Source organism: Lissotriton helveticus, chromosome 8 (assembly GCF_964261635.1).
Source record: "Lissotriton helveticus chromosome 8, aLisHel1.1, whole genome shotgun sequence".
NCBI lineage: Eukaryota > Metazoa > Chordata > Amphibia > Caudata > Salamandridae > Lissotriton > Lissotriton helveticus.
Window position 1 is genome coordinate 414,098,230 of NC_136069.1, and position 285,928 is coordinate 414,384,157.

The 285,928-nt window shown below is 44.6% G+C and overlaps 1 protein-coding gene across 1 annotated transcript; it reads left to right on the forward strand.

Moving 5' to 3' along the window:
- The first annotated feature begins 43,102 nt into the window (after positions 1-43,102).
- On the forward strand, positions 43,103-227,262 carry LOC144772723 (mitochondrial ornithine transporter 1-like). Its single transcript, XM_078657249.1, has 7 exons — positions 43,103-43,320; positions 44,857-44,989; positions 127,224-127,482; positions 158,578-158,715; positions 205,792-205,964; positions 218,778-218,936; positions 226,845-227,262. The coding sequence occupies exons 2-7, from the start codon at positions 44,935-44,937 to the stop codon at positions 226,970-226,972; spliced, it is 912 nt and encodes a 303-aa protein (XP_078513375.1). The 5' UTR covers positions 43,103-43,320; positions 44,857-44,934; the 3' UTR covers positions 226,973-227,262.
- The last annotated feature ends 58,666 nt before the right edge of the window (positions 227,263-285,928 follow it).

The window sequence follows — 285,928 nt, forward strand, 5'->3', positions numbered from 1 at the left end:
TCTCATCAGGCGTTATCCCCACTACAACCCTTCCAGGACGCTACGATCTGCAGGAGACAACCTAATAAAATTGGCCAAATTTAACTATAAAACCAAGGGGAGTAAGACTTTAACCTTCCTGTCATCTAAAGCCTGGAATTCAATGCCTAAGAACCTCAGATTGCTGACTCAGGAAAACCAGTTTAGGAAGCACCTTAAAACCTGGATCTTTAATCTTCCAGACGACTACGTAATGGCCACTATCTAATATTGTACTTGTAACTGTATGCACATTGTCTCATTAGCGCCAGGATGCTCCTTTCGGAGCGATAGTTGCGCTCTACAAATAAACAATACAAATACAAAATACAAATGTTACAACAATAGTGGAAACAGGTTGTATTGCACCTTGTGAACCACCCTCCCCTGCTAGGAGCTAGGTTTTATAATATTAGAAGGTCTCATAGGCTTAAATGGGGAACCCCATACCTTCAAGATCAGCAGAGGTGAATCACATCTCAGGATGAGCAAAGCTCTCTGTCTCTGGAAAGGTTTTTTCTCCAAGTGCTTGAATCATGCATGCAATGCAATATTAAAGGCACTAAAATTTCAGTTGGTTGCAGCTGTGTGCGTGTTGTGTCTAGAGCGTGGGCTGATCAAACTGAATCAACAGCATACATTGTTATTATAACCTTGAAGACTTCTGCACACAGTGTACAAACTAAGGTCACGGTGTAAGTCTAGGGATATGAAAAACAGACCGTTCTTATGCACAGAAAAAGCAAGCAATTTAAATTACAGCAGTTACATGTAGTGTCGTGTGCAAAAGCTGCAAAGTGGCAAAATGGCATTCAAACTTGTAATACGCTTATGCTAACATGGCAGTGTGTGCAAGCAGAACCCTGTCTTCACTACACCCTCCCCTGATCGGACCACAAACAAAAAGGGAAGCAATTTAGGAATGCAGAGTTCAAGTTTGATTCAGACAGAACCAAGTTCATAATTTGCCAAACTGGATAATAGGAAGTGATAAGTTTCCAAGTTGTAAGAAGTAAAAGACCAAGAAGGGGCGGTATACTGCCCATCATGGAAAGAGGAAAAACAGTTTAAAAAAAATTTGAGTTTGCATGAAATTGCGGCCCTCATTCTCCTGGACCTGTCAGCCGCCTTTGACACAGTCTGCCACCGCACACTAGGATCACGCCTCCACGATGCCGGAATCCAACAGAAGGCCCTGGACTGGACCACCTCATTCTTGTCCGGGAGAACCCAGAGCGTCCACCCGCCCCCGTCCACTCCGAACCCACCGAGATCATCTGCGGCGTACCCCAAGGCTCATCCCTCAGCCCAACACTGTTCAACGTCTACATGGCACCGCTCGCCCACGTTGCCCGACGGCACGACCTTAACATCATCTCCTACCCCGACGACACCCAGCTGATTCTGTCGCTCACCAAGGACCCCCACACCGCCAAAACCAACCTGCAGGAAGGAATGAAGGCAGTCGCCAACTGGATGAGGAACAACCGACTGAAGCTGAACTCGGACAAGACGGAGGTCCTTATCCTTGGTTCCACCCCCTCTGCCTGGGACTACTCCTGGTGGCCGACAACACTAGGAGCACCCCTCACACCCACCGACCACGCACGAAACCTAGGGGTGATCCTCGACTCCACACTCTCCATGACTAAGCAGGTCAACGCCGTCGTCTCCTCGTACTTCAACATCCTCCGCATGCTTCGCAGGATCTTCAAGTGGATCCCCACCGAAACTAGAAGGACGGTCACCCAGGCCCTTGTCAGCAGTAGACCGGACTACGGCAACGCACTCTATGCAGGAGCCCCGGCCAAACTCCTGAAACGGCTCTGCACGCCTGATCCTCGACATCCCCCGCTGCAGCCACATCACACCCCACCTGAGAGACCTGCACTGGCTCCCCATCAACAAGAGGATAACCTTCAAGCTCCTCACACACGCACACAAGGCTCTCCACGACACCGGGCCAGCGTACCTCAACAGTCGACTCAGCCTCTACACCCCCGCCAGCCAGCTCCGCTCCACAGACCGTGCCCTCGCCACCGTCCCCCGCATCCAAAGAGTGACCGCCGGTGGCAGATCATTCTCCCACCTCGCCGCCAAGACGTGGAACACCCTCCCCATCCGCCTACGGTAGACCGATGACCTCCTTACCTTCAGGAGACTCCTTAAGACTTGGCTCTTCGAACAGTAGCTGCACCCCCCTCCCCCAGAGCCTTGAGACCCTCACGGGTATGTAGTGCACTTTAGAAATGCTATGATTGATTGATTGATTGATTGAGTACAGTACGCGTTGAAGATGGACGAGTGCCAATTTAATCCATCAGCGTATAGGCACAGTATGTTGCAACAGCCTCCAAGAGGAAGTCAATGTTATTATCAGAAAAAATTTCAGCCATCCAATTTGATAAAGTGAAGGAACATACATGTTCTTGGATAGCTGGAGCTTCTAGCACCATCAGAGGACAACTTCTGTGTTCTTCAAGGTAACTCCGTGCCAGGAAGTCATGTGCGGCCGCACATATATTCCATTTCCCTAGAACTCCATGCGCCGCCGTGCAGGCCATAATCCCGATACCAGAACAGCCCAACTCATGAGGCACTAAGAGACTCATCAGTCGATCATAATCCGGGGTAGGAGACACTGTATTGCAGAGACACAAATCCAAAGCCCATTCAAAACAGCAATCGAGGCAATGGAAAACGGGTTGCACGCAAGTACGAGGAACGGAAGGATAATCCATATGCTACACTCAAAGTGGCCAGAGGTAGCGTTCCATAGTATTCAAGCACCCGGTTGCGTAGCTGGAACACCTGGGACAGGCTGTCTTGTGACACAGCTTGTGCAGCCATTTTTGAGCAAACAAATCAACAGCAGCATACCAGCAGCCAAGGCGAGAATTAATGGTAACCCGCCGAAGATGCTGGAAAAAATAGAATGAAAAATGCTGGTATCACACCAAATATTGTTTGGAACAAAGTCACAAGGCCGGAGCTCACCACTTTGAAAAAATGCGCCAAGCCTGTTGTTGACGAGGCATTGAATATAGTGTGAATCAGAGCGCCAAAATGAAGTGGGAGATCAGTATTTAAAAGCGCATGCACCTCGGTGCGGGTGTTTGCCACGCGAAGGACAAATGTTTCACGAGAAGAAGTAAGGGTGACTTCTTTTTGGGACAATAGAGCCCTTATTCTGCTCAACTTGTTGAACTCTGCTTTCCAGGTCGGTATGGAAGGTCAAATGGATATGTCGAGTCTCCCATGGGGGGCGGGAAAAGCACATTTTTACAGCAAACTACACGTTGGAAGATGGTCGCAATGTACGAATCCCTGCCAGCATACCGCAGCAAGATTCATTATTTAAAAGTAAATAACTATTGTTAGGTAGTAGCGTGAAAGTTGGTGTTATAGCTGGCACTGGATTACTCTTTAAAATGCAAGTTAAATTCGGGTTTACGTGTTACATGAGCCGTGCAATTGTATGTTCTTACAAACCAGTGAGTGATCAGGTGTAGAAGTGCACTCCTCGCCCTTCAAATAGACTTCTTTACCTTCTCTCAGGCACCTATATGTGAATGGCAGAGACCAAACTACATGGCGATAGGCACTGCCCAATGGTTCATATCTGCCATGGGCATAGTGTTTCATACATGAACTGAATTTAAACAAGGGAAATGGCAGTGTTATTTACCCATGAATGGATGTATGACATTACAACGCATGCTTTTACATTGCATGCCTTTACAACGTAAGTATTACAACGCAGTCCATTACAACGCATAGTGCTTTGGGGTGCTGGATAGTGAATAGTTTAATTTACTATTCCAACTCCAGTCCCCGTGGACACTAGGGAAGGGTATTGGATAGTAAATTAACCTATTCCCTATCCTAGAGCGCCCCCCAGAGCAATGCGTTGTAATAGTTTGCGTTGTAATGGTTGCGTTGTAAAGGCTCTGCGATGTAAAAGTTGCGTTGTAAAGGTTGTTTACCCCCATGAATGAGCCATACAGCTGAATTAAATTCGGCAACAGAAAATAGTAAAGGTTCTTATTTTTCAATATGCAAAAGTGAATATGCAGCATCCTTCATGGACATTAACTTTTGTTTTTCAGTCAAATTAAACGGTAAAAAGAGAGAAGAGGTATTCATGTAGTCCCAAGGAACTTTCCCAGATTTTAAAGTTTATAAAGTCCAAGGAAACTGCATTATGGAACGTAATTGATGTTGACCATGGTACAAAACAGACACTCCATCCTGTATAATATCCACAACAGATTAAACAATATTGTCTAAGGTGTAAATTCTGGAAGAAAGAGTATTAATGCTATTGTCAACGACAGCAAGCACTTTTTCTAAATTAGCTTAATCAATATCCCTTCATCTAGAAGCAGCTTCAATTTGAGACAATTTCCAAACTTCGTTGTAAATAGCATATACCCATCTTTTGGACCTGACTCCTACAGGACCTTTAACAAAGTCATTCAAATCAACATTGTCATTCAATTTGGACAAATGAAGTTTAACTGACGCTAAAGTGGAATGTTTAAGCCAGTTTTGACATAATTTGCCTACTCAATAGGTAGTAACAGAACGGGCGTTTTCAAAACAGGGGTCCACCATAACCTGTGTATAGCCTGGGGCCTGAACTTTTTTGCCATAATAACCAACCTTGAGGATCCAAGCTGAAAATATTAAAGGAGGAATTTGTTATTAAGGACTGCAATTCATCAAGGGACCTATCGGTGTGATTGTACTATGTACGGTATTCCCCCAGATCTGGAATGGAAGGGGCATTCAATTTTTTAGATGTAGCCAATCCAAAGCATGTAGTTTGTGAAATCGTAGAGTTCAAAAACAACATGTGGTTAGGGATGAGACATGCATGATGCAAAGCTTCAGTGCCGTGCACTTGCCAGCTTTTAGAACCCGAAACAGATTTAAGATCAGTTGTATATTTCCACAGCTCATAGCCCCCTATAGCTAATTATTCGATAAAGGACTTTGAATACAGTAATTTAGTGTGGGTGAATCTAACTTTGGAAGAGGACTTTGCGGTCATTTTAAAATAAAAGGCTTTGGGATTGGATTGATTAAAATCAGTAAATTATGTAAATTCTTTCAAGAGAATTTTCGAACTGCCTTCAATGGGAGCTGGGCAATGTTCCCATTGTGTATAATTACCCACATTTCTAAATGTATTTGCTTTATGCAGGAAATGATTGCCATAGTGCTGGTAACAGAATAAGTCTGCATAATTTGCAGAGTCTAAGTACAAATCTTCAGCATCAAACGCAGCATAATATTTCAAATCAGAAAAAAGAGCCTCTATGGCCTGGACAACCCAATCATCAGAGGGTATATTTTGTTTAACCACATCCCCCATTGGAACACAAAGTATATTGTGGACATTATTAGCCTCTGTTGGGCCATGAATTTTAAATTTTACAACATCCCATACAATCCCATCTAACACAGGCCAGGCAGTGATGTTGAAAAAAGTCTGGTCTCTCTTCATGATGTGGGACGAGGAGTGGGGTGCCAAAGTTCCATCAATTAACCTAATTGTAGATCTTTTTTTAACACAATGTCCATTTAGTAGACAAAAAAATACAACTACAAATCCAATCGACATGAACAAAAAAATTGAGAAAAGCACAAATGTAATTTCAAGGGGGTATCAAAAAATGTATTTTAAACCAAACAGCAAAAATAGAAATGTTCAGTGGGGCTCTTGATGTTGTAGAATCAATGTCAAATGAAAAATGGGACTGGTCAACTGCACTTGTTTGTACACCAGGTAACGATACATCTGTGGGATAGGTATACTCAGTATCTTCATGGGGATCACCAGCCGGTGGATTCAATAATGGATAAGTAGCTGTATGCATCTCGATGGCAATGTCAGGCCTGATGGTGTTTCCGAGGCCAAAACAGAATTTCTCAGCATTGCTGGACAAGAGACCACTGGAGTCATTCTAAGAAGAATCAGCCACTCTTAATTTGACATTGTCAATGGAGATGTACCTGTTATCCTTGCGACCAGGAAGTGGAGGTAAAATGACTGTTCTTGTACCCTGCTCGCCAAGCACTGGAACAGGTGCACGATAAGAGGGGCCGAAATCCTTCTTGTTCTCCACCTTCTGACAGACCAGGTCACCGACTCGAGGTAGCCAGCCTACTACTGGAATATGAAGTGCAGCATCAGTTGTGGAGGGCAAATGTTCCTTTGCAAGACTGTCTCGAGTCTCTTGTAGGTTCTGTAATACAGCAGAATGATCATCTAAGTCAAAGGGTGCTGCAGACACCACCATGTCTAGACCCTCAAGGTCCGGGACAAACATTTTTATGCCAAAGTGCATCTCGTATGGGGTCCGCCCACCCAGACGACCTTCTAGGGAGATTATTAAGTGCAAGTTGAATGCTATACAGATTGGCCAACTAGTGGAGAAGTGTGGCTCAATGGTTAGAGCGGCAGACCCTGATGCAGAGATCTGGCCCGGACCAGGGTTCAATTCCCGCCTCGGCGGGTCTTGGGCTCAATTTCCCCGGACCTGATCATTCTCGCCTCGGTGCCTATTCTAATCATGGGTCCCACTCTGCAACTCTGGGCAATAGCTTGCTTAATCTCCACAATGGCCCCAACAGCGCTAGGATGCCTGGCCTCACCTTGGGGGTGCCCAGGAGTGAGCACTTCACAGGGAAAGGCCAGGAAGGGTTCCACAGCGGTATGTGTACAGCGCCTTGAGACCCCTTCGGGGGTGATACGATCGCTATGTAAGCACTACATTTACATTTACATTTACCTAAAACCCTAGCTGTTAAGGATTGCTTTAAGTCACGGTTCACCCGCTCCACAACAGAATTGCCCTCAGGCGGGTATGGAGACGAAAATTTGACCTGCACCCCCAAAGACCTCATGGCCTCTTTGTACGCCTTAGAGGCGAACGCCGGACTCTGGTCCGAATGGAGGGTGCCACATATCAGAAATCCCACAAAGACACCCAAATCCCTGATGACAGTGCGAGCATCAGCACTGCGTTGTGGCCCGAGCCATAGAAAGCATGTGCACGAATCCACTGCAACCAAGATGAACTTATACGCAGTATCTGAGGAGAAAGGACAGCAGTGACCTAAATAAACACAACCAAGAGGTTTATTAGATATAATAACAAGAAAAGTCGGTAGTGGTGCTTCCCATAAGGAAAAAACGCACATACACTACCTCTCTTGGATTAAATAATAGTACTGGGTTTACAATGTGAAGTGAAATCTTGAATTTAAGACGGAGTGCTGCACAGACCACTGTCACTCACTACCAAAAGTGCCTAATGCCCGTCAAAAGACTGACAACATTTTAGCTATACATGGGGGTCAAGAAGAGCACAATCCTTAAGACCCAATGCAATTTAGAGACTTGTAAGTCACAATACACAAACACAACAATCTAATTTACATTTCTTGAGATCTTCCTTGTAAGACAGGATAAGAGGACCACAAGTTCATTTCATAGACTTTCTTTATTTGAAGTTACTTTATGTAGATTCAACATAAACAGCCGACACGTGTTTCGTCAGTACCATCAGTAGGTACAATGACTTTCTCAAGGCTTGACCGGCAAAAATGCCAAAAGCTGCGTAGAGGTCTTGTCTGTATAGAATTGTTGCGAGAAAAACCGGAACCTAACATGTGTGTGGTGAGGATAAGTGCCAGAGAATTCATTTTCAAATGAAGGTAGAAGTTCCAGGTAGTGATCTTGATATTATCAAGACTTCACCCTAACCGTAATGTCGTGACACAATATAAAGCTGGACAGGTAGTCATCCACTGTAAATAGGACTAAATCACGATAATACCATACCCCAACACCAATTAAGAGGGACAGCAGATTCAGATGAAGTAACGGACTTCTATGCGGACCCTTCTGCCTAAGTGCAGCATCTAGAAACTTTGCGACAGCGCCTTGGTTCGCTGATACTTTGCGACCTGCGCTTTCACTATTGTGTATTCAAGTCCATTACTTCACCTGAATCTGCTGTCCCTCTTAATTGGTGTCGGGGTATGGTATTATCGTGATTTAGTCCTATTTACAGTGGATGACTACCTGTCCAGCTTTATATCGTGTCACGACATTACGGTTAGGGTGAAGTCTTGATATATCAAGATCACTACCTGGAACTTCTACCTTCATTTGAAAATTAATTCTCTGGCACTTATCCTCACCACACACATGTTAGGTTCCGGTTTTTTACACAACAATTCTATACAGACAAGACCTCTATGCAGCTTGTGGCATTTTTGCCGGTCAAGCCTTGAGAAAGTCATTGTACCTACTGATGGTACTGACGAAACACGTGTCGGCTGTTTATGTTGAATCTACATTACGTAACTTCAAATAAAGAAAATCTATGAAATGAACTTTCGGTCCTGTTACCCTGTCTTACAAGGAAGATCTCAAGAAATTTAAATTAGATTGTTGTGTTTGTGTATTGTGACTTACAAGTCTCTAAATTTTATTGGGTCTTAAGGATTGTGCTCTTCTTGACCCCCATGTATAGGTTTATTAGATATGCACTGCTGTGTTTGTGGTGGACGCGCAGCAATCAAAGGTTTAATCTGCTGGCAAATGTCACAAGTAAGGACATACTCACAAGTGACAGTCGCTGAGACGCCTGGATGGGCTGAGGCCATGCCTTCATGAGCGGCTGTTATCAAGGAGAGCCTGCGGTCCACGTTGGGAATCAATCTGTCACCAACGTTGTTAATTCTCACATAGGGAACTTTATCAGGCTTAAATAATAATAGTATTCTGAAGGGAAATCTCTAGGGTAATTACCTCCCTTCTCTGTTGCAGCAATGGCTGCCAAGATATCATCATCAATCTTACTTATGGATCTTGTAACTGCTGCTACAATATATGTCGCCACTGTCACGACCTTGCTTCCCCAGGATCAGGTAGATGCTTAAAAGGGGTCCACCTCCCAATTGCCCTACACTCTGACTGTATGACAACACAGAGTATAAAGGAAATTAAGCGAGGGAAAAGGTAAGGAAGGGACTGGAACGGGAAAGGGAGGCTGAAACGAGAAGAAAAAGAAAACACACTGATGAGTGCATGAAATCTCTAACTACTCTCAGTAAATTCTCGCTAAAACACCACCTAACAAGTAACTAGCTGATGCTGTTCTTCTCCATTTTTGGTAGGTATCAGATAACGTCTCTATACCCTGTTATTTCTTCTGCAATACATAAGCAAGAACAACCAATCATCAAAACCATACCAATCACCAATCACTCTGAATCAAGTCACTCCATATCACCTGCATACCTTCCAGCCTTCCCAATCAGAAATAAAAGAAGTAAACCCTCTCCAGAGATATCAATATCAGGACAAAAAGAAAACAAAAAATAATTGATGCAGAGGATTCAAGATTAACCCAGTTAGCGTGAACCAAATCCAACATATCCGCGGAATGACAAGTTTGTTTGTAATCCAAAGACAAAACAAAGTCACGTTTTGGCAGGTTCCCTAGACAGTCACTGGTAATCCTTTATCTCCACGCGTCCCAATAATGAACAAAGTCTCGACCCGTAGGTTCCGCAAACATTCACCCCACAGATCCTTTTGTTTAGTTCCAGTTCATGCAAGGCGACGAAGCGCGTCTCCTCCGAGAACGCATGTACTCATGAATGTTCGGAAACTCTTCAACCGGCCCCGTCTTTAATGAGCAAAGTCCAAACAGCAAGGGGTCCCAGGAAAATGCTCGGCAGCCGCCGCGCACAAAGGTCAGAACGCTGGGTAACAAGTAACCTACCAGCGTATCAGCCGACACGCTAGCGGTTTCGATATTCCGGGCGTCTCGTCAATTCAAGAATGAGACACCCCCAGCTCCAGCGTTCGGCAGCCGCCTACAACGCTACAATACAAACAGAAGAAGCACTCTGCTGAGCAGCAGCTCAGTCTAGAACGAGTCCGTAAAGTTCAAGCACAAGTTCAGGTTCGAGCAGCAAATCACGTACGACCCACAATGCAAGGTAGCAGGCTAAATGGGTTTTCCTGCTCCTCCCAGCCGCTGAGCCTTGTGGGTCATGTAGTTCTGTAGGTGCCTTCGGCAAACCCTGACAGCCACTGCTGTCTTCGCTGCTTCGTCAGCAAGACTGTTAACAACAGCATGTACTCCTACGCGCTGGTGACCAAGAGTATGAATTAAATTCATGAGAGGCAGACGTTCTTTAAGTTCTGCGACTCGAACCCAAACCATTTTGTGTTTAATTGTGCTACCTTTTAAATCACGATATTCATTCTGAGTCCAAAAGAACAAATTGTCATTGAAAGTCTGAACACAGTAGTAAGAGTCACTTACAATAGGAGTAGTCACACTGGGATCAGCAAACTGTAGTGCAAGCACCAGAGCACGTAGGTCTGCCAACTGGGTGTACAGTCTCCTAATGTCTGCGTGTGCACGACATCGGACTTGAATTCGCCATTCACCATGGTACCCACCACTATTGCGCAGGCTGCTGAATAAGCATGCTTAGAGGCTGTCGCCGGTTGCACCGAACCGTCAGAGTAAATGACACAATGGTAATCCTCCAGCAGGCGCAAGGACAAAGGAGCAGGATGAACACATTCTGTAAGTACTCCTGAGTCTGCAATGAGGAATCAAAGATAAACGTGACATCCGGAGAAGTCAAGGATGTTGCCCACTGTATCCAACATGGATGTAAAGCTTTTGAATTTGGTATACTGGCTTTCAGCACTGCCTCAAAGACAGGATACGTTGTAATAACCAACATGCGTTTCCCCTGCGACAGCGCTCTCTCTTTTAGAATCGCCACCTGCACTGCAGTCAAAACTTTTTCGACAGACGACAGAAGAAAAGCGCAGAAAAGAAAAGAGCGGCCCCATGGTACAATATGGATCTGCAGTCGGTCAGGTCAGAGTGCAAAAAGCTAGAGAGACTTTGGCGCAAGGATAAAAAGGATTGCACTAAACTTCAATATAGAACAGCCCAGAGAAGCTATCAAAAACAGGTCAGAGCTGCAAAAGCTACCTTCTACGGAAACAGAATTAGCGAGGCGGACTGCTCATCTAGAGAACTCTTCAAAATCTATAAAGAAATCTCAGTCGTCTCACTCTCCAATACCTTATGAAGCTGATTCCATTATGGAATGTAACAAGGTGGCAGAATATTTTGCCGACAAGGTTAAAAAAATATACAGCTCCTTCTCCACATATCCTGCGGCTGGAGAAACCTTCACAGAACTGAAGGAACTGGAGATGGCAAAGGAAAAACCTAGATTAGAATGCTTTACCGTACCACCCAGTAAAGAACTGATAACCATCTGTACGAGCATAAAATCGGGCTCCCCTCGTGACCCCGCTCCGCCTAGAGTCCTGGGCGCAAGCATAGCCACCTTAGAACCATACATCCGCCATGTCCTTGCTACATCCTTTGACTCCCAGACCCTGCCAAGAAACTGGAAAAAGGCTATTGTATTACCAATAAGAAAAAAACCCAATGTAAGCCTAGAAGTCTTGGAGAACCTACGACCTATTTCTCTGCTACCCTACACCGCTAAAATTGCTGCGAAAATTGTAAATGTGCAATTGATGGCGTTTGCTGAGGAGAATAATCTCCTGCACCCCTCGCAATCGGGGTTCCGAAGAGGCTTCTCTACTGAGACGGCCCTATTAAGAGCCACCGAAACCCTACGTCAAGGAGCTGACGCAGGCCTAACCATGGCACTGGTCATGCTAGACCTAAGCGCAGCGTTCGACACTGTAGCACATATCACCTTGCTACAGTGTCTGAACAGAGTAGGTGTTACTGATAGAGCACTCGGCTGGTTTAAATCGTTTCTGACAGGCAGAAGCTTTCAGGTTCAGCGGGGCTCTTTTCAGTCTGAAGAGTGGGTATTGGAACAGGGAGTGCCACAGGGCTCTGCTTTAAGTCCTACCCTTTTTAACTTATATATGGCCCCCCTGGCTGAGTTAGTTCAATCGTTCGGCGTAGAGATTGTATCCTACGCCGACGATACACAGCTCTTACTCACCCTCATCCAGACGCCGGCGATGGAAGCTAATAACTTCAGAGCCTGTATGCAGGCACTGGCCACCTGGATGGATACGCACTGCCTTAAATTAAACGGATCCAAGACAGAAGTTCTGGTAGTCGGTGGTGATCAACGGCGTTGGACATGTGACTGGTGGCCAAGCTGTTTAGGCGATATGCCTACACCATGTCCTGAAGCAAAAAACTTAGGGATATGGATGGATCCCGTACTCTCTTATGAGACACATATCAACCGGTTAGTAGGCAAGTGCTTCGGAGTCCTAAAGACCCTCAATAAAACCCTAGACCTTCTCCCTTTGGAGGCTAGACGCACTATGACCCAGGCACTGATTACATCTCGCCTCGACTATGGGAATGACCTTCTCCTGGGAGCTTCGAGTAATAGCATAGGACGACTCCAGACATTGCAAAATGCTGCAGCCCGCCTAGTGCTTAGACTCCCACGAAGAGCCAACTCTAAAACCACCCTGGAAGCCCTCCACTGGCTCCCAGTGAAAAAAAGAATAAACTACAAAGCCCTCCTGATTTGTCATCGGATCCTGTGGCACAAAGCTCCAGATTACCTGACGAGTCTGGTTACCAGGTATGAACCTCGCAGATCGCTGAGATCGGCCGGCATGGGTACGCTTGTGATACACCGCTACAGGAGAGAAAAAATGGGAGGTCGATCCTTCAGAGTGGCGGTAGCCAGAGCATGGAACAAACTTCCCATTAACCTCCGCTTGGAGCCTTCGGAAACTATCTTCCGACGGCAACTTAAAACTCACCTGTTCACCTTATAACTCACTAAACGCCCTTTGCCTCGCACGAATCTCTTCCCAATGAGTTTCTCCTCTCTCTTAGCGCGGGGACACGCCAAGATGGCGTACTTATTCCATGCGCTCTATAAATGTCTTTATTATTATTATTATTATTATTATTTCAGCCGTGACTAGGGACTGTGTCTCCTTCATTAGACATCAAATACGTGAAACCCACTGCGCCTGGCACAATTCTTATTACCAGGTTTGTGTAGTTGTCACGTGTCAGTAAGTATTTAGATTCAAGAAGATCAGACTGCAAAGAATGCAATATAGCTGAATGTTCTGGAAGCCAGCATGATTTGGTCAAAGTAGGTTGTATCAAGGCATATAGCGGCTTGATATGCTAGGCATAATCAGGAATCTAGGTACGCCCGAAATTTAAAAAACCCAGTAAAGATTGTAGTTTTTTCAGAGTTGTTGGAGTGCGCAACTGTGCGCACTTCTCCAGAAAGTGAGGTGCTAAATCTCGACCTTCGTTGTTGAGCTCATACAGAAACAACACTGTGTACTCTGCAATGTGTGAATTTGCAAAGTTAAATTTGTAACCGAAGTCCGCAAACATAACAATGATGTGGTCAATGCGACACAGATGCGGCCATAATTCATCGTCTGTGAGATAAATATCATCAACATACGAGTACACATCAGGGTCGATGCTCTCTAACAGAGAGACGACACATGCTGCAAAGACGCCTGGGCTGTTTTTATAGCCCATGGCTAATCTCTTGAACTGTTTTTGTTTTCCGCCATAAGCAAAAGCTGTCCATTGACTACTAATAGAGGACAGGTTATAACTGAAAAAGCCATTGGAAAAGTCAAGTGTGGTCTTAAACCTTTTCTCACGAGACTATCAACCAGGGCAGAACTGTGAGTATTCTGTACTACGCACGTCCGACAATGAGAGTTCAAATGCTGATAATCCAATACTAGGCGTTACGAATCATCAGGTTTGGTTACAGTGAAAAGAGGATTATTCAGGATTATTCATGGGTGACATACATGTTTCAATGACACCCTGATATTCCAATTGTTCAAGGATTTCTGCAACGGGAGCTTTCGCTTCTCATCGCATGGTATATTGGGGTTGTGGCTGTGGCATTGTCTGGGGGAAAGTTTATCCCAACTGACCTGAGTATGGTACAAAGCCAGTGCAAGCACTTGAGTCCACTCTTCTGCAAAATTCTGTGCCTGCTCCTTTGGCACAGTGTGTGCGAAACTAGGAAGGATCACCTCCTCCTCTCTCGGAGCGGCCAAAACGAAAGGTGGGGGCTAGTCCGCCTCCACTAACAAAATGTCATATGTAGAGGTCAGATTTTTTCAAAAAATCCCTTTTATTTTATATTGTATGTCACCTTCAATTAAAAGAACTATTTCATATAGTCTGTCAGGGGGAGCCGCTCTAGTGTCAGCAGTCTCTACTGTGATGAACATGTCAGTTGCTGTCGCCCTCAGATACGGACGCAGTGCTTGCCGCACTACTGTAATCTCCGCTGCGCTGTCTAGCAGCGTTAGTGCCCATGTCAGGTTCCGAAGCTGTGTTCTCACTATCCGTGGCATACATTGCGGTTAACGCACCAACCTTCTTTTTCTGAACTGTGCGCATTGACGTGGAAAGTCGCCATGCTTGCCTTTACCTTCAGCCGGGCGGGGCTGATCATGTCCTTGTGGGCCACACCGTCCTCTGCCGCATTCTCCTCCACTGGCTTGTGAGACTGATGTTTCCTGTGAAGAACGAGGAGAACGTTGATCAGGAACCTGAAATCTATCAGGAGACCTAATTCTCGCACGTTCCCGCAAATCATATGTGCGCTCAGTAGACACAGGTATCAGTGACGCAGGACGCGACCCTTGTTTCTGTTGCTGCTTCCCCTGCTTTTTATTTTTCCAATTCTGTTTAGGAAAAACTGGATGGTCGTCGTTAGTAGACTTAGCCGTCTGAGTTTGCGGTTGAGCTGCTGTTTTAGTAAAAGGCTTAACACCCAAACTATTGCAGCCAATGGTCTTATAAGCCTCCGCAATAATTATTGGCGACTGCCGGGGTTTATAGGCTTCGGCGCAAAGCATTAGACACCTGAAAGTTAACTGCATCTCCCTTGACGTTAGCAAGGATGAGATCAGCAACTATGTCAAACACTCCGACAAGCCTCATTCCCAACTTGACCGCCGCCTCCTGACCATGTTGATCCTAAACACGCTTGATCCCGGAGGGCAGGACAGTCTATGACGGTATGCCGAAGCACTTCGCATAGACTGCTGCAAATACTTTACTTTAATCGTTTGCCTCAGGAACCAAGTCTTTCTGCGAACTAATGGTTCGAATCCTGTGTTTTTCCACAGGAGTCGTATTCGGAAATACTGCTTCCAGTTGTTCTAATTTCTCGGCAAGATAAAAAGGCATATTGTCCTTATCCTGGGAGCGCTTGCCCATTACCGAATTAACCATGACGGGACTACGTTTCATTCCGGCCGGTCCAACTGGATGCAACGCAGCCCCAGGTGCCCCCACCTGGATGTCGCTCTCTGTCTCTGGAAAGGTTTTTTCTCCAAGTGCTCGAATCATGCATGCACTGTAATAGTAAAGGCCCTAGAATATCAGTTGGTTGCAGCTGTGTGCGTGTTGTGTCTAGAGCGTGGGCCGATCAAACTGAATCAACAGCATACATTGTTATTATGCCCTTGAAGACTTCTGCACACAGTGTACAGACTAAGGTCGCGATGTAAGTCTAGGGATGCGAAAAACACACCGTTCTCATGCGAAGAAAAAGCAAGCAATTTAACTTACAACAACAGTTACATGTAGTGTCATGTGCAAAAGCTGCAAAGTGGCAAAATGGCGTTTAAACTTCTAATACGCTTATGCTAACATAGCAATGTGTGCAAGCAGAACCCTGTCTTCACTGCAAGCTCAAGCTCCTGAACAATATGTTCCTGCACATATTTTTAAATATTATTTAAGAATTGTATGTCTCTGCATGCTGATAAATGTACATACATTCTGACCTACTTTCTGTATATAACTAGGTAATTGTGGATCATGCACAAGTTAAAGGCATAAAGGATAATACTCTTCCATGAAAAAAGGACCTACTGTATGTGGTCCTAACCGTTAACATTAAAAATAAGTATTGGAATAGTTAATAGGCCTGCATTGGCTTCCAACGGTAGGCTTTGGCAATGTTTGTGAATATTTGTGTGAAACTGTACAACAGGGCTACATTTTGTATGTAAGTACACATTGTGCAAGAGCAGAATGCTGTCAGTCACAGAGAAGTAAGCCTGAAAGCCACTGTAAGAAAATTATACCATGGATTTATTTTATTAAAATCAAAAGAGGTTGGCTAACGCCAAAGGTAAAAAATGTGTTGTAGCTTAGTTAAGGTGCAATATTGCAGGCTATAAATATGTATATTTATTTATATATGAACTGGAACTCCACATTACCACCTCCGATCACCCAGGACCGGCGAAGCAGGAGACAGACCAAAAGTTCTTTCAGGTAGATTTATTTTCAGTTTTTCGTGGTCCAACCAACCATGACGCATTTCGGGCTTTGCAGCCCTTGTTCACATGCAGGGAATAGCTGATTTTTTGTGACATTTAAAGTGCATTAGTGCCCCGCATACCTCCCACCTTCAAAGATGGTCATGTGACCAAGCTGTATAGACAACAGACTATAGTTGTGAGTGTCCATCATTGCGAAGACAGAATCAGTTCTGAATGGTTTTCAAAGCAATTGTGCAATATCAACCACAGTTCGAAATTATCCTATTAACAATACTTTGCATAAATGCATTTTGTACAAATCATATTGTCTGTTTATGTCTTTTGCCAAAAACCTATGATTGAGACAGTTTACGATTTCTTGTTGATGTAGTAACTGGTTAAATCCATTAAATCATGAAGAAAAGACCAACATAAATGTTTGTACACAATAACAAAATGATGATTCCGACTGTGAAGCCGCTTCTTTTAGAATCACCCTAAACCCCAACTTCACTTTTTCTGGCCTCCTAATATACAGACCTCCTGGGAATGCCAACACATGGACAGCTAACCTAGCAAACCATGTCTCCCCGTTTCTCTTAGACTACAAGAACTTTACACTCCTCGGGGACTTAAATCTACATCTTGAGGACTCAACAAATGTGGCGTGCTGTAACCTAATTGACGACCTAGCTGCCCTCAACCTGACACTACTCAACTCAGGACCTACGCATAAGGCAGGACACTTATTAGACCCCATCTTCACCAATATCCCAGAATTAAAATGGATTCAAACTAGCCCCATATGTTGGTCAGACCATCATCTTCTTAGCTTCTGCCTCAATCGAACTAACTCCCCCCCAAAAAATATAGCATGGCCAGCAAACTCCATGAGAAATTGGAAACTCCTTGACATAGAAAAATTGAATCAAACCTTAACAAACGTCATGATTCCTCTTCTTGGCACGATGCCAGATCTAGCCCCATGCCAGATCTAGTAATCTGAACAGATAAAAATCCCGCTCCATTCCCGTGCACCTGCACGTCCTGTGCTGTGTGAGATTGATGTTTTCAAACCGAAGTTTATCATTGTGCATTTCAACTTAAGTTTATCATTGTGCATTTCGTGTTATTCACTGTAATTTAGTCATGTTATCAGACGTTTGCTCTCACGGTTGTGAATCAGGAATGTGTGACATTTAATCAGGAATGAGTCTGGAAATATATTTGAGCACTCAGGAGTGGTTAGAGGATGCTTCTGCTAGCCTCCGTGAATTCTGAAGACCTCTGAACTCGTGCGCGTTAAAACGGCATGGAGCGCATCTGCTCTTAGCAGTCCTTACGCTTACGTGCGCACTATTTCTTCTGGGTGCGGTTCTCTATTTAAACCGCACCCAAGCTTCTGGAAGACGCTTTGCCTTCCGTTTGGAAATCCAGAAGAATCGCGTCTGGGGGCTCCTGCTGCATCGCGTCATGGGGCTCCATCTGCATACTTACCAGCAAGTCAGAGTTCTTCTACTTGCCATTTCGGCGATTCTACACCAGCAAAGACAATTGCAAAGACAAAGAGATAAGGAAGATAAGTACTTTTTGAGCATTTTAGAACAGGCGCCCAACGCAAGCAAGACTTTACAATTTTAAGAACAATTTCGTTTTTTGTTAGCTCTATTTCAGGACATAATATTGGATGACAAAGAGAAGAGGAAAAAACGTAATTACAAGAATATATTGTGATTTTATGTGAAAGCTGTGTTTTAAATAGATTTTTGCATAGGAGGCAGTCTTTTTCTTCTTTTGTGTTGGCAACAGGTTTGAACACAAGGGAATACAGAAAGACAAGATCAAGCTCAGAATTAAAATATTTGCATTAAATCATTGCTTCAACTAAATACAAAGAAAGTCTAACAAGAACACAGAAGTCCTTTCTCCAATCCACAAGACAAAGACATACTGGACGACGGGCTAGTCAACTCTGATCGCAGGTCGACAGCAAGAACTCTTCTCACCAACGTCCGGTACCGGCCCTCCTCCCAAATTTCTAGTTTTATTCAAGCTGTTATTTTGAGAATTCAGCAGGTTTATAGTTAGATTTTTGGGAAGTTGGCCCCTTGCGTCTCTGCGAAATCATTTGCGTCATCCAAGGGAATTCCTGTACAAATCAAGGTAAGGGACGACGTAGCTGGGTTTGACAGAAGGCAAAGCCCAAGATTACTATTTCGCCCAGACGCAATGGACCAAGTAACCTTGCAGGATATAGCTACAGTTCTTAAGGAATTAAGAGATGAAAATGCTTCTTTACGTAGGGATATGTCAGCGCTACAAATCTCCTTTCAACAAAAAACACTTTTAAAACCTGCTACGTTTCATGGTGCTTCTTACGAGGGAGAACCTCAAACTCAAATACAAGTGGTCACCCCAATTCCCACTCCTTTGGCTCAGCCCGAAAGGTTTTATGGTGATTGTAACAAGTTCTCTATTTTTCTGCAACAGTGTCAGTTGCACTTTTTAGCAAAAAAATCTGCTTTTCCGGATGACTCTTCTAAAGTAGCTTTTATGTTATCATATTTTGAAGGAGATGCTGCCTTGTGGTCAGTACCTTTGGTAGAAAAGGATGATCCAATTTTATATAATTTCAGAAACTTCGAACGTGCTTTAAAAAAGATTTTTGCAAAACATGTTTTTGTACAATCTGCTGATAATGATTTGTTAAATCTGAAACAAGGAACTTCAGATTTGCTTCATTATATTTCGCAATTTAATCGTTTAGTCTTAGAAGCTAATTGGCCTTATGACAAGAGAGTTTCCATATTTTACAGAGGTCTAAGAGAGGATTTAAAAGATATGGTAACACAGATCCTGGAACCTCCCGATGACATCAATGAATTCATTGATTTAGTAGTTAAATTAAATCATCGCTTAAGTGAAAGGAAGGGAGAAAGATGATCACAAACTTCTCTTTGTAAAAGAAAAGAACACGACTTTTCGAGAGACTGGACCCAAACTTGATCCTGTAGAACCAATGCAGATAGGTTCCATTAGGGGTCCTTTAACTAAAGATGAAAAGGATAAGAGGAGAAAGTTGAATCAATGCCTTTATTGTGGTAAGACTGGCCACTTTGTAAAAGATTGTCCCACAAAACCCAATAAAAGCAAATTTAAATCTTCTGATATAGCCTTGATTCATGAGCGATCGGAAAACTAGAAAGCTCGATAAATGATGAGGTCAGTTTATCGAGTGCAATTCCTAGTTTGGCCTCTACTGTTCCTCCCATTGGATGTAAACATTTCTGTATCATAGTAGAATTGCGAAGTCTAGTTCAATTTACTTAATCTAAGAAGGTTGAAGCAATAATTGATTCAGGAGCAACCGGTAATTTCATAGACACATATTTCTTTTCTCAGTTAGGATTTAAATCAGTATCTAAAGAACATTCCGAAATTGTAAGAGCAGTAGATGGTAAAGAACTGACTTCAGGCCCTATCAATAGACAGACAGAAGTTTTAGAAATGGACAGTTCTCCTATCCACCGAGAAAAGATCCAATTTGACATAATTGACGCCCCTCAATTTAAATTGATTTTAGGAATCCCCTGGTTGATTCAACATAATCCTAGAAACGATTGGGTTGATAAGACAATCACCTTTTCTTCCAATCATTGTTCAAACCAATGTTTCCTTCTGGAAAAGACAAAGGATGTTATCCAAGGATTTGATTTTAATACTGAGTCTACTAGTGTCTTGGCCATGGAAGGAGTTCCTCCAATATACTCTGACCTTTTAGATGTTTTTGACAAAAAGAAAGCTAACACTCTTCCCCCACACAGGGACTTTGATTGCAGAATAGATCTGGTTCCTGGAGCGACTCTACCCTGTAGTAGAATTTATGCCCTAACCGAAAAGGAAAATCTACATCTCAGAGAATATCTTGATGAATATCTTGAAAATGGTTTCATTCGTCATTCAAAGTCACCTGTGTCATCTTCTCTTTTTTTTATTCCGAAAAAGGGAGGGGAATTACGCACGTGTATTGACTATAGAGCTTTGAATTATGTAACCATAAAGAATAGATATCCTCTGCCTTTGATTCCCACATTATTGGATCAAGTAAAAAAAGCAACCATTTATACTAAATTGGACCTTCGCGGAGCTTATCATTTGGTAAGAGTCCGAAAAGGCGACGAATGGAAGACAGCATTCCGTACTAAATTCGGCCTTTTTGAATATCAAGTTATGCCTTTTGGACTTTGTAATGCCCCAGCCGCCTTCCAATTTTTTATAAATGAGGTTTTGCATGAAATCATAGATGTATGTTGTGTGGTCTATATAGATGACATTCTGATTTTTTCCAACTCCGAAGAAGAACATGTGAAGCAAGTCTGCGCCATTCTGAAAAAACTACTTTCAAATTCATTATTTGTAAAATTGGAAAAGAGTCTGTTTCATGTTTCTAAAGTTGAGTTTCTTGGTTATGTCATCAGTCCTAAAGGTATAGAGATGGATCCAAAAAAGGTAGAGGCAGTAGATTCTTGGCCCAGTCCTTCTACAGTAAAGCAAGTTCAAAGCTTTTTAGGCTTTGCAAATTTTTATCGCCGATTTATTCTAAACTTTTCTCAAATTATCACGCCAATAACCAGGTTACTGAGAAAAGGAGTAAAATTCGACTGGACAGATCAAGCTGAAAAGGCTTTTCAAGATTTAAAGAAAAAATTTACTTCAGCTCCAATCTTAAGTCATCCAGATCCAAATCAGCCTTTTATTGTGGAAGCTGATGCTTCACAATTTGCTTTAGGAGGTATCTTATCCCAAAGGGATATAAATACAGGTCAAATGCATCCAATAGCTTTTTATTCCAGGAAGCTGTCTGAAGCAGAATTAAATTATGCTATTGCAGACAAGGAACTATTGGCTATAAAAGCAGTTTTTGAAGAATGGCGCCACTATTTGCTTGGAGCTCGTCATCCTGTAACGATTTATACTGACCACAGAAATCTACAAGCCTTAAGATCTGTAAAGGCCTTATCAGCCAGACAATTAAGATGGTCAATGTTTTTAATGACTACAATTTTGTTATCACTTATCGTCCTGGAAAAGAAAACCTAAAAGCTGATGCTTTATCCAGAATTGGGGATAGTATTGTAGAATCATCTTTAGAAACCCATCCTGTGCTTCCTAAGTCTTGTTTTCAGGCTAGTCTATCAGTTTGTGATGTTATGACTGAGATAAAGACAGAATTAAAAAAGAGGGGAATGGATGAATGGAAAAAAGAACATCCTTACCTTCAAGAAAAGGATAATTTGGTTTTTGTACATGATCTAGTCTTTGTTCCTACAGACTCAATTAGAAAAGAAATTCTTCATGTTCATCATGATACGTCTTTGACTGCTCATCCAAGCATAGTCAAGACTTACGATTTAATCAAGAGGACTTTCTGGTGGCCATCCATGTTTAAAGATGTGCAAGAATTCGTAGAAACCTGTAGCATTTGTATTCAAAATAAATCATCTCATCAGGCTCCAAGTGGTCTTTTAACTCCACTTCCTATTCCACCGCACCCGTGGCATACTATCTCTTTAGATTTTATTGTTGAATTACCAGTCACAAAGAAAGGCTTTACTACTATTTTAACTATTGTGGATCAGTTCTCTCGTATGGCCCATTTTATTCCTTTAAAAAAAATTACCAACTGCAATGGAATTAGCACATCTTGTAATGACAAATATTATACGTTTACATGGAATACCTTCAGTGGTAATTTCTGACAGAGGATCCCAGTTCATCTCTCGTGTTTGGCGTAGTTTGAGTACTCTGTTAAGGATGGAAATTCGATTGTCATCAAGTTATCATCCTCAAACTGATGGTTTAACGGAACGCACCAATCAGACTATAGAACAATTTATTCGTTGTATGTTAACCAATGTAGATGAGGATTGGTCTGACCTCTTGAGTCAATTAGAATTTGCTTATAATAATGTTGACCATTCCTCTATTGGTATGTCTCCATTCTTTTGTAATTTCGGATTTCATCCTAAGAGCTTTCCTAACGAATTTAGAGGAATGAATTCAGTACCAGCTCTTTCAGACTATATTTCTAAATTGGCATCAATCCAGGAACAGGCCAACTTTAATTTAGCTCAGGCAAAAGAAAATCAGAAGAAATTTGCAGATAAACACAGATCTAAACAACCTGAGTACGCACCTGGAGAAAAGGTTTGGTTAAGTACCAAAAATTTGAAAATAAAAGGGAATAGGAAATTCAACCCTAAATTCATTGGTCCTTTTTCCATTGAAAAGATTATAAATCCTGTTAGCGTCAAATTGGTGCTTCCGTCAAAATATCACATTCACCCTGTGTTTCATGTATCCTTGATAAAGCCTTTCCATCCTCGAACTCGGTTTGTTCAACCTCCTCCTTCAATCAATGTAGAAGGTCATCCAGAATATGAGGTAAAAACAATTTTGGATTCTAAAAGATTTCGAGGTAAACTCTTTTATCTTGTAGACTGGAAAGGTTTTGGTCCAGAAGAAAGGTCCTGGGAACCTTTGGAACATTTAAAACATGCACCGAAAGTGGTAAGAGCTTTTCATGTTAGACATCCTGAGAAACCGAAACCTATCTCACCAGTTTTAGGGGGGATCTTGAGAAGGGAGTACTGTCATGATTCCTCTTCTTGGCGCGATGCCAGATCTAGCCCCATGCCAGCTCTAGTAATCTGAACAGATAAAAATCCTGCCCCATTCCCGTGCACCTGCACGTCCTGTGCTGTGTGAGATTGATGTTTTCAAACCGAAGTTTATCATTGTGCATTTCAACTTAAGTTTATCATTGTGCATTTCGTGTTATTCACTGTAATTTAGTCATGTTATCAGACATTTGCTCTCACGTTTGTGAATCAGGAATGTGTGACATTTAATCAGGAATGAGTCTGGAAATATATTTGAGCACTCAGAAGTGGTTAGAGGTTGCTTCTGCTATCCTCCGTGAATTCTGAAGACCTCTGAACTCGTGCGCGTTAAAACGGCATGGAGCGCATCTGCTCTTAGCAGTCCTTACGCTTACGTGCGCACTATTTCTTCTGGGTGCGGTTCTCTATTTAAACCGCACCCAAGCTTCTGGAAGACGCTTTGCCTTCCGTTTGGAAATCCAGAAGAATCGCGTCTGGGGGCTCCTGCTGCATCGCGTCAAGGGGCTCCATCTGCATACTTACCAGCAAGTCAGAGTTCTTCTACTTGGCATTTCTGCGATTCTACACCAGCAAAGACAATTGCAAAGACAAAGAGATAAGGAAGATAAGTACTTTTTGAGCATTTTAGAACAGGCGCCCAACGCAAGCAAGACTTTACAATTTTAAGAACAATTTCGTTTTTTGTTAGCTCTATTTCAGGACATAATATTGGATGACAAAGAGAAGAGGAAAAAATGTAATTACAAGAACATATTGTGATTTTATGTGAAAGCTGTGTTTTAAATAGATTTTTGCATAGGAGGCAGTCTTTTTCTTCTTTTGTGTTGGCAACAGGTTTGAACACAAGGGAATACAGAAAGACAAGATCAAGCTCAGAATTAAAATATTTGCGTTAAATCATTGCTTCAACTAAATACAAAGAAAGTCTAACAAGAACACAGAAGTCCTTTCTCCAATCCACAAGACAAAGACATACTGGACGACGGGCTAGTCAACTCTGATCGCAGGTCGACAGCAAGAACTCTTCTCACCAACGTCCGGTACCGGCCCTCCTCCCAAATTTCTAGTTTTATTCAAGCTGTTATTTTGAGAATTCAGCAGGTTTATAGTTAGATTTTTGGGAAGTTGGTCCCTTGCGTCTCTGCGAAATCATCTGCGTCATCCAAGGAAATTCCTGTACAAATCAAGGTAAGGGACGACGTAGCTGGGTTTGACAGAAGGCAAAGCCCAAGATTATTATTTCGCCCAGACGCAATGTGTTTAAGATCAAACACAAAACGGCACCAACCTATCTGCAAGCATTAGCCACTCCCTACCTACCAGCAAGAAACCTGCGCTCCCAAACTGCAGCAAATTTCGCTGTTCCCAGGTTTAGATTGCAAAGAACTGGTGGGAGATCGTTCTCTGTCAGAGGACCTATCCTGTGGAACACACTTCCCCTACATATCCGGAAAGAGGAAAACAACGCCAGCTTCCAGAAAAATATAAAAACTTGGCTCTTCCAGAAACAACTGTGCTAAAACTATGCTCATCATATACCTCCGTTCATCCTTATGCCAACGGCGCCAGGAAACCCTTCTTGGGTAGCTGCGCGCCATACAAATGCAAAAAATAAATAAATAAAAATACTATGGGCCAGATGTAGGTAGGCGTTTACCGGGTGGTAACGGCCGAATTCGGCCGTTACAGACCGGTAAAAGCAATTTGATATGTAGGGCCCTGTATTTTACAGACTCTGTAAATTTACCGATAGGTAAATTTACCGATTATGTAAAATACCGAGTCGGTATCATTACGGATTCCGGAAAATTGTTATGTAGGTGGGACTCTTCTGAGTCCCACAAGCATTACAAAATCGGTATTTTACCATCAAATACTATTTGATGGTAAAATACCGATTCTGGTGTGCATGCACATGTGTGCATGCACACCTATGCCATATGACAGGCAGACCTGCCCTTAGGGCAGGTATGCCTGCCACATGGCACCCGAGCCTCTTTTGGGGGTGCCAGAGGGTGTCAAAGTGACACCCCCTGCACCCTTGTGACAGTCGGTATTTTCCGATGCGGTAAATACCGACCGGTAAATGCCCAATCAATCCTATGGGCTTCAAAGCCCATAGGAATGAATGGGCATTAACTGGTCGGTATTTACCGCATCGGAAAATACCGACTGTTTCCGATTCGGTAATTGCACATCTGCATTTACCTACATCTCAGTACTTTTATTTTACCACCTCTGAAATACCGAGTCGGTATGATGCGGTATTTAAGAGGTGGTAAAATAAAATTTACCTACATCTGGCCCTATGTGTTTATATGTACACAAGAAGGGTGAGCAGAATTGTGCAAAAGGGGCAAAGAAAGTGCTACAGTGCTAACGACCGAACATCTAAGGCAACACTGCCTAGTGTGCAAAGAGGCTTTATATAAAGTGCATACTTTCAATTCTAAAAAAATGATGATAAAATTAATGATATACATTATATTGCTAAAAGAGAATGCACTCTAGAAAATATTTCTGTTACCTGTATTAAAATCAGCATCTAAGCCATATTCTTCAATTAAAGGTAAATATAAAATGCAGTTCTAAAACCATTAATTTCATCATGATTTCTCATTTTTTAAAAGAATATAAAAGTAAGTGCGGTGATAAATACCAAAGTGCTAAAACTTAATTGTAGTGAGGGAGAAAGAAATGCCACAGATGAAAAATGGCCGAGAAAACGGAAAATAGAAAATACCAAAATTCTTCATTCTATGTACATATAAATATTAACATTCTCATATTCATATATTAAGTACAAAAAAATGATGATAAAACCCTATAGATAACAGGAAACCTGACTATCTATTGAAAATCATAAATAGTGGTGATCACTCAGTTTCATTAACTACAGGTGAAAAAATGGGCAACAGGGAACCGGACTACCCATTTGAACAGAAGGCCATCTGATCATAATTGTAGAGCTTGGCCAAAATTATCTAATTTAATGCAAAAGCAAAACAGAGCATATGTGGGGCAACAGGATGTACGGGACTGCTTCCTAGTTATATTGTACTTAAAGAAAGTTGTAAATATCTTCAGTATTATTCAGGCCGTTCGGCCATTTACTATCGAATTCTAGAATGAAGCGCGTCTCAAGTTGTCGCAATAACAACTCTCTGTTGCCTCCTCTGTGCAAGGGCGGTACCGATCCCACCACAAAATATGTAAGACAATTGAGATCTTTGTTGTGTCTTAGTGCAAAATGGCGGGCTACTGGGTAGGTGGGATCATTGTGTAGTATTGCCCTAAGATGTTGCAGAATTCTGACGTGCACCTGGGCTTTGTACTTCCTATGTAGTGTAATCCACAGGTGCACGTCAGGACATAAACTGCAAAGTCAGTTTTGCAATCATGACTGCCTTTGATTGGAATGTCTATAAGGCTAAATGGTGTACGATAATGTGTCTTATTCTCACCGAATTTACATGCCCTACAGTGTGTACATTTCCGAAAACCAGGCTTGGCCTTCAGCCATATATCTTTTTGTTTAAGTTCCGGGCTACCGACATTTAAAGAGGCTCCCATATTTCTAGCCCTGCGGAAAGTTATTGTTGGTTTTTGTGGTAGGGTAGGATTAAGAATATTATCAGTGAGAACTATCTTCCAATTCTTTTGAATGATGTTTTTAATGGCATTTTCCTCACTGCTGTAAGTAGTGATAAATCTAGGACAGGTATTGGTCAATATATCTGAATCGGTAGTGGACTCAATAGTGTCTATGTCAGAATTGACTCTAGGCAACAAACTCTCTCTGCTTCTTAACCTTGCTTTAGCCAAAGCTTGGTTAAAGATGCGATCAGAATAGCCACGTACTTTAAAACGGGCCCTGAGATCATTAACACAGCTCTCAAAATCTGCAGCGGAACTGCAGATTCGTTTAATCCGTAAAATTTCTCCAAAAGGGATGCTGTATATTGTGTGCTTGGGATGGCGACTGGAGGCATGCAATATGGTGTTGCCTGATGTAGGTTTGCGGTGTAGGGTCGATTCTAATCTATTGGCTCTCACATATAGTTGGACGTCCAAAAATTCTATCTGGTGGAGACTAATGTGAGAAGTAAAGCGGAGATTGAGGGAGTTTATGTTGATTTCATCTATAAACGATTTTACCTCATCCTCACTGCCTTTCCAAAGAATGAAAATATCGTCAATATATCGTAGATATTTGACGATTTTTTCTCTAACCCACACTGCATGCGTGAAACCAAGGACCCGCTCCTCCCACCAGCCTACGTGCAAGCACGCGTAGCTGGGGGAGAAGCAGGATCCCATGGCCACGCCTCGTAGTTGTCTCCACAGTTCTTTCCCAAAAGCAAAATAGTTGTTGTTAAGACACCAACTCATTAGTTCAAGAATGACTTTATTGTGTTCATAAAAGTCAGCTGATCTTGTGTCCAAAAAGGGCTTAGTAGCCCTGAGTCCCTCTTCATGTCCAATACTTGTATAAAGGGACTCTACGTCCAATGTAATGAGAAGCATGTCTTCTTGCCATTCTATATCCATGATTTTTGAAAGAAAGTCACTGGTGTCGCGGTCATAGCTGGGCAATTTGGTGACCAGATCTTGTAAAAAGAAGTCAATATAACGACCCACATTTTCTCCGGCACTATTAATGGCCGAGATGATCAGTCTTCCAGGAGTTGCCATTTTTGGAATTAGATAGAAAACAGGGAGTACTGGGAATTCTTTGTTCATAAATGTATATTCCTCTCCTGAAATCAATCCCTCTCACTGGTATTTGCCCAAAAGTTTTTCCAAGGAGATCTTTGTATTGGAATATTCTTTCTTATTTGCTTTACTGTAGCAAGAAGCATCGTGCAGCTGTCGCAAAGTTTCTGTTACATAGTCACTCTTGGCGCAAATTACAAGGTTGCCACCTTTATCTGCTGTCTTCACGACAATATTGCGGTTTGTGCTGAGCTTCTTCATTAGTGCTATATAATTGGCTTGATGGTGATCGTAGCTTGTCTTGTGGCGTTTGCGTGATTTAGTATACAGCAGCTTGATCTCATTAATAATACAGTCTTGGAAAGTGTCTATGGCGTCTTTAACCATCAAAGGGACACATTTAGACTTATTTTTGAATGGTGTGATGCCTGCTCCCTTTTGGATAATGTTAATTTTGGCCAATCTGGTCTGAGTGTTGCTGTCAATGTCATGACCCATAGGTTGGGAATCAGTAGCTTGGCAAAGGTCATTTAGGGTTAAGAAAATAGGAACGTCAGCAGCTCTTACCTCTGGCACTCCGTCCGGAATGCATGGTTCATTGGATGAGGCTGTGTCTGCATTGGATTTCAGCTTCTGTGTGGCGAAGAATTTTCTCAATTTCATTTTTCTTATAAACCGATAGACGTCAATGCGGGTTGCCGCATAGTCAAATGTTTGCGCTGGACAGAAATTGAGCCCCAAAGAGAGCAATTGTTCTTCTGCCTTGTTCGGAACAATATTTGAAAGATTGACAACAGATTTATTATTGCTCATTTCCTTTGTTGCCATGGCGCTTTTGTTTTCTTTGTTTGCGCCTCTTTGTCTGGCTTGTTTCCCTCGTTCTCGTCTTTTTTGGTTTTTGCTTTTACTACTTGTCCATGGCTGTTTAGGCGTGGGCGCAAAGTTCTTAGTCTCTCCGCCACTAAAAAATCAAGTTCCTCTTCCAAATTGAGGATAGGTGCTGATTGCAGATCTCTATCAAGATCGTCACTTGAACCGCTTGATATTGATAAGGTGTCTCTGCTTGCTGCTTCATTGTTCAAACCGCCATTATCTACATTAGCGTTGTGAGTAGCCGCAGATCCCATCTGTTTTTTGGTGTTCCCACTGTATTGTTGCCGTTTGGCTACGCTATATTTTCGGGCAAACGTTAAAATGTGTCCGTATATATATATATAGCTTGTCTTCTTTAAGAATATATAGATGTAGCAGGCAGTATAATGTCTGCTCTAATAGGTATCACTGGTAACACGACTTGTGGCTGTACTTTGCTCCAAGGTCCAAGATGATTCTAGCTCAAACTGAATCTATGTGAGTCGTGACTTTGTGCTCAAGAGGAACTTTCCCATAGACTTGGTATGTGATTGTTTGAAAATGTAGGACATACAAAGAACCAAGACTTTCCAAGTAGATGCAATCTGTTTTTTTAGGCAATAAGGATTTGAATTTTTTTTTTTTAATTTTCAAAAAACCTTTATTCGCATTTAGTACTTTTTACACAGCTTTACGCCTACAACCAAGTATATTCTTGGCCGGCAGCTCCTTCAATGCAACATTTTTAATAAAAAAAATTGTCGTTGAGGCATAGCAATTAGGTGTTATACACATCAAGTCGCCTACAACCACAGCGGGCCGGCCGCGTTTCAAGGGTAATTACCATCGCATGTCCATAGATTGTGTCTGGATTGCAATCGTAAAGCTGTGCTTGTGAAGACCTATACCCTCATAGTGTCCAAGCTTGGAGGAGATGCCCCTATCAACCGCCCTACTATTTAGTAAGCAGGATCAAGAAACCCTAGCGCAGGCGTGTCTGGTTCGTGGTGGCAATCTTACGTGTATCTTAACACAACTGTAACTAGGAACAGCATAGGTCGTAACAACAATGTCCATCTGGAATGGATATAGCATGTAATAGTCCTAACAATAACATGCATATAATGAGCAGACATATTCTGGCCGAACATCTCGGGGGTGCAGCACAGCCGGCTACCAGCCATCTGCAGGGAGATAGCCTGGCATTAGAGGGGAGCAACTCTAAGGGAAGCATGTAAGGGTAAACCCTACCTGGAGGTACAGCCAGTTGAGGTGAGGTATTGGTGGGGGGGGGGGAGGCGGTGGGGGGGGGGCTTGGAGCTGTATAGGAGCGGAGGGGTATAGGTAGGGTGAGGTGGATCTGGGGGGGACCGAACGTGTACCTTCTATTCTGGAGAACAGGACCCTATTTCATTTCAGTGGCCTCGCTCACACCAATTCATGGCGCTTCCACCACCCGGGTGGGGGACGTCGCTCTAGTTCTATTCCATTGGGTGAAGGGTTCCCAGATGTCTCGGGGTCTGGATGCAGCCGGCATCAGCTCCCAGAAGGTGCCCAGTTGTGTGTGACCATATGTGACCGCTGTCAGCCAAGCATCAAACGTCGGCAGTTTCTTCCGCCCCCATCTTAGAGCAACCTGTCGCCTTGCAAATAGCAAGAGCAGAGCATGTAGTTTCCGGTTACCAGGCACGATGTCCACCACCATACCCAACAGACCCAGATGTGGAGAGGGGGGTCCCGTCTACCCACAATTTGGTTAACTGCATCAAATATTTCCAGCCAGTAACTAGTTAGTTTGTGGCAGCTCCAGGACATATGTAAGGTGGCATTATCTTGCCCACATCTCCAACAGCTAGCGTCAGCTCTTAAGTTCATCCTATGGCGACTCAGGGGGGTGCGATAGTAGCGATGTAGGAATTTAAAATGTACTAGCTGTAACTTGTAATTAGGAGACAGTTCCAGAAGTTGCTTGCAGCAGAACGACCATTGGTCATCAGTTAAGGGAGGGTTTATCTCCTCATTCCAGAGAGTCAGGGATTTGGGCGTCACTATCGGGGCCTGCTCTTGCATCTCAGTATATAATCTGGTCACCAGTTTCTTTGGGGAGGCGCGAGACAGAATGTTTTGTAGTGCATTTAGTGTAGGCGGGGCCTCAGGAAATACCTCCCATAGGGATCTGCAGGCCGTCTTGAGCCGGTGGTATGCAAACAGTTCACCAAACGGGGTCGACGCTCCTTCCTCCGCTGGGCGCTTATCTCTAAACTTCCCATCTGGGTATAAATCTTTGAAAGTGTGCATCTGGGTGCCTCCGAGGACCAGTTGTCCCCCGCAGTGTTCCAGACAAGCCAACATAGGATTGTTTTTTAGTGGTATGGCAGGTGCAAACAACAAAGGCAGCCGTGCGCGCCTCTGCAGTTCCCGCCATGCCCAGCGCAGCGTGTTCGCCGTGTCCACATCGGTTTTGGGGCGTGGACTCTTCTGGTAAAGGGCAACCTCCAGAGACAATGGCGCTAGTGAATCCACTTCCACCGTCACATGCGGCTGGTATGGGGTGGGGTATGCCCAGAAATGGGATCTCAGACATTTAAAGAATTGGGCAGTCAGCGGAATAGGAATATTGGTGAACAGGTATAGGAATTCCAGCAAGATTACCATTTTGGACAGAGCCACTCTGCCAGCTATGGACAGTGGCAGTTTAGACCTTAGCGCTACCTTAGATTCTAGCCAATCAATCGCCCGCCCAAAGTTTAGCGTCCAGATATCTTGGACATTGCGGCTCACCCAAATTCCCAAATACTTGACCTCATCTGCATTCCAGCGCAGTTGGAACTCTGACTTCACCTCAGGAGTGGTATCCGTCAGTGGGAATACTACCGATTTAGACCAGTTAATTGATATGCCCGAGAGGCCTCCGAATTTTACAAATACCCTCAGCAGGGGGTCCAGATTAACTGCGGGGTTCAGCACGTAGAGGGTGACATCATCTGCGTATATGGAGATCAGCAGGCTTAGGGAGCTGAATCCAATCCCTCTAGCAGTGTGATGTTGTCTGACCCTCGCCACAAGAGGTTCCATTGCTACGGCGAATAGTAGAGGTGACAGAGGGCATCCCTGTCTCGTACCTCTAGTTACAGCAAACGGCTCCGAAATCATGTTGTTTACGCGTATTCTCACCACGGACCCGTGTAGAGGAGCTTAATCTGGGCTATAAATAGTGGACTAAAGCCCATCCTCACCAGTATCCTGAATAAATATGGCCATTCAAGGGAGTCAAATGCCTTTGTGGCGTCTAGGAGGACCGCTGCTGCATGCACTGATGGCGATAAGTAGTGCAATACCGAGAACAAAGTTCTTAGGTTATGCGTTGTTGAGCGCCCAGGTATAAAACCTGATTGGTCCGGGAGGGCCACCATCGGAAGTAGGGGTTGGAGTCGGTCCGCCGCTATTTTCGCGTAGATTTTTGCGACAACATTAATTAACGAGAGTGGCCAATAGGAATCAAGGGAGTGTTCATCATTATCCGGCTTTAGGAGCGTGATGATCATGGCCTCACGCATAGATGCCGGCAATATCCCAGTTTCCAGGGATTCCACATAGACCGCATGCAGCCTCGGTGCCAGTTCTTCCGAGTAGGCCTTGTAGAAGGCCGTCGTCAGGCCATCAGGGCCAGGTGCTTTGTTCAATGGCATACTATTGTCTTTTTAATATCTTCCACTGTCACCGGGAGTGCCATGTACTGGCGGTGGGATTCGTTAAACCAAACTAGCGCTATAGATTCAAGAAACGCCTCCAAAAGTTCCGGGACATCTGGTTGCGTCGCGGTGTAGAGATCAGCATAGAAGTTTCTGAATTCCCGCAACACCTGTTCTTGCCCTGTCACGACGTCTCCGTCCAGAGTACGGATCATGTGCACGAAGTGGGCGGTTTTCTGTTTATTTAGGAGACCCGCCAATGTGCGACTTGGTCTGTCCTCTTCCCCATATCGCCTTCCCTCTGCATATATAACACGGAATTTGAGTTCGCGTTGCGCCTCCTCCCCGAACTCCAACAATTTCCCTTTTATTTCAGCTGCGGTCACCGGGTTAGGGGCAGTACAAAATCCCTTTTCAAGGTCCCTAATTTGCCCCTCTAATTTGCTCAAAGTGTCCCTTATCGCCCTCAATACACCTGCTTGTCTTGCGATACATTGCCCCCGGATCACCACCTTAAATGCATCCCACAAGGTTGCCTCCGTGGACACCGAGCCCGAGTTCAAAGTGAAGTAATCAACAATGTCCCCCCTTATTTCCTCCTTAAAGGCAGTATCCATTAGTGCATGCTGTGGGAGTCGCCAGTTAAATGCCCTCGTGGCAGTGCTCGGGAGTGATAACTCCAACAGGCACGGTGACTGGTCTGACAGGGATCTAGCCATATGAGCAACATTCGTGGTCCACGTAGCCACATCCGAAGATACTAGCCAAAAGTCTATTCGGGACCATGCTGCGTGTTGTGTAGAAATGCATGTGCCTTCTCTTGCGGTAGGATTACGCACGCTCCATACATCTATCAGATTCCCCTCAGCCATGATGTCTCGAAGTGCAAGGTTTGCGTGTGGGTGCGGCTGGCTAGAGGTCCCCTTTCGATCAAGCGAGTCATTCAATACCACATTAAAGTCCCCTCCCCATATGACTGTGGAACACCCCACCGCTGCAACCCGAGCCCAGACCTCCCCGAAAAAATCAGGCGTATCTGTGTTTGGGGCGTATATGTTAACCAGCACCACCGACCGTCCACACAGCAACCCCTGAGCCACTATGTACCTCCCGCCGGGTCCTTGTGTACGTGTATCTCCCTCCAGTCCAACCACCTCCTAATCAAGATGGCAACCCCTCTCGCATAGTTGGAGAATACAGCGGAGTGAATAGTGCCCCACCTGCTGTGTTTCAGCCTCACCGACAGTTGTGAATTTAAGTGAGTTTCTTGGAGTAGGCAAATATCCACCTTGTGTCTCTGCAGGTAGGAATGCATAAGCCTCGCCTTTCTGCCATCATTTGCTCCCCTAATGTTCCATGTGACAATGTTAATTACAGTGCCAGGTGTACCCATTACTTATTCAGCAACTTCATTTGCACATACATCCCGACCAGCCAGACACATGCCTGCTCAACATGAATAGGACTCGACATTTCAGCGACCTGTTCCGAACCAAATATAACAAACCCCCAACTGCTCCTCCCCACCCCCCACCCACTCCAACCCTCCAATCAGGTTGTGTTATATCCCCCCCATCAACACGCATAGCGCGTAAATAACAGAACATTGGGATACACCCCAGGAGGGCGAGTGTCCCCGGACCTACTACCCTGTTCGCACAGGGTGGCCATGAAGTCCATGTGGGCGACCAACGTGTCTGTCCCCGGCGCCCCACATTGTTTAGAGTTCCTCCAGCTTTACCCCAACAAAGCGTCATCAATCGCTAAAAATACGTTTTCAAATATCCACTAGGTGGGATAGGAATACAGAGGCCCTCACTCAGGGTTATCGGAGATGACCAAGCCTCCCCGGTCAGGCCCAGAACCAACTCTTGCGTGATATAGCTACAGTACAGTAAATAACATCAGTCATTATCACTTAGCTGGTTCTCCTCCACACCCTGCTGCAACCTCGGGGTCTTCTTTCTCGTGCCGCAAATGTGTTTGCCAAATTTCAAGGCAGATTTGGCTTCGACTTAGAAATGGTCCGACCCCTCATACGTGACCTTCAACTTGGCGGGGTATAGGAGCACGTATGGCACTTATGCTTGTAAGAGCAGTCGCTTCGCAGGCACGAACTCCTTTCTCGCCGCCTGCACCGTAGGTGTGAAATCCGGGTAGAAGGAGATGTTATTTCCTTTGTGGGTTATTTGACCCCTCTCGCGTGCCATCTTGAGAATCGAGTCTCTATCCTGATTATTGAGGATCTTCGCGAGAATGGGTCTCGGTGTTCCGCCCACTGCCGGTTTCGGGCCTAACGCTCGATGTGCGCGCTCCACCGCAAACATTGGGGACAGGTCCGAGTCAAATAGTTCACGGAGCAGATCAGTAACAAATACCTCCATCTTCCCTATGTTGGTCATCTCCGGAATGCCCGTGATTCAGAGGTTATTTCTTCGAGACCGTGCCTCCAAGTCGTCATTCTTAGCTTTGATAACCATTAACAGCTTGTCCATATGTAGGAGTTGTTCCTTTGTGTCACGTTGAAATTCCACGCACTCCGTGTGCCGGTTGTCCAGCCCATCAAGTCGCGTTTCATGGGTTGCCACTTGAGTTTTAACCTGGTCCATCTGTGTGGTCAGCATATCCAGCTTCGCGTCGATATTTCTCAGGCTAGAGCGCACATCCAGCATCAGAGTGCGAAGATCCTCTTCCCGATCTGTCCCATGTTCTTCACCTCCGGTCGCACCAGTCTCCACCGACGGCGCGCTTTTGGTCTTTGCTGGCTTGGTGTTGTCAAAGGATATTTTTGCCTGCCTGGCATAGTTTTTCCCCATGGCTATCAGTCGAGGATGACTCCCGCCTACAGCACCGGCAGTGTTGCACACCACTTAGTCTATCATGCAGCACCAGCGCCGTACTGCGCCCGGCTCTCTAAAACCAATAGAGCAATGGCAGTGTGTCCCACACCCATGTTTCGCCGTCCACCATCTTTGTCCGGCGTGGTCACTAATGGCTTCCCGCTCTGATGGCATGCAGGTGCGAGGGGGTGAGTAACGCCCGCGGTCTGACGCTGCCGGCTATATTGGTGCCCACCTCCCACATCAAGTGTTGCCCCCGATGGCTCCAGGCAGGGGGGGGACGCGATCTATGCGCCAGCAGCTCTGCTCACAGGGGTCAGGAAGATGTGCTCAGTCGCGGGGTTCCGCGCCAGGTTCCGGGACCGGCAACAGCAATGGCGGCAAGATTCACCTCTCCCAGGTACGGTGCGCCACCGTTTGGGAAGGGATAGTTGGTTTCGGTTCTCAGTTAATTTCGACCGTATCGGCACAGCAATGCGGCTTAAGCCTCACAGTACACCGCCATCAGGGTCTGGGCCAAACGGTTCCGCCGCCTCACCCGGATCCAGGGACGGAGATCGCAAGATGGCGCCCTCCGATCTCATAAGAAAGCGCCGGCACTCACCGCAGCTCCCGTGTAGTTCATCTCGTCGCGTGTGCCCCTCTGGTGTAGCGGCAGTCCGGTCACGCCACTTTGCCGTCCACTCCAGGGACGCGGCGAGATCAGTTGTCCCCGAGCTGCCCCTCACAGTCCGCCCAGGGCCCAGAAATCCTCGGGCTGTGTTTTCAGCTATGCGTGGAGGAGGAGCCTCCCGCCCCGAGCTCCAGCGCGGGTCCTGTCCCGGAGCAGCTCGTACCGTCGTCAAGTGTCCGTTAGCCCGGGCAGCCGAGGAGCCAAAAAACACCATCCGTGATCCTCAGGGTTCAGGGTGAAAGGGCACCGGTTTCCAGCTTACAGGGATGCCCCTTTGTAGGATTTATTGAAGGATTAATTTCATGGCCGGCGGAGCTCGCTCAAATGGCGGCCATTTCGCAGTCCGGCTAGCCACGCCCCCAGGCAATAAGGATTTGAATTAGTAAAGATAGTGCTAGGGATGCTTAGGCTCTGTGATGCTAGACAGGAATGAAGAAGATATGCTATCCTACACAGAGACTTTCCGAAGACTGAAAAGTGTGCTTCTCCTTATTCATGTTTCCAATCATTGACATGTGGGTTCATGGAGTATTTACTATTTTCAGTCTATAGGAGTTGCACAATCATGATCATTACTCACATTTCCTTCCTTCAACTCCTCACTTTCTCTCTGTTTCCACTATACCCTCCAGCGCTCACAAGAGTTCAATAGAAATGCTCACACACAAAGTCACAATACCAATGACTTGTATTGCTTTCCAGTTCATCATTGTGTTTCCTTCTGTTTGCTGTGATCTTATTGTGCAGTAAGTGCTCTTTAACACTGAGGCTTGTGGTGCATTCCTTGTCCGGGGCCCAGCACAAGCTACAGTATTAAATAGCACTTTACGACCACCAACACGGCAGTCCTATAGTAATTAGGCAGTCAGACCATCTTCTGCTTGTTTAGCGGTCTCCTGACCACTGCAATAGCAATCCGCTGTCTGACCACCTGATATTGTAATCAGGGCCATTGTTACTACAAAAATATTATGGCTGTGATGAGGGGTATCATTTAAAAATATATTGTTTTGAATATTATTTTCATCGATATAGGTATAAAAAATATAGTTTTTAAATTAATTTAATACGTTCTAGTTAATATATTAAATTTAAGTGGTACTATTGTCAGAATAATAATTTATTTATAAAAATATAGTTTGTATTATAAATGTTTAGGTAATTTATTTTTTACATAGAATTAGTAATTAAATGTTAGCATTGGATTGCTGTGTGTGGAAATCTTACACTCAGTACAATGGGCTTACATTGTTTATGTTGACAAGCTAATGTAAAGGCTATATAGTGATTGTTTATTATGGAAAGTTATGATAAAGGTAGCAGGTCTGATACATTGATTGTGAAAAGCATATGTTAAAGTCAATAGGCATTACAGGTGGCTTGTTATCACTCTGAATTAAAGCCTATAGATGTTTTTGTCACATAGAATGTCATATATTACCCTTAGCAGGCAGTGATATTGGTCATGGTTGCCCCTTCTGACAAAATATGAGTATAGATGATTTGCACTGTGAGAATCCTGGTTAAGCCCTGTTAGGAGAGATAGTATGTTGCTGTGCCAACTATAATTCTGTATACATTTTCAATTTATGACTGTAGGCCTGATGGTTGCCTTGTGGGAAAGCTTTTGCTCAGTTCAGTAGGCCATAGTTGATTATAGTGAAAAGCCAATTATATCAGGTATAGGCTTGATTGGTGTGCAGGGAAAGGTAATGCCTGATTTCATAAGTCTAGCCTGTTTGTTATGAAAGGTTATTACAGAGGCAGTGGGCCTGTCTTATTTTTCGTGAAACGTGCATGGTACAGGAAGCCTGCCTTGAACAGTGGATGTTGTAACATTATGTTAAAGGCCATGCAAAGGTAGCTGGTAGCATGTACTCTCACAGATTACCATAGTAGGCAAGGGATATGGTGTTGGTCAACCACTCTGACTAATCTTAAGAGTAGAATTTCACTGTGATGATTCTTGTTAGGCCCTGTTGAGAGACACTAGGGGTGGCATATTGTTTTGCCAACTGTCATTATGAACATATTAGTAACTTTAAATAGGTTGCCTGATCGGTGCCATCTTCTGCGCACTTAGGTAGGCCTGGGTTGTTCATAGTTTCTAGCCATTGGTAAAGGGCAGAGGCCTTAACAGTGCGCTCAGAAACATTATGTGAGATTGCTTAGGTGTGATCTGTTTATGAAGAAATCGCATGACAAAGCAAGTAGGTCTTACTTGCTTATTGTGAACAGTATGTGTTAGAGACAGACAGCTTTAGAGGATGTATTGTTATTTTACTGTTTTAAAGTCTGTAGGAAAGCATTTTGTTAGATAGAATCTCATAGATTACTGTAGCAGGTAAAAGCTTTGGTGCTGGTGACACACCTCAACAAACCAAGGGGATAGACGATTTGCATTATAGTAATCCTTATTAGGTTCTATTAGTATGTAAAAGCAGTAGGTCTGACATATTGATTATGCAAAGCATATGTTAAAATCAATAGGCATTTAAGTGTAGGTTGGTATTACTCTGTATTAAAGCCTAAAGAGAGGTATTTTGTTACATGGAACTCACAATAGGCGTTAGGTAGTTTGGTGGTGGTTACCCCTTCTGACAAACCGTTGGTATACAAGATTAACACTATCCGAATCATTTTTATGCCCTCTTAGGGAGATAGTTTTTGCTTTGTCAATTGTAATGTTGTATACTATGTAATTTTATGACTGTATGCCTGATGGATGCCTTGAGGGAAGCTTGTCCTCAGTACAAGAACCCTTAATTAGTTGTGGAGATAGGCTACAGGGCCAATTGGTTCACTTAGAAAACATCTTTTTGTTGCCTTAGGTCTGAACTCTTTATGATGAATAATTATGATAAACACATTAATCTTGACAAATTGATTGTGAAGAGCATATATTAAAACCAACAGGCATTTATGGGGGGGATTGTTATTTCTCTGTATTAAAGACTACAGATAGGTATTTTGTTACAGGAAATGTCAAGTTGCCTTTCTAGGGAATGATCTTGGGGTTTGTTACAGCATTTATCTATCTTATCTAGCCATCCATGTATCTATCTATTTATCTGTCTGTCTGTCCATCCGTCCGTCCGTCCGTCCGTCCGTCCATCCATCCATTTATCCATCCATCTATCTATCTATCTATCTATCTATCTATCTATCTATCTATCTATCTATCTATCTATCTATCTATCTATCTATCTATCTATCTATCTATCTATCTATCTATCTATCTACGAATCTATCTGTCTGTTGTTATTTGTAACGTGCATGGCTACCCAGAAAGGGTTTCCCAGAGCTAGAATGGAAATAACAATACCTTAACACAAATGCTCAAACAGCCCTGTCTTAAGGGACTTCCTAAAGGTGAGTTCATTGGGATGCGTAGAGCACAGAGGGAGAAGGTTCCACGTATTGGACACAAGGTAAGATAAGGACCAGCCCCCACTTCATATTTTAAGAAATCTGTGAATCACCGCTAAATGGTCGTTTGATGGTCTGAGAAGTCTTGCTGGTTTCTAAGGTTGACCAGATGATGTAACAGACTCAGCCCCTTATTGTTAAAGGCTGATAAGCAAAGTATAAAACTTTAAATTGAATCCTTTGTTTAATAGGATGCCAGTAGAGTTTGATCAGGGTATTCAACAGAGTCGGATGTTTTGGCAGCCTCAGCCACAGGCGACGTGTTGCATTTTGAGCAATCTGCAGTCTTCTTATTGTAGATTGAGAAATATTCAGATATAGTTCATTTCCATTGTCAAGGTGGGATGTTACTAAAGGCTGGACTACGGCACTCTGGGTAGTTTTTGTCAACATTCCCAGTACCAATTATAATAGTTCTTAAAATCTCAAAACATCCGGCAACCAGTTTCCTTATCTGAGCTTCAAATAACAGCTTGTCATCAAGTCAGATACCTAGAATTTTTAAGGACTGACTTGGGCTGCAGCAGAGGTCCAAGATTATCCAGCCAGCAGTCAGGCGTCCAGTAACGGGGATTGTTCCCATTGCCATGATTGTTGTTTTTCCACCATTAAGATTTAGGAAACAATTGGTCATCTCCTTCACCACTGCTGTGAGGCATGGCATTAAGTGGGCTGCTTTCAAATGCTGTTTTGGGGCTAATGAGATGATCAGCGGGGTGCTATCTGCATAAGACACTAAAGTGAGCCTAAAGACTGACTGCCTGCAAGGGAATGGGAATAGACACTGAACAGGGTAGGACTCAGAGAGGAACCCTGGGGAGCTCTGCCGCTGACAAACTGTAGAGGGAGACAATTTGCACTGTAATAATTCTTGCTAGAATCTCTTCTTAGATGTCTTCTAGGATCTTGTGATAAAAAAATTAAATAATGCCTACATCTATATATATATAAATATATATCCATATAAATATATAGCGGGCCTTTGGGTCCATTCTGCTCTGTCATTAGTCTGTTCAAGTGTCAGTTACACTCTGTTTCCCTCCGGTTGTCTGACAGAATATTGATGTAAAAATATAGTGTAAACAAAATACTGTGTTTAAAATATTCAGTAACAAAATGTAGAACCAAATATAGAAAAAGTAGGAGCAAATATGTAAGTCTGGTCACTTCTTCTAAACCAAGAAATCAGAAATGTAGTGCTGTTGTCCACAGTGTATAATGTTTTACCAGTCCAAGATGGCCAACAATTTGGTTCTAAATGTGGCGGTGGAATAGCGTGATTTTGGTTCCGCCCTTACACGTCATTAATACTCAATATATACGTGCATTTAGCACTGCATACTTCTGTGTTCTAATGTTATTAATGTAAGTGTTGTAGTACTGTAGTGCATTCACTGTAAAAATAGAAATTCACATATACACTGTGCGCCTTCACTTTATGAAATGAAGTGTAGTCTTTAAAAAGGGGATAAAACCTTCCTCACACTATTAAAATATGTTTACTTTAGAAACTAGAAATATTTAGGTAAACGTGTGCACTACTGTTTTCACTGTAGTATTTCTAATGCAGTTTTTAGTCAAACTTATATTCATGCATTTCAATTATATTATATTTTATTGAAAGTGCCACACAAATCTAATGCTGAATTTATGTATATACACGTCATTTATTTGTAGTTGTATGTGACCAAATAACACATATTATTGTACACCATTGGATTATATGTTTAAATTGACCCAAGCTGGACTTGTATTGCTTTCTGCATAAAATACTTCTTTTCTATTTTGCTTGTGTGCCTATTTCCTTGCAGGTACGTTCACATGATTTGTTAGTTTGGGAATAGATATAACTCTACACTAGCGATAGAGAGCCTGAGAAGAAGACCTTGACAAAGAACATGGAGGGGTGGAGCGTTAATTGACTGTCAATAATGTATCGAGGTGTTGCAGGTGGCCAAGGACTATGTCGTTTTCTGGACTGGCCTGGGGGAATCTACTAATAGTGCAGCTCGCAACGTGAGAATGGAAAGGACAATGGAACCCCCCTTGGTGTGATCAAGGGGTGTTACTCAGAAGATTTGTGTGGTATTAACTGGTGGTCACACAGGTTGAGTTTGGCCACTTTCCTTTGGACTTTGGGAGGTACAGACCTCTACATTTATCCTTTGGTTATTTGCTGACATTTATTTCCCTATACCTCGAAGACTCTTTACTGAGCTTCTGAAATGCTAACACTTTCCCACAACTTCTCGACATCTTCTGTTTTCCAAATTTCACCAACTTTTTGAGAGTTCTCTAGATTTAATCACTTTTGTGGATTTCGGACATTATATTAGATACTATTACTCATGTATAGGAGAGAAGATTGGAGACTTTTCTCTGAGCATCATATTCTGCTGTTAATTCTTTGTATCGCTGTGACTTAACTTCTCGTTTATCTCACACTGATGCACTTGAACTTATTTAGGAGGTTTGGCTATCCAGTTATTATCCTATATTTTTATAGCATGTTATTGACCTTCATTTATATTACCTTAACTGCTAACTGGTAATAAAACTGCTTGACTTTATTTACTGATTACTGGTCCTTATTGTGTAGCCAAATGGGTTAAACTGTTAATTAGACTTGTTTGACCAAGTACTAACTCCCTTCACCTCTCTGTTATCAAAGAAAGATCCATCGGAATACCAGTGGTAAGAAGTTGGCCCAGCGCTGAATCAGCGGCAATGCTGGCGGACACCCGCTGCTATGGTTTTTTTTTCCAAACATGTGCCAGCCATGCTTGAAAGGCAGTATGTTTTCTTTTTCCACTTGTATTCTTTTCATTTATCTTACATCTGTTGTTGAGTTTGTATGTGCTTTATTGGGGTTTTGCCAGAGAGTGAATGGAAGAGTGAGTCACTGGATAGATGTATGAATGTATGAGTGCAAAGGTGAGTGACAGAATGTGTGTATGAGGACTTATTGAGTGGCTACACCCTTCAGGGTGAGACCTAAGGCTTTTGAATGTTGCTAATGCTTGTTTCATAAGCAAGGGTGACTGCATCCTGAACATTCAAACATAAGACACCCCAAAGTCATGAGTAAGATTGATATACCAGAAAAATCTGTGATTCAGGCCTTGTGTTGTGTTATGTTGTGCTCTGTAGTTAGAGTTTTCTATTTCTCTTTTTTATTGTGTTGCCTGCTCATTGCTCTGTTATAGTATGTAAGATCTGTAACGTGTCAGCAGGACAGAAAGAAGCCTTCAGGGCACCTCGCTGCCAATATTCTCCAATGGGCACCCGATATGAGTTGCGAATTTAGTGCTTAATTTGAGCAGGTGGTTTCCGGTGCTGGCACCGCCACTTAATTATCAACACCTGCACTTGTGACAGTTGCAACAAGGTGGTGCTGTCTGGCCGATTTCAAGATGACCAGAACAACAGTAAATTACTAATCCAATATACATTAAAAATGACTATTGCGTGCCGCCTACGCGATTCTTATTGCGTTGGGGGCATGGAATGGTCCGAATTGTCACACTTGTAGGAGTGTGATGGTTAGCAGTTGTGTTGTTACTATCATTAGCAGCATGGCAGGGGCAATGTGCGGTGCAAACTGCAGTGGCCTCTTGACGAGAGCCCCGGCACTTACGTTTCTACAAATTAAACTCCCTTCAAATCTTGTAACAATGAGAAGAAGCAACGAGACTTTTGCAGCCTTCCCTTGCAGTGCTGACATCACCAGAGCCCTTTACAGGGTGCCATTCGCTCATCCAGTCATAACTACAGACAAACACACCGCAGGAACAGCGTGAAAGCCAAAAGCCGGTGTTTGCTCGACTACTGTGACAAAGGACACAGTGTCAGTCACTAGAAACCGACCTCTGAGTCGACAGATATGAACGGGGAGGGGCAGGCGAGGGTGAGCAGGTCCGATCACAGCTGACTGGCAGGGCGCGCGGGCAGGAGCGGGGCGGAAGGGGCAGTGAATGGTGTCAGCACATCGGCTGAGTACCAGTGTCAGTCCCAAGCATGGGCATACCTCACTGACGGGACCCAGCAAAACGTGTCAAAAGTAAGTGTAAAAGTAATGACGTTTCATGTTCCAAGCACCACATGGAGCTTGTTATCCTGCCTGGTAGTGGAGCGTGAGGTGTCACCTGTGCGTTAATTGCCACCCGCGGATTGCCTGCTGGGTTTTCAGTTTTGCTATAGTTCTGTTCACCTTCGTATCTATTATAGTGACCCGGAGTGCCGTTTAAACACATTCTACGATATGAACCTAAAACCAATACAGAACATTACGCAAATAAGCATACATCTAACAAATACACACGTGAAATATTTTATTTAACTTGCGAACAGGAAAATAGCCAAAGATCTACGTTTTAAAGAAAAAGTTGGAGCTTTTCAAAATTGTATTTCTAAAGACGAAATAATACGCCTCCAATTTCAAATTCTTTTACAGAGCATTTAAAAATTTCAATTTTCCATTTTTCCTTTTTGTATGCATTTATATACCTATTATTTTTTAAATGTTATTTACTTTACTAAACAGTCGCAGACCCTTAGAGACTGCAGACCCCAGATTAAGAACGGCTGGTCCGGAGTCCGCCTTGAAACTAAACAATATGACAGGTTTTTCGTATGGTGTGGGGTACACTGCCCTCAAATTAAGCCACTCTAATGCTACTAATAGTTCTGAAATGATTACAGCAACTAAGAATAAAATAGAGAAAGTTACATACCGCAAAAAAGCGTTGTTTTTTTTACTCAAATGATTACGTCCTTTTCTGGAGAGGGTAATTATTTACCTGATTCCCTGCAATAAATTATTGGTTTATATGAAAGATTCAAGCAGGGTGTACTTTGCTTCAGTTGCCCATTTTAAAGATAAGACATTATGGCAGACTGCATGTTCTTTATGTTGGCTAAATCATATTGTTTACAGTTTTGTATGCGGAATGTTAAATTGAAAGAAATTGAGTACTTTGAAATTTAAACTAAAAATGCCTTAAAATTAATAGTATATCATATGTATATTAAGTTGCAGGGTCAGAGAAACAATGTAAATTAAGTGGCGAATCTTGCTGCCATTTTCCAAAATGAAGGATTGATAAGTAAATATCGTTACTGAAGGGTAGCGTAAATGCAGTAAATACACACATCTTTCCACCACTGCATTTAAAAAGACATTCATTTACCACATCTCCCGCCGCTGAATAATTGCTGTGCTGATATAGTCTTCATCACCTCATGGAGCGTGCTTCTCTGTGCAAGATACTTTTCAATAAATATATGAATGTATGTACATTTTGGTTTAAGTGGTTAAATGAAAGGGTTACAAGAGAGGAGGAGAATGAGGCTTTGTGTAGACTTTCACAGCTTCAGGCAGGCAATCATCAGTGCAAATGAGAGTGAGGTGTGAGGTGCCTTTTGATCAGTTGATCCAAATTTGTATCCCATAAAAAGGAAAAACCTTCTGAGTGTATGTGTCATGCAATAGGTAGCAGCAAACCAAGACGTCGCTTCGAGGCATTTAATTGGTACACGCTCCAAGTCTCTGAGGGGACGGCTTATCTAACCTTTGTACCTTTTTCACTTCGTGCAGAACCACAGGTCACGACCAGAACACTGCCCGATGTGTGAGAGAGAGAGCTGTCTGGAAACAACCCAAACACTGTGAAACATGGCCCAGAACACCGCCATCCAGGCTGCCATTGACCTCACAGCCGGCGCTGCAGGTAACGTGCCACAATGGCTGTGCTTACTTGAATTGATAAGGACAGTGCCAGCACTTTTCAGAAGATTCAAAAATGCCGTATCACTACCAATGGAAGAGTACCGGCACTTCCCTGTAGAGGTGGATTACTACCAATGGAAAAGTGACGGGTCTTTCGAGTAGAAATACATTTCGAAGGTTCAGAATCATGTAAAATCATGTAGAATCGTGTAGTCAGACAACTTTAACTCCAGATTGTTTTCCTAGACTTACCTATAACCAATTCAGATATTGTGTAGACTTTCATTATGAACCATTGAAAACTAAATGAAAACTGATATATTTGGCATAGGACAGGCGAACTTTGGAAAAATACCAAAATGACCAAAAATAGCTGAAAGTTTTTTTAGACAGTCCATATTCTATATTTTCAATGTCGAATTAATTTCCCACTATAGGGAGTCATTTTCTGTCCACTGAAAATATTTCCCAGAATGCACGCAAAAAATCGATATTTAGATTTCTAAAGTAGAAGCACACCACACTGACCACCACCCACCCCACATGGTATACAGACATGAGAGTTGTAATGATCAATATTATAAAACATTTTGGATTCTGAAGCAGTGAATATTTTACTCCAGCACTCTAATCCAGTTTGCTAATATTTGTGAGAGTTTTCAGACTGAATCCTGCCAACATTTAAAACTAAATTGTATTGTATGGCACAGGCCTGTGCAAGCACTTTGCCAACAGAGGCTTGCTTGTCAACCACTTTGGACAAGGGAATGGCTACAATTTATCTAAGCCGACTGAGTGACATTTACACCCCCATCAATAAAATATACAAGTACTGTTAATAATATGAAAAACATCCTGTTCAGTAACCTAAGTCGTGCATTTGTGGCTGTTAATTTACACACACTTGTGACTGTTCATTTACACACACTGCTCTGCCAGAGCCTGCTTCAAAGCAAGATCTTTCTTCAGCATCCATGTAGGGACTGGGAAGCTGTTAACGGGGGCCTCTGTCAAAGCATCAATTTAATTATATGCATATAGATATATGGATATCATGAATTAGTTTCCTTTTTTCAAACACCAGCTCCTCTTCCCTTACTCCTCTGTTTTCCCATGATCCTTGTCACAATGCTGGATGCAGAGGCTCCTGACAGATGCTTCACTTAGCTGGACCTTGGCCCTGTTTATGTCGAAGACACATTAAATGCACCCTGACCTTCCAGTTATAAATCCAGTATGTCTGGAAGGGCTTATTCATTGATAGGCAAGTTTGCAGGTTCAGTGAATGAATGGATGGACAGATGAATAAGAACATGGATGAGTGTGTGCATGGGCTGATGAATATTACTCATACATGTACTCACACACTTATTCATGCAGCTATCCATCCTTGCACTCACCTTGTATCGACATGCGTTTATCCAGGTATTCAGCTAACACGTTAATTCACCCATACACTCATCCATACACTCAATTACTTAATCACTCATTCATACACTCGCTCTCTGCTGATTCTTTCTCTCTTTCACCCACTCATCCTTCAACACAATCAGACACTCAAACTCATCAATCCATAAAGAAGCAATTAGCACCTCCAGAATGCACCATGATGCAAGCAACAATGCAAAGACTGGATGTAGGTCCCACACATGATGTGAGATCCTTTGGCAGCTACGGCTTGTACAAGTACTGGAAAGCAAAGGCAGAAAGGATCCTTACCAGTCCACCTTGTACGAAGGATACTTTACCAAGAGACTACTAAATGAACAGATACATGTCATGGCAGAAGCATGAGTCATTGTAATCACTCACAGCTCAAGCTCCTTTATTTAAACAACTGCAAACTGAGGGTGGCGGTCTCTCAACCGCCCTATTATGACTAAGGCGGTCGGGCCGCCCTGGGACCAGCGCATCCACTGCAACTGCTAGGGAACCGCTGTTCCCTGGCGGTTATGCGGTGGTCCTTAAGCCACAATAAGCTTAGTGGGGCAGCTGTGGCACCGCCAAGCATAATACGAGTTTCCTCACTTCCACATTTTTCATGGCAGTGCAACCACCAGGAAAAGTGTGGCGGTGAGGAAACAAAGCCCCCATGCGCCTCATGCCATGTGGATGCATACAGGAGGACACAACATGCACCCCCTGTGTGCATGCACATCCGTACCTGCACGGCATGGACTGCAGCAGTTCATGCGTGCAAGTACTGCCTTTACATGCCCATTGCGGTGCCTATTTTATAGGCACCGCCCTGGGAACGCCAAAGAACTTCCCGGCAGACTGGAGAAAACTCCAGATCTAGCAGGCGGTTCCTACATGGGTTTGGCTCCCGCACCACAAAACTCTTAATAAGTCCCTGAGTCACAATTTAGAGCCATGATTATTTCCATTCCGCATCCCATATTTCAGGCTCTGTGGGCAACCCCATAAACACTAAATACAGGGAACGCTCTTTCAAATCAGGCACTTCCAGTGAACAGATGGCAATTTAATTCATACATCCCTTCATACTATATACCTTAGGACCCTACCTCTGCATTATACGTATCAGTGTTCAGACAGCAGTGGTCCATGGTCACTATCTCCCACTTCACATTGCTCTCTTGAACCTGTTAATGATATATTTTTTACAGGAACTCTACCTTTTCTGATCTGTACCAGCTGGCTGGTGATCCTGTCTACTGCGACAAACAACATTTTATGTACCTGAATAGCCCATGTATGGAAATGCCTCTTTTTGAATGATCAGCTCCAAAGGCCAGATTAATCATAGGATTGCATTGCGCTTGCCTCATGCAAGGTGATGCAAGGGCAACGCAATCCCTATGTCTCTAAATCTGGAGTAACACAATCAACCAAGTTGCTGCCATGCGTTACTCTGTTCCAGGAACTAGTACCAAAAACGGGTATGGCTCTGATCAGTAAGGCTGAGCCCAATATACTAAATAACAAGAAAAAATGCCAGTACTGATTGTCACTCAGAAATATTTAACCTAAATGAATAAACCATACACATTTAGAAGCTCATTAGTAGCTTGTTTATTTAAAAAATGCACTATTTATATCTCACAACAATTTAACACAATTTTAACAATGAGAAGGAAAAGGGGGAATACATTATGGACAAGGGGGCTGAGAACAGTTCACACAAACGTTCATTCACTCAAACACATATATTTTTGCACAACATACCTCTTTCATACAATCAAATAGGTGCACACACAACAGGGAAAAATCAGTAGACCCAATGGGGAGCACCTGGTCTGCCAAACCAACCAGTTATTGACAATGTTTCTTCATATGTACAACTGGTGTTAATCGATTCAACTTCATTAGTTTAAACACAAGTACATCATATTAATTCAATGTGACAGTGTCACAACACATTGGTAGAAAGACAATTTGGCAGAACCGATGGTCTACGCGTTTCGAGTCCCAACAGTCTTGGGACTCTCCTCAGGACCACACCAATCAGTAATACAGATAGCCTTAGGGCTTTTATGTTAAAGAAGATATTTGCCAAAAATTCTAATGGTGTCCCCCTAAGTCCATTTTCTATATTTGGTAGAGAGCCACACTCGGGATGGCAGCACCTATTCTCCTGCGGCCAGCCGGCGTGGAGATCACCCGCGTTCTTTTAGTGCTACGGTATATTTCTTTTTCGGGCGGGTACGAGTGAATCAACCGCTTGTCTGAGCAGCAAAGCAGTCCCGTTTCAGACAAGCGGTTGATTCACTCGTACCCGAGTTGTTGTGAGATATAAATAGTGCATTTTTTAAATAAACAAGCTACTAATGAGCTTCTAAATGTGTATGGTTTATGCATTTAGGTTAAATATTTCTGAGTGACAGTCAGTACTGGCCTTTTTTCTTGTTATTTAGTACTCTGTTCCAGGAAGGCATTGCATGGGTGAGCTGTGGGTGTTCCCACACACCTGCCCATGTATTTTGGTACATTCCCAGATTTGTCAGCACTGGTAAACCTGGGAATGCGTCGAAATTGTACGCCTTTCCAATAGAGGCGCAACAGAGAGAAATATCTTTATTTCCACTTTCTAAGTGTGTGCTACATTCTGCAGCACACTTAGAAAGAGGAAAAGGGTCCTAAGGATTGTTTTTGTGCAGGAGGCACCCTTGCACCTTGGCGCAAGGGTGCCTACGTTGGCACGAGGATGCTAAGCCACAAGTGCACCAGCTCAAGGCGGGAGCAGGAATGCGCCATATCTCGATAGAGATGGCACAGTCCTGCCCTCTCCATTTGATGCAGCATAGCAAGTTGTCTTTCTGTGTTGCGCTGCGTCAAATGTTGATAAATCTGGGCAAGGATATTTGGGGGAGAACTTTATGGGTCTCTTCCAGTATTGTGATAGGAGCTGTTTGTTTTCTTTGATGGAAAAGGATAAGAAATATCAATAAAGTGCCTGTCTGGTTGGGATGGATCTGTCTTATTGAGGAAGTACTCAGGTGAGATATGGAGAATCAGAGTAAGAAACATTGGAGTGATCTGAACATTTTTATTTCATTTTGAATTGCAAGATCCACAATGGCCTGGAGCAATGATAAGACATATTCGGTATGCTACTTTCAGGCATGCAAGCACCTTTTTAGTCCTCAACTGAATCATGAAATAAATACACTGCCTTAATTCATAGCCTTGGCTTCCAAGAGGTAGAATTTACTAATGAGTTATTTTTGTAATAAACCTTCTCCTCTTTCACCTCATTTGGGATGAATCAGATTGGCCTTCATTCTTTAGATCAAAGCCCTTCTGTAGTGTCCTCATTCCCACTTGAGCTTAGTACGTGTCTGGAATGCTGAAAGAGAATGATGATGTAATAGAATATATGTGTGTTTTTGTGTGTGTGTGTGTGTGTGTGCGCATGTGTGTGTATGCGTAATTTATTATAGTTGGTGCAAAGATGATGCCCTGACTATAGCTATCTACCTTGCGCTTTACCTAACGACCTAAGATGTAAATAAGGAACAAACCCTCCTCTACCTGACTGGCACCTCCTTCATCCATACGGAAACTCCCTCAAGACTCAACAAATTGATGGCGATGTGTCAAAAGATACTATGTGGCAATGAAAAATGAACTGCGGGTTTTTTAAAAAGTCAGCGCACAGCGGGAAAATGCACCGCACGCATGGAGTTAAAAAACCACTCGAGAAAGGCCTCAAGACCAGAAGGATGTACTTTGGAGCTGCATTGCCAGCAAGTGCCATCAGCATGCACTGCCGGATGGAGAATGGCAGTGATGAGGGTGGGGAGAGAGGTGAAAGATTTGCAGTGACTTCCTAGAGTTGGACACTGTGCAAGAAGAGTTACAGATCTGCACTGGAGGAGCGGCAATGAGAAGTGGCAGCCAGTGGGCAAAGGAGAGATGTTTGCTGATGATTTGATAGAACAGTTGATGCAGTTACTGTGCTTGATTAGTGAAAAGGGCAGAGACTGGGCACAGTGATGTGAACACGGACAGACTATGGGGTCTGCAGTTCCTGAAGGAGATGAAGAATTCAGCTTAGGGGTGTGATGGAAGTGTAATGAGATTTGTTTGCTGATTTCAAGGTCTAGATCAGTGGTGATTTGCCAACTGGAGTCAAGGGTGCTGTAAAAGAAAATATGAACACATGCCAATTGGTGGTCTGCAAGTATTTATTATTACTAAAACAAAATGTGTCTGTGAATCAAAGAGTCAGGAGACAATTGGATATCCTAGCACCACATGAACATAAAATCTATCATAAAAGCAGAGACAAGATACAAGACACAAATGTATATGTTTTCATACATAGGTCATTTGGGTGCTTGAGATAAAACTAAAACAAAGACAATACAACCGTACAGGGTCAGAAGTCATGGGATAGTGTACAAACTACCTTCAATTTTTTTAATTTTTTTTATTTTCTTTATTGTTCAGTTCATAGCAAATAATACTTACAAATCAATTATTTAAATCATTGATGCGAACACAAATTACACAATAAAAATGACAAACCGCAGAAAAAAGAAACAAACATAGGAGGTAATTGCTATTCAAACGACAGCCCCATATGCTGTAGCATGGGCCCCCAAATTTGTGCCCCCAGCTTTTTCTTCTTCAATAACTTGATACTATACCAGCTAAATTCCAGGTTGAATACATTATAAAACTTTGTTCGCCACATTTCAAACGATGGTGCTTCAGGCTGAAGCCACATGGAAGCAATGCACAATCGAGCAACTGCAACAGCCATAAATATCTAAATGGATAGCAAACCTGAGCAGAGTGAATACCCTCCCCCACCCCTGTTAACATTACCTCTCTGGAGATACACACATTAACCCCTGTAATCTGAGTTAAGAATTGGCAACAAACTACCTTTAAAATGATACAAAAATGTAATTCAGGACAGACCGAGCTATTTAGAATGTTCTCCCTGAGGTATCAGACAGGAGAGCGAAGCTTTACACGTCAAGGACGAGCACAAACCTTGTGGTATTGCTTAGCACAGATCAGAAAAATAGATACAGCTGCAGTAGTTACGCTATGGCAATATTTACAACTTCCCATCACTGCCCTATTTTTGAGCCGCCTGGTTGATTGCTATTTTCCGCAATGGCGGGTGCATTTTTTTTTAGTATCTTCCGAGTTTTAAATTGACCAGTTGTTAATGGTCAACTGCATTTTCGAATAGTTAGGACACTCTGCAGTGCAAGCAACAGACGCTTGTCGTTAACTAGTGTGAGTGGCTAAATCTGTCCTGGAAATGTCATTCCACTGGATGTCGCCTTGTGCGGGAGGACACTGGAGATCGCTGTCACTATCCATGGAGTGCGTCATCACCCATCAGAATCTGCATGAGCTTCCGGCTAATGTCTCATTCGAAGCACTTGAGGCTCGCGACCCCTTCAATGTATCAAAGAGGGACAATCTGGCAGCCATAAGCAAGGCCTGAAGGGGGCGTTGTTTGTAAATGGAAAAGTACTGCAGTGAGCATGCGCATATGCCTGCTTAATACTGAAGAGAGGAGGACAGTGAGTAGTACTGAGACTAGATGTTGGCTCTTCACACAAGTGTAGACATGTTTCCAGGTGCCTAATAAGGAGCATGCCCAGAGCTAGTAGTGCTGTTTAAAGACAAAAAGGAAACTTGATCCATTATTCACCACTATAAAGCAGAGGGTGCTTTATAGTGCACCTGCTTAGGGATGTGTCCTATTGTACTAATGATCAGTTTATGAGTGATCTGCTTAAAAACATATTCAATGTATTGAAACTGGCCATGAAGGCGTTTTTATGTGTTAAGTGTATGCTTTCCTTTTGATCGGGTGTCTTAGGAATTTAGGGCCAGATGTAGGTGAAATAGATTTACCAATTTTAAATTACCGAATTTTACCGATTCGGTAAAATAAAGCCCCCTACATGCCAATCACCTATTTACCGATCGGTAACGGCCGAAAATACCGATTTTCGGCCGTTACCGACCAACCTACATCGGGCCCTTAGTTCCTGCATTTGTTGGTTGCATGTGCCGAATTGGTGAAGATAACTACTGTTAGTATACAATTTCTCAAGTTCATCTGTGTGGATTTGAGTGCTCCTGGTGTATGAGACATCTTTGGAGGATCATGACAGCTGCCAAAAATTGACATATGTCCCATCGGCCATTAACATTATTGTACGTTTAATACAGCAGGATATCTAACACTTTTAGCCCTTGAAGCATTATGATGAACTCTTTGTAATCTAAATGCAGCTCACACAATCTTGCTGTAAAACTATTGCCTTTCTGCAGCCTGTAAACTCTAAACATTCTACAGGAGCAGTGCAAATGTTCATTTTGTCAGTGTAGGACCATTCAGGGGTGTAACATTGTCTCCTTCACTGACTTACATAGGTTAAATCCCACTTACATGCAAATTAGAGAGCATTTTAAGGCTCTTTTTCTGCTACCCTTGACAAACCATAAGCAGCTTGTGGTGTTTTTCATTGTACCCAGAAGTACAGGTCAAAGAACTGCTTTTGATCCCTAGATGATCGCGTTACAGATGATGAGGTGTTCTGCATGGATCAATGCTCTCTCCAGTTCATGACGTTGGCAAGCAATTGTCGCGGGTGTTTATATGCTTGTAAACAAACTTGCCAACTGAGCTAAAAGTCATATAGAAATATAGTTTTCAAAATGTAACTCCAATGTAAGCATTTGTCTGCCTAAATACAAAGATGACTATTGAAAAAGGATAAACAATAAATTACAAGAACAAAAGAGGATAAGCAAGCTACCAGTGGTACTATGACAAAGTTATATGTAAAATGTGCTATATCACAGAAATTGTCTTCCAACCATCTTCTGGTAAGTGTGCCAGTCTGACCAGGAGAGGAAATTAGGCTTGGGGACCCTCATACTCTAGTTTATTAGGCAAACCAATTGGTGTTCTGGTAGGTTGTACCTGGTTTTGTTGGTGGATTTGAGTATTCTCAAATTGCTGCTACTACTTTTTGATGGTTGTTGGTCCTTTTTTTTCGAAGCTTGTGTGCTATTGTGACTAGTTCTTATTTTGCTGGGAAGGTGTTTCTCCTTTTTCTTGTCATGAGCTATAACTGACTGGGTCAGTTTCGGGATTCATGGAGACCCGGGCCATATTTGGCAACAGTGACAATTGTCACGGGGCGTGGCCAGCCGGGCAACAAGGCGGGCGCAACTTGCTAGAGCTCCGCTAGCGAGACCCCGACTTATCCTGAAATTCCCCTTAATGTGTGGTGGGCACCTGCCAACGTGGAGCGGAGGAGCTGCGCGACTGCCCGGAGACACCGCCGGTGAAGCCTGCAGCGGGCGGAGGTACCGGAGCGCCGAGAGATTGCTGCAGAGGGGGAGCTGCTGTCGGGCTGCTGTGAAGTGCGCGAAGCCCGGCCGAGCCCCGTAGCGGAAGGGACCTGCAGTTGCTGGTGCGGACAACCCCTGCCCGCGGTGCTGAACTACGGAGGACACCTGGGGAGCCCCGCGGCGGCCCTGGATCGCTGACCGGGGCGCTGACCCGCCTGCCGGGGGTGTCTCGTGGTGCCCGTGAGTGGACTGACCGGCGCACCGCCATTTTGAGGCCCATTGCGCCTGCCGCTGTGAGCTCCTGACGGTTGGCGGGTCCTGTGGCGGAGAGTTGGGCGCCCGGCCCGTGGCCAGTGGAGCAGGGAGGCGACATCCTGCGGCGCCTGACGGCCGGAGGCAGCAAGAGGACTCTGGGGTGAGCCGGGAAAGACGAAGGAGAGAGGGAACGGAGCCGCCCGACCTCGCCGTGGGGTGCCCGGAGAACAGACGGCACGACAAGGCGCTGAGAGCCCGCTGCTGAGGGGGCGCTGTTGGCGGACTGCTGCGGGGGGCGCGAAGCCTGACCGGGCCCTCGTAGCGGAGGGGGCCTGATGCTGCCGTTGCGGATGAGCCCGCGCCCGTGAATAAGGGAGAGTGTTCGGGGAGCGCGGCGGAGGCGCCGGACCCCCCCCGCTGGGGCGCGGACTGGCCTGTGGAAGGTGCCTCACGAGGCCCAGGGGGGACCAGGACTCTGAGCCGCCATTTTGGGGTTGCCCGTACATACCCCTGTTGCAGAACGTGAGTGCGCACCTGACCGATGGCGGGCCCTGGGGGCAGCGGCCGCGGGGTCGGGCGCCGGATCTGCCGCTGCCTGAGAGAGGGGGTGAAGCCCTGCAGCGCCCGATGCCAGGGAGCCCCCACGGTGAGCGGAGAGAGCCGGGAGCGGGGAGCACGAGGGTGTCCAGGACTGGAGGACTAACCCAGAGAGGCTCTAGAGGCTCTAGAGGGGAGCAGTGGAGTTCCGGAGGACAGTCACCTGGCGCTGCCTAGACGAGAGCCACCAGCGGCGAGTGGGCTAGTACATAGCCCCCGACAGTAACACTGCAGCCGTCCGCGGGTTGGGACTCACGGCACACGGGGCACGGTTGCTGGCGCACAAACCTGGGCCCCCCCTGGGAAGCGACCCGCGCTCCCGCCATCATCCGCGTTGGAGCGGACCTCACAGTAGTCCACAGGCGCTCCCTCCTTGCACTGCCCACTGAGAGAGCACCCACAATGCCCTGCTAGTGTGGACGGAGATCACTTGGGAACCAACCGTATGGTGGCTAGCGATCGGCGCCCATTGACGTGAGACGCACGTAAAGGACTTCTGAAGGAGTGGACCACCACTGGCAACCCGGAGGGAGACAGGCTGACGAGACCCCGCTGCCCGGAGGTCGCACCGGATCACCGTGCACACGGGAGTGCGGATGCCCACGGCACAGCAAATTGCTATGGGTCGATTGAAGGACAAAGCGCTGCTGCGGCAGCAGGAGGCGAGTGGACAGGATGCGACGCAGGATCAGCGACGGGCAGCCGTAGACCCCACAGCTGTACTAGCGGCGAAAATGGACACAGTTCTAGCGGAAGTGGAACGCATAGGGGAGACTCTGGAGCAAACTAAGACGTCGCTGGAGGGGCGGATCGACAAAGTGACATCCGATTTCACACTGCTGCACGCCGACCATCGAAAACTGGCGGAGACCGTCACAGAGCAGCGCCAAATGGTTCAGGACATCCAACCGGTGGTGCACAGCCACGCAGCGGCCCTACAAGACCTGATAGACAGAGTCCATGAGCTAGAGGATCACGCCGAGGATGCCGAAGGGCGCTCTCGGTGCAACAACGTCCGGGTAGTAGGCCTGCCGGAAGGAGAAGAAGGGACGGCACCAGAACGATACACTGAGATGTGGCTCAAGGAGATCCTGCCGCCCGGAGTACTCTCCCCGCAATTCGTGGTGGAACGGGCACACAGAGTGCCTGTGCAGGCCTGGAGGGTGGGAGACAGACCCCGCCCGTTCCTCTTCAAACTCCTCAACTATAGAGACCGGGACACGGTGCTCCGGGAAACACGGAAGCTGAACGACCTGCAAGTGGGCAATAGTCAAGTTATGTTTTTCCCGGACTATACTGCGGCGACCCAAAGGAGACGGAGCTCGTACTTGGCAGTGAAAAGACAACTCAGAGACCTGAGCCTGCCCTACTCACTGCTCTTCCCCTCACGGCTGCGTGTAGTGGCAAAAGAGGGCACACGCTTCTTCGACACCCCAGCGGACGTCTGGGACTGTTTGGAGGAAACCGGGCAGTGGTCCGGGACGAGGCCGACGGATCCGGAAGGCGGCGGATGGCAGGAACAACGCTTCAGGAGGAGGAGAAGGCGGAGAGGGGCCAGACGAGCGACAGGCATGGGACAAGCGGCGCCAAGCCCGGAGAAGATACAACAAGAGCGACAGGAGGTATTGGAGGCTGTGGCCACGCTGGGCGCGGGTTCGGGCCGCGAAGGGCCTGACCATGGTCGATGCGACGGAGGCGTCATCAGCGGATCCTCTTCGCTGTCCACTGCGCTGTCGGATGACATCCTGCCGCCGGAGGTGACGCCCCAGACAGCGGACTACATAGTGTGACATGCGAAGGAAACATGATGAACTATTGCATGGCAGATGTCCTTGAACACAGATCCTCTGTATCCTTTGAAAGACTATGGTAGCACACGGATTGATAACTTTGCTGGCCCACTGGCCTGGGTACACATAGACATAGCCACAGGGCATGCCAATGCGCTGCAAGTGCGTGGACACGTGATTCACCTGGGTCACAAATGCATGCGCTGCCGCATCGGGAGGCGCTACGGGGTGGCTCGCGCTGGTTAGTACGCTCCACTGGGGGCGGCGGCCCTCACACACCATAACTGCGTTGGGGCTCATCTGAGGGAGCTCCATGACGGCACCACCGACTGCGCATTCCCCACACGCACCCACATTGCGTTTATAGTACATTAGGCGGTTGCTACACATTGCGCTCGCAATAAGCTAAGCCATAGTTTGATTGAACAGTTTGGACACATCCCCCGTTGGGGATACACCCACAAAGTTATGACTTTAACCACAGTTCTTAAGTTTCAGATGCAGTCACTAGTGCCTCCTGACAGAGAACCCACTCCCGGGCCTCCCATGATACGCCCCAGCCCCCCCGGGTGACCACAACACGATACCTCACATGGCACGCACTGATATCATGACCTGGAACATTCGGGGCATGCACACCCCATCGCGCCGATACTCTGTTTTTGCGTATATGCAGCGTCACCACACTGGGATAGCGCTCCTCCAAGAAACACAAGTCTCGAGTAGAGCTGGACAGGCTCTGCAGGCGTTGGCGGGGACAAACTTATGGCACTACTTACTCAGCGCACGCGCGGGGTACTCTGATATGGGTGAAGGCAGGGGTCCCATTCCAACACACAGACACGCAGGTAGATGCGGAAGGGCGATACACATTAGTAAGGGGGAGGATTAACGGGCAAGACATACTGCTGAGATCCATTTATGCCCCTAATACGGAGCAGCCTGCCTTCCTGGCGTCCCTAAATCAAACCCTTCAACAATACGCGGGCCTACCCTGGTTGCTAGGTGGCGACTACAACATGGTACTGAACACGCAGTTAGATAGCTGATACCCACCCCTGCGGGCGGCGGCTGCGTCCTCGCTGGCACAGACGTTTAGAGACTGGCTGACGCACTGGGACATTCAGGACCTTTGGCGAGCACAACACCCCACAGACAAGCTATACTCCTACTACTCGCCGGTACATGGCCTACATGTTAGATTAGATAGGATAGTGGGATCTCCGTCCCTGCTCCCGCTCATGGCCAAGTCGGAGTATTTAGGCAGGACGCACTCAGACCATAACCCCCTGATATTCCAAATTAGCTGGGCGGCAGACCGACCACCGGTGCCCACATGGCAACTGCAGGCGGCTGCGCTAGAGTATGCGGAGTTCAGGTCGTCCCTGGGGGGCGCCATCCTCTCCTACTTTGAGGACAATGAGGGCACGGCAAGCGACCCCTTGGTGGAGTGGGATGCACATAAGGTTACCATACGGGGGCAATGCATAGGGGCTACGTGGAACATCCGAGCGCAACTATCAACGTCTCTGACCCGCATAGAATCTGAACTACAGCAGTACGAACGGGAGGGAGAAGTTGCGGGTAGGCATGCGCTTGTATTGGAGGGATTGCGGAATGAACATGCGGTCCTAATCAAACGGTTACGGTGCCACAACTATGCGGCGCATACAGCCCGGACACACGCGAAAGCGGACAGAGCCGGACGTTTGCTCGCTTGGCTGATACAGGCCGCGGAGGGTGCCAACAGGAGCCATCCGGTTGGATAATGGCACTGTGGTATACACGCAGCGTGACATACACAGGGCATTCACGGAGTATTACCGAGACCTTTACAAGGCCCAGGGCTCTGGCCGGGAGGACACAGTGGCTGCCTTCTTGGGGCTTGTCACATTGCCCACGGTTGTTGCCGCAAAGAGGGAGGAACTCGGAGCCCCGCTCACGCTAGAGGAGGTAGGGGACGCGATCCAGGCGTTAGCAGCTGGGAAAACGCCGGGGCCGGACGGTCTGCCGGCGGAATATTACAAGGCAAACAGAGACATCTTATCGCCGAGGCTGCTTAAGATGTACCAGGAGGCGATAGCCGAGGGCCGATTACCGTCCTCGCTGCGGGAAGCATTTCTGGTGTCCCTGCCCAAGCCGGATAGGGACCCAATGTCCCTGGGCTCCTATCGCCCACTGGCGATGCTCAACACGGACTATAAAATATTGGCCAAGATACTCGCCGAGCGCCTGGCGCCGCTGGTCTATCATCTGGTCTACCCGGATCAAAATGGCTTTGTTCCGGTACGGTCAACGTCTCTGAACCTCAGAAGATACTTCCGAGTAGCGGCAGAGGCGACGACGGCTTGGCCCGGGGCGGGATGCCTGATATTGTATCTGGAGAAGGCCTTCGATAGCCTCGAGTGGGGATACCTCCGGGCGGTGCTGGAGACGTTTGAACTGGACAGGGAATTCCTAGAGATGGTGGGGCTCCTGTACCGGAACACCGTGGTCCGCGTCCGCTCGGGGCCATATGTTTCGGAGGAGGTGGCAATAGGCAGAGGCACCCGGCAGGGATAACCCCTGTCGCCACTACTCTTCGCGCTGGCCATTGAGCCTCTAGCGGCAGCTATGCGGCAACTGCTGGATGATGGGATCCCGCTAGGAGATGGCACGCATCAGGTGTCCCTATACGCAGACGATCTCCTGATATTTGTCAGGGACATGCACAACATGCCGGAACAGCTTGCCCCACTCTTAAGTCAATTTGCTGCCTTCTCGGGGCTCCGAGTTAACGCGGGCAAGTCCTGTCTCTTCGCATTCAATAGTGAGACGCCAGACCCAGAATACACCCTCCATGGTGTACGAGTGAGATGGTGCCCGGACACGTTCAAATACTTGGGGATCCAGGTATATCGACAGTCGGTGGACCTGATGGACGGGAACTTAGGCAGGGCGGTCAACGCGCTCAGGGCGCAAGTAGGCTTCTAGTCCACGCTTCCTCTGACGACCACGGGCAGGGTCGCCCTAGCTAAGATGGTGATGCTCCCTCGCCTCCTTTACTACTTCACAAATCTCCCGCTGTTCGTGCCCGCGACTTTCTTCTCCAAGCTTAACGGGAATCTGCGCGACTTTGTATGGGGCGCGTCCCGACACCGGCTGGCCTTGGGGAAGCTATTTCTCCCCATAGACAGGGGCGGCCTGGCTGCCCCCTGCTTTGAGCATTACTACCTGGCAGCGCAGCTCCAGTGGATTGCACGCTGGCTGGCAGACAGGGGGAGAGAGGACACTGCCACAGAGGAGCCGCCTTACGCCTTGGAGCGGATCACCGCGCTGTTCCACCCGCTGGCAGACAGGGCCAAACCTGCCCCGCTCCTACTGGGGGTGGCGTATCGGTGCTTCCGCAGGGCACTATATCTCACAAGGAAAGTACTCCCGTACGCGTCCGCAGTGCCGTTGGAGGGCTCACCGGGAGGCGAGGGAGTCCTTACACACCGCATGCTCAAGCACTGGCAGGAGGCGGAGGTGCAGACGCTGGGGGACCTCTATCAAGATGACGCCCTGATCCCATTCGAGTCGCTAGTCGCGGAGACCGGGCTTCCCCCGGGGGGATTCCTAATGCACAGATCGCTCATAGCCCGGATGGCGATGAGGTGGGGTGACATGGCGGAGGAGCCAGCGCAGCATCTGGTGATCCAGTACCTCCACGTCATGGGCAAGGGCAAACACCTCGTTAAGTGGTTTGCCCCGTTTCTGCGTCTACACACAGAACTAGACCTAGCCCCCCTCCGAGGGAAATGGGAGCGAGACATGGGGAGGACGCTGGTGGACAGAGAATGGGAGCAAGTTCTCAAAAGCCCGGTGCGCATACCCAGAAACATGCGCTTCCGCCAGATCCAAGTTTATATAGTCCACAGGGCCTACTTCACCGGGTTTAATTAACAAATACTTCCATAGGGCAGATGCGGCTTGCCCCAGATGCGGCGAGATCGCTGCGGACCTCCTTCACCTCCTGTGGCGTTGTCCGAGGCTTGGTGATTACTGGGGAGAGATACACGCCAGGCTTGTGCAATGCACTGGTCGCGACGTCCCATGCGACTGGCCAGTGTTCCTCTTGCATCATTTCAAACGGCCCCCTAGAGCCAAAGCGTCGTCCAGATTCCTGGACCTGGGGATGATCACGGCGGTGCGACTCCTGACGAAAAGATGGAAGGCGAGGGAACCGCCCAGTGTACGGGCGTGGACCCTGTCTCTCCTTTCGTGGGGTCGAGCGGAATGGACCGCCATCAGGAGGGAGGAAACGATGGGGTTGCGCAAGGAGCCCATGGCGGACCGTTGGGAAAGTATGCTTAATGCACTCCAGGTGGCAGAGACAGAGGCGGCTGTGGGTAGGGTTGAGGGCATGGAGGGGGGAGTAGAGAACCAGGGCGAGGGAGGCGCAGCGACTACCAACGACAGCAGCGGCGGCAGCAGCGGCACTGACACCAACGCGCAGGCGAGTGCCCATAATAGAGACGATGGGAGGGTGTAGTGACCGGGGGGTACACACGGGTGTCAGCTGAAGAAGAGGGAGGGGCGCGAAGAGCCGACCAGACCACCCGAGAGGTGCAACGCACATTCACGGGGGGAGGGGTTGGGGGGAGAGGGGGTCCCGGGGTGGAGCATGGGGGACTGATCTGTACTGTGCATAGGTGTTATGACTGCATCTTGTTTCTCTTTATTGTTTCTTCGCTACAAATGTTGTGGTTACAACTGAGTAGGGTTTATATGAACTGGCAATTCAGGTGGAGTGATGGCGCAAAGACTCACATGCACTGCGGACATGCACGAGAGACTGGTGCTCAACTGCTCCTTGCATAGGACACAACGATCTAATGTCTTTGCAGCGATAGATGTCGCCAGTATACTGATAAAGGAACATTGGGATGGTTGTAACCATTAGTGTAAGCACTGTCTACAAGAGCGCCCATTGTGATTTTTGAAATTGTCTACTACCAAATGGCAATAAAAAGAGTTGACAAAAAAAACAGTGACAATTGTCATTTCTGACTGTTTCTCTTTTAGACTAAGTTACAGTAAATGAGTGTTCTCAATTTTTGTATACACAACCACACTACGGGGACATAGTATTCATCGAGCAGAGTAAAATAGTGATCCCGTTTTGCAAATCTGTTTTCCAGAAGTAAATGAATGCATAAATGAATGAGTTTGCTTTGTGTAGGTCACAGCTACTCCTAGGAGTGTCCCAGCATTGAGGACTGCGGAGCAAATCAAACTAAACCTTAACACCAGTTATTGAGAAGAGAACAGCTACGTTTTCAGTTTCATACGAAAATGTGATTTGGGACCTAGGGTACAAAGCTTGAGTGGAAGCTGCTTCTAAGACTTAGCTGGCAGAAAGGGAAAAGTACGCCCCCCCACCCTTCCTTCCAATTGCTCCTGACCCATGGCACTACCACCAGGGTAGCCTTGGCTCAGCGAAGCTCTTTTGATGGACGATGAGGTAAAAAGCTTTCCAAGACATAAGGGGAGCCTGGAAATGACAATGAACCAAGACTAAAGACTTCAAGAGGATGCGCTTCTCAATTGTCAGCCAATGAGGGTGAAAATAAAGCGGCAAGACTAAATGAGTAGCTGCATCCTGTACTACCTGAAGCCATCTAAGCAGGCCTTTCAACAGACCTAGCAGCAGAGAAGCGTCGCCGCACTGGCTCAGAGCCATCAACTGAAAACTAAAACAATATGGTACTGAGCCAGGGGTTGCAGGGAGGGGCGGGCCGGGGCATTGGAGGGGGGATGAGGAGTGGTATGTGCACTTTTAAGTGCCCGTGTAAGTTTGGCCGGCCGTCTCAGCCCGGTCAAACTGACATGCACACTTAGGTTTCTCCAACCTGGCTCTATTGTACAGCTGGGTTGGAGAAGCAGCACAGACTTCCTGTGCCTAAGCGAGCGTCTTTCCAGCCCACTCAGGCCAATCCCCACACTGCTCTCATGCTTGAGAGCAGCATGGGGATTGGATGGGGAGTCCGATGCTGTCCCAGGAACCACTGGGACCAGGAAGAGAGGAGCACGAGGTGGCCGGCAGCACAAGGTAAGTCTTTTTTTTTAAATTTGTACTATTAACCCCAACATCACCCACTCTACCCCGCGTGCCCCTCACGGGCCCCCCTCTCCACCCCACTCCCTCCATCCACCCCACCGGTTTTTGTCTCTGACGCCACTGGCCCTAGGTAAAGGGCATTAGGGCTCTAAGGGAGCTGAAGCTCGGCTGCAAGAAACTGGAAAAATGCTGGCGGCGCTCTTATTGCCCTATTGCTAAGGGAATATTACGTACAGCTCAGAGGGAGTATTATGCCAGCATCAGGATGGCTAAGAGTGAATACTATGCGGGTAGGATCTCTAAGGCCAACAATAACAGTAGGTAATTTTTTGCTATTGTCAACAGCTTCCTTTCCCCCTGTGCTGAGCAACCAATAGTGCCATCCTCTGCGGATTGGTGCGAGGAATTGTTCTTATTCTTTGAAAATAAAATAGCAGGGATTCAGGCTAGTCTGCGCACCGCATGTCTCAGTCACAGCTCTTTAGCCCTAGAACATTCCCCACCTTCCTTTCCCACTATTCACTACTTTAGGGAATTTTCCCCACCATCTGCAGTCGACACCCTGGCAGTTCTAAAAACCATGAAATCTGGATCACCTACTGACCCCTGCCCCGCGCGTGTCCTTGGAGGGGTGGCGGAGGTGCTCTGCCACAAGGTCACTGAAATCATTAGTCTCTCATTTAGGACGGCGACAGTCCCCGAGTGCTGGAAGCAGGCCAAACATCTGCCTCTGCTGAAGAAATCGGGTTTGGACCCTGCAGTTCCTGCTAACTACCGGCCAATCTCTCTGTTGCCAATATTGGCCAAGGTATGCGAGAAGATTGCTTTCCGGCAACTGAACACTTTTGTGGAAACCTCTCATGCCCTCCATCCTGCTCAGTCCGGATTCCGCACTGCACACAGCACAGAATCTGCTTTGGTGGAAATATCCGAGGCTATTAGGGCGTGTCTGGATGCGGGCGGCAGAGCAGCTCTAATATTATTGGACCTCTCTGCCACGTTCGACATGGTCCCCCATCAGCTTCTCCTTACCCATCTGTCAACTATTGGCATTACCGGTTCAGCCTTAGAGTGGCTGACGTCATTTCTTCTTAACCGGACGCAGCAGGAATGGCAACCACCCTTTTCGTCATCGGCTAAGCTTCTTTCCACTGGGGTGCCCCAGGGGTCGACTTTAAGTCCGTTATTGTTTAATATATATCTGACCCCTTTGATTTTTTGGGCTGAACAACTGGGCGCTAAAATACTAGCCTACGCTGATGACACGCAGTTGCTGTTCACTTGGTCGGCCACGGATATGGACACCTCTTCCGCCCGGACCTGTCTTTCCTCAGTCTTCAATTGGCTGGCATCTGCCTAGCTAAAATGTAATAAAGACAAATCTGAAATTCTACTCTACGGGCAGTTCCCCCCACATTTCAGAGAATCTTTGTGGCCTTCGGACATTCCATCTCCCAGCTCTGTGGGCTATCCGGCTAAAAACCTGGGGGTATGGTTCGGGGAAGATTTAAAATTTGAGGAACATATTAAGAAACTCACATGCGGTTGCTTTGGTACTCTCAAAGCCCTCCGCAAATGTTTTCCTCTTCTTCCCAGAGTAGTGAAAGAAACAGTGACGAGAGCTCTCATTCTCTCTTGCCTTGATTATGCTAATGCCCTGTTCATCGGCATCCCGACTTTTCTGACCAATCGCCTTCAGATAATACAAAATGCGGCTGCCAGACTCCTTTTTAACATCTCAAGAAAGACCAGCGTCCGTTGCCATCTGCGCAGCCTGCATTGGCTTCCAGTCTCCCAACGGATTATATTTAAGTCACTTACCTTTGCACACAGAGCTGTTTATGAGCAGGGCCCACTTTACCTGAGGAAACGTTTTTTGTTATACCTTCCTACCCGCCCCCTCCGTTCTGCCACTCAATTTCGGCTGGCGGTTCCACGCTTCAAACGTTCCCGTCTTCGTGGACAGTCTATTGCCGTGAAAGCAGCAGCTGCCTGGAATTCTCTACCTCTGGCTCTTCGCGCTAATCAGAACTTTAATCTCTTCAAAAAAGCACTCAAGACCCATCTTTTCAAAATGGTGTTGTCATTTTCTTCCCTTTTCTGTAGAGTTGTCTCTTCATAACTCCCCCTCCGCGCCAGGATACTCCTGAGTAATTGAGCGCGTTATAAAACCACCCATAACATAACATTAGCATGGTCCAAACTGAAATTTATCAACCCGTGAACCATTGTCTTCCTAGAATGCAGTGGCAGCAAAAAGAGGAATTCCTTAAGAGCGCGAAGCAGGCCAAATCAGGAATCTACAAAAGAAGAAACCTGCGGTTTGAGGGAGAGTTAGTTATAAAACTTGATTCCAGGATTTTTGGCCACTAGAGTAAGCAGCGGAGGAGATGGTAGCGATGATGGCCAGCCTAAGTCCCACCAGTTGACTTAATTGGACCCAAGTAAGAGAATTTCTGTCCTATCAGACTTGGATTTCAGCTGACTCCTGTGCATCCAGTCGAACACTGAATGCATACTATCTTAAAGGATATCTCCATGGATATTGGATCATTCTCAAAAAAGAGAAGCGCCGGCGTATCATCAGCATAGGAGATGATTTTGGACTCGAATGATTAAACCATAATTCAACCATATATGACTTACTTTCTAAAGTTTATGAGTAAAAATAACTAAGACTGGAGTAAGTTATATTTACAGAAAAACAAATGTGTGCAACAGGTCCTACATCAGTGAAATACAAGATTTTGCATTAGTTAAACATGAAAACCAGTATTTATTGTGACTGGTTGAACATTTTAAAATCTGCACTTTTGTGGCGAATTGCTGCTAATTAATTGCATGTTTCTTTCAAACCCCACAATTGCGAATAGATGATTTGTTTAAATAGGTTGGTGGTCTTCATTTGCAGGTATTTTTTTCTTTTAAGGACAAAACAAAACCACAGTTGATTTGGGCAATATCCCCACCATGCATAATACGCATAGTGCAGAGACCTTGTAACAGCTACTAAAAAGAGCCAGCCCATGCAGCATGAAAGACTGAATTACCTTGATGTTAGAGCAGTGGAAATTCCTCAGGTGGACCATATAAATAAGTCGAGGAAGTCTAATATCTCGGCAATCATTTTGGTTGGCGGGATAAAAGAGCACTAAAACAATTAAAAAACACCAATCTTGTTTGATTTCATACGGTTGAATCGCTCTAGGAAAGGAAGACAAAAGTTAATGTTTTCAGAATCACGTGATGATATTAGCACAGGGATTGACTGGGTCAGGTTTTCTGTCACAAGGCGAGGTTTGCAACACAGGTAAACTTTGCCTGGCTCAGCTTATCAATGTGCAATCAACTGACGAGGAGGGTGGGTCAATGAAACTGTTTTTGGGCAAAATGCCAAGCAGGAATCCTTACACCTGAATATAGTAAAAATACCTTTAGTAAGCAGTTTCTAAAGAACTCGGACCCGTGTAAGGACTATACCATATTTGTATTTTATAAACACGTATTAATACTCCATACAACACAACTTAAGGAATACTGAAGCTTGCTGTGGACAAATTAGAAATTTCGTAAATCACATAAAACAATTTGAAACACAGAAAAACATTTCATTGTTATGAGGTATGGCGTTAGTCAAGACTTTTTTATTACTAAAAATATCAAATGTAATATACCTACTTAAAGGGAGTTTCAGCCAGCCATCTTCATTCATTGGCCTGGTATTCACATTTTTTTCCGCCCACTACAGCATACAGCATGGGCAAAAGGCTCAGCCCACTGCAGACATTGGCTTAATTCACTATGAATTACTGCAATTCCGCTAATTTAGGAGCACATCCACACACAAAGTAGTTCCTTCTATTGCTGGGCCTACTATGGAAATGTGTGCTTTTTGAGACCAAAAACACATTTTGGGTTTTAGCTGATGTATCTATTTCTTTATGCTGCTAAAGCACTAGCAGCGAGCCCAAAAATAAAGTTTTTTCTGTAAACATAGCAAAAACAAAACATGTATTGACAAATTCAAAAGGCTGGCAGCCAATGCCAGACCTGTTGGTTTTGCTTTTGCTTGTTCAGTACCACTCGGTGATGTCTGCACATAAATACCGAAAAGCGTAAGCCTTCCAAACGACAAGCACTGTAATTTTTGCTTCAATTCATCAGAATCTGACTCTTCTGCTGCAATCATTAACGTTTGCTGCAGTGTGGGGATAGATCACCTTTTTAGATTATGAGCACAGTCGGCCATTAGACATGATTCCTTAGGAGTTCCTTGCAAACGATATTTTGCAAGGATTTAAGGCCTGATTTAGAGTTCGGTGGATGGGTTACTCCATCACAAATGTGACAGGTATTCCATCCGCTCTCATTGGACATAATGTACTCGTAATATGGTGGATGGGTTACTACATTACAAATGTGACAGGTATTCCATCCCCTCTCATTGGATATAATGTACTCGAATATGGTGGATGGGTTACTCCATCACAAATGTGACAGGTATTCCATCCGCTCTCATTGGACATAATGTACTCGTAATATGGTGGATAGGTTACTACATTACAAATGTGACAGGTATTCCATCCGCTCTCGTTGGATATAATGCACTTGTAATATGGCAGATGGGATATCTGCCACGTTTGTGATGGAGTAACATTTCCACAAACTCTAAACCAGTCCCTTAGACTCCAAAGTATAGACTGCCAAAATTCTGGCTACATGTAAACAATGCCCTATAAAGTATTTCATCTTTGTTTAATTTTTGAACCCAGTTAAACTCACGTCCTGCATATTGAAGGCGTGAATTCATTTACTGGTCTAACTCCAGTCCTAACAATCTCTTGACACCGGATTTAGGGAAATGTTTGAAGGAAGTCTTATATTCAAGATAGAGGTTTTGCAAATAGATGCCTTGGAGTCAATGTTTTTGCAATCTATGTTTTAACAAACTATCTCATTTGATGGTATCACATTCTAGTGCGACAAAAGCACTGATACTAAAGCACCAAAGAGAGAAAAGTAAGTCAAGCATTGGCATTGCCTGCCACTTGGACAGTCACACATTGAAGTTGCTTTTTCAAGCTTAAATACTTCATGGTATCACATTTGCAGCCGTAGCAAAGGGTCCCAGGTCCCTCAAACACACAACTAGTGTACCCTAGAAAGCATATGTGTAAGCTTCAGATAGACAGGACAGGTGCTGTACCCTGTGGAAAGCAGCAGAGTAAATTACACTTAATAAAAAAAAAAATCATGGGAGAATAGAATTTGGTGGTGGTGCGGGGAGGAGATGTGTCTAGTTTTATTCCTGTTGTTAATGTAATTGTGCAGGTGCATCTGAAGAAAAATGGTGCAGGAGACACAGGGGAAAGGAGGTGTGGCTCAACATGGGTTACAATGGCACTGAGGCACACAGGCAATTGTGGATGGGGCATTGTCATTTAGATCAGGTGGCACAGGTGTGAATGTACAAGGGGCACTAAGATGTATAGGGTGCTGGTGTGGGTGGCCTAGTTGGTAAGAATAGGGGCAAGCTAAGTGAGGAGTGTATGAGATGATGGCAAAATTGATTTGTAGTGACAAAGAGTGGAATGCAAGATTTTCAGGTGCATGTTGGATGAGCGTGGTGCAGTAGGGTGGTAGTGGCACTTGGGATGCACACACTGGACATGGGGATGGTGATGTGGGGATGGAAACATGGATCTGAAAGCAATAGGTTAGCATGTGAGGCATAGGAACAGCTAGGAGGACAGGGTGGTGAAGGTTATGGACGAAGGTGGATGGGCTGTCATAGGGCATATGGGTGTGGTGTTAAGGGTGCAAGAGCAGGGTTCGACAGACAGGGGGATAACTGGAAGGGATGTGCTAGTAAATTAGAAGTTAGTTCAGGTAGTTTCACATTTATGTTTGACCATGAGAGCATTTACCTTGTTACTAGTATGTTACATTGTATTATATTCTACGGGGGATGGAGTTGTGGTAGTGGCCTATAAGAACGTATGTTTGTGAAACTGTAAACTTTATGTCTGGCAGGGATTAACATTACTTTGCATCCACTCCAGTTCGGGAAATCTCATCTGAAGTATTGCATCCACCACTTTAATCAGAACACAATACTGAATGTATTTTTTATTTAGTACTTAGGGCCAGATGTACGACCTGCAAAACTAGCGCAACGCAAATTGCAAGTAATTTGCGACTCGCAATTTGCGAGGTGCGTTTTTGCAAGTACAACAGTGTGTTTACACTGTTCGCGATTTCCAACGGTGTCGCAAATTGCCAGGCTCATGAATATTAATGAGCCTCTCGCATTTTGTGAGCTCATTATGAATTACAGAGCCTCCCAGGGATGGTGGCCTACTGGGCTCAGCAGACCACCATGTCTGGGACTGCTTTTTTAATAAAGCAGTTTTTTCAAAAATGCAGCCCATTTTCCTTAAAGGGAAACGGGATGCATTTAAAAAAGAAAAATGAAATGTTTCAGTTTCATGTTTTTTAAGGGAGGCAGTGGTCTCTGGGACTACTGTCTGCTCTTAAAAAATATTTTCCAACATACTCACAAAGGGGAAGGGACCCCTTCACCTTTGCGAGTGGTTTAGCACCTACTTGAAGTAGGTGGTAAACTGCAAGTGTTTTGCGGCAGCAAAACACTAATACATAGCATGTTGACTCGCTATCAGGAAGGGATGCCCCTTCCTAATAGCGAGAGTCAAAAATGCTATTTTGAGAGTCAGTGATTAAAAAAATTGTATTTGTACATGCTATCACCCTCTTTTGCGGCCACAAACGGGAGGTTCTCCTGTTTACGGCTGCAAAAAAGGGTCGTATACATCTGGGCCTTGGTGTCATATTCTTGTAACCTCATTGCGCTGCAAAAATAACTTAAGTGTTAGCTGTGTCCTTTTTCAGTTATCACGTATACAACCTTTGCACATTGAACAGTGCATTAGTCTTGGTCAGGTACACACTTTAGGTTAAACCCGAAGTTACTGTTGAATGGCCAGTGATGGGACTATATCAAGTCAATTTTAAGCAAAGCATACTGATGGTACAAGACATAATAGGACATTTGGCAGATGCAGAAGTGGTATAGTGAGCATGGTACCCAAGAAAGCTGTTGATAATCCAGAAAAGAAGAGTGCATTACCGCCAGTGGTTCATACAAAGGGGAATATGGTGTACTGTACTAGCAAAAGGATGAATCAAGAGGGCACTGTATGCGAAAGAAGGGTGAGGTCAACTTTCACATCTCACTCATGTACAGCTCCAAACCTTGGCATGCCTCCACACACAACCGCATCATTCATCCACACATCCCACAAACTGTTCTTCAACTCAACATATTTAATTAAGGAGAGAAAAATAGAACAGGCAGAAGTCAAATGGAGAGAAAGTTCACTTTCACAAGGGGGTGTTTGGTAGGTGGGGAACTTGGCAATTGCCTACTTTGCCTATGCCTTAAAACATCTCTGCAAACACCTTCTCTAACTGCACAACCCCCTCATTTGAGTATTGTTCATAGAACAAGCATTGCCATTTGCTATTTCTTTACTCATTCTGATGTCTATCTCAAGCTCCTCACTCACGTCTACAAATACCTACACAACAAGGGACCCAAATACCTCAACGACAGAATAAACTTCCACGTACCCAAAATAAACCTCCAATCCGCCAACCTCGCACTAGCTGAAAACTCATGCATCAACAGAGCCAGAGCAAGCTGAAGATCGTTCTCACACATTGCAGCCTTACCTGGAGTGAGCTGCCTACAAACATCAGACGTGCCTCCTCCCTAAACTCCCTCAGGAAGGCTCTCAAGACCTGGCTCTTCGGCTGAACGGAGCTGTGTGTCCCCCCTCAGCACCTTGAGACCCTCATGGGTGAGTAGCGTGCTTACAATTCCCTAATTGATTGATCTATTTTACCATTTTTTCTCTCCAACCTACTGAGTTGATAGAGACACGGGTGAGTGCAGCACATCAGAATCCATGAAGGGAAATGAGAGGCAGTTGTAATTGGGAAGTGATGGCTCCTTAGTGTGAGTAGGACTTGAGTCAGGCATTAAACTCTAATTAACTCCATGAATTGAATGCTGAGATTGGTTAGATTTGTTTGGGGTGCAAACAGCTTCATGGCTCACTTGCTGCTGGGTGTGAATCAGTTTTAACTGCCCTTTTCGTCTTTGTATGCCCTTGCCTCTGCACAAGTCTGGGCAATTCACAATGGTTAGCGCCCTCTGAGCAATGAAAAATAAGGGAGATACACTTCTTTTTACTCAGAAAACGTTGTGTAAATTCGGAGGAGGAGTACCAAGGGTTTCCAATTGACAATGAGTTATAAAGAAAGGTTTAGAACATGTATTTTAGTGCAGTTTTATGCACACCAAGAAGAGGCCTTTTTTTAAAACAAATTATGTAGAGTGTGCTTTTCCTAAGTGGGACATCCTCATTTACAAATATAGGCATTTGCTTTTGATATTGTGCGGTTGGACCTGACACCAACTGTTGTGGCAGTGGCAAAATATTGTAGAGAAATAAAAGTTCAAAGACCATAAATATTACATTTTAGTAAACAGTTGTAAGATATTGTATAATTGAATGATGAGGTTAACCCCTTCTCAAGCAGTAAGCACAATTCTTCTCAGGATGAAGTCACAAGCAAATCCTAAATTAACCTCAACCCTCGGGTAGCTAGACACAGAGCAATCAGGCTTCACTAAGGGGAAATATGTAAAGTGTTTGTGCAATGATCCAAACAGTAACACAGTGAAAACACACCATAAAAGGATCCCACAACCGAGTTAGTAAAATAGAGCTATTGTTAATAAATGAAACAGGACCAAAATGACAAGAATCCAATTAGTAGAACTGGAGATATTAAATTATCAAGATTTTATTAGAAATAGCACCAAGAGGCGCAAATTGCCAACTGTGGATATCTGGTTGCACCATACCGGAACAAAGTCGCAAGTTCAGGCCAACTGTGATGGAGCACTAACTGGCTAAATGGAACCAGTTAGGCCCCTGAACATTGGACCCTAAATCCTGGTTTGGGGAGTGTTCCGAGGATCCGCTTCAAAGATGCGCTGCGCAGCTGAAGTGATGTGTCTGTTCCGAGATTCGTTAAGCCTGAGATGTGAGGTCCTGCTGAGTTGTCAGGGATCCAGTCGATGAGGGCATGCAATGAGAAGTCTGGCATCGAGGCTGTGTCATCGTCGAGGCTGCCGGCGACGAGAAATGCGATGGCCTGCGCTAAGGATGCGTCATGCAGCGGCGGTACTAAAACACCGACGGGATGTGAGGCGATGCTGGTCTTTGCAACAGTTCCGATCCATGTAGCAGCAGCCTTGCGTCGGTCCTGCTCTGGGTTGATCCGTACAGTAGAAGAGATCTGTCCATTCCACTTAATCCACAGAGGCTGGCAGAGCACCCGAGGACCACTTCCAAGGGTCCAGGACTGGTGTGGCACCACTTTGCTTAGGAGATTCATAGATTGCAGAGTCCAGGTGCAGATATATTGTTGTTGAAAGCCTGTTGTGTCCCTAAGGATTTAGATCAGGAGGTCAGCCAAGTAACCCTTAGAATCACTCTGGATTCTGGGTTAAAAAGATGTAGGTCCAGTCCTTCTCACCCAGGCAAGAGGGCAGCAGGCAGAAGATCAGCAGAGTGGCAGTCCTTCAGCAGCACAGAAGTCCTTCTTCTTGGCAAAGTATCCGCAGGTCCAGAGGTGTACAGAAGAGTTGGTGTCTAAGGTCCAGTATTATTATCCAGTTGTGCCTTTGAAGTGGGAGAGAAGCTTCTAGAGGTTTCCCTTTGAAGTCCTCAGGCATCCTGTCTTTCCTGTCCTGTTGGTCTAAACTAACTATAGGAGGTATGCAGCCCTTTGTATAGAGGCAGGACACAGCCAATTCAAGTATAAGTAGGACTATGCTCAGCTCTGCCTTCCCATCCTGCCACTGATGGCCATCCAGACACACCTAGGCTCTCTATTGTGTGGGGCTCTCTAGAATGGAATACGCAAAGCTCATCTGTTAGCTACACCCAGTCATGTATCCGCAGGGACCGGCTACAGGCACTAAATAGCTAAGGCAGACATTTGCCAACTTTCTAAAAGTGCCATTTTCAAAACTATAATTTTAAATTCAACTTCACCATAAGTTAGGATTATTCATTACAATTCCAAAGACACCAAACATGAAATCGGTACCTGTTCCTATTTGGAAATTACAGCTTATTAAATGTAATAAGGTAACTCCAATTTTAGTCTATGGTAGAGGTAGGCCTTAAAAAATGTATTTAAGAGTTTTTCACTACCAGAACATGTAAAAGTGCATGTCCAACTTTTTAAATTCACTGCAGCCTGCCCTTTGGACTGTCTAGGGCCTGCTCTATGTTCACTTATAAGTATTAACAAGCATTTGCAATGCAATCAGTCTCGCCTTTGGGACCTTGCAAGTATTTAGCCATGCAGCATTACTGAAACAGACAAATGAAAGCAGTGGGCACGCTGTACGCCCACAATGACTTACCATCTCTGCAATATTGAAAATACCGTACCTATGTCATAAAGGAGTTTAGATTAAAAATTCTTCAGGTTTTGTAATGCAAAAATTAAATAATAAAATGAATCTAGTACTCTTTGAGATACTTATTTTATGTTACACTATTTTCATCTCCTCTTGTTATACTATTTCAATTTTGAATCCTTCTATCAGTTTTATGTATTGTAAAGCACTCTGCTACCCTCGTGTCTAGCCAGCGCTGTATAAAACTCTCAAATAAATATATAAGTATATACTAAAGTAAATGAAAAAAAGACCACCTGAGAACATTAAGGTCCCCGGGGCCGGGAACATGTTTAGAGTAATGAAACGTAGGACTTATTCCTTAACCATCATGCCTCCTCAATTGATCATTCTGGTGCAAGAGGATCAGTGGTTACTCAAATCAGTATTAATATATGGTTACTTTTGTTATGTTTCATATAACATTAAATTGTAATTTACAATATATTCATTTAGTATGTAGGGTTGGACATGCACCTCTGAAGAATATCAAAATTGTTAAAAGTCATATACAAGTAGACGCACACCATTCATCTTTCACTCTTAAAAACATGCTAATCACCATTCTGATGAAAATAGAGGCAAAAAAATAAATACAATGAAATCCTACCAATATAGGTTTGGTTCAGGTGTAACTATTACATAGTAACATCATCGGTCAATCGGCTGCAGGTTGTACAGAACGCTGCAGCCAGAGCTATTCTTATGGTAAGCCCCAGAGTTGCATGTCGCCCCACTTGAAGGCGTTGCATTGGCTCCTGGTGAGAAAGAGGATCCAGTTTAAGGCCTTTGTGCTCGCTTATCGTGCCTTCCATGATACGGGTGCGGTTTACCTAAGAAGTAGGATCCAATGCTATCAGCCTCAACGGGTCTTAAGATCCTCTAGACAATCCCTCATGGTGATTCCCAAGATCACAAGATCTTGGATAGGAGGAAGGTCGTTTCAGGTTCAAGCTGCTCGCCTGTGGAACAAATCGCCCCTTTAGCTCAGATTGTCTCAGGACCTGTTGTATTTTAGGAAACAACTTAAAACTTGGTTGTTCCAACAATAACATTATGGTTGTCGGGGCGGGGCTTTGTCAGTTACGTTTTTTGAGATTAGTGTCGGGACACTGTCTGTGAGTATCCGCGCGCTCTATAAATACCCAATTTCATTTCATTTCTTATAATGGATTCTTTATTAATACATTAGATTAGACAATTAGTAGTATTATTATATAGTGTTATAATTCACTTCATTTACATAAATGATTCTTCATTTGATTAATACTGTTTAAAACTGTGACTTCAACATTCATGCTGAACACGCGTTTCGGCCCTCCACTTTCTTCAGGAGTGCAACAAGCCGCATATTGCACTTCAAGCCTGTGAACATATAATGTAAAGATACTGAGCCAAGCATTTCACCAGGGCACTAACAATGAAGTGCAACTAAATAAAAACAGTTTCTTCAGCCACAAAGTCCACTGAGAGAGTGAAGTGTCATCACCAGAACAGAAAAGAGTTGTGTGTCCGTAATAATCCCAGTATTCAGCCAAAATCCAAGGGATGGCCAAGGCCAGCCATACCAATTAGTGCCCATTTGGACTTCAGAGTAAAGTGAGAATATAAAATAAAAGAGCGTGTTCCCAACAACAAAAGGCATACACAAGAATTGTCCCCAAAAGCACGCCGTTCCCCAGCTTCTTATAATCATGGATCGAGACAAGGGAAACAAATTACCTAGCAAAATCTTTAGCTTAAACTAATACCCTTCGACAATGGAACCTCTGAAATGGAGATGTAGGGGGAAAACAATTTCAAGCCCCTAAGTAAACACAGGAGGCTGAAAAGAAAGAGCCACGTATGAGCGTTTTGGCCTTACAAAGCACCAGTGTGCAAAGTGTAGGGTATATCAAAGGAACGCCCTACCTTGATAATACTATAGAGGTATGTAAGAGTCGCCTTCATACCGAGTGGGACATCTGTCACCACCCCGGGTGAAGAGAAATCTTGTGCTGTTTATATTGGGAAAACAACAAGTGATGGACTGAATGTGGATCAATGTCACACACTCCCCCAGTCAAAAGATCTGGGCCCAAATCCATCGTTTTTTTGCACTCCACACCACCCTGGGTTAGACAATGGCGATATGCAAATCAGCTCTGACCCTGTTGCCCCATGGGAACAGTCCAGTCCGAACTACAAAAGCCATGTCCTTCCCAGAACGGAATCAAGCATCCGAGGACCGGACCGGTTTCGAGGTAACACCTCTCTTCAGCCCGGCTAGCTTGACTCCAAGTGGTGTGGAGTGCCTGGGACCCACGTCTGGGCATCCCCAGCGCACTTAGGGCGGCAATTGCAAAAACAACAAGTGATGGACTGAATGTGGATCAATGTCACACACTCCCCCAGTCAAAAGATCTGGGCCCAAATCTTTAGCTTAAACTAATACCCTTCGACAATGGAACCTCTGAAATGGAGATGTAGGGGGAAAACAATTTCAAGCCCCTAAGTAAACACAGGAGGCTGAAAAGAAAGAGCCACGTATGAGCGTTTTGGCCTTACAAAGCACCAGTGTGCAAAGTGTAGGGTATATCAAAGGAACGCCCTACCTTGATAATACTATAGAGGTATGTAAGAGTCGCCTTCATACCGAGTGGGACATCTGTCACCACCCCGGGTGAAGAGAAATCTTGTGCTGTTTATATTGGGAGACACATGATAAACATCCAATGGGTCTCCTTTACTTTAAGTTTCCCGTAGGTTCATTCTGTACAGGCAATCAAGACATATGTGAGATGGGTGTATTTCCTTGCAATATTTATAGTTTATTAGAAAATAGCAACACATGCTAAATCCAAACGAAACAAAAGGAAAGACAATTTTTCAGAGGGGGCTTTAAATATGTTGAGCATTAGCATGTACTATATCTGGGCTTATATAAGTAAAAGCAGTTGGGCTTACTTGGTGTGACAAACCAAGAGAAGGTTAGAAAAACCCCACAGGTTCACATGCTCGCTAGAGAATAAGCAGTGAAAAGCGAAAGAACGAGCCAAACGGAAGCTCATTATGTCTGTCTGGAGCCAAGGCTAAGTCGTTAAATAAGTAACTATATGCCGGGGTGAATACAATTCCTGGCAAAATTGATGGTTTATTAGAGAGCAGCGACTCGTACTAAATCCAAGGATACTGAAAAGATAGACTTTCAACCTGTGCTACAACTGCGCACAATGCTTAGCGTTTAAGTCAGGGGTCTCCAACCAGTAGCTCGTGAGCTACTGTAGCTCTTGAGCTAACTCTGATTGGCTCACCTGTGTGCAGACCAGCTTATTAAATTAGAACGATTTTGCTTGCTTGAATTAATATACATATAAAGAAATTGAAATTATACTGCACTAATAATATTAGTAGCTGTTAATGTGTTTAATTGAACATAAGTAGCTCCCAGTACAGAAACGTTTGGAGACCCCTGGTTTAAGTAGACTGAGAAAACCACCAAGAAAATTAAAAGCTCGCTGAACAAACAGACAATAAAAATCAGGTGCAGGGGGCCAAGAGAGAGCTACAGTTAAGACTAAGTTAACAAGATTACTGACTTTGTCGCCCTCAATAAGCCACATTACGAAATGTCACAGTGAACTTTCTATGTAAATGCAAGGCAACAAATATTCCGTCCTCGTCCTCTTCCTGTCACGGCTAGCAGCAGGAAGCACCTGGGCCCACAGGCTCCTCTGAGCCAATCACAACGATGCAATGCAGCATTGTGATTGGTCTGAGCGCCGTGGACCGGCGCTCAGACTGGAACAGGGAGCCTGTGCTTGTTCCTCACCAGGCTGTGTAATGCAGCCTGGTAGGAACATGCAAAGTGCCAGGGCCGGCTTTAGCGCTGGTGGCGCCCGGTGCAACAATGTGTGTTGGCGCACCCGCCCCCAATGACCACCTCTGCCATGGATTTGAGAGAGCGCAAACTGATATAAATATATGAGTACATCACACTTACCTATAGAGAGCATAATTCATGAAGAGAAATGCCATGAGTGCTAATAGTATCTGAAATTATATTCTAAATGTATAGCTAATATAGAGATTTAAGTAGAAGTGGAACTAATACAGAAATGTGTGACATTATATGATTTTATTAGACGTGATTATTTTGAATCTATGTCGTGTAGCTGTTAACATATAAGATGGTCTGTGGTAAAACGCAGAACGTGGTAGGCCTCAGGGCCAGAGCGGGAGCTAAAAGGGAAGGTGTTTCTTTTCACGACACAGATTGTTCAACGTTTTTGGTCATTGCATTAATGGGCCATGATTTAGAGTAATGTTTTCTAAATAATAGAATAAGAGTTTTAACATGCTTTAATTAAATGAAGAAATTGAATACTATAATCATAATGTGAAATATTGTAGGCCTGAAATGTTTTAGCATTGATTTACACGTACATGTCTGGGCTGAGAAATGTTGCAAGCCTTTTTAGAAGTCTATGAGAGTTGGGTTCTTGGCGGCAGATATCTGTCTGCAACAGGAAAGGGGGGATCCAATTATAAGTGAATGAATAGAGGTCTGTTCAGTAGACGGCCCAGACATGGAGGAGGGTTCTGGAATGTTTAAGGGGTATCAGCGGGCCGGAGAAGAGACTGAGAAGCAAGGTCAACTCTAACGTCTGAGGCCCAATACAAAGCATCATGGAAAAAGCCTGAAGTTGCACCACGTGAGAGGCGTTTCGCAAGGGGCGTCTCAAATGTTGTTGACTGTTTTGTATTAGGGACAGCACCCCTGGGTGGAGTTAGAGCAGAGACCTGAGGACCCTTTAGAGAGCGGATGGGTAGGCAGTGAGGGGTCATGACTGGAGAACTTTAGGTTTTCACCAAGAGACTTAGAGTGGGTGACTTCCCTTGGGGGTCATTCATTGCTGACACCTTTGTTAGGTTGGGATTTGGTTAAGTAGGGATACCATCTAGAACAGGGTAGGGACGCCTAACCTGTGTTTGTTTTCCTCCAACCTAAATGAAGGAGAGATATGCGTCTATGCTGATAGCTTTGCTATTTTTAGAACTTGTGTTAGTGATTTCTGTTGCTCGTCTGAGGGCTTTTCGAGAGCACATGTATGTAATTGGACCTGTGTATCTCGTGAATCTCATTCTGAGATGCTTGTATTTGCAGCTCATTATATCTTTACAATAAACTTTTGAAACCTAGAAGTTGTCCGTGATCTTTGAGAGTAGAGTCCTTTCTTGGGTGAACTAATTTGCAGATAGGTGTACTGTTTCCTTCCAAGACAGGCAATAAAGGTTCAGTCGACCAGATCGAGGTTTGGATCAATAGATATAAGGTATCGATCAAAATCTCGCCCTTCCAGTTGGTAGCTATAGAGGATGGTTGCCTTCTTGAGGACGGTGACCTAGGCCAGGTTAGCTTACCCCAAGGCCCCTAGAAAACGATGATCGGAAGAACAGCCCGCCGAAGAAGATCCGGATGACGTGAGACAGAAAAAGCAGCAGTATCGGTCGAGAGTGAGTATAAAGGGTTATGCGTGTTAGATTGCGGTGTTTTTGTATTGTATCTATGTTGTAATGTCTGGCGGAGTTGAATGTCTGTAGAGTGACTGTGGAACAGGTTGTGAGCGCGCGCAACCGGTGGAAATCTTAAGTTCAAGGAGAGCTTAAGTGGTTCGGGTGTATCGGACACCCAGAGTAATTGTCAACTAGTGTGAAGGGGGTCATGAGGTACCATTGATCACCCGAGAGACCGAGATAGGGGGAACGTAAGAGTGAGTGCGTGAGTAACGGACGCTGGTCGGAAGTTACTGTGTGTGTAAGTAACCTATCAGAGAGACGATAGACATCTCGTCAGTTGTGTTGACAATTACAGATAGACTGTGGACGTACAGTCGAGAGAAGTGACCGCTTGGTCGGAAGTAGTCATTTTTCAGAGTATGAATGGGACGCATGCATAACCGGGAGACGAGTTGAGAAAGGAGGGGTGCTGCTGCGAAGCGGAGAAAAGAGACGTCAGGTGGTGTCGCGCAGTGATTGGCTGACCGGAGAAAGACCGCGCTGTGATAGGCCAGCTAGCGAACACGTCATACAGGGTCGCGACGTGATTGGCCAACAAGAGAAAGACCGCGCTGTGATAGGCCAAGCTAGCAAAGCCGCGACAGGATTGGTGGATTGTCATCAGGAAGTAAACAGAGTAGCGAGGCTGGATTTTGTGCGCATAATTATGAAGTGCTTTAAATGGTTGAAAGCGCTGTTTAAGAAAAAGAGGCGAGGATCGTATGAAGGGGAAGAAGCCCCGCCGGAGGGTACGCCAGCTCGTTATATGGCAGTAAACGTTGGGTTGCATACGATCCTTTGGATATCAGAGTGGAGTAAGATTACTGAAGGAAATGAGGAACTGACGTTCCCGAAGTACGGGACGTTCAGATTAGAGGTGTTACATCGATTGAAATCAGTCATGACCTCAAAGAGACCCTTGCCTAGACCAACCCAGTTTGAAGCCCTTGAGGCATGGCTTAGGGCAGCGCATGAAAGGAATATGAACAGACGACAAGAAAGGGTGAAACGCTCGGTAAGGGCAGTACAGGATGCCAGGTGGGATGCGGATGCTAAAAGATGGAGAGTGCATAATTTGGAAATAAATAAACTGTACCCAGTGTTAGAGGCGCCAGTAAATAAAAGCCCCCTAGAAGAAGATGATGAGAGCGAAACAGAGGACAGCCTGATAAACAGATTACTGACAGACAGGCCACCCCCGTATAATAGAGCAGGGGGAGAGGTCGAGAATACTGAAGGAGAAAAGGGGGGCAATGCAGGAGAGCATAGACCGCTTCCCAGTTCAGAGTGGGATCCTGAGCCAAAGAAAGAGTTGCTCCAGCCTAGTCAGGTGCAACAGGTAGTCGGTAGGTTTGTGGTACAAAGAGCGCCGGAAACGGAAAGCGCCACATCCTACCCATTGCCAGATGCACTACAGGTACCTGTTACCATAGGTCCTATAATATCGATATATGACCAAGAGAGAGCAAAAGGGGAAGAACGGAAACGGAAAGACAGAGAAAGAGCAGAGCAGGCAAGAAGGAACGATACCACTAATTCCCCAAGTCAGATGCCGATACCCAGAGAGTGGAGCACCCCGATGCACACAGCAGGGGACCCAGGAGGAGATCCTGGGGGCCCTAGATGGCCAATGGATCTGAGGGGATCTGGACGAAAATCCTTTCAAGAGCTAAATGAGTACATGAAGCAGTGGGATGAGGCAGTGAAGGCTCAAAAGTGCATCAATGCTGCAGAAGCAGAAAGGGAAAGTCAGGACAGCAGAGCACGAACTCACTGCGGGGCTGGGGAGAGTAGCCCGGAGTGGGACTGTAGAGGGAGTAGGGGAGTCACCCATTGGGCCCGGAATGGAGGTAGAACAGACCTGGAAAACGGGGGCCCAGGGAGTGGAGGGGTGGCGTGCCCAATACTCAGTGAAGGGGAGAGGAGAGCGCAAGAGTACAGGAACAGCTTTAAGTGTCCACACTGTGTGCCTGGCACCAGAGAACAGAATGGGAGTTGTGAGAGGTCGCACCATAGTCCCTGTGATGACAGAAATGAGCGCAGCCCAGGGAATATGGGGAACCAGGAAGGATCGTATCGGATACTGAGCGATACGAGGCAAAGGGAGTGTAGCGACCAGAGGGAAAATAACAGAGAGATGTGCGGTGAGAGGAGAGAAGAAGACGAGAGTGGGCAGAGAGAGAGTAGGGATAAAAGGCCCGTGTTCCATCACCTTCCAAGATTGGATGGCCGAGCATGGGACCTGGAGAGATGGGAGCAAGGGAGGCCACCCATTAATTCTCCTGAGCCCAAACGCAGAGCTCGAAGTTGGGATGGTAGGGAGACCAGTGAGCCCCCTTCAAAAGACATATTGCGAGCTGAGATAAAAGCCAAGAGACTTGATGTCTCCAGCTTAAGGTCAGATCTGGATGACATGGTAGATGGTACCCTGCCTTTAGAAAGAATGGAAATGTATGAACAGGATGAAATACTGTATATGGCAAAGGACATCACACGAAAGGCGAGAGCAGTCCATGAGAAGTTAGTCGAACTAGCAGGCAAATATATGGTGGACTTGTCAAGAACCAAAGCATTACAGGGTAACCACAGGCTACATTACTCAGATCGAGATCTAGATGAGAGGAGAACGATTGGGCTGAAAACACACATAAGGGAACTGATTACTGGAATAAGGACATGGAGGGCACTAGATAAATGGGAAGAGAGGTGGTCCAAGAAAGGGACCGGTAGAAGAAGCATGATTGGTATAACACCAGGACAGCAGGGAATAGAAGCTTACCCTTTGCGTGAAGTTGCCAATGGGAGCTATGTACATGTCCCTTGGAGTAGGGGAGATTTAGCTGCTTTTACCACATCTTTCCCCAAGTTACGAGAGAGCCCCGTGGAGTGGTACAAGCAAGTCGAGAGGTTTGTAAAGATCTCAAAAGTCCTATGGATAGATCTGAACACGCTGTTTGACATTGTAGTACCAGGAGATCTGTGGACAGCATGCAAGGTTAGCGCTGAGTGGCCCACAACGGAGCCAGAGAGAGATGCTAGGACTAATGGGCCGTCCGAGATCGTGATGGCAAAATTCGAGAGAGTGATGACTTGGCTGAAAGAAAAAGTGCCAATGCAAGACATAGATTGGGTCAGAATAGACAGAACGAGACAGGAACCCAAAGAGACAGTCCATGAATATTACGAGAGATTGCTGAAGGCGTTTAAACAGTATAGCGGCTTGGATGTAATGGATCCAAAGGACATAGGGCAATTCGTGTCCAAGTTCGTCCTGGGACTGAGACCGGATATTAGTTTAATGATTCAGCAACACTCGATTTGTTGGCAAAGTAGACCCCTAGATGAAATACTGAGATATGCCAGGTACTGCTGTGATGAGGTAGACTCCAAGGCTAAGAAACTAAAAGAGAAGCTGATGGTGGTACAATTGCAGGCAGCAGGAAAGGGGGGACCGCAACAACAGCAGCAAGGGACAGGTACAGGAGGTAAGAAGCAGTACAGTCAGAACAAGGGTAATGAGGAGAGTACTACCTTCAGACCCAGAGTAGACATAGCTACCTTGAAGAAAACGACTAGGTGCCACCAGTGCAACGAGTTGGGGCATTGGAAACGCGAGTGCCCTTACAATGTAGAGATCGGAGAGCAAGAGATAGAGGAGGAAGAGGTCCAGAGCGCACCTATGAGAGGGGCGACGCCATACCAAGGAAAGGTGCTCAAAGGGGGGGGGGCTCCTCCCCGAGCCCAGTTCCCGCAACCTCCTCGAGTAGGGAGTATGGGTAAGACCTATAGACAAATGCCCCTGTTTGTGGAAGGTGAAGAGTGCTATTATGTGGACCCATTAACCGGACAGAGAGTGGAAAGAGAAGACTGCACCCTTGGGGCAGCCTTAGAGGTAGATCAGAGGGGACCCTATGTGGAAGCAGAAGTAGCAGGGTGCCCTACGACATTTCTGGTGGACACAGGAGCCACTAGATCCACGATCAGATCAGCTGCAGTTCCAGACCTGCCCATGTCTGGAGAGACCATACAGGTGGTAGGGGTCGCAAACAGGAGAATAACCAGCCAATTGACAGAACCGGTACAGGTGAAAATAGGGAAGTACAGCGATGAGCACCAATTTGTGGTTTGCGATTCAAGCCCTGTGTGTCTGCTAGGAAGAGACCTGTTGTGTAAATTGAATTGTACTATATATTGTACACCCCAGGGAGTGGAGGTATTGACTAATGATGATGATGCAGATTTCAAAGTTGCAAACTCAAGAATATGTGTGGAGCTGTACCCTACTTTGACAGTAGACGAGCTTCCCTGGGATTTGAGAGAGACAGTGGCATCAGAGGTATGGGATTTCACTGGGGAAGAGATTGGATTGGTCAAAGGGGTGGACCCAGTGAAAATTGTAGTGAAACCGCATGCTGAGTTCCCAAGAACACCCCAGTATAAATTGACTCCAGAAACGATTGCAGGCATAAAACCCGTGATCGAGTCCATGATTAAACAGGGAATACTGAAAGAAATTGTGGGTAGTCCATGCAACTCCCCGATTATGGGTCTGCAGAAACCAAATGGGAAATTTCGGATAGTACAGGACCTGCGAAAGATTAATAACATAGTCGTTTCATGTTGTCCAGTGGTACCGAATCCATCAGTGATACTGTTTCAGATTCCATTCCAAGCTGAGTGGTTCACTGTGATAGATCTTTGTCAGGCTTTCTTTTCGATCCCTTTGGACGAAGATAGCCATTTTCTTTTCGCATTTAAGCTGGAAAATCGCGTCCTAACATGGTGTCGTATCCCTCAGGGTTATACAGAGAGTCCATCGATCTTTAACCAGCTTCTGAAGAAAAATCTTGAAAGTCTAGTGCTGCCCCAGAAGTCAGTTCTGGTCCAGTACATAGACGACCTCCTTGTGGCGTCAGACACAGAAGAAGCTTGCAGGGAAGACTCCATTGCTTTGTTAAATCACCTAGCTGCCAATGGGCATAAGGTATCCCCGGGAAAATTGCAGTACTGCCTGACAGAAGTACAGTACTTGGGACACAGAATTGAGAAAGGCAAACGAAAAGTGTCACCAGATAGGATAGAGGCGATCATGAAAATGAATGCGCCTCAGACCCAGAGAGAGGTCAGGATGTTCCTAGGGATGGTGGGTTATTGCCGACAGTGGATCGTGAATTTTTCACTGAAAGCAAAACCTTTGCAAAAACTGACGCACAAGGAGGTGAGTGATCCGGTACCATGGGACAAAGACTGTTTGATGGCATTCTTACAGCTGAGAGAGGACCTGTGTCGTGCTCCGGCATTGGGAATGCCTGATTACAATAAACAATTCTTTCTTTACTGTTGTGAGAGAGAAGGTTGTGCGTTGTCTGTGTTGGTCCAAATCCATGGGAATGCCCGTAGACCAGTTGCTTATTTCTCAGCTACTTTAGACCCAGTAGCCGCAGCGTTGCCCGGATGTCTCAAATCCGTTGCTGCAACGGGTGTCAGCATTGAGAGATGTGAAAATATCGTCATGGGGCACCCGTTAGAGGTGTGCGTGCCACATTCTGTTGAACTGTTGATGACCAGGACCAAAACACAGCATCTGACCAATAGCAGGCTCACGCGCTATGAGCAAGTTATTCTTGCTGCAGAGAACGTGACCCTCAAGAGATGCTCTGTTTTGAACCCTGCTACCTTAATGCCACTTCCAAATGATATTGATGATGATGATGAATATACAGACCATGACTGTCTCGATGTGACTGAACTATGCACCAAACCCAGACCCGACATCGTAGATGAGCCACTGACCGACCCAGACGAAGTTTTCTTTGTCGATGGCTCATGTGTAAGAGACGAAGTTGGGCAGTTGAGAGCAGCTTATGCTGTTTGTACAATTGAAGGAGTTGTGGAAGCAGGGTGCCTGGAAGGAGTAAACTCCGCTCAGGTAGCCGAGATTATTGCCCTAACACGTGCTTGCTTAGCAGGCAATCAAATTCGAGTCACCATCTACACCGACAGCCAATACGGGTTTGGGGTAGTTCATGATTACGGGCAGTTATGGTCTCAAAGAGGGTTCATGACTTCTTCAGGCTCTCCCATTCGCAATGGAGAGTTTGTGCGCTTGTTGTTAGAAGCATTGCAATGTCCAGCAAGTATCGCAGTTGTAAAGTGCATCGCACATACCAAAAATGAGGACTTTGTTTCGAAAGGCAATAGATATGCTGATGAAGTTGCGCGGTATTGCGCAGAACAAGGTTACTCTTTCACAGAGGTGGATGTGGGTGGAATAAATGTGAGAACTGAATTAGCCATGATACTGGAAACTGTTGATACTTGGGATGAATTGTCAACCATGCAAGAAAATGCTCCTGATTCAGAAAAGGAAACATGGGTAAAGGCAGGATGTGTAATGGGTGAGACTCATTTTTGGGTCTCAGCAGACGGCAGAGCAGTGTTGCCCAATGAGATGGTGAGTCCAATGGCTAGACTCATACATGGTCCCGTACACTTAGGGAGAGATGCTATGCTGAGAGTGTTTAGACAGACTTGGTACAATCCTAAGTTTAGAATAGCAGCAGAAGCAGTGTGTCAGCGTTGTGTGACCTGCCAGCAGCTGAATGTAGGGAAAAGAACACCAGTTGCACTAAGTCACATAGGAAGGTCTGGAGGTCCATTCAACAGAATGCAGATAGATTTCATTGAAATGCCAAGATGCAACCGCCTCCGCTATGTCCTGGTGGTTGTTTGTGTGTTCTCCAGATGGGTTGAGGCATACCCTACACGTAGGTGCGACACCCTCACAGTGGCTAAGTTACTGCTTAGAGAACTTATCCCTCGGTTCGGGGTGCCGGCCTTTTTGGAATCAGATAGGGGAACACATTTTAACAGCGAGCTTGTGAAGATGATTTGTGTTGCACTGAATATAGACCAAAAGCTCCATTGCAGTTACCGACCAGAAGCCTCAGGAATTGTGGAACAAATTAATGGCACGATCAAGTCCAGAATAGCGAAAGTTTGCTCCTCAACGACCCTGAGTTGGCCTGATGCCCTGCCATTGGTACTCATGAGCCTTCGTAGTACCCCAGACAGAAGAACAGGGTTGTCACCACATGAGGTGTTAATGGGGAGAGCAATGAGACTGCCATCTATTCCAGCTACTGCACTGTTAAATATCACAGATGATATGATCCTGGACTATTGTAAGGGGCTGTCTGACGCCATGCGTTCTGTGTCCCTTCAGGTGCAGGCTGCAGAGGTTCCAGCGTGCCAGGGCCCTTGCCATGACCTGTATCCGGGGGACTGGGTCCTGGTGAAGAAACATGTGAGAAGGAGCTGCTTGGATATTCGTTGGCGTGGGCCCTACCAGGTCATCCTGATCACAAGTACAGCTGTAAAGGTGGGAGGCCTGCCCAACTGGATACACGCGTCGCATACGAAAAGGGTTCCAGCACCTCTGGAAACAGCTCCTCTCTCGAATGGACGTCCAGCTGAGGACCAAGAAGCCATAGAGGGGGCTAGCCAAGCTGTAGAGGTGCCAGTGGAAGCAGGGAACGAGTCTGACCAAGCTGAGGACGGTCAGTACAACAGCGAAACAGAAGACGCTACGGAAGGAGAAGACAGCTGGGAGTACGAGTCTGACCCTGACAGGTCTGAAAGAGAGCGAGAACAGACCAGAAGGAGAAGGAGTAGAAGGGCACGTGGAGAAGCAAATTGGCCGCAAAGAAGAAGTTCTAGCCTGAGGTCAACTCCAGAAGCAACCCTTCCTCCGATATCAGAAGACTCAGACCCAGAAGAAGGTGCTCAGGGCGCTGAGGCACCGAACCGAAGGAGGTCAAGAAGAGTGCGTGTGCCTAACAGAAGATACTCCACACCTGAGTGGACATATCTGGCGACAAATGTCTGTGAAACCGGAGACAGGGAGGATCCGAGCGGTGGTGGTGTCCAGTTCTGAGCCCATTATCACCGTGGAAATACAACTGTTGGTACCCGGTGTCGAACAAGAAGGGTCACTAACATTCGTGCTCCCCAGACCTCCCCGCCTCAGCAAGTTAAAACACATGTTTCTTACAGAATTGAAATTCCCCGACTTTGGTACCACGATAACAGCACATGAAGAGCATACTCTTCGCATGGAAATATTGAACTATGCTATTGAAGCTGCAACCACAAATCTAATAGTCGATTGTTAAAGGACTTTGTAAATAAAGCAAGCAGAAGAAAAGAAGATTACCTAGCGCCCAGGAAGCAGAGAATTTTAGGGAACCCCTTGAGTGGATGGAGAAGGGCTAGGGTTGTCTTTTTGAACTGTGAAAGGACTTTTTGCGAAAAAGGCTGTCAGCCTCCAGCTGTGTGGATTCTAAAGACAAAAAAAAAAAAAGGATTGAAAGAGACTGTAAAGGAACGAGAGGAAAAGAACTTTTTTTGCAAAGAGAAAGGGAAAAGCTAGATTGTCTGACGAAATGGAGGCCGGCACCCCGAACCGCAGAGCTAAATGTATAATAGGTACACTAATAGTAGGAGTGATAATATTAATAGCTTTAGTGGTAACAATTTCTTATGTAAAGGGACATGAGGAAGAGGTAAAGGTAACTGATGCGAATTCTGTAGTAACACTTACACCCACTGTTGCAGGTGAGAAAAGGGAAAACACTCAAGAGAAAGCGTTATTGGCTGCAGAAGCCCGCAGGTTACATGTAGACGAGTCCCAAGGAGACTTTAGGTCAAATGCTTATGCTAAACTTTTGTATGAATACGTGGATGCCATGGAGGTTAAGGATTGCTACGTCTGCATGCAGTTGCCTGCGTCTGTAGATGAAGGAATTCGATATCATCACCTCCCTCTGACATATGGCATTACATGTAGCTTATTGCTTAGTATATTTTATGAGAGAGATAGTTTTGAATACTATTTCTCCAATTATGATTCTGTGTTGCCAGAAGTCCCGAATTATAAGCAGATGAATAAATGGGATTACTGGAAGAGTGAAGACAGATTGGCCAAGTTCTTCATTCCTTGGATTACCTTAGATACTTCACATGCCCGTAGAAATAATCTGACATGCAAGGTGTCAGAAGTCGAGAAAAAGTTCATAGGGCAGGTGGATGATCGTTACAGGAGACAAAAGATTTTGAAGAAATCAGGACAAGGGAAATTAGATTGGACCGAGGAAGAGAAGTCACATAAGAGGAAGGGTAGTAGTGGTCCAATAGCTTTAGATAAAGCGCAGAGAGGAAAGTTATGTCTTCACCGAGCCAAAACGTATTATGAAAATGTATACGTGGGTGAAGTTGACTGTGAACATGCTTTTAATTTAGAGTACTACACTAAGGATTTCCTGAAGGGAATGCAAGTGATTCCAAATGTGTATTTTGTATGTGGAAGAAATGCTTACGTGAGACTACCTGACAACTGGTATGGATCATGTTACTTGGCAATTGTCTTCCCCAAAATATATCATGCACAAGACTTATTGATCATTGAGGGCCAGACATCATCGAGGGGAAGGAGAGATTTAGGCGATGCAGAAATGGAAGGAGATGTCTTTGGAGCTATGTTCCCTCTTTTGGGAATAATCCTTAATGATGTTAAAATTAGACGACTGGCAACAGTTGTCGACAGGTTGTCTGCCAGCACTGCTCAGTCCTTAATGCTGGTAGAAGGAGAGATGCAATCGATAAGGGCTATGGTTCTTCAAAATCGGCTTGCATTAGATGTCTTATTAGCAAAAGAGGGCGGAGTCTGTAAGGCTTTGAAGGTTCAGGAATGTTGCACTTACATTCCAGACCTTTCAAAACCCCTTGAGAAAGTTATTAAGAACATAACTAATATACACAAAGAGATCGAAGACTTGAGTAGAGAAAATGTCTGGGAAAAGGTGGGCCACGGAATGAGTGCAGTTGGAGGGTGGTTTTCCACCTTAGGCACAAGCTTTATTTGGTATATCCTAAAGCCTATCATCATAATATTGATCTGTGGGATAATATTGTGGGGATTGGTGAGGGTATTCAAATGGTACAGAGCAAGAAGGTCAGAAAGGGCCCAAAGAGAACAGTTGCAGAGATTGGCTGCCATACAAGATAATCAGTACAGGAGCCTGAGAGCTCTGGAAGCGCAGAGAATGCCAGCAATAACTGCAGTTTAAATGTTAGTGATGACCCCGAGAGGTCATCAAAGGGGGGAACTGAGAGAGCGCAAACTGATATAAATATATGAGTACATCACACTTACCTATAGAGAGCATAATTCATGAAGAGAAATGCCATGAGTGCTAATAGTATCTGAAATTATATTCTAAATGTATAGCTAATATAGAGATTTAAGTAGAAGTGGAACTAATACAGAAATGTGTGACATTATATGATTTTATTAGACGTGATTATTTTGAATCTATGTCGTGTAGCTGTTAACATATAAGATGGTCTGTGGTAAAACGCAGAACGTGGTAGGCCTCAGGGCCAGAGCGGGAGCTAAAAGGGAAGGTGTTTCTTTTCACGACACAGATTGTTCAACGTTTTTGGTCATTGCATTAATGGGCCATGATTTAGAGTAATGTTTTCTAAATAATAGAATAAGAGTTTTAACATGCTTTAATTAAATGAAGAAATTGAATACTATAATCATAATGTGAAATATTGTAGGCCTGAAATGTTTTAGCATTGATTTACACGTACATGTCTGGGCTGAGAAATGTTGCAAGCCTTTTTAGAAGTCTATGAGAGTTGGGTTCTTGGCGGCAGATATCTGTCTGCAACAGGAAAGGGGGGATCCAATTATAAGTGAATGAATAGAGGTCTGTTCAGTAGACGGCCCAGACATGGAGGAGGGTTCTGGAATGTTTAAGGGGTATCAGCGGGCCGGAGAAGAGACTGAGAAGCAAGGTCAACTCTAACGTCTGAGGCCCAATACAAAGCATCATGGAAAAAGCCTGAAGTTGCACCACGTGAGAGGCGTTTCGCAAGGGGCGTCTCAAATGTTGTTGACTGTTTTGTATTAGGGACAGCACCCCTGGGTGGAGTTAGAGCAGAGACCTGAGGACCCTTTAGAGAGCGGATGGGTAGGCAGTGAGGGGTCATGACTGGAGAACTTTAGGTTTTCACCAAGAGACTTAGAGTGGGTGACTTCCCTTGGGGGTCATTCATTGCTGACACCTTTGTTAGGTTGGGATTTGGTTAAGTAGGGATACCATCTAGAACAGGGTAGGGACGCCTAACCTGTGTTTGTTTTCCTCCAACCTAAATGAAGGAGAGATATGCGTCTATGCTGATAGCTTTGCTATTTTTAGAACTTGTGTTAGTGATTTCTGTTGCTCGTCTGAGGGCTTTTCGAGAGCACATGTATGTAATTGGACCTGTGTATCTCGTGAATCTCATTCTGAGATGCTTGTATTTGCAGCTCATTATATCTTTACAATAAACTTTTGAAACCTAGAAGTTGTCCGTGATCTTTGAGAGTAGAGTCCTTTCTTGGGTGAACTAATTTGCAGATAGGTGTACTGTTTCCTTCCAAGACAGGCAATAAAGGTTCAGTCGACCAGATCGAGGTTTGGATCAATAGATATAAGGTATCGATCAAAATCTCGCCCTTCCAGATTCCCTCACTAGCACCCTTTAACAGTGCCCCCCAAGTCTCCATAACCACTGTCTCTCAGATTCTTTTAGTTTTATAGCGCCACTCACACCAGTGTAAGGTGTCAGAGCACTTTACATCACACACACATTGCACAAAGGCAATCATACATGTGTAAATCAGTGTATAGGAAATGTTACATCAGACAGGACTACAAGGTGTAGTATTGGAGTGATGTCATCTATCATGGTAGGCAACATAGGGCCAGATGTAGGTGGCCATTTACCGACCGGTAAATGGGTTTTCGGTATGTAGGGGGCCTTTATTTTACAGAATCTGTAAATTTACCGATTCGGTAAATTTACCGATTATGTAAAATACCGAATCGGTAATTTTACCGATTCAGTAAATCCAAATGTAGGTGGGACTCTTCTGAGTCCCAAAGGCCTTACAGATTCGGTATTTTACCACCCAATCCAATTGGGTGGTAAAATACTGAATCCAGGTGTGCATGCACATGTGTGCATGCACACCTATGCCATGTGACACACAGACATGCCCCTAGGACATGTCTGTGTGCCACATGTCACACGTGCCTGAATTCGGGGTGCTAGAGGGTGTCAAAGTGACACCCCCTGCACCCTTGCAACATTCGGTATTTACCGATTCGGTAAATACCGATTCGGTATTTCCCATTGATTCCTATGGGCTTCACAGCCCATAGGAATCAATAGGGAATACCGATTCGGTATTTACCGAATCGGTAAATACCGAATGTTTCAGATTCGGTATTTCAAATTCTAAAATTACCTACATGTCACTCCTTCATATTTACCGATTCATAAATACCTAATCGGTAAAATTCGGTATTTAAGAATCGGTAAATACGAATTACCTACATCTGGCCCATAGTTTGAGTCCTTATTCTGGAAAAGCACAAATTCTGAATTTAAAACATAACATCATTGTTAGGGGTTCGCTTTAATAATAAGAATTGTTTTCAACCCAAATTAACTCTTTTCACAAGATTAGGATGATAAAAGACTGGGCAAAAAAGCTCTAATATATACCTTGCAGATTGCATGCAGATCTTTGATGACAGTTAATAACTTAATGTTCTATATTAGGACTTTGACTTATAACTGACAAGTTACAAAAGGAGCTCATTTACTAGAAGCAGTAACACACTGACCTATTTACATAATATGCGCTTTGTTATCTGCATAATACATGTTCTCAGCAGCAGGCATTTTAACCCTCTGCACTACCTTAGTAGGAGTCAGACTTCCCCAAGACAAACCTCCGGTCTCTTTCCAGAAAGACGATTAATCACCAGTTAACTCGACATTTTAATTGATGTCTGAAAATTGTTGGAGGCCAGGAACGCGGCAGCAGGTGCTTCTAAAATGAAACTATACATTTTAAAAATTGACGACCCCACCCCAAGATAAAGCCCGGTGCGGTGGCACCGATCGCGCCGCCCTAGAACCTGCCCTGCAAAGTGCGCATGAACTGTTTGGTCGGCCCAAGAGGGCCAGCCAAACAGTTCATGTGCAGTCCAGTCAGCCCAGTTCTTCTCAAAGCTTCTCTTCTTCCAGACTCCACCCTAATGTGTCTTCTCCTATGGAGGTTTGGAGCTTTAGAGGTATAAATTTCAGGTGGAGGGATGTTCATCTGAGGTAGCTTCTTGTATTCAGCAATCAAGACATCCTGTAAACCTCAACGTATATACCCACCATTGGCATAATTTTGATAACTGTTGCATATTCATTGTGATTCCTTCCTCTTAGGACTTGCAGATTTTGCTCTTCGAAGACCGTGGGGAGCAATCCTAGCATTTATAGGGGTGGAATTCCAGCCTGTTTCTAATCTAGCACCTTGCATATTACAGATTTGTTCTGCAAAGACTAACTGGGCTCTTCCCTTGGAATGAAAGGCATTGTAATCCAGGCAATCTGCACTTGTAAAATCAATAGATCTCAAGTATCAATTGTATAAAGTAATTTATTTGTTTCTGGAAGGAGGATTGGGGAAATAGGGGCTCTTTTATGTCTGACCATTGTAATTTATTGCCAGAAAATGTTGCTTTGCACCCCAGCCGCCATCCCTCTCTTTAAAAAAACCTCTTCCTTTTTCTTTTTCTATTTCCCCAGTAGAGTTAATATTACCAGTTTATTTTCCTTCCCCAACCCTGCAGAAGAAATAGGTTGCAATTCCCTGAATCCACACAGAGTTCTTGCCATTTACATGGCCAAAACTGTCCCATTTGGAAAGGTTGATTTTATTTTTGTGACTTTTGGGAATTCTTGATGCATCATCTTCTACTGTCAGTAAATGGCACAGACAAACTATTGTGCTGGTTTATGAGAAAGCAGCAAAGGAGTTTTCAGTACCCATCCAATGATAATCAACCAGAGGTACATCAACCGCTTGGACAGCATTGAAAGATGCATCAGTGAAGCATATCTGTTTGGCTGCCACTTGATCAAATCCACATTGTTTGAAGACACATTATTGTCCACAGGTTGGGGGCAAATTATCATCTGACTTTGGTACACGTGCTGGATTCAGGCTGACAACATCAAGTTTAAGATTTGTCACTGTAAATTAAATCAAACGTTGTTGCAGTATTAGATTTTTAGCTGGATCACCCAGATTCATTCTGCTTTAGTATTACTTCATATGGTAAAAATTTGGATGAGGAAGATGTACAACAAAGTAATGCCCCGGTTACTTACCAGTAATCTTCATTATTCTGAATTTTTGGCTCCCTCATCACAGCCTAGTTTCCTGCCCACTCTCCTCAAAATAATACATCTTGGTTGTCCAGCTCCTTCTTCTTTTTAACTTATATACTATAGTGAGTGGGCAGGCTGGCTCCTCTTTCTTCTAGGGAGAGGGGTTTCAAGGCAGATGGAGGAAGCCATGAGGGAATGGTATTTTAAAGACGTGTACTTGAATAGGCGAACAATGTGTTTGAGGGAGAATATTTACTCATACAGTAAGTTCTGTAAGGTGGAAGAGCAGGCATAGAAGTAGTGAAAAGTACAATAGGTAACAACACCATTTTGTGAATATCTAAATTAAGTTTTAGGGAAAACCAACTTGTTAAGTTTCTTACAAGTTTTTTTAAGAGAGGTGTTTCCTGGGTCAGGCTTTACTTTCTTGAAGCATAGAGCAAGAGGTGTGTTTGTACTGGTTGCAATTGTTTCACGCTCCCCAGCAACCTCTTTTTTTACTGGTTAAAAGTTTGTTTGTAATGATGGGAGAACAATGTGTTTGTTCTATTCCATATTAAACAGGCAGCAAAACCGGGGCAAAAGCACATATCTGCTGTATTCCTGAGCTAGTGTTAAGTGTATTTGATCTAGTCATGGCTGCTTCTGGTCACTTTAAGTGGAAATGTGTATCTGTTAATTCAACACTGGGTAATTGACCAATATGACTCACTATGAGGTAGTAATTAGTAGGAATGTGACTCTTTCTTAACTGCACATGGCTCCCAGCAGCCTTCTTGGATTGCAATGCCTCCTCAGAAAGGCAGACAAGACTACAGGCATTCTAAATAGCCATCTTACTGCCAAGCAAATTGGCATGAGGATAGGAGCCAATCAAACTGGCTGCTTTCCCATCATTTATATTGGCCCCTGTAATCAGGCCAGTCTGATTGGGTGTGGTGAAGACAATCAAAATGCTTGAAACAGCCATGCAATCTTTTTGACTGACCTTGCAGTCCTCTAGAGGAGGGTGATGCCATGGGGGTGGTGGTGGGGGTGGGGGCGGGGGGGGTTCAGAAAGAAGTCATGTGATCCTTTGCCCTCCACCAGGTGAAGTTTCCCCCTGTTGCATAGTCCCCACATGCGGACGTAGATCCCCAAACTAGCTGTTGCCAACTTTCACCAGTTTAGGCCATCCCTAGTCAGTGGGACACCATAATTACTGCACAGTACTTGAACCAAATGATAAGAACTCCTGTACAAATTATTTACTCTTTTAGGCACATCCTGTACTTTTTGTGTAGTTGAAAAATAAATCGATCTATTAAAGTTTTTTTTTTAAGTTTTCAGAATTTTATTAATCATTAGTTGATGAAACAGGAGGTTGAACATTCTTATCAGTTCAAACCGTGTTGCTGCACTGGCGGTTCCCTCATGTTTTACAAAGATAGCACATTGCGTATGAAAAACAACTGTGTTCTTTACATGTTTGAAGAACAACATGAAAGGCTTACTCTAGGGTTTGATTTACTGAATTGTTTCCGGTCCAGGGAAGACATACCTTGGCAGTTCGGGCTGGACTGTTCCCATGAGGCACAGGGTCAGACTGATTTGCATATAGCCATGTCTGAACTGGGGTGGCAGAGTGGGCTAAAGAACGGTGATGGATTAAACCCAGATCAAATGACTGGGTGTGAGTGTTTGATTGATTCAGATGCTCCGTCCATCACCACCCCCTTTTGTACCGCTTTTGGCCGCCATAAGTGTGGCAGCATATGCTCAGAAGTGAGTCCCTTGCTCACTTTGCCACTGGATTCAAGGAAGTCGGGCTGAAGACGGCTGGAATGCCAGAAATCGGTCCTCGGAAGCTTGTTTCCGGTCCAGGGAAGACATGGCTTGGCAGTTTAGGCTGGACTGTTCCCATGAGGCACAGGGTCAGACTGATTTGCATAAAGCCATGTCTGAACTGGGGCGGCAGAGTGGGCTAAAGAACGGTGATGGATTAAACCCAGATCAATTGACTGGGTGTGAGTGTTTGATTGATTCAGATGCTCCGCCCATCACCACCCCCTTTTGTACCGCTAGGAGGCCTACAGCACTGATCGAGCCACCCACAAGTGCAGCCTGTAAATGTAACTCAGACCTGCCACTGCAGTGTCTGTGCGCAGTTTGGTACTGCCATGCCGACCTGGCAAGTGCACCCACTTGCCAGGCACCAACCTTCCCTTTTCTTACATATGAGTCACCCCTAAGGTAGGACCAAGGTACCCCTATGGGCAGGGTACAGTGTCTGTGAAAGGTAGGACACGCCCTGATGTGTGTGGCATGTCCTGATAGTAAAATACTGCCAATTTTGTTTTTCACTATTGAAAGGCTATCTGTTTCATAGGACAGAATAGGAGTTTATTTATAACATCTTATAAATATGACCTCACACTGGGAAAAGATAGACGATGAAGTTTAGTAAAGACAATATTTATATTGTGTGTTTGAAAATACCACTTTTAGAAAGTGGCTATGTTCTTGCTTAGCCATCCTGTGTGCCTCGGCTGGTTTGTGTATTGACTGTCTGGATTTGGAGTGACAGGGGATGGGGAGGTGAGGCGAGTCCTGCATTTCCTGAATGAGCCAGGGCTAGGCTGAATAGAACTGGGCTGCATTCAGAGTAGGGGAGGAGTTCTCACTAGCACCTGAATAGGCCTGGTCGACATTTATAGTTGTAGGAGGATATTTCCCTTGCACCTGAATAGATAGGCCCTGTCTGCCTCATACAATACTGTCTCCACCTCCTGCCAGGAAACTGCACCAGAGAGGACAGAACTGGTTTTAGCTGGGCAAAGACCTTCACTGTCACTAAAGAACAAAGGAATTTGTGCTGTAAAAAAGTGGGTCCCAGACCCTGAACTTTAGATTACTACTGAACTAAGGAACTGGCCAGGAAGAAGAACCAGAGAAGCTGGAGGAGGAGTACTGACCCTGTGCTGTGTGCTGTTGGGCTTGGCCTACAGTGGTTGCCTCTGTCTTGAGCAGGGAAATTACTAAACTGTGCTTTCTCCAAGGGCTTGAAATTGAGCTTGCCTCCTGTTGGAAGTCTCAGGGATGGAAAAGACTTCAAAGATCACTCTGGGAATCAAGAAGAACCTTTGCAAAGGAGAAAAGCTGGAGAAACTGAGGAGGAATACTGCCCCTGTGCTGTTTGCTGTCTGGGGTTGGCCTGCAGTGGCTACTTTCTGCCAAGGAAAGGAGAAGGACTTTGCTGTTTGCTGTGTCCCCTGCTTGAGGAAGATCTCCAAGGGCTTGAAATAGAGCTTGCCTCCTGTTCTGAAGTCTCAGGGACACAAAGACTTCACCCTCTGTCCCCCCTGAACTCCTTTGCTGGGGAGGTCTGACCTGTTGAGAGGTGCCTGCCAGTGTTCTAGGCCCCTGGAGGTTGTTTTGGGACTGGAAATTGCAATAGCTGTGATAATCGACTCATCACCTGTTTCCAACGCTTTGCAGCGGTGCAAGAAGAATTTTCTGATGCATCGCCGCCACCAAAGGATCGACGCTGCGCCTGCTCGCGGCTGAAGCGTCTGCTGTGCGTTGAATCCTGTGCACCGATCTCCGACGCCAGAGCTCACGGGACCGATTCTGATGCAGGCCCTGTTGGAGAAGATCCAACTTATCGAGTGGACGCGGCTGGAGTCATCGCAGCACATCCCGGGTCTTCATCCATCGCATCATACTGAATCGTCACGTATTACATCGAAGCATCAAATCTGACGCATCGTTGGGGTATGCAGTAGGAAACGGACGCATCACCTCCCCATGCAGTAGGAAACCGATGCACCATCTCCTCTCCGGTAAGGAACTAACGCATCACCTCCACTGCGCAGAAGTAAGAAACCGATGCATCACTTCCCCTGGAGCAAGGAAGGGACGCATCACCTTCCCTGAGCTTAAGGAACTGATCCATCACCTTCCCTGCAACCCTTTTTGCTTGCCTTTTTTGGCACCTCAAAGGTACTTTGTGTAAAAGTGTTGCATCCAACATTTGCTTTGAACAGAATTGTTTCTACTATTTGAAAGTCATATTTTTATCACATTATTGTGGATTTTTTGGTTGTTTTGGTCTTGTTTTGGTTTAGATAAAGATTACTTGTTTTTCTAAACTGGTGCAGAGTCCATTTGTAGTGTTTTCACTGTATTACTGTAGGTGTTCACAAATGCTTTACACAGTGCCTCTGAGATAAGCCTGTCTGCTCGTGCCAAGCTACCAAGGGGGTGAGCAGGGGTTATTTTAGAAATATATCCCCCTTACTCTGACTAGGAAGAAGGGTCCCTACTTGGACAACGGTGCAAACCATTGCCAACTACAGACCCACATTTCTAACAGTCAGGTACTCAAATCGTATTAATATAGGGCCAAACAGTTCTGCTCTAGCAAAACAATCTAGGTGCCTGGAATTTCGGTTGATATGATTTCTTTATAAATCAAAATCATTTAATATCATATTCTGTTTTATCCTTTGAATATATAAATCTAAGTCTGCACTATCAGGGTCACAATTTTGTGTCAGCAGAGACCAAAAATTCTAAATAGGACAAAGCTACATTTAAAAATCCTACCATATTCCATCATTACTCCAAGTTCTAACCTTCCTCGTCCCAGTCCTTACTTGTGTGAGGAGCGCCTACTCTCAGAGACAGTTATCACTCAAGCTGAAGGCTGGAGCGAACTTCATGACTGATGAACTGACTCACAAGTCCATCTTTTCTTTCTAAAATAATAATACCACCACACTCAAATAATCCCACCCCTCTTGAATGACTTGTCTACTAACATTCTGACGAGGTCCCAATTGCTTGGAAAGTAAGGAGGAGGCAAGGAGAGTGGGAACAGGGACTGGGACATTGACTAAACCTTGTAGAAACCTTGTCCATCTTCCTTGCCCGTATCCTTTATGTGAGGCATAACAAAGCAGCTCACAATCACACAGGACACAGTAGTAAGCACAGAAAATGCTTCATCAGCTTATTCAAATTAAATCATACACTGCTCTAGGTTTTAATACTTCTGAACGAAAAGAACCATTACCAGATCTTACTGTATCAAAACTTTAGTGTGAAACTAAATTATTTGAATTTACCCATGATAGCAGCTCTACAAATGTCAATCAAAGGTACACACCATCCTACTGCCCATGATAATGCCTTTTCCCTGGAGAATTACCAAGAACCCACCGAGGAGCAGGGTAGTCCGGTAGATCCAGTAGAACCCACAGAGGTTGCGAAAAGGCGAGACAAACTCATCTACTCAAAGTGACAGTGGTTGTTTTTTCTCCATTTCTGACTTGCCAAAAGAAACACATAGAGACTCAGAGGTACAAAAGTCTTTTGTGCTGTCTAAATAAATTAATAATCTTCAACGATCATCCACAGTATAAAGCAAACCTGAATCAACCTTACACTCTGGACTAAGAACTGGCAGAATAGTCTCCTAAGAGATATGACGGTGAGAATGAATTTTTGGTAATACACCCGATGCCTGGGTTACATTCTACTCAGTCAGTAAAAAACACAGATTGGGAAAAGTAATCACCAAAGACCCAAGCTTTCCTAGTCTCCTGGTCTGAGCACTGATGTTATGGTGATTAAACCCCACCTTAGCTGAAAGCCAGAATAACCGAGCTGATTCTAGAGGTTCAAATATGGCAATCTGTAAAGCCTTTAAAACTTTAGGTCAATCCTGTGGTTGAACAGGACAATGAATTACAGGACATTTGTTGTCAAGTAATTGGCTGGCTAAAGGAAGTACTGCAGCTGTGTAGCCCTAGGATTCTCTAAAACTCCTTACAGAAGTCCACTAAGCTCCCTAAGATGAAGGGTAACCCCTTTATGAATCCATCTTTGAGAAAATTTAAAATAAGAAATGGATTACAAAACTTGAGAACACGCCATATTCTTTACGGCATAGCTCAAAATTGAACCAGTGCTTCACATAAGAATCCACTGTAAAAGGTCAATGTGATTTCTGAACATTCATAGCCCATAGCTGTACCTCTAGAACATTCCTGACATTGAAGACAAAACCTTCCAATCTCCAGGCTATAAGGCGAAGACAATAGAGAGTCTGAAGTGGTAATTTTGAATACTGAACTGAAGACGAAAAAGAAAGATGGAAAAGTGGTGACACTTCTAGCTAGAATGACAGGAAATGCACCCTCTTTGTGGACAAAACAGGGCAATCAGAATCATCCTCAACTCCCTAGACACCATTTCCAAGAACAACAATTGAGAAGGAAGAAATGTTCTGGGGAAGTGAACAGGTTTTATCAAAGGAGGCCAATGACCCTCTATCTGTGGTGCCAGAAACGCTCCCCAGCCCAATTTGCTGGCATGCATTATCAGAACTAAGTGTAGATAAAACAGGTGTTTTGAGGCCAACCGCCATTGCCCACTTGAAATATCTTTGGGGTTACTGGTACAAAAGTGTTGTCCCCCCCTTGATTCTGTGCTCCAATTAGCAAGAACATTTCTTACTAAAGGTTTGCTATGAAACCCTGCCCAAGAAACAACAACAATTGTTGCTACTACAAATTCTAGAATCCGCAACCACTCCCAAGCTGCAGCCCTGTGGCATTACAGCGGTATCTCAGATTCTACAGTAGAGAAAATCTTCTGCCCTCTGGAAGAAGCACAAATCCTAGGTCTGTTTTGAATACAACCTGAGACAAGATCAGAAGAGACTTTTTTAGATTCAGGATCAATCACAATGTATAGAATTTTAGAATATTGAGGAAGCAGAAAAAGAGGAAGCAGACATTAACTTAGTTGTCTTTATCTTCTTCCAGGATTCCTTCCCTTAAGAAATTTCCATTCCATTTCATAAAACCCAAATTATTGCCTATTGGCTATGTCCCTTCAGGGATACTGACTATCCTTATATTATCGTGTCTAGAATGATTCTTCACTTCTTCACATTTTAGGTTGGCATAAACTAATATTTGTTGAGTATAAACTTCTAGAAGTTGTGTTTCTATTTCACCAACTCAAGCTTCTGTCTGGTGGGAGACGTTACTGATGATGCCATTTTTTCTAATAAAGTAACATCTTTCTCATTGAATTGCTGAAGATTCTCTAAGTTGATATCCTTGTGTTTATACTGCTATTAGAACTCAGCCAAGTGCAAAGCCAGGATCCAGAAGTAGGCCAAGCTAAGTCCAGCTCGCAAAAAGAGTGTTGTGGCATCCACCGGAAGTAGATTCTCTCTGCAGTCACAGTCGATACTTGAAGAAACAACTACGTTCCACCACTTAAGGTGACTTGGCTCCCACATCTCCCGTGGTTGTAGCTGCCGGAGTGATAGTGAGAGACCAAAGACAAGAGCACAGGAGAACAATTCCACCGTGTTAACCTGGCAGCAGGAGTCAGGCATGTAATGAAGTTAAAAGAGCGGAGTCAGTAGTAGCCTGACTGAAAGCCTAAATGGCAACCCGCTCCTCTGCAGGCTCTGCAGGCCCTGCGGCAGTCATCTACTTATAAACAATTTTGACCTCCTAAAGGTAGGCTCTTTCGTGGCAGCTATTGATCATCAATTAATCAGAAATGTAAGGTAATGATTTATCTTCAATGAGGGATGCCTCTGCAGGAGTCTGGAAACAAGTGTGATTGGAGGAGGTAGAATAGGATTATAGGAGTGTGACAGGATTATAATATGGAAAGGAAAGAAGGACTTGCCACTCATTAGCTCCATAAAGACCCGCTGCTACCTTGTTCATGAGGAATAACAGTCTGCATCAGCGCTCCTCCCATAAGTAATCCAGGAGCGGCCCGTACAGGTAAGAGTGGTGTGGCGGGGTAGGGAGGAAGTTGACAGATGACAACGAGGGAAATAAATTTAAAAGAAAGCCACTTACCTTGCGCTCCCCTCATCACTCTCGGCGATGCAGCGAGCGCAAGGTAAGTGGTTTTATTTTTTTTAATTTAATTTTCCTTCGTCGTCGTTTGTTGTCTCCCTCCTACCCTGCCACACCGCCCTACTGCTCTTACCTGCACGGGCCGCTCCTGGTAAGGACTAGGACGAAGAAGATAGACAATGTATCCCCCTTCATGTGAAAAATGATGTGATATTAATCACAAATGCTATATACAGTTATTCCAAAAGGATCCCTTAGACACGCAATTTATGGATGTTATTGTTCCTGCCCACAGGAAAATTGATTTTATATCAACATATTTATTTATTTCGTTGTCCATTTAAATGTAGTACATGGACCTGTTAGTTTAAGGAGCTTTACATTACAACAGAGGTTAACAAATTTGGACTAAATCGAAATGTAGACGATTAAATCATATTATGAGAAACTATAGATCTAATCACACTTCGGGGTTATAATCTGAGGTCATAAAATCAGTATGGGATTTATTGTAGGAATTTTCAGAAATGAGACCTGAGCTGCCTATGGAAGATTGTGAGTGTGGTCAGTGTTCCAAGGTTGGGAGGCAGCCAGTTCCTGGCGCTGTGGCCGCCCCAGAGAATGATTGTGTCTGTGCTGCGGCTTTTCTGAATTCAGATAGCTCTAGAAAAAGGGGTTTTCTGAAGTTTGAGGCCCCTGGAACCAGTGGAGAGGCTGAATAGGTCGGCTAGCTACGAAGGGGTGTTCTTGGGAATGACTTCAAACACAACAGCATATTAGGAACATAATATATCATGTTGGCTGTGATTGGCAGCCAGTGGAGGATTTCTGGTCTTGGGGGTCTGTGGCCATGTCTGGCTCCAGAGTGAACCAGTCTTGCAGCCGAGATTAGAAGAGCTCTTAGGACAATGGATGTTTGTGGAGCTCTTGCTAAAGTCACATTTTCCAAGTCAATCCTTGAGGCAACTATACAATGGACAGTTTTTTCGGATGATTGTGGGATGAGGCACGGAATGATGTGCTAGGTTCTTTCAAACTATGCAGGTGCAAGTTGGCAGCCTTGGCCACATTGTTGATGTCAGAGGTTAGAATGAGGTTTAAATCCAGGATAACTCCTAGGGATTTGGCAGATGGTGAAAAACACTCCCAAATGTAACAATTGCAAGAGGTGTGAGGGTTGTGGAGAGGAGTAACTCCATGTCTCTTCGTGCTCTCCTCGCTCAGCTCTTACAAAACGCTGCAGCTCGACCACAGCACTGCACGCTGTACTCCCCTCAAGGAGCAGAGGCTTCAATGTAATCTCACGGTGTTGTCCAGAATGTGGCGCTCCCGGGCCATAGGCCTATGAAGCCTTATGGGGTCACAAACCTGAGTTTACTGCTCATATGCTCCTGGTGGGGCAGCACCTCACCCCGAGAGGAAGGTGTTCTGATCCATGCGTTTGGTACAAATCAGTATCTACCCTGATATGCTCACTTCATTGCAGATGTTTTTTGCGTTGATGTTTTATTGACACACTGAGAAGGTCCATCCAGCGTCCAACTAAATCCTTCCACTAAATAGAAAATAACATGTCTGACATCAATCTGACAAAACGAATCCAGCCATTTAATTCAACAGAGCATCTGAAAGACTTCTTACCATGGAATTGATACCCACTCACGGCAATCAACCTGTTGTTGTTAATACCACTTCTGAAAAAGCAGGGAGCACCAGTACTAGGGTTAGGCCAGGTAACCATTATAACATCCATGGGTTATCAATCCTAAATTGGAACGTTGCAGGATTGGAATCTAACTATCGGATCCTGCATGGATTGAGATAATTAATGATGCGGATATTCTTATGTTCCAGGAAACATGGGCTGTTGGTAATTTGTATATAGAGGGCTATCACTGCTTCAGCCTGACATCGCCGAAACCGAGTTTTGGCCGAGCGGTGGGTGGTCTTTTTGTTGGGATCAAGATTCTTGCAGGTGGTACAATTAGAAACCTGGAGAACGATGGTCCGGAAAATTCCAACATTCAGATTCTTGAATATAAGTTGAAGTCAAAGACCACAGTTTATTTAATTAATTTTTATAATAATGATTTTTATCATGTACCGAACAAGAACTTTCTGGCATTATCCAAGGTTTTAAGTAAATTGGAATGTTCCGTCTCAGTAGACAATAAGTCAGGTATTTTAATAGGGGGTGATTTCAATGCTAAACTAGCAGTGAGTGTTGGATCTGTTAATCAAACTTATTCTGATCCAGCAGAGCGCAGGGGTTCTGAATTGTCCAAATTACTCATTGAATTTGATTTAGATGATGCCTTGAAAATAGGACATAAATCTGATTCCTCTTATGCTCCAACGTATATTGGCGCGAACAGTAGTTCCACCATTGACTATGTATTTACGTCACCACTGCTAACAGATTGTATAGTAAAAACCTCTGTGGTACAAACACCCCTCAGTGACCACAATCCACTAGTTGTAATTTTGGATCTTGCTCCAAGTCCGATTTTTGCTAATTTAAATGGTGCAAGGGACATTACCCCATCAATTGATGGCCTTCGGTTAAAATGGAGGGGAGTGGATTGTGAGGCTATTTTAACAAATGTACAATTGTTATATCCACATCTGATTGAATCTTGTAAATCTTCAAGTGATAATTATGACCAACTAATTGCTGATTTTGAAGTTTTGTGCTCAACCATCAAAACTCTTTTGTCTGTTCCACTACCCAAGGAAGGTAAGGAGCCTAGGTGGTTCGATTCGGCATGTTCCTTGGCAAATAGAGAATTAAGAAAGGCTCTCTCTATGAAACCAAGGTGTAAAGCCACCGTTCAATTAGCTAGGAAAAATTATAAAGCTAAAATATCAGAACGGAAGGCCAATTTACTCTCCGACCAATGGGACTCTTTGGTAATCAGTGCAAACTTGGGTGGTAGCGGCCCATTTTGGTCAGCTGTCAGAAAAACAAGGGAAATGGGAAAGAAACTTACCCAAATTAGCTGTAATATAACAAGCGCAGCATGGGAGACCCATTTTTCTAGTATCTATGCAGCCCCCACAGAGGAGTATTTTCCACCTACTCTTGACCAATCAGGTGGTCTACTAATCCTAGATCATGAAGTTAAAACAGCCATAAAAGAGAGTCTGGGAAATAAGGCACCTGGACCAGATGGTCTTCCCATTGATATAATTAAATATGATGTTGACTTGTGGACACCTATACTTCTCAATATTTTTAATAGTCTCCCAAAAACAGCCATGCCGACTACCTGGGCAACCAGCATCATTGTCCCTATCTACAAAAAGGGAGATAGGTCTGATCCTGCGAACTATCGCCCTATCTCCCTTTTGGACAATACTTTAAAAGTATTGGGTCGCATAATTTTCCACAGAATACTGGACTGGGCAAATGACACTGACTTTTTAGACCCGTGTCAGATGGGGTTCCGTAGTGGGGTAGGAACAGTGGAGCAATGCCTAAACTTAAAACTGATAATTGATAAATATAGTGTTGCCCGCTCCTCCCCCACCTATCTTGCATTTATGGATCTCTCATCCGCTTTCGATCTCGTTAATAGATCAAAGCTTTGGTCCATTCTTTCAACTAACGGTCTTGATAACACTCTTGTAAATTTTTTAGCCTATCTCCATACTGACCTGAAAGCACGGGTACGTATCGGGATGGGCGGTGAGGTATCAGGACCTATTGACATAGGGAGGGGGGTGAGACAGGGGTGCGTTTTAGCACCCCTGTTGTTCATCATCTATATTAACGGTTTATCCACCTGCCTGAAAAAAGTTACCACAGATGTCCCATTCATTTTAGGGAAACCACTTCCAGCGCTTTTATATGCAGACGATGCGGTGCTTATGGCCCGCACCCCTAACGCTCTTCGTCTGCTTGTACATAGTTTTGTTAAGTTCATGGAGGATCTGGATTTAAAGGTAAATTTAAAAAAATCTTTTATCATGTCCTGTGGCCCTGGCAAAAGGAAACTCAATACTATACAGTTAGGCACAGACAAATTGGGATCTGTCCCTAAATTCCCATATTTAGGGTTGGTTTTCGCTGCGAACGGCTCGTGGAGTGGGCATTTGGCCCACGCCACGAGCAAGTTCTCGAAAGCCAACAACTCTGTTCTGAGTCTCCCACGCCCAAAGAAAATAGGTGCCACTAAGGCTATTTTAAAGATTTTTAAACTACAGTGCGCACCTGTTGCCACATATGGAGCAGAGGTATGGGGATCGAGAAACAGCCCCTGTATCCAAAGGGAGGAAAATCGCTTCTGTAGGAAAGTGTTGGGTGCACCAATCTCCTCATCTAACTTCATCTGTCACAGTGAATTAAATCTTCCACATATTAGTGATTTTATTAGAGCAAGACCTGCACTTTTCTGGATTAGAATCTGGAGGAATGATGCTGCTGCTCTTACTCAGAATATCATAAAGGACTGTTTAAGTAGCGACCACGGAATGAGGATTCCATGGTTGTCTGAAGTTTTAAAATCACTGAATGAAGCTGGTAGAGGCACTTTGTTTACTGATCCTACGACTATAGAATTAAAGGACAAAGTTGAGGTTAAGAATGCGCTATATGCACTCTACAACAGTGAAAGGCTTAGAAGCGAATCACAAAAATCGACTGTAATGAAATACATAGGCAATGGATTGTGTGGACAGACTCTGCCACCCTATCTCTCCCTGCCCATGACCAGCTGGGAGAGATCATTGTTGTTTCGTTTAAGGGCAAGCACTGTAAAATTTATGTTGTCCTTCCCACTAGGGCATTGTCGCAGCGCCGATTCTATTTTATGCCCCTGTGATGGCGTGAGTATTCAGGATGATTTGCACTTTTTATTTTTCTGTAAATTTTATCTTGTGTACATCAAATGGTTTTTAACTCCGTTTTTTAAAAAATCCAGACCACGGACTCTTAAAGATTCATATAGCATGTTGATTGCTCTGGATAGTGATGAATTAACTTTCCGTGTCAGTTCCTTTTTAAGACTGGCCACACGAGCACGTAAGATGATGGAAAACCCCTGAGTATAGTAAATCAGTTTTATTTGTGTCATTATGGAAATCTAACATATTGTTCTGAAATATAATGTATTGTCACTGTATGGAATGGAATGTTATATGTTTTATTTTATTCATTATTTGTATGTACATATATTATTATGGTTTGTTGATGTTATGTTCGGTACTTTTATGAATTTTAAGAAATTCGAATAAAGGTCTTTTGAACTTGAACTTGGACTTCTTACATGCCTTATATGCGATCTGCCCAGGGGCGTAACACACGCCCCCACATCCCCCGCGGTGCGGGGGGGGCCTCTAGCTCCAAGGGGCCCCCTTGGCACTGCACTCTGGCAGGAGAGCTCTTGATTGAGCCCGGAGGGGACCCCTCTAAGTACCGTGCAGAGAGGCCACCTCACTTTTCGTTACGCCAGTGGATCTGCCACCATGGTTTACTCCTGTAGCAGGCAATTCTACATGACCTTTAGCACCCAATCCCACAAGACACTTAGTGCACTGGAAAGCCCACTTTCACCACCTGCATAACAGGGCATGCTCTGTCAGCCCACATCCCTGGAGCTCATTTCCTACCTAACTACCCCAGATCACCTGAAGGGGTCATACCTTCACCTAATCCCACTGCTGCCAAAGATTAAAGCCTTCTATCTATTTCCAGCATGGCCTTCCTGAGATATAAGGGACCCTGCTCAGCCAAGTGGAAATTATATTTTAGGTTATGTTAGATTGTTATGTTATATTTTAGCTTATGCTGTTATGTTGTTAGGTTATCCGGGCGTTTTATGTTTTGTTAAATGTTATGGTACATTATGTGGCCATGTACTGTTTTATATTATTTTGTTATGTGGTATGTTATGTTTCAAGCCTATATCTATGTAACGATGTAGTACGTTATCGTATATTATGTTAACATTCATCAGTAATGGCCTTGTATGCCTTTCTAACCCATACTTGTGATATTACCAGGGACTGCTCAGCCTCTACTCGGGAAACAGATAGGTATTTCGGGGCCTACTTATGAGTTTGTCACACAGTTCAGCACAGTAAGTCATCTTCCTGCGCTGCACTTCGTGACAGGGAAAGGGAAGAAATGTGTCATACTTAAGGCAATACAGCACATTCCTGCCTTTTCCCCTGTGCTGGCATCCTTTTGGTAGCCTAGCACCAACGCCGGCACTCTTGCACCATGGTGCAACGGTGCCCACGTTGCATACAAGATTGTTTTTATGCAGGAAGGTACACCTTCCTGCACAAAAACAATCCTGAGAGGCATATTCCTCTTTGTGCGCTGCAGAGTGCAGCACACATGGAAAGAGGAAGTAACAAGCAGAAATAAAGATATTTCTTCACGTTATGTCTCCCCTGAGAAGGCATATCTTTCTGGTGCATCCCCAGGTCGCCAGTTCTTGTAAATCTGGGAATGTGTCAAAAACCATGGGCATTGAATGGGAACACCCTCACAACTCCCATGGAATGCCTTCCCAGGGAAGAGGAAGGCAACACAGCGGTTTGTGCTGTGTCCAGATTTACGGAGCCACACAAAGTGGCCTTGCGTGGCTTCATAAATCACATGTAAGAGTTGTGTCATTCTTGCACCCCACTGCGTAGAGCAAGAGTGACGCAAACCAGCTCATAAATAGGCCCCTTACTTTCTTCTAGATAAATAGTGGAGGGACTGAAGAGTCCCATGGCTTTAGGGGTCAAGAAGCATGAGGAGCTCCTACCTGAAGGTGATTTTCTAATTTTCCAGATGATGAGCAAAAAATCTTGGGTCAATCTTCAATGTTAGGGAAGTAAGAAAATGGTTTGCAATGCAGAAAAGGTGGGCGTCTGCTATGAATGTGGTTATGTGATGTACAGCGACGTTTAAATTATACACTCACCTAAATCAGCAAAGAGTTGTCTCAGGGCAGTGCCTGAGAAACACAAGGGGGCCTATTCACAAAAGTAATTTTGGGAAATGTAAATTAGTACCCCATGTAGGACTGTTTTACATTCTCTTACATGCCTTTATGAGTGGCCTTAAATATATAAAATGGGACTATTCAGGGAATATTCCCCGATTACTATTTTACAATTACTATGAATAGAAAGGACTCTGTGCAGCATCACTTTTCACGGTTTCTAAGCTCCAAATGAGAAGTTGGGTGTTCCCAGGTAGGATGTTTCCATGATCAAAATGTAACAAACCCAAAGCCGAGAGTGATACGGTGGTCACTGCTGGCCCCAGTATGGAAAGACCATCAGAGAATACTGCATTGGATATTACCATGACTTGTGCCTCCAAAGAGACAGAAATTCAATTTGTGGCTTTAGGTCATGGACATGACAAGCCGTAGTGTAGGATTCCACTGTTGGGGTTTCAGACCCACTGTGGTCACCTCAGTATTGGTGGGGCTCATTCTTAACGTCTCGTTACTGGGCAGATGACCAGAGAGGGGCACGCGAACACCTAAGCAGCATCACCCTAGTTCTATATCTTACAATGGAGTAACTCAACCATGTCCAAGCAGATAAGAAGAAATTAAGGGGAGAGCACCAAAACTGGAGTACTGCACTGCAAGTTACTTTTGCTAAGTTCAGTTTGCAAGGAGACGTGGCCACAGCTGAACGACGAGGGGTCAGCTAAGATTGCACCACTCTACAGAGCCAGAAAGCCCAATGCATTTGCCAACAGAAGGACATTGCTGGACCCAGTGGTGTAGAGCAGCTTAAAAAAAGCGGCATGCATTGCAGGCACTCCACAGACCACACAGTCGTGAGAGCTGCATGTTTGGTCTTTTTAATATGATTTCAAGCGCCTTGAAGCATTTTGTGGCAGGTGACGTGATTAGTCATGTCCTCTGCCCCCTTGGGGGATGCACTAAGCCTAGCACATGTCATCCAACACTTGTGTGGGTCATCTCGTTCAGTGTCACGAGCGAGCCAACGTGTGTGTAGGGGGAGGAGCTTCCCAAAGAGCTGTTTTAGCAAACGTGGAGCATAACCCGACTGCAAGGACACTAACTAGTTCTTGAAAACATGTATATAGTAAAAAGAACTCTACAGCCTCATAAAGGGTGGATTAATCATTAAACTGCAATATCAATAAAATTGTACGAGAACACCATCACCGTGGACCTTTGGAATTAGTTAGCATGCCTGAGAAACACGCTCAGTTGGCAAAGAAAGAAATACTCTTGCAATGGATGTTTACAACTTGATAAATGGGATTACCATCGAATCCACCACACTGATAAGGAGTGTGATCAGCCATTTTTCGAGGTCTGTGCTCAAAATAACACATGCATAGTACTGATCGTTGTTTTGTTTTTGTAGATTTCTTCTTCATATTTTCTCGTCAGTTTGCACAGCTCATGCTTCATTTTTAACAGTAATCTTGGATGGTCACTATATAAATGTACAGCATTCTGCGAACAAAGACTAATTTGACCAGATACACCTAAAAGACACAGCTCTTGCATATCTAAGATCTAGTCCCAAAGATACCACTGAGCAAAAAAACTTGGGATCCCATTCTCAAGGTTATCTGTTTCTGTAAGTACGACTTACATACTTCCCCCCAACATTTTGCTTACCTCTTCTACTTTTCTGATCAATTTCTGCTGGCTTTAGGACTCTGTGCACTTTACCACTGCTAGCCAGTGCTAAAGTGCTTGAGTTCTCTTCCCTAAACTTTGTAATATTTGTTCATACCCAATTAGCTAATTTAATTTGCTGATAAGTCCTCAGTAAAGTTCACTACATGTGCACAGGACTTGTAAATTAAATGCTACTAGATGGCCTGTAGCACTTCTATTGTGGCACCCACTTAAGTATCCCTCAAACCAGGGTTCACACCTGCCATTGCAGAGTCTGTGTGTGCAATTTACACTGCCATTTCGATCTGGCAAGATAACTCTCTTGCCAGGCCCAAACCTTCTTTTTTTGTACATATAAGTCACCCCTAAGTTACGCTCTGGTTAACCCACAGTGCAGGGTGCAATGTATTTAAAAAGCAGGACATTTAAGTTTTACATGTCCTGGTAGTGAAAACTTTCCAAATTCGTTTTTCACTACTGTAAGGCCTATCTCTCTCATATGTTATGTTATGTTAACAGGGTATTTGTAGAGCGCGCAGCTACTCAGAAGAGTGTGCCGGCGCTAGGTGGGTGTGGCAGATCAGACTAACTAAGGCGACGCATAGGCTATTGATGGAACAACCAAGTCTTTAAAGACTTCCTAAAAGAAAGAAGGTCATGCATCTGTCTTAGAGTTGGCGGCATACGGTTCCAAAGTTTGGCAATTTGCACCTGAAAATATCGCTCACCAATACGAGAGCGGAGGAACGCAGGCTTGTGTGCCAAAGACATCGACGAGGAGCACAGAGTGCGCCGAGGATGGTAAAACTGGACTCTTTTCCTAAGATAAGGGTCTCCAATGTCATGAAGTGCTTTAAAGGCCAAGACAAGAGCCTTGAAGTAGATCCTCTTGCAGATCGGGAGCCAGTGGAGGGATTTCAGATGCAGGGACATCCGCGTCCTTGGGCCAAGAGAAAGTATAGCTTTGTCTGCAGCATTTTGGATCACTTGTAAGCGGGTGAGTAAGTATTCTTGTAGTCCAAGATACAGGATATTGACGTAATCTAGTCTGGAGCCAATTAGGGCCTGAACCACTGTTTTCTTGTGAGGAGTCGGGAGAAAGGGTAAAAACTGTTTTAAAATTTTCAGAAGGCCAAAGCATTGTCCCGCTACAGCTTGGATCTGTGGTTTTATACATAGGGTATCATCCATTTTCACCCCTAGGTTTTTGACTAGGCTAACTGAGGTGGAAGGAGGATGCATGTCCTGTAAGCACCAGTTGCGCCACAAGATATTGGGGGCAGACCGAAAAATATAATTTCAGATTACATTTCAAATGGCTTAACTGGAGCCAGGCAAACACCTCCGTTAGGCAAGAGTTGATTGCTTCTTCTCTGAAGTTAGTATCCCTATCACAGGTAAAGAGCAGCTGAGTGTCATCAGCATACAACACTATCTTTGCTCCATGAGTCTCAGCCAGGTTCGCTAGAGGAGACATATAGATATTAAACAGTGTAGGGCTGAGTATCAAGCCCTGTGGAACTCCCACTTTTATGGGGTGAATGGAAGCTGAAAAAGGCGGAGCCCAAACTGTTTGTTGGCAGTCTGTCAAGAAAGAGGCAAACCATTTCAGTACCATCCCTCTGAAACCGGATTCCTGGAGCCTCAACAGGAGTTGGTCGTGATGGACAGTATCAGAGGCCACCGATAGATCCAGTAAAATTAAAACAACTTTGCTGCCCCTGTCTAGGACGTCCTTGATGGACTCCGAGATTTCTAGGAGTGCCATTTTAGTGCTGAAATTTGGTCTGAAACCGGATTGACTCTGATCCAATATGTGGTTAGTTTCCATAAAAGAGGAAGTAACCGAGTGAACAAATTTTTCCAGCGTTTTGAAGAAAAATGACAGAAGCGATATGGGTCTATAGATTGATGCTAACTCCAGGTCCAAAGTTGGCTTTTTCAGGAGGGGAGTATTGACGCCTTCTTCCACATTGTGGGGACTTGCCCAAGCTGCAACAAGGCATTCAAAATCTGATTTACCAATGGGTTAGTGGTCTACGCTATTGATGCTAGAGTAGTGGCAGAGCATGGGTCAGAAGGAACCCCCGACTTCAATTTTTTCATAGTTTCAGAGGACGTAGCCAAGGGGAGAGGGGGAAACTCTGTGAAGGATGGGGTCCTAGACCCTGGAGAATGAGAAGTGGGCTCAGTAGCTGGTGTTGTAACAGAAAGGTGAGGGGTATCCTTAATGTTCTTGATTTTATCAAAGAAGAACAAGCCCATACGTTCCACCCATGTCACAGAGGGAGAAAAAGTCTTAGCGACCGCACTAGGGGAGCAGTATTCTTTCCTCGAAAATACGTTTATGGTGGAGGTTGAGGGCATGCTTGTACGCTAGTTTATTGTTTGTGTCGTAATTATTTCGCCACGCTCTCCCTAGGCACTTACACACGCTCTTGCTTTGCTTGAAGGCAGACGTAAACCAAGGGGCAGAAACACTCGCGGACTTGACTGAGCGAGAGGAGGGGGGGCGAGTTCTGCCGCTCGGAGCTGAAGCCAGTTGTCAAGACAGGCAACATCGTCCTCGGGATTGCCGTTCAGGATAACAGGGTGCTTCTCAAGAGCCCCGCTTAAGACTTCTGGAGTAATGAGATGAAAGGCTCTAAAACTGCCCATCAACTGCTTTCCGTGGTATTTAGAATAAGTGAACTCACATTTAAAGGTAAATTCAAGAAGAAAATGATCCGACCACACGAGCTGGAGGGGGGGACAAATTTCAATTTTTACAGAGGAAAAGACGTGATCCAAAATGTGGCCCTTCTCGTGGGTAGGAGACTGGATAAAAGGCATTAATTTGAAAATCTCCAGAGATTCCCTAAGTCTCATGGCATCCAGGTCATCCGGTTTATCCAGTTGGGTATTAAAATCACCTAATACAAGGCAGTGTTTGTATTTCAGTGCCAAAGTGGAGACTGCATTGCTAATTGATTCATGGAACAACCCAGTAGGATAACATTGGGAGTACCTTATTACATTTTTTAAGTGTAGGTCCCAATTATGAAGAAATAGATTTTTCAAGTTTTGTGTCTCAGGATTCACAATTTAAAGTCACAACTTATGGTGAAGTCGGATTTTAAATTGGATTTCTCAAAAGGCCACTTTTAGAAAGCTGGCATTTTCTTACTTAAGCCATTTGGTGCCTGCTGCCTACCTCTGATGCACATCTCGGAATGGTGACAGCTGAGCATTGTGTATTTCCCCAAGACAGCCACACACAATGGGAGCTTAAGTGTGACTTGATGGGCCATCCTGAGAGGATGGGAGGGATGACCTGGGCGCAGCCTCATTACACCTGAATAGGATGTGTCCTATCCCCACACAAAGGGATGCATACCCCCCTGTAGCGAGTCTGGAGCCAAGTCAAGATGGGAGGACCTCTGTGCACTTCAGATACCTGTCTTTGAAGTCTTCCCCACTTCAAAGGCACAACTGGGTATAAGTACTGGACTTCTGACACCACCACTTCAGTACACTTCGGTACCTGTAAAGACTCTGCCAGGAATTAGGACTGACAGGAATAAGGACTGCTAAGCTGTGAAGAACTGCCACTCTGACGGACTGCTACTTTGCTGGACTCATGTCTTGTTCTGCTGCTCTGCTGCCTACTGTTCCACTACCTGGGTGAGAAGGAATAGACCAGCATCACTTGAACCCAGAGGGACTTCAAGGGCTTGCCTCCTGATCTGAAGTCTCAGGGACATCAAAGACTTCCAACTCTCCTGCTGCTGCACCTGGACTGCCATCTGTGAGTCTGCCCTTCCTGCCAAGTGGTGCCACCCCAGTCCTGGACCCTTGACATTGAGGCCTAAGGTGCTTGCTCCACTGAAGACCATGTATCCTCTCTCGAGCCGGCGCATCCGCTATTGTGTGGATCAGAACCAGTGAAACGCCTGTACTGTGTGTCCCAGTTGTATCGCCTTCTGACCCACCACTGCACAAGATCTCCACATCTCTGTCGACATCATCTTTGATGACGAATCTCTACATCGCAGCTCTGCGCTCTTCAGAGCCAATACATCATCACTGCTGCACGGATCAGGACCGATGCATCGCCATCACTGTATGGATCAACATCGACGAATTGCTTTGACTGTGGACCACATCTTCAACACTGACACAGCCAAGATCTCACTTCTTTTGTTCAGCGGGCTTCACTGGGTCTCTGTATCTGACCCAAGGTAGGCCTGAACTTTTGACTTTGTCCCATCCGGCACGACCAGATATACCAAGTAATCGCTTATTACTTCTTAGTGTTATTTTACAGTTTAAACTTTAAAAAATCATATATCAAGTTTTACCTATTGTATTTTTGTCAGTTTGATCTCGTTTTATTTATTAAATGAAGTTCTATTTTTCTAACCTGTGTGGAAACTTTTTGTGTTTTGCTTTCACTGTTTTACTGTTTGAAGTGTTGCACAAATACTTTACACATTGCCTCAAAGTTAAGCCTGACTGCTCTGTGCAAGGCTACCAGAGGGTGAGCACATGTTAATTTAGAGTTTGTCATCTTCTTACCTTGACTAGGATTGAGAATTCTGCTTGACTAGGGCTCATACCCCAGTGAACCTACAACCCAATTTCTAACACATACTTAAATCCCCAGTTTTTCACTAGTTTAAAAGCACTTTTCCAATTCTTAAAAGCTGTTTTTGCGTTTGGAAATGTTTTTACTCACACAAAGAAATTTGTGTGTACATCAATAGACAAAGGATAGTAATAACTTTTCACCATGAGAAAACATGTTTTCCCATGGTGTAAAAAAGAAGTTAGCAAGTGTGTAAATATTTTGCATGAGCAAAATAAGTCACCATGACAGATGAAGACTGCTGTGACTCCGCATGGTGTGCCGGAATCCTGCACATCATAGGCATTGGGACATTCAGAATGGTAAGCACAGTAGTGACACACCAACTTAAGAGCCAGTTGGAGGAGTCATGACCAAGGATCCCTCAGCTGACATGGCAACCGTAACGGAATGACGCAAAGGAGGGAGTTTATTGCTTGCACTCCTAGATAATAGAGAATACCACCCTCCCACACGGAAGCTCTAACACGACGAAGCAATAAAAACAAGAAAACATCACCTGTAAAGGGATTTCACTTTATAAAATAAAACACATCAAAGAATAAGGCATGGCGTTTTATTTATGCAATGCTCTCTAACAGAAAGGCTTTCCCAGATGTCAGTTGAACGACATTCAAATGCATAAGGATTTATATATGTACTAGCAGCCCGTCCCGTCGTTGTCTGGGTAGGAATTGCTGCCAGCCAGTAGTATATTGTGTTGTAGGATTTCGTTTTGATAGCATTTCTTATCTGTGACAGGCCTGTGAAACGCTCCGATTCACAGTGCACTGCTGATGCACTTAAGAGTGCGTGTTCAGTAGTGTGTGAACTCGAGTTTCCCTACTTTATTTTTCCTTGCAATATTATATAGCGCGAACTCGACAACATGGCATAAGCACAATTTACATTACAGAAGTACATATTCATTTGTTGTAGGCACAGGGAGACAAAGCGATTTGCCTGGAATCACAGGATGTTGAGCTGATGCCGAGATTCGAATGTAGCTCCCCAGCTCTAAAGTTTGCAATTCTAGAACTTGTGACAGAGGTGTGTCTAAAAGTGTATGTCGGTGATGGCCATAAATGAGAGAGACCTGTGCATTTTTCAAATCGGTGGTGAAAAAATATGAGTATGTTGCTGGAGATGTGGGCCGCCGTGCCACCAATGTACTTACCGGGGAGGGTAAACGCCCATTATTCCGCAACTTTCTTTCCGCATACCATCACTTCACATACTTTCATTACGAAAGTACCGTGACCCCGCAATGCCATTATAACGCAGGGCATTACATTTTATATGCTTTATCACGCACATATTTACAACGAAATTCGTTGTAAATGCATGAATGGTAAAAGCATGTTTTTTTAAATGTTTGGATAAGGTAAGTATGGGTATTGCGGTATATGTTTTGGGGTACTGAGGTATATGTTTTGGGGTGTTTGGGTATTTTAAGGGTTCAGGTATAGTTTTGAGTTATGGGGTACAGGGGTAGTTTTAGGGTTTAGGGATAGGTATGGGTTTTGGGGTACAGGGGTATTTTAGGGTTTAGGGGTAGTTTTGGGTTTTGGGGTACAGGGGTATTTTTAGGGTTCAGGGCTAGGTTTGGGTATTGGGTTACAGGGGTATTTTTAGGGTTCAGGGGTAGGGTTGGGTTTTGAGGTACAGGGGTATTTATAGGGTTCATGGCTAGGTTTGGGTTTTGGGGTACAGGGGTATTTTTAGGGTTTAGGGATAGGTTTGGGTTTTGGGGTACAGGGTATATTTATAGGGTTAGGATGGGTTAGTGTTTAAGGGTGTTGGGGTATTTTAAGGAGTATGGGTGGGTTATGATTATGGGGTGCAGGGGTATTTAAAGGGAGTAGGGTGGACACCCGGAGCTGGAATGTACTGAACCTGGGAAGAAAAAACAATGAAATATTGGGCACAACGCTCGCTTTTTTTTCCCGTAATCCCGCGCCCCGCACACGCCCCCAGCACACGTCCACAGCACACGATATGAGACATGGCATGAAGGCCGGAACGTACCACACGCCCCCAGCGTTTGTCACGCCCCCAGCACACGCCTACGGCAGAACGCAGACACGCCCACCAGGGACTACTTTGCTGGCACGGTTCTTTTACCTTTTAACTGTATATGGTGGGCGTCTGCATAGCCTATGTCCTTCTGCTGCAACTGCCCTTTCCAACGCTGTATTGGGTGTTGTGATTGGTGTTGTGGTTCCTGAGATTACCCGCCTCAAAGGTTTGGGCTCTCTCTTTATTATATTAGTATAGATATATATATATATATGTAATGCATGGAATATACATGAAATAAAATGCAAGCAGATAACAATTATAAAATGAAACATGAGCAGATAATAACATGGAATGAAACACCAGCAGATTATACTGGACGACAGCTGCAAGAAATCAGAAGGATATATACACTAAATACATCAGATGATTAACATGGATGTGCACACAGACACTCACACATCACAAAGTCAATACTCAAAGAAAACTGATGATTATGGACACTGGAGACTTAAATGTGCACACAGACGCTCACACATCACAATGGCAATAATCAAAAACAAGATACATCACCGGCTGCAAACTTCATCTTGGCCCACTCCAGACTGGGGGATTCACAGCCGGGGTCAAGCCAGTGTCAAGAGACTCAGCAAAACCGGGAGCTGCTGCACTGTAGACACGTCAGTCATTGGGGCTCAAATCCCAGTGTCTAAATCAACAAACCCCAGCTTTATATTCTCAAAACATACTAGAAGGTTCTGAGAGGCCTTCCTCTGCGGTAAGGTAACCTACTGGAATTGGCCACTTTCCATGCAAGCATTCCAAAGAAGTTCTCACGTTCCTTCTGCATTCTCATGTGTTCCAGCCTTTATCTTAAAGAAGCTTACGAAAGTCTCCGGCAGTACAGTCAACAAAACAACCTTGAACATGAATAGCCTAAACAACTTGAGAAATCTGGGGGCCAGCCTGTGCGCGCAAAAAGCTCAAGCAAGACAGAGTTAGAATTCAAGATGACGTGAGGGTATGTCAAAGCCAATTGTAAGAACTTCATAATACTTCCCAATGTACAACACAATGCACATTTGTGCACCACTGCCTATAGCACTGCACACTTCATCTCCCAATGTACAACACAATTCACATTTAAGCTCCACTGCTTGTAACACTGCACTTCGAGATCAAGAAGTACATTCCACATCTCTCTCTCTCATGCTTTCAAAAGCACATCCCACATGTTCTGTTCCTGGCAAGGCTGTTCTACTCAGTGAAAGCTCTCCCACTTTAAAAGTACAAGATTACATGAAAGACATCTACAAGGAAACATGCACATGCAGGGAAAAATGATGTCGTACATTCAGGCAAGGGTAAAGTAAAACACCAAAAGTCAATTAAAACAATGGGAATCAAAGGTCATCACGTGGTTTCAAAACATAGGGGTGGCTCTAGCACTACCGGTAGCAGAAATAAGGCACAACGAAAGGGGAAGACAGATTAACCTGATGTGTGACATTAAATATACATAGCAAAACAATGTATGACATTGTTCTGCATTCTTTCCATCAGCTGTTGTTTTTGTCACCCCGAGTGGGACAGGTATGCTCAGACGTGAGTCCCGTGCTCTCCATGCCACTGGAATCAAGCTATCCTGGCTGAAAAGGGCTGAAAGCCCGAAACCGGTCCTAGGATGCTTGTTTCCAGTCCAGGGAGGACCTGGCTTGGCAGTTCGGGCTGGACTGTTCCCATGGGGCACAGGGTGAAGAATGATTTGCATATGGCTGGGTTCAAACTGGATTGGCATGGTGAGCAAAAAAACGATGGATGTAGGCCCAGATCTCTGTACTGGGGTGAATGTATGGCGTTGTTCTGCATTCTGTCCATCAGCTGTTGTTTTTGCATTAAATATACATTTCCAGGAAGCAGAACTACGCCTGACAAATCCACACTTGAAAGTCATTGAGCTGCATGTTATGCATAAGAGTAAATAAAGAGTAGAACCCTCTGGGAACACCAACATGCCATAAAACCTGCCTTGAAGTACTTCAGCAGACTGTCACCAAAAGGATTTGACCAAGAAAGACACTGAACCTCAGTGTACAAGTGTAGAGGCATCCCAGCGACCCATTATTTGCCTGGTGTCTGCCTCAGTCACACCTGGGGCATCACAAGCTGGCTAGGTTGGCGGCACACCTGGTGATGGGACTAATGAAGATGGTGCTGATATGCAAAAGGGAGGGCAGAAGGCCACAGAACATGCTTGTCCTCTTTCTTGGAGGAGATTAGAGGAAAGCATAACTGCTGCCAGCCATCGAGATATGTTGGCACTCTCCAGCTCAGCCAGTTTGAGAATGGGTCTGCTGCACATGAGCGGAGTAGAAATAGTTGGCTATCCATGTTGGGAAAGAGACTTGAGGATGCCATATGTATTAGACTCCCAGTCGAGTCTCTGGGAAGAAATAAAAAAAAGCAATTGTTAGCTGATGGCAGTGTCACTCCTGCACAGCCTAGAAGAGATGGTGAATCCTGTCAACAGTATGGAATGTGGCATCAGGGAGTGAGCCGCTACAAAACAGTGTGCATTTAAAAGGGCCTTCAGGGATTGTAGACCCCCTCACTGAAGTGTGTTCACTTCAGTGAGAGACCTATAAAGTGACATCTTTTACCTTCCTGAGGACTGCTTGGTGGACCACCAACACCGGACCACATGGAGCCTTGATTGTTTATGCCTTTCTTTCTCCATGTGGCAGGATGGGTGCATTATTTCTGATACTTTGTGTGACCCACTTACGCAGTTTTATAATAACCCAGGTTATGCACCGCGAATGAGAAAAAGATGACGGTTGTTTGTCATCATACAGGGGGCTATTGACTGGAATAGCAAGAAAAGTAGAAAATAGATATGAAGTGCTATAATATCGTTTTCCTTTTTAGAAAATGCACGATTTGGTATTTGCCTTATCTGTCATATGACTGACATCCTTATGAGACTGACGTGAGTGAGCTGTAGGGATGATTACACCATTCAGAGTGCTTTGCCAGGTGGTAGCTTGCAGATGCGTGTGTGAGGCGTGAGATGCAAAAGGAAAAAGTTGGGCTGCTGTGGAACTCGTGTCCAAATGATGGATGGATCATTGACCCAGTAGATCTCAAAGGTTTGCAAGCCTGGTTCAGAAGCCATGGACATATTGATGTATATTGTTTCACAAAGGTTTACCCACATAAGCTGGCAGTTCACTGGGCCTGGAGCAGCGTAGTGGCTGAATGATACACCTGTTACATATGTATGTAGCTGGACAGATGTGCGATTTAGATTCTGAGTTCCATTGAGACTCATGTAGGTAGTGATGTGCATCAGATATGGTTGCTGGCGTTGGCATGTGAAAATGTAAACTCTTGAACCTTTGAGGGGACCGTCCGGAGTTCTACTGTGAGCATGTAAAGCTGTCTTCACGACAGGATTTGCAAAGAGTGCTTTGGAGGTTTACATCATGTGTACTGTTTTTGCAAGCCTCTGCCAGCCTCCATTGGGAGGCTCAGGAGGAAGCTCAACCAATCTTAATCAATGGAAGGATGAAGTAATCAGGTAAGCGTAAGTAAGTATCAGTCCTTCCACAGAGGTGATTAGGTGTGCTCCTGCAGAGGAGTTGTTCCTACATCTCGAAGCTTCCAGAAGGATAATCATTTTCATTCTGCCTCAGATGGAAACAGAGTAAGGAGCTTGCATGAGTTGCTTTGGGGCAGGCAGGGCCTTGGCACTTCTGCTGTGGTCTGTGGGGCTGGTGATAGAGACGATCTCCCCTGGGAGGACCATGAGAGTGACCCCTTCTGTGAACATAGTCTTAGCATTTGCTGACCTAGCAGCTTGGCATTCTGTCACTAGGCTTCCAAGCCAGAATTGCCAGGCCATCTAATTCTTGACATGCAATCTTCACCAGGCCCAAGGAGGAGAAGAGAAGGAGCGTGAGAGCAAACCGGACTCAATGACCTGGTCAAGACAAAAGTCTGTGATGCGGTGCTTGTCACCATTACTTTGACTGCAACCCTTAGTGGAGGAATTCAGTCACCAGGTGAGTCCCTGCTCCTCTATTCAGCAGTGGGAACTATCTACTCCCACTTTCAATAATTAACCTTTCGAGCATCAGGTTTGAGACTTTAATGGTCTTGTAGGGATTGGTCCTCACACAATTCTGTGCCACCTCCATGCTGACTGTCTACCATCCAAAAGGAAGTATAGGACTCTCCTGGGTCTTTGTAGCCGGGGAGGGAAAGGAGAGAAAAGGCTGAAACTAAGACGTGAGAGTTAGCCAGGAGTCAGCCACAAAGGCATGAATAAATGTAGATGTTATTTATGTGTCCTCTATGAGAGAGTTATGATTATACGTGTATCCAACTATTTTGGATAGCTGAGTGGTGGGCACATGGTATGAATTAACATCTGATAATTGTCCCAGCCTGCTGAATACGAGTTATGATTGGAGCGGAAATAAGGTATGTAGATAAGATTTCATGAACCCTGATCACTAGGTGGGAGCAATTAGCTATATTTACATAGCAGATCAAGATGTATGCCCACTCCTGTGAAAGTCGGTGGGGGCATCAGCTTCTCATAATATGGACATCTGGACTTGATTACATTGTTATGCTATATTTTGTTATGTTATGTTCAGAGGAATATGTAGAGTATCCTATCTTCCTTCCCATAATCTCTAGCAATTAAGATTCGTTGACGATGATTCAGTATTATCAAAACTAAGCATCCTATTATCAGAATAACAAGACTTTAGATCTGTTTTATAAAATTAAAGTGACTACTAGTGAAATGTCAAGCAGAAGAGAGTCCAGTTAAAGGCTGCCAGGATCAAAACGCATTGGGAAGGCCAATGGGAAGGCTTGATTTAGGTGTGCAAGCTCTTTGCTGGGTTGTGCTCATTGTAAATTGTTGTTTCATATGTTTAGATGCCGTAACAGACAACACACATACAAGTGCCCGTATGCATGCAGACAATACTCAGATGTATGAGCATGCGCACACATACATACACACACGGTGACTGCACAGCTCGATATGTATGGTGGATAAGGGATGGGGCTGGTTTTGTGCCCGTGGGAGCTGGTTTTGTCACTGGGGGCCGGTTTTGCAGCAGTGCTGCAATATTGTCCCCCTGTAACCAAAGCGGGAGCGGTGCTTCTTGCCAGCACCCCTACCCCTCCAACGCTCCTGGGGCCGGTCGGGCAGCAATCTGCCAGGGCTGGTTGCTGTTTCCAGTCCGGCCCTGAGTGGATCAATGTTGGGTTGTAGGCTGACTGCTGAACGTTTTGGTGTGGGCGGAAGAGCATGTGCTTAGCTAAGGATGGAGATAGGTGGATGAAGTAAGTAGATGTAGGATTAGGAGTAAGAAGGAATAATAATAGGAGAAAGTACAATCAAAATTAGGACTAAGTAGAAGTATTCAGGAGAAAAGGAGTAAGGGTAGGCTAACAAAGAGGTACAAATAGGCATAAATAGGTATATGGGTATGACTAGAACTAAACGTAGAAGTAAGGATAGTAGTAAGAGTAGGTGTAGGTAGAATTGAGCAGGAGTAATTAGAACTAAAAGTCATTTTAGCATTAAAAATGGAGTAAGAGTAGAAATAATTAAAGGTGAGAGTAGGAGCAAATGTAGAAGTACGAATAGGAGTAGGAGCATGAGTAAGAAGTACCAACTAGAAGTAAGAGTATACATAAGTAAGAGTATGTATGGGTATAGATAGGAGTAGGAACAAGTGTGTGAATGAAAGCAAGTATAGGAGTAAGTCGAGGAAAGTGTAGGAGTAAGTAGGAGCTGTATACAAATATGTATAAATGTAAGACTAAGATTAGTAGTAAGTAGAATTAGATGAAGACGTACGTATAGGAATTTGTAAAAATATGAATAGAGTTAATGAGAAGTAAGAAGGAATAAAAGTATGATAGGAATAATTAGAAGTGAGTAGGAATTAGTGTCAGTAGGAGTAGGACTAGGAGTCCTAAAATAAGCTGTCATGTGCCTCCTGCAAACGACCAATGCAGTTTATAAAACTGTTTAAAGGATACAGATAAAGCAGACCTCCTCAAAGTCAGACTGGTGGGGTGTGTAAAGAAAACATACAAGACACCAGATCCTTGAGAAAATGCAGAGTCATTACTAAGCCACAATTAAATGTTCAAATGCAATCATATTTACGTTGCTGACATTAGAATCCACTTCACAACCAGAAAGTAATTAAGCCAAGCGGCGTTCTTATACCATTATACATCCGATAACATGGTGCCAAAAGACACTTTAGCTAGAGAAAAATGTAGTAGCATAGCTGGAATTCCTTTAACTGAAGCAGAGAGTAGACAAGTACACAGATGAACAGTCTGCTGAAATGCGTGCAGGCTATAGGCTAGAATTTGGGAGATTGCTTTCCACTGAACTCACTCAAAAGAAACAAATAAAAACATTAATCTTTCACTAACACTGCAGAGATGTATGTGGAACCACAAGATATAAAGTTAACAAATTCAAACTATCAGCGGCTATAACTTTACTTTAAATGCTAAATTTGTGCGTTCCTGTCTATAAAAGACAACTGTTGAACAAGTGCTTGTCTAAGGATTGAGACAGATGGATACAGTAATGTGTCGCCTACCTTTTCACAAACTACAATAAAAATAGTTATACCATAAAAGGCAACTGTTTGTTAGAACGACGCTCTCTGTTCACTTTATTTAAAATAACACCGTTAGCAAAATTGTTACCTCCATGTAAAAAAAAATATGTACCGTACAAGCGATCTAAAAATTTATCTTTTCATGTATTTAGGAAATTAAGTGAGGGAATATATTTTCTGTGAGGTGCTGGCTTTTTTCAATGTGTACTCACACATAATGAGGCAAAATACTGTCGCTCACAATACAGGACACTCGGAAAACACCCCATGAATATACTGTGGTCTGACCATAGATATGAATGTCACCAACAGTAAAGCCAAATACTGAAGGGAGCTCACCTAGAACCTGTCCGATGCTGGCCAATGGTGGTTGAACCAGAACACGACTGACACTTCAGAGAAATGGCTGAAACGTGTTGATCTGAAGCCCCTTATGTATGTCTGTCTATAATTATGCATTAAATTCAAGAGATCTTGAGAAGAGGAGATGTGAGGAACAAGAGTTTACATTTCTCAAAGGCATATAACAAGTACCTTTCTCAATAGAGTGGAAAAGATCACAATTGTAGAAACATATTTTATCAATCAAATATCTTAAACTCTATGCAACAGGCTTTTGACATATTTGCACAGAGAGGGAACCAAAAGAGATAGAAGGAGACCGTATTATCTTCCAAAGGGTAAATATTTAAATAAGGACCCTTATCATTCGTCCTACAGTCTGTGTCCACAGTGTAATCACTATTCTACACCTCCCTCCACACCAGACAAGTCAATCTAGGTAAGAAAATCTTCACACAGCTGATATCTTGCTCATATAGTCAAACCATCATTGCACTGTTGCTGTCCCTCCTTGAACTTTGGAAACAGCATGCAATTGGGACTGGCCAGGAGCATAGGGAGCAGATGAAAGAGATCCTGGAAAGGCATGGCTAGACTGCTAAGCTCAGTAGGTCAGTTTGAAGCCTTCACCTGAGCCGCGCTCAGGAATGATTTATTTACAAATGGGATAAGGTCTCCCAATTCAAGAGTACGGTTGGGCAATAATACTGTTCAGTCACAAACCTCTGCACAAAGATATCCTTTTGGGTTTTTATGGATTCTCGTCCCTGGATTGTTCGTGGCATGCTTCATCATCTGGTCCCTCATGCAGAATGGTGGTATATCTGGATGGGTTCAACCTACCTGCGGGAGCTCTTAATATTGATAGGAATCAGGCATGGGAATAAATTATCTAGGGTGTACTCTATTAGGTGTCTATTCAGGAGTTACCCTGGAATGGTTCAAATAAGGCTCACTGTACCCTAGGGTGTTAGGAGCTTGTTCATGCGCCAACGTCACGGTCTACCTGTTGCAGCCTAGATTTGCATTCAAGGTCTTTCAATTCTCGTCAGGACCAGGGGGATCCCTATCAATTTTGCCTGAATCCAACTGTAATTCACAACTTGCAATGAATAACAAAGGCCAAACGCAAACTCATGCACACATACATAAGTTCTTTCTTTGGGGAGCCATGTTCATTGTCTGTAGAGCAGGAATAAATAGTGCATGGTTAATTACACCATATTTAGATGAAAAGCACATCATGCTAGTGGGACACACTCAGGTGATAACACTCTTGGGGTACGCACAGGAAACAGCAGTGATATACAAAACACACAAGATAACAAAAAGTGAGAGAGAAATCATGCATATATCATAATGATAAGCTCAGCTGTGAATCTAGGCTGTATACTTTTTCAGACATACCCCACAGAACTTATGTTTGCCCTATAGGGTGTGTGGGAGGACGAATTTGTTGTAGCACTTAGTATGTAAAAATGAGAACGATGCCAATGTAATTATAAAAATTACGATGGTCCCTCTGGTGCTGTAACAGCGGTTGTATACCTTAAAGGGAAAATATATGCCCCTTGGGTTGAAGTAGGAATTGGGTTTGCTCCCCCCCCACACACTTATTTCATCAAGAATCAAGGTCTGCTTCTGGACCTACAGATTCTCTTGTCGTCTCTGTCTGATGGTGGAATGAGGGAAGCATCTGTGCTTATTATTGTATTGTGAATTTCGAGCGTTCAATGCTGACTGGCATGAGGACATTGCAGTGTGCGTAATGGGTGACAACGGGTGACATCATGCATGCCATGTGTGACGCATTTGTAGTAGCGTTCTATCCAAGCATTGTTTGTGCGGTGGGCCTCCTTGTTGTGTCCATGATTTGGGTTATTTTCTATGAAGTCCCTAAGTGTGTGGTTTGTATAATCCTCTTGTAGCCTGATCAGTGATTCTTCAAGAGACCAAAAAAGGGATCTGAGCCTATAGCAGTGAAAATACTCTTAAACATTGCACTTGGACTACTGAGCCCTGGTATTATTAGATTCCTAAAACGTGGCACTGAACTCCAACTAAGGAAAGTGTAGAAAACTAGTTAAAGTGTAAACAGGTGTACAAAAAATGTCTGATCTTCAGACTGCTCAAAGTTTATAGCTGGGGAGGTAAAACGTGGTGTCAAAATCGCTATTCTCCAGGTTTTCTCAATGTATATTAATAGTTGGGTTGCCTTCAAGTTTTATGATGAAATGACACATGGCACAGTAAAATGTATGCTGCTATTTCACTTAACACAATGTTCTGTGACATTCGTATCATAGCTCTGTCACATCTTTGTCTACTAGGTATAGTTGTATGTGGAAGTGGAGACACCGATCCATACATCATTTAACCCCTTGCATGCGGCCGCGATTCTGCGCCTGTGCGGCAAAATCGCAAGTGGGCGGGTTCATGACGGCCCCCAGCCGTCATCAGCACACGAGCACCGTAGTGCATGACGGCTGGGGGCCGTCATCAACACCGAAGGGGTTAAAATAAATATCATATGGTTTGAATTATTGTGTGATTCAACTTTTATTAAGGTGACCATGGAATATTGTGATTGGATCTGACAATGTGGGGCTTGAGTCTATATATCCTTCTCTGTTCTCTTTCCAAGAGAATCTTGGACATCGCTTTAAGCCAGCCAAATATCTCAGTTTTTCTATGATTACACAGAATAGGTTTTTATCCGTGTGCAAGGCGTCTGTGTAGTGGTTAGTCATTCTTGTGGTGCTCTTTTTGCATCACACATTACTTTGTTGCTTGCAGATGCTTGTCCTCACCTTCCTGCAGGCCATTCCAATGTATCTTTGGTTTCATGGAGAGGTAATCATATAGATTATGTGGGTGGAGTTGCCATTAGTGTGTGTGTCCTCAAGGACCATGTGAGGTCAGCAATGAGATTTATGGACTTTGGCACATTCCCAGATTTACAAAAACTTGTAGACCTGAGAATGAGTAAAACATTTTTGCTTTCCCCATTACGGCGTAACGAGGAGAAACATCCTTATTTCTGTTTTCTCTGTGTTATTTCCTTTTTCAGCATGTGCTGCATTTTGCAACACACATAGCGAGAGGAAAATGTCGCTTAGGATTTTGTTTGTGTAGAAAAGTGTCTCTTCCTGCACAAAAACAATACTGCTTGTAATGCAGGCACCCTTGCACCATGGTGCAAGTGTGCCAGTGTTGGCGCCAGGCAGCACACAGTGCATTTTTTTACTGAGTTTTATATAGCGCAAACTTGACCCGAATCGGGTATTAGAGCGCTGTACATAGCACCAGTTGCATTACACATGGACATATTCATTTTTTTTCTAGGCACCTGGAGATTAAGTGATTTGCCCAGAATCAGAGGATGTTCAGCGTCATTGCCGAGACTCAAACCCAGTTCCCCAGATTCGACCTAGCGGTTAGGCCAACTCCTCTCTTCATTTACATTTACAAAAGGCAACCTGTTGCATTCACATGGTCTCTTCATTGTTCAAGTGCAACATCTGGTTAGCAGAGAGTCCAAGCTGAAATGACCATTCTGCGGTCAATGTAACATGAACTACTGAAGAATGTGTCACTCTGCAAAGTTCTGAAATCCCACAAATAGCAACTTTGACATTTGCCATTGTTTGAGGTAATTGTTCTTGATTTGCTACATGTGTTAAAGCAACATGGATAACTAGTTTCAAGTATCTTTAAACCTCATGTACTGACACCATTTTTTGTCATTCATTCAAAGGAAGTTGGTTAAAATTTGATACAGAGATGCACCTTGTCACAGCTAAGACACTATCGTGCTCATTGAGTGTAAAGAAGAAATAGCTTTCTCACAGGGGAATTTTGTATAAAACCCTAAAGAAACTAAGGGCCTGATTTAGAGTTTGCCAGATGGGCACTCTATCACAAATATGATGGAAATCCTGTGTGCCTTATTACAAATGCCATAGGATATAATGCACATGTGTTTAGGTTGATGGGGTATCCATCAAGATTGTGAGTGGGTAGGTATTCACCAAAACTCTAACTCAGGCCCTAAATGTCTAGCACATATAACCTAAGGCCCTCTGCTTAATTCTTTGTCTAAAAATCAGTGTTTAAGATCCCTTGTTACTTATTCTGCTCAGATTGTTCTGCATGATTTACATGTGTGTTTTAACTCCACAGGTGGAACTGCATGCGTGTTGGTCGGGCAACCTTTTGACACAGCCAAGGTGAAAATGCAGACGTTCCCCTCCTTGTACAAAGGACTTACAGAATGCTTTGTCAAGACATACACTCAGTTGGGGTTTAGAGGCTTTTACAAAGGAACAGCCCCAGCACTTTTGGCTAACATAGCTGAAAACTCTGTGCTTTTCATGAGTTACGGATTCTGTCAGAAGGTTGTAAGAACGGCTCTTGGATTAAATAAAAATGCAATGTTAAGGTAAGTGTATGTGTGCATCTGTGTGTGTGTGTGTGTGTGTGTGTGTGTGTGCACGCACCCACAAATATACTTCAACATGCATGTAATATGCGCTATTACATTAATACATCTTTAAGGAAGAGGGCGGCATCTTCCTAGGGCCAGCATAGTGCAGCACAATGCAACTTGGTCAAACTTTGCACCAGAGATTGGGAAAACACCCACTCTCAAGACATCTGCCTAAATATAAAACATGCTTTGTGGGCATCTATGGAGGTCTCTGACACCCCATTCAGTCTCCGAGTCCATAAACTGTTTGCTTCATGTAGGAGGTTGGATCTTTTGGTAAAGAAAGTCCAGCTTGTGACCCATATTAGATCAATGGTGTAGGCAGGGCAAAAGTCTTCACAGTGACAGGCAGGTAAATCATCTGAAGAAAGTGGAAATGTGGCATTGGACAGAAGGCATTCATTGCCTGATTGCTGTTTCAGACCTTGTGTATGGGGGAAATTTTGACAATACTTACTATTGGTGTGAAGGCTGGTCATTATCAACACATGAAGGGATTATCAGGTGGAATATTCTGTTTTTATGGCAGTGGTTTTTCAGAGTTCACCAGCACTGTGGTGGAGTTCATCATCACTTCTGCATGGCAGAGCTCCACCTGCAGGCGGATGTGTGGTCTACATGACTATTGTTGCCTGTGAATTTACAGCGGATATCCCTGCAATGATAAATACTGCTGGTGGAACTGTTGCCCGTATGCGCTGATAATGGACATGTAACTTGAATGCAGATGCACATTGTTAGTGTCCACATTTTACATCCCCTGGACATGATTAAAGTGGGTTTCATATTACCTATTTCTATTGCTTCCACCATATTTTCAATGCAGAGGATAATCTATCGGTCCACCTATATCATGGTGGATTTTCTACTCTTTATATGAAGAATTCACTGCAACCTTTCCGGTAGATTTACCTCTGACTGTTGCCAGTAGCACCAGTAGAATTGTTGAGGTTAGGAGAGCTGAATTTCATCTGTTTGTCTTAGCAGTAGATCAGCAGCAGTCTTGCCGCTTGTAGCAGAAGTACAGCATATACTACATTGTTATACAAATTTCCTATTACCACCCTTTAAACGCTGCCCAAGGAGCAACGTTTTGAAAAAAATATTTGGGAAGTGTAGACTAATAACACTCTCCCTCTAGAAAACAAAACAAGAAAAAGTCTCAAGTATGGAGTCTTCTCAGTTAATACAGAAGTTATCAAGTACTGTCATCACCATCCAGGTAGCGCACTGCAGCAGCCCAAATTCTGCACTGCGCTCACTAGCACCAGCGCTGAAATCAGCTGCTGTGCGCCCCGGAGACATCTTTGTGCCATGGTGTAAGGGTGTCTCTATGACTCTAGCATTTGTACTGGAAGGAACCCTTCCAGTACAAAATACTATGCAGAGACTCACCTTAACAATGTTCCCACTCTGTATGTGTGCTGTACAGTGCAGCACGCATGCAAAGTCGGAAAAGGAAGGAGAAATGAAAGCATTTCTCCGTCCTTGCGCCTCCTTGAAAAGGGCGCTGTTTTCTCACGCTAATCCCAATCTACTTCATTTAGTGAATTGGGTTTAGCATGAGAAACCTGGGGTGGTTGCATGGGAACACCCATGCACCACCCTTGATACGCCTCCCTAAGGCGCAAAATAATGCGAAGGTGTGCTGTACGCTGCTTCGCATTACTTTTCACTTATTTGCGCTGGAAACTAAATTTGGAAAAAAAGATTTTGCGCCGAAGGCCCAAAATCTTTGTAAATCTCCCCCCAAGTTTGTATTCCTGTATGGGATACCATTGGGTGGGAAAGAGGCAAGTGCCAGTACCCTTATTGGGCTTATGCTGCTGAAAGCTAGGAGCTATTAAATTCCTTTACCGGTCATCGTACACCTTTGCCTTTAGCTATGATACATACTTGTGTGAGGGACAATAATAATGGATAACAGCCTCAGGAAAGGGTAATTCCACAGTAAGATGTGTACTTTCACATGTGTCTTGACTTCTCCCAGGAACTTTGCTGTAAGACCTACAAATTTGACAATTCATTATGAGGAAGAGTGTCAACATGAGCTCTGTACCCCACACCACCTGGGTTGCATCGGTAAACTCTTGAAAGTGAGATCTGAACATCTATAGTAATTTGATTAGCATTTAATCTACTGCTCTGCCCTCCGCCAGCGTCTGGATTGACTCGTAGGCCTAGATTTCCTAAGACTTGCACCCACACTCCAGCTCAGCACAGCTCTTCACCCTTTTGAGCCATTTGACCGCTCAAGTAAAATGTTAGTAATTTCCCCTTCGTCTTGTTAAAATAGTTTTGAGGCTTGTAACGCATGTCTCTATGGATTTCTGTGTCTCTTGGCAAGTAAAGTGAAACAGGCATCTGGAGTAGACCATCTCTTTTTTGTATGAATGTAAGTGGTAAAAGCCACTGAGTAGTGCAGCCTGTTAATTCCTTTTGCATTGATGTGGGAAGATGCTGCTAGTAATGTGCTTCTGTTTACCATTATCTAAAAGTGTGATGCTCAGAAGCACCGCCAGGCCACCCAGCAAGGCTTACGTTTGCTGTGTCCATTATAGTGATGCGGATTAATGGCCCAGGGTCTGAGTTTGTGTTTTGTGGGTGATGAGTAGATTTTTTTTTTGTCCTCATTTTCCACCATGGTTTCAAAGATGACCGGTACCAATGGACTCAGATGCTGCCTCAATATGCTACTGGTAGGGGTTATGCGAGCTGCCTAAAGCAACACCCTTCAGCATACAAGAGCCATTCAGGACCCATACATTGAACCCAATGATAGCGTGGAAAGTGCTGCCGACATAGCTGAAGAGCCGACCCTGAGCCAAGCACAAACCTTAGGATAAAGACCACAGCAGCTTAATCATTGGACCGGGGAAAAAAGAAAAAAAAAACCCGGAGGTTAATTCCATTTAAGCAGGTGCCAAAAAGCCCTTTTATTCCTGTTCCCAGATCAGACCAAGTAAAGTCTGGATACTTGTAAAACTGAGGCTCTCCAATCTGAAAGTGTAGGTGGATGGTGATCCTTCCATTTTTTGCATATTTCTCTCCTAGCCAATAAGATTGAGTAAAAGAGAAGATTATTCGCAGGGCTCCGCACTTCATCCCTTACACTCATGATTGCTAGAGGAAGATCAATTTAAATTTGCAAACCCAGATATGATGTAAGTACTTTACTGATAGCGTCCCAAAAAAAACTGATAAAAGGGCATTCAAAAAACATATGGGCGTCTTTGGCATTTATTAAGCCACATCTAGCACACGCCACAGAGGAGCCTTGAACAAACTTTGCCAACCTGTGTGGAGAGTAGTATGCTCTGTGAAGGGTATACAGATGATTTCTTCGCAACCATGCGGGTTTCACAATATCCCACAGGACCTTGAATGAGATGGACCATAAGTCTACCAGATTGTCACAGACTAAAGAAGGGCCCCACAGCAGCACGGGTAGTTGGAATTCCCCTTCAGATTCCTCTAATATCAGATTATACCACAGGGATACTTCTTTCTTGCCTGGTGGTTTATCCAGAAGCAAAGTTTCCAATTGGTTGCCACCCCAACTGGGGCTCCACTTCGACCTGAGGCCTGCGTAGAATAAGACTGTGCCCAACTGGCCATCTGGATGTACTTAAATCTGGAGAGATTAGGTCCTATTCTCACTCTTAGGGTTACCCACGGTAATAAGTTACCCTCCACAAAGATGTCACCCCATGTTTCAAGCCCACCCTCTCGCAAGGGTGCAGCTAGCCAATCTTCCAGCCAACCAGGATTCCCTAGGGAACCCTATAAAGGGGCTCTACTAGAAAAGTAACCAAGTTTTGTTAGATTCCTCACCTTACACCACACTCTTGCCAGCCCCTGAAGAACCCTCAGTTTGATTTTTTTTAAAGAACTTCGGGTCACCGAATTTAAATAGGAAACCTGACTGTGGTATTGCTTCCCCCCTAAGCATGGTTGAAAACATGCAGCCAGCCCCTTGACCTGACGGCATTTTTAATAACATTCGAGCATGACTCAGTTGGAACACCCACCCATATATTTGCAGATCAGGGGCGGCCAGCCCCCCCTTTTCTCTCCGGCGCCTAAGCTTTTTCCAGGCAATCCTTGGGATATGCTTTGCCCAAATGAAAGATGTTATATCTCCCTGTAACTTAGAAATATCTACAGAATCAAAACCTAAGCTTTTTCCAGGCAATCCTTGGGATATGCTTTGCCCAAATGAAAGATGTTATATCTCCCTGTAACTTAGAAATATCTACAGAATCAAAAAAAAGAGGGATGGTATTAAAAAGAAAAGATACCTTCGGTAAGATAGTCATTTTAACCAAATTAACCCGACCCAGTAGGGAAAGTGGAAGATGTGACCAGGACTGCATATGCGAACGGCATTCCTTAGCAACGGCTGTGAAGTTGTTTGAGGCTAATTTATTTATATCTTTGATAATATTTAGACCCAGATATCTCAGACTAGATGAAAGATGAAACCCCATCTCAGAACCTCCATCGTTCCAGACCATTACCTCGGTCTTTGAGGCATTAACTTCGTATCCAGATATTTCGCTGAACTCTAAGGCCAGTTTAATGGCTGCTGGAAAAGCCGAACGGATATCTGTAGAGAATATCAAAATATCATCAGCATATAATGCTACTTTACTTTCCCACCCCTCAAAGCTGAATGGTTTAATAGATTCCTCCCCCCTCAACAACTGGGCGAAAGGCTCTATATAGAGGTCAAAAAAAAGGGGGGAAAGAGGACAACCCTGGCGTGTTCCCCTTGTAATGGGGAAGGGGTCAGCTAGTTCACCATTCACTAACAACCTGGCTGATGGATTTGAGTATAGAAGACTAATGGCTCGGCAAAAGCTATCCCCAATGTTAAACTTAGCCAAGACCCCCGACAGGTATGCCCAATTTACCCTGTCGAAGGCCTTGGTGGCGTCCAATGTCAGAACTGCCAATGGAAGAGAATGTATTGTCGCCATATCTATGGCTCCTATCAGATCATAGGTCAGTTCATACAATTGCCGGTCTTTAACAAAACCTTTCTGGACTGGATGCAAGATGTCTGGTGCCACTATACTCAGTCTCTTTGCTAGTACTGTAGAGAAAATCTTATAATCCACATTCAAAATGGATATAGACCGACAGGAGGTTGTAAATGTAAATGTAAATTGATACTTGTATAGCGCACTACTCACCCGCAAGGGTCTCAAGGCGCTTGTACGAATACCGCTGTGGAACCCATCCTGGCTTTCCCTGGGAGGTGTCCACTCCTGGGCACCCCCAAGGTGGAGGCCAGGCCTCCTTAGCGTTGTGGGGGCCGTTGTGGAGATTAAGCAAGCTATTGCCCAGAGTTGCAGAGTGGGACTCCATGATTGGAATAGGCACCGAGGCGAGAATTATCAGGTCCGTGGAATTTTTGAGCCCAAGACCCGCCAAGGCAGGGAATTGAACCCTGGTCCTGGGCTAGACCTCTGCATCAGGGTCTGCCGCTCTAACCATTGAGCCACACTTCTCCACAGGCTTTCCATATTTTAAAATTAATGTAATGGAAGCACTATCCACGTCACAGGGGGGGATAATCCATCCTGCAATATCTGGTTAAATAATAATGTGAGGAAGGGGACAATTGCTTGTTCCAAGGCCCTATCGATTTCACATGGAAGGCGATCTGGGCCAGCTGCTTTCCCCTTCTTGCCATGAAGAATGGCGGTTCTAACCTCCTCCTCTGTGATGATTTTATCCAAGGAGACGCGTTGCTCCTCAGATAGTTTTGGAAGAGGTATCTTACGTAACCAATTCTCCATTTTTCCTTTGCCCAAGATTTTATCCTCCTGATAGATCGACTGGAAGAAATCCCTAAAGATTTTCCTTATGTCAGAATCTGATGTATAAGATATATTCTCATGGACCACTGAGTTGATGTCATTGTGGACCAGGTCCGTCTTTGCCTTCCAGGCCAAGAGTTTCCCAGCTCCCTCCCCAAACTCAAAATGAGCCAACTTACTGGCTTCCCATTTCTCCTGCAGCAGTTGATTAAGCACTGATACCATTTGACCTTTTAAAGTTACAAGATCATTACTAAGAGTTTCAGTTGGTGTACCAGGAGGGGCTTGGTCAATCTCGTTTTGGATTTTCAATATATCAGCCTCTATACTGGCTACTTCCTCTCTATATTTCTTCCTACGAAAGGATAGTGTGCTAGTGATAGCTCCGCGCAGAAAGGCCTTAAAGGATTTCCCATACGATCCCCAAAGCGGCTGATCCCACGTTACGCTGGAAAAAATGCTGGGATTCCACATTTAGGAAAGATATATCCTCTGGTGCTGTTAAAAGCGAACGATCAAAGGACCAAGCTCTAGAGACCATTGGGAATCCCTCCAGATCCATAGATACTGCGGAGTGGTCTGATAGATGGGATGGTAAATAGCAAATATCTTTTACACGTTCTACCAGCCTACGACTAACTAGAATAAGATCTATTCTAGACTGGTGATGGTATTTGTGGTTTCGATACGAAACCCCCTGTGCCTTTCCGGCCCTAACCCTCCAAACATCGACTAAGCCATATTGTTTCATAGTTCTAAAAAGAAACTCTCGGGTCTTAGAAAGGGTAAAAGATCGACTGTTTGGGGATTTGTCTAGGATCGGATCCAAAACTATATTAAAGTCCCCCGCCAGGACTACTGGTTCTGAGAAGGACAAAAGATGTGAAAATATATTTTTTAAGACAGAGGGATCGTCTATGTTGGGCCCATAATAGCCTAGGATCGTGATTTGTAGTCTGGCAACTATTACTGTTGCAATGACCCGTCTGCCACATGGGTCCACTTGCTTCGATATTAGTTTTGCCTTAAGAGGTCTTTTAAACAAAATCGTTACGCCTCTGGTATTAGATGATTGCGTAGTAGAAATGGAGAGATCAAGCCATCTATTCCTCTTCACCAATGATAGTATTTCAGCCTCGATTAAGTGTGTCTCCTGGAGAATGATGACCTGCGCATCAGAATCCCGTAAATATTGCATGATCTTATCTGCCCTAGGTCTGGTGCGGAGGCCATTCACATTCCAGGAGATGATCTTAACACTACTCATTAAAGATAGACCGAACCTCCCCCAACACAAATCCCCCAGCCAGGTTGTCCCCTCTCAGAACCAGTAGTAATACATCTTTACCACTAATAATAGATCTGGGCCAAAAGCAACCATTTTGTAAGCGGAAAAGTAGATTTTTTTTATTGCTCCCGCCCTCCCCCCTGTGCCCTACCCAACCACCCCCTCGGGAAACCCTTGCCCTATCTATCCGGAACAAGTCCAGAAGATAGTGCTCCACCCCCGCAACTCCCCCTCAAGAAAAAGTTTAAGTGAGAGCAATTAAAATTTAAGTGAGGAAAAAAACCCAAAAGAAAAACAGTTATGTTTTCCTTTTCCTTTCCTTTTTCTACCCCTTTTTTTTTCCTCCCCTCTTATATGATCCCATTCTCCTTTTATATATATATATATTTTTTTTCTCACCCTATTCCTAGTTCCACAAACTCAGTCTCATCTTTTTTCTCTCTTTTCTCTTCCCTCCCTCTCCCCTTATACCTTCCCCTTACTTTATTACTAGAATAGTGGTAGATTATACTAGGTTTCTGGCGCCACTGGGAAAGTTACTCTTTTCAAATATATGTGTGGATGGGTAATAGTTTAAACGGTGCTACAAGGAGAAGAGAACCACTTCCCTCTTCTAGTTAGGCTAAGCCACAGACATTTGTTGCTCCCTAGCACTCGTAAGGAATTTATACAGTCAAATACAGGTGTTTCCACATTACATTTCATACAGCAATACACTAAAGAAAATTTTCAAGATCCTTTTGTTCAGGGTTTTGTCGTTGTTTAATGAGGAGACGTCACAGCCAACACGTGTTTCGTCGTACTGGGGAATGTAACCCCCGACTTTTTCAAGGCTGTTTAAAGAAAATTATAATGTTGTAGTACATTGCTACTGATTAAAACAATCAAATTCAATTAAACAAATTGCTTGTCTGATGTAATAAGATGGTGGTGCATGCATCCAACTTCATCATACTATGCATGTTCAATATTCCGTCTGGTTAAATATCTTAGTTTAGTGCCTTATTAGTTAGATTTGGTACTTTTTAACATCTTTTAGAGAGATTATGAGCCCATTAGGAGGTATGGAGAGAACCCGGTGCGCGTGAGCTTATCTTTATCATTGTCACCCCTGAACAAAAGGATCTTGAAAATTTTCTTTAGTGTATTGCTGTATGAAATGTAATGTGGAAACACCTGTATTTGACTGTATAAATTCCTTACGAGTGCTAGGGAGCAACAAATACCTTCCCCTTACTCTTAACCTACCCTCTGCTTTAAACAATTTCAAATACCCCCTAATAAAAAGGAATATTAGAACAGAGGAGAAAAAAAAAGAAGAAAGGGAAGAGAAAAAAACCACAAAAAAAACCTGGAGTGACAATTAGCATCAGCCCAGAGAACCTCTCGCTCCTCCCTTAGATCCTATGGTGAGTAGAAGCTCATCCGCCTCTTGTACGGACCTGATATTAAACATTTTGTTATTGTGCATAACTCTCAATGTGGGAGGAAACCTAAGTTGGGCAGAAGCACCAACATCTCTAAATGCCTCAAGACGCCTTCCAAGCTCCTATTGCTTCTCAAGGGTAGCCCTTGATAGGTCTGACCTTATTTCAAAATTAAAACCTTTCCCTGCCAAAGTTTTTTGTTTTAGGGCTAGGTTGAGAATACTTTCTTTAAGAGTATAAGTGTGGAAGTTCACCAATATTTTCCGGGGTTTTTCTCTCTGAGGGTTTTTCCTAAACGGGTCCCTATGAATGCGTTGGATGTCCTTGGACAGGTCTTCAGTAGACACCCCCAAACTTAATGATTCCTTTAAGAGATAAACAATATATTGTTTAATATCAGAACACTCGCTTCCCTCCGGGACATTCAAGATGTGAAGATTACTTCGCCTAGAATTGTTCTCTAACGTTTCCATCCTCTCGGCCATTAAGAGGTCTTCTTTCTTTAACTTAGAAATATCGCATTTGGCCTGATCAAGATGTAGAGATAATCCTGCGACTGTCTCTTCAAGCGCTGATGTCCTGGCATATAAACCGTCGATTTTATTGTCTAAAGACTCACAGTAGTTCCGTATCTCTGGTTGGTTGGCTTTAGAGGCCTCAAACCCAGGTTTTGTGGGTGATGAGTAGATTTTAGTTGTATTTAACAGTTGGCTCTCAAGTATACTTACTGATCCCTTTTTATATACACAAGAGGACTGATGCAGAAAATTTACTGTAAGGAAATAGAAGCCCATTAACAGTGCTTAATTTGAGCCGGTGGTTTCAGGTGCTCGGCACCGGCACTTAAATGGCAGCACCTGCGCTAATGACAGTCTGCCACATGGTGGTGCTGTTCGTCTGATTTAGAGTGAGCGCAACAACAGTTGTTTACTATTTCAATATGCATTAATAATGACTGATGTCTGCCACCTAAATCATCCTTATACCTTTGGGGGCCTGCAGTAGTCTGAATTGTCACACTTGTAGGAGTGCAATGGTTAGTAGCTGGTTTGGTACTGTCATTGGTAGAGCTAACAGGGGCAGTGGGTGGTGTAGGCTGCAGTGGCCTCTCAAGGAGAGCCCCAGCACTTATTTTCTTAGAAATTAAGCACTACCACTACCAGGTCAGAGTGACCATATATTTATTGAGAACTTCAGCTTTGAGCGCTGATTTGTTACCTAATTGCACTCGGCTCTTAGAAGTGCCACTTGTGTTGAATTTAGACGTTTATTTCTGCCTGGAGTGATACACTGCTTAACACATAACAACACATGAGTATTTGTAAAGCGCACGTTCACCACTACGGGCACCTTGGCGCTGAAATAACAGATGTTTGTTGTTACCCAACGGTACTCATTTTATCGACCTCAAATGGATGAAAGGCTGAGTGGACCCGCCAGGATTTGAACCTGTGACCATGAGGTCGAACACAGGCCCCTGTAGTAGACGCACTAGTCCACTGAGCCACCAGACCCGGCATGTTATTTCATTGTTATGTCACATTATAAAAGATAATGGTCCATGGTAGCTGCCAGGCAGGGGTGGGAAAGTGAAAAATATACAATGCCTTGCTGATGAAGTGATCAACCGTTCTGACCTGCGGCTCATACTCTTGAATTCTGACAGGACCAACCTAACCTTTAATCTCCACTATATTGACTGTCATCAACTTGACTGACATTAGCGCTCCTTTTTACAGAGGTTAGAAAGGGCAACATGCTTTTGCGGGTGTAAAGGGTCTAATAAGTAAAATCAGACCATTTGCGACCGCAAAATGGCCTTTGTGTATAAATAAAACCCAAATCACACTTAGAATTTGCAACTATATACCAAATCAGTATTTGGAAGGGGTGTGTTTTGAGAGTCCCTTTCAAACAGTGATTTGGAATGGGATGTATTAATGTATGAAACTCACACTATGTTCGTGGGTGTTCAAAAAGTAGGAGAAAAGGAGGGAATGGGGCGCACTGTTGTTTTAAGACGAGAACCCTCACTCACCCTAAGGTGACGTGCGTCATCATTGGGTCCCCTCTACACACTGGGACTGCAAGGTACCCAGTGTGGGCTACTACTCTCCCTTAGGAGGAGGGGCGTTGTCACACGCACTGCAAGGGCTATTTCTTGTGTGGAGAGGGAGGGGACAGTTGCAAAAATGAGATGTGAATTAAAACTAGCTCTAGGTGGGTTAAACAATTTTTATTCTGGTACCCACTCAATGGATAGGATTAAAAACAAGCTCAGTGAGATAGGGATATGGATGTTCCCCTATTCCATGGTCTGGTCAACATGTTTCTGCCGTAATTGACCAAAAGGTTCATGTCATGGCATTCCTCTGGACCAAAGATGTATGTCACTCTGCTAATACAAACAAATTTAAAAAGCAAATATCCAAAAGACCATACTTTCACGGTCTTGGTCAACCTATCCTAAACTCTGAGCCGCCCCAAAGGGACTTTTGAAGATTGAGCTATTTCTGACATACTGCAGATGAATCTTGTGGACCTCATCAGAGGATCGTGCCACGAGGTTGACCAATACCGTGAAAGTATTGTTTATGCCTCCTGACCTTAGTGCTTTTGTTGCAGAAGCAGCTGGCTGTAGCTCTTTGGGTTTGACCTATTTCAGCACAGCCACAGCAAACTACAACATAGCAGTTATTGGAAACCCTAAACATGAATATTCATTTATTTACTTATTTATTTTACTTTTGGTATAGCATGCAGATTGTGTTTCACGTGGGTTACACAATAATAATCAAAACTAGATTATCATCAGAACGTCGTGCAGAACGTCATTGAACTGAAGGGAAACAGAAAAGAGAAGGAATGTTTTTGGGGAGGGAAACCAGGTGAGAAGGGGCTCTGGTGGTGATAATTAAATATAAAGTCTATTATGTATCCCAGGGAGAAATAACTCTACACATACAACAAGGGTGAGGTGTGCTTGTTATCTGTTATAAAGGTTGCAGTTGAACAGGAGTGGTTTCAATTTTCTCCTAAACGTAAAAGATTTTCTCGACCCCACAGTTCTTCATGGAGAGAGTTCTACAAAGTAGGAGCCATCCCCTGAAGGAGATTGTGATTCAGGCAAATGAAAATTAGATTTCCTACTTTCCAGTCTCAAGTTATCTTTTTGTCTAAGGTGTTCCTTCCCACCTGTGATCTTTGAGTATGAAGTGAGGTATGGGTACTAACACTTAGCACAGGGCTTGGATCACAAAAATGATGTAAACCCCAGGCAAAGTATTTTGTTGGTATTTACTTTTCAATGCAAATCATGATTTGTGTTTGGAGGTTGCCTAAAGTAAAGCAAAGTAGCGCCATTTTACCACAATGGGGCTGTGCAATGGATAGTACATGGGCATACCCATGAAATCACTCTTGGGTTTTAACACAGATCCCTAATCACAAACATTCATAGAAAGGGATTTGCTCCAAAAACGACACCTCTTTTAAGTAAGTGTAAGAGTGGAGCAATCTATAAAAATCACTGAACAGCATACATACAAAGTGGGAATTGTATTAAAGCATCATTTATGTACTGCAAGGGTCCTCTTCCTGTACTACAAAAATCTATGCTTGACAGAATGCCCTTGAAGTATGGTGAATGGAGTATGCATTGGGGCATGCCAGCACAATTATAGAGAAAAATAGTGCCATATCTTAGTAGATATAATGCTGTTCTGATCTCTCCCTTTCATGCAGGGAGGCACAATATGTTAGTAAATATGTCCATAAGTATGAAGGGCTTGGAGTGCAAGCCTTTAGGGTTTAGAAATGATTTTCGTTGCTTTTTTACAAAATAAAGCGTAGTTCTAGCCCTTTGTAGAGATTTGGAGAATGATCTGTGTGCCCAGATTTTGATCAATCCAAAAACCCCAATATTTTACCTCAGAAGCTACTTGCATCGAGTTCAGAGAGCCATGCTGGTTGAAGAACAATTTGGATTGCCAGAGGATAAAAGCATACATTCAGTTCTCCTAGATAGATTATAAAACAGTTAGCCGGATCTGATTCTGGAGATTTTGTAGAAATAATCTCAGAATATGAATATTAGCAAGCAAGGTTATTTTTTAAGTACATTTGAGTATTGTCTGCATCTTGGCAAACAAAGATGTGTAGCTCCTCTATCAAGACCGTCAGGGGCTCAAAATACAAGGTCAAGAATGTGTACGTTGGGATGAAACACTGAGGAATGTTGCGGATGTATGACGTTACAACGCATACTTTTACCACGCATACCTTTACAACGCGGTTTTTACCACGCATACCTTTACAACGCATAGCGCTTAGAGGTGCTGGATAGTGGTAAGTATAATTTTCTATTCCAACTCCAGTCCCCGTGGACACTAGGGAAGGTGTTGGATAGAAAATTAAACTTATTCACTATCCTAGAGCACCCCCCAGCGCAATGCGTTGTAATGGTTTGCGTTGTAATGCCAGCGTTGTAATGGTATTGTGTGGTAAAAAATGCGTGGTAAAGGTTGTATACCAATGTTGCTGGTTACCAAATACACAATTACAGGAGGAGCATGCATTCTAACATTTCCACTAGTCAGATATTTTATCTATGTTTCATGAATCTCTGCAGAGCCACAGAATCTAGGACACTACATCCACATATGGTATTTTTGGGCAAACTAAATTGAACCTAGGTACGCAAACCCCGTTTGTGAATCACGTCCTACAAACATGTTTGTAAATCAAGCCCTAAATGCTGTTCTTTGACATGAAAAAAACCTTAGAAAACATCAGGTATTCTCATTTTTACATAGGGAACATGAAGAAGACATTTTGTTTTTGAGGACATAGTGTTTGGGTCTCTTTGGGAAGATATGGTTGGAGTGGGTGGGTGAGCATAGGTTTGGGGCTATGCTGGGTAGGTACTGCTTTATTGATTGACCAGATTATGTGTAAAATTATTAGTAAGAAGTTTGCCTTGAAGACACAGGGAGCCACATAGAGCGTGATGTTCCATGGGTAGGAAAAGGACATTGCTGGTGAATATTTGGAGCAGATATTTGCATCACCTTTAGACAAATGGACCTTTCTCTCCATATGGTTCAAAATTGGACTGATGATATGTGGTTATCAGTACCTTCATATACACAATGACACTTAAAATCCTTACAAAAGAACTATGGGTCCGATTTAGAGGTTGGCAGACAGAGTACTCTTTGTGGCAGAGTACTCTGTCGATCAAGCTTTCAGTCTGTCTTCTCTGTTATGGGTTGGACAGACCTACATCTTGCCAGAGTAGTGGCCATCAGAGTAAGTATATTCAGAGCAGACTGTCTTATGCATTGTTGTTTCTGTCTGTCATCACCATGAAATACCTGATACTCTTGAACAGAAAATAAGAAGAATGACCCCCCAGACACTAGGAGAAAGTTCCCAGGGTGTGTGAGTCATACATTTTTATTTCATTTACAAACTCCATCTTAAACTCCCACTTTGAGAGTTCACTTTTGGAATACAAAAATGTTTAATGTACAGCTGCCTGAAAGATGGTGGCCATGTGCCAAACTTGGCAAGAACTGATGGGCTACCAGTGATCACTAGATATTGCGGGCAGTAGTTCATCAGGACGGCAAATATAATGTCATCTGCCACTTTGACAGGCTACAGACCAAATAATAATTTAGGCTGTAAGGGCCCGATTCACAGAACTAACTTAAGACAAAATCCTAAACTTACTACCATTTTGGTATTCACAGAAGGCACTTACTCATTTCGGTATTCACAGAAGTTAGGAGTCCTAACTTTAGGACTCCTAAATGCCTTCTGTGAATACCGCAAGTCTTAAAGTTAGGATTTTTCTCAGTTTAGGAGTAGTAAAGTTAGGAATCCTAACTTTAGGACTCCTAAATGCCTTCTGTGAATACCGAAAGTCTTAAACTTCGGACTTTTCTCAGTTTAGGAGTAGTAAAATTAGGACTCCTAACTTTAGGACTCCTAGGAGAATAGGGCGGGAAGTAATTTAATTGTAATTAAGTAATATTGGTATTGATCATAAATTTTATATTAAATAATTATTAATTGGTAATTAATGTGTATTAATTGGTAATTAATTTTTATTAATTGATTAATTGGTAATTATATTAAGTGTATTAATTTATTATTGAAGTGTGTTGTGAGGTTATAGGGCAATAGGGTGGAAAGTAATTTAATTGTAATTAAGTAAATATTTATTGCTTGTTAATTATTGATAACTCATTTATTGTTAGTTAATTATTAATTGGTAATAACTTGTTAATAATGAATTTATTGTTCATTAATTAATAAGTGGTAATTGCATTTTATTAATTATAATTTATTTGTATTCACCAATAATGTATTGTTAATTATTAATTGCTAAATATTGTAAAAAAATTTTTGGGGTATTGAAATTTAATTATTTTTTATTTCATTATTATTTGGTAATTCATTTTTAACAATTAATAATTAATATTTAATTGTACTTATTATCAATGTAATTATTAATTGGTAATTATTTTCAACTAATTATTTTTGGTATTGTTATTTTATTGTTATTTAATGATTAAATAATTATTTATCTTTAACAAAATAATTTAAGTTATTAGTAAGTTATTTTAACCCCTACGCTATCCAACACTTTCCCTACTGTTGCACTCTCTGGAGTTGGAATAGTAATTTGAACCCCTATGCTATCCAACACTTTCCCTACTGTTGCACCCTCTGGAGTTGGAATAGGAATTTGAACCCCTACACTATCCTACACTTTCCCTACTGTTGCACTCTCTGGAATTGGAATAGTAATTTGAACCCCTATGCTATCCAACACTTTCCCTACTGTTGCACCCTCTGGAGTTGGAATAGTAATTTGAACCCCTACGCTATCCAACACTTTCCCTACTGTTACACTCTCTGTAGTTGGAATAGTAATTTTACCGCCTATGCTATCCAACACTTTCCCTACTGTTGCACTCGCTGGAGTTGGAATAGTAATTTTTACTTCTACGCTATCCAACACTTTCCCTACTTTTGCACTCTCTGGAGTTGGAAAATTAATTTGATCCCCTACGCTATCCAACACTTTCCCTACTGTTGCACTCTCTGGAGTTGGAATAGTAACTTTGACCCCTATGCTATCCAACACTTTCCCTACTGTAGCACCATCTGGAGTTGGAATAGTAAGTTCAACCCCTACGCTATCCAACACTTTCCCTTCCTTTGCACTCTCTGGAGTTGGAATAGTAATTTTAACCCTTACGCTATCCAACACTTTCCCTACTGTTGCACTCTCTAGAGTTGGAATAATAATTTTTACTTCTTTGCTATCCAACACTTTCCCTATGTTTGCACTCTCTGGAGTGGGAATAGTAATTTTTACCCCTACTCTATCCAACACTTTCCCTACTGTAGCACCCTCTGGAGTTGGAATAGTAATTTCAACCCCTACGCTATCCAACACTTTCCCTACCGTTGCACCCTCTGGATTTGGAATAGTAATTTTAACCCCTACGCTATCCAACACTTTCCCTATTGTTGCACTCTCTGGAGTTGGAATAGTAATGTTTACCCCTACTCTATCCAACACTTTCCCTACTGTTGCACCCTCTGGAGTTGGAATAGTAATTTTAACCCCTACACTATCCAACACTTTCCCTACTGCTGCACCCTCTGGAGTTGGAATAGTAATTTTAACCCCTACGCTATCCAACACTTTCCCTACTGTTGCACCCTCTGGATTTTGAATAGTAATTTTAACCCCTACGCTATCCAACACTTTCCCTATTGTTGCACTCTCTGGAGTTGGAATAGTAATGTTTACCCCTACTCTATCCAACACTTTCCCTACTGTTGCATCCTCTGGAGTTGGAATAGTAATTTTAACCCCTACGCTATCCAACACTTTCCCTACTGTTGCACCCTCTGGGGTTGGAATAGTAATTTTAACCCCTACGCTATCCAACACTTTCCCTACTGTTGCACCCTCTGGAGTTGGAATAGTAATTTTAACCCCTACGCTATCCAACACTTTCCCTACTGTTGCACCCTCTGGATTTTGAATAGTAATTTTAACCCCTACGCTATCCAACACTTTCCCTATTGTTGCACTCTCTGGAGTTGGAATAGTAATGTTTACCCCTACTCTATCCAACACTTTCCCTACTGTTGCATCCTCTGGAGTTGGAATAGTAATTTTAACCCCTACGCTATCCAACACTTTCCCTACTGTTGCACCCTCTGGGGTTGGAATAGTAATTTTAACCCCTACGCTATCCAACACTTTCCCTACTGTTGCACCCTCTGGAGTTGGAATAGTAATTTTTACCCCTAAGCTATCCAACACTTTCCCTACTGTTGCACTCTCTGGAGTTGGAATAGTAATTTTAACCCTTACGCTAACCAACACTTTCCCTACTGTTGCACTCTCTAGAGTTGGAATAATAATTATTACTTCTTTGCTATCCAACACTTTCCCTATGTTTGCACTCTCTGGAGTGGGAATAGTAATTTCTACCCCTACGCTATCCAATATTTACTGTTTTAGTTAATGTAGTGTATAATTTATTTAATTGTTATTTGTTTTATATAGTTTTGATATTTTTATTGATATAATTGTTGTATATGTATGTAAGTATTTATTATTTATAAAAAAAAACAATTTATAAGTTAATATAATAATTAATTGTAAATATTATTAAGTAAGTATATATATATTATATTTTATATGTATATGTTTTCTTTTTTTACATTTTTTTATATTATATCTATTACTTATAATTGTAAACATATTTTTAACTATGTTTATTTTAAATATATGTATTATTTATTCTATTTTACATTATTTTATAACATTTTTAAAAAACGATATTTTTAACAACGATATTTTTGACAATATTTTTTTTCTCGATATTTTTGTACTTACCATAATGTAGATAGGACTTCGATATTCTTGACATCGATATTCCACCTCCAATATTTTTTACGTCGATTTTTTTGATGTCGATATTCTGTCAGTAATTCCTATCACTGATGGTAAATCTGGGCTTGCACCGAAATACAACCACGCTCCACGCTTGTGATGCCTCTCTGGGGCAGAGTATCGCGAGACAGAGACTTGCACTGCCTTACATTACACCACATTTATTAAGCCATGCAGGGCCATGCAAGGTGGCCTTGAGTGGCTTGGTAAATATCATTCAAGGTTGTGTGTCAATTTTGCAGCCCCTTGCGTGGCTTAAGGGTGAGGCAAACACATGGTAAATATGGGTCTCGGTGTCTCTTGTTTGCTGACTCCTAGGCCACTTTTTCCAATGACATTTGAGTTTGCAAATCCTGCACAGTGCTCTCACCCTCTCACATGTTATGTTAATAGACTTTATAGTGAGCATGGCTGCACCAGCACCAGGAATTCCCAGTGCCTCCCACAGGCAAACACCATAGAGAGGCAGGAAGGTGTGAGGAAGAGCCTAGATCCCAAACAGGCAATTTTAAGATGCTTCCTGAAGCAGAGTTGATTCTGCTTATTCCTTCATTCAGAGTGCATACTGTTACAAAGGGCCGTAAACAAAACCAGAAAGGAATGGGTCCTAATCTGTTTCTTTTGAACCGAGGAATCGCGGCCAGGTTTAAATCAGCTGAGTGAAGAGCTTTGGTTGGAAGATAGGGTTGCATGAATCCTGAAAGAATAGAAGCTCCTGATGCATTCATAATCTTATGCGAAGTACTAAGGACTTTAAATTGTATGCACTTCTCAAAGGTTAGCCAGTGGAGTTTCTGAAGGAGACCAGAGGTGGGGCAGAACATAGGAAGGGAGAACAGTAATCTGGCAGCAGCAATTTTGGACTTACTGCAGCCTTCATATAACTGATTTCTTACCGCTTAGATACAAGATGTTGCAGTAAATAGGTGCAGCAAGATAAGTGATTGAATGATCAACTGTGGAATGTGAGGTTGGAAGTAACTGATAATGGAATTGAGTCCTTTCAGAAGGCTAAAACAAGTGCCTGCAAGAGTTCTCACTTGGGTCTCAAATGTAAAGGTGTCACTATACCCAAGTTTTTTATAGATGATTTAGGTGATGGAGGGGCTCCAAGATTTCCTGCCACCATTAGTCTCCCCAAGTCTTGGTGTGCTTTCCAAACAACAAGATCCATGTCTTACTGGAATTACATTTTATACTGTTATTTTCCATCCAACTAGCCACTGCCAGCGAACACTTCTGAAAATTAACAATGTGTTTGGAAGCATCGCAGACAAGGAGATGATAAAATGAGTTTCATCCGCCTACCAGATTATAGAAACCTCAAAGGGCTTCACAATCTCTGCCAGAGGCCTGACATAGATACTAAAAAGAATGGGGCTCAACGAAGAGCCCTGTACGACCCAATGCGCCAAGGGTATGTGCGAGGATGAAAAAAGAGGGAAAATAACATGAAATGATTGATAAGGAAAGAGGCAAACCAGCACAGGGCCTTGACATGAATACCTATTTTAGAGAGGGGCCTTTCCAAAGGTTATACAAGATGGACTGCCTCAGGTGTAGTACATACATAGGAGTAGTGTGGCTCACTGGTTAGAGGCGGCAGGCCTGAGAGCAGAAGTCAGCCTGGGACCAGGGTTCAATTCCCGACGCGGCAGGGTCGTGGACCTTGGTCAGCGGACTCGATAATTCTCGCTTCGGTGCTTACTCTAATCAGGGGTTCCACTCGGCAACTCTGGGCATTAGCTTGCCTAATCTCCACAACGGCCCCACCAATTCCGGGGATGCCTGGCTCCACCTTGGGGACTCCCAGCAAGGGACCATCCCACAGGGAAAGCCAGGACGGGTTCCCCAGAGGTATACAGCGCCGGGACGCCCCGTTGCTGGGGCAGCTGTGCGCTTTACAAGTGTACTACATTTACATTTACATTTACATTTACATTTACATTTTACATATGGAATGTTTCTTACTTTTTTGACTCGCTCCCCTCTTTTAGAACTACCTGTCATGACCCACAGTCTTCCCAGACACTATTGAATACAAGGGAACCCTACTCACAAAGAACCAGAGTAAGAGTTTTATACAAGGAAACAACGGTTCCAGTGGAAAAAAGGACCGACAATTTTAGCAACAAACATGCACAATGGCTATACGTTTCGTAAGCGACCAAGTAATGTATGTGGACAAAAAGCTCTCTACACAGTTAGGTCTTCTGTTTTTTTTTTTATATATTAAATATGCACACAAGAATAGTTTAAATCACTTTCTTAAAATCAAAAAGCAGTATACCTAGTGCAGTGTATCCCCAAGTGAAGCATGGAACCATAAGTGAATATATACAGTGAACAATGTTTGTGAAAGGTTTCCATAAGTACAAGAAGCGACCATTCAGTTATACATTGTGACAGCTCAAGTGTATAATAACACTGGCTATGTAGTGGTCCTTTCTGTACACTTGTAGACGACGTTTCAACCCTCCTATGGATGTGGGGTTTCCTCAGGACGTTGAATGTGGGGATATCTGGATCTAAAGAGGGCGCAGCCTAGGCGGATTGGTGGTGTCCCATGTGTGGTGAATGGAAGGAAAGTGATGTAAACTCACGTGAGGACCCGGCTGGGTACTCACAGTGAAGAGGTTAGTAAGGCTGGCTCTGACAGCGATAGGTTAAGGGCTCTGTCGGTCCCTGTTAACTCGGTGTATTTCTCAATGTTGACACACGATGGTATCAGAGTGTGGATGTATGTCCTTACTACGCATGCTTTTACAACGCATGCCTTTACCACGCAACTTTTACAACGCAAGTCGTTACAATGACTTGCGTTGGGGGGCGCTGGATAGTGAATAGTTTAATTTACTATTCCAACTCCAGTCCCCGTGGATAGTAGGGAAGGATTTGGATAGTAAATTAAACTATTCCCTATCCTACTGCGCCCCCCAGCGCAAGTCGTTGTAACGACTTGCGTTGTAAAAGTTGCGTGGTAAAGGTAGTGCGTGGTAAAAGTTGCGTTGTAAACGCTGTTCCCCTCAGAGGTTTCAAAACACCCCGGAAGATTCTCAGTAAGGGTGTGCTGGCAGGCTGAGGAGTAGGCTGCCTTTATGCCATCCAATGCAGCTGCCATGCCCTCCATAGGAGGGTTGAAACGTCGTTGACAAGTGTACAGAAAGGACCACTACATAGCCAGTGTTATTATACACTTGAGCTGTCACAATGTATAACTGAATGGTCGTTTCAGAAAACATTTTCTACGGGGGTGTTACATGCTAAACACCCCCCCTCAAGCTTCAAGCTCCGCCCCTGCCCATCAAACGTACATCCATTTTAGTTTGTAGGTGTTTGCTGCCTGATGCTACAATGTCCATCAAATCTTCAAGCCTGCACTGCAGCTCCCTCTCATGCTGTTCTTAGAGCATCACTGAGATCGAATAATGCCCCGCAAGGAAAAGCAAGGACTCTGCGTTGGATGGGCCCGTACCGTAATGTTGTTCACTTAGAAATCCTGGGGCATATTACCAAGGACAGGCGATACATTATCGCCGCTTTTATCGGCAGGAAACTGCCGATAAAGCGGCGATAATGGCCTTGATAATATGTTCTATGAATTTCAATCGAAGCCCATGTTAGATGTGAACACATCTTCACATCTGTTCACATCTAACATGGGCTTCGATTGAAATTCATAGAACATATTATCAAGGCCATTATTGCCGCTTTATCGGCAGTTTCCTGCCGATAAAAGCGGCGATAATGTATCGCCTGTCCTTGATAATATGCCCCCCTATTCTTTCATCATAAGGTCTTTTGCGCCAAGATTTTGATAATTAACGACAGGTTGTTAAGACAACTGTGTTGAATTCTCAGGCAATGGCCTCTGTTGTAGAAGCATCCTATCTACTGGCACACTACAAAAGAAACGCATTGGCCCTGGAAGGAATAACCAATCACTTCGTTTTGTTCTAGTTTGATCAGGCAGATTCTGCTAGTCACAGCATGCAGTTTTATACGTGTGGCGCGAATCCTCCTTGAGGCAATACATAAACAACCAAAGTTTTATGAGAAGTCCGACATACCCAGGCTCATTTCCCTTCTGAACTCCCCTTTAAAGCACAATGAAAGAATAAAACATTCCCTGCTTTGAGAATAGCATTTTCATTTCTATTATTCGCAATATTGTCAATCAACAACACCTTGGAGCAGATGTATCAAGATAGCCATTTGCGATTTTTAAATAGCGATTTTTAAGGAATCGCTATTTAGAAATCGCAAAATGGCATGTATCAAAAAAATCGCTATTTTTTAGCGATTTCTTAATCTTCCTTATTTGCGAATTCGCAATTAAGGAATAATTTCCCATTCATTCCTATGGGCCAGGAGGCCCATAGGAATGGTTGTGAAGTAATTCTCAAATTGCGAATTCGCAATTTGCTAATCGCAATTTGAGAATTATTTCAAGGGTGCAAGGGTGTCTCAAAGACACCCTGCTGCACCCCTGAAATGTACATGTGTGTGCATATGGCGCACATACATGCCCTATGGGCATGTGTGCGCGTCACATGCCACCTTAAAAAATGACAAATTGTGCTTTTTTAAAAGAATTCGCAAATTACCATCAACAACAAGTTGGTGGTAAATTGCGATTTCTTAACCAAAATTCGCAAATTGAAATTGCTACATACATAGCATTTAAGGAATCACAATTTTTTGCGATTCCTTAAATTGCGAATTTTTTATACATTAAAAAACATAAGGCCGTTTGCGATTCGTAAAGGCCGAAATTCTGCGAATTTCGGCCTTTGCAAGTCGCAAAAGGCTTGATACATCTGCCCCCTTGTTAATTAAGCTCATGTGGAGTTGAGCTGCATTTCAGACGAGTATTGCATTTTGCTGTTTACTTCCTGTGTTTCTTGTACCAGGTCTGGAAACTTTCACAGGGCCTTGCGGGTGACTATATCACTCCAGAAGAACAATCCTACTCTCCCAATCATGGGGATCCCACAAAACATGGGGTCAAGACCTTGCCTTACTTAGTAGGAGGCTAGAGAAAGGTGGTCAAAAGAACAGAAAATCAGCTGAAGGATGGTACTGAAGATACCAAAGGAAAATGTGGGTAGGTGGACATGATGTCTTCTGAAAGGATAGAGAAAATATTAGGCTAACCAGGTATAAACACTGACACTGTTTCATCCACACATGAGGAGTGATGGCTAAGCACATATTGAATACAGTAGGCCCTGAGCAGAGAAACACATATCCACAAAGCAAAAATCCAGCTAGTGAGCTAGAGCCCAGCAGACAAGGACACATGTGAACTTGTCCTTCATGCCAGCAGCGAGGGAGGAAACCACCTGAAGCACAAGCAGCTAGGCAAAGGAACTAGAACACACTGCAAAGTACCCTGGGAACGTGCTGTCATCTGTACATCACTGAGGCCTAGTCACAGACAGCAAAATTTGAAGTAGATGCTGTGACTCTAAGATTGACTACCACAATTTATTCTCAGCCGGATGCAACCTTCGGACGCAGAACTCAAACCTTATGAGATGAAGGCACATCAATAGATCCGAATTTGTAGAGCGTTGTGCTGTCACCCTTACTGGTCGCTGGGGTGTGAAGTCTCCGTCGAAAAGCCAGGTCTTGAAAAACCTGTGGGAAGAGGGAAGAAACAAGTATAAAAGGGCAAAACAGAGTGAAGAAAAATAAGCGAACAGAAAAGGCAAAACAGGGGCAGAAAAACAAGCAGAAAGGCAAAACAGAGGGTCCGAAAAATGTGCACAAAAGGCAAAACAGAGCAGAAGAGGGCAAAACAGAGGGAAGAAAAACTATTGGAAAAGGCCAAACAGAGGGCTGAAAAACAAATAGAAAAAGGCAAAACAGAGGGCAGAAAAACGAGCAGAAAGGCAAAACGGAGGGCAGAAAAAGTAAGCAGAAAGGCCAAACAGAGAGCAGAAAAACTAGTAGAAAAGTCAAAACAGTGCAAACAATGAGCAGAGGAGGCACAAACAGAGGGCAGCAGGTAGACAGCAGAGGGTAGCGGACTGCGGGCAAGCTGGACAGGAGAACTGTTGAAGGGCAAGCTGGCACATGATGTTGCAGATTCAGATAATATGAGATGCTCCCTGTCCCCGGTTACAACTGCTAAAATTTCTATGAAAAGAGTGTTTGCCCAAAAAATGGCCACTTAACAGAGTAGCACTTTGCCACAAGGTCAGAGATGGTTGAGATATAAGGAGAAGAAATTTACAGAGAACAGCAAAAAGAGCCAACCTTTGAGGACCACCCTGATGTAGAGTGACCTTTCAGAGACAATATACCCAGTCTAAGTGATATGATTCTATTTGTCTCCCTGCGTATTCACATGCAACGTATAACAGATGTCTATGTTTCTTCCCATAACTGTTTGTCAGGCAGTGCTTAGAAATTAGAATCTCCCATCAACTGCAAAGGTCGTCAATAAGTGCTTTCTCTAATATGGCCACCAGATTTGCTGATTTCTGACCGGGATGGGTAGCACTCCCCTCTAACCCAATGCAATCCAGACAAATCCCTTAATTCGGGCCTGATCAAAGGCATGAATCTCCAATAACCTACTGGCCTCCGTGTAGAGCAGGGTTTTGTGAAAGGCGACAAGCTTCCCTGGTGTGAGAGCCGGGCCCAGTGCTATCTCGGCGGCGGTGGCGTGGTGTGAGTGACGACGGTGCTTGGTCCACTACAAGCGCAGACACACACATCCACCGGGGCATTCAGCAGAGACCCCCGCCACCCTGGGGCCACTACCCATAAGCCCAGAAGAAGGGAGAGTCTCGGGGACCCTTGCCCTGCCCCACAATCGGCCCCTTGGGAGCACATACCTCAGTTGGAGCAAGCTGGAGTCCTGGGAACTCCGAAGACGACACCATTGAACACACTGCAAAAACGGATGACATCATCATGACTACTCCTCATTAATCTCTCAAGGTACTGTTCCTGCTCCTTTTTTCTCTCTCTATTTTTGTATTTTTTATTTCTTTTGCCCATTCAACCGGAAAACAATGGCCCAAAATGGCCGGGGCCATAAAATACAGCCATAAACTGCCTTCATCTTCTACCAGGCACACACAAGCCTGAATAACAATCCTACTGACTATAACTACATCAAAATAGAAAGAGGACTTGTACTCCCCACTCAGTCACTCAGAAAGCTAGAAACTGGACTATCCTAACCGGCCCAGGATCAGGAAACAAACAGAGGACTACCTCATTCTTCTCCCCTACTATCTACAATCATAGAAACAAACAGAGGACTATCTGAGATGCCTTTGTTTTTATTCAAGAATCACCGTTGTTTATTCCCCATCACCTTAATTATTTTATTTTATCTATGACCTCCACTATCACTCTTACTCCGCTTTACATCTTATTACTCCCTGTCACTCTTTTCCATCTCAATTCTCTCCTATCCATATTCTTCACACTCAGTGAACTAACTTCTATTTTTATCCTATTTATTAATCATTTCTACCTATCATATATCTATCGCATTTTATCTATATTGTCTTATACCTATGTTGCTCTCATTTTGTTATCTTGTTAGATTTGCTATTGTACTGTGACGCCTCCTAATTCTTTTCATTGCTATTAGGAATGTTCATTGTGTTATTTATTATTATTTTTTACGTCATTGTGTATAACTTCTATTTTTATCCGATTTATTAATCTACACTACCTATCATATTCTATCACATCTATATTGTTTTATACTTATCTTGCTCTCATTTTGATATCATGCCAGATATGCTATTTTATTGTGACGCTGAGTTTAAAAATTGTCATTTTCTCTGTGCTTGATTTTAAAAAGCATTGAACATATCAGCACTGAATCGCTGACTCTCACGCGCTAAAGCAGCAAAGTGATTTTGAAAACTGTCATTTCTTTTTTTCTCTCTGTGTTTGATCTAAAAAGCTTTGATTATACCTGCACTGAAGCGCTGACTCTCACGCGCTAAAGCAGCAAATTGATTTTAAAAAAAACTGCCATCTTCTCTGTGTTTGACCTAAAAGCATTGAGTATACCTGCACTGAAGCGCTGACTTCTCACGCGCTAAAGCAGCAGATTGATTTTAAAAACCGTCCTTTTCTCTGTGTTGATCAAAAAAGCATTGAGCTTACCTACACTGAAGCGCCGACTTGTACGCGCTAAAGCGACCCCCCCTGACACAGCGACTTCCAGCGCTGACACAGGGAAAACGCCCACACCGCCAACGCGGGCCCAAGACGGAACCACACCCACTGCGAGGCCACGCCCATAACACTCACTACAAATGTGCCGGCCATACCAGCGCAGCGGACGAGCGCAGCGGGAGCGCCGGTTGCGCGCCGAAGGCGCGCCTAAGGCAAGCCCGTCTGCGCCCGTCTGCGCACGACCGGGCCTAGGGCCAGAACCCCTGTCGGATAAAAATGCCCCTAAGATAACCTACTCACGTCGCGACCTCCTAAGTCTCAGACCCACCATCGCCTCCTCTTGTGAGTTTGTTCACGATCTAGAGGGACCATTTATCAGCTGCACTTACTGCCACCCAGTCCTACTCAAACTCCCTATCCAACCCTACAAACCCTCAGCCCTCAAACTTGCATCTCTGAACTGTCGTTCTCTCCCTAAACATGCGACGCTTATTAACTATCTTATAGAAGACCATGAGATCGACGTTCTATTTCTGACGGAAACGTGGCTTTCCCCACACTCGGCATCAGACATGGTTCTAGCTACCCCTCCGGGCTTCCTCATTCAGTCCCTACCTCGCCCTTTAGGCAGAGGTGGTGGGGTCGCCATTATTCACCGGGACTATCTCCCCTGCAAATACAACGACGCGCAGGTTCCCGACTCTGAAAGCCTACAGTTCACAATTTATTTAGACCCGACTAACTCTCTCACAGGCATCCTACTGTACCGCCCCCCCGGTCACCCTGGTTCTTTTTCTAGCGCCCTCCTGGACACGGTAGCAACACAAGCCCACTCCATCACCAACTTCATGATACTAGGAGACCTGAACATTCATTTCGATGACCCTTTAGACACTGGGGCAGCCGACTTGATCACAGATCTAGCGGCTCTCGACCTCCACCTCCTAAACTCCGGAGCTACACACAACAAAGGTCACTTGCTGGACCCGGTGTTTACAAGCACCCCCACCATGCAATTCAATGAGTCCCTCCCCCTCCCCTGGACGGACCACTTTTTAGTCTCTTTCCAACTATTAGGACCTTTCAGGAAATCTCAAAAACCTCCCACTTACACCAGGGACAGGGCCTGGTCCAAGCTCCCCACCGAAGACTGGGCCAGGACCCTAGAGTCAACTACCCCTGCCCATGCAGAAGACCCGGCTATCGCCGATAGTAAATTCAGAGAATGGATTACTACCTCCCTGGATTCAGTACTCCCATTTAGAACCCGGGAGGACAAAAACGGGAAACCAGGTTCCGCCCCGTGGTATACCCCGGAACTCCGATTACTACGTAAAAAATGCAAGAAAGCCGAACGGCTATGGAGGAAAGACTGGCAGCACGCCAGCAAGGAAGCCTACCAGAACTCAGTTAGATTTTACAAAGCCTCCATTAAGCTCTCTAAAGCCTCCCACTACGACACTCGGATAAGAGAATCTACCAACTTAGCTAGGGAATCCTTCCTAATCGTAAAAGAGCTACTGAAAGTACCAACCACTCCTTCCTCCAACGCCCCCCCTGTTGACCGAAGCAACGAATTAGCCACCTATTTTAATGACAAAATTGCCCGAATCTTAACATCCCTCCCCCCCCCCTGTCCCTCTAGTCACACGGACAATGAATCACCCTCCAGCCAAGCAGGAAGCAGCATGCACCCCCAACTAGCCACATTTAGGGCAGTAACCTGCAACGAGGTAGATGCAACCTTGGCCAAAATGAAAAGCGGATCACCTCTGGATCCAGCACCAATTAGATTCCTCAAAACCGTAGCCCCTGTCATAGTTCCCACGATCACAGAGCTTATTAACAGCTCGCTTGCACAAGGATCTGTCCCAGATAGCTGGAAGAGCGCAGTCGTGAAAGCACTCCTTAAAAAACCCCAGCTAGACCCAGCAGACATGGCAAACTACCGGCCAATCTCACTCCTCCCTGGCATCAGCAAGGTAGCCGAGAAATTGGTCAACGGACAATTGTCTCAGTATCTCGAGGCAAATAACATCTTACGGCAATCCCAAACTGGGTTTCGCCCGGGTCATGGCACTGATACCGCCCTTCTGGCCGTTATCGAGGAGGCAAGGCGCATTTTGGATTCAGGAGGGTCAGTGGCAGTGATCCTCCTGGATCTTAGTGCAGCCTTCGACACAGTCAACCATCGTGTCCTCCTCCAACGGCTGGCGGCAGCAGGGCTCACCGGGATAGCGCTCAGGTGGATAGAGTCCTTCCTTGCCGGGCGCACGTTCCAGGTATGGGACAGCAATCACCACTCGTCCATCCTCCCCCTCACGAGCGGGGTCCCCCAGGGATCATCTCTAAGCCCTACGCTTTTTAATGCTTATATGGCCCCCCTTGAAGACGTGGTGACACCCTTCGGCATCAAAATTGTGAGTTACGTGGATGACACACAGCTGGTCGTCTCCCTATCCCAACTAGACGACCACCCAGACAATTTGGCAAATTGCCTTACGAAAACCTATGGCTGGATGTGTGAATCTTCACTCAAATTAAACGGGTCGAAGACCGAAGTGATGATCATGGGAAAGCAATGGGTGACCATCCCCCCATCAGCCTGGCCAGACGTGTTCGGGGAAATTCCCACCCCGAAAAAAGAAATCAAGACCCTAGGAGTCTGGCTAGAACCCGAGCTATCAATGAAAACACAAGCGGCCAAAACTGCAGGAACCTGTTTTGGGCTTATGCGCACCACCCGCAAGATTCTTCCCCTACTCCCGCCCACCTCCAGAAAACTCCTAGTCCAAGGACTAATACTGTCACGGCTGGACTACAGTAACATGGTTTACCTGGGTGCCCCTGAGGCCACCTTGGCTAAAATACAACGAACACAGAACGCTGCAGCCCGACTACTCATGAACCTTCCCTCCAGAGTGTCAGCTAAACCCGCCATCAAAGCCCTGCACTGGCTCCCGGTGCGTCGAAGGGTGGAATTCAAAGCCATGTGCACGGCCTACAAACTGATTAATGGAGCTGGCCATCCGATTCTCAGCGACCTGGTAACTCCTTATATAGCTCCCAGATCCCTGCGGTCCGAGAATGATCATCTAGCCAACATCCCCAAATTCAAAAAGACACGCACTGGAGGTCGACGCTTCTCTGTGAAAGCTTCCACCGGATGGAACTCACTCCCCCGTACCCTCAGACTGGAACCCAGCTATCTTATTTTTAGAAAAAAATTGAAAACACTTCTATTTCCGGAATAACGTCCCCCCTTTCTCTTCTTTTCTTCTTTTTTCTCCTCCATCTCATCTGGATATCAAAATCATTACAGCGCGGGGATGCCTTCGGGTCACCAGGCGCTCTACAAGTCGTTAAAATAAATAAATAAATAAATAATTCTATCGCGTCACCTAGTGCTGCTTTGTTATGATTCCAGAATATCATATTGTGTTCTAAATATCTCCTACAAAAATCGCCCCATTGGAGGTAATAATAGAAAACTGACATCCAATGGGAAGATATGTTTGTAAACAACGTTGAAGACAATTAGGGCCTGATTTTAAGTGCCTTTTGTCAGATGCAATAATTGTCTCAAGTGATAAAATCTAACACCAAGAAGTCTAAAATGTATTGGATGTGAGAATTACCACCTATTCTGATTTTTTGGGAAAGTAAAATGCACGTTTTGGTGATTACCACACCAACATACGCATTTTCCAGTAAATACCAGGCCTTTTTCCCCTGTTCAATTCTGGCAGGTTTGACTAGCTGAAATTTACCAGAGGGGGCACGTTTTATTCCACCCAAAAATTACCAGATGTGATCAATGGGTGTCGGCACAAGGTTTGCAATTTAACGGGCCACTATATTTATGTCAGATAATAGGTCAGTGTACAATATTCAGACATGCAATTGCTTCTCAGGACATCCAGGCTCGCATAAATATTACTTTTTTTGGATGCTATCCATTGTAGGCTAGTGATAGCTGCCTTGGAACTTATGCATCCAACAAGGGTGGATCAACGTAAGGCAAAAGATGTGTTAAACATTACAATGTAGAAGGCCTAGAGCTGGCTCAGATATGGAGCCTAATCTCAGTAGGCCCGGTAGCCAGGTCTGCTGGCCTAGTGGGCCAATGGGTTTCCTGTGTTCGACCTCATGGTCACAGGTTTTAATCCCGGTGAGTCCACTCAGGCTTTCACCCTTCTGATGCTAATAAAATGAGTACCATTGAATTGGTAAACAATAAACATCTGTTATTTAGTTCAAAGATAGTAGTAGGTAATGGTCTATAGCTTAGTCGAATGGCTGTAAATCACTAAGACAACCCAAACCGATATCTAGTAGCTATGGCCTAAACATAACATACATAAGACATCAAAATGTGAATCATTTTTAAATTAATTATTTGAAATTGTAGAAAATGTAATATAATAATATTGCTAAACAATTTTGTCTGATATTATTTTTCCTTTTATTCAAGCAAATATGCAAAACTCAAACACAGTACAAACTAAAACTTAGACACAAATGCTGATGGTAAGGCGGTAGTGAGACTACGCGCGTTTCGGCGAGATCGCCTTCACCAGGTCCCCGTCTTAACGTACTGTAATTTTATGAGAAATCCTATTACACGAAGGAATTAATTCAAAACCGAGAAGACAAGCAGAAATGCTTCGTGTTCCAATCATGCAGGACAAAGATACTGAAAAGCTCCACCAATATGAAGATAGAAAGGGAGGCAACTATTTATGCAGCACGATATTGCTTCAAGAGGATGCCCGACTTTTGAGGTCCTGATAAAGGACTTTCCTGAGCAAAAAACGTGAGCCCAGAGACGAACAGTTTCTCATGTGGAGGGTGTCGCGCACACCGGATACAGAAAATTGCGCGTTTGTTTCTAAGGGCAAAAAAATCTATGGGTCCATCTATACAACGTAGCTAGACCATTACCTACTACAATTTTTACCCTATGTACAGCTAGTCTATTAATTATATAGGGGTCCCCTGTTTTTCAAAAAAATTGAGCTCAAAGATACCCTTGGGTGAACATGTGCTTGACACATTATGTTATTTTAGGCAACATTGCCTTTCATGAAGGAGTATCCCATAATAGATTGAGTAAAGTACTAACTGTTTGAATAAAAACAATTTTTATACTGTGCGGAAGGGAGTTCTTGGATATAAGATCCTCCCAGCAGGTTAGTTTGCATGAACACTGCCCAATTAAAACTTTGATGCTTAAAGTACTATTTTAGTATCTCAGTACTATATTGATGTGTTTTATGACAGCTGCAACCACTCGTCATTTAAGCTCAATTTTATGCAATGTTCACATCCTCTTTAATGTTCTTGCTGTTTCAGTGATCTGCAAAATGCTGCTGCAGGCTCTGTTGCTGCTGCCTTTGCCTCACTTGCACTGTGTCCAACAGAATTGGTGAAGTGCCGTTTACAAGCAATGCATGAAATGCAAATGTCTGGAAAGGTAGTAACAGGACAAAAGTAAGTATAGTTTTCTCTATGCATGTACAACTATCTGGTAAAATTGTGGCACCATATTTTAGAATTTATGCCATTTCCTGATAGCACCTTGAATGTCAAGTGAGCACATATGATTGATCACTGACTCACTCAAACATCATAAACTGAGGAGGCATTGGAATACTCAATGACATAGTTGTATGCAAGGTTTAATATAGGATTAACTAAATATTTAATTGAACTGACTCAGTTTTCCCAAACATCAGTGTTGTAAGCCAGGTGTCTTCATTTCCTTTTAACTTTGAAAGCTTTAGTGATGTAATTTAAAAAGACATCATATAAACATAACATAGTATAATAAATAAATAATCTTCCGAGATATCAATGAAAGTGTTGATAAAGGAGAGAAATGGGAATAGTGATTGATGAATTAGGATATGCAATAATACGAGCAAGCAAAGTACAAAATCATCAATACATGTTTTAAAAGGGGTCTTAACTTAGAAAAGATTAGAGAGAGGAAGAAAGAGGGAGGCGAAAGGGAGAAATAATAGGCAAATTAAAGACATAGGGGCTCATTATGATATCAGGCGGAATAACTTCAACTCTGTCATAGGGCCGACCAAAACCCGGTCAGCGGTTCCGACGCCCCATTAGGATGCGACTGAACACTGTTCGGTCGCATTACTATATTTCACTATGAGAGCATGCATTATGGCCATAAACAGGCTGTAATGCATGCTCCCATAGTGAAATGGGAAGTGCGGTTCATCCCTGCTCCCCTTGACAGGCAACTCAAGGTGCCTGCCACAAGGTACAGGGATCAATGGTCCCCCTCGGCCTCCAACCGAATGCTGTGCACCAAAGGGGCTCCCCTAACACGCTTTTGGTCATGGTTTCCATGTCGGACAGAGCAGCATGGAAACCATTTTGGCAACCGTGATCGTAATCTCAAGGACGGAAAGAGCTTCCCTTGAGTTTACAGACCGGATTCCAACTGGGAGATGAGCCAGAATGACACAGCTTGTTTCCTTCCCGACCGCCTCCATCATAATGACTGCCTCATTGCGAAGCGGCCCTAAAGGCTCCGGCCAAAGTTCGGAGCCTTTACGGGCCGTATCGTTATTGGCCCCATAGTAATATTCAAACACATTTGCAGAATAAAGTCATTAAAAATGTGTTAAACAACATTATCTGTATATTGAATCTTAAACATAAATGCATACATAATAACAGTGAACATAGACTTTCAGGAGGTTCAAAATTATTTAAATGGACTTGTTTAAACTTATCTTTAAATAGCTAATTACATCGGTGTCACAAAAGGTTTATCTAACCCATGATTAAAATAGACACCAATCCTCATGCCTTATAATTAACATTGGAAGCATTCTTCCAATTCAGAGTTATTTTGTTGAAATACAGTAGCAAGTAAGAATTCAGCTAGGTTTGTGTTAATGGAGGAAACTACCCAGTACTCAGGAATATGTTAGCAAGTTTAAATGGAACATCAATCTTAAGATTGGCATTGGCATCCAATATGGCATTGATTTGTTTGCATACCTGTCGCCAATAATCATAAATATGTGAATACGCAAAGAGTGCATTTAAAAAATCACTTTGAGCACAGGTACAAGACTAGCAGTTATTATTTTCATTACTAGAAACATTTGTTATATATGTGGTGGTTAACAATGCTCTTCTATGAATAGAAAACAGAGCCTGAGTTCTATTAGCAGCACAAATAAGATTTTCATAACTCTATAGATCAACACACATTGAGATCTTTTTCCCTAAGAAGTAACATTTGTGACTTAGGCACAGTAATGTCTTTGCTCTTCAAGTATCAATATAAAAATTAGGCTTTAGGTTTAAGGAGTAGTATGCAGCTAATATTATTCTCTATCATATTAGAAATATGTTTAACAGGGATACTAAAATGAATGCCAGATATAGTTTCCACTAAACATTCATGATCCGTCTTAAAGGATATAGGAAAATTTAGTTTAGATTGAAAATCAGAAAAGAAAATAAAGTAATGCTTTTAAATAATACGATTAACCCAAGTTATTCCTTTAGTTGCAAAAACTGATTTTTATATCAAGTTGAATATGTTTATTGTACAAATAGAAGAATTTGAATATTGTCTCAATTTTCAATTTCTGAGAATAAAAATTGGGTGTAAGAGTTTTCATGTGTTTTTAGAAATTGGGTGTGAAATCTGAAATGGTCTTTTGGAAAAATAAAAATAAATCTTTAAAAGAGAAAGGGTCAATAAATGACCTTTCAATATCAACCAACAATGGGAAATATCAGTTGTCTTCTTTTAATAGCCAATATGATGATTGTTGCAAACAAACAAAGCTTTATGATATAAAAAAAATAGGAAAATTGATGCCACATCGTGTTAATATGCTGTATTAAAAGCAATAACAATCTTGATGTTTTTGTTACATAAAAATGAGGAAAAAGGAAAATCAATCTTTTTGAAAAAAAGAAGTGGGTATATTATCTGGGATCTTAGAGATGGAATATATGACTATAGGGGATATTATCATTTTAATTGAATGTAAGTGAACCCACCATTACTGAAATGGACGCTTTCATCTAGAGATCAATGTCTCAAATTTATGTACCAACTCAGTCATATTAATTTTAACTGTGTCCCTAATTGAATTAGGAAACCATATCCATAAATATTTTTATTTATCTGAGTTAGTTTATCTAAAAACCAGACCAAACATGCATTTGTTTTGTGCAGAATATATTTTATGGGAGAATTTCAGATTTTTACCGGTTGCGTTTAGAGCCTAATTTAGTAAAGAAGAAGTAACGTCTGCAGAGAAAGCTGGCAAAGATGTCTCTATGTGGGAAGGAGAATGTCACCCACATAAACCAATAGTTTCAAATATTCATCACTGTAGGCGAAACCTGATATGTATGACTTGTTTGATTCAAGACAAAAAGTGTTCTATTGCTAAAAAAAAGCAATGGTTATTTTGTGTATCTTTGTTGTGCACCTTGGGAGAATGAACAAATAATTCAAATAGATTCCATTAACAAAAACAGATGATTTGTGGTAATTATACAATGTAGATATCACTTTAATAATTGTAGGGCTAAATCCATGCCACACCAGTGTCATAAATATGAATGCCCCCTGCATTCTATCAAAAGCCTTCTTGGCATCTAAAGATATGGCCACTGATTTAGGATTATATTATTTCTTGATCACATAAAAAGGACCTAGTATTATCTAAGGACAGTCTACCTTTTATGAAACCAGACTGCTCATGTTGTGTTACTATACATAGTAAAGAATTTGCTCGTAATGTCCATAACTTGGCCCAACAAAATTTTTTTTTTTGCACCTTTGTTCTTTCTCAAACCTGTACTTTTGCCCCCACAATTGGCACACTTCTGACCTACATATAAGTCCCTTTTAAAAGGCACCACTGGTACCAAAGGGCCTTGTGGCCAGAGAGGGTTACTTAGGGCTGCAGCATGTATGTGCCACCCTAAATGACGCCACACCAAACACATACTCACTGCCATTGCATGCTATATGTTTTGGTGCAGCTAAACTAAAAGAGACAAAATGGCACACTGGGTGCCATCCCTACACACCACTGTCTGTGGCATAGGTAAGTCTCCGCTCTGGCAGACCTTACAGCCCAAGCCAGGGTGCACTATACCACAGGTGAGGGCATAGCTGCATGATCAATATGCCCCTTCAGTGTCTGAGTCAATTCTTGAACACTGTGCAGTGAAGCCATTTTGAGTACATCAGCCGGGTTTGTGTCAACACGAACTCCACAGCACCATGATGGCTTTACTGAAGACTGAGAAGTTTGGTACCAAACTTCTCAGCATAATAAACCCACACTGATGCCAGTGTTGAATATGTATTATAAAATACGCTCAGAAAGAATCTTAGCGATGTCCCCTGCAACAACATCAAGCGTTTAGTGTATTGGCTGACAGGTCTCTGCCAGCCATCCAGCACCAGACAGGTTACTGACTTCATTTGGTGAGAGCCTATGTGCTCCTGGAGGTCAGAAACAAAGCCTGCTCTGGGTAGAGTTACTTCACTCTTCCCACTTGCAGGAACAGCAGCACTTGGCAGTAAGCCTCAAAGGTTCTTACCTTGTGTTATGCTGATTTTGGCAGCAGCTCCAACTAGTAGAGATGCCTGCCCCCTATTTTTAGCTCCGATTTTTCGTGACAGGACAGGCACGAAAATTAGGAAACAGCTTAGGAGTGTCCACCTTGGCTTGGCACACCTCAGGGTGGCCAGGAACTGAGGTTAACCCCTCTTTTCAGAATTCCCTATATTGCTTTAGAGAATGAAGATCAATAGGAAGAGGGATGTGCCCCTCTTCCCAAAGGTAGGGGCCACCTAAAGGGTGTAGTCACCCTAGGGGACAATATCCATTGTCTAATGCCTTCCAACCTCAGTAACACACTCAAAATTACTATTTAAGGGCTCCCCTGAACCATGTTCCTCAGATTCGATGACCTACAAAGAAAGAGCAAAGAGCTGTGCAGTAGCGGCAAAGAAGACAACAACAAGATGACAACTGACTCAGCCCCAGCCCTACCGGCATGACTACTCCTCCAGCAACCCTCTCAAGGAAACCGACATGTCCCATGGCCAGCAACTCTTGAGAAACTCCAGAGACCTGAGCTTCCTTCAATAAAGACTTTCCGGTAGACACCAGAATTGTCCAGCAAAAGCAACCTCCAACAGGGACTACCGTGTCTTCCAGAATTCCGAGTCCTTGCCACTCTGCACCCGAAGCCCACGGCCCGAGTCCAAGTAGCCAAACTATCCAGCGAGGTCCCCCTGACGATCCTGACCTCGAATCCAACATTGGTCGACCTCTCCTGAAGTTCTCCTCGATGCCTGCAGCCCCATCTTGAAGGGTCCGCCTGACTGGATCTTGTGAAAGAAACCCGACGCTGAAAGACACCCCTGCACCCGCAACCTTCAGACCCTGGGATGCCAACCGACCAGTGGTGGCTCCTCCATAGGGGCGTTTGGGCGTCACCCCACTGCTTTCTCGCAGTGCGAGAAGCAGAAACATAAAATGGTTAAAACTACCATTTTATGTTTCTGCTTCTCGCTCTGCGAGAAAGCAGAAGTGCCTGGTTGGGGGCGGGAGGGTGGGTGGTCGTGCTCAAGGTGATGGGGGGAGTGGCTAGCCCACTGTTGTGGGTACTGACTGTTTCGTCGGCCCTTGGAGCCGACCAAACAGTCAGTACCCACAATAGTGGGTAAGCCACTCCCTCCCTGCCCTCGAGTACAACCGCCCACTCTTCCTTTTTCTCTATGCAGAGAAAATGGCGCGGCTGGGGTGCTCTCCCCTGCGCCTCACCAATGATTGGCGTAGGGGAGGGAGGCTGCCTTTCCAGACGACGAGGAGAGCTGGCGGAATTGGCACGGGTCTGAGTTCATACCCATCCAGAGGCTAAGTAAGTTTAATTTTATATTTTTATTTAATTAAACCCCTCCCACCTCCCCCTGTTACCCACGACGACTGAATTATTGGGCACACAGGCTTGATTTTCTAAAGTTACGCACAGGTATCTATGGGGTACAAAAAAAGGGCGTGGATTTACCATTTTAAAACCCTGCGGGTGCACCCAGCGCTAAACTAGGGGGTGTCCTGTGCACACACTGTTGAACGAGGGCCGGGACCCCTTTCCCTCTAATTCCGAGGAATACGGAATTCCTGAATTTTAAACAATAGAGGCCTGAATTTTCCGGCACACTTGTAATCAGACTCCATAAATTCGGAGGTAATATAGCGCCTCTTAAATATGATATCACCCCCGGATTTAGAGCTGAACTCAAAAGGAGTGTAGTGTACAATGTGCTAATCTGCACGGACACTCACTCCATCACCGTCCTTCGGTCTACAAATTTACATGGCTCCATCAACGAAGCCCTGATTGCAGCGCTGCCAGCCTCCTAATTTACACGCCCAATGGCGCCACGGATGGAATAACCTTTGCAAAATCATTTATTTAGAAGATGTTTTCATTGTAGAACAAGATAAAAACACTACCCTTAATGTACAAGGGCCGCTTGGTGGCCTGTTCTTTCAGGCAGTGAAGGTTACATTGAGTTAGAAAAAACAAGTTATATTACAATTCTCACTATATAAATCGGCAATCCAAGTTATTTGGATTGTTGATTTATATAGCAAGAATTGTAAGATCACTTGTTTATTCCGCTTACTCCTCGTCATTATCGTATTATTTTGGGTTGTTTACGGATGAACTTTCCACTCTTGGAGCATTCACAAAATCCTTCTCTTCACCCGCGTAGCTGGGGGATGCGGGGGGGGGGGCGGTCCGCCCCAGGCGGCACCATTTTTGAGGCGGTAGTGGCCGCGCGGGCCGGCACTGTCTAGAGGCCCGTGCGGCCGCCTAGAAGTTCTGTGACTTGACCAGACCGGGTGACCTGCTTCAGTTCCTGCTTCTGTAGCTGCAGGCTGCAGGCTGCCGCTGCATGCACAGTGCACACAAATGCGGGACTTTCAATTACATTGCCTAAAGTAAGTCCCGTGCGTCTGTGCGTCTGTTCCTGCCTGCTGCAGTTACTGCAGGTCAGGAGTGCAGGCTGCACTGCAGTGCAACGCGGCCTAAGTCCCGCCCGCCGCTTTAGTGACGTCACGTCCAGTCCCTCGCTCCGACCGTTGTTTAGGTCTCGCCTGTCAATGCGCTCGCACATTGAGCTTGCGAGAATATAGGGGCTTATCCAGAGTTTAACCAGCAAGCGCATTGACCTAAAAGCGCATGCACATCTGCCAAGCCATCTGCCGCCAGCAGCTTCACTTGGGATCCGCTCCGCCCCCTGCTGCACACATCACAGCCATCAGCCTCCCTCTCACGGGCAGCTTGGCCTCAGGCATTCACCCCAGCGCGACTTCTCCTACCCCCTAATTACATCCCTGCTGTTTACTTCTTTCACGGCCGCGAGGCCGTGCTTCAAAGGGATCCGCCCCCTGCTTTAATTACATTAGCTTAGTTTTGGTGATTTTGGTTAATAAAATCTTGTTCTTTCACGGATTCCATACACATCCTTCAAGATTACAGCGAACGTTTCCCAGAGCCCTAAACAGAACGAATCGAGACTGCCACTTTTTCACAACTTTGAGGAATGTGCTAATGTTGCTGGCATAGCTGACATAATCACACTTATAGTGCCATTGCGCCCTTCCTTCATGTAGTCTTCTATTTCCCTTTAGCTCCGGATTAACTATGCAGACCATGTCAATGACTACACCAGAATCTATTCTGCTTTTCATATACTAAATATATCGGTATATAGAATGATGTTAAATCTACTGATTGAAAAAATGCATAAATATTTCTCTGTGCTAAAGCATCCCGTTAAGTTGAAACTGTTCTCTTTCTGCAAAAATCTCACTCTATCTTTCTGGTCTATCTCTGTCTCTGCTCTCGTCCCCCTGTTCGCCTCCCTGTCGTCTGTCCTCTGTCTGCATCTCCCGCTCTCTCCCTGCTGCCCTCTGTCCTTGCAATTCTCCATCCCTCTCGCTGCCCCTGCTGCTGTTTCCCTTTCTCTGCATCTCGCCTGCTCTCTGGCTGTCTCCAGTGACATGACCCGGTCTCCCTCTCTCTGCCACACTTAGGCTGCTCTCTGACTGTCTTCAGTGACCTCTCTCTGTCGCTGCTCGCCCCTCTCTCAGCCACCCTCTGTCTGTCTAGGCTGCTCTCTGACTGTCTCCAGTGGCCTCTGTCTGTCTCTGGTCACCCCTCCTCACCATCACACACCCTCACAACCACTCACCCTCACACCCTCACCCTCACCCACCCTCACACCCCCTCACCCTCACACCCCCTCACCCTCGCACCCTCACTCACCCTCACCCCCTCACCCCCTCATCCTCACACACCCTCACTCACCCTCACACCCTCACCCCCTCACAACCCTCTCACCCTCACTCACCCTCACCCCCCTCAGCCTCACACACCCTTACCCTCACCCCCTCACCCTGACACACCCTGTCACCCTCACACCCTCACCCTCACACCCCCTCACCCTCACACCCCCTCACTCACCCTCACACCCCCTCACTCACCCTCACACCCCCTCACACACCCACTCACCCTCGCACACCCTTACCCTCACCCCCTCACACACCCTCAGTCACCCTCACACTCACACTTCCTCACCATCACACACCCTCACATCCTCTCACCCTCATACCCCCTCACCCTCACACCCTCACTCATACTCACACCTTCATCCTCACACACCCTCACTCACCCTCACCCCCCTCACAACCCTCTCACCCTCACTCACCCTCACACACCCTCACCCCCCTCGTCCTCCCCACCCTCACACACCCTTACCCTCACCCCCTCACCCTCACACACCCTAACCCTCACCCCCTAACCCTCACCCCCTCACACCCCCTCACCCTCACACCCCCTCACACCCCCTCACCCCCTCACTCACCCTCACCCTCACACCGTCACACTCACAGCCCCTCACCCTCACACCCCCTCACCCTCACACCCCCTCACCCTCACACCCTCACCCTCACACCCTCACCCACCCTCACTCACCCTCACGACCCTCTCACCCTCACACACCCTCACCCTCACCCTCACACCCCCTAACCCTCACACACCCTCACTCACCCTCACCAGCATAGCATAACAAAACCTAGCATAGCATAGCAAAACATAGCATAGCATAACAAACCAAAGCATAGGATAGCAAAACAAAACCTAGCATAACAAAACAAGAAATAGCATAGCAAAACACAACATAGCATAGCATAACAAAACACAACAAAACATAGCATAACAAAACATAACAAAGCATAGCAAAACAAAACATAGCATAACAATACACAACAAAACAAATCATAAGATCAAACATAGCATAACAAAACAAAGCATTGCATAACAAAACATAGCAAAACACAAAGCATAATATAACATAACACAGCATACATAACAAAACATAGCATAACAAAGCATATCAAAACATAACATAACTTAGCATAACAAAACACAACAAAACATAGCATAGCATAACAAAACACAACATAGCATAGCATAACAAAACAAAGCTTAGCATAGCATAACAAAACATAGCATAACATAGCATAGCATAACAAAACATATCATAACAAAACATAGCATAGCAAAACAAAGCAGAGCATAATAAAACACAACAAAACATTGCATAGCATAACAAAACATAGCATAGCATAACAAAGCATAGCATAGCTAAACACAACATAACATAGCATAACAAAACATAGCATAGCATAACAAAACAAAGCATAGGATAGCAAAACTAAACATAGCATAGCATTAAAAACAAAGCATAGGATAGCAAAACAAACCATAGCATGACATTACATAACATAACAAAACATAGCATAACAAAACACAACACATAGCATAACAAAACATAGCAAAACACAACAAAACATAGCATAGCTTAACAAAACACAACATAGCATAGCATAACAAAACAAAGCTTAGCATAACATAACAAAACATAGCATAACATAGCATAGCATAACAAAACATAGCATAACATAGCATAGCAAAACAAAGCATAGCATAATAAAACACAACAAAACATTGCATAGCATAACAAAACATAGCATAGCATAACAAAGCATAGCATAGCAAAACGCAATACCACTCAGTGCCACATAATTATATGCTACATAATTACACTGCACTCAATGCAACATACTCTCCAAATACCACTCAGTGTCACATAATTACAGACCACATAATTACACTCTACTGAATGCAGCACACTCCACACAATACCACTCAGTGCCACATAATTACATGCCACTTAATTACACTGCACTGAATGCAACATACACTCCAAAACCACTCAGTGCCACATAATTACACTCTACTGAATGCAAGACACACTCCACACAATACCACTCAGTGCCACATACTTATGTTACATAATTACACTGCACTCAATGCAACATACACTCCAAACAATACCACTCAGTGCCACATAGTTACACGCCACACAATTACACTCTACTGAATACCTCAAACACTCCACACAATACCACTCAGTGCCACATAATGATATGCTACATAATTACACTGCACTCAATGCAACATACACTCCAAATACCACTCAGTGCCACATAGTTATATGCCACATAATTACACTGCACTCAATGCAACATACACTCCAAATACCACTCAGTGCCACATAATTACACACCACATAATTACACTCGACTGAATGCAACACACTCCACACAATACCACTCAGTGCCACATAATTACAAGCCACACAATTAAACTCTACTGAATACAACATACACTCCTCATAATACCACTCAGTGCCACATAATTACACGCAACATAATTACACTCTACTCAATGCAACATACACTCCAAATACCACTCAGTTCCACATAGTTACACACCACATTATTACACTGCACTCAGTGCAACATACGCTCCAAATACCACTCAGTGCCACATAATTACACGCCACATAATTACACTGCACTCAATGCAACATACACTCCAAATACCACTCAGTGCCACATAATTACACACCACATAATTACACTTGACTGAATGTAACACGCTCCACAAAATACCACTCAGTGCCACATAATTACAAGCCACACAATTAAACTCTACTGAATACAACATACACTCCTCTTAATACCACTCAGTGCCACATAATTACACACAACATAATTACACTCTACTCAATGCAACATACACTCCAAATACCACTCAGTGCCACATAATTACACACAACATAATTACACTCTACTCAATGCAACATACACTCCAAATACCACTCAGTGCCACATAATTACAACCCACATAATTACACAGCACTCAATGCAACATACACTCCAAATCCCACTCAGTGCCACATAATTACAATCCACATAATTACACTGCACTCAATGCAACATACACTCCAAATACCACTCAGTGCCATATAATTGCACGCCACATAATTACACTGCACTCAATGCAACATACACCCCAAATCCCACTTAGTGCCACATAATTACACGCCACATAATTACACTGCACTCAATGCAACATACACTTCAAATACCACTCAGTGCTACAACAAATATTGTGTTACAATAGGTGTCACATTTGCGAAAGATAAAACTATTGGCATTGTAAATAACAAAGCTAATAATTTCGCTATTTTCAAAACAAGCACATCAATAAAAAATGTGTCATTTACAATACCAATAGCTCAAACTTTCCTAATGTGAGACCTATTGCATTGCAAATGCTTGTTTTAAATCCGTCAGTCAGATATTCTGCCTGACCTCACAGCCGTCCAGTAAAGTTGCGTGCAGAGAACACACGTGTGACCGGCGTGGCACCATGGGGGAACGTTACGTCCCTGTGCGCGGGGAGAGTTTGTGGTATAAGGCTGGCAGCTCACTGGTTTGCAGGCGGGGCCGGCCGCACATTGTACTAGGCCCGCGGCGCTGCAGCTCACACCATCCCTTTTGTGGCCTTTAGCCGCTCGCCCGCAACTAGGTCATTTTTCAAGTATGTATAATTCATTTCCATACAAAACAACAAAAGGAGAGGCAGGGACATTAAGGATCACTCTCTTGGTCCCCGGTTATCATATATAAACAAAAGAAGAGAGGTTAAATGTGTCTCAGAAGCCACAGAGATGGAGCTATGTAAAGAAGGAGTTTGCACACCCAATTTGGGTGGATAGGAAAGCCCTCACACACCGACCTAGTCAGTGTCATGCTTCATCATAGGGCCCCACCTCAGAGGCCGAGTGCCTCTTTGGTGTGCTACGACGCCAGAAGACTGCGGAGCTGGTTGTGTGAGTGGGCGTGCAGTGAGGAATATAAATAAAAATAAAAAGTGTCTAAAGAGAATCTCAAAAAAACTTTTATTAGTAGATCCCTATGACACGGTTAAAAGGTTCCTATGTGTCTGAATTTACAGCCAAAGGTAATGGTTTGGTTTAATTCAGAGATTGCGTTAAGTCAGTCAACATGTTTCAGCCTTTAAAGTGGTGTTCATTTACCTAGGCATTCATCAGGACTAGTGTGAACCCCGGCGGTATGGACTCTCTAATCGTCCACCCTAACCTGGGGACGTGAAAGTGAAAAAGTAAAAATAGTGATAAAGTGCAAAAAGACAAAGGAGGAAGAGCTAATAGCCCGTTCCAAAAACTCCTGATTTAGGAGTGTATCTGCACTTTAAATTATGGCGCTAGCTGCACCATGGGTCTCGGGAGGGGGGTAGGAGCGTACGTGGCACACCGCCCTCAACGCTCGCCACCCGCTTAGGCACCTAGCTTGCCCTCTGAACCGGACCCCGACGATCAAATTAATTTCCATGCCAGCTTAGAGAGAGTGCCCTGGGACGGGACTCACTGACGACCGGCGACACGGTTGCAGCAATCACCAGGACTCACTGAGGGCACACAGCCCGACAGCCACCTGGACCTCCAAGTAAGACGGATGCGTGTGTGTGTGTGTGTGGGAGGGTCGGGGGTGGAGAGGTCGGTGCTGTGGCACGCTCGTTGAGGCCTGAGCTGCCAGCTTCCTCGATCGCACACAAGCCAGTCAGGCAGCGCTGCCTGTTTGAAAATAATTGAAAGCAGAATAGTTGTTTAGCACCTGGAATGTGGAAAGATCGCACAGAGCCAATAATGCCGGGCCTTTTTCTATGTTTTTTCCACGTTTTGGGGAACAAATCCACCTGCACAGAGATGGCCCAAACAATCATGGGGAGTGATTGAAGGATGACGTTTCGGGTCCCGTGGGTGAGGGTGAAGTGCAGTGCAGTCTAAAGGAGTCTGCTCTCCCACATGTTTTCTCAGCAGGGAGGAGGGATGAGAAGGGTGATTACAGCCCCTCCCTGTCTGTCATACTTTTAGCCGTTGGAACAGGGGCAGGTGATGTTAGAAGGTCTGGGCCTGGTTCGGGAAGCACTATGTGCTTCTCCCAGGTTGTCCTACCCTGGGCACTTCTCTTAGCGCAGTTCTGTGTCTGCTTTGCGGGGGGCAGACTGGGGATTGGGACTGACACTCAGGTTGGGGGGCTCTGTCTCACTCTACCAACATTCTGTGGCCCGGCGCACTGTGCTTGAGAGTCTTTGCACTGTGCTTTTGCTGCTTAGGAGGGGTGGAGGCAGGCGTTAGGGGATCACGCTCTGACTCAGGGGCCCATTGTGGTACTGAAGAGCCTGGGGCGGAGGGTGCTGATTGTTACAGCACCTGCTGCTGAGTTCGGTTTCCTGTTGCTCAAATGAGGTTAATTTCAGCTATTTGTCTATTTCCATTGACTTCGTTCCATTATTTTGATTGCAAGAAATTGCCACTCTGAGTTAAATATTTAGTTGTTGCGTGACTCTCTTAAATCCACTGGATCTATGAAAATGTCACACATAATCAATCTGATACTTTAGCTGCTATACTCAAATGGGTGTACTTTCCGATATTTACATGATTCCCTCGTCTTCATTGCTTGAATTTGCTAGCGAGAAAGTGTCACTCATAGTCATTGAAATGTCACTCATAATTTCATTACACACACACACACACATAGCAATCTGAAACCTTGGCAGCTATGAATTTGGTTTCTGTTAAGCACAATGAATGAATGAATGAATACTCTTTTGTAGAGTGCATGGCTACCCTTAGGCATCCCAGCGCTATAAGACCAGGGTACTGATCCAGACACTAGTTGAATAAAAGTGTCTTCAATTGCTTCCTGAAAGAGAGATGGTCACCTACATGCCTGACGTTATCTGGCAGTTTGTTCCAACAATTGGCAGCCAGGAAGGAGAGCTGAGGTCCTCCCATACGGGCTTGTTTAACCCTAGGAACTACAAGCAGATTGCGTTGATTAGATCTTAACGATCTGCAGGAGTGATGGCGACCAAACAGAGGGTTCAGAATGGTGGGACCCTCATTACAGATGGACTTGTGTGCCATACACATGATCTTAAACGTGATTCTCTCTTGAATCTGTAGCCAGTGGAGTAGTCGCAAAGCAGCCTTAGCTGAGCTACGTCTCGGTACATTCATCAGCAACCGAGCTGCAGAGTTCTGCACTGATTGCAGAATTTGAATCGTGCTTGCAGGGGCCCCAAAGTAAACCGCGTTTGCGTAGTCCAGCCGTGAGAGGATCAACGACTGAACCAATATGCGTCTTGCCTCAAAGGAAAGGAGGGGCAGAACCTTCCTGAGGATCCTCATCAATCCATAGCAGGTCGCAGCCACCTTCTTTGCCTGAACTTGAAAGAAAAGGGCAGAATCAAGCCATACTCCCAGACTCTTTATTTGGGTCTTAGGGGGGTTGGGGGACCAAGGCGGTTGGGCCACCAGGGATCCAAATTAGGAGGGGCTTTGTGGCCCAACATCATGATGTCTGTTTTTGACCCGTTAAGTTTTAGAAACGAGGAGGTCATCCACTCCATCACCTTGGCAAGACAAAGGGTTAGATTGCTAGTCCCTTGTTCTATGACTTCATCCCTAGTCAGAGAGACGACCAACTGTGTATCATCGGCGTAGGTGACAAGCTGAATACCCCAGGGAAGCACCACTTCAGCCAATGATCTGATGTAGATGTTGAACATGGTGGGGCTGAGTGAGGATCCCTGGGGAACGCCGTGATACAGTTGAAGTTGGCTAGATGACACTTCCTCCTCAAAAACTGAGAAGAATCTCTCAGACAGAAAGGAATGGAGCCATTTAAGGGCCATTCCAAGGACTCCTGAAAGGCGGAGCCGGTGGAGTAGGAGGGGATGGTTGACCGTATCGAATGCTGCGCTGAGGTCCAACAGGATCACCGCAGCGCAGCCTCCGGCGTCAATGATGCTCCTAGTCGCCTCCACCACCGCCACTAGCGCAGCCTCTGTCCCTTGTTTGGCTCTAAAACCCGTCTAAGAAGAATGGAGGGCTCCTGTGGTCTCTATGAAAGAGGATAAAACATGATTCAGATGTTTTTCAGCTATCTTGCTATGTGCAGGTAGCAAGGATATAGGCCTGTAGTTGGCAAGATCATCAGGATCAAGGTTGTTTTTTTTTTAAAAGGGCCTTGACTTTTGCCAACTTCCAGGTGGGGGGCACTATTCCTGTCTCCAAGGAGGAGTTAATTACCTGCATTATGGCGAGACATACTGTTCACAGTACCTGTTTAAGAGCAGAAGGTGGAGCAACATCCAAGGGTGAGCCTGACTTAAGGTTTACAAGGAAGTATTCAGTGGTGACCAAGCCCAGCGGGGGGAAAGTGTCAAGGCTATTGCGGGGTTCCAGATTGACCTCCTCCGATGTTGATTCTATCTCCTTGATTCTGGTAGATTGCTCTTTAAGGCTGAAACCAGAATAGATGTGTCCAACCTTAGCAACGAAGAAGGAGGCCAGGTCCTCACAGCGTTTCAGGGGATCAGATGAGGCCCTAGTGGCCAGGGTAGGATTAACCAATTGTTGAAATATTTTGAATATTTCCCTTGGCCTACTGGCTGCTACCAAGATTTTATCCTGGAAGTAGTTTGCTTGCGCAGTTTTCAACTGATTTTTATAGGATCTGATCTGCGCCCTATATTCTTCTTTGGCTGATAGAGAGAAATCTTTCCTCCAGTTTCTCTCGGCCCGTTTACATCGTTGTTTACATTCTTTTAACTCCCCCGAGTACCAGGGATTTTTATTAGGGCCAGTCCTATGACGGACTACTTTTTTGAGTAGAATGTTGTCCAACGTGGCTTCAAGCCATTTATTGAAGGCCTCATTGGCCTGGATGGGATCGTCATAAGGGACTGGAGGGGATCTCATAAGTGCCGCCTCCCATTTCTCCGCCGAAAGCCTGGACCATGTTCGACTCACTCTCTTAGAGATGCTGGGTGTGTGGTTTTGATCAAAAGGAGACCAAGTAAAAGAGAGAAGGGCATGGTCTGACCATGGACAAAACTAGGCGGCTTCCAGATAACATTACCCAGGTTAGTGAAGATATGATCCAGGAGATGGCCTGCTATGTGGGTGGACCCTGACACTATTTGTTCTAATTGTACTACCCTCAAGGTGTCAGTCAAAGACTGCGCTGGGATGGTCTCTATTTCATCTAGCTGAATGTTAAGGTCCCCCAGGATAGAATAATTGGAGTGACTATTAATTGGAAGTGAGATCTTCTCCAAGAGATTATTACAGAAACTATGATAATCTCCAGGGGGCCTATAAACAAGGATGCCTGAGATGGTACATGTGGGAGAAAGGGAGATGGAAAAACCTAAACTCTCACAATCTAGGAGAGGATTCTCTGAGGTACAGCAGAGAAAGTTAGATTTATGAATGATCGCTACTCCCCCCCCCCTCGACCCCCTTGCCGGTCTTGCCTACAGATGTAGTAGTCAGAGGGAAGCACCCGTACTATATCGGGCCGGAGGTTTCTGTGAGCCACGTTTCGGTAAGGAAAAGGGCGTCTGGTTCCAGTTCCTCCAAAAGTAAGCGAATTTCTGTCGCGTGTTTTGGAAGGGAGCGACAGTTGAGTATGATCTTGTACAATCCGTTTGAGTGAATCATCTTTTCTGTTCCCAATTGCTGGTCTTAGATTATTACAGATATGCGACAGTGTGATGTTTAAAGCCAGGAATGTTGATCATCAGACGAATAGCTATGGGAACGGAAATGTACAATTCATGAGTGTGGGACAGCGGCGCGTTGGGCAACCATTTAGCCAAAAGCCTATGTAGATATGTGAGATATTGGAGATTCCTGGGCCCACTTTGCAGGGTGGGGGCGGGGTCATTTTGCTTTATGCCACTGGTGTGTGGGAGTCTTGAACAGACTTGAAATGGGCAGATCGGTTGACACTAGATGCCACAGTGACACACACATCCAAGTAATGGGAAAACGAGGTAAGATTAACAGCCTTATACATTGGGAGGAGATGTAGCTTAATGGCCGGAGCTCAGAGAGCTGCCGATTTAAAATTTTGGGAACCAGGTGCGTGTCTTGACATTGGTTAAATATCCTGCAATTCTGGGCAAATCACTTAATCTCTCCTAGCCTATAAGAAAAAAAATAATCTCACCTTGCATAATGTAATCTGGAGTTCATGTAAAGCACTCTAAAGCTCTTGGCCCAAAATCGTTCTACATAAAACTGCAAAAAAACAACTCATATACAGCTGATGTTTCTTTGTGCAGGTATTTTCCACCAATCCTGCTGATAGGCTGTAACCTACATTTACCACCCTTTACATAAAAACAAGTTCCCTATCACTCCACTGTTCTATATTACACTCTTGAATCCTATGAGTACAATGAAATATTGATGATGCAGCTTTAGTTTTAGTTTTTTATTTATTTACAAAGAGCTGCAGTGCCAGCCCAGGCCTGCAGTGCGTCAAGTTGTACTGAGAGGAGCGAGCGCGCAGCATTGATTACACAGAATATGTTTATGCATTGTGACCGTACAGCCAGGAATGTAGGTGTTCCAGCACAGCCTGGGGTATATTACCGCTCAGGGCAGGTGCACTGCACACACTACCTCACGCCACGCAATGCATTAGTAACAGCACACACTCTTTGCTCTTGCTGTCTACCGCTTCAGAGTTTGTTTTTTATTTACTAAGTAGCCAGTGACAGAAGGAAAGACCCGACACCTCCCCCAGGGCCCGCAGGGTCCCACTGTCTCAGAGTGTCTCCTCTTCCTTTAGAACCGGCCGGGCCCCGGAGCAGCACCCAGCTGCCTTCCCATTGGTCGCCCTGACACCGCCTATGGATGCCATGATGCTGCACACAAGGACATCATGACTCCGTAGATTAATACCACAAGACCACAGATAGACACAGTGACACTGCAGATGGTCATTGTGGGTCTTTAAGGGTTTCCTTCCTCTTTGCGAATTCATGCATCATTTGTCCTGGGCTGGCTGTTGTCTTGCTTGCTTTGCTATAGGTGTACCTTTCATAGTGCATATTGGTTGTCAGATTGAACTTTTTGGGGAGTGCGTCATTTGCCATCTGGGTAGCCTTTGACTGTGTCTTTCAAGTGCTCACCGTCCTTCCCCCCCCCCCCCCCCCCCAAGGGGCGGCAATCTGAGGGAAAGCCCAGGGCGCCACAAGCTCTAGCTACGCCCCTGCTTCGCTTTGTCATCCAGAAAAGAAAAAAAAGCGCTGGGACGTGGAGCTTTAAGAAGGGAGGAAGTTGGTGAATACGGCAGGGCGTGAAAGCTTATCTTTAAACAGCAGAGAAATGAGCTCCTGCAGCGAGGGTGTGAGGCAGGTTTCAGTGACCAGGAAGTGTATTCTGCCTGCATGGTGTTGTGCTGAGTGCAGACATGCAGTGTGCTTGTGTTCTGTTAATCTTTAAGGTGGCCTGGCAGCCTCTCCTCCTAATTTGTCATGCAGGTGCAAAGATGTAGTTATTGCTCACTTCCTTGTTTACTTTATGCCCCCAAATAATAATAATAATAAAGAGCTTATAAAGCGCACAGTAACGCCATCACGGCGTGTCCCCGCGCTGAATGGAGCTACTCACAACCACCCACTACAGAACCCCTAGCCCTACAAGGTATAGAGTAGAGTTTTGAGCCTAGCCCGAAACACCGTCTCACTGCTCTCCAATCTCAGGGCAGGAGGAAGTTTGTTCCAGTGCTGAGCAGCTTGGAGCGAGAAAGATCGTCCGCCCATTCTGGCCTTCCTTACCCTTGGGACTGTCAACAGCCCAATGCCCTCCGAACGGAGGGCCCTTGGCGGTTCGTAGCGGCTGACTAAGTCCCTAAGATAGGCGGGCGACCTGCCCCAGACAATACGATGACAGAAGAGGAGGCATTTGAACAGCACGCGTTTCTTCACTGGCAACCAGTGAAGCGCATCCAGTGCCTGCTGAGAATTTGCTCTCCTAGGTCTGCTTAGCACCAATCTGGCGGCGCCATTCTGGATGACTTGCAGGCGACCAAGGCTACCCTCGGTGGACCCAAGGAACAGAATGTTTCCATAGTCCAACCGAGAGGTCACCAGTGCCTGCGTCAACGTCCTTCTGGCCTCTAGGGGTAGCAGGTCTAAAGTTTTGTTTAGGGTCTTCAGTACCCCGAAACACTTGCCCACAAGACGCCTTATATGGCCCTCACAGGAGAGAGTGGTGTTAACCCATACTCCCAAGTTCTTAGCCTCCTCACAAGGTGTGGGAGTAGGACCAAGGCATGGAGGCCACCACTCGGCCGACCAGCTGTCACTCTTTCCCCCCACTACCAGAACCTCTGTCTTAGAGCCGTTGAGCTTTAGGCAGTGGGAGTCCATCCACTCAGCTAATGCCTGCATACAGGCCTTAAAGTTGGTGGAGGCATTGGCGGTGTTCTGCGATAGAGAAATCAGCATCTGAGTGTCGTCGGCATAAGATACCAATTCCACCCCGTATGCCTGTACCACCTTCGCCAGGGAGGCCATGTACAGATTAAAAAGAGTGGGGCTCAAAGCTGAGCCCTGAGGCACTCCCTGGTCTAGTGGCATCTCTACCGATCGACAAGCCCCTTGTTGTACCTGGAAGCATCTTCCTATAAGGAACGACTGCAGCCAGTGCAGCGCGGGACCAGCGACCCCAGCCTCACTAAGCCTCACCAGGCAGTCGGCATAGTGGGCAGACACTCCTAAGTGGGTTACAAGCGACAGCACTGCACCACAGCAAAACAGTTCTTCAATGTGATGTCACTTTTTAATTTTTGTGTGCATGTCACGCAGCATGAATGTGGCCGTGGCAGTGTGACAAATGGCTTGCAGCCTGGATAAAACCGTTTTTTGCACAAGACTGGTACTTCTTAGTTCTGCTTTGATTGCAGCTTTTTCACACCCCTTTCAAAATGCAGGCAGTGTCAATGAATACGATTTGTCAGGACTGATGGCTGCATTTGAGCGTGGGTGGTGGTAATGATGACATGACATATAGGTTCCTGCTATGAACTTTGGCGATCCCCGCCTTGCCTTGGTGCATGCTGCTCTTGTGACCATGGTGTTAGCAGGTGTGCAGCTTCCATTCTGGCCTGTTGAACATATTTAAAGCAGTAAGATGTGGGGCAGTTTTGAATGTGTTTGAAAAATGTAATGAATACATGTTGACAATAGCTTTATAAACCGTCTTGCTTTTTCAAATGTGTTTTAAAATACACCATTTGCCCACTCTTAGCCACTCTTATGTCAGTCAGGCTTGCTTGCTTTTGACACAACACATACCCAACTTTTACGCCCCACCACTTTGAAATGTCAACAGCCACAAGTGCTATTAATGTATGCTCATTATAAAGTATGATTGGCTAGGAAAAGCCAACATTTATTCTCAGAATCACTTGAAAATCCTCAGTTGTAAATTCATCAGTACTGCTTGCTACACCCAGACGCCCAGGTCCTTGTTCATCCTGTAGGAACATGTCGTGGTTCCTCAGCCCGCGTCATGCAGCGCCCTTCATGTCAGGAGCCCTGACTGTACAACTGTCTTGGGGTGTTCTCATTCTTCAGTGTTTCGTTTCGGTGAGTAACCTTCAGAAATAAAAACTCCTCTTACTGCATTAGGATGTTTAAAACTTTTTATTACAAACAGATATTGAATATAAAACTAACACAAAGCAATGCATTCAATGACCCATCAGTTGTCACATTTATAAGGCGCACACTACCTGAAGTTTATATCAAACAGATGTTTTCGAGAATTTAAAGGAAGGTACATAAATGTGCCGTATCAGTAATTAGTTTCATTGTTCTGTTATATAATTAAAATAGATTCACCTATTCGCCAAAATCATCACTACCAAAAAGTGAAAAATCACGACCATGCTAATAGTAGTTGAAGCAATACAACTGACAAGATGACTCAAGGATATGGAAAATGTTACTTTAGAATCCACAATCTGTTGTACTGAATATGACCTGTTGGGGGCAGTGTTTACTTAAAAGAGAAATCAGTTTCAGCCAGCAAACGTTGTTTTGGAGTAACATAGCCACTTTAGATAGCACTTAATTCTAAAAAAAAGAATCACTTTCCACTGATGATAATACAACTTCTAATGCGGCCAATAAGAATCAAGCCAATAGGCTGGCAATAGTAGATATTCACCCGCCTTTGGGACATAGTTGAAAAAGACTGGTATTACAAATTCTAGCATTTGTAGATTGCAACACTGCATTTTCAACACTGTAGAGAAGGTAGAGAGCAGCTAGATTTTAGGGGAGTCATGTTGACGTATGGAGTTGCGTCACGCTTGCACCATTCAATGTGGTGCATGGCGACGCAAGCCCAAAATGCAATCAATCAAGTCACGCAAGGCCATCTTGCGTGGCCCTGAGTTACTTGATAAATCTGGAGTAACGCAGTCCAAATCACTGTGTTGCGTTACTCTGCACCAGGGAGGCATTCAATGGGTGTTGCGTGGTTTCCACACAACATCCATGAATTCTGTAAATTCCCGGATTCACCAAAAGCGAAAGACCTGGGAACGCACCAAAATGCTACACCTTTCCACTTGTGGGACACCCCTGCGCCGCACGGCCACCAGCTGCTGCGTGTGCCCCTCAGCCCGTCCCAGCCTCGCTGCCTGCCTCGCTGCCGGCCGACTCGGTTGTCATTTGTTTTGTTTTTGTTTTGACCGTCATTTGTGCTTGCTAAATTGTTTCCTTGTTTCCTTGCCCGTGTTAGCGTTTTCTTCTGTTTTTTCTGTATTTTTCTTTTTCTCAGCCTGTGTCCTTCCTGATTGCCCGCCTACCCTCGCCGCCCTCCGTCTTCCCGCCCCGCTTCCCGCCACCAACGCAAGCCCCGCCCCTTTTTTCTTTCTGTTCCCTCCCCGCTCCCGCCTCCCAGCTGCTCCGCCCACCCGCGCACTTGGCCTTTATATGGCGACCGTGCGACACAGGTGAGTGTGACCCACTTGTGGGACACCCCTGCGCCGCACGGCCACCAGCTGCTGCGTGTGCCCCTCAGCCCGTCCCAGCCTCGCTGCCTGCCTCGCTGCCGGCCGACTCGGTTGTCATTTGTTTTGTTTTTGTTTTGACCGTCATTTGTGCTTGCTAAATTGTTTCCTTGTTTCCTTGCCCGTGTTAGCGTTTTCTTCTGTTTTTTCTGTATTTTTCTTTTTCTCAGCCTGTGTCCTTCCTGATTGCCCGCCTACCCTCGCCGCCCTCCGTCTTCCCGCCCCGCTTCCCGCCACCACCGCAAGCCCCGCCCCTTTTTTCTTTCTGTTCCCTCCCCGCTCCCGCCTCCCAGCTGCTCCGCCCACCCGCGCACTTGGCCTTTATATGGCGACCGTGCGACACAGGTGAGTGTGACCCACTTGTGGGACACCCCTGCGCCGCACGGCCACCAGCTGCTGCGTGTGCCCCTCAGCCCGTCCCAGCCTCGCTGCCTGCCTCGCTGCCGGCCGACTCGGTTGTCATTTGTTTTGTTTTTGTTTTGACCGTCATTTGTGCTTGCTAAATTGTTTCCTTGTTTCCTTGCCCGTGTTAGCGTTTTCTTCTGTTTTTTCTGTGTTTTTCTTTTTCTCAGCCTGTGTCCTTCCTGATTGCCCGCCTACCCTCGCCGCCCTCCGTCTTCCCGCCCCGCTTCCCGCCACCACCGCAAGCCCCACCCCTTTTTTCTTTCTGTTCCCTCCCCGCTCCCGCCTCCCAGCTGCTCCGCCCACCCGCGCACTTCGCCTTTATATGGCGACCGTGCGAACGCGCAGCGGTCACGCGCAGCGGGCGCGCCGATTGTGCGCCGAAGGCGCGCCAAAGGTAAGCCCGTCTGCGCCCGTCCGCGACCGGATCGCGACCAGCGCCAGGACCCCTGGCCCCCGAAGACCCCGACCGACCCGCCTGACGTACTCCGCCGCCACCCTCATCGCTCTCAACTCCGGCCGACTCCCAGAATGCCATCAAGCCACCCCAAGACGTACCCACGGACCCTTCAGCTGCCACGCCTGCAAGTTCTCCTGCATCCGGACCTGCCCCGCACCAGCACCCGCCAAGTCGAACACCAGCAGCACCCACCTCAAGTGCATCCTGCTCAACACCCGCTCCGTCCCCAGACACGCCGTGGAACTCTGGAACCTCCTAGACGCCACAGCCCCTGACGTTGCCTTCCTCACGGAGACCTGGATGAACGCCTCCTCAGCTCCAGACATCGCCATCGCCATCCCAGAGGGCTACAAGATCGTCCGGAGGGACCGAAACGCCAACCAGATGGGAGGAGGCATCGCCATCATCCACAGAAGCACCATCCGTCTCACGACCAGCACCGACAACACCCTGACCAGCGCCGAACACCTGCATTTCCAGATCCACACCAACCCGAACACCACCCTCAGAGGCACCCTGATCTACCGACCCCCTGGACCACGCACGCAATTCAGCGAGGACATCGCCGACTTCGTCAGCCCGCATGCCCTCCCCTCCGCTGACTACATCCTCCTGGGAGACCTCAACTTCCATCTGGAGAACAACAACGACCGCAACACCAGCACCCTGCTCGACAACCTCGCCAACCTGGGACTCAAGCAACTGGTGTCCACCCCCACCCACCGCGCCGGACACACACTCGACGCCGTCTTCTCATCCAGCACAGACATCGACTTCAGCCACACCACAGAGCTTCAATGGACGGACCACAGCTGCGTCCACTTCACCTTCAAGAGAACGACGACCCACCAACACCAGCAACAGGCCGCCCGCAGAAGCTGGAACAAGATCACAGCAGACCAGCTCGCCACCTCCCTGAGCCAGCACCCCCCTGCCAGCTCAGCGAACCCCAGCCAGGCCGCCGACAACCTCACGAAGTGGATCAGCAACTGCGCGGACGAACTCGACCCACTGAGGACCCCGCCTAGCAGACACGGCAGCAAGAAGGCCCCATGGTTCACCGACGAACTCAAGAGCTCCAAGAAGAACTGCCGAGCCCTGGAGAAAGTCTGGAAAAGGGAACCGACACCGAACAACAGGACCTCCTACAAACTTGCCACCCGGAAACACCACCAGCTGATCCGCGCCGCCAAGAAAACAGCATTCAAGGACCGGCTGGACATCAACGCACACAACTGCAAGGAACTCTTCAACATCGTGAAAGAGCTTTCCAACCCCAGCGCAGGAAACAACGACATCACCCCATCGCAAGACCTCTGCAACTCCCTCGCTTCATACTTCCACAACAAGATCACGGACATACACAGCAGCTTCAACAACCAACCAACGCACACCATGACCGAACAACCACCCCCCACCACCACCCTCCACGCCTGGACCCCGATCAGCACCGAAGACACCATCCGCACGATGAACTCCATCCACTCCGGATCACCGGCCGACCCCTGCCCTCACCACGTCTTCAACAAGGCCGACGCTGTCATCGCACCCCACCTGCGAGACATCATCAACACATCCTTCGACACCGCCACCTTCCCTGAGAGCTGGAAGCACGCCGAACTCAGCGCCCTACTCAAGAAACCAACAGCGGACCCCACCGACCTCAAGAATTACCGCCCCATCTCGCTCCTCCCGTTTCCAGCCAAAGTCATCGAGAAGACCGTCAACAAGCAGATGGCCGCCTTCCTCGAGACGAACGGATCCCTCGACCCCTCACAGTCCGGCTTCCGAGCCAACCACAGCACCGAGACCGCCCTCATCGCCGCCACCGATGACATCCGAGCCCTGATGGACAATGGAGAAACAGCGGCCCTCATCCTCCTAGACCTCTCCGCGGCATTCGACACTGTCTGCCACCGCACCCTAGTGCAGCGCCTCAGCGACGTCGGAATTCAGGAGAAGGCACTGGAATGGATCATCTCCTTCCTCGACGGAAGAACACAGAGAGTCCGCCTGCCACCGTACAAGTCAGAGGCCTCCGAAGTCATCTGCGGCGTCCCCCAAGGATCATCTCTGAGCCCCACCCTCTTCAACGTCTACATGAGCCCCCTCGCGGCCATCGTACGCAAACACAACCTCAGCATAATCTCCTACGCCGACGACACCCAGCTGATCCTCTCCCTGACCAACGACCCCGCCAGAGCCAACCTGCACGAAGGGATGAAAGAGGTAGCCGAGTGGATGACGACCAGCCGCCTGAAACTGAACTCAGACAAGACGGAGGTCCTCATCCTGGGCTCTTCACCCTCCGCCTGGGACGACTCCTGGTGGCCACCCGCCCTGGGCACCGCACCCAAACCGACAGACCACGCACGCAACCTGGGATTCATCCTGGACTCCTCCCTCTCCATGACCAGACAAGTCAACGCCGTCTCCTCGTCGTGCTTCAACATCCTGCGCATGCTACGAAAGATCTTCTGGTGGATCCCCACCGAGACCAGGAAGACCGTCACCCAGGCCCTCGTCACCAGCCGTCTGGACTACGGCAACGCCCTATACGCCGGTACCACCGCCAAGCTCCAGAAGAGACTCCAGCGGATCCAGAACGCCTCAGCCAGACTCATCCTCGACATCCCACGAACCAGCCACATCTCCGGACATCTGAGAGACCTTCACTGGCTCCCCGTCAACAAAAGAATCACCTTCCGCCTCCTCACCCACGCACACAAAGCTCTACACGATCGAGGCCCGAGCTACCTCAACAGCCGAGTCAACTTCTACGCTCCCAAACGCCACCTCCGATCAGCCAACCACGCCCTCGCCGCCGTCCCCCGCATCCGAAGAGCGACTACAGGAGGAAGGTCCTTCTCCTACCTGGCCGCCAAGACCTGGAACTCCCTCCCGACCGACCTGCGCCTGACCCAAGACCACCTCTCCTTCAGGAAGAAGCTGAAGACCTGGCTGTTCGAGCAGTAGCGGCACCCCCCCCCCCCCCCCAGCGCCTTGAGACCCTACGGGTATGTAGCGCGCTTTATAAGTGTCACTGATTGATTGATTCCTGGTGAGGCTTAACAAGGAGAAATATTTTCTCCTTGTTACTTCCTCTTTGTACGTGTGCTGCATTCTGAAGCACACATAGAAAGAGGAACATGCCTCAAGGGATTGATTTTGTGCAGGAAGTTGACCCTTCCTGCAAAGAAACAATCCTCCTTTCAGTGAAGGCACCCTTGCACCATGGTGCAAGGGGGCCTGCGTTGACCCAAGGCAGCAAAAATGGTGCCTACTCAGGGACAAAGACAGGAATGCACCATATTGTTTTGAATACAATGCATTCCTGTCTTTTTCCTGTCACACAGCAAGCTGACTTGCTGTGGTGTCCTGTGTGCGTGACTTTGCCATAAATATTTATTGCCCTAGATCTACAAAATATCCCAAACTGTGTGCAATGTCACAAAGGTCTGTGCCTGTACGAGCTATGACAATGTCATGTATCAAGTCTACAAACAAATCTAAGCACCCTTCATCATATTCTATAATATAGTTAAATCTCTTGATATATGACTATGCTTCTTTTATCAGCATTTGGTGAGTCAATCGGGTATTTCCGGTAGCTCTGTTACCAGAGACTCTGCACTGCCTGGACCTCCCCCTTCACTATCATTCCACCTGTCCAATAGATTTGCTCCACTTGCTGTCTTGGAAGAAATTGATTGACGGTTTGGAGAGATGTCTGCCTACCCCGACTCCCAGAAGGCGGACAGATCACTTGCCAACCTAGTTCTTGTTACCCAAACGCCATCCTCACCCCGATTTAATCCTTCTCTCTTGGTGTCAGGCTTAGAGGAGGAGGGCAGGGTTTCTTGTATTAACGAATAACACTCTACTGCATGAATAGCCATGGGTAGGACCTTTTACTGGGACCAGTTTGGAGGATTCTGCTAATTTAACTCCTGCTTATCAATTGCCCCCTTATCCCTTACTGCTCCACCCCCACTTTGGGGTAATTGTGAGTTTAGGCAATGATAAAGGACATATAGATAGTGTATGTCTGAAAATCCTAAATTGGAACATAGCGGGTATAGCCTCAAAGTTTGTATTGGAGGAATAGCGGTCCTTTATTATGACCTATGATATAGTTTTTATGCCTGAAACATGGGAGTGTAAGGATATTGTATTTGATGGGTTTATGTGTTTTAGCCTGCCAGCTATTCCATCAACAGCAGGTAGAGCTAAGGGGGCTTGCCTGCCTGGTTTAAAGTGGAATTTGCTGGCATGATTGTTCAGTTATTTCAGGAAAGGGGGGAGGCGCAGGCTTTTTGTCTTTCTTGGAAATATACTTTTAAGCTGTACCTGGTAAACTTTTATAACAATAATTTCACATTTAAAAGCAATTTCTAAGGGCTTTTTGTGCTGATTGACATGCTTGCGAAGAGAGAGAAGCTCGAGCGGATTGTCCTTTTAAGTTGCTGGTGTTGGGGGATTTCAATGCTAAACTGGGCTTTCATTACCCCTTGCCCCGACCACCTTTGATCCAATCTCTTACAAACCAGACCAAAATGAGATGGACAATAGGGGACGGGTTTTATTTACCCACTTGCTAGAAAAAGGTATGGTCAATAAGGCGCCTTAATTGACTGACCACTATAGTCCCACCTTTACAGGACGAGGTACAGGAAGTTCTATCGACTATATATTTGTCTCCTGGAGCATGTTTTCCCTCATTAAGGATTGTAAGGTTCTTATCCATCCATATAGTGATCACAATCCTATCTCTGTAAAGATGGTGTTGCCTTATAGGGGACAGAACCCTAAGCCTTTATCCATCCAGGCATTATCCACCAAAGATGCTGGGCATAGGGTAGTTTGGCGTACAGCGAATATGAATAGCATTATGTCACAGGTAATTCTGATTAGTTCTGCACTGGTGTTTAAATGCAGTTGCATACCATGTGAGCCAACTCGTATTTTACAAGGTTTTGCAACCCTGTTAGATAAAGTCAAGCATTTACTTTCCAAACCCATTAAACCCATTACCCAGTCGTGTAATCGGTCTCATTCCTGGTTTGATCAGGCTTTGAGAGAGGCTAATAACACCCTACGCAGGGCTCTAAAAGAAAATCCCAGAGACCAGATTGTGATCAGGGAAAGCAGGAAGCTGTAAAACGAACTGGACAGTGGATCAATCCGTCTTACGGCACCAAGATTCAGAAATATTTTCAAAATTTTATCTAGAGGTTGGAAGTAATTTAGTGTGCAAAACTTTAACAGCGCCCTCTGTCCAAAGAAGCACCACCCTTACCGCAGGGTCCAACAAATGTTTTACAAGATATATTAAAGTTGCACCACCACCTAAACTAAATTTACACAGTCTAAACAGTATGCTTTGTTCAATAAATACAGATTCCTTCTCCTGTGTGTTTTTCTTCTCTTTATTTGTTCAATTGCAGCTGCAATTGAACAAATAAAGAGAAGAAAAACACACAGGAGACGGAATCTGTATTTATTGAACAAAGCATACTGTTTAGACTGTGTAAATTTAGTTTAGGTGGTGGTGCAACTTTAATATATCTTGTACAACAAAGCAGGAAGCTGTATAAGCTTGCTACAAAATAAAGAAAGCAAGCATTGAAGGAGATGAAGTGGGATTTAGTGGGGGCTCCTGCCTTTCAAAAGATCCTCAGGCCTTTTGGAAGGTTGTACGGTCAGTTCTATCTACTGATAGGGCGCACAGGTCACCCGTCTATAATTTTATCAAATACTCACCTGGGCCCCTATATAATTTTAATCATAATCACTTAGAACGGATAACCTGGGCGTTGACTATCAGAATTTTTTATTTCCTAGGTCCTATACCTTGACTTACACTCCTTATCACCATGGATCAGGGAGTTAGTTGTAAAGAAAGGCAGTCAAATAATACAATAACATTTGCACTCATGTAATGACCAAAGACTCAGGAAGTTTTGAAAACCTTTATCTAATTTTCTTCAGATATCATGAGCCAAAGGTTTACAGCAAGCAAGCTATCAATAATCAGAATCATGAAAAGCGTATAGCTATGTAAAAGATATATGATGCCAACCATTTAGAAGTCTAAAGGGAAGGTAAGGAAAAGGAGCATACTGAATAATCAGGAAATCAGACTGGAAATAGTACTTCCTAAAGGACGGGGGAAATAAAGAACATACTAGAATGTCACAGTTTAATCACTTTCAAAAGAATGAGTAAGAAGGGGAACATGACATTTTAATGACGAAACTGAATTTACCACGTAGCTATAGGGAAGGTAAGAAAATTGGAAACACGCTAATAATTCAGGACCACCACTTCAATTTTCCTGCAGGGAGGGGTAAAGAAAAGGATCATTTATTTATTCAAAAGAAAACGGTACTCGACACCCAAGACTAAAGAGGGAGGGAGAAAATGGAACACGCTAATAATGACAAGCTCACGGTTTGGTACTTTGTCACAAAGGGAGGGGAGAGAAAAGGAACATATGCAATTATAGCTTCAGCAAAATTAAGGGAAGGGTAAGTAAAGGACGCAAATGTACTATTTGTTTCCCTCACAGATTTATATTTACGTAGAACGGTGCGGAGACCAACCCTGGCCACGGGTCAGTTAAGGATAGGAACCTATAAGTTGCAAACGCCAGTAGGCCAGCAAGTGCAGGTCAGAGACAGGACAGGAAAACCAGATTTAGATCAGAACCGGACCACCAAAGTTGAGACCAGCACCCGCAGTTCAGTTGCAACGCCTGCGCTACACCCTCTCTGCAGCTATTAGTCAGAACCCCAATTGGGTTATCGATTTCCCCAGCAAAGTGCTTCGCCAGCACATCAGGTCCCAAAACCCCGATTGGGTCAGCGAGTCTTCTGACAGAGTGCTTCGCAGCACCTCTGTTCTCGATCAGCTATTGAGTGCGTTGGGTCAGTGACAGGTCAGCTATTCGGACAAGTCGGACAATTTCTCTAGCTAAACCTAGGCTAGTTATACTATTTTCCAGGTCAGTGTACCACCCCCCCAAATGTTGCAAGTGTAAGGATCCCCAATTTCGATTGGACAGAGAAAAAGGGCAGGCCATCACACCACCTAAATTTTGAACTTTCTCAGGCTCCTCATTTGAATTTTGTACACGCCCCTTGCATTTCAGGTTCTCATGACATATGCTTTACACATAACAATGGTGAATTTAACATTGTATACAATGTAATAATTTTAGTGCAGTTCAGCTTCTTCGGCTAGGTGAGGGTTGTCTTCCCAGGCGCATCTTGGCTGGAGTTACCATCTGGCTGGGATTCAATGTCAGCTGATTTCAGCCCTCCTATTCGAGGTTCTTGAATACGAACAAGTCGCTTTACGTGCGAATCCTTGCTCCATCAATCCCCTCTTTGATGATATTTTATATCATCATAATTAATGGAACCAAATGCCAACTTTTCACATTTCACCCAGTTCAATTTCTTCAAACTTTTTATTTATCTTTTTCTCAGCATCTTTATTAGGATGAGAATTTTTCATCCTTTCATAAATCTGATAATTCAATTCTTCTAATTCAAGCTCTTTGACATTTCTTTTCACTCCTCGCCTATTTACAGAATATTTCTTTTTGTGCTTTCGACATTTGCAGCAAATTATTATTATGAACACTAGTAAACCTTTTCCCGCTATTGGCATCAGTATTTTGCTCACAAGACTTTTACCTAAATTAGAAAACCAACTACCTACAGCGGAGAGACCTTCAGTAAGTCTCTTCCAGGCACTGTCAACCTCCAGTGGTTTAAGCTCTTTTTCCAAACTTGTAATATTTCTCACATACCCTTTGATTTCCACACTTTTGTCTGGTATGTAAGTGCAACAATGTTGCGCTTTCAACATTCTGCAGACTCCGCCCTCTTTTGCCAATAACGTGTCAAGAGCAAGTCGATTTTGTAAAACCATAGATCTGATCGCAACCAAGTCGATATTGACCATCAGGAAACCTCCAGCAGTGTCAGTTGATAACCGATCCACTACCGTTGACAATTTACAGATTCTGTGTGTATTCAGAACTACTCCCACTGTAGGTATCAATGCACTAAAAATATCACCTAATATTTCACCAACACTTTCTCTTTTACTACGTGCTAATTCATTAGTTCTTTCAGTGCTTCCAGTGATTTTCCCCACATGGTATATCTTTGGGAAGACAATACCATAGTAACAGCTCCCGTACCAATGGTCGGGTAATTTGAAATAAGCCTTGTTTCCACATATATAATAAATTCCCGCAAACACAGGCTCTGACCCATCTTTGAAACCCCAACCCCCAATTACCCTGTAATTGTGTTCGCACTCACTGGAACCAATGAATATATTGTTATAATAACTGGTTCTTTCTCTTTGAAGACATAGTTTCCCTTTCTTTTCGAAATCCAGCAACATAGCAGCATTAGCCCCTGCTCCCTATGCTTTCAGCCCACTTAGGGGTTTTCTGATTCTTGTCTTTTGCTTTCTTTTGAAAACTTTCTCTTCTTCTCTCTACCATGTTCAGAAACATTTTCTCTTTTTCGTGTAATGAGCCGGTCAGGTTATCTTTGTGTGCGTCATCTATATTTATTTTACCTACAGTTAGAAAATATTCACTCATGTATTTTGCTACATCTCTAGTTGTATGTACAGGGTTTAGGTTTCTTCGCACGGGAAGTTCAGAAAATATCACATCTAAGTTAGAGTAGTAATAGTGTAATGGTCCTCTCTTGTAAAATAAGCTTGATAAAACACTACAAGAAATTCCATATGCTAGTGGCAAATCGTGGAATGTCACACCCTCAGCTACCGAGGTAGGCAGCTTCATGCAGGCATAGCAATCATCTATTTCCATCGCTTCTACATAATGTAGAAACAAGGTTTGCAAATACATTTAAATGAGTTCTATTTTTGATTTTACTATAATGTAATCCTTCCTCATCTGGTGCTTCTAAATCTACTTTTGTTTGTTTAAGGCTAAGTGCTCTCTCTGGTGTATCTCCTCTATGTGGTGTATTTCTAGTTTATAATTCTTCGGTGTCTTGCGGCAATTGATTAGTAGGGTACAGGTTTGTGTCTTTACTCATCATAGAGGGAATGGCAATTGTTAATCCTATCCAAAGTATCAGCACTATTGCTATACTACATAAACATACTTTGCAGCATGTTTTTAAACAACCTCGTCTCGGTCTCCCATTCACAGAAGAATCAGACATTTTGAATCAAAAGAAGCTTCAACCCCTCTTTGTAACTCTGCACAGCTTGCTTCTTTCGGGGCAACTTTCAGGTTGGTTTCGCTTCTTCGTCAGTCTGGTCAGTAATCAATTCTTCATCACTTTCGTCACTTATTTCCAGATTTTCAAAGTCTTCCAATACAAAATAGGTCCACTCAGGACTCTGATATTTGTTATTCAGTCTTTTTATACGGGCACTCCTTCTCCTGGTTTTTATCACAGCCGGATCAGTTTGACTTGAGACTTCATTTATCTGCTCAGGTTCCTCGTTTATTGTCTTTAGTCGCAGTCTCAGTCTCTTGACAAATCCAGGTACCGCATCTCCTTTTCTGAGTCTTTTAACTGGCACTGTGTCTTGGCTTTCTTCAAACACTCTTTTATTTTCGTTCAGTTGTGGCACATTTGTTTCAAGATTGTCTTCTGTGTTTTTCCCTAACTGACTAGGTCCAGGTCTTATGTCACTTTCTTCCGCCTGGTCACTAAACTGGCTCTGTTCAGGTATTTGCTGAATTTGGCTTTGATTTGTTTCGTTTTCTTCTTCCTGAACACAATTGTCTAGTCCTGTCATTCCTGTTCAAGCACTTCGAACTTTTGATTTTCTTTCGCTTGAACCTCCGCCCTAATTTCTATCTGTCCCTCTTCTGGCTCAGGAGTTCTTGGAGGAGTATCAATTTGCTGTACTTTCCCTTTCTGGTCCTCCTCAGAATCAGATTTGATTTGGATTTCGATGATCTGAGTATCTCCCTCTATACCTGTCTCATCCTCACTATCCCACTGTCTATCTACATAGGTTTGTCTTCATGTTCTCACAGGATCTATAGTCAGGTCGATTATTGGGACCCAATCATCTTGACTGGAGCTCGGTTGTTCTTCTTCAGCTACTTCAGGACCGATATCTTGGGACCCCTCAGCTGCACAACCTTCAGCCTCAGTTTCTTCAGGTTCAGTCACTTTCTTCGTATGGCTGGCATGGATCCACCGTGGTACTCCTGCACATTTCGCAGCTGTGGTGGTAACCAGGATTACTTGTCGTGGCTTTCCCCACCTTGGTGCAAGGCAACTCTTCCGAGTATGTTTCTTTAACACAACCCAATCACTTGGGTTCAGGTCATGTGCTGGAGTTGTTGGTCTGGCGACAGCGTCTTTCCCAACCTGGTGAGAGATAGAACACACTTGGTCAGCCAGTTCTTTGCAGTATTCTAGTACCAAATCATCAGATATGCTTATTAGTTTGTATCCTGGCACCCATGCTTGCCGCATTGCTCTTCCCATCAGTATCTCATAGGGACTCAAGCCTGTGTTCCGATCTGGAATACTTCTTAGTCCCATTAAAACAAGGGGCAAAGCATCTGGCCATTCCATTTGAGTGGATTCACACATCTTTCCCAATCTTGATTTGATAGTGCCATTCAGTTGTTCTACCACTCCAGAAGCCTCTGTGCGATATGCACAGTGCAGTTTTTGCGTGATTTTGAATGCTTCACAAATTTGTCTAATCACTTCACTATGGAAATGTTTTCCTCTGTCTGATTCAATTGTGACCGGGAATCCGTACAGAGGTATGAGTTCCCTAAGTAACAATTTAGCTACAGTTATGCTATCATTCCTGCATGCAGGGTAAGCTTCCACCCATTTTGAGAACAGGCAAACAATGACAAGTATGTACTTCATTCCTTCGACAAGGGGGTAACTGAATGAAATAAAGTTGTAGTTATATAAAAGGGCCCTCTGCCTTTCCAATTTTTCCTGGTAACACTACAGTTTTCTTTCCTGGATTAAATTGCTGACAAACCAGACACCTCTGGCAGAGTGCCTCTGCTATGTTTCTGAATTTCGAGTTGAACCATGCCTGTCTGAATATGCGTATCATAGCATCTCTTCCCAAATGTGTGTCTCCATGTATTACCCTAGCCATAGGAGCAAGCAGACAGTCTGGCAACAAAGGCATACCATCAAGGTAAACAATGACACCATCTTCATCCCTTCTCTGACAACCACATTTTCTCCAATTTTCCTTTTCTTTTGGCTCTGCTGAGTCCTGTAGATCTCTCACTTCCTCCCATGTGTTTATTCCTTCTAGCATTATAAGTTGGCAGCTGTTTCCGTTTCCCCCAACCTTTTTATTAATAGCCATTTTGTATTTTGCACAATGTTGGGCTAGCTGGCCAGCATATCGATTACCTGCTGTCACTTTGTCATTACCAGATTTGTGAGCAGCACACTTGACCACAGCCAATTCTTTTGGTAACTGGATTGCTTCCAGTAAATCCTGTACATAATTTCCATTTCTGATAGGGTTACCTGAAGAAGTCAGGAACTCCCTTTGCATCCATAATTGGCCAAAGTCATGCACAACCCCATAACCATACTGGCTATCAGTGTATATGGTTATTTTCAAGTTCTTCCCAAATTTACAGGCTCTTGCCAATGCAACCAATTCAGCTATTTGTGCAGACTTGACTCCATGTAAATAGGATGCTTCCACTGGACCTCCCAAAGTACACACTGAGTAAGCAGCGCTTAGGCCTCCTTCCTCATGCATGAGCCATCTACAAACAGCTCATAATCTTCATCAGTTAAAGGCTCTTCCTTTATGTCCGGGCGTGGTTTAGTACTATACTCGGTCAGATCAATGCAGTCATGTTCAACTTCTCCCTTCACTTCTGCTGAGAGTGAATTTGGTAGTAGGGTAGCTGAATTCAGAATATTACATCTGGCAATGGTCACGTTTCCTGCACCTACAAGGATTCTCTCACACTTAGACAGCCGACTAGGTGTGAGATACTGGGTTTTTGTTCTTGTCAGCAAAATTACAACTGCATGTGGAACATACACAGTTACAGGGTGTCCCATAACAATGGATTCACTCTGTTCGAGACTCATGCATGTTGCAGCTACAGCTTTCAGGCATCCGGGTAATCCAGCTGCCACTGGGTCTAATGTGGGAGAAAAATATGCTACTGGACGTCTGGTTAAACCAGAATTTGGGTCAGGACTGAAAGTGCACAATTGTCTCGTGTGTCACAAAACAGTGCAAACTCTTTTGAGTAGTCAGGCATTCCTAATGCAGGAGCTGTACACAGACATTCTCGTAATTTCACAAAAGCAGTCATGCTTTCGTCATCTCACTCCACTGGGTCCTTAGCTCCTTTCTTTGTCATCTTTATCAATGGCCTTGCTATGACTGTGAATCCCACAATCCACTGCCTGCAGTATCCTACAACTCCAAGAAACATTCTGATTTCTTTCTGGGTATTGGGAAGCTCCATGTTTCGAATTATTCTAATCCTTTCTGTGGTAACTTTCCTGACACCTCTCTCTATCTGGTGCCCCAGATATTTAACTGATGTGGTACAGAACTGTAGTTTGTCTGGTGACACTTAATGTCCTCCTTCACCTAAATGGTTCAGTAAGGAGATGGTATCCTCAACACAGTCTTTCCTGCTTTTAGACGCCCCCAATAGGTCGTCTATATATTGCACCAGGACTGATTTTCCGGGCAATATCAGAGATTCAATGCATTTTTTCAGAATTTGATTAAAAATCAAAGGACTCTCCGTGTACCCCTGAGGAACATGATTCCAGACGTAGACATGACTGTCAAATTCAAATGAGAAAATAAATTTTCTGTCTGGATGCAGTGGAATCTAAAAGAATGCATGACATAGGTCAATGACGGTAAACCATCCAGCATTCCATGGTATTTGGTATAAAATCACTGCAGGATTTGGCAGAACAGGACAGCAAGGAACAACAATCTTATTAACCTTGTGCAGGTCCTGTATGACCCTGTACTTACCACTTGGTTTCTTTATGCTAATTATGAGTTACAAGGACTGCTCAATACATCTTGCAAAATGGCTGCTTCCAGCAACCGTTTGACTTCAATAGCAACCCCTGCTTTCACTTCTGCACTCATTTTATATTGTTGAGTATTTGGGTAGACTGCATCTTCTTTTATTGCTATTTTAATTAGGTCAACATTTGCCATTAGTCCTACATCTCTTCCAGTAAAATCCCATACCTCCGGTTTCACTGTCTGTTGGAGTTCTTCAGGTAAGTCTTGTATTGTCAGTCTCTTAATTTCTGTGTCGGGTTTGGCTAACATTAATTTGTAAATTCCGTCTTCATCTGGGGTCTGCATTTCAACGCCATTTGGAGTGCAAGAGATGGTACAGTTCATTTTGCACAACAAATCTCGTCCTAGTAGGTTCACAGGACTTGAATCACAGACAACAAATGTATGCATTTCTTTAAAATTCCCTATTTTTATTTCCATAGGTTCTGTTACTGGGGTACTAATTAGCTTATTAGAAACGGCCACTACTTGGATCGCTTCTCCCGAGAGGGGTAGGTTTGGAACGTCGGCTGTTCTCACAGTAGAACGGGTAGCACCAGTGTCCAACAGAAAGATGACGTCATTTCCTTCAACCTTTCTTTCAATGTATGGCCCTGACTGGTCCACCGGCAAGGAGGTGTCAAGCACGCACTCCACGTCCTCCTCCCTCAGGCACCGTCAGTAGGGTTCGTCACAGAAGAATGTGTCATTTAACAGCAGAAATTGTGAAGTTGCTGCATCTCTATCCTCCCATCCTTCCCAATTTGCGGTGTCTTCACCCTGTTGGGCTTTGCTCCTATAATTTGGCCTAGGTGCACGAGGCAACTGATTCTGTTTATCCTGCTGCTGGGTCTTCCGTGGTATCTCCGTGGCGTCTGTGGATTTAAATCATTAATTTGCACATTACCATTCTGCACAGCCTTACACTCATCCCTCCATGTCCCACCTTTCCGCACCCATGGCAGGGAAATTTCTTTCTTGCCTCTTCTCTGCTCATTCTTACCCTTGTTACAAAGAAGAGGGGGTCCCAGTGTGGACAAAAACAACAATTGACACAATTTGCAAAATTCAATGAATTAATCAAAAAACAAACGTTGGATCCACAGAGTTTTATTCACTGAGGGATCAAATGTAATGAATACAAAGGCAATTAAATAGCTGTATTAAAGGTTATACAGTGCCCCGGGAGGGAGGAAGGAAGTGATAAAAGTGAGGATAAGGTAGTGGCGGGATTGTGTGACAGTAAAATCAAACATTTGAAATTACGTAAAGCTGTGATTCGTCTAACAGCAAATGCCAAAACGGCTAATAGTAACCAGAATTATTGGTAGGCATATTCCACATGGTATATTAGATATACATAGTTCAGGCGTGGAATTGCCACAGGAAGAACAACAGTCGACGTTTCGACCCTCTTATCAATGCAGGGGAGGTTGAGATCCTTGCTGTGGGGTCTTCATCAGGACCAAGGGGTTGGGGCAGGTAACCTAATGTATAAAGGGAGAGTAAACTAAAATTACAAATAGAGGGGTACAATTCCTGCCTCTTAAATTATCACAATGGTAGTTGGTATAGAGAAGCTAATAGTTGAGAATCTAGTTGAGGTTATTACTAGGATAAAGTGTATATAACGGGATGTTTGGCTCCTAGACAATTTAGTCGCTGTAAACACAGTAATGTGAGACAATAGTTATTGCAAAAATTACAATGGTATGGACCGCATTAGTAAAGGACAGTATAGTCTGACTTACGACTGATTAAAGGAAGGACTCGAGTATCGAGATACAAAATAGGGCACGGTTCAAGGAGGTGAAACATGGCACAAAGCTAACGTGACAAAGTGGGTAGCTAATAAGACCAGCGCGTCAGGATATTATATCACAGGCAAACATACCACACGGTTAGCAGTACTTCAAGGGGTCAGAAATTGATTGAGGGGTCGTCAGGGTATGGCGGCACCTAAGTAGTAATCATAAAACTTCATGAGGAACTAAGAAAAAACGATGCGGTAATGGTAATTTTAAGACAAAAAACGAGGCTTACCGATCGTTGAGCGAGGCACTCGCTCGTTGCTATTTAAGTAAGGGACGTCACGGGGATTGAATCCGAACCCTTGGCTTTCCCCCACTCCCGGGGCCCTGACCCTGATTACTAGTCATTTTGCTCAACTGCTGCTCCTGGTGCTCTGGCAATTTTACCTTTGCCCACATGACCTTTTCTTTCAGCTCTTTCCGTTTATTTTCCAGCTCATCTTCACAGTACTTAGCATATTTAAGGACTTCGTCAATTGGCTTAGCCTGCCAGCAGATTTTATTATCTTTGATCCACTGTGAAATCTCAGGCCTTAACCCTAACACAAATCGATATATGAAGTGGGTCATGTCTTTCATTTCGATATTGTCCAAGCCACTGTATGTCTTGAACACCTGTAACAGACGTTTATAGTAAGAATGTACGGTTTCATCTCGATTCTGAGTAGTTCTGTCTATTCGGGTCCAATCAGTCTCCTTTGCAGGCACCTTTGTTTTCAGATACAACATCACCTGATTATACTTTCTCATGACGTCCTCGGAAGGTGCCCCTGTCTTTGGGTCTCTGGGGTATTCTTCACTTGGCCAATCAACAGCAATTTTACATTCTGTCCACACATCTACGGGAACTACAATGTCAAAGAACCCATCCAGGTCTTTCAGAAGGCATTTTGAAACTTTCACAAATCTCTCGACCTGCCTGTACCATTCTACAGTTTTTTTGCGCAATTTTGGGAAGTCATTTGTAAAGGATACAATATCCTGTCGGGACTATGGAACATGTACATATCCTCCACCTGGCACTTCTCGCATAGGATATCATTTTTCCACCTTTTCTGCTTCCTTTAAAACATATTCAGAAGTCATTTGTTTTGATCTAATCTCTTCCTTTTTCTTTGCCCACCTGGCTTTCCATTTTTCTAAATCTCCCCATTTTTGTAACAAGTTTAGTAATTCTCTTATTTGTACCTTTTTCCCTGACACGTTCATATTTTCCAAATCTTTGTCTGAGAATTCTGCTCTGTAGGGGTTTTGCAACACTTTAGATCTGCCAATGTCTATTCCCATACTAGCTGCGGTGTCCATTAGTTTTTCATGGTACACTCTGGCATTTCGGGTGATACTCTTGCAAATGAATATTAATTCCCCTTCACTAAGGGTGTTCAGTCTGTCCAGCCCCACATTCCCAGCCATCAGTTCCTCCAATTCTATTCTTAATTTATATATATCTAATGGTTTTGGCTGGGGATTTGGTTTTTCCAGTTCTCGGGTCCATCTGTCTATTTCTTCAGGAGTCACTACCGTGGCACTTCTGGTACCAAAAGATGACTCAATCTGCACTTCTCTTGAACTAAAAGGAGTGTTCTTTTTCAGTGAACTGCCTTCTGGTTCCCTTATTGGTAAGTCCATTTAGGAAATCATAGATTCTCATTCACTTGCCTGGTCGTTTGTTATCATGGGCTCTTTTCTCGGCTGTACTACAGATGTGGTTATAACTGGAGCTTTTGGACTAGCTTGCTTATCCCCGTACAAAGGAACAACTGGGCCAATAGTTACTGGGATTGTCAGGGCTTCAGGACTTGTATTTAATTGGGAGATTTTCTGGATTATTTCAGTTCTTTGTTTTACTAAAGCCTCTCGTTCTCTATCCTGAAGTACCTTTTCCATGGAGGTTTCGTGTACTATTTGCGGAATCAAAGGAGGGTTATAACTTGGAGCACTTGGATTTGCCATACTTGGTCCCTCATCATAGTTTGGTTTCAGAAATGGGTTTCTCGTACTTAGGGATCTGGGTTCCTCATTATAAGATGGTGGATTCTTCATTAACAAATCCTCCAGATAATCATCGTCTGAATCACCACTAGTCATTAAATGTTTTGTTTTCTCTGTCCTCTTACCTCCGTGGGCTCGCCCACTGGTATTACAGGGTATAGTCCTTCTACTAACATGTTCTGTCTCCACTGTTTCATTCTTTTCTCTCTGGACTCCTATTGGACCTTTGGATAGAATTTACTTAACCCTTTGTCAATTCTGGGTCTGTTTCGCTCAAAAGCCTCTATTTCCCATTCTTCTAAGGCCTCATATTGCGTCAGCCTAGGTCTGGGATGTAAATAATTCATTCGGGTCCTTAAGTTAAACAAAATTCTCCCATTAAATGTACCTTCTAAAGGAAATGCTAAAATTCCGTCATTTTTAGTATATTCCACCCAATTTTCTAACCATACACAAGCGTGGTAGCCTCTGTCAAACAACATAAATGATGCTGGAGTGTTTGGTGGTGGAATGATAACTCGTTCTCTAGTTTTGATGGGCTTGTCTTTTTTTAAATAATTCTTTACTTTGTCTACAAATGTCATTTTCCTCTTTCTTCCGTACATAATGTTAGGTCTGCCTCTTATTGACTGTTCTCTTGCAAACCCCTGATATCTTGGATCAGGTCGAATCTCTGGATGGTTTGGATACCACATATAATTTATAAAATTCAAAGATCACCTGACTTTTTGTTTACAAATCACTTCCAATACTAGCGCGTCTTTTATTTTCCTGCAACCTATCAAAATGCAATTTTCAAATAATTTCAACCAATGAGTGCGCGGCTTTTTCTCGTGAGACGAGTTCCCACGCTCCTGTATTCACCCCTCCTTTACAATGCTATCTCAGCTACACACATGCTGTCTCGACCAATACCAGCGCGGCACTGAGTGATGTCAGCGCGGCTCCGCAACTGACTCCCTCCTTCACAAGGTAATTAAAAACCTCACTTTCTACTTTTAAAGTGCAAGTGCTTTGTTTAATTTACAACGAAAAACATTCGCCACTGTACTCGAGTGTCTAGAAAGAAAAGATTTGTTTCACTGCAAGTAAATCCCTTCTGTCTACTTTTCGGTAAACAACCTTTACAGGGCAACTTTTACATCGCAGAGCCTTTACAACGCAACCATTACAGCGCAAACTATTACAACGCATTGCTCCGGGGGGCGCTCTAGGATAGGGAATAGGTTAATTTACTATCCAATAACCTTCGCTAGTGTCCACGGGGACTGGAGTTGGAATAGTATATTAAACTATTCACTATCCAGCACCCCAAAGCACTATGCGTTGTAATGGACTGCGTTGTAATACTTACGTTGTAAAGGCATGCGATGTAAAAGCACGCGTTGTAATGTCATACATCCCTACTTTTCATATACTGCGAGTAGAACTCTTCTGCCTACCCTTCACACAAGCATTAGAGAACCTGCTACTCCTTCGGACTCATCCACTCAGGTATATATACTAAGGCCAAAGTTTCACCAGCGAACCCCTTTGCTATCAATCAAGCTTAGACGCACCTGCTACTCCTTCCGTGTGACCCTTACTAGGTTATATCACAACAGAAGTTTTGCCAGTGAACTCTTTGCTATCATTTATTCATACATTCATACAGAAAACCCTAATTAGTGCTTCCAGTTCTGCTCAACCATGCACTAATTTTCCTGCAAGTAAGTGACCTCACTGCGACGTGGCTTCCATTTACCACCCGCTATTCTGCCCCGGGGATTCCAGACAAACATATAACAATCACAAACGGGTTTTTGTTAATACATAAATCAATATAGCAGCACAGCAATAACATTTTTAAACATTTCAGAACATTTTCAAACAATTCACATTTGATCGATCAATACTTATTCAGCAACAAATTCAATTTTCACAGTTAGCAGAAAATTACCTACCTATCTTAACTAATCCCTAACCATCAATCTGCTACCAGAAAAATACTGATAGGGCGCGCAGGTCACCCGTCTATAATTTTATCAAATACTCACTTGGGCCCATATATCATTTTAATCATAATCACTTAGAACGGATAACCTGGACGTTGACTATCAGAATTTTTTATTTCCTAGATCCTATACCTTGACTTACACTCCTTATCACCATGGATCAGGGAGTTAGTTGTAAAGAAAGGCAGTCAAATAATACAATAACATTTGCACTCATGTAATGACCACAGACTCTGGAAATTTTGAAAACCTTTATCTAATTTTCTTCAGAAATCATGAGCCAAAGGTTTACAGCAAGCAAGCTATCAATAATCAGAATCATGAAAAGCGTATAGCTATGTAAAAGATATATGATGCCAACCATTTAGAAGTCTAAAGGGAAGGTAAGGAAAAGGAGCATACTGAATAATCAGGAAATCAGACTGGAAATAGTACTTCCTAAAGGACGGGGAAAATAAAGAACATACTAGAATGTCACAGTTTAATCACTTTCAAAAGAATGAGTAAGAAGGGGAACATGAAATTTTAATGACGAACCTGAATTTACGACGTAGCTATAGGGAAGGTTAGAAAATTGGAAACACGCTAATAATTCAGGACCACCACTTCAATTTTCCTGCAGGGAGGGGTAAAGAAAAGGTTCATCTATTTATTCAAAAGAAAACGGTACTCGACACCCAAGACTAAAGAGGGAGGGAAAAAATGGAACACGCTAATAATGACAAGCTCACAGTTTGGTACTTTGCCACAAAGGGAGGGGAAAGAAAAGGAACATATGCAATTATAGCTTCAGCAAAATTAAGGGAAGGGTAAGTAAAGGACGCAAATGTACTATTTGTTTCCCTCATAGATTTATATTTACCTAGAACAGTGCGGAGACCAACCCTGGCCACGGGTCAGTTAAGGATAGGAACCTATAAGTTGCAAACGCCAGTAGGCCATCAAGTGCAGGTCAGAGACAGGACAGGAAAACCAGATTTAGATCAGAACCGGACCACCAAAGTTGAGACCAGCACCCGCAGTTCAGTTGCAACGCCTGCGCTACACCCTCTCTGCAGCTATCAGTAAGAACCCCAATTGGGTTATCGATTTCCCCAGCAAAGTGCTTCGCCAGCACTTCAGGTCCCAAAACCCCGATTGGGTCAGCGAGTCTTCTGACAGAGTGCTTCGCAGCACCTCTGTTCTCGATCAGCTAATGAGTGCGTTGGGTCAGTGACAGGTCAGCTATTCGGACAAGTCGGACAATTTCTCTAGCTACACTTAGGCTAGTTATACTATTTTCCCGGTCAGTGTACCACCCCCCAAATGTTGCAAGTGTAAGGATCCCCAATTTCGATTGGACAGAGAAAAAGGACAGGCCATCACACCACCTACATTTTGAACTTTCTCAGGCTCCTCATTTGAATTTCGTACACGCCCCTTGCATTTCAGGTTCTCATGACATATGCTTTACACATAACAATGGTGAATTTAACATTGTATACAATGTAATCATTTTAGTACAGTTCAGCTTCTTCGGCTAGGTGAGGGTTGTCTTCCCAGGCGCATCTTGGCTGGAGTTACCATCTAGCTCGGATTCAATGTCAGCTGATTTCAGCCCTCCTCTCATAGGGTGCCGTGTGCAAAGGACTTTCAAAATGGAGTATTCCCGTCTCTCAGGCCCAAAGTTTACGATACATGAAAGGTAAAAGGAAACACAGAATAAATGATTTCACTGTATACCATGAGTCACTACTCCCATTACTTTATAATAAACTATAGCATTAAGATTAAGCAGAACGAACAGTTTAGCAAAAGCAGCAATGCAAGCTTCTCGCATGTGAGAACACAAAGCAGCCATCTTAGCTCTAGTGCGCAGATGCGACAGATTACCTCCAAAGCTGTGAGTACGTCACGTCACAAGGGTATGATCGACGCATGCGCAGTAGAAATTCCCGCGTAGCAGCAGCCATTTTAATTTGCAAGCGTATTAGGATTAGAAAACACATAGGCAAGCGTCACTCGGATGCCCCGTGTAAAGGGAAAATAAGAGTTTAGTAGGACAAACATGTTGGTCACTTTTTAATACTGTTATTCGAGGTTCTTAAATACGAGCAAGTCGCTTTACGTGCGAATCCTTGCTCCATCACTACCACCCTACCAGCCGGCAAAGTAACTGTCCATATACCTCCTGAGACTTGGGTCACTCATTACTCTGGCCTCTACTCTGCTGTGTTTCCTGCAGAGGATGCCCCAACACAGCTGAATTCAACATGCCAAAACCATGTTTTTAGTGACGGGGAAGTACGGAAAGTAATTATCAATAGTAAAGGTAAGACGGCACCGGGCCCAGATGGAATCCCTTTGAATTTGTTTAAGGAAGACCCAGTATTCTGGTCCCTGGAACTTACCTCTGTTATCAACTCAGTTTGAAGCGAGGGAGTTCCAAAATCCTGGCGTTCATCTGTTATAGTGCCTGTTTTTAGAAAAAGGTGATGTGCATGATCCCAAATGCTACCGACCAATCTCTCTTTTGACTCCTCGGCCAAACTAATCAGGAGAGTTGTGCTAAACCGCCTACTGGACTGGATGAAATCTTGGCTCCCACCCAGTACGGGTTTAGGAAGGATCTGGGTACAATCGAACAGTGCCTCAATCTTCACCTCATCTTGGCTAAATGTAAATATGCGAAGGGAGAAATACTTTGCTTCTTTCCTTTTACAGTCTCCTAGAAGACAAAAGCCTAGGACTGAACCCCTGAAGCCCGTCACCGATCAAGCTACGGTTATTCGAACAGTCACCGGCAGCAGTTAACTAGATAGACAGATGTGCCTTGCCAGTGTCTGCGCCCTGTTCATGTTAATGCTGCCGTTCATTGGTTCTGGACAATAGCGCCACATAGGCGTCTGTCAGTAGAACATTTGGTGTGGGGTTCTGGGTTTACAAACTGTACATCTGTTGTGATTTCCCACAAAGGAACATTCTCAGTGACTACAGGGTGCAGACAGTTACAATTCACAGCTGTCTAGTGTCCCCTTCATGCATTACACCTTAAGCTTCCCTGCCTTTTGCCCATCAGAATATTGGAGGCACAAATTCAGTACACACACTTACAGTTTTCCAAGAAATCACAAATTCCACAAAGCAACATGTGAAGGCTGAGATCAAAGCCTGCATACAGGATTCACACATAACATCGTTTGGCATAGAGGGCAGCAATAAGGTATACCAACTTCCTCCTAAAGGGTAGCACATACCTCCACATACAGCCTGTCATGCCTCACCCATGCACATCCTGGACACACCACACCCCAAGCAGAAACCGTTATCATGTTTGCTGAAGCAAAAGTTAAGGAGGAGTGCCTGCAATCATGCAAAACTGGGCAAATGGTGGCAGAAATGCAAAGGAATGAGATACGCTCCTTCATTTATGATGATGGGGATGGGCCATAAAATGAAATGGCTGTGGAGATTTGGGCTGTAAGTGAGGACACTTCAATGTTTTTGCAATCCCTCCTGAATCACACTTAAAGTTCCCGAGTGTGAGATTCCTTAGTACAGCCGGAGGAGGATCTCAAATATCCTATTGCTTGTGCTTTGCTAAAAATCTTCAAAAATAGATGGCACGAAGCCACTTGAAAGACTTGTTTATACTGCTTGGTGGAATAGGGAAGGCCTGTACCCCTCCAGCAGTGGCGGATCGCAGAGGAAGTGCTGCGGGGTGGTGAGGCGGGGCAGGGGAGGGGCAGGGTGGGGGGTAGTGGACTCAGACATACAACAGAACGGGGTAAGTAAGTAAGTAAGTAAATAAATAAATAAAACAATTTATAAACAAACAATTTATCTTGGCCTAAATCACACACTTCTGTTCTGTATGTATGTGCGTGAATGTAGTCCCTGATAGACAATTGTTTGTAGGCAAGGCTTAAAAGTGGAACAATATAAGAAAAACAGTATTTATTTTACAAAAACCAATATAGTAGGTGATTAATTTGTCACATTTTAAATTCACAAGCAGAAAATATAGAGAATGTAAATAATAATGCATGCTAATTAATTATTGGTTTAATAATAATAATAATAATAATAATGGATTGAGTACAAACATATTTGTAATATTCTGTTTTTACTGGCAATGCTACAATGTAAAGGCAATACGATATTTTTTATCTATCTATATAAGTTTTCACTTGTACTTACCAAATCGTTCTTAATGTCTGTTATCAGCTTAAATTCATCTCTACATTTCAGAGATACTGCAAACAAATTTCTTACCATGTACTTGCACACTGTTAGTAACAAATGTGGAGAAGTGTGGCTCAATGGTTAGAGTGGCAGACCCTAATGCAGAGGTCTAGCCCGGGACCAGGGTTCAATTCCCTGCCTCGGTGGGGTCTTGAGCTCAAAAATTTCACGGACCTGATAATTCTCACCTCGGTGCCTATTCCAAACATAGAGTCCCACTCTGCAACTCTGGGCAATAGCTTGCTTAATCTCCACAACGGCCCCCACAACGCTAAGGATGCCTGGCCTCCACCTTGGGGGTGCCCAGGAGTGGACACCTCACAGGGAAAGCCAGGATGGGTTCCATAGCGGTATTCGTACAAGTGCCTTGAGACCCTTGCGGGTGAGTAGTGCGCTATACAAGTATCAATTTACAAATTTATAACAAATGGCAACAGGAAAAAGTGCCATATCGCCCAGAAAAATTATAATTTTTAAGAATAGAATATGGGTGGAAGGAAAACAATAGAAGTTAGACATAGGACCTATTTATGGTACGCTGACGTTGCCTTTGTGAGAAGGCCACCCCACCATGCAAAGGACACACCAAGGCAAATGCTCTGTGCTCAATAAGGTGGCCTCCAATCGTTTTAACAATGTTAACGTAGGAATGGACGGCGCACCCCTATGCGCACAGTAGTGACTGGAGTCATGGAGGCCTGAACTGCCTGATAATCCTCAACTTCTGCAAATGTTTGTGGGTTGGGTGTGTCACATTTATGAACTGCCCAATACAGTGCCCACAAGGTTTTTTATGAAAGTGATGAGCCTTTATACTATCTGAGTATCAAACTACATAACAATCAAATTAAATAATACACAAAGTGCCAAAACATATACTATGGTGCCAACTTGGCTTATACTTCAGAATTATGATAATGGTTTGCAGTGGTAGCAGTATGCCTTCAATTAGTGGCTGCAGTGGAGCAACACCATATAAAATATGGACCAAAAGCCTCAGTGGTGCCTAGCACACACTCAGTATCCCAGGAGAGAATTGTACCATCCCCTGCATGTATGTGTTCCTTCAATTATCATATTGCATAGCATGAAATAATAAAGATAAATGTATTAAGTGTTGGGGGTCAGATTGTGTAGGATTATATATTGGCCATTGAAAATTGCCTATCCTCTGTCAGCACAGTTTGGTCGGTGGTGAAGAGCATTCTCCAAAAAGAGGGACCTTTCGGATTGTACCAAGGACTTACGAGCACTTTACTCAGAGAGGTTCCGGGATATTTCTTCTTCTTTGGAGGATATGAGCTGAGTCGCTCTTTTTTTTTATCAGAAGGGAAATCTAAAGATGAACTTGGTAAGTATATGTTCTCATATGACATATATGGCTTTTGACTTAGTTAAATACATCATTTAACATGTTAAATAGAATATATTGTGCATGTGGATTTCTATTACAATGCCAATGGACAGTGCAGTTGGATTTATTTATTTATTTATTTGCAGGTTTGTACCGCGCTGGCTTCACTCCCTAGGGAGTATCTCCGCGCCTTTGGCTTCTACAAAAGAGTTTTGAGAGAAGGAGTCTTTAAAGCTGTTCTAGTCTAGGATTACTGTTCAAACAAAAAGGTCTTCAACTTTTTCCTAAAGGGGAGATGGTCTACACATAGCCTAAGAGATATAGGGAGGCTATTCCAGAGAGAGGGACCAGCTATTGATAGAGTTTTGGTTCCATGTCTGGCCTTCTTAGCTCTGGGTACACACAGGAGACCTTGTTCACTTGATCTTAATGTCCGAGTAGGGATGTAGGGCGTGAATTTGGTGGTCAAGTATGCGGGACCCATACCATGTAGGCTTTTGTGTTTGATACAGCATACCTTAAATTTTGCCCTCTGTCTGACAGATAGCCAATGCAATTTAGTCAGCAGGGGTTTGGAAGGCGTGCGGGGTGGGGCATTCAGAACCAGGCGGGCGGCCGTGTTCTGAGCTACCTGAAGTCTGTTCATGACTCCCTCGTTTGCAGACAGGAGCAGGCCGTTGCAGTAGTCCAGGCGACTCAAAACGAGCGCCTGGACCAGTGTCTTCCTGGCTGCATCAGGTAGGAATGGGAAGATTTTCCGTAGCATGCCAATAACATGAAAGCATGCTCCCACCACCTGGTTGCCGTGTTGTTTGAGGGTAAGCTCCTGATCTAAACGGACCCCCAGATTCTTGACGGTTTGTTTAGGTTTGGGCACTGGGCCAGGATCTTGTGGCCACCAATCTGGGGTCCAGAGCATTTTTGCCTCACCAAACATCATGACTTCCGTCTTCCCCACGTTGCACTGCAGGTAGTTGGAGGACATCCATCGTGCCACCGCTTTCATGCCCTTGGAGAAAGAGTTTCTGACCTCAGGTGAAAAGATCTTAAAACGCTGAAACGCTGAAACGCTGATTTAATGGCATCTCCTGATATTGGGAACGTTAACAATTCTAAAGGTCAAATAAATAGTTTGTCATACCCTGCAAGACCCATCCTATGGGTTTTCTCAGAGCTGACATAATGGTCCAATATGGCCACTAGGAGGGATTGCCATGGATCATTATTTTAAATATTAGGACAACCTTAAACATAGCGCCAATAAAGAAGTGGACCCAAAGGGCTATACAAATTAATGCCCTGACCCTAGAGTACATTCTAAGAGCCGTTAACGGCAGGACGCGTTCCGATCCTAGCGGGGCGAATACATAAAACAGGATTAGTTCACCCTCACGGATCGATTATATCTTGTTGGATACACGGCTATGGGGTGACCTCCTTGACATGGAGGTTAAACCCAGTTTGGACAGCGACCACAACCCCCTGTCTATGCAAATTATTCGCAAGTGGGACACTACATCCATTGCGACACTCAATGCCCCGGTGATGTCAACAAAGGAGGTAGTGCCGTCTAATTGCAACCGACGCCTTAAGTGGCATAAGGTTGCTAATCAGGAAGAGAAATTACTTAACATAAGGGACCTTATAGAGCAGAAGATCGTAGAGTACGAACTATTTAATACCACCTGTGAGGATATGCAAGATTCCCAGTTCCCCAGGCTTTATCAAGACACAATAGGAAAGCTAGGAGAGTTTTTTAGCACCAAAGACCATAGAGAGCAGAAAGCCTGCCTACCTCGATCGTCTAATCTGTGGTACTCTGCTACATGCAGAGAAATGAGACAGGCACTAGCTACAGCTCTTCGGGCAAAAGATCCCGCAATAATAATAGCCAGGAAGGACTATGCTAGAGCAATAGAGCAAGCTAAGCGCATTTGGGAAGAATCCCACTGGCAGGAGCTCAAATCTGCCGCACAGCTGAAGGCTCCGACTGTGTTTTGGGAGCTAATCAATAAAAGCACTCGGAGGGGAATGGACCCGTTATCAAACCACATAACAGGGCGCCAGTGGTATGATCATTTTTTTAGTCTATATTATGGGGACGAAGAGAATTTGTCTCCTAGGCCTGGGACGCCTCCACCCATCGATAGGGCCCCTATACCAGCTGAAACTTTTGGGATTAAAGAGGTATCATTGGCCATGGCAAGCATAGCACCAGGTAAGGCGGAGGGTCCCGATGGCCTCCCTGGCGATCTACTCTTGCATGACCCAAAGCCTTGGGCTCATTTTATTACACTCGTGATGAACCTCATTGCCAGAGGACATGCTGTTCCTGACTCTTGGAAGGGTGCCGAGGTAGTGACCATCTATAAGAAGGGGAATAGGGAGGATCCTGCCAACTACAGACCGATTGGCTTAATCGATATAATACAGAAAGTGGTTGGCAGGGTCCTCCTTATGAGGATAAGGTCCTGGATGGACGATGAAAACGTCCTATCACATTTTCAGGGAGGGTTCAGACAGAGGGTTGGCACGATAGACCAGGTCTTTAGATTGTATATGATTCACTGGAAATCTGTGATCATTGGGGAAGGCAGTCTTTATTTGGCATTCATTGACTTGAAGACTGCCTTTGACCTGGTCCCGCGTGCCAAGCTTTGGCAGGTGCTATTGGATCTAGGCTTTTATCAAACGCCTCCAAGAGGGGAACTATGCCAGAATTAGGTCGGGTAACCAGGGCCAGCTGACATAAAGGGTGGCGGTGGACAGGGGGGTACACCAGGGTTGTGTATTGGCCCCGACTCTGTTCTCTCTCTTTGTTAATGGGGCGGTAGACCATTTGAGGGAGGACCCAGCCGATGCCCCAACCCTGGCAGGCGAGAAGTCGCCTACCCTGATCTCTTCGCAGATGACACCCTTCTGGTTTCAAAAAGCCAGATGGGCCTGCAAAAACTGTTAGATCGGTTTAGCCAGTTCTGCGACTCACGGGGCCTAAGCATTAACACATCTAAAACCAAGCTAATGGCACTGTCACCATCTAAACGGTTTAGGAATGGCATCAAGCTGAATGGTACCCCATTAGAACTAGTCGAATCTTTCTACTATCTGGGTATACGGGTCAACAACTCGATGAAGTGGAATTCCCACTTGATCAAAAACGGGTGTCGGGGGCAATTCTAAGACATCAGCAACTCTCTTCCAGCAGACCAGTAGCCCCGGCCCTTATGGTATACGAGGGTAAAGCATTACCGTCGGCCCTCTACGGGGCGGAACTATGGGGATTTAAGAACACCACGGACCAAGTAAGATCAGAGAACACATTTTATAGAGGTCTGGTCTCACTCCCACCATCCACCCCATTGGTACTGCTCCGCCAAGATTATGAGAAACATTCCACAAAGACATTGCAAGGCTTCGCCCCTTATTATTCTGGGTGCACCTGAGAAGGACCCCAGAATTGTCAAACTATGCCACTGCCCTTAGGGAGCTTATCGAGCTGGATATCGGCAATAAGATCAAATGGATCAGCAAGTTTAAACAGCTTGTTTCTGACATCGGACTGGCAGAGGCATGGGACAGCCAGACCCCGCCGCCAAAACAAACTGTTAAGAAAGCCTATTGGGAGTGGGTCCAAGCAGAGGAGGCACTCAGCTCCAACCGGGGTATTCTGACAGAGCAGTTCCTAGATCATAAGCCTGTCCGAAAAATGGAACCCTTTCTCGATTTTATTCAATCCCCAAGAGAAAGGACACTATACCTGAAGCTGAGGTTTGGAACTCTTCCACTCAATGAACTCACAGCAGGGTGGAAACAACACATTGCGATATCCACTTCCTGCCCTGGCTGTGCAGCCCCCTCAGAATCTATCCCCCACTTTCTTTTCACCTGTCCAGCATATGGATATGTGAGAAGAAAATGGCTGAAACCTGTTTGTACCAACTTGGGATCCAAGAATTAGAGGGAGGTGCTGCCTATCCTAAAAACTGATACGCTTTTCCCCCAGTACAATTTGTGGGGTAGCTAAATATTTGGGTTGTGCTTGGTTAACTAGAAGTAAGCTGCTGAGGGATAACAACAATAATAACTGACAAAAGCTAGGCTCCTTTCACGTGCACTGTCGCCCCTACTGTTTACATATATGTCTACTTTTTATCGTTTTTATATACCATTTGTACTTATCGTAATTTTTAAGACGTGTTTCTTTTTTACATTAGTTGAATGGAAATATGGTACTGTCTGTTAAAACTGGTACTGTTTTTAAAGTGATGAAATTGGATTGTACATACTTTTATGATATTTTATATCGAATAAAGTCATACAACAACAATATTCCTGTATTCATATGGAATTTGCCAGTTATTACCAACATGTTGATTCAGGGATGCATGGCTGACTAAATAGATGATATGGTATTGATTTGAAACTTTCTGAAACAGAATAACTTAAAGAAGCAACAGAATGTGTAAGATACGGGCAGTCTACCTCTGCAGTATATGAATGGACTTCTCAGTATGTTTAATGTGAAGTGAAAATGTTTAATCATATCTTCTGTAATACTCAGGGAGTGAATTTCCATGGCCTAAATGTCTAGAGGTGTTGTGACAATATTCTGTAAACTTTTTTGCTGATCAATTTTACTATTCCCTCTTTTTTGGCGGGATCTTACAGTCAATTTGATAACATGCCATCTTTCTTTAAGTTATCGCATCAGTTTCCTTCACCCACTCATAGTTGGAGAATGTGTTGTACATGAGAGTTTCTAATCCTGATACTCTGTCCTATGAGGCCACTTTTTCTTTTACTGCACTGGTCTTGCCTTATTCGTTTCCTTTGTTACACTATGATGTATTGTAACAATCCTGCAGGCAAGGTTGTGAAGTAAGATTTTATCTCACTGCATAGATTTCATCGCTTATGTTAAGGTTTCACATAAATTACCATTAAGCATCATTGTATGTAAGTGACATTCATTTGTAGGGAATATTTTTCATAACCGAGCATTGTGTGAAATCTGAAAATCCTCATCACCAATAAATGTATTCAGACAATTCCTAAAAATCAATACACCAATATACAAGCACTAAAGTAATCATGAGACCCTACCAGTGCGTTCATCTTGATCTAAAAATACAATCGGGCAACTTTTAGAATGATATTAAGATTTATGAGTCCCCTGCCTAAAGACTACACACCAAAAGTAAGGTCTGGCGAAAACATGCTGGCTACAAATGATTTTGTAGCAACCATCACTGTGAGAGGGAATTGCATCCTTGTCCACTTGCTCTGTATTTTACACATAAATGATTAGGCGGAAGATCCTAGAAAAGTGATGTCTGATGAAGTATCCTTATTGTTGCTTGTGGATGGTGCAGTAATTCTTGCAAAATCTTTGAATGCTTTACAGATGCTATTATCTGATTTTGAAAGGTACTGTAAGAATAAGGATCTGTGCATTACAGGGTTAAAATCTAAATCAATAGTATTTTGAAAAAGAATACGAATGTTGTCAAAATGTTGATAGTAGATGGCCCTCTGGATTTGATTGAAGGGATCATTTTTCCTTTAGAATGAATTGGAGGAACACATTTCAAAAACAGAAAGAGTGTGAATTCCATTGGCCTGAAAGTCTGCAAAATCACGTATGAAGGTTGTATATGGTGCACAATACTGGGCATACAAGCGTGATATCATCTTAGAAACCACATAGAATAAAATCCTAAAATCACTGTTGGGCATCTTGACTTGTTAGTGGGACTGCCAACTGGACTTTAAAAACGTTGGTGTAAATACAGAAGTTGGGATTACATTCTTAAATTACCTACTTGAAAGTATGTTCTCTGTATATTGGGCTACCAGTGGAAAGGAAAATATCCACCACATAGAAAAAGGATACAGAGAATAATGACTCGGTGTAATTCACACAAATTCCCATAGCCAAAGTCCTTCCAAAAGCTATTTAGTCAAATAGATTTGAAACAGTGGTTCGATAAGAATTTATGAGTCCCAAAAAATGCAGAGAAAATCATTCCTGAAAGGTTCCATCAGAAGCAACTGAAAGTAAGGCTATAATCAAATATGGATTAGTGATCCTTTGCAGAATATTCATCACTGATGACGTCTGATTTATTAGGACCATGTCTATTGGACGTTCATGATCAAATTGACTGCATAGCTATAATTTAAGCCTAGTTTGGAAAGTTACCTCGAGCAGCTATGAGCTTTACAGGAACATGGATTGAAGAAAACAATAGCTCCCAATTGTTGGTGAAGGAAGTAGCAAAGAAGATCGGGTCCATTTCATATTGCTTTGTCCTTTATTTTGCAGGCTTTAACCATCTGAGATTGTGCAAGCACTTTTGCACATGTCAGACCTAGATATGTTGTATAAATTGGCATATTTGAAATGAAATGTATTTTTAGATTAAGAAGTGAAACGTGGTATAATGGCTGCTTTAATGTATATTCTGTATTAATTGTAAGGAATTATTTCAAATAAATTCATTGATAATGATACATATCACGTATGTCAGCCTACATACTCTAACATTGATGTGTACAATTTAAGCATACCATGTTGCTTTCAGATTCATTGACCTGTCTTGCAGTGATCAGGAAGAATTTTAGTAGTAGCTTTTCTTTTTTTCATATTATTATCAAGCTATCTCTACCTTGGCTAACAAAGTTGTTCTTACTCTAACGCCCTAGGCCAGTACCTTGGCACTCCCAAGCCTCAGAAGCAAATTTTACAAAAAATACAGAAAAAAGTGGGGATGACAACATGTCTGTTTTGCTTTTTGAAACATGAGTTACCAGATGCTTCTTCATTAAACAAACTATACCACGGGTTGCACTGAAGAAATATCAAAAGCATTTAAATCAGTCGAGTACTGTACTTGAAACCCTATGCAAACCGTGGTCCTGGCAATATTCTTGACCATTCAGTAGCAATGCATTCCTATAGCAACCGTTTTTTTCATTGATAGGGTTCCACTGATTTAGGACAGTTCCAAATCAAATTTGTCAAAGTCTAGTTGTCCACTGGTCTATATGTTCCATTTCATCCTGGAAAGAGTTTGGCTTTGCAGTTCTACTTAGATCTATAAAGCAGATGTTATACAGTGACAGTATTACACCATCTAAGACCTTTATGAGCCTATCCTCCAAACATGTCAACTTTCGCTTCAGCAGCATATCGTAAAATTGCCCAAACGGCTCAGTGTCAGCTATTTCTTTTGATTTCAATTAAACTTTTGTTTAACATCCAACAACTCTCATTCTTGCTTCCATGTCCTAGTTGTCACCCATGTGGATAATTGGAATGCAGCATTGATTGATTTCCTAAATGTGTTTTACTGTTATTGAAATGTGTTATCCACTCTGTCAGACAACTGATAGCAGGGCTAGAAAATTCGACAGAATTGCCGCAATTCTTTGCTACTTTCATTGACTTCCTATTGAACATTGCATTCTATTTATCCCAGGATTTTGCCTTTCTGTGTGTTTTTTTTGTTTTTTGACTTATGCAGCAGTACGTAGGTAGTCTTTTTTCCACAAAAGGTATTCAGTTAAAACTTGTATCATTTTTTCTTCCACATCTTGTGATTGCAGGGGGCATAAAACACACCAAAATGATGTGTCCAGTTCTTTGTATAACCAGCGACTTTGGTGGCTAACGGACTTAATAGAGAAATGTTTGAGCTGTCCTGTCATACATTAGATTCATCATAAAATAACACAGAGGATTACAGTGCCTGCTGCAACATGCATGTAATGTGTTTGTATTGTATGTAGACGGCTAAGGTACAGCCTTTGTTACAGAGATTCTTGTGTTACCTACAGGTTACAAGTTATAATCCTTATAGTATATCTCCGTAAATTATGGACCAGTATCAAACAGCTACCACTTGCAACACATTCCATCACTCAATATTCAAACTCAGTATTTACTCAATAAAACAACACATTGCCCATGGCCACACAATCTGAAAAGGGCCTGTGCATTATCATTAAAATGAAGCGTGTACTGCAAAAACAAACAATCATTTCTATTCTAGTGGCCCACAGTGTGACCCCACCAGGTAGGTAGCTCCCCCTCCGCACAGCACCACCTGTGAGTCCCTGCTGCTGCTGCTTAGGAAGTTCGAGGCCCTCCACCACCCGCAGGCTACCACCTGTGCCTCATCCCTGGTGGCCAGGGGTAGCCCCTACGTTTGTTTGTCATATGTCATTCCATTGTATTGCACTCTCTTGGTGTCTGTGACTGCTGTTGTCTGTCTCCCCTTTGTTGCCCCCGTGAGTCTGTGCCTTTTTTCTCCTGTCCCCTTCGCTGCCCCCGTGATTCTGTGCCTTTTTTCTCATTCTGTCCCCTTCGCTGCCCCCGTGATTCTGTGCCTTTTTCTCCTTCTGTCCCCTTCGCTGCCCCGTGATTCTGTGCCTTTTTCTCCTTCTGTCCCCTTCGCTGTCCCTGTGACTCTGTGCCTTTTTCTCCTTCTGTCCCCTCCGTTGCCCCCAGGATTCTGTGCCCTTACTTCTGTCCCGCCGCTGCGTCCCCCGCGGCCCCACCCCCCTGACTGCCCATTCACTGCCCCCGCCACCCAGCTGCTCCTCCCTCCCACCTACCCATATATGGCGGCTGTTGCGCATCCGCGCCGAGCGCGCGCGAAGGGCTGCCTAAGGCAAGCCCGTCTGAACCCGTCTGCGCCTGGACCGCGCCCAGCGCCAGAACCCCTGGCCCGTGCCCGCCACGACAACCGCTGCTGCTACGATGCCAGCACACTGCATTCCCTCAACCCCGGACGGACCCACACCTGCATCAAGGCCTCACCGAAACGCACACATGGTCCCTTTACCTGCCGGAACTACAGCTACACAAGCCTCAGAGCCGCCGAACCGACCGCCAAGAAAAAACTCAACCGCCTCCGATGCATCCTACTGAACACCCGCTCCGCACGCAAGCACGCCGTTGAGCTGTGGGACCTGCTCGACACATCATCCCTGGACGTCGCCTTCCTGACAGAGACCTGGATGAACAACTCCTCCGCACCCGACATCGCCATAGCCATTCCAGATGGCTACAAGATCACCCGCAGAGACCGCACCAACGGAGTCGGAGGGGGAATCGCCATCGTCCACAAGAACAGCACCAGGGTCTCGACCAACACCAACTACACTCTCAGCACCACCGAACACATGCACTTCCAGATCCACACAGACCCCAACACCACTCTCAGAGGTACCCTCATCTACAGACCCCCCAGACCTCGACCCCAATTCAGCGACTCCATCACCGACTTCATCAGCATGCACACCCTGACCTCCACCGACTACATCCTCCTCGGAGACCTGAACTTTCACCTTGAAAACAACAACGACATCAACTCCTCGCCAACCTCGGACTGAGGCAGCTCGTCACACCTACCCATTCCGCCGGCCACTTGCACACCCCTGTTTTCTCCTCAAGCTCCCAAGTCTCCTTCAGCCACACCACCGAACTCCTCTGGACCAACCACCGCTGCATCCACTTCACCTCCAGAAACCCACCACACACCACAGCACCCAACAGATCCCCCACCGCTGCTGGAGCAAAATCACGGAAGACCAACTACACGCAAACCTCGCTCTCAGCCTACCCTCCAACACCTCCAACATCGACGACGCCACCTGCAACTTCAGAAACTGGATCAACAACTGCGCCAACACCCTCGCCCTGCTTAAGAAACCTACCCACAGGGACACCAGCAAGAGAGCTAGCTGGTTCACCCCAGAACTCCTAGCCTCCAAGCGAACCTGCCGGAAACTAGAGAAGAAACGGCACAATGAAAAGACACCGGACAGCCTCGCAGCCCACAAAGACGCCATCCGCAAACACCATCACCTCATCAGGTCTGCCAAGAGGACCTCCTTCAAAGACCGCCTTGACAACATCGCACACAACAGCAAGGAGCTCTTCAACATCGTAAAGGAACTCTCCAACCCCAGCTCCAACACCAACGACATCTCGCCGTCGCAAGCCGCGTGCGACTCCCTCGCCACCTTCCTCCACCGCAAGATCACTGACATCCACAACAGCTTCAACGCCCAGACAGCCCCAACAGACATCGACACTCCAGACACCCCGCACACCAGTGACCACGACCCCCTGCCAGCCTGGGCCAACGTGAACATAGATGACACCTTCAAGACCATGAGCACAATCCACGCCGGCTCCCCATCAGACCCACTCCCGCACCACATCTTCAACAAAGCCAGTAGCTCCATTGCACCCCACCTGCGCAACGTCTTCAATCTCTCCTTCGAGACCGCGACCTTCCCAGAGAACTGGAAACACGCCGAGATCAACGCCCTACTCAAAAAACCCAAGGCGGACCCGAGAGACCTCAAGAACTTCCGGCCCATCTTCCTGCTTCCGTTCCCAGCCAAGGTCATCGAGAAGATCGTCAACAGACAGCTAACCCGATACCTCGAAGAAAACAGCATCCTGGACCCATCCCAGTCAGGGTTCCGCAGTAACCACAGCACCGAGACTGCCCTCATCGCCACCACCAACGACATCAGGGCCCTGCTGGACAACGATGAGACTGCGGTCCTCATCCTCCTGGACCTCTCCGCCGCCTTCGACACCGTCCGCCACCGCACACTATGCACACTCCTCCACAATGTAGGTATCCGAGACAAGGCCCTGGAATGGACCACCTCCTTCCTCTCCGGCAGAACCCAGAGCGCCCGCCACCCTCCATTCCGATACAAAGCCTCCAAGATCATCTGCAGCGTACCCCAGGGATCATCCCTCAGCCCGAAACTGTTCAACATCTACATGGCCCCGCTTGCACAGCTCGCCCAACAGCATGACCTCAACATATTCTCCTACGCCGACGACACTCAACTGATCCTCTCCCTCACAAAGGACCCCCTCACTACCAAATACAACCTCCATGAAGGAATGAAGGCCGTCGCCGACTGGATGAAGATCAGCTGACTGAAGCTGATCACGGACAAGACAGAGGTCCTCATCCTCGGCTCCAACCCTTCAGCCTGGGACGACTCCTGGTGGCCCACGGCGCTGGGAGTCGCCCTGACACCCACCGACTACGCACGCAACCTGGGAGTCATCCTCGACTCAACAATCTAAATGGCCAAGCAAGTCAACACAGTCTCCTCCTCCTGCTTCAACACCCTCCGCATGCTCCCCAAGATCTACAGGTGGATCCTGACAGATACAAGAAGAACAGTCACCCAGGCCCTCGTCAGTAGCAGACTCGACTATGGAAACGCCCTGTAGGCGAGAACCCCGGCCAAGCTCATCAAACGACTGCAACGCATTCAAAACGCCTCTACACACCTGATCCTCGACGTACCACGCCACAGCCACATCACCCCCCACCTGAGAAACCTGCACTGGCTCCATGTCAACAAGAGGATTTCCTTCAAGCTCCTCATCCACGCACACAAGGCACTCCATAAGACCGGCCCAGTCTACCTCAACCGATGACTTCTTCTACATCCCCAACCGCCAGCTCTGTTCCGCCGACCTTGGCCTCGCCACCGTCCCTCGCATCCGAAGAACAACCACCGGTGGCAGATCCTTCTCCCACCTCGCCTCCAAGACCTGGAACACCCTCCCACTGAGCCTACGACAGACCCAAGACCTGCTGACCTTCAGGAGGCTACTCAAGACCTAGCTGTTTGATCAGTAGCACCCGCCCCCCTTTTTTTCCCCCAGCGCCTTGAGACCCTCACGGGTAAGTAGTGCGCTCTACAAATTCTGGATAGATTGATTGATGTAAGACGACACAGATATCTAAAACATAATTCCATCAGCAGTGTAAGACTACAAAACTTTTACTCAACCTCAATCATTGGAGTCCACTGATGCATTCTTAAATGGAGTAGTATCCTGGCCCATGCTGCCTAAAATACTGCTTGACAAAGAGATCCAAAAACCTCCTCACTGAGAAACCCATCATCCAGAAATAAATTGAAAAAATCAATTAGAGTTTAATTGTGTCCATCTAACACCCAGCAATTGCAGTAAACGGCTGTTCTCCATACGTTGCAACACACCTCAACTGATTCTCTACCATTGCTCCAGCAGGCAAAAGTTTACCAGACTATTGGTAAGCTCAAGGTGCGCTTACCCTTGTAGCCACTCTTCCTTCTGAATGGAAAAGGAACTTGCCTTAGTAACAAAAGATGTGTTTGTATTTTATGTAGACAGGTAAGTCACTGGTTTTGCTCCATAGGCTATTATATATATATCCATATAGGATTCTAATTATTGTGTGCTTTAAGGTGAATTGCTCGCTAGAGAAAAAATCAAAGCATCTTAAACTGTAGCCCAGCTATATACTACTGTTTGCATCCATTTCAAATTCTGAGCAGTGCATTCTGTTCATGTATCCCTCTCTCTGTCTGCATTTCAAGTATTTTGAATAATTATCCAACAGTAGCTCAAATCTGGATGTAGTATTATTAGTCAAGGTAGGCTGCTTTTTTAATTGGTTGGTCTTTTTCACCCAAATGCAATAACTTGATCTACATTCCACAGTGGAAGCAGTATTTCTTAATTCTACATTCCACAGTGGAAGCAGTATTTCTTAATTCGAGAAAGTGCCATGCTCCACTTGATGTGTGAAATACATGGGCTAGAGATGGAAATAAAGGATAGCATTTTCTATGTCACATATCTTTACAAGACAAAGTTAGGTTTGCATGCAGTTTTTGAATTATACCCGCATGTGTCTTCAGTATTATTCATATTAAACTATGCTTTGTATGTACACTGAAAAAAACTTGCATTCCTTCTTTTACCAGGTGTTGTACCCTTGGTGATCAGCGGTGGCTTTGGTGGTGTTGCTCTGTGGCTTATTGTGTTTCCAGTGGACTGTATCAAATCTAGGATCCAGGTGATGTCAATGTCAGGGAAGCAGACTGGCTTCTTGAAGACATTTGCCAGTGTTGTTAGAAATGAGGGTAAGTAGAGCAGCCATACGAAACAATAATTCTGACTAATCACTTGATATAGGGGAAGTTCCTCCTATCAAGCTTTTAGGGACTGAATTGCCCACAATATTACATGAATGATCTTCCAGACAGTTGATCATTTCCAGTGTAGCTTCTGTCACTTTTATCCAACTTGCCTGAAATTAGTACAGAGTCTTATTGATTCACAGTACTTTGGTAACGAAAGGACCTATAAGGCTTTCAACTCTCCTAGAATCATCATCAATTTATGATAGTATAGAACTAAACCTTTATCATCCTTGATGCAATTTCTGTTTTAAGTCCCACAGCCAATTCAGTAGTACATTCAATCAGACTCTATGTAAATGCATTACGATGACATCTTTCTCACTTGTAATTTGAAAATATACTATAACTTTTCTTGAATAATTCAACTTTGGTGTTCTTATTTTCTTCTAAAATGTATTATATTTATTTAGACTCATTCATCCTGTCTTTATTATTTCTTATAGAGCCTTTTGAATTCTCTATTTGTATTCTTAATATTAATATATGAGCTGTCACATCTGTTTTGGATGCTGTGGATGATTTTACTGTAATCCAGCTGTGTCATTCTAGACTCTAACATGCATTTGATTTGATATCCTCTGTCGTAATATCTATGCAGAGTTTTAAAAAGTGCAAATTGGGCTTTTTTTACAGCAATGACAGGCAATACTGCCTTTTTAAAATAATGTAGATAATGTAGTGGTTTTAGAGCAGGGGAATCATCCTAAATCTGTGATTTACTCACACTTCAAAATCTGGGATTTCCCCATCGGATTTAGCCAGTGGTCCTTCTGCCACTTGTCACCAGCTGATGCATATCAGGACTTTCCTACCTACAACGGGCCTCTGGGTGTCCATTTTCAAGCAAATCGGTCCTGTTAAGGAAAAATCAGAAATATCACTTACACACTAACAATACACTCCCTGTGCATCGGTACCATTCATTTTGTTCCTCAGAAACACATTTCTACTTCAGGGTTTGTTTCTGAGAAGCAAACATATTGCATGATATATTAGGGCTCTACTCATGTCCTGACTGGACTATTGTAATAGTCTGTATGTCAATATTCAGGAAGGACTTTTACACAAACTGCAACTATTGCAGAATGCAGCTGCCAGATTGCTTACTGGCACCCCAATATATGCCTCCATCTCTGCCGCGATCAGAAGGCTTCATTGGCTGCCAGTGCGAAAACGGGTTCAGTTTACGGCTGTATGTACGGTACATTAGGCCCTTTATGGAACCAGTCCCCACTATCTGAAAACGCGATTCCATTGGTACGTACCAACTAGATGTATGTGCTCTTCAGAAGCTAAACTGGTGTCTGTACCTTTTATAAAAAAAAATGTAACTGGGGTGGCAGAAGCTTTGTGGTTGGTGCAGCTAAGGCATGGAATGGTCTTCCGTTGCATCTTAGAGACATGACAAGCCTGCTTGCCTTTAGAAAGGCTCTGAAGACCGGGCTCTTTTCTGTCTAGACCCTGTCTGGTTTCTCCCTTTCATCTAGGATGGTAGGACTTCACTCAGTGTCAGGACACCTTCGGGTATCAGTTTGCGCTTTAGAAATGTCAGTAACATTAACATTAACATAACATGGATTTTCCACCAAAACTGCTCTCACTGTGTTGGCATGAGAACATTTTTTAAAAATCTCTGCCAACCTGGCAGGCAATTCTTGTTTTGGCTGAAGGGCTTTAGCTAGGAAGGAGGAGGTGTGGCAACTCCTGCTCAAGCACTTTGGTGGTGGTAAATAAGCCACTGGGGCCTTACATGGAGGCGGGCAGATGGTAGTCCTTTACAAACATGACTGATGTCCGTTTGCCCTATTACGAGTACAGTAGGCTATAATTCTCTTGTAATATGGTGGTCAGGACATCTAGCCAGCTGCGGCCTGGGCAGGTAAGAGCGGTGGGACCGGGTCGGGTGGGATTTCGATGGACGATGACGTCATCATCCGTCTAAATCCCCCCCTCACCCAGCCCCACTGATCTTACCTGCACGGGCCGTGGCTGCATCTGCCACATTTCTGTGAAATAGAGAAAAATAGTCAAAATTCTTCTGAAAATTGTGTAAGTATGTTATAAAACTGATACAACAAGTTTGAAGTAAGAACCAAAAATATTAAAAGTCAGCTCCTCCTGCAGACTTCACCAGAACGACCATTTCATGACAGAGCTCACATCCTAACTGTGGGTAAATTCTCTACACAAGGAGCTCATCTCCTACTCAAACTAATTCTTTAGAATCAACGGGTTACCCACTTTAAACAATTATTGGCAAAGCCAATAGGGCTGACATCAATGAGTGAATGCATGCAAGCACAAGAATGTACAAATGCACAACTTTTGCACTGCATCTCTGCCTGTTTCCTTTTAGTACCCACTATGTGCCGTCCATCTGGGAAATAAATAATGCACAAACATAAGACGCAAAAAAGTGGCTGACCAGGCATGGCACAAACTTTATGTACAATTATTTATACTTGTAGGTTAATGCTATCTCTATGTGTGCTGCAGAAAACACAGGGGTGTGCAGAGTTCTTGTAAATATGGTACATTCCTGCATTTTTTTAATGGGGCGGCGCTACAAAATTTGCCACAGCACAGCACTGAGCCATTTCTTCGTAAATATGCCCCGGCGAGTGAAGGACTGTTGAACAGACCAGTAGCTCAAGAGGGCTAACAAAAAGTCCCTAAATACATGTATAATATTTTTTCCTAAAACAATGGTCTTGTGTGACAGCTAAGATGTCGCAAAGACCAGACCAAATAAAAAGAGTCGGCAATTGATTCACATCATTTTAATGTGAAAACATAATTGATAATCAGTGCTTAATCATTAAATGCTGGTGCCCATACTGTGCTCAGAAGCCCACACTGGTTAAACATTGGGGCGCCGAAGACTCCATCGTCTTAAATACACTTTGTGCTTCTTTAACCCAGTACCAGACACTCCCTGTCGCTTTACCTCATATGGTCCGGTACTTACCTAGGTCTCCTATCCCTACTACAGACAACGGATTATGGATGTCCACATCCCTCCCCTCAGTCTAACAGTATTGGAAGCCACACTGAATTGTTATACCATTTGGAATGGGGGGGTATGTGTAACCTCCCCGGCCGTAGATTTAGATGCAAAAAATTACGCAGAAAGTACAGATACATTTATTAGACAGATGTTGTTTCAAAGGGCTAACCTTAACACAGTCTAATACAGAAGACACTCCTACCATAAATCTAACAATGCATACATTTACTTTCTGTGTGTCCAATCTAGAGGCTACGGTAAAGTCAAAGACTGGCAGCTCCCCCCCCCCCCCCCGGTCCCAGTGTACTACCAAATACGACTCCCAGAGTAAGGTTGCTCAGGGGGTACAGCTTATCGGATGGATACTTTCCGCCGGGGCCCCCCTACGCCCTGTGCCTTAAACTCCATAAACGGGGGCTGCAGACTTCTGCATATTGGCGCTTTGATGTGCATGCGTGTGCCCCAGGCCCACTGAGAAGGATAACTCCCCCGGGCCCCGCACCCCGACATCCTACTTACCAGCTGTCACTACCCCTGAAGGTTGGTGGTGCTGACAGCTAGGGACCGAAGACTATACTTACACACAGTTTTGCCATTGGTTGTGGTGCGGGGGGGGCGGCGGGGGGTAGCGCAGTGTCATTGCTGACGCGACCTCCCCCACTAACCCGCCTATAGGGGACTAGTGCGACCGCCATAATGGCGGTGCTCTTTACTTTCCCTCACCTTTGCCACTCTTGAAGGTTCCTACTTTCTCCCTTTGAGACGGTTTTTCCTTCTTTCTCTTCCACACCATTCACGTTGTGTGTTTCCCCTCTCCTGCTATCCTCAAATGTCTAATGTGCAGGGGCGTAACAAAGGCCTCCGCAGTGCTGGGGGCCTCGAGTTTCAGGGGGCCCCCTAAGTAAAGTATGCTGGCCTGAGAGCTCCTGAGTGAGCCGGAAGGGGGCCCTCCTTGTACTTTGAAGGAAGGACCCCTCTAGTTTCATTGCGCCACTGCTGATGTCGAAAAATAAGTGCTGGTCCCCAAAAATATGTGCCAGTGGCCCCGACTGGCAACCACCTACTCAAATTAAGCACTGTTGGTAAGACTACTTTAGGGGTTGTCATGCACAATAAAGAATGGCGGTTTAATACAGTTTGTGATAATAATTATAGAAGATGAATATTTAAAAAAAATATTTTGGGCTTACTTGAAACATTTGAAATATGTCTGTACGATTTGCAGAGGGTTTAAGTTTCAAGAACATTCATGCATACGATTGTGGTTATAAAATGAGAACGAAGATACATATTTCTAAAAACATTCATGTTATTTATCTTGCTTATCTAGTGACATGGAGTGTGATCACCTCAATGGGTATTTCATGTAGTCTGAATAGCTAACTTTCTGATTGCCTTTTAAGGCACTACAAATACGTATTTACTTTTATTAGACTGGAACATAGTTAAGGATTACTGTCTCTGTTAAATGTGAAGTGTTGCACTATGGCTAGGCCTGTGCTATAAAATACCTGCACTAAATAAAAAATGTTTTTTTAAAACAACACTCCTTATTTAACTGGCCAATACAAATGAGATACCTTATTTTAACACTGCAATTTGGAAAAGCCATTGCTTGCTCCTACATAACCACAACATTACCAGATGGTAGTAGTGGCTGCTATAATTGTGTGTTCCTCCCACAATTCTCGTAACAGCGGTGTCAGCGAGCACTGCTACTAAACTAGCTTTGGTGGGCAATCCAATATGGCTGCCAAACGCGTTCATTGAATTGCCTGGAACCAAATAGGCCCAGGGAAGCGTTAGACAAGCTGAGAAAGTGGGTATGTCTGGTGGTGATATTAAAACAGTTACAAAGCTGTATTTCTGCTCTTTAGGCCTATGTTTGGGATGAGAAAGCTTACCTCATATAACCAGCATCACAAGGGTTGTTGATTGTAGAAGCGCCAGGATGAGCGGTATGAAGGCATGGTGGTGGTAAGAAACTGAGATATGGGTGTGGTGGCAATCTTAAAACCTCAATAGTACAAGATTGCATTCCATTACAAAAATACTGTGAGGGAAATTACTTTTCGTTATGTCTCCCACTCCTGTGTCAGAGGAGATGCTCTATGATGGCGGTCAGAGCTGCAGCAGCTGTAGACGTTGCTTGGGGGTGGGTACTTGCGGGAAAATTGCAAATTGTTTTTGATGCAATAAACACTATAGACAACAAAAAATAATGTTCTTCAGTGAGGCAATGCTAATATAGCCATCTGCAAAATGCTGTAGGTTTTTCCAAAACTTAATGAATAGATCATTAAGCCAATATATGAATGGGGAATCATCCATACAAGCCAATGGCTGAAGAGGTTTGGCCCAAAGCACATTTCTTATTGCTTATTATCCATACTAATATTATAAAGAGAGAGCCCAAACCTTTGAGGCGGGTAAGCTCCGGAACCACAGCCCCAACCGGAACACCCAATACAGCGTTGGAAAGGAGAGTATCAGCAGATGGACATAGGCTATATACCAGCCCAACATATACATTAGAAGGGAAAAAGAAGGTTTGGGAAAAGTAGTCCGTTGTGGGCATGTGCGTTGTGCTGGGGGCCTGTGCATAGAGCGATGGGCGCGCCATTCGTCAAAACCCAACCCTGCCAAAAGTCAACCCTGCTGAATTATACCGCTTGCGATGGGCGTGGCTTTCGTCAAAACCTAACCCTGCTGAATGATACTGCCTGCGAAAAGTGTTGTGCTGGGGGCGTGTGCATAAAGCGATGGGGGCATGTGCATACAGCGATGGGCGCGGCATTCCTCAAAACAAACAAACAAACATGGATTCCACCGCTTGCGAGAAGCGGAAGTTGCATTTGCCATTAGACGCATGAGTTGCATTTGGCATTGTTGGCCGTTGACGTCATGTGGTGCGTCTAAGTGGCGCTACAGCAGACAAACTCGTTCACGGCTGCCACGTCGCCTGGAGCGGACACACACACGTTCGCATATTGCGGCAAGGACAACAAACAGAAGAGCACACGCTCACCTTCACCGGTACCGCGTTGTGCTGGCGGCGTGTGCATAGAGCGATGGGGGGCGTGTTCATACAGCGATGGGCGCGGCATTCTGTAAAACAAACAAGCAAACATGGATTCCACCGCTTGCGAGAAGCGGAAGTTGCATTTGCCATTAGACGCAAGAGTTGCATTTGGCATTGTTGGCCGTTGACGTCATGTGGTGCGTTAAGTGGCGCTACAGCGGACAAACTCGTTCGCCGCTGCCGCGTCGCCTGGAGCGGACACACACGTTTGCATATTGCGGCAAGGACAACAAACAGAAGAGCACACGCTCACCTTCAGCGGTACCGAACGAGGGCTTCTGAGCGGACGCACAGGCTAATTTTGAAATAAATTTGCCTTGCCTATTACAACCATTGCAGAGATTCTATTTCATCCCCGGACAACGTCGGGGCAGGCAGTTAGTTCTATAATAAGTTGTGATGAATGGTGTGTACTGTGATGTGTGCTTGTCTTGTGGAGTATGTGTAGTGTTGACATTAGTTATTTCCAGCTAGCTAAAGCTCCTTGTAGTGACGCCTAAAACTGTCTGACTTGAGCTGGAATAGGCTAAGGAGGGAAGTGTTAGGGAGAGCGAAAATAATTTAGAAAGAGAGAGTTTAATTTAAAATAATTAATTCAGAATTATTGACCTGAGCTCAAGGAGAAGTTGCATAACGATTGGAAATGTTAATTAACAACTGTTAAGACCCAGCAGCACATTAGTATTCATGAACTGTTCCTGTTTGCTTCTTGTTCACTGACTCAGATCAGGAAGGATTAGAGTCAGGCAAAAAACAGTAGTTAATGCTCTCATTGTAAGCCTTCAAAACAACTGAGCCAGTTTCACTATTCCGTAGTCATATTCATAATATTCACTGAAGGGAGAGAGAGGTGTGGCGCAGCGGCCAGAGCGGCTGACTCCTGGAGGAGGGGGGGGGGGCAGCTCAGCTCAGCTTCATGTGAATCTGGGCACTTAATCTCCACAACAGCCCTCTGCACCTTGGAGAACTAAATAATGCAACATGGTTGATTAAATTATGCGTTAAAAAAAGTTATGCAATATAATGTCGCGCATTTGTGGCAGTATGGATTTCTTATTTTGTCATTTTAACACACATTAATGGTGTCTAGACACATGATCTGATTTTAATTAGATCACCTTCAAATGAATACGTATGTTACAATCTGTATCAATTTTTTAAAACTTTCTTATCACTATTTTAAAGAAGTCAAGTATATGAATTGTTGTATTTATAATATCTCACAGATCGTGTGCACAGTTTATATTGGTTGATCTCTGGCGAGGTCTAAATCAATAAAAGTTCATTGATTGATTGATTGATTCCACCTCGTTAGTATTAGTTTAATACCAATTTGTTAGCTGAATACAGCAACTGAAAATCGAAAAGTAACAAGGAAACCTTTGGAAAGCTCCTGCTACTGCTCAGCACCACATATGGTAAATATTTAGTAACTTTAGACCCATTTACATTGCAAATTTTCCTTGAAACCTACGAATTATGCAGCAGGGGGTGAATTATGTGGCGAGCGCATTAAATCCATAACTAAGTGGAAACTGCAGCTGCCACAAAATCGCATAATTCCAGTGGCCCTGACTCTACTTAGCCCACCCTAACCGCTCGAGGCTTATCAGAGCTGTGTCACATCTACTAATAAATACTATTCAGCATTTGAATGTTTTTCACAGTATGACAATATTTAGCGAACAATGTCTCAACATGCAAATGGAATATAATTTTAAATCTTCATGTTCTGAATCTCTTCTGATTTATTTTGCAGGTGTCTTCGCCTTATATTCTGGACTGAAGCCTACACTGATTCGTGCATTCCCAGCCAATGGGGCACTATTCGTGGCCTACGAATACAGCAGAAAGTTGATGATGAAACACTTTAATCCCCAGGAATGACCAAATATACTTCCTTAGGAGACACACATTTTCCAGAATGACTTCAGAACACTAGGAAAGAAGCAAATGACATTTTATTGAGAACGTTGGATTATGAAGTTAAAATCAAGATGGTGTTTTCAGTGTTATATCCTCATTGAATATAGGTATAGTTGGTCATGTTATTCCACTAGGTGGAAGAGGATTCTAGTAGCAAACATTATGCCGGTGTACACATTTGGGACATGAACAATCCCAATGCAGAACATGTCACTTACTATTTTCAACCATTAAAACAAGTATTTGCAATGCATTTGGTTTATCCTTTGCAGCCTTATAAGTATTTAGCCATGCATCATATTATGTGCAGCTGGCTGCCCGCCTTTCTTTTCTATTTATTTTCTTTTTTAGCATTTGTGGCATGCCATGCTTTAGCTTTAAACATGTGAAGTTAAAGCAGGGTGTGCCGTGAATGCTACAAAAGTAAATAAATAGAAAAGAAAGGCAGGCCATGTTCAAAAAGCCAGAGTACAACCTGCAAAGAGTGTGCAAACATAAATAATAAAGCTGCCATAGAAAGGATACAGTACTAGGCCAATGCTCCAGGGGAGGAGTAAGACATGAGAAGGTGAGACATATACCCACAAAAAAGCATACAGAAGAAAGTATTTCAGAAGGACTCACATTTTAACCAATGGGCAGCATGGGCGTGGCCAAAGCCCATAGAAGTGGATACAGCATGCCTCGCAGAGCATCGCATGAGCGCTGGCTAGGCTTGACCTAAATATAGACTATTTATTCTGCATGTTCCACCTGTTAGTATGCAATATCTCTCATTATTTCGTTTGTATTAAGAGCCCCCCACCAATAATTTGAAGGAGTTGTTTTACTTACCAAAACCTCTTGAATTTTTAAGTTAAAATTCAGCTAGTTCTATGCAGTCGAGGTTACTGCTAGTACCAAATTCAGTCAGAAAAAGTCAATCTACCTCCTGGAATCACATTCAGTCAATAAACAAATACATTAGTTCTAAGAACCACATTCAGTGCAGAAAAAAGCCACTTAATTTACAGCATGTATATTTAATTTAGAAACAAATTGCTTTACTTCTAGGAATGATACTCTATATATACTAATAAAGAATGGTTTTACATACTACAGCCCCATGACCCACAGATAAAATGGATTTACTCCTGTGGTTTATGGTTTATATTCACTACAGAAAGTCTCACTACTTTATGGAACGACATTCAGAATATAGCCACTACATTTCCAGTGACCCCATTCCATACAGAAAAGATCTCTTCGCTACCTGGAATCACATCTAGCTTACAAAAAGTTACTTTACTTTCTTAGAGCATATTCGGTACAGAAAGTCACATTACCTCCTTGAAACACATTCAGTGTAAAAAATGTCACTCTACTTCTCCTTCCAGGGATCACATTAAGCATAGATATAACCAATATACTTCCTGGCACTATATTCAGAATAGAAATAAATCACTTCCTTTCTTGGAATCATATGCAGAGTAGAAAAATAACTTTACTTCCGGCAAGCCCATTTAGTCCAGAAAAAGTCACTTTACTTGAATGTGTAACATTTGCACAGAAACAGGGCCGGCACTAGGGCGGGGCGATCGGTGGGGGCGCCCTGTTTGCAAGTATGTTTTCCTTTTAAAAGCATCTACTGCCGCATTCCTTACTTCAAGCAATTTTCAGCCATGAATAAAAATGTCAAGATCACTCCAGTGATTAAAGTTCCTGCTGGAGAGAGATTGGAGGTTTGTCTAGTGAAAGTTTTAACTCATCGTAAGGTAGTGCAGTGGGTTGATATGCCTGTTGCAAAGAATGTGTACCGTGCAGATCACAAAGAACATATAATGTAAATAGGTCAGTGGGTTACTGCTTGTGTCCCAGGGATCCTTTAGTTACTTGCAGTTTATAAATTAAAATCCTAATACAGCATAGTGAGCTATTAACTGTCATCAAAGAGCTGCACCCAAACTCCAAGATATATATTAGAGCTATATGTCTTTTTGCCCTTTCTTTCATTATCCTAAACTTGCAACAAGGGTTACTTTGGGTAAAAATCAATTCTTATTATTAAAGAGGACCCCTAACAATGATGTTATGTTTTAAATTCGGAATTTGTGCTTTTCTAGACCAAGGACTCTTAAACTATACTGCCTACCAGTATAGATGACATGTGACTCCTACACCTTGTGGTCCTCTATCTTGTGCAACATTTCCCATACGCTGATTTACACATGTATGAATGCCTCTGTGCCAATGTGTTTGTGATTTAAAGTGCTCTGACACCCTACACTGGTATGAGTGGCGCTATAAAAACTAAATTAGTCTGAGAGAGAGTGGTTATAGAGACTTGAGGAGCACTGTTAAATGGTGTTCGTGAGTGAATCCGTGGTATATGTGGTCATTGGGGGTTGCTAACAAACAATGTCGCACAGGGCGCCACCAGTGCTAAGCCCAGCCCTGCACAGAAAAGTCACTTTACTTCAGCACTTCACTTCAGTGTTTCCTTGTACCAATGATACACACGCATCATTGTAGCAAATCTCGAATATGCTGGTGTAATCAATGTTGTTATTTTTTTATTTTTTGATATGTTTAAACTCCATTATGTTGCAACTGCAAATTGTCCCATTTGCCTTCTGAAAGGCATTCTTTTACTGACTAGGTGCTTAAATTAGGTGTGCTGGTACTTGGGATTAAAACATTTTTATTTTGTGGTAACTATATCATGGATTTTTGCAAATATTTTATTATACATATATACCGTATGAATAAATAAACACATATAATATGTACATAAATAGAAAAAGTCAATCCAGATAATACAATCAATACTTGTTTCTTTCTCAAAAACTTGACAGGTTTTATAAAGGCTAACAGTAAATAACAGCTACGCGCGTTTCGGCACTTCTGCCTTCGTCAGTAAACCATCTATAGCATGCAAACTGATTAGGGCACAGAACATTATTTTATGATTACACCTTTCCAATGTATATACAAGTTTTATGTACAATTTTGCACAAACTGAAACCTAGAATATTGGAATTACCTCTCATCATTACATATATTTCAATACAAAGGATGATTTTGAAAATGGCCAAAAAAGATGTGTGAATCACAATAGAAAAGATGAAACATATATATATATATATATATATATATATATATATACATTCTCCAATTAAATTCCTATATTGTTTGATACATTATTTGATACATTCTTTATCCAATTTTCTGAACACTGTGACTAATATATTAGTCACAGCGTTCAGAAAGGTGTAATCATAAAATAATGTTCTGTGCCCTATTCAGTTTTTTCGCTATAGACGATTTCCTGACAAAGGCAGAAGTGCTAAAACATGCGTAGCTGTTATATACTGCTAGCCTTCCGCTGCCCCTAGCCTTCATCAAGCCTGTCAAGTTTTTGAGAAAGAAACAAGTATTGATTTTATTATTTGGATTTACTTTTTCTATTTATGTACAAATTATATGTGTTTATTTATTCATTCTGTATATATGTATATTAACACAATTGATTAAGACTAAATAGTATACCAAAAGAGATGTATTAACTAAATAAAATAATTTCATACCAAGAAATAAGTCAGTCGTTACTAGTGGCACACCTTGTGGTTACACTTACATGCTTAACGATGCCTAGAATGTTTTAACCCTAGACTTAATTGTAAGCTTGCTATTGTTTCCCTACCTACATAGGATAGACTCCATTTCAGGGCCCTGCCTTTTTTAGGCCAGCCTGTCCTGTTTATTCATGGCAGCTAACATGTCCTAAGGAACTAGATGGTGCCATATACGGACATATGGGCCCGGTATGAAGTTGTTGTCCCAGCAACCGCAAATACTTCAGACATGCTTTTTGCTTGGGTAAACGCAAATCACCTATCCCTTGTAACTTGCAATTTTCTTGGTGACATACACTGGTGCAGCATTTCACAGGTTTTTTTGTAATACACAGTTTCGCCCAGGCTTTGAAAAGAAACCACAAATTTGCACAAAGACTTTTAGAGCCCGTTTTAGTTCCTATTTAACATAAATCTGTGAAAGCTGCGCCATGTTCTATGTCTGAGCCATTTTCATCATCATCAAAAAACTTGAATCTGTTTTATGAGTAAAACCATAAAAGTCGAACAAACATGATTAAAACGTGTTCCACAATACAGGTTAACAACTGTTAATACATCAAATTACACTGGGTTTATAACTAAAATACATAGATTACAGTGCAGAAACTTATCACAACTTGACCTGAGTCTTAGGGCTGCCCTTAAAAAGTTAAGAGTGTACAAAACAGTATCTAAAGAAAAAAGTTGTAAAAAGATAAAAGCTGGTTTAACCCTCCTGAGCCATTTATTGGCGCTTGAATATAACAAGGTCTTGTCGACCTGCAATCTAGCACAATAGTCCTAAAGCCAGGCGTTCATATGGACATATTTTATAAAATACATTTATAATTCATCGTTCAATTGCATTGCTTTGGTGAACTCCATCTGAGAGATGGGTTTAGCCTCAGGGAAAATCAGCGAGTGCACAATGTTCTTCTGCAAATAGGCACTTAAACGTGCAAGGACACAGCGTGCTGGCTTACAAGGGAATCTGTGACTAAATGTGCTGAAGCTATAAGAAGTTACCTGATACAATGATATATTTTTCACTTTGGCCTTGCTCAATAGTACATGTGCTGGATTTCTTACTTAGTGAGAAAGGACTCAGCTGTAGTGCAAATATGCTGACTGGAAGGCAAACGTGGAATTTGCCTTGCTGTGAAATGGTGTTTAATAACACTCACTACGTTTGACATCTTACAGTGCCTAGTAAAATGCACGCTGACAGAGAAGCACATGTTGATATGTATGACCTTGGCCGTACGTGTTGTCATATAGATTTTTCTGAATAAATGTGCATTTGTCCATTTGTATATTTGCTTTGATGTTTGGTGATAATGGTTCAATGAATTAATGAATACGCGAGGCAGTGAGTCAGGGTTGTAATAGTTATTTCAGATCGTGAACTCTCAATGATTGTTTGTTCCATTCAGATGGTTTGTTCCGACATTTTGACCTTGAGTTCCTATCCTCTGCCTCTTTTAAGCTCTTCCTTGATGCCTGATGCTGTTCTTTGAACGCCCCTTCTCGCTTCTCAATTTAAAATCTCCTTTGTTGTATTTAATTTGTTTGTAGTAGCAAGCTCGGAGTCAGAGCGTGTGGCCCATGTGATGTGGCTGCAAGCACGTGGCTAAGATTAGCGCCGCAGCCGCAATTATACTCGGGACACAACTTTGCTTTTTACTCGCGTGGTCCCGACTGCCAGGGCCGGGCCATGCCCCTTTATTTTATAGCCGACGTGTAACAACACACGCCAGCGCTAGGCGGCGTCCTCCGAGCACGGGTAGACTGCACCGCTACCCGGCCGGAGAACACTACAGCCCACATGGATGTCAACAGGTGAGCTCTACCTGGGTGATGGAAATGGCGCGGATGCCCTCCAGCCCCTCACAGCACCACATTCAACTCAGGAGAAACGCTGACCCAATGACAGTCTTTCTTTGTGGTGTGGTGCTGCTGCAGGAGGTGCAAGAAGAAAGGTCCTTCTGCCCCCTGCTCTGGTGTCTGCCCCACCTCCTCCCGAATGGCGACAGCTTTCTGGATTTTTTACTGACTGCTGGAGTAAGGCTGTATGCAGAGGCTGTTATTGCTGCTGCAGGCAGAGCTCGGGCAGCTGCTGGCTTTCATTTCTCCACCCAATCACAGAAAGAGTGGGCAAACTGGCCGTATTTCAGGAGGATCTTTTGCCCCAGTTTGCTCCCAGGGCGGTCCTGCAGAAGATGGTACTCCCAGAGTACCCTGGTGTACATTGTATGTATAAGCAAGAGAAGGTCAAAAGGTGCCAGATTTAAAATGCATGACCAATATGACGCATAGTAGGTGCAGTGACTGGCAATTTGATCAAAAGCTGAGGTTTGAGGAACAGAGCATCATAGATAAGTTGCATGCTACCAGAAAAGGTAATCAGTGATAAAATGGCAGTAGTAACCTGTCTTTCCCATAAGAATAGACCCTTATTGTCCCAAATAGATGCTTATATTCAGTAGGTGGAATAGCAGGCAGAGGTGCTGCAAATGATATGAGAGGAATATATTGTGTAAGGGATTTTAAGCTTAGATAACCTCATGGGCAGATGCCACACCACTGGTGTGTAAGATTGTAGTGGCATTTAGTGAGACTGTTGTGGAGTAACCAACATAATTGAAGGATGCATGTAGAGTTGAGCCCATTGGGGCAAACAAATGGCTCCCACTGATGCTCACTGTGCACCAGGTTTCAGGTCAGGTTCACCACTGCATAAAGACGGGCAAGATGGGGGGGCAGGACTTTATCGACTTGCGCAGCAAAGCTATGGAATAAAATGCCCACGGCCATGAAACTTCAACCTGGTTGGCAGCTCTTTAGGAAGGACCTGAAAACATGGCTGTTCACTTCCACATAGGTCCCCAGTTAACATAGGGCGCAGATCCTGTCCACATACTCTAGCGCCAAGACGCCACAGCAATTTAGCGCTCTATAACCTCTTCGGTGCTCATGACGAGCCATGAGTCATAATGGATGGATGGAGCTGTGCTCATGACGAGCTGGGCTCGTCATAACAGCTCTGCGCCGCCCACGCGTGATTGATTCCCCGTCTGTGCGGGCAAATTAATCCGTAGGCGGGGTCGTGACGACGGGGTCTAGCTCGTCATGAGCACAGCTCCACTGTGACTCATGACGAGCTGGTCTCCAGCCCCTCCCCCCCCCCGCACCATGGGGGAATTACCCCCTGGCGAAGGGGATAAACATATTAAAAAAATAAAATAAACAAGGGGAACATGAAAACAGAAGGTGGTCACGGACAGATTTCTGTTTCCACATATAAGTTAGTGATGCTGCTGGTTCTTGGAGGGCTGAGCTGCTGAAGTGGGTTTACTGAAATTTGTGCATGCGCAGGCATGGTGCTGATAGCCGCTCAAGCTATTCCAATGTGAATGGAGCAGGCACCGACCCTGTATGCAATCTCTCAGAAAGTCAGGTTACAGGTGGGTTTGGCCGTATAATTTAGGGTGAGGGGCAGATATACCACAGTTCCTTTGGCTGTTCTACTCAAAAACTTTGCTGTTACACAAAAAAGTAATTGACCTCTGATTTTGTTATGGGGCACATACCGGGCCTTCATCAGCAGGGTCCCATGTTAGAATATGCAGCAGGCTACCATGCTAGGCAATAGTTCTCTCTCTTGCTGGAAGTGCAGGATGCACAGAAGACTGAGGGCTGGGTGGTTGTAAGTACATTTCCTTTATATTTTGTTTCTTTCAGGCAGGGCTAGCTTCAGCACTTGTTTCAGAACCCGGTTCCTGCATATTACTCAAATGGAATACCTTTATTTGTAGACGATAGTCCCTTTAACTTGTGTGACTCACAAGGTTCTCTGTGAAATAATGGATCTGTTTTCCTTACTTGAACCTGTTTCGTAATAACCGCGATAACCCAGTCATCCAGCACAATGTCTGGTTCTCTTACATACATTCTTTGATCTGTAAATGCCTTAGTTTGGATTTGGCAATGACATCTTGAATCTCTCTCATGTTTTTCACTTGCAGATTTGGCCCTTAGATGAAGTCTGATATGTCATTAATGTCCAACCATTAGCTCAGTTGGAGTTTTCCCCGTAGAACCATGTGGGGTTCCCCCGTGGACTCTAAGGGTTTGACATAATGCGTGACGAGTCATAATTTGCAACAATTTTGCACGTTGTATCACCTTTTTAATATTACTCCTGAATCTTTCTACCATGCCATTTGCTTGCAGCCACATTGGCGTAATTTTCCACAGATCTATTCCTAAATATTGCATAAATCGTTTTAATTCTTTCCCACTAAATGGATGCCCATTATCTGACTTAAGGGTATTGGCATCCCCCTTTCTGTAAATAACTCATCCAATACAGGAAGCACATAGGTTGGCGAGATAGATGATATTTGTCCTACAACTGGATAGCAAGAATATTCATCAATCATTACCAGCAAATATTTACCTGTATGCATCGGTCCAAAGAAATCTACGGCCACTGTATCCCAAATAGGTACTGGTAATTCTGGTAAAGCCTGTAAATGGTCTGGTAATTCTGGTAGATTCTGATAATCTAATGCTTTGGCTCGAGAATGGCAAGTGGACAGCAGAATTTGGCTCTTAATAAGTGTAATGTTGTTTGCAAAGAATGCTATATGCTCACAGACAGCCCTCCTTACAAACGACATAATACCTATTAAGAGCCAAATTCTGTAGTCCACTTGCCGGTCTAGAGCCATTATACAAGAACATATTTACAAATGCAGATGATGCTGAAATACATTAAACTAGATTATAAATACATACATTAATTATTCGAATTATAACAATCAGCTCACAAAAAACATTTTGAGATGAACTTTTAATATGATCAAAATTAGCAATATTTCAAACATTGGGCTGGTACGAAATTTCAGAATCTGTGACTTCAGATGACTATGCACTTCCCCCACATGTTCTTTGTTATATTTGGGTACCTACCTTTTCTGTGTGATTACTACCAGAGTACTGGTTGTGCTATATATTTAAAAAGAGACCACTTACATAAGCAGGATTGTACACACTTTTCCATACTATACAATAAAATACACATAGCTTTCATCAAGATGGAAAAGTAAACCAGCCATACTGTCTTAATTTTTTTTTTCAAATCCACTAAGATTGTGAGTGCTCTGTTCTTGTTCACTGTTTATTTCCTACAATCCCGGATATATTGCTGAACAAAACATAATCATTACCCACACGTCCTGAACAAATCATAACAGGATATGCTATACAATTGGAAATGTGGCCATTAGGGCTCAATGGTCAGCTATTTGTCAAACACTGACCCCCAGATTCCTTACCTTCAAAACCATGCCAGTGGCTCTCTGTTTGAGATGTGGGCACTACAATGGAAGGTCAATGAGTGAGGGTCATCCAGTCAGGAGAACTTCAGATCTGCTTCCATCCAACTATAACTAGTTTTGATGCATACAACACAGTACATTCAGCAGGTACTGCAACAGTATGGTTGCATTACAAAGATTATTGTGTTTAGAGGTACAACGGAATCTGGATATTGTTGGCTTACAACAAAACTTCATTTCCCATGCCTTTTTCCTTCTTCAGTGAACTCCTCAGGGTAACTTACCGCACTGCCCCCCCCCCCCCCACCAGCTAAGGTAGACACAAACAAGGACCTCTCATATTCGGGCCCACTCTGCTCAGGAAGGCACCTGAAGTAGAAACCATGTTTCACTGCAACCTTTAAGGTAAGATCTCATCATATACCTCACCTAGCTCCCCACTTTGTCCATCCTCACAATCACTCGTAAACTTACAACACAAAAACACGTATCACCCTAACCACACTTAGACCAAACCTCATATAGATCCCTCTAACCACCATACACCATCAAACTACAGAACATAACCTCCATCTGATGCTCATCAATGCACAATATGCAGTGCTCCATGCTACAGACATTGTCAACCTCACCAAATATCACAACCTTGATGCATTCTCCATCACAGAAACATTTTTTACCCCATACCCTTGCACATACTAGACATCCTTCGTCGCATAATCTACAGCATCCCGCATGTGGATAGTGTTTACAAGAAGGAAGGAGGCCACTGGGTCTAGAGGCGTTCCCTGGTAACCTATAGTGAAGGTGGAGGTGAAGGTGATGTGCCCTTCACCATGAAAAGTAGGCAATACTCAACTCCATGGTGCTCCTCACATGGTAATTCCCACTCTATGCAACTCAGTCCACCACTTTCCAGCACATCTATAGCCCCCTGAACTTCATAGATTGATTGTGGGACTCATCACCTCATCCATCCAGCATGCTCATACCACCATCCTCAGTGAGTTCAACTTCCCAGACTACTCAGACAAGAGAAACGTTTGTCAACCTTATTGACACACTCATTGTGGAAAAACGTATTACCCAATAAGCCCACTCCAATGGCCACATTCTGGACCGTTTCTTCTCAACATCACCAACTAGACTGGACTGAACAACTCACAATTTCAAGGTCAACCCAAGAGAGAATAACAAACCTTCAGATCCGTCAATGACTTCTCTATAAAGCCCTTCTCACCCATCCCCTCTTGAGTGTGGAAATGGGTGCGGCATTTGCTTACATTTCCCGATGGCTGATTGTAGAGTACAGAGCTGCGCCGAGGCACCCTGCCTCTTGAGTGAGGTAAAAGTGTGCGTCGTTTGGTTGCATTTCCCGATGGCTGATTGTAGAGTGCAGAGCCGCTCCGAGGCCTTCTGCCTCTTGAGTGAGGGAATGGGTGCGGCGTTTGGTTGCATTTCCTGATGGCTGATTGTAGAGTGCAGAGCCGCTCCGAGGCCTTCTGCCTCTTGAGTGAGGGAATGGGTGCGGCGTTTGGTTGCATTTCCTGATGGCTGATTGTAGAGTGCAGAGCCGCTCCGAGGCCTTCTGCCTCTTGAGTGAGGGAATGGGTGCGGCGTTTGGTTGCATTTCCTGATGGCTGATTGTAGAGTGCGGAGCCGCTCCGAGGCACTCTGCCTCTTGAGTGAGGGAATGGGTGCGGCGTGTGGTTGCATTTCCCGATGGCTGATTGTAGAGTGCGGAGCAGCGCCGAGGCACTCTGCCTCTTGAGTGCCGGAATGGGTGCAGCGTTTGGTTGAATTTCCAGATGGCTGATTGTAGAATGCGGAGCAGCGGCGAGGCACTGAGAGAGCGCAAACTGATAAATATATGAGTACATCACACTTACCTATAGAGAGCATAATTCATGAAGAGAAATGCCATGAGTGCTAATAGTATCTGAAATTATATTCTAAATGTATAGCTAATATAGAGATTTAAGTAGAAGTGGAACTAATACAGAAAGGTGTGACATTATATGATTTTATTAGACGTGATTATTTTGAATCTATGTCGTGTAGCTGTTAACATATAAGATGGTCTGTGGTAAAACGCAGAACGTGGTAGGCCTCAGGGCCAGAGCTGGAGCTAAAAGGGAAGGTGTTTCTTTTCACGACACAGATTGTTTAACGTTTTTGGTCATTGCATTAATGGGCCATGATTTAGAGTAATGTTTTCTAAATAATAGAATAAGAGTTTTAACATGCTTTAATTAAATGAAGGAATTGAATGCTATAATCATAATGTGAAATATTGTAGGCCTGAAATGTTTTAGCATTGATTTACACGTACATGTCTGGGCTGAGAAATGTTGCAAGCCTTTTTAGAAGTCTATGAGAGTTGGGTTCTTGGCGGCAGATATCTGTCTGTAACAGGAAAGGGGGGATCCAATTATAAGTGAATGAATAGAGGTCTGTTCAGAGGACGGCCCAGACATGGAGGAGGGTTCTGGAATGTTTAAGGGGTATCAGCGGGCCGGAGAAGAGACTGAGAAGCAAGGTCAACTCTAACGTCTGAGGCCCAATACAAAGCATCATGGAAAAAGCCTGAAGTTGCACCACGTGAGAGGCGTTTCGCAAGGGGCGTCTCAAATGTTGTTGACTGTTTTGTATTAGGGACAGCACCCCTGGGTGGAGTTAGAGCAGAGACCTGAGGACCCTTTAGAGAGCGGATGGGTAGGCAGTGAGGGGTCATGACTGGAGAACTTTAGGTTTTCACCAAGAGACTTAGAGTGGGTGACTTCCCTTGGGGGTCATTCATTGCTGACACCTTTGTTAGGTTGGGATTTGGTTAAGTAGGGATACCATCTAGAACAGGGTAGGGACGCCTAACCTGTGTTTGTTTTCCTCCAACCTAAATGAAGGAGAGATATGCGTCTATGCTGATAGCTTTGCTATTTTTAGAACTTGTGTTAGTGATTTCTGTTGCTCGTCTGAGGGCTTTTCGAGAGCACATGTATGTAATTGGACCTGTGTACCTCGTGAATCTCATTCTGAGATGCTTGTATTTGCAGCTCATTATATCTTTACAATAAACTTTTGAAACCTAGAAGTTGTCCGTGATCTTTGAGAGTAGAGTCCTTTCTTGGGTGAACTAATTTGCAGATAGGTGTACTGTTTCCTTCCAAGACAGGCAATAAAGGTTCAGTCGACCAGATCGAGGTTTGGATCAATAGATATAAGGTATCGATCAAAATCTCGCCCCTTCAGTTGGTAGCTATAGAGGATGGTTGCCTTCTTGAGGACGGTGACCTAGGCCAGGTTAGCTTACCCCAAGGCCCCTAGAAATCGATGATCGGAGGAACAGCCCGCAGATGAAGATCCGGATGACGTGAGACAGAAAAAGCAGCAGTATCGGTCGAGAGTGAGTATAAAGGGTTATGCGTGTTAGATTGCGGTGTTTTGTATTGTGTCTATGTTGCAATGTCTGGCGGAGTTGAATGTCTGTAGAGTGACTGTGGAACAGGTTGTGAGCGCGCGCAACCGGTGGAAATCTTAAGTTCAAGGAGAGCTTAAGTGGTTCGGGTGTATCGGACACCCAGAGTAATTGTCAACTAGTGTGAAGGGGGTCATGAGGTACCATTGATCACCCGAGAGACCGAGATAGGGGGAACGTAAGAGTGAGTGCGTGAGTAACGGACGCTGGTCGGAAGTTACTGTGTGTGTAAGTAACCTATCAGAGAGACGATAGACATCTCGTCAGTTGGTTGACAATTACAGATAGACTGTGGACGTACAGTCGAGAGAAGTGACCGCTTGGTCGGAAGTAGTCATTTTTCAGTGTATGAATGGGACGCATGCATAACCGGGAGACGAGTTGAGAAAGGAGGGGTGCTGCTGCGAAGCGGAGAAAAGAGACGTCAGGTGGTGTCGCGCAGTGATTGGCTGACAGGAGAAAGACCGCGCTGTGATAGGCCAGCTAGCGAACACGTCATACAGGGTCGCGAAGTGATTGGCTGACAGGAGAAAGACCGCGCTGTGATAGGCCAAGCTAGCAAAGCCGCGACAGGATTGGTGGATTGTCATCAGGAAGTAAACAGAGTAGCGAGGCTGAATTTTGTGCGCATAATTATGAAGTGTTTTAAATGGTTGAAAGCGCTGTTTAAGAAAGAGAGGCGAGGATCGTATGAAGGGGAAGAAGCCCCGCCGGAGGGTACGCCAGCTCGTTATATGGCAGTAAATGTTGGGTTGCATACGATCCTTTGGATATCAGAGTGGAGTAAGATTACTGAAGGAAACGAGGAACTGACGTTCCCGAAGTACGGGACGTTCAGATTAGAGGTGTTACATCGATTGAAATCAGTCATGACCTCAAAGAGACCCTTGCCTAGACCAACCCAGTTTGAAGCCCTTGAAGCATGGCTTAGGGCAGCGCATGAAAGGAATATGAACAGACGACAAGAAAGGGTGAAACGCTCGGTAAGGGCAGTACAGGATGCCAGGTGGGATGCGGATGCTAAAAGATGGAGAGTGCATAATTTGGAAATAAATAAACTGTACCCAGTGTTAGAGGCGCCAGTAAATAAAAGCCCCCTAGAAGAAGATGATGAGAGCGAAACAGAGGACAGCCTGATAAACAGATTACTGACAGACAGGCCACCCCCGTATAATAGAGCAGGGGGAGAGGTCGAGAATACTGAAGGAGAAAAGGGGGGCAATGCAGGAGAGCATAGACCGCTTCCCAGTTCAGAGTGGGATCCTGAGCCAAAGAAAGAGTTGCTCCAGCCTAGTCAGGTGCAACAGGTAGTCGGTAGGTTTGTGGTACAAAGAGCGCCGGAAACGGAAAGCGCCACATCCTACCCATTACCAGATGCACTACAGGTACCTGTTACCATAGGTCCTATAATATCGATATATGACCAAGAGAGAGCAAAAGGGGAAGAACGGAAAAGGAAAGACAGAGAAAGAGCAGAGCAGGCAAGGAGGAACGATACCACTAATTCACCAAGTCAGATGCCGATACCCAGAGAGTGGAGCACCCCGATGCACACAGCAGGGGACCCAGGAGGGGATCCTGGGGGCCCTAAATGGCCAATGGATCTGAGGGGATCTGGACGAAAATCCTTTCAAGAGCTAAATGAGTACATGAAGCAGTGGGATGAGGCAGTGAAGGCTCAAAAGTGCATCAATGCTGCAGAAGCAGAAAGGGAAAGTCAGGACAGCAGAGCACGAACTCACTGCGGGGCTGGGGAGAGTAGCCCGGAGTGGGACTGTAGAGGGAGTAGGGGAGTCACCCATTGGGCCCGGAATGGAGGTAGAACAGACCTGGAAAACGGGGGCCCCGGGAGTGAAGGGGTGGCGTGCCCAATACTCAGTGAAGGGGAGAGGAGAGCGCAAGAGTACAGGAACAGCTTTAGGTGTCCACACTGTGTGCCTGCCACCAGAGAACAGAATGGGAGTTGTGAGAGGTCGCACCATAGTCCCTGTGATGACAGAAATGAGCGCAGCCCAGGGAATATGGGGAACCAGGAAGGATCGTATCGGATACTGAGCGATACGAGGCAAAGGGAGTGTAGCGACCAGAGGGAAAATAACAGAGAGATGTGCGGTGTGAGGAGAGAAGAAGACGAGAGTGGGCAGAGAGAGAGTAGGGATAAAAGGCCCGTGTTCCATCACCTTCCAAGATCGGATGGCCGAGCATGGGACCTGGAGAGATGGGAGCAAGGGAGGCCACCCATTAATTCTCCTGAGCCCAAACGCAGAGCTCGAAGTTGGGATGGTAGGGAGACCAGTGAGCCCCCTTCAAAAGACATATTGCGAGCTGAGATAAAAGCCAAGAGACTTGATGTCTCCAGCTTAAGGTCAGATCTGGATGACATGGTAGATGGTACCCTGCCTTTAGAAAGAATGGAAATGTATGAACAGGATGAAATACTGTATATGGCAAAGGACATCACACGAAAGGCGAGAGCAGTCCATGAGAAGTTAGTCGAACTAGCAGGCAAATATATGGTGGATCTGTCAAGAACCAAGGCATTACAGGGTAACCACAGGCTACATTACTCAGATCGAGACCTAGATGAGAGGAGAACGATTGGGCTGAAAACACACATAAGGGAACTGATTACTGGAATAAGGACATGGAGAGCACTAGATAAATGGGAAGAGAGGTGGTCCAAGAAAGGGACCGGCAGGAGAAGCATGATTGGTATGACTCCAGGACAGCAGGGGATAGAAGCATACCCTTTGCGTGAAGTTGCCAATGGGAGCTATGTACATGTCCCTTGGAGTAGGGGAGATTTAGCTGCTTTTACCACATCTTTCCCCAAGTTACGAGAGAGCCCCGTGGAGTGGTACAAGCAAGTCGAGAGGTTTGTAAAGATCTCAAAAGTCCTATGGATAGATCTGAACACGCTGTTTGACATTGTAGTACCAGGAGATCTGTGGACAGCATGCAAGGTTAGCGCTGAGTGGCCCACAACGGAGCCAGAGAGAGATGCTAGGACTAATGGGCCGTCCGAGATCGTGATGGCAAAATTCGAGAGAGTGATGACTTGGCTGAAAGAAAAAGTGCCAATGCAAGACATAGATTGGGTCAGAATAGACAGAACGAGACAGGAACCCAAAGAGACAGTCCATGAATATTACGAGAGATTGCTGAAGGCGTTTAAACAGTATAGCGGCTTGGATGTAATGGATCCAAAGGACATAGGGCAATTTGTGTCCAAGTTCGTCCTGGGACTGAGACCGGATATTAGTTTAATGATTCAGCAACACTCGATTTGTTGGCAAAGTAGACCCCTAGATGAAATACTGAGATATGCCAGGTACTGCTGTGATGAGGTAGACTCCAAGACTAAGAAACTAAAAGAGAAGCTGATGGTGGTACAATTGCAGACAGCAGGAAAGGGGGGACCGCAACAACAGCAGCAAGGGACAGGTACAGGAGGTAAGAAGCAGTACAGTCAGAACAAGGGTAATGAGGAGAGTACTACCTTTAGACCCAGAGTAGACATAGCTACCTTGAAGAAAACGACTAGGTGCCACCAGTGCAACGAGTTGGGGCATTGGAAACGCGAGTGCCCTTACAATGTAGAGATCGGAGAGCAAGAGATAGAGGAGGAAGAGGTCCAGAGCGCACCTATGAGAGGGGCGACGCCATACCAAGGAAAGGTGCTCAAAGGGGGGGGGGCTCCTCCCCGAGCCCAGTTCCCGCAACCTCCTCGAGTAGGGAGTATGGGTAAGACCTATAGACAAATGCCCCTGTTTGTGGAAGGTGAAGAATGCTATTATGTGGACCCATTAACCGGACAGAGAGTGGAAAGAGAAGACTGCACCCTTGGGGCAGCCTTAGAGGTAGATCAGAGGGGACCCTATGTGGAAGCAGAAGTAGCAGGGTGCCCTACGACATTTCTGGTGGACACAGGAGCCACTAGATCCACGATCAGATCAGCTGCAGTTCCAGACCTGCCCATGTCTGGAGAGACCATACAGGTGGTAGGGGTCGCAAACAGGAGAATAACCAGCCAATTGACAGAACCGGTACAGGTGAAAATAGGGAAGTACAGCGATGAGCACCAATTTGTGGTTTGCGATTCAAGCCCTGTGTGTCTGCTAGGAAGAGACCTGTTGTGCAAATTGAATTGTACTATATATTGTACACCCCAGGGAGTGGAGGTATTGACTAATGATGATGATGCAGATTTCAAAGTTGCAAACTCAAGAATATGTGTGGAGCTGTACCCTACTTTGACAGTAGACGAGCTTCCCTGGGATTTGAGAGAGACAGTGGCATCAGAAGTATGGGATTTCACTGGGGAAGAAATTGGATTGGTCAAAGGGGTGGACCCAGTGAAAATAGTAGTGAAACCGCATGCTGAGTTCCCAAGAACACCCCAATACAAATTGACTCCAGAAACGATTGCAGGCATAAAACCCGTGATCGAGTCCATGATTAAACAGGGAATACTGAAAGAAATTGTGGGTAGTCCATGCAACTCCCCGATTATGGGTCTGCAGAAACCCAATGGGAAATTTCGGATAGTACAGGACCTGCGAAAGATTAATAACATAGTCGTTTCATGTTGTCCAGTGGTGCCGAATCCATCAGTGATACTGTTTCAGATTCCATTCCAAGCTGAGTGGTTCACTGTGATCGATCTTTGTCAGGCTTTCTTTTCGATCCCTTTGGACGAAGATAGCCATTTTCTTTTCGCATTTAAACTGGAAAATCGCGTCCTAACATGGTGTCGTATCCCTCAGGGGTATACAGAGAGTCCATCGATCTTTAACCAGCTTCTGAAGAAAAATCTTGAAAGTCTAGTGCTGCCCCAGAAGTCAGTTCTGGTCCAGTACATAGACGACCTCCTTGTGGCGTCAGACACAGAAGAAGCTTGCAGGGAAGACTCCATTGCTTTGTTAAATCACCTAGCTGCCAATGGGCATAAGGTATCCCCGGGAAAATTGCAGTACTGCCTGACAGAAGTGCAGTACTTGGGACACAGAATTGAGAAAGGCAAACGAAAAGTGTCACCAGATAGGATAGAGGCGATCATGAAAATGAATGCGCCTCAGACCCAGAGAGAGGTCAGGATGTTCCTAGGGATGGTGGGTTATTGCCGACAGTGGATCGTGAACTTTTCACTGAAAGCAAAACCTTTGCAAAAACTGACGCACAAGGAGGTGAGTGATCCGGTACCATGGGACAAAGACTGTTTGATGGCATTCTTACAGCTGAGAGAGGACCTGTGTCGTGCTCCGGCATTGGGAATGCCTGATTACAATAAACAATTCTTTCTTTACTGTTGTGAGAGAGAAGGTTGTGCGTTGTCTGTGTTGGTCCAAATCCATGGGAATGCCCGTAGACCAGTTGCTTATTTCTCAGCTACTTTAGACCCAGTAGCCGCAGCGTTGCCCGGATGTCTCAAATCCGTTGCTGCAACGGGTGTCAGCATTGAGAGATGTGAAAATATCGTCATGGGGCACCCGTTAGAGGTGTGCGTGCCACATTCTGTTGAACTGTTGATGACCAGGACCAAAACACAGCATCTGACCAATAGCAGGCTCACGCGCTATGAGCAAGTTATTCTTGCTGCAGAGAACGTGACCCTCAAGAGATGCTCTGTTTTGAACCCTGCTACCTTAATGCCACTTCCAAATGATATTGATGATGATGATGAATATACAGACCATGACTGTCTCGATGTGACTGAACTATGCACCAAACCCAGACCCGACATCGTAGATGAGCCACTGACCGACCCAGACGAAGTTTTCTTTGTCGATGGCTCATGTGTAAGAGACGAAGTTGGGCAGTTGAGAGCAGCTTATGCTGTTTGTACCATTGAAGGAGTTGTGGAAGCAGGGTGCCTGGAAGGAGTAAACTCCGCTCAGGTAGCCGAGATTATTGCCCTAACACGTGCTTGCTTAGCAGGCAATCAAATTCGAGTCACCATCTACACCGACAGCCAATACGGGTTTGGGGTAGTTCATGATTACGGGCAGTTATGGTCTCAAAGAGGGTTCATGACTTCTTCAGGCTCTCCCATTCGCAATGGAGAGTTTGTGCGCTTGTTGTTAGAAGCATTGCAATGTCCAGCAAGTATCGCAGTTGTAAAGTGCATCGCACATACCAAAAATGAGGACTTTGTTTCGAAAGGCAATAGATATGCTGATGAAGTTGCGCGGTATTGCGCAGAACAAGGTTACTCTTTCACAGAGGTGGATGTGGGTGGAATAAATGTAAGAACTGAATTAGCCATGATACTGGAAACTGTTGATACTTGGGATGAATTGTCAACCATGCAAGAAAATGCTCCTGATTCAGAAAAGGAAACATGGGTAAAGGCAGGATGTGTAATGGGTGAGACTCATTTTTGGGTCTCAGCAGACGGCAGAGCAGTGTTGCCCAATGAGATGGTGAGTCCAATGGCTAGACTCATACATGGTCCCGTACACTTAGGGAGAGATGCTATGCTGAGAGTGTTTAGACAGACTTGGTACAATCCTAAGTTTAGAATAGCAGCAGAAGCAGTGTGCCAGCGTTGTGTGACCTGCCAGCAGCTGAATGTAGGGAAAAGAACACCAGTTGCACTAAGTCACATAGGAAGGTCTGGAGGTCCATTCAACAGAATGCAGATAGATTTCATTGAAATGCCAAGATGCAACCGCCTCCGCTATGTCCTGGTGGTTGTTTGTGTGTTCTCCAGATGGGTTGAGGCATACCCTACACGTAGGTGCGACACCCTCACAGTGGCTAAGTTACTGCTTAGAGAACTTATCCCTCGTTTCGGGGTGCCGGCCTTTTTGGAATCAGATAGGGGAACACATTTTAACAGCGAGCTTGTGAAGATGATTTGTGTTGCACTGAATATAGACCAAAAGCTCCATTGCAGTTACCGACCAGAAGCCTCAGGAATTGTGGAACAAATTAATGGCACGATCAAGTCCAGAATAGCGAAAGTTTGCTCCTCAACGACCCTGAGTTGGCCTGACGCCCTGCCATTAGTACTCATGAGCCTTCGTAGTACCCCAGACAGAAGAACAGGGTTGTCACCACATGAGGTGTTAATGGGGAGAGCAATGAGACTGCCATCTATTCCAGCTACTGCACTGTTAAATATCACAGATGATATGATCCTGGACTATTGTAAGGGGCTGTCTGACGCCATGCGTTCTGTGTCCCTTCAGGTGCAGGCTGCAGAGGTTCCAGCGTGCCAGGGCCCTTGCCATGACCTGTATCCTGGGGACTGGGTCCTGGTGAAGAAACATGTGAGAAGAAGCTGCTTGGATATTCGTTGGCGTGGGCCCTACCAGGTCATCCTGATCACAAGTACAGCTGTAAAGGTGGGAGGCCTGCCCAACTGGATACACGCGTCGCATACGAAAAGGGTTCCAGCACCTCTGGAAACAGCTCCTCTCTCGGATGGACGTCCAGCTGAGGACCAGGAAGCCATAGAGGGGGCTAGCCAAGCTGTAGAGGTGCCAGTGGAAGCAGGGAACGAGTCTGACCAAGCTGAGGACGGTCAGTACAACAGCGAAACAGAAGACGCTACAGAAGGAGAAGACAGCTGGGAGTACGAGTCTGACCCTGACAGGTCTGAAAGAGAGCGAGAACAGACCAGAAGGAGAAGGAGTAGAAGGGCACGTGGAGAAGCAAATTGGCCGCAAAGAAGAAGTTCTAGCCTGAGGTCAACTCCAGAAGCAACCCTTCCTCCGATATCAGAAGACTCAGACCCAGAAGAAGGTGCTCAGGGCGCTGAAGCACCAGACCGAAGAAGGTCAAGAAGAGTGCGTGTGCCTAACAGAAGATACTCCACACCTGAGTGGACATATCTGGCGACAAATGTCTGTGAAACCGGAGACAGGGAGGATCCGAGCGGTGGTGGTGTCCAGTTCTGAGCCCATTATCACCGTGGAAATACAACTGTTGGTACCCGGTGTCGAACAAGAAGGGTCACTAACATTCGTGCTCCCCAGACCTCCCCGCCTCAGCAAGTTAAAACACATGTTTCTTACAGAATTGAAATTCCCCGACTTTGGTACCACGATAACAGCACATGAAGAGCATACTCTTCGCATGGAAATATTGAACTATGCTATTGAAGCTGCAACCACAAATCTAATAGTCGATTGTTAAAGGACTTTGTAAATAAAGCAAGCAGAAGAAAAGAAGATTACCTAGCGCCCAGGAAGCAGAGAATTTTAGGGAACTCCTTGAGTGGATGGAGAAGGGCTAGGGTTGTCTTTTTGAACTGTGAAAGGACTTTTTGCGAAAAAGGCTGTCAGCCTCCAGCTGTGTGGATTCTAAAGACAAAAAAAGGATTGAAAGAGACTGTAAAGGAACGAGAGGAAAAGAACTTTTTTTGCAAAGAGAAAGGGAAAAGCTAGATTGTCTGACGAAATGGAGGCCGGCACCCCGAACCGCAGAGCTAAATGTATAATAGGTACACTAATAGTAGGAGTGATAATATTAATAGCTTTAGTGGTAACAATTTCTTATGTAAAGGGACATGAGGAAGAGGTAAAGGTAACTGATGCGAATTCTGTAGTAACACTTACACCCACTGTTGCAGGTGAGAAAAGGGAAAACACTCAAGAGAAAGCGTTATTGGCTGCAGAAGCCCGCAGGTTACATGTAGACGAGTCCCAAGGAGACTTTAGGTCAAATGCTTATGCTAAACTTTTGTATGAATACGTGGATGCCATGGAGGTTAAGGATTGCTACGTCTGCATGCAGTTGCCTGCGTCTGTAGATGAAGGAATTCGATATCATCACCTCCCTCTGACATATGGCATTACATGTAGCTTATTGCTTAGTATATTTTATGAGAGAGATAGTTTTGAATACTATTTCTCCAATTATGATTCTGTGTTGCCAGAAGTCCCGAATTATAAGCAGATGAATAAATGGGATTACTGGAAGAGTGAAGACAGATTGGCCAAGTTCTTCATTCCTTGGATTACCTTAGATACTTCACATGCCCGTAGAAATAATCTGACATGCAAGGTGTCAGAAGTCGAGAAAAAGTTCATAGGGCAGGTGGATGATCGTTACAGGAGACAAAAGATTTTGAAAAAATCAGGACAAGGGAAATTAGATTGGACCGAGGAAGAGAAGTCACACAAGAGAAAGGGTAGTAGTGGTCCAATAGCTTTAGATAAAGCGCAGAAAGGAAAGTTATGTCTTCACCGAGCCAAAACGTATTATGAAAATGTATACGTGGGTGAAGTTGACTGTGAACATGCTTTTAATTTAGAGTACTACACTAAGGATTTCCTGAAGGGAATGCAAGTGATCCCAAATGTGTATTTTGTATGTGGAAGAAATGCTTACGTGAGACTACCTGACAACTGGTATGGATCATGTTACTTGGCAATTGTCTTCCCCAAAATATATCATGCACAAGACTTATTGATCATTGAGGGCCAGACATCATCGAGGGGAAGGAGGGATTTAGGCGATGCAGAAATGGTTGGAGATGTCTTTGGAGCTATGTTCCCTCTTTTGGGAATAATCCTTAATGATGTTAAAATTAGACGACTGGCAACAGTTGTCGACAGGTTGTCTGCCAGCACTGCTCAGTCCTTAATGCTGGTAGAAGGAGAGATGCAATCGATAAGGGCTATGGTTCTTCAAAATCGGCTTGCATTAGATGTCTTATTAGCAAAAGAGGGCGGAGTCTGTAAGGCTTTGAAGGTTCAGGAATGTTGCACTTACATTCCAGACCTTTCAAAACCCCTTGAGAAAGTTATTAAGAACATAACTAATATACACAAAGAGATCGAAGACTTGAGTAGAGAAAATGTCTGGGAAAAGGTGGGCCACGGAATGAGTACAGTTGGAGGGTGGTTTTCCACCTTAGGCAAAAGCTTTATTTGGTATATCCTAAAGCCTATCATCATAATATTGATCTGTGGGATAATATTGTGGGGATTGGTGAGGGTATTCAAATGGTACAGAGCAAGAAGGTCAGAAAGGGCCCAAAGAGAACAGTTGCAGAGATTGGCTGCCATACAAGATAATCAGTACAGGAGCCTGAGAGCTCTGGAAGCGCAGAGAATGCCAGCAATAACTGCAGTTTAAATGTTAGTGATGACCCCGAGAGGTCATCAAAGGGGGGAACTGAGAGAGCGCAAACTGATAAATATATGAGTACATCACACTTACCTATAGAGAGCATAATTCATGAAGAGAAATGCCATGAGTGCTAATAGTATCTGAAATTATATTCTAAATGTATAGCTAATATAGAGATTTAAGTAGAAGTGGAACTAATACAGAAAGGTGTGACATTATATGATTTTATTAGACGTGATTATTTTGAATCTATGTCGTGTAGCTGTTAACATATAAGATGGTCTGTGGTAAAACGCAGAACGTGGTAGGCCTCAGGGCCAGAGCTGGAGCTAAAAGGGAAGGTGTTTCTTTTCACGACACAGATTGTTTAACGTTTTTGGTCATTGCATTAATGGGCCATGATTTAGAGTAATGTTTTCTAAATAATAGAATAAGAGTTTTAACATGCTTTAATTAAATGAAGGAATTGAATGCTATAATCATAATGTGAAATATTGTAGGCCTGAAATGTTTTAGCATTGATTTACACGTACATGTCTGGGCTGAGAAATGTTGCAAGCCTTTTTAGAAGTCTATGAGAGTTGGGTTCTTGGCGGCAGATATCTGTCTGTAACAGGAAAGGGGGGATCCAATTATAAGTGAATGAATAGAGGTCTGTTCAGAGGACGGCCCAGACATGGAGGAGGGTTCTGGAATGTTTAAGGGGTATCAGCGGGCCGGAGAAGAGACTGAGAAGCAAGGTCAACTCTAACGTCTGAGGCCCAATACAAAGCATCATGGAAAAAGCCTGAAGTTGCACCACGTGAGAGGCGTTTCGCAAGGGGCGTCTCAAATGTTGTTGACTGTTTTGTATTAGGGACAGCACCCCTGGGTGGAGTTAGAGCAGAGACCTGAGGACCCTTTAGAGAGCGGATGGGTAGGCAGTGAGGGGTCATGACTGGAGAACTTTAGGTTTTCACCAAGAGACTTAGAGTGGGTGACTTCCCTTGGGGGTCATTCATTGCTGACACCTTTGTTAGGTTGGGATTTGGTTAAGTAGGGATACCATCTAGAACAGGGTAGGGACGCCTAACCTGTGTTTGTTTTCCTCCAACCTAAATGAAGGAGAGATATGCGTCTATGCTGATAGCTTTGCTATTTTTAGAACTTGTGTTAGTGATTTCTGTTGCTCGTCTGAGGGCTTTTCGAGAGCACATGTATGTAATTGGACCTGTGTACCTCGTGAATCTCATTCTGAGATGCTTGTATTTGCAGCTCATTATATCTTTACAATAAACTTTTGAAACCTAGAAGTTGTCCGTGATCTTTGAGAGTAGAGTCCTTTCTTGGGTGAACTAATTTGCAGATAGGTGTACTGTTTCCTTCCAAGACAGGCAATAAAGGTTCAGTCGACCAGATCGAGGTTTGGATCAATAGATATAAGGTATCGATCAAAATCTCGCCCCTTCAGCACTCTGCCTCTTGAGTGACGGAATGAGTGGGCCGTTTGGTTGCATTTCCCGATGGCTGATTGTAGAGTACGGAGCTGCGCCGAGGCACTCGGCCTTTTGAGTGAGGGAATGGGTGCGGCGTTTGGTTGCATTTCCCGATGGCTGGTTGTAGAGTGCGGAGCAGCGCCGAGGCACTCTGCCTCTTGAGTGAGTGAATGGGTGCGATGTTTGGTTGCATTTCCCGATGGCTGATTGTAGAGTGCGGAGCAGCGCCGAGGCACCCAGCCTCTTGAGTGACGGAATGGGTGTGGCGTTTGGTTGCATTTCCCGATGGCTCATTGTAGAATACGGAGCAGTGCCGGGGCACTCTGCCTCTTGAGTGAGGGAATGGGTGCGGCGTTTGGTTGCATTTCCCGATGGCTCATTGTAGAATACGGAGCAGCGCCGGGGCACTCTGCCTCTTGAGTGACGGAATGGGTGCGGCGTTTGGTTGCATTTCCCGATGGCTGATTGTAGAGTGCGGAGCATCGCCGAGGCACTCTGCCTCTTGAGTGAGGAATGGGTGCGGCATTTAGTTGCATTTCCCGATGGCTGATTGTAGAGTGCGGAGCATCGCCGAGGCACCCTGCCTCTTGAGTGAGGAATGGGTGCGGCATTTAGTTGCATCTCCCGATGGCTGATTGTAGAGTGAGGAGCAGCGCCGGGGCACTCTGCCTCTTGAGTGATGGAATGGGTGCTGCGTTTGGTTGCATTTCCCGATGGCTGATTGTAGAGTGCGGAGCAGCGCCGGGGCACTCTGCCTCTTGAGTGACGGAATGGGTGCGGCGTTTGGTTGCATTTCCCGATGGCTGATTGTAGAGTGCGGAGCAGCGCCGAGGCACCCAACCTCTTGAGTGACGGAATGGGTGTGGCGTTTGGTTGCATTTCCCGATGGCTCATTGTAGAATACGGAGCAGCGCCGAGGCACTCTGCCTCTTGAGTGACGGAATGGGTGCAGCGTTTGGTTGAATTTCCCGATGGCTGATTGTAGAGTGCGGAGCCGCTCTGAGGCACTCTGCCTCTTGGTGGGTGTTGTCTGGTCCTTCCTCTTTTTTGTCCTGTGTGATTTTTTTATGATCGTGCCTTACGGAGTTAGCTGGCCGCGCGTACACAGTGTGAAGTCAAAATCCACCCATCTTGTGGCAAGATGGAAGGGACAGCTATGGAGCTCCTGCTATAACAACCAATAGCCGCCGATTGTATTGGATGTTCGCCTCTGGGTCAAATTCAGGCTGCACCAGCATGAAGCAGTTTTTCTCATGGGCCAGCAGTTAAAGTAAGACAACATAAAGTAAGACAACATGTTTTACTAAAACCTACATTTTGGTCACCTCTGTTGTTTTATGCAATGAATATATGAATGGAAATGTTCATTAGAAAAGATAACTATACTCCCTACAGAGCTCTAATCACTTTATCTCCCTGTGTTTCTACTATTAAAATATAAGCGAGGATGTGTTCGGGCCTGAACTGCTGACTTTAGAACGGGGGAAACAGCTTTGAGTCTCTGATTCGGCTCAATATCTTTCAATTTAACTGCAACTCGTGTAAAGAGATCCAATACCTTCGGGTCGAGTTTACACAATATAAAACTGCAAAAAAGGTTTCACTTTGCCTTTGGTGCAGTGTTTATATTTTTTTAATCTCACTCATGATATAAAAAAGAAATATAATATAAAATATTTTCCTAGACTTAAACAAATTAGGCACTATTCATGGTATGGACACGTAAAGTATCTCAAGGGCAGCATAATGTCCTTTGTTTGTTATAAAGCAACAAATGAAAAATGATAATAGCTCTGTGGGCTCTCATTCTCCAGTCCTTCGGGCCCAGGACTTTTAGTGGGCCGGGTCTCACTGGTGCTGAGCACCGGCAGTTTTTTTAAAGGGGGCCTCGAAACGGGTCTCTATGGGGCTCTGTTTTGTGCCCTGGCACAGGCGGTCCGTTTTGGCCTGCAGTGACAGCAGGCACATCAATGTACGTGTGCTCTCACTGCTCACTTCTTACTGTCGGAGAAGTTACTGCATGCAAGGAGAGCTTTGTAGGGGAAGGGAAATCCTTTAACCCTTTAGGGGCGGATGACGAGCTCAGCTCGTCATGGGCGTAACCTGCGCTACGCGGATGACGAGCTGAGCTCGTCACGTAACGCTGTTTTTTTTTTAAACGCAGCCCGCAGCGGGAAAACCGCTAGCGCGCATGCGGTTAAAGAGAGTCATTTTCTCTCTGGATTTCCCTTCTCTTTATGTAACTCAGGAGCAGGAACATTGTTGTGGTGTAACCAGGGCTTGAAGTGAAAGCTTTTTCAATATTATATACAAGCTATAGTTACTGCTTATTTATCTTTTGCAACTAACAACCATTGACAAAGACAATAGTCCTGACTTCTTGTAGGTATGATGTTACTTGTTGTATTATATATCTGGATGCAATGACAGAAACAGCAAAATACAAGTTGGGCGGCACACCATGCTTAGCACAGATTTTTAGCTTAGGTGGTTTAAGTCAAGCCCTTAATTACAGTGGCCACGCCCCTTTGAGAGACCCCACCCCCCCTCCCCCCGCACAGTTTTTTCATCCCACTTAAAGTCCTGTTTTGGCCTACTATCTTCAGGTCACTAACAAAGCTCAGGTAATTTTATTATAGAGAGGTGTTGCAGGCTCCTTCCTATGATCTAAATTGTTGTGTGGCGGTGTCCATGCTACACAATGCATGTCAACAATAGCCCATTATTCCGTTGCTTTACTTTATTTATTTATTTGAAAGGTTTTTTTATAGTGCTTGTTAGACCTGGGGGTATCAGAGCGCTTTACATGAGCAGAAGCAGTCCTAGAAAATAGTTGTTCATAGAAAAACACAAACAAGCAAGTACAACATACATTGAGTTAAAAAGGGGCAAAAAGCAATTTAAATGAGAAGAGGTAATCAAGAAGAGCGATTTTACAAGGTAACAAAAACACGCAGGTACAGCTCACAATTAAGTAAAGGGGGGCAAAAAGTCTGGGCGGATTAGCGGGTAATGAACAACTAAATAATATAAATGGGTGAGACAATTTAGGGCAGAGAAGAGAGAAAGAAAAAGGTAGAGAAAGGGGGTAATGGTAGGAGACGGGGTGGGGGAAAAAGGAGGTAGGGTGAGAGTAAACAGGGTGATATGTAAAAAAGGGGGAGCGAAGTGAGAACCAGGAAAAAAACTAAAGGATAACCAATGCAGGGGAAGCAGAAAGCAAGGCCAGAGGAGAGGTTATGGACCCCAATATTTGTTGAGAAGGTGATGTTTTAGGTCTTTTTTAAAGCTGAGGTAGGAGGAGTTACAGCGCAGGTCGCTTGGGAGTGCATTCCGGATGTCCGCGGCGTTCCCGGAGAAGGAGCGAGATTTGGTGGTTTTCTTTTTTAACAGCGGGGGGAGGAGGAGTGCATTGGTGCTTCTCATCGGTCGTGAGCATCCCGCTTTATTGAGTTTGTTTGTAAGGTACAACAGGGTTTATTGGTGAAGAGCTTTGTGCGTAATGCATGCAGTCTTGTAGAAGCATCTACCTTCGATGGGTAGCCAATTAAGGGGTTTAAGGGCCGGAGAGATGTGGTCAAATAGTTTACAGTCAGTGATGAGCCTGGCCGCTAAGTTGAGCACAGATCTAAGGGGGGCTAGGTATACTTTAGGGGTTCTGGTGAGGATCACGTTGCCATAATCAAGTTTAGACAGGGCTAGTGATTGGACAATCCATTTGAAGTCGTCTAATGGAATGAAGGGTTTGATTTTCTTGAGGTGTCGTAGAGTGAAAAGAGCTCCTTTAGCCAAGTTTTTTAATGTGGTCATTAAGAGTTAGGTTTTTATCAAGAGTGAAACCAAGTGATTTTGCCGAGTTGGATAAGGAGATCGAACAATTGAGGGCATTGACGTACGTGATCCAGCCTTGGATTGGGAGCTGGTTGTTTTTTGGGGAGGAGAGAATGATTTCAGTTTTTTTAGGGATCAATTTGAGATGGTTGGAGTTGAACCAGGATTGGATCTTACTCAGAGTATTGTTTAGATGAAGTACATCTGTGTGGGATCTAATCTTATAGTAGAGTTGGGTGCCATCAGCATAGAGGTGAAAATTGATTCCAGCTTGTTTCGGAATGAGGGTAAGGGGTTCCATAAAGAGATTAAAGAGAGAGGGGGAGAGAATAGAGCCCTTGGGGATGCCCAGGGAGAAAGGTGTAGGATTAGAGAGGCAGTTATTGATTTTGATTTGTTGTGTTCTGTGTTGGAGGAAAGACACAAACCATTTGAGGACCAGACCATTTAGGCCAAAGCGAGCTTTAAGCAAATTAAGTAAGGAAGAATGGTTAATTGTATCAAAGGCTGCAGAGAGGTCACGGAGTATAAGAAGGCAGGTCTCACTATTGTCGAGGGAACAGTGGATGTCATCCACTATGTTTAGCATGGCGGTTTCTGTACTGCAGCCTTTTCTGAAGCCGGATTGTAAGGAGTCAAGTAAGATGAAATTGCTTATGTGTTTGTGCAATTGAAGCAATGCACATTTTTCAAGGGCTTTAGAAAAAAGTGGGAGATTAGAGATAAGGTGGAGATTGTTAGGATTGTTGGGGCTAGCAGTAAGGTTTTTACGAATGGGAGCGATTTGTCTGAGTTGGAGGGAGTCAGGGACACATCCAGTGGCAAGGGAGGTATTGATGATATTAGTCCAATAAGGGGCAATCATGTGGTTTAGATCTTGAACAAGGTTAGAAGAGAGACGGTCTTTGCTGTGCGAAGTCGGCTTTAGTTTAGCAATGATATTAAAGACTTCGAGCTCAGTCATAGGATGGAAATTATGCCAGAAGGCATTATTTTTCAGTTGGAAAGGATGTCATCGGGAGAAGTTGCAATGGGTAGGTGAGTGGAAGGATTAGGTGGAAGGGGCAGAGTCAACAAGGAAGGTATGTCTATGGCAACGTCTAAGGCATATTGGGGGCTGGGTAGGACCACTGGGGTAACAAAAACTGAGGGGGCCTCCCTGCACGGTACGTAGAGGGGCCCCCTCCGGGCTCAATCATGAGCTCTCCGGCCAGAGTGCAGTGCCAAGGGGGCCCCTTGGAGCTTGAGGCCCCCCTGCACCGCGTGGGCTGTGAGGGCCTGTATTACGCCCCTGGGTAGGACCTGAGGTAGATGGAAGGATTGGTCTATTTTGGCGATTTTGTCCGAGAGGAAATTAGCAAGTTCCTCACATCTCTCAGTTGAAGCCGCCAGCCCTGGAGGAGGAGATGATGTTTGTTTTCTAACAATGTTAAACAGTTCTCTGGGCCTATTTTTGCCACAATGAAGTTGAATTTGAAAGAAGGTTGCCTTTTCATTGAAAATGTGCTTCTTATAAGTTTATCTAGCAGATCTGAGGAGGGCAAGATGAGAGGGAGAGTGGTGTTGTTTCCATGTTCTTTCTGCCAGTCTAAGTAGTCGTCTTTCGTTATTGAGTTCGGGATTGAACCAAGATTTGGATGGAATTTTTCTTTGTTGTTTTAGTTTAAGGGGGGCAGTTTTGTCCAGGACGGCACTAATGGTCCTATTGAAATGTTCAGTGAGCTAGTTATAATTTTGGGAGAGAGGGGTGAGATGAAGTTGTGCTTAGAGTTAAGACTCAAGTTCACCATGAGGGATTTGTTTAAGGTTTTTGGTCCGCTTCATGGGTTTGGTTTTTATTGTAGGGGGGAATAGGGCACTGGTTGCAATCTTAAACAGAATGAGGTGATGGTCAGAACAGTCAATGGGGATGATGTTGGAAAGGGAGGCCACGTTAGTGTTGGAAATGATTGCGTTGAGTGTGGCCCCTTTGGTATGGGTTGAATTGTAACAGTTGCTTAAGGTCATTCATCTCTAGAAGGTTGATGAGGCGCATGACAGTGGGATCCACTAAATTATTCCAGTGGATGTTGAAGTCTCCTAAAAAGAGATTTTTCGAGTCAGAAAGGGAGGAGTGTGTGAGAAAGGTGGATAATTCATCAGCGAAGAGAAGAGGTGCACCCTGATGTTAGTAGATGTTATGTAGTCTAATCTGAGCAGAGCCCTGCACAGTGAGTTCAACGCCAAGGTATTCAAAAGTTAAGTGGCCTGTGTTCTTTAAAAGGGTGAGTTGAAGATAATTTTTGTAGTTTATAGCTAGTCCACCCCCTTTTCTGTCGGGTCTGTCTGTCCTAATGATGAAGTTGCCGGGGGGAGTGAGTAAGTCAAGACTAGCCGTCGAGTGGTCATTGACCAGGTTTCAGTACAGAAGGCGATGTCAATAGTCTTTCTGAGGATGGTTTCTGATATTTCTGTTGCATGTCCGACAGCCGATCTGCAGTTAACAAGCATGCAGGGAAGGGGATTTGGGTTGTGTTTGATAGGTTTGCAAGAGTGAACGGTGGTAAGTTGAGCCAGAAGTCAAGGTGAGATGGGTTAGGAAGGGAATCTGATAATGCCCACAATCACTGGGATGCTGGCGTAAGGGAGGGGGTGGTCAGTAATCAAAGGCTTTGGTAGGTAGGAGTTACATAGGTTAGTTAGGTCAGAAGTGGAGAGGTAGCTAACAGCACGGAGAGGCCTATGAGTTCGACTGCAAAGGGGTATAGTTTGCCATTGGTTGTGTTGGGAGATGTGGGAGCAAGAGCAAAAGGAATCAGTGTGATTGGGGTCGGTCCTGGAGTTGAGGGCATTGTCATCCTCTCTGAGTCGTGTAAATACAGCTGTCATGGCTGAGAGATTACATTCTATGTTGGTTAGTGTCTGTGCTAAAAGATTAAGGGGGAATCACTTGAAAAGGAGGGGGAGATGAGGTGGGTTCCGTTTTGACAGGGGAAGGAAGTCCGATGAGCGGAGGGGGAGTGAGGCCGGGGGAGGGAGTCTAAACAGTGTTCCGGCTGTTGAGCAAAGCATTCTGCGCAGAGAAGGACGGGTCAGTAAGTGAGTCAGGCAATGTGGTGGGAGAGGACAAGAAAGAGTGAGGGATGCAGGGATAAGCCACTTCGGATTGAGTGGGAAGGATGTTATTAGGAGAGGGAGAGTTAGGCGTAGGGGAGAGTACAGTAGGTTATCCCAGGGGTGGGGGCCGGTAAGTAGGAGTAGGATTAGAGAAAGAGAAAGGAAGGAAAATAGGGACTTAAGGGGAGCAGTCAGTAGAAAGAGTAAGAATTGGAGAGTAAGATCTCCTAGGTCGGAACAGGGGGAGTTCCAAGGGGAGGTATGTGAGTAGGCCAAGAGTTAGTGGGAGATTCTGGGAGAGTGGTGGGGTCAGTGGGGAGTCAGTCGAAGGTGAGAGGAGAGGTTGGTGAATAAGACATAGCTGTGAGGGCAGAGGATATCCCCAGAAGGGGCAGGACAGCGTGTAGAGAGTTAAGGGGAGAGTCAGGCAAGGTGGAAGGGGCAGGAGGGGAGAGATCGATGATAGGAGTATGAGACAGGGAATTGGACATAGATTAGAGTACCGGAGGAATCTTGGGAAGGTGTCAGTGATTAGGGGAAGAGTTAGGGGAAGAATCAGAGGACACTGTAGGGGCAGGAGGGTAGCACATCGATGGTATGAGTAAGGGAGAGAACCAACGTTCTTGGGGGAGTGGGGTGGGATCCAACACAGAGCATTGGGGCCTCATCAACAACAGTGAGTGCGGTATTGATGTGTAGGGGAGGGAGGGTCTGAATCGGGAAGGTGGGAGACGACATATGAGCGTCAGGCAGTTGGGTTGAAGAAGGGTTAAGAACTAGTTGGGAGAGTTGGTAGGACAAGGAACTGAAATGGTTATCAAAAATGTTGAGGTGGTATTCAGAGGCTTGAATAAGAATGCTACCAGTTTTGAAAATGGAAATGTCAATTTCACAGAGAAAGGCTGGGGTTATTGGCAGTTTTAATCCCTATGGAATTTTGATTGATTTCGTGATTGTAAGGTGGAGAAGGAAAGTGTTTTTCTATTTGGTGGTGCGTTTGGAGTTGAAGATAACATTCGTTTTCATAGGGGAGGAGAGGATGTGGTTGGTATCAACTATTAGTGTTTCAGGGTGATGAATCAATAATTTATGTTTAAAATCTTTCTTGGCGTTTTTGGAAAGATTAGACGGATATAAGAGGTTCCATGAGTTGGAGCCATGTCTGGAGAAAGCAGGATCAGGAGGAGTGAGGAGGGGATTGGGGGGTGGACATGTTTGGTTGCACGATGGGTCGGGGGAAAGAAAGAGGAGGAAAGATATATAGATACAAGAAGAAGGGGAGGGAAAAACTGGTGGGTAAATAGTTAGAGAGAGAGGAAAGTCAATGCTAAGAGAGAAGAGGGGTGAATAGTCAGTGTACTAAACAGTTAAGAATACCAAAATAAGAGAACATCTACATTTAAGAGTAGTCGAGGGAATTTTTAGATTTTCATCCAAAATGGGAAACAATCCTGTTAGGGAGATACTCACTTTGTATAGGACAAAGTGTGTGACTGGGGCCTGCTACGGAGCAGAAATTTGGGGACAGCAAGTACAGATTCCCTGCAAACACAAGAAAATAAGTTTCTGAAAAGACTTTTGACAGTACCTAGCTCCACAGCCAATTATATCGTACAAAAAGAACTGGCTGTACCATACATAAACAATACTATTAGAATAGATGGTCTCACTTTTTGGCAAAAGCTGTGGGCAAAGGATGAGGCAAAACTTACAACCGATATAATAAAGGATTGCCTGGCCCTCGATAACTGGAAAAAAATCCCCTGGCTTGAGTACATTCACAATTTGTTGATGGATTGCAAGATAGATTTTAATAAAGGGGACCCAATATCCATACGAGACATTAGTAAAATTGATTAGAAGCTGAGATATATCTCGCTCATGGACTGTGCTAGAAGTGAAGAAGCCAAACTCAAATATATGCGTTAGTGCTTATTGCCAAATCCCTTCTGTTCCAGGTTTACAAAGTTACCTAAAAATGATTGTAAATGCCCATCACAGATTCTATCTGACTAGGCTGAGATTAGGTACTATACATTACCTTGTAGTATTTCGTGACAGGGAAAAAGGTTTCCATAAGTTACCGAATTGCCCGTGTAACGGGAAAACCTCTCAGTCTACACTACATTTTATATTATTTTGCACTCTGTATAGTGATATAAGGAAATTAATCTTAAGACCCCTTTTGCTTGTCAATAGATTGTTTAATTATAAAAATGCTTTTAATCATCTATGTGCCCTTGACAATATGAAGATTATGTGCACTGTTGTACATTTTATTGTACGCGCAATAAGGAAAAGAAAGGAATTGGCGTACTTAGATGTATTATCATATGAAAATACTGATGAGGATAATTAGAGTTGTTACAACAAAAGTGTAGAACTTGTATTTTATAGTGATTTTAATCATATGCAATTTTTTTCACAATATGCATCTATGTTGCACAAGGTGTTCCATTTTTCAATATATTTTTTTTTTCATTCTTGTGTAAATTTAAGTTACGTCATTAGCACGAATGTAATTATGAAATGAAGGTTTCTATAAATTCCCTTGACTACCGTACTGTATATAGTATTGTTTGTTAACATATAATGGTAACACTTGCATTTAATAAGGTCTTAAGAAATGTAGTAAAGAAAATGTCTGAATTTTTCTTTCTTTATTATTTATATATTGTATTTCGGTTGAATTTTAAAATGTTTAGTTTTAGAATGCTTTTATGGAGTATATATTTTACTCCAAATAAAGCTGTTTTGAATTGAATTGAATTGAATTGAAGAGAACATCAATATGGCGAAACCTGGACATGTTCAGGCGCATGATGGGACAGGGGGGAAAGAAAGAGGAGGAAGGATATAAAGATACAAGAAAAAAGGAGTCAATACTGTAGGGTGAATAATTAGGGAGAGAGGAGAGTTAATGCTAGGAGTAAAGAGGGGTGATGAGTCAGTATAATAAACAGTAAAGAATATCAAAATAAGAGAACATCAAAAATTGTAGAGTAACTCTAGAGTTCTCTAGAGCACTGCATGAAAGCTACCTGTGTTTGACTGCCTGAATATTATTTTCACATAGTACAAAGTATTCGGAGGTTATAGGAGATGGACTTCACGAGGGCATTGATACCCTCTGGAGTACGTGCACAGTAATTGTTTTATAGCCTCTGCTATTACTGTGTAGTTTGATATTGAAATTGAGTGCATTCTTAAGCAACATTAACAGTGGTGCTCACAAGGTCAAGGCGATCAGCATTTGTGATCTCTGAAGCGCCCTCCTTTCTTCCAGGTTGCGGGCTTCTATGGAGCCTCAGAGGGCAGCAGCCAGACCTTGGATCTGCATCATGGCCTCGGGAGACTGTTTCAGCTCCAAACCGGTCTAGAAGCCAAGCGGCCCAGAGGAAACAACGTTCAACCTGCCCAGGAGGTCTAGGGAGGAGCGGGAACAACACAGTCGCGGGCGTCAGCATTGGCTACATGGCCGAGGTCGCTAGCTGGAGGCTAACAAAGAAAGCGACCGACTGGACATCTGCCTCCACAGGTGAAGGGGAGCTCAGAATACTAGAATTCCAGGGAAGAGCTCCTACTTGGAGGCCATCTTAGGGCACAATTATAGTATTCTATGGGGGCTCGGGACATTGCATTCACGGACGTCAATGTCGGCACCAGGATCGAGGTCGCAAGCCGGTGGCAAGACCACACCGGGCACGGCCAGAGAGTCACCACAGAGAGGCCGCAGGTAGTTCATGCAGCGGGAAGCAAGTCGGGAGGGCAAAGCAGCATCCAGAGCAATGCCGGCACCAGGATCGAGGCCGCCACCCGGAGGCCAGACCACACACGAGCACGGCCAGAGAGCCACAAAACAGAGGATGCATTAAGATTCATGCAGGGCCTCGCCATTTCAAGGCGCCCTCGGCAGGAAGCTCATCGGCAGGGCGAAGCGGCAGCCAGAGAACCAGAGCAAGCTGTGGGCTGCGGGGAAGCAGAGCGCAGACCCGGTTCCAGCGATCCGGTAGCAGCTCGAACAGAGAGTGCCCCACACGGCCGGACAACCGTTAGTCTGTAGCGTCACTGGGGAAACCAGGGCTTCAGCATTTTGAGGTGCACTCAGCGGGAAGATCTCGGCAGGGGGAGGCAGAGGCCAGCAAACCAGACTAGGATGCGGGCTGCGGGGAGGCAGGAAACAGACCCGTTTCCCAAGATCCGGCAGCAGCTAGAACAAGGTCGCTCCACACGGCCAGACAAACGCTAGTCAGTAGCCTCACTGGGGAACCCAGGCTTCACCATCTTGAGGCACACTCAGGGAGAGGATCGTTGGCAGGGTGTAGCAGCAACCAGAGGACCAGAGTAAGCCGTGGACTGAGCAGTGGCAGGGCGGAGATCCGGCTCCAGAAATCCGGCAGCAGCTCAAACAGAGGGCGCCCCACATGGTCAGACAAGACCAGTTAGTAGCCCCACTGGGGGACCAGGGTTTCACCCCTTCAAGGCCCATTCAGCGAAGCCGTGGAGAAAGGAGATGAAGCGAAGCACGCCCACCCTAGGGAAGATGAGTCCTGCAGGAGAGCAGTATGAAAATTTGGCACAAATAGCACCGACCCATCTGAGGCGGAGGAGGCACTGCACGCCCGACTCGGAAAGCTCGATCCTGGTGCAGAGCGGCTAGGCAGATGAGGCGAGGCACATAAGACCCCTGGAGATCGTCCCAGCAGGTAAGCCACATTGAAATAGAAGATCCAGTATCATAGGGTGTTAGATGTAGGTTATTCAGAGGCGGATGGCCAGGTTAACAAGGGGATATCTACCGATTTGGTAATACCCAACCGGGAGCTCCAGAGAAGAGCTCCTACTTGGCGGCCATCTTGAGCTATCTCTTTACAGGGACATAACTGTTTTGTTTCACTTCAAATAAAGAGTGTCTCGAAGTGTCACACATTAAGACTTGAAATGTCACCCATAATCACACTAAAACCATGAAAATGTCACACATAAAGAAACTGAAAACCTGGCAGCTATGCAGCTGGAGGCAGAGCATAGCTATGGAGTCAAGGTGCAAGTGGTGGGTGGGAATGAACTGGATGTGAACACTTTGCTCCCCTCCTCATTTTTCACCACAAGTCACAGGTTAGTGTTAGGAGGGACTGAAGAGAAGTCAGGGAGGATGCAGATGAAGAAAACTTTTACTTACCAAGTCAATGGAGTGTAACGCAGCTGCTTTTTTCATTCCTTTGTGCAGTGATTTCTTCCATCGTACCTTTTCCCAGAGGGAGCTCCTCCATAATGGCGGAGCAGTGTCGTCCCACTGTTCAAAGTCAGCAGTTAAAAAATAAAATGATAATAAAACAATGTTATAATAATTTTATTTTTTACGTGACTGGCTGAGCCATGCATGTGTAGGGAGAAGCGGGGACGGGCCGTGGCAGGGATAAGGCATGTTCGGCACTGTAAGTGCACATGTCAGTTTGGCCGAACCTCTTAGGCCGGCCAAACAGACATGCACAATTAGGTTTCTCCAACCCAGCTGTATTCAATAACAGGTTGGAGAAACGGCACAGCCTTCCTGTTACTGAGCGAGCATCAAACCAGCCCGCTCAGGCCAATTGCAATGCTGCTCTTATAGCATGAGAACAGCATCTGGATTGGATAGGGAGTCTGTCCCAGGGACTGCCAGGAACAGAAAGAGAGCTGGGGGGCACTGCGGCATGAGGTGGCCTGCAGCATATGGTAAGGTTTTTTCTGCATTTCTTATTGAACCCCTCCCCCCACACCGCCACTGAATATTTTCAGCAGCCGCAACTTCCTTTTCCTGCTTGGTTTTAGGGGAGGGTTATGTTCAGTCTGTGAATGTCAGTCTCAGCCACTGCAGCACAAGGCTACCCATGGCGATCGGCTTAGAGGAAACATTAGCCCTTGTATAATGCAGTACTCATTCTGTCTCCTTTCCCACACAAACTCTCCTGATTCCCCACAAAAATCCCTATACCCTTTCAGTGGCTTCAGCGTGCAGAGAAATACTTTTGACCATACTCCTGCGCCATGCTGCAGTTACCAAAACAAATGAATGTGTCGAGGAGGAGCATGTTTAATTGCTTTAAATCGCTCTTGTGGTGAGACAATGCTGGTCCCGTTTACAAAGGGAGCACTTGTTCTTCCCTTGCTTTTCTGTGCTATTTATTTTATTAAATATGGACATCGAAAAAAAGTTCAAAGTGAGAGCTGAGTGAGTGGTCTAGAAACACCATGTAAAACATGAGCAATACACTTATCATGTGGTGACCTGCACCGGGGGCATATGTCGGGAGTGCGCAGGGAGGCCGCTATTCGGAGACAGTAAGAATTACTAGTATTGGGTTACGGGCCAAGACCCCGAGCAGTCATGTGCCCCTTTATTTATACCGTTGGGTGTGCTGCCGTCCGGGTGCCTAGACTAGCAACTATGTATAGTGAGAGCCGGGTGGCACCATCACTACATCCCTCCTTTTGTTTAGTTAGAATGTTGCATAGCGTCCTTTTAGATCAGTTCCGGCACACAACATACAAAGTCTTGGAGTCTCTGGCTGGGAGTGGGATTAGGCCATACTTCTAGCTCTGGGAGTTGTTGGCGTTCCCCACTCCAGCCGTGCTTGCGACAGTCAATGCGGGGTTCGCGACCACCACTGGTTGTTCACCAGCCAGAGGTATACATTCCTCTGGATTCCTTTGGGAGTCATCATCACATCTTTCTGGAGCACTCGGTGACACCGCTTTGCCTTCTGCAGCTTCTTCGTCTCCGGTCCTGCGTTCCTTCTCCGCTTTCTTGAACCAGGAGACGTTCCTCGCAACAGTACGCGCCCACATCGAGTGGAGACCATTGTGCCCCATAATTTTGTAACTTCCCACACCTCCGGTTCGTATTGAGTGCGGTATTTTCACCCGAGATGTCAATCTCACATTATGAAGATGTCTTCGACCCGCAAATCCACCACTTAAGCTCTTCGCGCCTGGCTCGCCTTCTGATTGGATGTTGTCCTCCATGCCTGCGCAGCCGCTGAATCAAACTCCTTGGGGCGCCAGGATGGATCAGCGGGGCTAGAATTCCTCAGGGTTTTCCAGAACAGCAGATGTGCTGGTGCACACCACATCGTGCAATGAGGCGTCTGACGATACGCGCTCAGGTACTGATGTAGGCACTGTTCTGCATTCTTGCCTCTCTCCACACCAATTAGTTGGGCCCGGTTCAGCATCTGCATGAACCGCTCTACCTCACCATTGGCCTCAGGCCACTGCAGCGTGATTTAATGGTGCTTAATGCCTTGAGATGTCAGGTACTCTTGAAAGTCTCCCCCCTGGAAAGGAGGCCCATTGTCCGATCTGGTCTCGAACGGAAGTCCCATCATCGTGAATATTTTGTCCAGGGCACTCTTGACCTGGGGAACAGCCGTGGACCCCATCACTTCCACCACTTGGAATTTCAAGGGTGAATCGATTAGGACAATTGTGCACCGTCCGTCCGGGAACGTCCCAAGGTCAATGCTGACTTGGGCCCACGGGTTGTGACACAGGTCTTCCGTGATGATGGGGTGTGGAGTCGGGTTGTTACTGGTGATGTTGCATGAGTGGCAGCTACAAATGATGCCCTCTACCAGGGTGTCCATGCCGGGAAACCACACCTTGCTTCTGAGATGAGCCTTTGTTTTGGCAATTCCCTGATGCCCGGTGTGCACAAGGTCAACAACACTCCTCTGCAGGCTCTGCAGGCTCCCAGAAACCACTATCGAAGATCGTCACAGAACCAAGGGTCAGACTGATTTGCATATGGCCATGTCTGAACTGGGGTGGCAGAGTGGGCTAAAGAACGGTGATGGATTGAACCCAGATCTGTTGACTGGGTGTGAGTGTTTGATTGGTTCAGATGCTCCGTCCATCACCACCCCCTTTTGTACCACTTTGTTCGCCATAAGTTGGCAGGGTATGCTCAGACGTGAGTCCCTTGCTCACTTTGAAACTGGATTCAAGCAAGCCGGGCTGAAGACGGCTGAAATGATAGAAACCGGTCCTCGGAAGCTTGTTTCCGGTCCAGGGAAGGCATGGCTTTACAGTTCGGGCTGGACTGTTCCCATGAGGCACAGGGTCAGACAGATTTGCATATGGCCATGTCTGAACTGGGGTGGCAGAGTGGGCTAAAGAACGGTGATGGATTAAACCCAGATCTGTTGACTGGGTGTGAGTGTTTGATTGGTTCAGATGCTCTGTCCATCACTACCCCCTTTTGTACCACTTTGTTCGCCATAAGTTGGCAGGGTATGCTCAGACGTGAGTCCCTTGCTCACTTTGCCACTGGATTCAAGCAAGCCGGGCTGAAGATGGCTGAAATGCCAGAAACCGGTCCTCGCAAGCTTGTTTCCGGTCCAGGGAAGGCATGGCCTGGCAGTTCGGGCTGGACTGTTCCCATGAGGCACAGGGTCAGACTGATTTGCATATGGCCATGTCTGAACTGGGGTGGCAGAGTGGGCTAAAGAACGGTGATGGATTAAACCCAGATCTGTTGACTGGGTGTGAGTGTTTGATTGGTTCAGATGCTCCGTCCATCACCACCCCCTTTTGTACCACTTTGTTCGCCATAAGTTGGCAGGGTATGCTCAGACGTGAGTCCCTTGCTCGCTTTGCCACTGGAATCAAGCAAGCCGGGCTGAAGACGGCTGAAATGCCAGAAACAGGTCCTCGGAAGCTTGTTTCCGGTCCAGGGAAGGCATGGCTTGGCAGTTCGGTCTGGACTGTTCCCATGAGGCACAGGGTCAGACTGATTTGCATATGGCCATGTCTGAACTGGGGTGGCAGAGTGGGCTAAAGAACGGTGATGGATTAAACCCAGATCTGTTGACTGGGTGTGAGTGTTTGATTAGTTCAGATGCGCCGTCCATCACCACCCCCTTTTGTACCACAATCGTAATACAGGCTGCAAAGTATAATACGTACAGCGAGAAGAGTATTATAAAATAATACTGTAAAAGCATGGTATGGTTTCTAAGCCATAAAATACATACGTAAATAACAATGACTAAAAGTACTCAACTGGTGCTTCTAAAATACGCCTACCCCAATGTACCTAACCTAAGTCTAGTACGAGGGAATAAGTAAGTGTGGTGTAGCATAGGTTTAGTTTCTTTGCCAAGAATCTATCCAAGATTCCTCTTAGGGTCTAATCAGCTCCGTACCTTGGTTTTAGAATGAAGGAGGTCTGGTATCTCTGTCTCGGGACTCGATTTCCCAACACCCCGCAAGGGGAGCTTGGAAACACTGGAGCTGGATTCTCAGCGAGAGAAAGGACAGCTTCTCTGTCAGAGTGTCAGCTGGAGGATCGGCTTCCTTCGGCACTTGCTGTAGCGAACTGCGTCGGGCAAGTAAATAGTTGAGCTGCTCCGAACCACTGTGTGTTTGCTAGGGCAAGTGTAGGCATATTTATACCTAGAAGGGGCCTGATTTGACGTAAAGTTGGGCATAATAACGTCACCAAAGAACCCCAAGGGAATGGTAGTTCTTTGAAAACTCCATGAGTTCTTGGACAAATCAATATTCAAGGAAGGGGATGTCCCTTCCTGCCGAAGCCGAGTTTTCCAAGAAATCGTTGTGGCTTTTTGGAACCAGTGGAAGTATCCATGCCTGTATTTGGACTGCATGGGCTATGTCTAAATATGGTTATGACTTCTATGCCTATACAAGGGCAATTTGAAATATACCTATATAAGGGCATGAATCGGGAAAATTACACTAGGGTCCTAAAACGCTATACAACACCACATATGGAGCAAGTCTTTCCTTTAGCAAAACACTGGCCTGCTGGCAAGTGTTCGAGGCAGCAGTTGCCACACGAACCACTGCCCTCGGACATCTCTGGATAGCGCCGACTCTCTCTTCTTTTATTGCCGGCGGCCTTGGCGGGCCCGCGGTGCCTGGGTGGTGTTTGAGCGCTGCTTCCATCTCGTCTGCTCCAGCGTTGGACAGCTCATGTGATCTTGCAAGTACCAGGATCTCATCCATCAACATTCCGGGTTGCCTGAGTATCAGGCGGCGCAGCGTCACCGACTTACAGCCTTATATTATCTGGGCCCTTATCTCTTCTCTCTGGTCAGGGACAATACAGGAGCTGGCCAGCTTTCTCAAATGTGCATAAAAGACGTCGATCGACTCTGTCTCGCTTTGTTTCGCCTGCGCAGCTTGAACTTTCTAAAAATCAGGGTTGATCTGAGGGTCAAAATGCATGTTCAGGACCGCCACCGCTGCATCATAGTTGTCGTCAGCCCCAGTGTTAGGTAAAGTTTCAAACGGGTCGTATAATTCGCCACTCCTATAACACATAAGCAGGGACCTCTTCACCCTTCCATCTTACTCACGCATCCCTATAAAGTAGTGGTCTAACCGTCCAATCCACGACTTCCACCTCGACGCAGCCATTGCAGGATCTGCCAGTTCTCTGAAGGGGGCAGGAGGGCTGCCGTCAGATAACCAGGCAGCGGCGTGTTATTCTGCACGGGGGCTGTGGCACCTGCACACGGGCTCCTGCCTTGTCCTGAACCTGTTGGCTCATATCCTCGGGGGCAAGTGCAAACACAGGGGCCTGAGGGGTGGGCTGACCAGTGGCTGCAAAGCCAAGATGGACCACGCGGGCCTCGTCACTCCCCTCACTGTTCCAGTTGACTGAACCCAGGGGTAAGATGCTGCCCCCCTGTTGCCTTGGTCAATGCTTGTTGCTGTTGGCACTGGAAGTGCAGTTCCCAAAGTGTGGAGGTGATTTTTCTGTCTGTTGCCCTAGCCAGTGCTTATTACCCCAGACGCTTGTAATGGGGGAAGAGGCAGTCGGACCTCAGGCAGTGAAGGCAGCGCTTCTCAGGACCGAAGCGGGCCTGCCCGTGACCTTGTGTAATGTAACTTGTGCTCATGTAAAGCACTCTAATTCCTTTGTTTCCAGTTTGCACTTTAAACAAGCATTTACAATGCAATGGTCTCGACACTATTAAAGGAAGAGCTATTGGCATTGCTCCTGACATTTTTTTTTTTTTAAATCTTAAATAAATGGCATTGTCATTTACAATGCCAATAGGTTAATCGCTCGCAAATGCATTTACACCCACACAGAGCCACCCACAAAAAGCCACCCACACACACACATATACAGAGCCACCCACACACACATACAGAGCCACCCACACACACATACAGAGCCACCCACACACACACAGAGCCCCCCCACACACACAGAGCCCCACACACACACACGCAGAGCCCCACACACACACACACAGAGCCCCCCACACACACAGAGCCCCCCACACACACACAGCCCCCCCACACACACAGAGCCCCCCACACACACACAGAGCCCCCCACACACACAGAGCCCCACACACACACAGAGCCCCCCCACACACACACAGAGCCACACACACACAGAGCCCCCCCCACACACACAGAGCCCCCCGCACACACACACATAGCCCCACACACACAGAGCCACACACACACACATACAGAGCCACCCACACAGAGTCATTCACATAGAGCCACCCACACACACAGAGCCCCCTACAAAGAGCCACCCTTACACAGACAGAGCCACCCACACATAGAGCCACCTACAAAAAAAGCTATCCACACAGAGCCACACACACACAGAGCCACACACACACACAGAGCCACACACACACAGACACACACACACACACACACAGACACACACACACACACAGAGCCACACACACAGAGCCACACACACACACACACAGAGCCACACACACACAGATTAGCAAATCAGATTACTTAAAAAAGTGGCCCACATTTGCAAATCGCGGCAATATTGAACGTGGGTAGTTTTTAACTAGCGAAGACATGTATGGGTGTTTTACAAGTCAACCAACTGCCAAATATATTTTTGAATTTAAGTTGTTGTATGTCACTGATACTGGGTTGGTTGCGGTTATTGAGCCCTAAGAGGCCATATTGTAAAGTAATATAGGTCAGTTGAGAGGTCCTCTCTTTATGTTTGCTGTTTCTCCCTCCTGTTGGACCTTTTTTCTTCTGTTATTGACTGGGCGACTGCCACAGATGTTTGCTGGCGCTATTCAGAATGCGCGCACCTGTGAAATTATTTTACGTCTCATATGCTTTTCACCATTTTCCCTGTGGGGCTTGTGGAGCCCCGTGGCGACAGGCACATTTCTTTCAGTGGTATTTCGTTTTGGTATAATTAAGTACTTCTCTTCTATAAAAGAGTGGCACTGGATTGGTCCATCATTTTTTCATATATGCTAAGCTTTACCCCCTCATTCCCTGCTTGAAAAGCCTGGGCTGCGCGTCTCCCTACCCTGTGAATTAAGTGCTTAATAAGTATACTTGTTTTTCAGTTTGCAGATTCCAAGTAAGCCAGGTCCGCAACATGAGTGGTAAAAGGTCTCACCTCAGCGGCACCCAGTAACCCCTGCTTTCCCTGTGGCCAAGAAACAAGTTCTGGCAATAAATACATGTATGTCGCTTTCATTAAAGAGTATGCCCAGCATCAGATGAAATCGCCCAGATGAACTATATTTACACCAATCCCTGTTCAAAATCCATGAAGCATTAATCACACTTGCCCACTGAGAAGCCTTTTTCGACATTTATTTCCACAAAATTAGTGAACTCTATGTGCCCTCTCCGGCGCTCAACATATTCCACCTTTCTAAGCAATGATGTCACAAATATGTGTGAATAAAGAGGTTGTAGAAACCCATTCACTCTGACTAGGGTGACCATCTCCCTCAAAGTCATTGCCGACATTTTCTCCAGTCCTGTCATAAAACCAAATGCATTCTGGGTAGTGTAGTCTTATCTTGCTTCCATTAAACGAGCACACCTTTAATCAATAATCTGTGAAAAGTTGAACAGTTCAGGACTGGTGACAGTGTCTGTAATGACCTGGAGTTGGGTCCCTGCCCTAAATCTGAGGCAACATCTAAATGAGATGTGTCCTCGACCAATGGCATTCAGAGGGCAGAGCAGTGACCTTTCGGGCGCCAGAGCCAATGGATATCAGAGTGCTTTACACCCTGATCGGTGGTATGAGGCGCTATACAAATGCTAAAATACATCAAGCAGTGAGCAAACCCCCAGTGTTTAGCTGCTCTGCCAGCAGCGTGAGAGCACTGTGGGGGCCCTCGAGGGGTCACAGTTGTCGCAGTGAAACCTTAACTCAACGCTTGGAAACTACTTCAAAATATATCCTTACAGACTCCGTTTCGTAAGTAAAACAAATCCCAAATAACAAATAAAATAAAAAGCCATATTACTAAAGCAGCAAATACCCAGAGGACAGATTAACCAAAAGGGATTGCAGAAAGAAAACATACTAATAAACAAGGATTTAAGCTATTAGACATTAATACCTTTAATTACTCCTGCCGCATCCGCATGGGCCGTTACTCTCCTATGTGTTATCGCTGGTGCAGTTGCTGTGTACAATGCGCATTGTCCCACCCCCACTGGATAGACATGTTTTCAGCCCGCTTGAGCTGGCGCTTTGTGGGGTGCTGCGGGGTGCTATTTGTATCTGTCCCACACTGTCAAGCCGCCACTGCGGGTGGAAGCTCACCGCTTAATGGGAGCATTTACTTCAAAAAGCCACAAACCGGGGGTTCTGGAAATGAGCTGTGAATAGGGAGACGAGGGGAGGGGGAGGGGAGGCGGGGGGGCAGTGACATCACCCCCTGATCTGAATCCTTTTACATGCTCTACGAGACGTCCACGTGAAGAAAACATACTGACCCAGCTAGAGCATTTTTGGCTGATTTACTCTTCATAAACAGGGCGACGTTTAAGAGAGCCGAGGGAGTTAAGGCGCCTGCTGCAGAGATGTATGTACATACACCGCTTAAAATAGCGCGGTTTCATGGCGCCATTTTGCACTCCACCTCGGGCTCCTGCAAACTTGGCTAAATCAGCCTTATTTTCCGTGGTGGGCTCCAGCTTTAGTTACCTTCATCTCCCCCAGTCCTTCTGACACACGGGGATCTCATTTTTGTTCACTTTGTCTGGCATGCAGAGCTCACGAGGGCAGTCGCGAGGGCTGCGACTGCGCCAGGCCAGCCGAGCACCAAAGCTATGTGGGGCCAAAGTGGCAGGATATATCCAGCAGCTGTCCCGCCACACTTTCTCACAACGCGCTGCTGGTAGTGCTCACTGGTGCGGCCCGCAACTCCTCACCACATCGAATCTGTCTCCGCACCAGGACAGCGGCGACAGGCAGTCAATTCAGGATGCCCTTCCACACGCCGCGTCACAAGGTGCAGACCCGATCAGTGACTTACTGGACCACTACAGTTTACGGTTCGCTGACGTAACTCTTGCAGATCGTGGTCGTGACAGTACAGTCCCTTTGGGCACACTTTCACACAGTTGCTTTAAAGAGAAACAAGCAGGGAACCACCATCTTTCTCCGAGGCGAGGCAGAAATGCCTCGGAGAAAGCATCGTCTTTTTTAGATTCAGGTTTTCTTTCTCTCCTCTTCCCATTGGCTGGAAGGTAAAATTCCAGCCAATGGGAAGAGGAGAGAACAAAGACAAGAAAAAAGAGAAAAAACACGCCCCGAATCGCAAAAAAGACGGGGCTTGATCAGAGTGACGCCCCTGTCCTCCAATGGCTGGCCAGCATTTATGAAGCCAGCCAATGGAGAAGAGGGGCGGGTTCAAGCCCCCTACTAAGAGTCATTAAATCTCTGACCGAGACTGCGCAAGCGCAGCCTACGGTCCTCGACCTAAAAACTGCAAAAAGAAAAAAAAAACATAAGATCATTTTTACACAGGAAACATTTTTAATTTTTTTCAAGGAGTTCTGGGATTCCATGAGAAATTAAAATTATGCAATGTGAAGTATAGTCATTTGCATAGGATCACACAGTCTGGTGCAGCGGAAAAGCTGGGATTTGATCCCAGTTTTCCTGGTAACACATTATGTATTGTTCCTCATAGAAGCAATTATATCAAAGAACAACGGTTCCTGTGGTATAATACTGATTAATATATACTTAATGTGTAGCTTGATAGCAATTAGCACTGACACAGAGGGTTGACAGGAATGGCGGAAAGGAATACACAACCAATTATACACATCTCAAGAATGTTTTTACTTCATTATATCAGTCGTATTCAGTCATATTTAGATTGTCACACAGTCATGTGAATATAAAGACACAAACGAAGTGCACAGTGTCCCAAGTGTACATGTGAAACCAAAATAACATATAACATAAACTACATAAGGGCACAGTGGTTTCTTATTGGATACACAAGAAAAGGAAAATGACCAAACAAAGCGTCAATAATTATTATAGTGATTCTACACAGTCGTAGGCACTATTTTAGTGGTTCAATTCCTTGTGGCGTCGTCGGCGTTTCGACCCTCAGGGATACGGGTCTCGGCAGGACAGGGCAATGAGGGACATCTACAATTAAAAGGACGAATTGGAAGTGAATATAGTGTATGACAACTATTAGTTGTTATATATATGGACAAGGGACCAAAAATACCTGGATAATATCTTGTATTCACCCATGCGTGGTGAAGAATAAAAACTCACTTACAGGTAACCCAGCCGGGTACTGTTATGGAAAAAGAGTAAAAGTAACGGGATAAAAATCAATTGAGGAGGACTAAAGATTTTGTTCTTAACACATAGCCCTATTTCTTATATGTGACTTTCCACCATACTATGTGCAGATATATTACTTACCACATGTAGTGGTCAAGGAACTGGAATGAAGTATATGCACACAATGGCGCTTTCAATATTTTCACATGGCAATGCCTGTTAGAAACAATATTAGCAAAACACGATGTTAATGGATGCCATCAGTTGTATATATTATCAGATCGACATATTAAATTGTTTAATTCTAAGTTTAGAATTTTACCTGAGCACATGAAATTGCGCCACAGGCGGCAGGCCCCATACTGATTCCAATGTACCTATACCATCTACTGTCTTCTCATTTGAGGAATGCACGAGATGATCTTTCAGATTCTCCAAGTTCCATTGTTTGCTTACAAAAGAGCCAAGAATCTGAAAGATCATCTCGTGCCTTACTCGTGGTAGGTCACTATCCATGTGGAAATTGTGTGGCCTGTTCTTTTACTTTCAAGACTATCGTGTTCCAACACGGTGAAGTCACACACACATTGAGAGCTTTTTCAAACTGCAATACACGCAGAGTTGTATATTGCACATGGTGGCCTTGCGGGCTACCCTACATTGGGCAGACACAACAGCCCATTAAAGCAAGGATAGGCCAACATAGGAGTTGGATCAGGAAATCAGTCCTGACAGCACCACTTGTAGCACACTACAAAGATCATAATCATACTGTAGATCAAATGAAGTGGCAGGTGGTTGACAGCATAACGATGCCAGACAGAGGGGGTGACATTACACAGATTTTACAACGTAGAGAATGTCACTGGATCGATAGACTTGATTCTATTAATGATGGTCTAAACTCTGCTGATGAATGGAGAGGATATGTGTCAAATATGAGTAACTAGCTGTTTCTTCTGTGAAACAATCCATATAGACGTGTATTTACAATTTGCCTGTAGACGCTGACAAATGGTACCGACTGTGTCTTTATTATGTAATTTGCACTTTCCACAACAAGCAGGGTATACTATATTGTGTATCAGTTGCAACAATGTATGTTGGGGGTCACAAGTCTTATTGAATGTGTATTACATTGAACACTGTGACTAGTAGATATGTGTCAAGGCGCTGATAGAAGATCTAATCTACGTTTTCCATAATGAGTAAATTGTATAATTGCCCTTCATCTGCTGATTACATATGCATTTTTCTAAAGAGCTGTCAAAGTAGTGTGACAACTATTAATTGAACTACATTGTGGTGATGAATTCCATAAGAAAGATGCTAACTTGTATGCTTTGTACACTATGACTGCCACCATAATAAGCTGCAATTTCCACAATTTTTATAAACTACATGAATTGCTACTTTTTCGTATAAATCATTTCCACCGTGCCCGCTTTTGTTATAATGAATACCACACTCGGGATAGTCGTTACATGCAATGGGTAGAAACGATCAGACAGCATTCTCTGTCTCCGCATTTGATTTTAAGACCTGACGGTGATCGAGTTTTCCAGACCCTCACCGTCATGTCTGACAACAGTTGTTAACAGGAAGGGCGGGGAGTCGTTTTTCCACTCATCGATTGAGACAACTGTGACACGCTATCGAGCGCCACACTACACAGGTAAATGTTTGGAGTACGGATAATTTAAAGGGTTCTATTGACTTGTACTACGGCGAGAAATGCGCATTGACATTATTAATGATGCGTTCCTTTCTGTTGGTTTTTCCTAAACAGGCATCGTCCTGTTGAATATATCGAATTGATCTCCATTGAAGACGCGGGTGCAATCTATGTTATCTGGCGCAATTTCATGTTCTCAGGTAAAATTCTAAACTTAGAATTAAAACAATTTAATATTTCGATCTGATAATATATACAACTGATGGCATCCATTAATATCGTGTTTTGCTAATATTGTTTCTAACAGGCATTGCCCTGTGAAAATATTGAAAGCGCCATTGTGTGCATATACTTCATTCCAGTTGCTTGACCACTACATGTGGTAAGTAACATATCTGCACACAGTATGGTGGAAAGTCACATATTAGAAATAGGGCTATGTGTTAAGAACAAAATCTTTAGTCCTCCTCAATTGATTTTTATCCTGTTACTTTTTCTCTTTTTCCATAACAGTACCCGGCTGGGTTACCTGTAAGTGAGTTTTTATTCTTCACCACGCATGGGTGAATACAAGATATTATCCAGGTATTTTTGGTCCCTTGTCCATATATATAACAACTAATAGTTGTCATACACTATATTCACTTCCAATTCGTCCTTTTAATTGTAGATGTCCCTCATTGCCCTGTCCTGATGAGACCCGTATCCCTGAGGGTCGAAACGCCGACGACGCCACAAGGAATTGAACCACTAAAATAGTGCCTACGACTGTGTAGAATCACTATAATAATTATTGACGCTTTGTTTGGTCATTTTCCTTTTCTTGTGTATCCAATAAGAAACCACTGTGCCCTTATGTAGTTTATGTTATATTTATTTTGGTTTCACATGTACACTTGGGACACTGTGCACTTCGTTTGTGTCTTTATATTCGCATGACTGTGTGACAATTTAAATATGATTGAATACGACTGATATAATGAAGTAAAAACATTCTTGAGATGTGTATAATTGGTTGTGTATTCCTTTCCGCCATCCCTGTCAACCCTCTGTGTCAGTGCTAATTGCTATCAAGCTACACATTAAGTATATATTAATAAGTATTATACCACAGGAACCGTTGTTCTTTGATATAACTGTCTGCTCTGGTTCCTATGTGAGTAGGGTTCCCCTTGTTTTTCTTCAAGCCTCATAGAAGCAAAGCAGAATAAGCAAATTGCCACAAAGCAAATGGTATTTTGTAATTTTTGAAAAGCTGTCTTGGTAAACCAGCTTTCTTTGTGCTATTTTAGAATTGTCCTTTATTGGAATAAATTAGTGAATTATAAAGTCATCCCAGGTATGGGAGTGTTGAGAAGAACTGTCAGAGCTGTATAGGGAGCCCTGCATTGCACGTGTGAGTGTGAAATTGTAACCTTGTCTAATCTGTAAAAGTAGAGCTGTATGGAGACCCCTGGCACTTGATGGATGGAGGTGAACTGGGTGAGGGGGGTGCCTTTCTCAACCTTGCATGGGTTCACATGTAGTCAAAGACTAGCATTTAGGTTCCAGCCTGAAGTGTCTTGAGGTGCACTAAGAGAACAATGGGGGGTTCCATACTCCCAATCCTAAATGTGTTACTTTGAGTTCATAGAGGAGTGTGGTGTCTCCAAAATAGGCAGAGCAGAAATACTTTGTCAAAGCAGTAGGGTGGTCTTGAGGCTAAGGATGATGAGCTACCTAGCTGTGTGCGTGTCCCTATTTTTGATCAATTGAGATGCATCTGCAGGGCAATAAGATGGTGTCAACAACTGATGGTTTTAGGTGTCTGGTTTCAGGTGCCTTGGCAGGGCAGTATGGAGGGACCAGCCGTGGATGGATTGCAGTCATCTATGAGAGCAGTGAGTAGGCCACATCATTCATGTGAGCTCAGATACACTGGTAACACAATATAATAAATCTGCAATTGCATTTCTGTGCTCTGTCAAACCAGTGCTGTGGGTGAATGGGCTCAGGTGCATTCACTGCTGTAGCACTGTTGTGTTTCATTCTAGCCTCAAGTGGCACAACATGTACTTTTAGACAAGTACAGTGATCAGTGCCTGAGTTAATACTAAGTTGAAGTGGCATAGTAGTTTGTGGGATCAGCCCAAGATGGGTTAACGGGTTGAATGACAGACCACTGACCAAGTTCATAACAAGGACAAATGAGATAGTAATTGTAAGAAACTCTGTTGTTGGTTGACTTGGGTGTGAGCCCTGGTGAAGCAGCAACCACAATCCTAGTCAGGGTAAGGCACAAGCAACCACAAATTAACCTGTGCTCACCCCCTTACCAGCTTGGCATAGCACAGTCAGACTTAACTCAGAGTCAATGTGTAAAGTATTCCGAGATGAGGTGAGGCTGCAGTGCAAGGTCCTGTTGCATCATCTTCGAGTATCCCATTGATGAGGCTTGTGATGTGAAGTCCGGCGGTGAGGATGCAGTGCACAGCTAGTGATGCATTGGAGCTGCGAGGGTGCGATGCAGAGTCCGTCGTCAAGGCTCCCGTCAATGAGACATACAAGGGCCAGGGCTATAGACGCGCTGTGCCGTCGGGCGATGCATCAGTTCCAAGGACGGCAGAGGTGATGCAGGTCTTTGCGAAAGGTCTAATCCATGCAGTAGTGGTGATGCAGCAGTTCTGCTCAGGGATGCGGTGCTCAGCAGAGGAGATCCCTCAGTTCTGGTCGGGGATGCACCGCTCAGCAGAGAAGATGCATCAGTTCCGCTGGCAAGGACCTTATGCCCACTTTCAAGGGTCCAGGGCTGGGGTGACACCACTTGGCAGGATAGACTCAGAGGTGGCAGAGTACAGGTGCAAGGTTATTGGAATCTGATGCTTCAGCTCAGGAGTCCAGCCAACTAGCCCTTGGAGTCACTATGGGTTCTGGGTTCAAGAGATGCAGGCCCAGTAATTCTCACCCAGGCAACAGTGCAGCAGGTCAGCGCAGCAGGGCAGTAGTTCCTTCAGAACAGCAGTCCAGCAGAGTGGCAGTCCTTTACGCAGCACAGCAGTCATTCTTCCTGGCAGAGTATCCACAGGTCCAGAAGTGTACTGAAGAGTAAGTGTCTAAGGACCCCTTTTTAGGTCTCGCTGAGCCAGCGCAGGCCAAGCGCGGCAAGACATTTAGTGTGTGGGCTTTTAAAAGTCCTACCACACGCTTTTGGCAGGCATAGAGCGTGCGGTTACGCGCACAATGATGAGCAGAGGCACCATATGGCTTTCCTATCTCGTCATGGTGCGCGCACATTTATTTTTATTTATTTTATTTAAAGGCTTATATAGCGCTAGACTCGACTCCCGAAGGAGGATCTCTGGGCTTGGTTCACCTGACAGCTGCAGGACAATGCTCTAAAGGATATACAAAGGCTTATATTATTTGAAACAAAAACGTCTTCAGTAACTTCCTAAAATTTAGGTAATTGTTACATTGTCTCAGGTTGAGAGGCAATTTGTTCCACAGACTGGGACCCATGAATGAAAGTGCTCGGCCTCCCAGTCGTGCTTTTCTTATTGATGGAATCTGAAGCAAAAATTGGTTACTGGAGCAAAGAGTGCGTCCTGGTTTGTAAGGGATGAACTTTTCAGCCAGATACAAAGGACCTGAACCAAAAATGTTTTTATGGATAGTACAGCAGGTTTTAAACTTAATCCGTTGCCGGATAGGAAGCCAGTGAAGTTTATCCAAGAGGGGGCGGGATGGAGTTCTAGGCGGGGCATTAAGAACCAGCCTAGCTGCGGTGTTTTGAGCCACTTGTAGCCTACTCAGCAGGTTGTCATTTGCAGATAAAAGAAGACCGTTACAATAGTCCAAACGGCTAATTACAAGGGCTTGAACAAGGGTCTTTCTAAAAGTGTCTGGCAGGAAGGGAAACACACATCTCAAGAGTCCAATTACCCGAAAGCAGGACCCAGTCGTTTGATTCACGTGTTCCCTTAAAGACAGACCTTGGTCCAGTCGCACGCCAAGATTTTTCACTGTCTGTTTGGGACTGGGGACAGGACCCAAGTCTAAAGGCCACCAGTCAGGTGACCACAGAAGTGGGGCCTCCCCAAATAGCATGACCTCGGTTTTCCCTAAATTCAATTGCAGGAAATTGGAGGCCATCCAGCAGGACACTGCTTTCATACCCTCCGCAAAAGAATGTCGCACATCGCACACCACTCGCTAGCCTGCTTTTGCCGTTCCGTGCATCCCTCACGGCACCCTTTCCTTTGGGTCTGCCCCTCCCCCACCACAGAGCGCGATCACTTTCGCTTTCTCTGCCTAGTTGCTTTCACAGCCGCACGGCCAATACTTGTTAAAAGGTTGTTGTTGAGTACATGACAAGACCCCACCTGTCCTAACACATAATTATGTTTCACAAAATCTCTTGATCCGTCTTCCAACCTTCTTCTATGCTCGCCGCTATTCCCAATTATCATTATATTAAAATCATAAACTTTGAGCCAAATAAATTCCTATGCAAAACTTGAGTATGGCCATAGCTGCCCGAGTTATCGTAGTATGCGCATCAATTCATATTCTTTACACTTTTCTGTTCTTGTCATTATAGAAATGAACCTAAAACGATAACAAGGACCTTGCCTCATAGTGAGGTTCGCTATAATGTTCCTTATAAATTATCAATAAAACAGTGCTCAAATACTCTTGCACAAATTGATCGATTTATTTTTTATTTTTACCAAAACGTATGTTTTCAATAATAAGTGCCTCAGGTTTGCTTCGGTGAAGGACACCATCCATTGAATACTATGCGTGGCAGTGACTTTTGAGGAATATGTCAATCTGCATTCTATTTATGTAGCATAAATGAAGTGCTATATCCGCAAAATTCTGCCAGGCGCTTAAATTTAGCGTACAACTTTTTTCGCATTGAATGTACTGAAATAGAATATTGGGGTGCTTAATATTGTTTTTCATTAAATAAAGTCTATGAATTATTAAACTGTACCCTCTGCATGAACACGTGCAAATCGTACATTGTAAAAATATTTAAGTTTTAATCAAACTGTTTTCACCGACTCACATTCCAGATTTTTTTTTTGTTAAAAAAGGCACAGGCTTTGCAGCACTATAAAAAACACAGTTATCTTTTGGCACTCTTTGCAAACAACTCTCCCAGGGAATCATATATGTCGGACAAATGCTTAATATATGGGCTGAGAAGTCTATGCTATTACAGCTGCCAAATATTTTTGCCACTAACAACATATTTCAACTGTGTGACCGATTTATGGCTATAGAAATTGTTATTTCACAAAGAAGCACAGCAGTTGAAATACAATCTCATACTGAACTAACTTCTCGTACCACCATAAAATAGGATCAGACAGGGCAGCATTTCCATATTTCTTAAAAGCACATGACCCATATTAAGAATTTAGGAGCTTATATACAAGCCTCTTCCTCCACCTTTGCGTCATTTTTCCCATGTTAAAAATGAATCAAATGTGGCGCAAGGGGCTTATTAATCTGCAACATACTATTTTGGAGTGAAGCAGAAGCATTACTGAATATTCTGGGAGTTAAAATATTTGCGCCTCTTATACAAAAAATTGAGTGCAAATTGTCATGCTCAGTTGTTCCACGCCTGTAAGGTGCCAGGGAATACTTTATGATATGAAGATGGTTGGCGGGTTGCTGTTCTCCACTCGTAGACTCACTCTTTTGCACATAATGCTCTGTCGACAGCGTCCTCATTTCGGGCAGCCATTTTCTCCACTAGAACTTCTGCCAGCCTCGCTTCTGCTGTTTGGGTCACCTAGGCACCTGCCTCCCAGGATGGTGCGCTGGCTTCACTGTAGAAACGCACCATTGCATGATCATTTCCTCTTAGGGGATCTATGTCCATTAAAATGTTTGGGAACTGTGATGATGTGCGCACTGGGGTAGGGGTGAGGAGCATGGGAGCACAGCCAAAGACATGACAAAAAAAGCATTGACATAGCCAATAGGTCTTGCATTTGGTACCTTATAAATGTTTAGCCATGCAACACTTGATATTGTTGCACCAAGGATATTGTGCTGGATAACTAAACACTTATAAGGTCCCAAAGGCGAGATCTATTGGCTATGCGAATGCTTGATATACCCTGCTGCCCTGGTTCTGGAAGGCGGAAGAAGCTTCTAGAAAGTGGCTGTGAAGTGCACAGATGCTCTTCCTTCTCTTCCTTGGAAGGTGACAATGTAAGGTTGTTAGGCCCTAGAGGTGACATATGTATTAAGAAGGAAGGGTTGAGATTGGCAAACATTTATTTTGCCAGGTCAAAAAAGCAGTTTACACTGAACACACAGGCTCCGCAATGGCAGGCCGGAGGTATGTTTAAAGGTCTACTCAAGTGGATGGCACAACCAGCGCTGCAGGTCCACTAGTAGCATTTAATTTACAGGCCCTGGGAACATATAGTACCACTTTACCTGGGGTTTATAAGTACATTAAATATGGCAATTGGGTATAAGCAAATATTACCATGTTTAAAGGAGGAGCATGTGCAATTTAGCATGGTCAGCAGTGGTAAAGTGCTCAGAATCCTAACACCAGCAAAATCAAGGTCAGAAAAATGGAGAAGGGAGGCAAGAATTTTGGGGGAATCACTCTAATGCTGACAGATCTAACAGTAATTCTATTCGAAATTACTAAATTGGTCACAAAGAGACTGCATTTTAAAACTTTTTATGGGATTAAGGCATATGCTGTAGAAATCTGTGTATCGCCTGCATTCAAAAGCCCTATAAATTAACCAAGGAAGCAATTGGCTTATTTTAAATGGGTGGAAAGCATTTAAAAAATATGTCTGGAATGTTTTTGCCAAGAAAGCTCCTTTAAAAGACAGCATTGATAAGGTAAACACTTTAAAATGTTTTCATCTATTAACACCTACGTATTACTCATCCTTGTTAGAAAATAAGTGAAATGACTGTTTATAAAGTTAGGACAGTCAAATCAAGAACTGGTAACTTAGATATTGAGTTTGATCAAGTCCTACTTTCTTGGCCCTTGCATCAACTTGTTTAGGGAGGATGATTGTGTAACCACCTCAATTCATGCTGTGGGCACAATTTCCAGGCCTGGACTTTTGTCTTTCAGCCTAATGCATTGCAGTCTTAGTGTGTTATAATTGAACCAATTAGATTAGGACACCTGAGAGCAATGATTTGAAGGCAAAACATTGAGCACCAGAAATACTGTTGATGAGGACCTAAAGAGAAGCGCTCACCCTAGAGAACCCTCCTTAGTGCTGTCATGTGGACATTCGGAATGACTGCCTGCAGTGATAACCTGAGCACTACCCCATGAGACCACTTGATGTGCTTGGAAGTACCCCGGCAATACCTGTGGACATCGTTATCAAAGACTAGTATGATTTAAGCATAGGGTTTCAAATCTGCTGATTGTGTTTTATATATTTTCAATTCCTTACATGCATCATGCGGTTTCAAATATGCTGCTGAGAAAGTTAAAAATGCAAAAAGAACAATTGATGGACAGAATGCAGAACAATGTCATACATTCACCCCAGTACAGAGACCTGCGCCAAAATCCATTATTTTTTTGCTCCCCATGTCATTCCAGTTTGAAGCCAGCCATATGCAAATCAGTCTTGACCCTGCGCCCAATGGGAACAGTCCAGCCCAAACTGCCAGGCCAGGTCCTCCCTTGACTGGAAACAAGCATCTTAGAACCGGTTTCGGGGTCTCACCCCTCCTCAGCCAAGATAGCTTGACTCCAGTGGCTTGGAGAGCACGGGACCCATGTCTGGGCATTCCCGTCCTACTCCGGGTGACAAATGCAAAAAGAACAATTGATGGACAGAATGTAGAACAATGTCATACATTCACCCCAATACAGAGATCTGGGCCTAAATACATTTTTTTTTGCTCCCCTTGCCATTCCAGTTTGTACCCAGCCATATGCAAATCAGTCTTGACCCTATGCCCTTGTGTTTGCTTTGTTTGCCCTAGGTTGGCAGGGTATGTCCAGACATGGGTCCCTTGCTCACTTTGCCACTGGATTCAAGCTACTCTGGCAGATGAGGGGTATTACCCTGAAACCGGGATGCTTGGTTCTGGTCCAGGGAAGACCTGGCTTGGCAGTTCGGTCTGAACTGTTCCCATGAGGCACAGGGTCAGGACTGATTTGCATCTGGCAGGGTCTGAACTGGGGTGGCGAAGTGAGCTAAAGAAGATGATGGATTCATCCCAGAAATCTGTAACTGGGGGTGAGAGTCTGAAAAGTGTCAGCACTCTGTCCATTATCTCCTTGTGTTTTCTTTGTTCATCCTAAGTTTGCAGGGTATGCCCAGATGTGGGTCCCTTGCTCACTTTGCCGCTGGATTCAAGCTAGCATGGCTGATTAGGGATGTTATTCTGAAACCGGTCTCAGGTTGCTTGTTTCCGGTTCACCGAAGACCTGGCTTGGCAGTTCGGTCTGAACTGTTTCCATGAGGCATAGGGTCAGGACTGATTTGCATATGGCAGGGTCTGATCTAGGTGGTGAAGTGAGCTAAAGAACGATGATGGATTCAACCCAGATCTGGGACTGGGGATGAGTGTCTGAAAAATGTCAGCGCTCCATCCATTATCTCCTTCTGTTTAAGAATGTTAAAAAGTCATAATTTTGGGGTAAAAAAATGGGAGTCTCCTGCTAACATCATTGCTGGTAAAGGCATGCATGAGACTACATCTTTAAATCTCATCCGCCAAGGTGCTGCAAATGCTTAAGATGTATGCCTGAAGGGAGTTTCAGAGAGGTATGCATCAACTCTGCAAACAAACAGCCAAGATCCAATGCTTTTATTATTTCTATTCTCTACTTCAATTATCTGAGTCAGTTACAAAGGTGTAATGTTGGCAACTGTGGCCCCTGCCACTCAGGGGGCCCCCATTGAGCCCAAGGCCAAGGAACATCTGTGTGATAAGGGAAAGTCGGGGCCCTTCTTCATATTCTGCAGGGGTGGTGGGTCATAATTTTGTGTTATGCCATTGTTCAGGTCTATGTGGGAGTGTTCGTAAAACTCCACAAAATTTCACAACAAGCATTGGCAAAGCCAATAGGTCTGGCATTAGCCGCCAGCTTTTTGCCAATTCTTGTTTTGTATTGTCATATCTTTTGCAAAACATTATTATTCAGAAGCTGCTGGGCCCTCATCAAATCTAAAAAAAAAATTGGCTAAAGAAAAAAAATGTTTTTGCTTTCAAAGATGTACAGAATACCATTGTACTCCTGACACTGAAGGTAACTACTTTGTGCATGGATGTGATCCTTGTAATGCCATAACTCATAGTGAAGTCAGTCAATGGCTGAAGAGGGCAGCCACAGAGTCTCCTGATGCATGCTGGAGTGGGTGGAATTAAGAATGTGTGTGGTTCTGAAGATTCTGGATTCATGTAATCGTTCTGGACTCGAGAATTAAAACTTCGTCGAAACATGACGAATTTGGTATCAAAAGACCGAGAATGACGAGCACACCATGTACATATATTTTCAGCATATTCGAGTGACGATTTCACCTCGAAATCGTCATTTGCGTTCTGAACCCTTGGCTTCCATTTATGTGTTGCCCTTTACATAGGCCTTAATCCAGCTGAATTCAACTCCACAAGGACACGTACACCTTAATCGACTTTTCTATGACCTGTGCAAGTTAGAACCATTGCCCCAGGCCAAACTCGTTAGGTCAGTTCCCCTCCCAGTGGCCGAACAAGATAGCATCAAGGCTCAACAAGCCATAAAACCATTTCAGCGCGCACACCTGCCGTATCTTGCTCCCATCTGTCTCTACTCTTTTTGCTTCACTTACTTTATGGTGGGGAGGTGCCTGTTTTATTGGGGGTCCACCGATATCTGATGAAATGTTGGGCCTTGCCGGGTGATTTGTTATGGGCAGCACGACGTGAAATATGTACATGTCATCATGACTCTGCTTTTCCTTTGTAACCAAAACCTGTAAATGATATATTGCAAATTCGAAGAATGTTTGCCTGAAGCCGAATATTCTGTATAAAGAGAGAAGCCTGACTTTGTAAATTCGAGCAGTCTCCTGAGAATATACTTCCCCGTGTGTTGTACTTCTAGGACACTTGTTACCTTGGTTGCAGCCAATAAATCGATCTTTGACTTCACCTAGAAGACTCTGAGTTTCTGTGGTCTGGATCAGGAAGAACCCGAGGTCTTTGCGTGTACCCTGGCACCGCTGGGTTACCGGTTCTGTGCCGGTTCTTAAAAACCCAGTACCTCATGTGAATGAAACAATCACTGACTAATAAATAACATCTTGCTGAATACCCCTATAAATAACTATGTTATCCATACTTTGATTAAAATCAACAGATCTTGGTTATCACAGACCTAAAAAAAGCCAATCGTTATGGCAGGGGCAATGGCTGTAAGCCTCCTGTCTTTGAGGAAGAGGGCAGGAAAGAGAAAAGGGAAGAAAGAAAGGAAGGAAGAAAAAATTGAATGAATGAAGGCAGAAAAGGAAGCATGGCAGGCAGAAAGGAAGAAAGAAGGGCAATAGGGAAGGCAGGCATGAAAAAAGAAGGAATAACGGAAGAAAAAGAAAGAAGGGAAAAAAGGCAGGAAAAAAGTGAAAATTGGAAAATATGAAAGCAAACATGGACAGAAGAAGGAAAGAAGGCAAAACCGAAGGGAGGATAAAGGAAAGGGCAGAAAAAAGGAAAAAAGGTAAAAATGCAGGAAAGGATAGAAAGTTAAAAGAAAAAAAGGCA

Coding starts and splice junctions, on each gene's coding strand:
- LOC144772723 (XM_078657249.1), top strand. CDS start 44,935: ATGGCCCAGAACACCGCCATCCAGGCTGCCATTGACCTCACAGCCGGC. Junction 44,990..127,223: donor CCTCACAGCCGGCGCTGCAG/GTAACGTGCCAC, acceptor TTAACTCCACAG/GTGGAACTGCATGCGTGTTG. Junction 158,716..205,791: donor AAGGTAGTAACAGGACAAAA/GTAAGTATAGTT, acceptor ATCCTCTGTCAG/CACAGTTTGGTCGGTGGTGA.